This window comes from Artibeus jamaicensis, unplaced genomic scaffold (assembly GCF_021234435.1).
Source record: "Artibeus jamaicensis isolate MK-2021 breed Jamaican fruit bat unplaced genomic scaffold, CSHL_Jam_final contig_3174, whole genome shotgun sequence".
Lineage (NCBI taxonomy): Eukaryota > Metazoa > Chordata > Mammalia > Chiroptera > Phyllostomidae > Artibeus > Artibeus jamaicensis.
Genome location: NW_026521738.1, coordinates 3,493,457 through 3,781,814, shown reverse-complemented (window position 1 = coordinate 3,781,814; position 288,358 = coordinate 3,493,457). Strand labels below are relative to the sequence as shown.

General features: G+C 50.1%; 1 protein-coding gene and 1 long non-coding RNA gene across 22 annotated transcripts; one reads left to right on the top strand and one right to left on the bottom strand.

Moving 5' to 3' along the window:
* Window positions 1-64,413: 64,413 nt before the first annotated feature.
* DYSF (dysferlin) lies at window positions 64,414-267,462 on the bottom strand. 21 transcript variants are annotated; one of them, XM_053663323.1, is made up of 58 exons: window positions 266,934-267,462; window positions 243,998-244,053; window positions 243,008-243,099; window positions 222,905-223,010; window positions 214,197-214,311; window positions 212,840-212,932; window positions 212,274-212,485; window positions 210,550-210,678; window positions 210,075-210,137; window positions 209,402-209,452; window positions 208,455-208,485; window positions 207,736-207,851; window positions 205,091-205,217; window positions 202,329-202,432; window positions 193,921-193,989; window positions 193,747-193,790; window positions 189,992-190,074; window positions 182,733-182,774; window positions 181,035-181,150; window positions 180,436-180,549; window positions 179,125-179,302; window positions 178,473-178,597; window positions 176,580-176,692; window positions 171,422-171,614; window positions 169,156-169,311; window positions 165,810-165,941; window positions 165,557-165,723; window positions 164,625-164,739; window positions 164,228-164,333; window positions 163,815-163,957; window positions 161,791-161,964; window positions 148,731-148,824; window positions 148,167-148,244; window positions 140,261-140,442; window positions 137,536-137,676; window positions 136,709-136,738; window positions 135,251-135,280; window positions 129,335-129,376; window positions 126,531-126,632; window positions 126,253-126,414; window positions 125,000-125,165; window positions 124,399-124,475; window positions 118,158-118,220; window positions 95,367-95,465; window positions 87,491-87,619; window positions 87,011-87,166; window positions 85,386-85,477; window positions 82,645-82,815; window positions 81,817-81,959; window positions 80,456-80,595; window positions 79,236-79,324; window positions 78,894-78,989; window positions 78,337-78,478; window positions 73,875-73,974; window positions 72,397-72,575; window positions 70,330-70,439; window positions 68,822-68,969; window positions 64,414-64,683 (listed from the first exon to the last, which is right to left on the bottom strand). In XM_053663323.1, the coding sequence occupies exons 1-58, from the start codon at window positions 267,019-267,021 to the stop codon at window positions 64,645-64,647; spliced, it is 6,453 nt and encodes a 2,150-aa protein (XP_053519298.1). In that variant the 5' UTR covers window positions 267,022-267,462; the 3' UTR covers window positions 64,414-64,644. The 21 variants fall into 21 exon arrangements, with proteins under 21 accessions (XP_053519298.1, XP_053519297.1, XP_053519305.1 ...); XM_053663322.1 differs by lacking the exon at window positions 266,934-267,462 and adding an exon at window positions 257,893-258,225; XM_053663330.1 differs by lacking the exon at window positions 212,840-212,932.
* On the top strand, window positions 264,987-267,011 carry LOC119035790 (uncharacterized). Its single transcript, XR_008391205.1, has 4 exons — window positions 264,987-265,136; window positions 265,750-265,889; window positions 266,090-266,158; window positions 266,923-267,011. It is a non-coding gene; the product is annotated as an uncharacterized LOC119035790 (long non-coding RNA).
* Window positions 267,463-288,358: the final 20,896 nt, after the last annotated feature.

Below are 288,358 nucleotides of genomic sequence, written 5' to 3'. Positions count from 1 at the left end.
CAGCCAACCCCCTCTGCTGGCCTCACAGCCCCATATCATGGCCCCCATAGAGGAAAGAACCCTCCCAGAAGGGACAGCAGAAGAGTACAGATGAGAGAGGAAACACAGTCCTTGGTCCGAGAAGCTCCAGAATGTACACATGCATAGGCACCTCTGCTCCAGGCCTCTAGGCCACGGTGCGAGGTTATGCACATAAGGGCAGGAGGGACACACAAGGTGCTGAAATCCAGCCCAGCCATTGCTCACTGAGCCTTAGACCCTGGCTCGGGGCTGTGCTCCAGTACCTTTTTCTGATTCACTCAAAGGTGTCCTCACTCACACCTTTGGTGCTGAGTACATACCTGGGTTCCCACTTCCTTCCTAGCCTCACCATTCCTAGTTCACAACACTTGTCCTGCCTCCTCCTAGAACCCCCGTCTCTCCCTGCAGTTTTCCCTACCCCTTGGCCATAGATGGAGGCCCTCCCCTACCTTTTCCAGGTGCTATCTGCCCCACACTCCCCATCTCTATGCTTTAGGAATCAGAAGCCTATAGCTGACACGTGCTCACACTCTGCTGAGGTCTACAGATGAACAGAGCTGTGACGTGACTTTCCCTGAGTCAGGGTCATTCCCAAGTTCCCCAGTGGACAGCTCAGGGCAGCCCCATGCTGTGAGTAACCAGTAGAATAATTGAGTTTCCCCCAGTTTATTTGCATTCCAAACACTGTACATTTCCCAGTAGGATACTCAGGCAAGCCTGAACCATAATCTAGTAGAAAGACCTTCTCAAATTAAGGATGATTCATGAATCTACTAATGATTCTTCTCCACTGGAAAGGAGAATATTGCTCATAATAAAAGGGTATGTTTGGGGAGGGGTATGCACAGGGGAGCAGAGATCTGAAAATAGGGTTAGGAATCTTAGAAATGTATGAAGTCCCTGAACTGTGTCTCCTATCACATGACCTGTTTGGTGTCTCCGGAAATCCCACATGGAAAATTGGACTGAAGCAGGGAGACACAGCTTCCCCAGGGAGGCGGGACGGCTGGAAGTCTGCAAGCCGAACCTCCCTGGGAATGGCGGTGCCCTTGAACTTGCGGTTCAATGAATGAGCCAGGTCGCCTGCTCTGAGAATAGCCCTTGAGGACCTGTAGGTCATAGGAGCTGCCTGCCCTGGCCATAGCAGCCTACTTCCTGCCTCATCCACTCTCCCTCCCCCGGCCACCACTGATTCCAAGCATTACATGACTCAGCACCCAGAGCCACCACCAAGTTCATCAGCACCCCTGCAGAGGCCCAGGCAACCAGAAGTCCCCAAGATCACCAACACCCATAGGTTGTCCTAGTGGAGAGAATGCAGCCCTTTAGAGGGTGCCTGTTCTGTGGTCATGCAGTTGGCCACCACAGCCAAGCACTCAACAGATATTCATCGCATAACCACAGTGGACTAGGACTCGACAGAATAGGCCTATGGTTCTTTCTCTGGCTACGAGTCAAACAGTCGTAGAGTCAGACAGATATTTAACACACACAGCTGGTGCCTACTGTGTCCAGGCACTGGTAGTGTGGGGTACACAAAGACGTATAACAAAGGGTACCACTTGGAGTACAGTGCGGGGTCCCATTCTTCTAAACACTCTGTATGTGTCAGCCCTTTGTAAACCTGACACGAACCTTTCATATGATCTTCATTTTACTGGAAACTGAGTCACAGAGAGGTTAAGTAATTTGTGCAAGACCACACAGCAAAGTGACAGCAGATTTTAAACTCAGACCACCTGGTGCTGAAACTTTAGCTCTGGGTGGCAGCCTACCTTCCACTTTCACTTACAGGTCTGCTCTCTCTAGAGCTCACTGTCTATGAGACGGCCAGGCAAGAAACCAAATAATTTGAGTACTGAGCCCCCTGGGCTCAGAATGCTAACTCTGCAGGTCCCTGGTCCCTGAACTGGTTATTAAAGCAGCAGCCCTTTCCCAAAAAAAGAGCAGTCAATGAAAAATGTCAGAGAAATAAGAGCTTAGCATTTCCGGAAAACAGCACAACATACTCTGTGGCTGAAGTTTATGAACAGGTGAGCATGAGGCTGGAGAGGCGGTCTGAGGCCAGAGTCTGAGGGACCTTCCCTGCCACGCTGGGCATGTGGGTTCTGTTTTGTGGGCAACGGAGAGCCACCTGAAGGTTTCAAGCAGGGTGGTGACATGCCTCTCCATTCAGCCAGAAGGCCTGGCACGAGGGTAGGGAGGCCATTTGTGGCCTGCCTGTGGCTGAGGACCTAGTGGCTGGCTCCCCCAGGGCATGGCCTGGCCTCTGTCTGCCCTGGGCCCAGGGCGGGGCCAGAGGAGCAGGCCGGCTGTCTCCAGATGATTAAGAAGCTGGCAGTAGCTACTTGGTCCAGGGAGGCTCCAGCCAGCAAAGCACAGTCTTCCCTCTTTTCCTTTTGGCACCGGGAAGGCCTATTGATGTTTATCAGCCCGTGTTTATTATTCTTAACGCTGTTCAGGATGTTCCTCCCGGCTGGGGAGGGTGAGGCAAGCCAGCGGGGAGAGCATGGGGCCGGGACCTTGGCCTCGCTGCCACCCAGGGTGTGTGTCAGCTCAGCCAGCTCAGCCTCCTCACTGACAGAAGGAGAAGTTGAGGCCAGAGACGGGGAGAGATTTGCCCAAGATCACAAGCAAATCTGATGAAGAAGGTTTTCTGCAGAACTGAGCATGGATTCAGCTCTCTGAGTCCCTACAGCCCCCAAGATCAGGGCTTAGTGTTTTGTTAAACAAACACTTTCGCGTGCCCTGAATACTGAGTGGGTGTTATCCAGGGGATGAGAGCTGAGATGGAGTTGGGAAATTGGTAGGCAGGGTGCAGTGAGCAGAGAAAACGGCTTGGGCAAGGACCTGGACTATGCAGATAATTCCAGAGCTGGATGTGCCCAGAACACAGTGTAAGGGTGGGCCGAGGCAGAAAATATAGCTGAGGACACAGCAGTGCTGACTTCTCCACAGCCTGAGAGCTCCCCGAGAGGTTCCCTCTGTCCAGGCACTGTAACCACGCTGCCTTCATTCCTCCAAATAACACTGGAGCTCATCCCTGCTGTGTCCAATCCCACCATTAGAATGGCACCTCTCTCAGACTCCCTTTCCCCCATGAATGCAGGTGATCCCAACGGGTAGGGAAGATGGCAATGCAGTTCTGTCTAACCACCGGGAGACTGTGTCTTTCTCCAGAGAATGAGTATGATGGGCAGGAGCAAAGGCTTAGAATGAGAGCTGGCTCTTCAGAGCCACAACTGGAAGACTGCTTGTAGGAAGGTTATGTCTCTCCAGAACGTAGGAAGGTGAGGCTGAGGTCTCCAGCCCAGGGCACCAGCCTGAATGGCCCCTCTAGGCTGACTCTCACTCCACCCCGCATCGGCTTCCCACATTAAGGCTCCAGGAGCAAAGAGCTCAGCCCAGCATTGTGCTGCCCCAGCCCCATGCTAACTGCAGTCCCTGGAGGAGAGGGCATCCTCCAGCCTCTGTCGCTTCTCGCTTCCCAGGCCAGCTCTGCCCTGAAACTTCCCAGAGTTCATCCCCTCCAGAGAGCCCTCCCCAAGTGCTGCCCCAGCCCCAGCTCTGAGGCACATGGTGAGAACTCCATACTGAAGCCCTGGGTTGCCTTGCATGTGACCGCACTTGTTTCTCTTGTTGGTGGCCTATTGCTGGGTATGTGCTGGCTGATCTCTGCTGGCCCTGCTAAAATGGATGGGCCTATAGGGTCTCCACACCAGGTTCTTCTCGGCCCTGTCTGTGCCTACCAGAAATGGGGACAGAAGCAGAGAGGCACTTTGATGGCCTTCTGCCTTGAATCGATCCCAAGAATTCGATTCTAAGTCTGGGGTTCTGGACCCAATTCTCTTGCCCCCACTGCTGAGGTTTTACTGTCCCCTAATATACCCTAAGCACCAGGTGCTTAAAGGGAGGCAGAGGAGAAGCAGGCAGAATGGGAAACTGTGGAAACACCAGTTGTATTAGAGGAAGTTGGACCAACCCAAGGCTCTCTGGATGTGAGGCAGAGGACAACAGCAAGATGTGGCTGCTGAGGCAACTGTCCAGGGCAGAGGGCTCATCAGTGAGCCCTGGGGTTCCAGGGTTGCCTCTCCAATTAACACCGGGGGCTGGGGCCAAGCCCTTGTCTCCCAGGGCCTCATCCATACCATGAAGGCATCGGTTGGTCCAGAAGATTTCTACAAGTTTTCCAAGGTCTGATAGTTTGAACTGTTTTATTACTCATGCTCGGTGATTATAGTGTGCACAGCAATACAACAGGGGAATGCATTTTTAGCTTCAATACCTCAAATCCAGGGCCCTAGAAACCCACACTAATAAATACTCAGGGCCCTTATGAAGCATCTAAAATGTCCAGTGTAGCTCAGGTCAGAAGAGTGAAGTCTCAGACCTAACAGCCAAGGTAGCAAAGGTCAAATAGCCAACCCATGCATGGAGCTTCTGTTAGTCATCTGTGCTCAAGGCCAGTTGCTAGTTCAAGCCATCAGTTTTAGAGGCCAGAAGAAGGCAGGGAAAATAGGGCACAGTTCAGAGTAGGGAAGCAGACTCAGCACGCATTTCTGTGTGTGCCAAGGGCTGTCATAAAGGCAGGATTGATTCATCACTCCATTCATGTCTTCAGCCATTCATCATTCACTCCTGGAGTTCTCTCTGGCTGTGGTTGTATGCCAGGGTCTGTACAGCTAGGGAGGATTAGGTGAGTAAGACAGTCTCCGCCCAGAGTAGTACACAGCCAAGCTGGGATGGGTAGCAGTAGTAAGGGCCATCAGGGCTTCAGGAGGCTTAGGTTGGTGTCTATGTGGGCTGGGGGGCAGGGGACTCTGAGGAAGCAGCGTGTAGAAGCAGAGACCAGTGCTGGGCCTTGCAGAGTGAGCAGGTATCAAGCAAGAGAGAAGGCAGGTAGCCTCAGTGGTGCAGCATCACCAGACCTGCATCCCAGGGGGCCTATAAGCCATGCTGAAAGGAATGGACATTAGCCAATACAACTTACTTATGCCAGTTCTGTCAAGTGAGGGATGGCAGTGGCCTTAGCAAGCATAGTGAGGAGGGAAGAGATGTTAGAGAGGGTATGCACAGGCCTTGGTCACTGGTACAGAAAGGAAGAAAAGTGCATTATCATCCTAGACATCCAGGTTTCTGGTTTAGGCAACTTGGGAGGTAGTGTAAACACACAGGAGTGGGTTTAGGGGAAGATGACAAGTTCAGCTTTCCCTTAACCACACATGGCCGTTTTCTTCAAGCATAAAAGGTTTCATCAACAGTCTGTAATGATTGATTGTTTCTCCCCATGTGCATCTATTACCCTTTGAATTCTTCGTTCCATATACCCAGAGTCAGAGACAGGGGAGAGACCCAGAAAGAGTGCAGGAGAAGCAAATCTGTCATCCTCTTTCCTATTGCCCCTGGACCATGCCTCTCAAGAGCATGAGCCAGCCTGGGTCCTGCACAGCACCTGCATCCACTCTCCCCCCTCATTCTGACAGCAGCCCTGGAAGCTTGTAAAATGGAGGCCCCAGGAGGGGCTGTAACTTGTGAGAGGTCACACTTCCAAGCAGTAAATGTTTCCCGATGCTCACAGCAAGGTGGTCACTGAGACGTGCTGCTCTGCTTTCCCTCTTGGTCGTCAGAAGCATCAGGATGTGGAAGGGGCACCTGGGAGGGCCTGGGACATGGCAAGATCTTGTCTTAGTCCATAGAACTGGGTGGCCAAGAAATGCCTCTAGTGGATGCATCAGGGGTCTCTGCCATAGATGAAAGGTTGAGAATGTGAAAAAAAAAAAAAGTCAGGTCTGTGGAAGTGCCTCCTGACCTTCTCTAACGTGGTATGGTTTGGATTTTCCAGAAATCAAGCCCCCCAACTGATGGTTCCATTCTCTTTTCTACTAAATACGTGGCCCTGGGCCCGGCTCCCTTCTCTGCTTTGTCATGAGGGACCCGTTATTTATGACTCGTGGATGAGTCACAGGCCTTGGCAAGGAGCTCCCAACTCTGGGCCCAGTGTATTTTTCCACTCGGTAGCAAGCGAAGGAGGACGCTTGTAAATTCTCCTGTCGAAACAACTGTGTAGGTATCTTCACAGTGATGTTCCTCCTGGCTTGGCCATAAATCTTCTCCCTATTGCACATTCCTGGTGGTCTTTGGCTGCTTCTGGGGAGAATGGGTGGGGGCTCTTGTGGACCCTGGACTCAACCCCCTCCCCAGCTCCTGGGCTACACAAACAACTACATACCCCTCTAAACTACCACATATCCTACAGAGATTTCTTCAGAGCATCTTGGGGCACAGTGAGTTGAGGGAGATGAAGGGGTCAGAACAGAGAGACCCAGGAAAGATAAGGGTGAAGCATGTAAGAAGTGGGCAACAGGATGTAGTGGCTTTCAGGGTTCCCCAATGACCCCAGAGCCCAGTCTGTGGCCCTCAGCTGGGCACTTCTCTGTGCTGGGGCTGATCCTCACCTATCCCAGGGCTGCTCTGGACACTCTGCATTCATCCCCAGCATCCTTGCTCTCTCCCAGCTCTTCCCCCTCCCTCCAGCACCCCCACTATCACCTTTAGTCTTACCCAAGCAATATGCAGTTAGTGACCAGACCATGTTGTGGATCATTTCTTACTTTCTATTCATTTGTCTTCTTGGTCCAAACAGATTTTGAGCTGCTGAAAAGGAGATCTCGTGTCACTTTTCATCACTTACATGATGATCAGACACTTGATTTGGGGAGCAGGCAGGAGAAGTGGCGAAGACTGTACAAGGGACTGAGATTTTTACCCTGCTTGCAAGTTAGCCAGTTAGCCTGCCACTGTTTCACAGGTACCGACAGAAGGCACAAGACTCCTGAGTCAGAGACAAATGACTGTTTACTACTCACAACAGTAGCAGTGTCCAGCCCATCAGCATTTGCTCCAGTTCCAGGAAGCCTGACTCCTACACAATAAGAAAAGCAAGGCCAGGTGACACCTGCACACACCATTGGTTGCACTGCAGAAGAGGATCAGTGAGTTTAGGGAGCCTGATCTTTTATAACAGGCTGTAAGTATGCCTAAACTTCGACCCTGAGGAAGACATTCTCACTGTGCTAGGTTGTACAAAGCTGACCTCTGCTCCAGATGGAGACACCTTCTCTGATCTCAGACTGTTAATCACACAAACAATCTTGAAGAGGAAGACAGGAACAAAGGCGGCCTGTGTCTGTGCTGGCAAGGGGTGCAGACACAGGGGAGACCCAGGCAGCATTGTGTTCCAGTTGGGAGAACCAATCAACTTTGTTATTCATCTCATAACCACTGTCTCTGGCATCATTCAAAACCCTGTCATAATGTACTAGCCCAGTGATCCCAAACTGAATTGCACGTCAGAGCCTTGGTAAGGTTAAGGGCAAGAGTAGAGGATGTACTGTTACCGAACAAGAGGTCCGAGGGAGGGGCAATACAATATTTGGCCCACCTAGGGATGCCCAAAACTGCTATACAACAGGGGACCCTCCCAAGGACAAAATACTAATATCTACTGGGCTCTTCTGTTCGTCGCCAATTGGAAAGACATCTCTCAATGCCAGAGATTTGTGAAAGGAAACAAAATGTTTATTTAATGCTATTCAGGACTAACGCCACCACTACAATAGCAAAGTCCTTTAGGGTCTACACCTACACCCACACAGCGCTCCCTTCTCCCACTGTCCCAACTCCGGGTACCATAAATCAGGAAAAGAGCACACGTCTGTGTTGCAGGCCGCTGGCACCGTCAGCTGTGTCACTGTGTAGGCAGGATCTCGAGTTAATCCAAAGTACTGTGGTACCCTCTCATGGTCCACTGGCAAGAGTCCTTTGTACCCAGTACCAGTCAAAGTCTCTCCTGCTTTCCAGGCCCTGGGCCAAAGGGGGCACCCCAAAGCCGCGGGGCCTCTTCTACCAAAGCTGCAGGAGTCCACACTCCACCAAAAGCCTGTGGCTTTCTTCTTCACCTGGCTGCAGGGATCTCCATTCTGCCCCAAATGGCGTGGCCCTCTCCTAACCTGGGCAGTTATCCCCTCATGTCCTGGAGCCCATCTTTTCCAAGCTCTCACACAGCCCTTCTCACTCAGGAGCGCAGTGCCTCGTTACTATTCTTAGTCCCAGCCACTCCCTTCTCCCTGGCTCCAACCTTGGCCACAGCTATTTAACATATCTATGAAACCAGTTAAAGGTTATAGATATGTTAAATAACCATTCCAGAGGTTAGCTGCAAAACTGTTGCTATGCAAAACAGTTCTCAATGGCCTGGCTCCATTCCTTTCTTCCCCCTGGGGGGGAGGTGTGAGGACATCTTATATGTCTCTCCAATATTCCTATACACTTTGAATTCTGGACACCATTCCAAATCTTTTTTTTGGGGGGGCCCCCCTGGCTGCACCATGTATCAGTACCTCATTTATAAAAGCATGTTGCAGCAGGCTCTCTTGGTGCCCTGCTGTAGTCCTCAGCAGTCACCTCTGCAGCCTGCAGCATGAAGCCTGACTGCTACGTACACCCTGCCTGTGCACAAGACAGCCCAAAGGTGCTGGAGGCTTAGTGCCCTGGAGGCAGTACTCAACCAGAGGAAGAGGGAAGCTGGTGGGTAGACAGACACCCCAATTTCCTTTTCCTTGTTTGGGACAACTATTCCCAAGTTCCCAGTAAGACTGAGACCCAGTTGCCCACACTGAGAGCTACTCATAGCACTCTCTTTTACTGATTTCTTCCCTCCATTTCTCATGTTATGCCCCCCACAGTAGTTTCTGGGATCACTTCCGTACTTTCACTCAAATTTTTGTCTCAGGACCACTTCTAGGGGATCCTACCCTAAGATACTTAATTAACATCATAATACCCTCTATTTGAAAAATGAAACCTGTATTGTCCTCACAATACAAGGTAAATCTTACCACACTCAGCTTCACTCCTATAGATATGCAGAAGATAGCAATTATTCCGTCCCAGAGAGGGGCAGACTGGAGGGCAGGAAGGGAAAATGTGGGTAGAGAAGCCAAGATACCTTAATCTAGATGCTGTGCTGGCTCCTACAAACACAATAACTAAAACTCTCTCAGCCAGTACAAAAGGGAGACAGGAAAGGACCATTGGCCATGGGGGCATTTGTGTACAATCTTTTCTTCTCAGAGCTTTCTCCTTCAGATCCAGGTCTGCCCCTTCTTAGCCCAGACTCTTCCCTTAAAGGAATTTCAATCATACACAGGCATGAGTATCTGAGAATAGCTGTGAATAGGATCCCTGGGGCACTGACTTACACAAACCTCAAAGCCTTGAGCTAAAGTGAAGAACAATCAAGAAGGGGATGAGAGCAGAGGAGCAGAGAGCATCAAAACTACTTGTGGAACTTGTCAAATGCATGCCTAATGATTGGAGACCTCCCAAGAGTGGGCTGGATGCCTCCAGCTCAGCCATGACCCTGCATGATGTACATGCTGCCCAGGACCACTCTACTAGCCTTCCTCACCAGCACACACACACTCAATGCTCCCCTCCAACCCTTTAATAAGCAGGTGGAAGCAAATTAGGAAACTGATACAGGGTGCAGACAGGGGGCCCCCAAAAAAGATTTGGAATGGTGTCCAGAATTCAAAGTGTATAGGAATATTGGAGAGACATATAAGATGTCCTCACCGCACCCCCTCCCCCGGGGCGGGGGGGGGGAGGAGAAACGAATGGAGCAAGGCCATTGAGAGCTGTTTTGCATAGCAACAGTTTTGGAGCTAACCTCTAGAATGGTTATTTAACATATGTATAACCTTTAACTGGTTTCATAGATATGTTAAATAGCAGTGGCCAAGTTTGGAGCCAAGGAGATGGTAGTAGACGGGGACTCAGGATGGAACTAGTAGGGACTGAGGATGCAACTAGGAGGACTCAAGATGGGAACTAGGGGCTGCTCTCCGGAGTGAGAAAGACTGGGACTCCGGAGGATATAACTAGGGGCTGCGCTCCTGAGTGAGAAGGCCTGTGTGAGAGCTTGGAAAAGACTGGCTCCAGGACATGAAGGGTCCCCGCTTGGCCAGATGAGGGAGAGCCACGCGGTTTCAGCAGAGTGAGGACCCCCTCTTGGTGAGGTGAAAGAGGGAGCCACGTGGTTTTGGCAGGGTGCGGACCCCTTCTTTCCCAGGTGAAAGGGAAAAACCACGCAGCTTTGCCAGAATGGAGATCCCTGCAGCCAGGTGAAGAAGAAAGCCACATGCTTTTAGTGGAGTGCGGACTCCTGCAGCTTTGGTAGAAGAGGCCCCAGCGGCTTTGGGGTGCCCCCTTTGGCCGCGGGGCCTGGAAAGCAGGAGAGACTTTGACTGGAACTGGGTACAAAGGACTCTTGCCAGTGGACCATGAGAGGGTACCACAGTACTTTGGATTAACTCGAGATCCTGTACAGTGATACAGCTGACGGTGCCAGCAGCCTGCAATACAGACGCGTGCTCTTTTCCTGATTTACGGTACCCGGAGTTGGGACAGTGGGAGAAGGGAGCGCTGTGTGGGTGTAGGTGTAGACCCTAAAGGACTTTGATATTTTAGTGGTGGCATTAGGCCTGAATAGCATTAAATAAACATTTTGTTTCCTTTTCACAAATCTCTGGCATTGAGAGATGTCTTTCCAATTGGTGGTGGACAGAAGGGCCCAGTAGATTTTAGTATTTTGTTTCTTGGGAGGGTCCCCTGTTGTATAGCAGTTTTGGGCATCCCTAGGTAGGCCAAATATTGTATTTCCCCTCCCTCGGACCTCCTCTTGTTCGGTAACAAAACTACTATCATTAATTAGCACTTAACATTATTGCTTGTTATCGTTAGCATCCCTTGAATTAGAATGACTCTTTGTGCTTTCCAAGATTTATCATGTTGATCATATGTTATTTAAACCTGTCCTTCTCCTCCATAAAATAACTAAGAAAATAATAGATAATATTATGCTTTTATAGATAATAAAACTTTGACTTAAAAAGGGAACTTAACAGAAATGCTCTCCTTTTACAGATGAAAAACCTGAGGCTCAGAGAAAATGGCTCACCCAAGGTCACATAGCATACTGGTGTCACAGAGAGTAACAAGAGCACCTCGTTAAATAATGCTAGTAGTAGTTACCACTAGTTGGGTTTATAATCTGCCACGTTCTGTACACTGAATACATTCAGCTCACAATCTTTTTCAATTCTTGACAACCCTTCCAGGTGACATTGTTATCCCATTTAACATATGAGGACATCAAGGCTCAGTGGGGTTAATTACGCCCAGGAGGGAGGCAATGTCTGTGAGCAATCTTGGCTGGGTGGGCACGGACATGTGTGTAGTTAGGCTTCCTGGTCTGCCAGCTCCCTCCAAGTATGAGCTCAATCAAACCTGACAGCCAGATGTCTGGGCTGGTGACGTCAGGGCTTAGGGCAAGGGGCTGGGGGGCAGCCAAGCTCTGATTGGTAGCCCCCACTCAGACAGCTCCCCATGTGTCAGGCCACATGGACACCAGAGTGAAAGCTTGTGCCTGTTCCTTCCTGCTGAGGAAACCCAACTGATGGGCCTGGGGCTGGTCTTTGTACAGCAAATACGTCCCAGTATTTATGGGTCCTGGCTGGAGGGGGCCCCTTGGAAAGTGTTGGACTCTATCCCTGTAGTTCCATTCCAGTGCCCACAGCCCCACTAGAAAGGCCCCGGTAACTCCCTTCCCAAGGCCATCCTAAGGCTCCCAGCTGAGCACAGAGCAGTGCTTCCCTCTCCTCAATCAAAGGCCCCTCTGTTCAGCCCCTAGCCCTTTGGCCACCTCCTTCTATAAAACTGCTCAGTGGTTTCCTCCCAAGGAGACGTCTTCCTCCCATCCCAGGCCTGGCCCATGGCTCAGAATGTGCACCCAGTTTGCTGACCTCACCACTTTGCTTCAGGAATGATTAGGTTTGAGGGCCAGGCAGCTTTGGGTCACTGGCAATGAAAGTCTGCTGTGGTGTCCCTTTCCCTAAGTCCTGACACTCACCCTCAGCAGAAGCCCTTGAAGCCACATTGGGATCCAGATGTTTGGTGTCCATCAGCCTGGCTGATGTCCAGGAACACCACGGCGGCATTAATGAGCTGTGTTGACAGAGAGGCTTCTGCTGGGAAAGAGGGAGGTCAGTTTACTTAACTCAATTACTAACAAAAGCAATAATTAGCCTGGGCAAGAAAGGGAAGAGAAAAAGAATGAATCAAGTCCAGGCTGCAGAAACACCTGTGAAAAGGATGCCTCAGCCCAGGGGACAGTGGCTGCAATAAACAAACCACAAGTAACCTTGGCTCACAGACTATTAATTTGCTGATTGTTGATGGGTATAGACAGCCTAAAATGGAAAGAACACCATGGTCAGACAGCAGCTCAGGCGCCGTATGTGGGAGCATTTAGTCACTGAGTTAGCAAAGATGGACCAGCCTGTTCTACAGTTGGGCCTGAGCAGAGACCCTGCTAACAATGGGTTCTGTACTTTCTACAGATGCTGAGACAGGGGGAAGGGGTCAAATTCACACTCAGACAACTACAGTGTTACGCAGAACCAGGTAAGTGTGTGTATTAGTCTGGACTCTTGGTTGCAACTTGAATCACATTAAGAAAAAAGATGGATATTATTCACTCAGAGAATCGAACCAAGTCATGGGAAGAGCGAAGATGCAGCTGGGCTTTGGGAAACCTTCAACCCCATCCAGGTCTCTATCTATCTATCTATCTATCTATCTATCTATCTATCTATCTCTATTTCTAGATATTTCTATCTCTCTTACATCTGTGCTTCTCTGTGTGTTAGCTTCCTTCTCTTACTGAACAGTGACTTCCTTCACACACACAAAAAACATGCCCTCTAACAGCCCTGAAGTTTTACATCATACTACCCTCTACCTCATTTTCTTTCTCAGTTTCTGTTTTGAAAGATATTTCAGGGAATGACTCTGAGTGGCCTTGACTGAATGAAGTAGCTGATCTTGAACCAATGAATTAGAACCAGGGATAAGGAGCTATGATTGACCCAACTTGGGCAAGTCCCTTTACTGTGACCACAAAGACTGGGCTGCCAAAGACCAGGGCAGTTTTGTCTCTTCAGCCATGTGGGTGGCAGGGACAGCAGAGAAGGGTGAAAACTCTGGATAGAAGGGAGGTGCTGGATGTTAACACCACAACTAGACACTGCACTCTTTTCACAGTAACAGTGAAGAGCTATAATGGCAGCATGAGCAGCAGGGGGTGCAGAGCGAAGAATATGTGACTGAGTTGGGCAAATCAATGCAGTTGGAATAAAAATGAGTTTTAGAGAATTAGTAGGTGTTTAACAAGTGAAGAAGAAGAAGGGCGCTCCAAACTGACAGAAGCAAATGACAAAAGATACAGGAGCCCAAAAGTATGTGGGTATGATAAGAAATGTGATTTCTAGTTCTGGAGCATTATCTTGTACACCAAAATGTTACAGGTTCAATCCCCTGTCAGGGAACATACTTAGGTTGTGGGTACAATCCCCAGGTGGGGTGCATATAAGAAGCAATGGATTGTTGCTCCTCTCTCTCTCTCACTTCCCCCCTCTCTGTCTCCCTCCTCTCTCTCTCTAAAATTAATAAACATATTCTTGGGTGAGGAAAAAAGAAAAGAAATGTGATTTCTGGATGGTAGACTGAGAGTTGAGCCTTAAAAACCTGATTGTCCCACCATGAAGAACTTTGAATGTCTTGGAAAAGGGCTTAGACTACATTATACAGTCAATGAGGAGCCACTGAAGTTTTCTGAGTCAGGGTGACATGGTCATTCATTCATTCATTCATTCATTCAACACATACTTCCTGGTTGCTTGTTATTTCCCAGGCCTCGTGCCTGGTGCTGAGGACAGGGAGGAGGAAAGTACATGGTCCTGCCCTCAGAGATCTGGGGCAAGTGCAAGGAGATGCAGAGATGAATTGCTATAGTTTTTGTTCTGGGACAGATGGAGGCTGTGCCACAGAGGCCAGGAGCTGGAGTTACATCTCAGCACCCACAAAGCACATGGCAAAAAGTGAGAAGGAACTTCCCAGAGGGGTAGACACTAAGGCCAAGTCCTGAAGGCTGAGCAGGGGTCTGCCATGAGGTTAGGGAGATGAAGAGAATAGGATGAGTGGGGAACCCAGGCCAAAACAGGCTGTGCAGTTTTCAGAGCTCACGAGGTCATTTGGAATGACACCGTAGGGATGGGAAGAAGGAAGAAGCAGAGAATGGCCAGAAGGAGGAGCTGCAGTTTGCTGGGGTGTGCACTGTGGGCTTGGGAGCCATGGAAGGTGTACAAGCAGAGGATGCACAGTTTAGAAAGAGTTTGGCTGCACTGTAGACCTGGAGAGGCAAGTGGCCACAGGAGGCAAGGGACAGCTAGCAGCAGCTGCAAAGCCAGTAGGGAAGTGAAGAGGCCTGAACTGAGGCAGAGGGATGGAGAGGGAGGGGTGCTTTGAGAGATGAGTACACAGGGACTAGTGAGAAGAGCCTGGGGGAGAAGGGTGGTACCATACACAGGAGCAATGGCCTTGTGAGAAAAAAGAAGTTTGGGAAGAAAATAATGAGTTAGGTTTGGGGGCATATTGATTTTGAGGTGCTAGTAAGACCTCTGAAAGCAATTACCGACTTGTGAGGTGGAAATGTGAGTATCCAATCAGGAGGTACTTCTGCACTAAAGACACAGACTTGGGAGCCCTCACTTTGGGGAAGTAGGATTGGAATCCATGGGTTGCTCCAAGTCCCTGTGGAGAATATGGAGAGAGACAGGTGAGTTGGTCTGAAAAAGGCACACTGCCATTTCAGGGGCAGACATAGGAAAACTGCCCATGAAAAATATGAATGGGACCCATCAGAGACAGTTGTCGCCCAATACCTGTTCTCTCCTCCTCGCATGGCAGTGGAATTTCTGCCTGGCTAGAGGTCACAGTCTCCAGCTACTGTGGCCGTGTGTTAGGTTCTGGCTGGTGGGACATGAGCTGAAGTGATATTGCAGCTTCTGAGTCCTGCCTCTAAAGGACAGCTGCCTGGATTCTGAATCCTCAGCATCCCTCACAACAGGATCTGGAGTGGCACGAAGCAGCAGTAGCACATGGAAGATGGTAGAACAAACAGAAGGAGCTGGGTTCTGACATCCACATCAGCCTTTCCCTTGAGAGATAAATAGGTTTTCATCTTGCATAAGCCACTGTGTTTTTCGGTCATTTGGTAAAGAGGGTAGTGCAGAGGTCAAGAAGGAGGATGATGAATGTAATAGGCTACTGCAAAGGTCAAAGGAGAGAGGTCAGAGAAGAACTTGGCAAAGAGGCCATAGTGACTACACTGAGCACAGACTCAGGGAGTGGAAGGCCTGAGTCTGAGGGGTTGTGGGTCAAGCTGTGAATGGCAAGCTGAGTAGAGAAGCAACTATGGACCACAACCTCCAGAAGATGGGACTGCAGCAGTGTCTAGGCAAGGATGAGAGGCATGCAGTGCTGTAGATGAGGTGCAGTGAGGGACAGGGTATGAGGAAGCCCCATAGCTCTGGGACTGCTCTTGAGAAAAAAATAAGTCAGCAAGAGCATGGTGGCTGTGTTATGCAGGCAGGGATTAGTGTGAGAGGCATTGCCAATAGGTGGGGCCATCCCAGGCCATAGGGCCCACAAAACACCCCCAAATCATGAAAGGAACCAAGAACAAAAAGAATTGCCAAGGTTATGAGGGGTGGCAGAACCAATGGCTGCTTGGGGCTAGATAGGAGGGAGGTGTGGACAAGGGCTTAAGTAGCACGTTTCATGGTGGGTTTGGGAATAACAATGGGAGACAACGTTTCCACAAAGTACTGTCATCAGGATACATGAGCAGATCTGCAGTTAGTCTATAACTGCCTCTTGCAGGTCACAGCTTTCATGAGCCATCTGTGTCCAGTGTCAGGGACACTGGCTATGTCTGAGCTGATGTCTGCTGGACTGCAGGGCCAAGGGCCCAGGGGCAGATCAGGGCTGGATGGACAAGGGAAGAAAGAAGAGGAAGACAGGCCAAGAGGAAAAAGGATAAACCATTTCTTGGTTTTGGGCTTTCCATCTCTGGAGCAGGAAGAGTGGGGACTGGAAAGGTCTGGGTCATGAGGAGGTGCCCAGTAGACACTGGGGACATGCTGGGCCCGAGGCTCCCCTGGAGAGTAGCTGAGAGACAGAGGATCACAGGCTGTAGTTCTCACGTCGCCAGGGCTGAGGGGAGCATGGCTGGAATGCACCACAAGCCAGCATCCATCCCCTGGGGCAGCCAGTGGGGAATCTCCAGCCCTGAAGTCATCGCCACCGGAGGAGCCTGGACCCTGCCATGGAAAAAGGGTCCCGAAGGGGCGCCCGGCGCCGGCCGGCAAAGATGAGCTCATAGCTACTTGCCGCCTCTTCCCCTCTTTTCCAGGCAGCTCAAATTTCTAGATGTCAGGAGCATCTGACAGACAGGAGCAGAGGACAATAGGGGGCTGGGATACAGACCCAAGGTGAAATGTGGAGGGTCAGTGGTATTCCCCTCCACCATACAGACCCAACGCTATGCCTGGAAAACAGCCATCCAGAAGGTTCCCTTCATGGGGAATGGACTACCCTGGTCACCTGACCATTGGGTGGCTTTCTGGGAGGACAAGAACAGATAAGACTGCAGTTAATGAGACTGCCAAAGGGATAGGGACACCCCAGCCAGTTTTCCCTATGGAGACTGAATCATACACCCACCAAAGCACTCTACCCGCACCCCCTGTGAGTTTATCAATTATAAAGACTGGATTTCCTGTCAGCACAGGGAACATCAGCCTGTCGGGGTCATTGCCAACATCAGTCATAGATGTCATAAACCTTGGAGGTTGAACACTCGGTCCTTAATCCTCTCCAGGTCATTGTCTCCACTGTGGGAGCCTGAGGGACAGAGGAATCCTACACTCAGGGGCAGCCAATCCCATAGCTGGACAGCTCTCCTTGGCATCCAGAATTAGAGATTTTGTGGTGGTAAGTGTCGTTTTACCTGCAGGGATCATTTGCCATCTGAAGGAGGGAAGAAAATGAGCTACCAGTTATTGAATCTTTGATCTGTGCAAGGCACTTTATCTGCTATGTACCCAACATACAGTAGACACCCAATAAATAAGGTAATGAATGGATAGATGGATGGATGATAAATAGATGAATATTGGGAGGGGTCAGGGTGTGCAAAATGATCTAACTCCCTGACTAATTGCAGGTCTTCTGCCTCCTAAGGGAGTGACATAATGCCTCTTCTAAGTAAATACCTTAGTGTGAAATAAAGTACCTTGAAGAGCCATGTAGTTTTGCAAAGCAGGTCTCAGGGAAGAGAGATGGGAAGCAAAGAAAAACAATTTGCTCAGCATAGGAAAACAAAAATTTGACAGCTTCAGAAAAGAACTCAGCATGCCTGGGAACTGGAGAAACGACTGGAGCTGGGCAAGTGGTAGCAGGGCCAGGCCTCCAGAGAAACACTGATACAACCAGTGAGAACGAGCAGGTACTGGAGAGACTGTTCAGGACAGTAAGGTGTGGAGATCATGCTTTAAGCTACCACCTAGGTGTCACTTGCAGGGATCCAACCTCTAAAATATCAACCAGAGTAAAAGTTGCCACATATGTGGCCCCAGTACTTAGGGATATGAAGGGATTTGTGGGGGTGAAGTGTCCATTAAACAAAACTAAGGACCAAAATTTTTTTAAGAAAGGGATAGAGGTAGGGATTAACACAAGGGATAAAATATGTATCCTTGCTAAAGCATTTCTATTCACAACTCCACACGAGTTCAGTGGTCAATACTTGTAGCCATCAGAAATCTAGAAACAGAGCAAGCTGTGTCCTCATTGGAGAAAGCTCCATTCGCCCTTAGAGGTTTTGAAACATACTTCTCCCGTGTCCCTCTCCTTGTTTGTTCCCATCCTGTCGACCAGAATGTTAACACCCAGAGTGACTGGAAGCCACGTGTTGAGGGTGGCAGAGTCACCATCAGTGGTTTTCCTGGTGTGAAGAGAGTTGATGTATAAGAAGGGGATGGCATGTAGCATTCCCCCAACTTATTTAGCTACGTAGCATTTTATCTTTGGTTATGTTGCAAAATATCTCAGCATGGCATTCAAAGCCCTCCAGGCTCTGGCTCTAGCCAATCTTTCCATCCTTATCTTCAGCCACTTCTCTTTATGAATCTTGTGCTCCAAATAAACTTTCCTGGGGTCTCTTGGATTTCTGGGAAGCCAGAAATACCAGAGGAACCGAGGAGTAATGCAAGCAGGTTTGTAGACTTTGCCATAATTTGTTCTGCCTCTAGCCCCTGGTGTTTGCTCCCTCTAAAACAAGGGTGTCAAACTCATTTTCACCAGGGGCCACACCAGCCTCACCGTTGCCACATGGTTGCTTTTACCATGTGGCCCCTGGTGAAAATGAGTTTGACACCACTGCTCTAAACTGTATGCCCCTCATCCCTGAGCCCCTCCACATTGACCAAGCCCTTCCTCCACGACCACACCAGCCCTCCATGATGCCTCCACTGCCCTCACTACCTCCAGTACTCTGTGAGCAAACAGTGCCTATCACAGTCATTAAAGAGTTCACAAGTACTCCAGTTCTCTTTCCAGGCACCTGAGAAGACTGCACTTCCCTCTTTCAAAATTAGTCTTGCTTTGACCAATAAAATGTAGGCAGAAACAATACGTGTCATTTCAGAACAGAAGCTTGAAACACAGAATGTGCTTCACCATATTCTCTTTTCCCTCTACCCCAAGAACTGGGAAAGCTACAGATGCTTCCATCAGCCTGGGTCCCACAGTGAAAATGGAGTGGAGCAAAGCCACAGCCGATCTGTGATGTGCACAGAGTGTGAGTGAAAAGTCTGCCGTTGAAAGCCACAGAAATTTTGGAGTTTCTCATTATCACCCCACCGCATAGCCTTAGGTAACCAATACAGAAACAATGCATTCATCATTCTCCTCTCACTGCTGTGGTGATACTAAAAGCACATAGAATTGGATTCTCTATCCACATGGTCCATGGATGACTAGGAGAGCAGAACCAACCATCTTCCAACAAATAGTCTTAGAATTAAACTTGCTATGCAAACTCCCTAAGATGGGAAGGTTGTTTGTTGCTACAGCAGCATAACCCAGTCTATCCAGACTGTTGTCTTTAGATGTCTTTCTTATGTGTCTGTCTTACAATCTTGATTAATATTCTCATATTGATAACATTGTGTCTGTCATTGCTCAATCCAGCCTCACTGTCTCTATTACTAATAGCATATCTTCACCATTATGAAAACTGTCTCCTTGGCCATAATCACTCCAACATCCCCAGATTATAAAATCAACATTCCCACCACTACCGCCTCCGGCATCAGTGCTATAATCACTCCCACCATCTCCACCATTACCACCACCATTATTGCCATAATCATCAATGCCTTCCACCTTACATCACCTCCCTTTGTACCACTCCCATCACTGCCATTATCACTACTATAACCACATTTCCCACCACATCACTATCACCATATGTCATTACTAACATTCCCCCCTAACATTTCCATCTTCACTGCCACCATTATCTCTGTGATCGCTAACACAATCACTTTTATCATCCCACTCTAATTATTTTCACCATTACTTCCTATGTCATTGTCAATATCACTTTCACTATTACTAGCACCTTCACTGCTTCTCTCATTTCTGCCATCACTTTCTCCATCATACTTATTATAAAATTCTCACTGTTATTGCCACATCCTCTATTAGTTTCATCATCACACTATCACCTCCAGCTTTGCTGCCACCACCACTGTTGGACTGTAGGCGTTACTCACCGTACTTGCCTTCCCCATGCTTTACCCTTGAGGAGGAGCATTACCCAGGTCTAAGAATATCTTATGGGCACTGTGCTAGTTATGGAGATAGTGTGCCAGAGTGAATGTCTAGCCCACCTGGGTGCCCACCTAGGAGGCCTGGGGCCTACCCTTCCAGCAAGAAGGCCCAATCTTCTCTCCTTTTTGGTGCTAACCTTTTAGCACCAAACCTCTTGAGTCCTCTCTCTCTCCCCCCATGTGGCAGCCACATGGTCCTGGAAAGGGCCAAGCAATAAAGCAAATGCAAGATGTTTCTGTATTTCTTGAGCTCCCTTTTGTGGCTTTCTGGTGAGTGTGGACACATCCAAGAGTTGGGTTTGGACTTAGAGGCAATAGATAGAGCAGGTCTTTCAGCTGATTTTGGTTCTGAGCCATTTGAATGAACTTATTTGGTCAAGAAGATCTCCACATAACCTAGCATGGCTCACTAGAGTTCTCATTTTTATATTCTATTTAAATCTTTTTTTTATCAAAGTAATACATGTACATATTTTTGGAAGTAAAATGTTCTACAAGGTTTATAATGAAAACCATAAGACTTCTGCTCCCATCCTGCTCACTTCTGAGCCCTCCTTTTCAGAAGCAAGCACTTGGAGTTGTTTTAACTCTTTCTTCTGGTATTTATGTCCATATTCCTAAATGGCATTGTAATGTTGATATTGCCTTCTTGCATTTTTCAGTTTTGGCTTTTATCTATTGACCTTCTACTATAAAAGATGAGGATTCAGCTCTCTTATACCACTATTCACACCCACGCGCACACACACACACACACAGATACTGATATTAATCACAGTTGTGTTGAAGCTTTGCCTCACTATTGCTGTCATTCACAGTTGAGCCACTTTACCTTTCTTATACAGCCTTTTGGTTCTCTTAGAATTAACAATTACCTTGTTTTGCCCTTCGTTTAATTTTCCATATATCATTTACTAATTTATGTCTAACTCTCCAATGGAACAGAATATATCCTTTGAATGTACATTACTGTCAGTTTCATTTTTATCTTGGAGACTTACTTCCTGGAGTCCTCCGTCCTCAAGGCCAATGTGGACTGACTATTCTCTGTATTTCACATGACTGTCATCCTAACACTTTCCTGTACCATCATGCTCAGTCTTCCCATTATCTCTATCCTGATTGCTAGATCCTTTGTCTCTGTTCTTGTCCTTGAATTACTTCCTATTTAAAGTGGATAACAGTCCCCAATATTCTCCTGGAAAAAATAGTGCTTGTTTAGTAATGTTTAAAGATTATTCATGTACAAAATATCTATTTTTATTGTTATACTCAGTTGCTACTTTGGTTGGGTATGGAACTATAGTATGGACATTATTTCCCTCAGAATTTAGAAGCATTGTTTATTTTTTCCACCTTACATGGTAATTGTTGAAGTATTTGATATAATTCAGAGTCCCGATAAATTTATAAATAAACTTTTTCCACATTTTTGAAACTTAAGATTTTAATTCTAGCATTTTGAGATTTTTCTGCAATGTGTCTCAGGGTAAGATGTTTTTCTTTTTCAGTTTGCAATGTACTCATAGAAAAAATTTTTTAATCAGTAAATTTATAGTCTGCAGTTCTAGGAAACTTTCTTAATTGTTTCTTTGGTAATTATATCTTCTTTATTTTATTTCTCTTCAGGGCTTATATTTTTAGATGTCTCATAGACTGATCATCTAACTTCTGTCAAATGCCATTTCTTTTTTTTTTGTTGTTCTTTTTTTTGGGGGGGGGGATTTGTTCTGAATTTATCTTCTAATCCTTCCTTTGATTTTTAATCAAATATTTGTATTTCCAAAAACTTCCTTTTTCTGCTCCTTTAAAAAAAAATCAACTCCAGTTCTTATTTAAAGAGAGGCTTCACCTTTCTTTATCTGAAATGTTCATCATAATTACTTCATTGTTTCCTCTACCTTCCATTTCCTCTTACTTTGTTTTTATCTCTGCCTTTCATGTTGAAGGCCTTCCTGAAATACCAAGTAATTCTTAGCTGTCCATTCATACGGAAGTGTGAGGAACAAAAATTCTGAATGAAAGAGGTGGAAGGAGAAGAAAGTTTTAGATACATAGGCTTCACTGTAGGGTAGTTGAGTGAGACTCACAGTTTTAATGGAAGGCAAAGTATTAAAACTTATAAGTCTTTTCTCTTAAGAAAGTCAGTTTCCCCAAGAAAGTCTACTCCAATATTTTGTCTGTGTAGTATTAACCTGGCTTCCAGTGTCCTGGAGATTGATGAAGAGAGCTGAGAGACAGACTCACCTTTCAGGAAACAAGCTTATCTTTCATCTCTCATTTTCATATTGGTCCCCTACCCCTTCTCTAGTTGTACCTGTTGATTCTATGTTCAGAACTTGTCAGGTTCAATCTCTTAGAGCATAAACTGTATTCTGCCAGCATGGGAGGGGATGATTACCTGGATTCATAAGGTAGAGGAATAAATCTAGGATAGGAAGGATTTTACTGCTTTAAAAATAAGTCTTATAATCAATCCTCCCATTTTTTTTAACCCTCATTCTGAACCCCCGCCTGCAAAACTAACAGTGCCTCCAATTCCCAGGCTTTTCTGCGATTTTGTGGCTAGAAATGTTTTGCTACCTATTGGCTCCTGACTCAACCCACAGCCTTGCAGGTTTGGGTTTCAGTTTTCTGTGGTCCGCTAAGTCAGGTACGACTCATCTATCCACTTTCTATTTTCCAAATTCTTGACTTCTCTTGTCTGCTACTATTTTCTCTTTCATTCTTTTTTTCCTTGTGGGTTTATGCCTTTTTTTAAATTCCATTAATGACATTTTAGTGGGACTTCTGGAGGTAACCAAGATAAACATGTGTGTTTAATCAGCAATGATCAAAATGTCTAAAGTTCTCTACCAAAGTTGGGGACCAAAGTAACAGTAAACCATAAAGCATTTTTCCACCTTGCTTTGCCCAAGTCCTCTGTGCCTTTATCTTCTGAAGTGGATAACTTCAGTTGAAGATAGTCCTGATCACAAATCACCATATCTCACCATGACAGCAAATCAAGTGTAACACAAAAATCTCGAACACCACAAACACTATCACCTCTAACTTAGCCTCTCACACCATCGCTGCTGCTGTTACCTTCATCACCACTACCCTTACATTCACTTCATGGTAGCCTGCATTTCCATCTTCGCCACTGCCTCAACCACCATCTTAAACACCTTCTCCATCATCTGGTCCAAAGTATCTATCACTACCACTTCTGACATCACCACCACTCCCTCCACCATCATCTCATTATTATGAATGCCATCAATGCTATTGCCACCACTTTCATAATTTTCACAAAGACTTCCACCATCTAATCCAGTATCATCTCCAGAAAGTTTTAAAAACTATAAATTGAATATATTCTTCTCTATATGAGTTGCACTAGTGATTTTCAGTAATATAGAGGAGCAATTTCTACCTTTGAACACACAGTATTCTTCTCTTGGGAAAGAGAGGGGTGGGAAAGAACCTACTGGTTTTTCCACCTCAAACCACATACATACACGGGAAGGGGTAAGGAAAGGAAATATTCGTTGAACCCATTCTAGGTAATAGGCATTATACTAGGCACATTAGTTGGAGCATTTTCTCTATTAAGAATCATTGCCTCAGTTTTACAAGGAGGAAACTGAGATTCCCAGATGCTAAATAACATACTCAAGGCCACACAATTAATGAGTAGTGGAGCCAAGATTCCAACCCTGTGTGACTTCAAAGTCCATATTCTTTCCATTACACTATACTGCAAGAAATCTCAGGAGCTCGGTTTAAGCATAATGGGTTATGACTCTGAGCAAAGAAAGCCATAGTCATGGTCCCTGATCCCAGGGAGATCTGATGAGACAGGAAGAAGCCCCTTTCTCAAAAATACTGTTATCTGATGAAGAAGATTGAATCTCAGACTCATACAGCCTATGCTCTGCCTTGAAAGCCTCACTCAAGCAATTCTTCCAAGTGCCCAAGCTCTGCCACCTCTCCCTGACCCTGGTTCCCAGCGGGAGAGGGAGGGAGTATGGACATTCAGTCCTGGGAATGCCTGGGGTTGGGAGAGCTGAGTTATTTTGGGATTGTTTACATTTGGAATCTTCCTGATCTTTGGTCCCAGAAAAACACCCACATGTTGGAAACTCTTCCGAGTTATTCACTGTTGGGGTTTTTCTTCATCTCCTTCAGCTTTTTCTTCTTCTTGGATGGAAAAAAAATCTGCTAGTGATTAGTCACAACCTGTGAGGCTCAGCTTCTGACAGCCCCACTGAGAAGAGAGAGACAAAGAAGCTCAGAGAGGGGCCTATGGGCAGATGTTGCTGGGAAGGAAATGTGGTTCACAGCATTGACCTCCAGGGTGAGGGGTGGTCTATTCACCTTTATCTGCCAAGAGACAATCACTCCCTAGACCAGGCTATTCTATTCCAAGCCCTCATCCTAACTTCACTTGGGAACACAGGACAGAGCATGCATTAGAAGAAGACCTAGGGGGTCAGGACCTGGGCAAGCAGCAAAAACAAAAACAAAAAAGGAGGGGCAGGGAGAGGGGAGCAGGTGCAGAGAGCAAAGGATGCCTACCCTGGAGGGGGGTGCTTTGGACACTGTCTCCACTGCCAATTCAGAGTGCTCCATTTCAGGGAAGAAGTATAAGCTGTGACAATCCCATACCTCCCAGACAGCCATACGATCTCTCACAGGTTTTATTACATCTTTGGGCTCCTATAAATCCAAGGGTGTGAGCCGGCCTCCTGCTTTTTTGTGAGAAGGCCAAGGGTCGGGCGGGGCTGAGCACTGTCCACAGAGGCCAGGACAAAGAGAAATTGTTCAAGCTGAAAAACTAGGGCCTAGAAGAGAGATCTGGAACCAATTTTAAAATCTAAGAATTGTGAAACATGGTGGGGAGGGGGTAATAAAGGGAATTTGGGAAATCTCCCTTGGTGTAGGTCTTTTTAAAGAGGTTTCAAGGCAACAAAGGGAAAATCAATTACTACAACAAGCAACAATATCGCAGAAAGGCTTGACGTCAGGGGAATAGCAGAGCCATCCCTGGGGTGTGCAGGACCCCAGGAAATATTTTTGCCAGGCTCCTGTCTACATAAACAATTTGAGTCATTTAAAATCAGCATGTCGGCAGCATTCTGAAAGCCCAGTTCTCATGTGATCCCACATAAAAACTACTTCACAAGCCAGAGGAGCAATCTGCTCATCAGATTGCCTGCCTGCCTAGAACTGAGTGTGGCTGTAAGACAGGGTGGCTGCATAGGCATGGGTCTCGTCGCTCGCTGGGGAAACTGGTCAACCCCACATGTGGGGTAGAGGGTTAGAGAGTACTTGGAGGGGAAAGAGGGACTGGAGCCCACACACGTACCAGTCCCAACTCAGGGTGACCCACTCAGATGACACTGTTAGCCTTGGTCAGTCCTAGCCACATATGGGGACTTCAAATTTTTTAAGGAAAGCACTCTAAGGCGGGAGCCCTTCCCACCACCCCCCAGGTCTAATGATGGTACTGAGACTAGAGGTGTTACCTCTCAGCAGAACACCTCAAATCTTTACAGTGTGTGGGAGGGTGCTGACGGGAAGGCAGCAAAACTGGGGTTTTAGTCCTGGCTCTGTCTTTCACTGGCTACATGACCTCAGGCTATCCCCTGTTTTTCTCCTGACCTCATGTTTCTCGTCCATAAACCACTGAAAACTGTTGTGAAGAACCATAGCCCAGGGTCCCCATCCTGGTCCCGATTCTGCCTACAACAGGTGGTCTTACCCATAGCCATGTGGTCCAGGTCTACAATCTTGGCTCTGCCTTCCAGAGTCTCCAGGGGTGAGGTTGTGCTGGCTAACACCACTTCTGCTTGCCCCAGTGCCAGCCCTGAGGCCAGAGCCCTGTTTTTCTTGAGAAGAGGAGTCGCCAGGACAGCCCCTGTGGGGGACAGCAGAAGCCTGAGATAAAGGCCTATCATCCAAAACAGCACTTGAAGCCGGCAGGGTTCAAGCTGCAGGACTTACAGGATGGGGGGGGGGGCAGTCTGGGTCACCCAAGTGAGGTTCCTGAGGATGTTGTACTAAAAAAAAACACATCTTGGACTGAAGGGGACAGAAAGAATAAAATAAGAGAAGGCAGTACAATACTGAAAACAAAAATTGGAGCGATGCAGCCACAAGCCAAGGAATGAGAACAGCATCCATCCTGGAAAAGGCAAGGAAATGGGTTCTCCTCTATGGGGCTACCAAGTCAGGGGTGGAAGAAGTCTTTGTGCTAAGGCTTATCTTGGCCTTGTTATAGGAAAAGGAGGTGGCAGCTGAGCCCACAGAGAAAAATATTCAAACTGCCCTGGTTATTCAATCCCATATATGACTGAATCCTGATGGATGCCTAGCACAAGTCCACGTTCTGGTCTCTAAAGCTGCCCCATGAGCCAACTGGGGAGCAGCCAGGGTCTAAGGACCAGGTGGAGTGGGGGTCCAGACTTGAATATTCTAAGCATGGCCTCTCACCTCACTCCCTTTTTCTCTCCTATTATTCAGCTCCAATAGTACACTTAGGGGCCTCTTGGCACCTGCTCTTGCTTGTGGAACTTGATTGAGGTCCCCCATGACTTTCCACATGATTAAACCAAGCTAGAACCTCCAGAGATAAAGGCAAGGAAAGGCCTAGGCAATAGCCCAGCAAGGGCTCCCCAAGAGCCTGTAAAGACACCACATGAGCTTTCCATCCCCAGAACTTTATGCTGCCTGGTAGGTAGCCTGACTATCACCCACTCTCTTCATACTGCAGAGCCCTCTGAATCCTCAGCTTGGAAGACAGTCCCCTGTTTAACCCTCAAACCTTCTCGGGAGGGCTTTACTCTTTCATTTATGGCTATCTGTTTTAAACCAAAATGTAGTCTGCCTAAAAATTTTTTTCTTGCTCGCAAAGTTAAATGAAAAGTCTGACCAATGTATAAAAATTAACTCCATTTCATTACAGTGATCATTTAATACACTAACATTATCCAAAAGAAGAGACTCTGTATGTCAATAACACCAAAGCAAAGAGTGAAGCCACAGGGGCAACATCATACGTGGTGGTGCAGCCCCATCCTGGTGATAGAATGTGAGACAGGTGTTGGCACCACCTGAAGAGGAGAAAGAGCTAACTAAGTGCCCACAGGTCCGGAGATCAGGAAGAGGGGTCTTCATAGTTGTGTCCCAGACATCATCCAGGCCTGAGAATTGTGAAGGTGGGGGGAAGGGTGTCAAAGACCACTAAGAAAGCAGGACAGATAAAAGAGGCCCAAAAAATGAGGATTATGGCCACAGAAACTGGTGGGCATGGGCCTTGGTTGGCACCACTAGGGTCAATCAAGGCTTTTCTGTACAGAATATCATTATCATTTATTATAACAATATCCTTTCCAATCACTCTCAAAACTATTAGCTCCAGAAAAGAAGGCTGTGCATCATTTCTTCCATTTTACAGATAGAAAAGCTGAAGTAGTGACATTTGTGTTCTTTGTCCTTGTTGAGATTCTTCTTCACAGCAGAAACCTTAGGAGGAGCCCAGAGAAGCAGTAGGAAGCCCCCAGGGGCTACTACAAGCCCTGCATTGGTGCAGACCTATCCTTGCCCCTTGGGTGGGATAAAGGGAAGCCAGGGGTGCCTGAGTCAGGTCATAGAAGATGGCTTGCAATGGGACAGGAGGGAGACACTGGTCACCAGGAAGTAGCCCAACCCCGTTGTCCTGGTGTCCTCACCCACAGTCAACAGCCAAACTTCCTAGGCCAGGGTCCTGGCCCAGACCTAATGTCCAGGACGACTGACACCTTGGGAACCAGCCCTCACTCTTTCTGTCAGAGAAAGAGTAGCCTCATCTTGAGTCCCTGTGCCCAAATGTGCCCTCCCTATTCTGCTAAGGCCACTTTGTGTTGGAATCAAACCCTGCCTCCGCCAAGAGACTGGAAGCTCCCTAAAGACAAATTCTGGATCTTTCTTCCCTCCACTTTACATGTTTACTCCCAAGACTGTTTCTTACTTATTCTTTTCTTTTAATACCCTGCCATCTTCCACTACTGTCCCCCCACCAAGAAACCCCTGGCATTCAATAATTACCCTTTCCTTCTCCCAGGTCCCCATCTCTCTCCCTTGGATTTCCTCCATAGACCAACAAAGATCCTCTATATGTTTGCCATTCAATGAATGGGTCTGAGTCCCCCCATTTCCCAGGTACAAAAAGCAAGCCTCAGAAAGGCTGGGCGACTTGCCTGTCAGGGTGGACTCAGTCCTGGACCTCTGGCCTTCCAGCCTGCGGTCTTTATTCCCAGACAACCACGCCATGGCCCCTGGTGTTCCCCCCAAGAAAAACCTCGGAGTGGGGACAGGAACTGGGACAAAGAGGAGGAGGACACTGGGGCCTAGGCCTTGACCCCAAGTTCCTATTTATAATCTTTGTTCCGGAGACGGCCACTTAAACACACATTCCTGATAACTGAATAATCTTTGGCACCAAGCAAAAAATAGCCTGTGGCCCAGACCACAATTGCACAGCTGGAGCAGGGTGAGCAGGGGCAATGCGGGCTCAATGGTGCAGGACGGGCCACTGAGGGGGGAGAGGGGTGACAGGCGGGTCCAGAGCTGGGACAAGTGAGTGGAACTGCAAATATAGCCAGTTAAATATAACTTTGCCAACCTGGACATGGTGCCAGCCTCCTCTGCAAAGAGCTTTCCCCCAGTGGCTTGGATCTCCTTTTCCCAGAGGAAGCGAAAGCCAGAGGCTGAGGAGGGAGGAGCTGAAGGGACCTTGATGGCAATGGAGCCCATGGCTCTGGAGAAGTCTGCAAACAAACTGGGACCGAGAACAGTGGCCCTGCTGGGATCTTCTAGAAGTTGCAGTTTGATGGAGAAGATGTGGCCATGCCTCGAGGAAGATAATAGGACGTCTCATTCCGCAAACCAGCTGGTCAAGGCCCTACACACCTTTCAGTTCCAGGAGGACCGATGCTGAGACCTCTCCTCCAAGGAGGCTCCAGCCAGGGCAGAAATGGAAGAGAGAGACATGGAAAGTTCTGGAGTCCAGAGCCCTGAGTGTTCTCTGAACCAAGTTGGAGGCCTGACCCAGGGGCCTCAGAGGAAGTAGCCATGGCCCCTTCTCCCTCAGGGACCCTCCATAGCAGGATCCTGGGCCAGCAGGCTCCAGGATGATGCCAAGGTAGTACCTGGGTTGACACCCTTGGCAAAGTTTTCTCTGCTCCTAACAATTCGCTCTAAGGACCCTCAGTTGCTCCATTTCGCAGGAACTTGCTTCTGTGCTCTGAGTTTTGGAGACTGAGTGTGCCCCTGCTCAGGAGCTTTTAGACAATAGTAGATAGGGTGGACAACTCCAGGTCTCAGGCCCTCCTGCCCACGTGGAGGCATCTGCGACACCTCCAGAAGGTCCCAAGCAGGGTCCCACTTGTGATTAGGAAAGAGCCTCCTCACCTGTCTGCTCACTGTAAGCTACCTGAAGGAGTTGTGCACACCAAACAGTCAGAAGGAAAGGAGTAGCATACCTTTCCCATTAAGGACACAGCCAGGAAAGACTTATATCACTTCCACTCATACATCATTAGCCAGAACTTAGCTTTAATGGTTGCATCTAACTGTGAGAGAGCCCCTGCTGACACTGACCCCTGAGAACGCCCTCCGTGCCCAGGTGTCCCCATGCTCCCAAGGTTACCAAGCCTGCAGAGTGCTAAACTGGACTGCTTTTTTTCCTGATCTTCCCTGGGATTGAGTCATGTTGGTCCCATGCAGAAATGAAAACATCCCTGTCCCCACTGCTGTGCTGTGGGTCCTGAAGCATCACTGCCTGAACCCCAAATCCCAAAGTCCTGCACTTTCTGTCTATCGAGGGTATGAGCCACACTTAGTACACCGCTTACCCTCCCCTCAACATCCTTCCAATGAAGGGATCCCCCCTGGGTGTGTGATCTGGTGGGAAGATATGTTCACTCCCACTTCAGAAGGTAAGAGTTCCAGATCCTCTCCTCACTGTCTCTGACAGCCAGGGCCAAGTACAGTTCAGCAAGGGACATGCCAAGAGGAACCCTCAGTCCCTGAGGCCATGGCAGTCAGGGGTTCTGCAACATTCTGAGAGAAGGAGCTATGTCATGCAGACATGGGGCAGCCAGCTCTGGGGTCCCAATGTGGGGCCCTGGCCCTTCACTTCGCAAAGATGTTTCAAGAGCCCACCCTCTGCCACTTGGTATGCTAGTTACTGTGGGTACCAGGGGGTGGAGCTACCCCTGCAGCTCCTCCTGAACAGGTGTGCTGAGAGCAGCAATGGAGGCCAGCAGGAAGCCCCAGCAATGGGGAATAGGGCTCAGGAAGGCCCCTGGAGGCCATGGAGGAAGAGGGGTTAGAGATCCCAGGCAAGGACCCTGTGTGCAAAAGGTTCAGAGTGAGAGGAAGAGAGGGAGTCTGTCTGAGGGTGTGAAGGAAAGGTGTGGCTGGCGCTCAGGTTAAGAGGGGAGAGAGGAGAGACCAGAGATCAGGGTGAGGTTAGATGAGTAAGTGAGAGCCAGATCATGCCTAAGGGGACTCCTACTGAGGCAGTAGGAGTCATTGCACAACATTAATCAGGGGCAACCTGATCTGTTTATATGCTAGAAGGGTCCTTCAGCCACAGTATGGAGAGTGGATGAGAGGGTTCCTAGACAGGATGCTGGGAGACCAGTTAGGAGGCACTTGCCAATGTATAGCTGAGCAACAGTGGTAACCTGAACTCTGGCAATGGAAAGAGGATGTAGAGAGAGGTGGGCAGTACTGAGGTATAGTTAGGAAATAGAATCCATAAGACGAGGTGAATACCTGTGTTGGAAGGAGAGACAGAGAAGAGTAAAACATTTGCTCATTCATTCAATGTCAGCTATACAATGAATATCTAACAAACATGAAGTTCTTTGCCCAGCACTTTGCCCAGTACGGTAGTGAGCAAGACAATGAGGTCTCTGCTCCCAGGAGTTTACATTCCAGTAGCACAGTGGAGATGTACAATAAACACAGAAACAAATATAAGATCATTTCCAGTAGTGATAAATGCTGTAATGGTCATAGAACAGGGTAAATAATAAAGAGTAGTTTAGAAAAAGGGCCTGCCTTAGACAGGCTGTTCTTTGAAGGTGTTTCCAGAGGAGAATCAAAATGCAGAAGCTGGTGTGGGGCGGTGCAGGACAGTGCGGGGGGCGGGGAGGCTCGGCTAGGAGCAGTCTCTGAGGAACAAAAGGAAGACCAGCATAAGGAGGATACAGGGAGGGAGAAGAAGCCTGGAGAAAATGAGGTTGGAGGATTAGGTAGCAGACAGATCTGGGGGCCACAGTGAGTCCTTGCAATTTTGTTCTCAATGAAATGGGAGTCACTGGAGGGATCTGAACTGATTTACGCCTTTAAAAAAGATTTTTATCTGCTTTATGAAAAAGGGACCATGGCTATGTTGGTTTGCTAGGGCTGATGTAGCAAAGTACCACAGACTGAGTGGCTTCAACAACAGAAATGTATTGCCTCACGGTTGTGTTGGCTACAAGGCTGAGCTCAAGATGTCAGCAGGGTGGTTCCTTTTGAAGGCTGTGAGGAAAAGTCTGTCCCAGCCTCTCCCCATAATTCCTCAGGTTGCTGAAAATCTCTGTCAGTCCTGGGCTTATAGAAGCATCACCCCAATCCCTGCCTTCATCTTCACATGACATTCCCCCTGAGTTTATGTCTTTGTCCAAATTTCCCCTTTTTATAAGGATACCAGTAGTATTGGATTCATACCCACCCTGGTGACCATCTTAACTTAATTACATCTGCAAAGACCCTGCTTCCAAATAAGGTCACAGAGTCACAGGCTAAGGTACTGAGGTTAGGATTTCAACACATAATGTTGGAAGGAGACACAATCCAACTCGTAACAACTGCATTCACTTTTATGCCTGGTAAGTATAATTTAATACTAGAGGTCTTAGGTAGTTACACTGTCAAGTGCCCAGTGAGGAACTAGTGGGTGGTGATGGTCTTTACTGAGGTGGAAATACTCAGGAGGAGCCAATGTGGAAGGAGATGATGAGTTCAGTTTTGAACATGATGATTTTGAGGTGTCTGCAAAAGATTCAAGAGAAATATCCAGTAGGCAACTGCACATATGTTGTGGACCACAGGAAAGAAGTTAGGACTAAGAATGTTGATTTGGGAGCCAGGACTATCCCAAGCAGCAATTAAAGTCAAGGAAATAGGTGAGGTCATTGGGAAACACAGAGAGAAAAAAATAAAACCAACTCACGGGGCTGGACCCTAAGGAACACTGACATTCAAGGTCTGGGCCAAGGGGACTCCAGAGTAGAGATAGGGGCAGCAGAGATAGGTGGGAAATCGGGAGGGTGATGCCCCTTGAGCCAGGGGAAGGCAGTTTCAAAAAGAAGCAAATTGACTTCTACTTCTGGCACAGATGGGCTAAGTTATTTGGATCGGTTCTTCTAGTAAGAACAACTGAAAGCAATGTGGATTACTTTCAAAAGCGTAATCTTAAGAGCATAGAAGAGTTTACAAGAAAGTGGGAATTACCAGGTCAAATCTAGAAGGACAAAGTTTGGGGAACCCCTCCACTCTGAAGGCACTTGCTGATCTGTAAGAAAAATCTTCAAAGCCAAGCTGTGGTTTTTTAACACCTCGTGATGAGGGGAGAGAGGAGAAAGCTCAGGGCTTTCCCTGTGCAGACCACAGCCACACTAGGCTGGAATTCTGAGAACTTCGCCCTCAGGTCCAGGGTGTACTGAAAGTACAATGACCTCTCAACCTCTCTCCCCCTGCCCTTGTAGGGATGTGCCAATGCATGCATGTGCGTGTATACACACACGGGTCTCACGGTTATGCAGAGAGTTGCCTTGATGTATAGGACAGATCTGGGGAGAAGAAAAAAGAAATGGAGAAGTAAGGGAGGAAAGGAAAAAGGGAGAAGAAAGAGAGAACAAGAAAGCCCATCACTGAGAGTTTATAAAACAGACACGTCTCCATGAGAATCACTGACCAAATTTGTATCACTGGGGTAGCTCAAGGAATCTAAAGTTGTGAAGTCTTATTTAATTGAGATCATGCTTTTAGTCAGTTTCTCACTATTATATAATTAAAAGATAGCATTTTTAATCCTATTAATTATGTTTACATGAGATATCAAAAACCTAAGGATATATGCTATGCATATGCTCAACAAAGAAAAGCTGAAGTAGCTGTGCTAATTTCAGACAAAATGGGCTTTTAGAAAAAGGGAATCCACTCATAATCGTAAAAAATTTAGCTCATCAGAAAAATATACAAATTCAAATGACATGCACCTAATAACTTAGCCTCTCAAGTGTATATGGTAAAAATATCAGAACTTCAGAAAATTGACAAATCTACCATCACAGTGGGAAATTTTAACACAGTCTGTTAATAATTGATAAAACCAAAAATTAGAGAAAAATTAGTAGAGATACAGAAATTCTGAAAAACAGCATTAACAAACTTTACCTAATTTAGAACACAGCACTCAACACCTATGAAAGATGCATGATTTTTCTTTACCACCCTTGGAAGATTCATATAAACTGATCATATGCTGGGTTCCAAAGCAAATCTCAACAAATGTAAAAGAATGAAATCACAAAGAGCATGCTCACTAGTCCCGATGCAATTAAGTGAGAAATTTATTTTTAAAAAAGACAACAGAAAAATTCCCTTATGTTTGGAAATTAAGAAACACATTTATAAATAATCTAAGTGTCAAAGAACAAATCGTATGGAAACTGGAACATACTTTGAACTGTACAATAATGAAAATATTATGTATGAACATTTGTGATGCAACCAAAACAGAAAGAGGAAAATTTACTGCCTTGATATATTAGAGAAGGAAAGAGGCTGAAAAATAATGAGCTAAGCGTCAATTTCAATGAGAAGCACATCAAAACAAACCCAAAAATGGAAAAAAGGAAATACTAAAAATGAGAACATAAAATGATGAAATAGAAAACAAATATGTAATATAGAAGTTCAACAAAGCCAGAAATAGAGTCTCTGAAAGGACTAATAAAATTAACAAACCACTAGTTGGGTCGATCAAGGAAAAAGAGAGAGAGAGAGAGAGGAAGAAGACATGAAAAACCAATAGTAGGATGAGACTGTAGACATGTCTGCAGATTCTGTAAAGATGTAGGAAGATAAAAGAAGGCTACAAAAAAAACTTTATGTGACTTAAGTTGTATGCTACTGAGAGGTCAGGTGAAATGAGAAGTACAATGACCCATGAGGGCACTGACCATGATGCCCGCCATCTAACTGCCCATTTGTCCCCCCGGCCAGGTGTCCTTCCTGCCCTTGGCAAGGCCTTGGGACGTCTACTTTCCAGGTGGGGATGTTTGCCTTTCAAGTGCTACCTCAAGAGCTGAAGGGTCTCAATGTATCTCAGACACTGACTTGCATTCATTCCATTCACAAAAGCCAGAATACCAATCAGATACCAATCTATTCTTCTGTAGCAGGAACTGTCCCTTCTTCAGGCCTGGAATGCACTCTCCACTGCAGGGCACACCTTCTCAGGATGCGGGTGGGGAATGGAATAGCGGAGTGGTTAAGCACCTGGGATAAGAAGCTAAGTGGCCTGGGTTCAAAGCCTGGCCCTACATTTTTAATGTAAGCTCTCTGAATTTCAGTTTCATCATTTACACATCTGAAATAATAACAGATTATTGCAAAGATGTAATAACTTAATAGACATAAAGAGCTTAGAACAGTGCCCGGCACCCACTAAATGTTAATATTAACAACTGCTACTACCTGAGAAGACAATTTCTTGCTCAGATTACTTAATGAATGTGGACCTAGAAAAGAGGTATGGAATGATTTGGAGGGAGGTTTACTTTGCTCTGGGGAAGCCTAATAAAATATCTCAGCTCCACAAGAGAGACCAGACCCCTCCCCCATTTCTGGAACTTCTCTTCCCTGAATGTGGCGAAGAAAGCAACAAAATAGCTCTTGTTTCTCTGATCTTTTTAACTATGTTCTAACCATTCCAACCCATCTGCCCTCTTGTAAGTGAGCTGAGCATCTATGAGCTAAGCCCACAATTTCTATAGCTGTGAACTCGAGGGAGTTTCCTAATGCCCCATGCCTCAGTGTCACATAAATTTCACAAAATCATCTACATGACCAGGTCGTTCCAGGTATCTGTTGCTGCATAACAGACCACCTCAATCCTAATGGCTTCAAACAGAGGTTGGCAAACTATGGCTCACTCTGTGTTCTTGTACAGCCCACAAGCTTAGAATGGTTTCTTATGTTTTTAAAGAGTTGGAAGAATATCAAAAGAAGAGTACTATTTCATGACAGGTGAAAATTATATGAAACTCCCATTCCAGTGCACATAAAGTTTTATTGGAACACAGCCACACCCATTCATTTATGTGTTGCCTGTGGCTGCTTTTGCAGAGCAACAGAGACCAAATGGCCCACAGAGCCTAAAATATTTAATATTGTGTCCTTTACATAGAAATCTGCCAACTCCTGGTTTAAAACATAAAGCGTCATTTATTTTTTTCTCGCAGACCTGCTGTGTGAGCAGTGCTCAGTGGGCACTGGTTATCTCTGCCCCTCCCACTATCACACAGTGCGGCTTGGGGCTGAGAGCGACTCCCCGGCGGGGTAGGAGCCGCTGACGTCCTGCTCACTCACCTGTCTGGCCGTTGGTGGGGGCTGGCCACTGGGGCTTCCGCTGGAACCTTTGGTCGGATCACCTACAAGTGACCTCTGTGTGTGACTGCTTGGCTTCCTCATAGCATGGTGACTGGGTTCCAAAAGTCCATGTTGCAAAAGAAAGGAAGTTGAAGCTTCCAGTTTCTTAAGACCTGGTCCCAGAAAATGGCACTAGGTCACTTTCACCATGTTTTGTTGATCAAGCTGTCACAGATTCCAGATTCAAGGGGAGTATATATAGACCACCACCTCTCTTTCACTGGAAAGGGTGCCAAAGAACTTTGCAGCCATGTTTTAAACCCAGCACAGTTGTTGTGAGATGTGGGGGTACACAGTAAGGACTCCATAAGGAGTAGATGTTATTATTACTATTAATCAACATCAGCATCACCATCACTTCTTATTATGCTTCAATGAAGTCTTTCCTCCCCGGGGCCTAGTAGGCATCCTATCTCCTCCCTAGTTGTTGATTCACTTAGATTCACATTACAACTTAGATTTAGATTACAACTGGTCTGGAGCAGAGGGCAGACCTCCCTATGTTTCAGAATCTCCTCAGGTGATTCTAATGTGCAGCCTGGATAGGACCCCAGAGCACGCAAGCAATCTTAGCAGCTGTTGGCCCACATACAGTAAATGGACCCGTTCCTCCAGCCCTCTAGGTAAAGACTGGAGGATGAGAATCTGGTCCACGTCTAAATTTCCTACAGAGCCCAGGCAAGGGCCTAGAGCAGAGCAGGGCCTCAAGGGATAATAGCAGCGGGGTGACAAGCATCTGAATTCCAGCCCTCCAGTCGGACCACCCCGTTTCCTGCAAACCTGTTCTGACACTGAGCTGACCCAGAGCAGAGGTGCCTGGCCTCTTCCCAGCCTTCCCAGTCTCTTCCTTTCCCTGCTTTTTCTTCTAAAATGGGCAGTTTCTAAGACAACACATTATAAGAAGCACAAGCTCAGAGCAAAGAAACCGTTCAGTCGTCACTTTCCTTGAGCAGAGCTGTAGCGCTGAATGGGTCTGGATGGGATGAGAATTGTCACTGAAACTTGCTGAAGGCCCACACACAGCTTGTGACCAGCCATGCCACATCTGAAGAGCCCTAGCCATGGGCCTCATTCCACGTCAAAGCCTAGCTTTCAGATGCTAAGCTCCAGAGTTAGGGCCACCATCTGCCACAGTCCCCATACGACCGCCATGACTGAAGCCCTGTGCAGGAGGAATCCTGTCGGTGGAGAGCCGGGGCCTTTCACCTGAGGAGCACAGGGCTGGCAGGTCTGCTTCCACCCACTCCAGGCCTCACCACGGACTTTGGAACTCAGAGTTAATAACGTGGAGACATCGCATGTTTCTCCACTGGAAGCGTAGCCAGGCAACCTTCCATCAGCTGGGGCTTTCAGAGGTCACAGTCCTCGCTACAAGCCCCATCCACAGCAGTTACACTGAGGACAAACTGCTACCCAGTCACTCTCAGCCCTAAGTCTGGTCACATCAATGTGACCTCAGACTGACCACAACCATGGCCGTAGACTGACCCTGACACTGACTCAGACTGATTCCAACTCTGGCCAAGACCAACCTCTGACATTGGCCACAAAACTGACCCTGTTCAAAGACTAACCCGGACCCTGGCTGCAAACTGCCCCTGACCCTTACCACAGACTGACCTCCAACCTCTGAATAGGGTTAGTAGAATGTAGCACACCGTAGCACAGCTTCACAGACCCACAGGTACGCCAATCTGGCTACACTTTGAGTGACAGCCATGAGCCAGGAGAAGGAGGGCCTGTCCTGTGCAAACCCAGGGCTGCCTTCAGCAAACAGGTCCTGAGCAACTGCTCCCAAGAAAAACAGCTCAGAAGCATCTTCCTGAACACCTCAAAGAGCCAATTATTTTGCCAAGCACACCAGATTGTGTGACCTCTGAACCTTTGCCCTGGAGCTTTCCACCAGGCAGGTCTTCTCCTTTCTACTTACTCTAAACCTGTCCCATCCTAACTCCCCGAAGAAGCCAGTCTGACTGCTCCACTCGGGATTTAAAGAGCTTTGACCCCCGTGATCCTCCAAGGAAGTGTCCTCTAAAAGGGTCACTAGGGAACTTCTCTCCCTAACCTTCCAAAACAACAGTAGACAAAGGATCTGCCCTTGGTTTCCCCAATAAAATTCAGTGGAGACCAGTCTGGAATTATTTAAATAAAAGTTCTCTGTCTTGTATATACTGTTACTAGGAAGAAGTTTGGGGTCAATCTAATTTTGGTTTCTCTCTGTAGGTAATCTCTTCTTTCCCCATGAATCAGGATGAGAGGGGGTATGAAGGAAAGAGGGCAAGGAGAAGTTCATCCCTTAGGACACTGCATGGGCAGTGGGGTGGGGGCTTGACTGAGGGGGCCATGGCCATGCTCTCTCCCCACCCTGTCTGCTGCACCTGTACTCCAAGCACCAGCACGCTTCCCTCTCCAGTATTCCTGAGCCTCGAGTCCCTGAGAATCAAGATGCTCTCCATACACACAGGCCCTATTCTCAGAAGTCTAAACTTCCCCTCTCTCATGGCAAGGGGCTATTCCTCATTCCTCATGGCATGGCTGGCCAGGACATCTGTGAGTACCTACTATGTGGGGTGCATGCATATGTGTACTCATGCAGGTGGATGTGCCTGCATGTGTGTATAAATGGGTAGTTATGTGTGTGTGCACAGATGTGTACATGTACACGGATACAGTATATGCAAGGTGTCTAAAAATGAGTGTGTGTGTGTTTGGTATCTGTGTGGGTATGCAAGGGTTATGAGAATATTATGAATGTTACATATGGGGTATGTCTACATATGTGCTTTTCTGTGTGTGTATGTTTCTGATAATATGTTGCTCTTCCATCCCTGACCTGTGTACTTTTGGGTCACCCTGCAGTGCCCCCTCACCTGTATTTTCTGCACAGCCCTTGGACTGGATGTGGTCAATTCCCAGCAAAGCTTCAGGGCTTGAGTCCAGTGGGACAATGTCCCAGATCTCCTGAGTCTGTGGCCAGTAGCCTTCACAGAGCCAGAAGCCTGTCAGCAGTTCAGTGCCCATGGGTGGCCTAGAGGAGCAAGGATACCAGGAGCCTTCAGGATGGCCTCTTGCCTCAAAATTATTACCCCGTCACCAAGTCCAAGTTCATAGGGCAGTTATTGCCAGTACACACCACCTGAAACTAATGCCATCCTTCCATTCCAAAATTCTGCCCCATAGGTTCCATGCCCCTCAGCATGCAAGGCACTAACCCCTGCTTCCCCACCCCACTTACCCCAGGTCCATCTTTCCACTCCACTCTCCGCACACACACACCTTTGTGGAAAACAGGAAAAGGGAATCTTTGTGTCTTTCACCCTCAAGAAATTAATGCTTTCCACAGCCAGGATCCTGAGCAAGCCTGAGGGGGAAACTAAAGAACACTCTAAGATTCTGTACCCGTGGATAGTACAATACTTCAACTTTTATCTCAGCCCCACTGACCCATATGAAGTGAAATCTGAGGCTTCAGAACCTCCTCTGGGTTCTGCCACACCCTGTAGCTGGGAGAGACTGTTAGATGGTGAGCTGAGTCCCCCTAACTCAGGGGACCCCAACCCCCAGGCCTCGAACCAGTACCTGTCCCTGGCCTGTTAGGAACTGCACAGCCAGAGGTGAGTGCAGGCGAGGGAGCGAGGGAAGCTTGGCCCATACTGCTGCGGGAAGATTGTCTCTCACGAAACCAGTCTCCGATGCCAGAAATGTTGGGGACCGCTGCTATAACTGCCTTTCAAGGCCTGTATGGAGTCCAGGACCCAGCACACAGGCCCACACGCCAATCCACATTACCCTTCACTACAAGGAGAGGAAGAAGCACAAAGCGAGGCATTCTGGGAGGTGCGTAAGGCATCCTGGGAAGGACCTGAGACATCCTGGGAGGAGCATAAGGTGTTCCGGAATGGCTGAGGCATCCTGGGAGGAGTGTGTGATTTGGGTCAAGTCCCAGCTGAACTGCTTGTTAGCTTTATGACCTTTGGCAAAGTTTTCTTTAGTTTAGGGTTTTTTTTTTTTATATAGGGTGACAAGATCACTTAAAATCCAAATTGAAAAGCTCTTAAGAGTGAAACCAGGCCCTATTAAGAAGTATACCGAGGCAGCAGGTATGAACCCCAATATTCCAGGCAAATGGGGACATATGATCACCCTATGTCATCTACAGTAGTGATGGTGGTGATGATAATGATGATGGACTTACAAAGGGAAGAGCCCCTGGTAGATTTTCAGACATTTCACCTTAGCTTAGAGCCAAGGCCCGAGGGAAAAGGGTGGGAGAAAAAGGTGCAGACAGTCCTTTCGCCACTAAGCTCCTCTGGCCCAGGGCTTCCGGCCCTTTCCCATCCTCCTCACCTCCGAATGCCCCGACACTGACTCTAAGGCAGCTCTGATGCCACTAAGTCACCAGGTTTATCTCCAGAAGAGTGCCAGGTTCAAGGGTCAGATAAAGGGGTCAGATAATTTTCTGACAGACAAGGGGCTGGTGGCCAACTGCCAGAGGTGGAAATGGCCCTGCAGGCTCGGGGTCAGCTGGGTTATTTTAACTCCTCAGCATGGGGTCAGGGGGCTTGGGAAGGAGTAATCTATAGTGTGGAGGGAAAACTTGTCTCTGAGGATCTGCATTTGGCTTTGCCTCCCAGCTGGAACTGGAGAGGGAGAAGGAGGAACCAGAGTGAGGAGCTGTAAAAGGAAGGGGGAGAAGAAGCAGGGGAAAATAAACCTGGAAAAGAACCTACGTTAAAAGTCATTCTTTTCGGTTCCAGCTCTCCCCTACCCAAAACCTAGGCATTGGGCCACAGGGTGTGGTGACAGGTGTGTGTGTGTGGCTGGTGACAGGAAACCCTCAGGTACCCAAAGCAGCTGGGGAGAGGCCAGGTAGGGAGGGAGTAGGCGGGGCCAGACAGAGGTCACCACAACCAGTCCCCTGTCTCACCGAGTGCCATGCCCTTAAACCAGTGTCTTTAAACTCTTTTGGTAGTGACACACGATTTATACCACAACCCAAAACTCACAAAGTTTCCAAAAAAAAAAAACAAACCTTGTCCTTTATTAAGTCAATGCATCCTATATTTTCAATTCTACTCTTATTTTTTCAAATGTTGATTGCAACTCATAGCATTGTTTTATAATGCACTACGGGTCACAACCTGTGGTTTTGAAAAATCACTTCTCCAGACTAGTACTTCCCAAACCTTAATGAATTGCCAACAGATCACCTGGGAGCTTACTAAATGTAGAGTCTGGCTCGATCAGTCTGCAGTATGACATGAGACCCTGCATTTCTAACAAGCTGCCAGGTGCAATGCTGCTGGTCTTCAGATTTTGGAGTAAAGGGTCCCAGACCACAGCTTCCACACAGCACCAATTTCAGCAAAAGGATTTAGGGACCATGCAAGGTGAAGGGGAAGATGACGGGTTATCCCACTGACAGCTGTCCACTACTTAGCCTCCAGGCAAGACTGCAACAGAAATGCAGCAAAGGCATGATGGCATCTGGTGGCAAAGAGCTGCCCTCCAAGGCTATGATCCAGGAGCCAAGCAAGGACACAGCTGCCAGTCAGCATCAGCTAGCCTCACGAAAAAAAGAAAGACAGAGAAAATGAAAGGGAGGCAGGAAGGGAGGGAGAAACGGAGAGAAGAGAGAGGGGAGAGCAGAGGAAAAACTCGTAGGTCTGGGGACCTCACTCAACATTGCAACAGGCAAGGCTGACAGTGTCACAAACTGGATTACTCACTGATGAACTAGCATTAACCAGGAATGGCTGCCTAGTTAGTTATTGTTCCATTCTCTGGGTAGAAGAATGATGCCCAACCTTGTCCTCCAGTTAAAAAAAACTAAGCAGCAATTGATTAGCAAACACCAGAGAATACCAGTTCAGCAAGATCAACCATTCTTAGCTCCTAGAGCTGCACTGAGCATCAAATGGAGAGCGGTAGGGCCTCCTCAGGCTCCCCCACCCCAATTCTGATCCCTGCCTGGCAGGGCAAGACTATCAGCTGCTGCTCAGCACCTCTGCTCCTCAACCCCCACCCAACTCATAGGACGATGGGTTTTAAAGATGTGAATCCCCTTCACTAAATGAATGGCAGGAACTTAAGTACTAGGCTGAACACCTAATATGGACTCAGCTGGGTGGTGGAGAGCCACCGTAGGTTTTTGAGCAGCAGGGCCCTGACACAGTCGGAGTTGGTCTAGGTGTGCTGGGTGGCTGTGGAGGAGCCTGGGTCTGGGAGGCACGGGGGCCAGGCCAGCAGCAGAGCAATTCTCCAGAGGTGGAAACCAGAAGGGGTGAGGTGGGGGACCAACTTCATCATTCTCTGCTCATCCTTGCTGCCTGGGGTGGTACTGTAAGGCCTGGGGGGCTGGGTGGATTTTCCAGGCCTTGATATTTAGAGCTGGCCCTGGCAGCCAACCCCTCTCAGCATCGTGCTGGGGAAACTGACAGTGAGGGGTGGAGGATGGATGGAAAAACTAGTTAAAGTACTAACACACTCACACATACACACACAACTGGGATGGCCTCTGGGCAGGATAGCTCTCTCTGCTTCCCTTCTTTGCTCTCCACACATAAGTGAACCCCAGCTCAATGCTTTTATTTCCATGTGTCCTTCCAGGCCAACTCATTTAGCTCAGAACTGTCATCACATGAGGGGAGAAGGAGAGCCCCAAGTCAGGCTCCAGAGGGACTGGCTGGGTCATCAACCAGGGCACCAGCTGCCCCCCAAAGATGGTCAGCTGGCCCCTTCAGGGTGATGACTCCAAGGTCTGGGGAGTTGTAGGGCTCTTCCTAGGACTCTTCAAGTTGCTTTGGGGGGCTGAGGCGTGCTGGGGGCAGCCAGCACCAGTCTCTTCACCCTCATCCAAACTCGACTTTAACCAGTTCAACTCTGCTTTCACCTGCTTTATAACTTGCTGTCCTCATCCATTCATTTAGTGAAGGGGTTTCACATCCTAAAAACCCATCATCCTATGAGTTGGGTGGGGATTGAGGAGTAGAGGTGCTGAGCAGCAGCTGGTAGTCTTGCCCTGCCAGGCAGGGATCAGAATTGGGGTGGGGGAGCCTGAGGAGGCCCTACCGCTCTCCATTTGATGCTCAGTGCAGCTCTAGGAGCTAAGGATGATTTCCCCATTTTATACTACACAAACCAAGTCAGAAAGACATCATCTAACTTGTCTGTCACTGGGCACACAACAGGAATCTCTCACACCCTGGAGTGGCAGCAATTCTGATACTTACTGATTCCTGGGAGGAGGATGGGGGAGCCTTGATAGGGCCGCCACTGTCCCGCGCCAGGGCACGTGACTCCGGGTGTATTCCAGAGAGGCGTCAAGGCAGGAGGACTAAAGAGCACAGACCACAGGGACCAGAATCCACCAGCCTCTTACAACCCATGTGAACTTGAGCAAGCTGTTAACTGCTCTGTTAAATGGGGAGGAATAATAATAGCTATTTCACAGGATTATTGTGAGATTAAATGAGTTATTATTTGCAAAGCCTTCAAAACAGTACCTGCCTCTTCGTAAGTGTATATATGAGTGAAGGTTAAATAAATTCATTTGATCCCATGTGGCTGGTGCCCCCTGAAGCTGGTGCAAGTCAGAGGGTCAGGAAGGGGGGTTGCTGCAAGGGGCAAATCGGAGTTCAAACCTGGGATATTTTCCATGACCTTCGACGTGACTCTCTTTCTGCCACTCACTGAATGATACCTCGGGTTGGCAAATTCTGCTGGAAAGCCTGCTGAAATCAAAGCCCAGCTTCCGGAAGCTGCCTTTCTGAGTATCTGTCTCCCTCACATACTTTTTTTGGCCACTTCACATGTACAGAAGGCAAATACTCTGAGCCCTGAGCAGTTTGCTCAAAGGGGCTCTGGGGTTAAGACCTCAGCAGGGAGGGGCCAGAAGCAGAGCCGAAATCCCCTGGCCAAGGCAGACAGGAAATGGAACCCTTATCTCCTGGGCTGTCACCAAGACTCACTTCCCAGCCTCCCTGCCGGGCCACCTCCTGTGGCCTCTCACCCTCCCTCTGCTTAGGGGTCTGCTTCTCCTCCCCTGGTCCCAACCCCAATCAAGGCCACAGGGAGGGGCTGGAGTTCTGGGCCCTGACTAGAGGCCTCGATGTCTTCCAGGTGTGGGGGAGGCCCAGCTGGACGGGCAGGTGTGGGGAGGGCCAGAGCAGCTGCAGGGTGTCTGGAAGGCATTTGGGCAGCTAATGAGCTCAGGATCTAATTAAAACATTGGAAGAGGAATCTGGGCCGAAGCCACATGGAGCCGGAAGTGCAGGCTGGGGGCCTGCCTGGGTTAGGAGAGACAAGTGCCTTATGAGCAGGGGCCGGGGGGCACACAACCAGAGCCCTGACCCCACCCTTCCCAGCCCCAAGTCTTGCTCCAGGACCTATAGCACTTGGCTTCTAATGTGGCTAGGAACTTCAACACCATTCTACTGGTCTCTGCAGAGACAATCAGGGAAGGCTGAGCATTGAGCATAGAGTAAGGGAGGAAGACCAGAACCCGGCCCACCTAAGTCCAAGATGTTTTTGAGGCCTGGAGATGAGGGGGCGGAATCCCGCTGAAGAGAAAGGCTCGCCAACCTCATACCTCATAAAACTGGGCATTGGCGTGAAGCCAGCTGAGGACATCAGTCTCCCCACTATTACCCCGTCGCCGCCATCGCACTGTCACTGTCCGCACTGTCAGCATTACCGTCCACCCTCCGGTGCCCTTGAGAACACCCACATTTTTCACTCCCCCCCCAGCCCCTGTGTAGCCTCCCATTTCCAGTCTAGCAGACCTCAGCTTCCTTGTACACAGCCCAATGTTAACATGTGTCCCCAGCCCTTGCCCCACCCCTGCCAGTGGTCAGAGACCCTCAGACCTCAGAGGGGTTCAAGAGAGGGATAGGATGGTGTGGGTCACCAGTGTCCACACACTGGGGCTTCTGTAGGACACGCGCTCTCAGATGGACACGGCTCTTGGCTCTGCCCTTCCCGAAGGCCTCTGTGTTCCCCAAATCTGGATTTCCCTATAGTCTAGACAAAAGGACCGCCTGTGGAGGAGATGTTTGCAGATAATTGGCTCAGGACCCCAGTGGTTTGGGTGAGGGTCTGTTCAGTCCCCTCCTACACATAATCCTACCACCCTCCCACCCCTAGGCTGACCCTCTTCCTCCCCTACATCCCTGCCCCTCCACCATTGCTTCCCATCTGCTCCCAATAATTCCAGCTAACATCTCCCAGCATGCCTTTCACCTGGTCCCTGCGGGAGGACTGAGGAGGCAGGACACCCCCCTGTTCAGCTCCCTGACTCAGGGTGTTAACAAGGAACAGGTTTTCAGCCCAGCTGTGTGCTGGGCCCTGCGACAGGAGTTTCCTCCCTCCTGCCTCCTCCTTTATTCTTCAAATGGCCCAATTTCCCTAACAGATGCTGGGGGCTGAGAAGAGAGAGGCAGGTGGGGAAAGTGAAGGCTCTTTTTGGAGTGAGGTGACAGGGAGTCTAGGAGAAGGTGGGAGCCTGGTGAAGAGAGGGGGACACTTCCTCGGGAGGTGGAAAGGGAAGCAAATGAGGTGGGCGAGAGGGGCCACAGTCCAGAGAGAGTAGGGGAGGTCAAGCAGAGGTCAGGTCCACAGTCCTTGGGGGGCAGTCCTAGGAGATAGCTAGATACTGGGGTCTCTCCCCACTATCCCAAAGCTCCTCTGCCCTCAGTCTCAGTTCCTGCTTCGCCCTATCCTCTCCATCCCACGAGCCCTGGCACAGGGGTTTCTTCCCCAGAAGGATCCAAGGGAGTCTCCACCCTCTAGTAGGCCTGCCCCTCCCACCCCCATCCCCTTGTAAAGAAGCAGGCCTGCAGGGCATAGGCACACTTGCTTGTCCGGTCTACCTGCCTGCTTTCCCAGCGGGAGCCTCAGTCTCACTGGTCTGCCTTCCTTTATCCTGTGGTCAGCACACACTCCATGAATTCTTGTTGACTAAATGATGAAATGAATGAAGCCATGGTTCTCCCACCACCCAGCAGCCTAGGAGACAGAGTGTGGATAGAACCCTATGTTCTGCTCTCCCCAACTTGTCTGTGCTGACTTAGTCAGCTTCCTTGCTGTCTCTGGCCTGAAGGGATGGGACTAAATGTGCTTAGAGTGGGGGTGCTGCTTGCCATCACCCCGACATGGTAGGATCTGAAAGGCTGTGGCAAAAAGGTGCATGCCGGACCTGCTTGGTGAAAAGAAAGCAAACACAGGTATGGGGCGCACATAAGTTGGGGGGCTTCTGAACAGTGGGTTGAGCTGAGCCCTGAAGGTGGCAACCTGGGTGGGAGGAGGAAGGGAAGGGCTACTCCTGCCTCCAGAGATGCTGACACTTGATCAACCCGGCTTCAGGTATGAACCAGAAAGCAAGTCCTTGTCCTGGACTTCCAGGATGGAGAAACTCCAGGTGCCTGGACTACTGGTACAGGATGTATCAGTGCCCCGAACCATCCACAAGTTCCCCTGGACATCTGACCACATCCCCTCCTCCTGCCCGACCTGCCATTCAAAGGCAAAGGTGCAAATTCAAAGGGTCAGACAAGGACAAAGAGTGTGGGAGCATTGCCCTGCTACTCTCCTCTGCTCTCTCCTTGCTCAGAAATGGCCCTTACGTATATCCCACCACGCAGCATTGTGAGCACGTGGGGACTTGTGAGAACAAGGCATCTTGGCTCTCAGTCTGTGTGAGATCGTTGAAAAAGATGTGTCGGTCTCTGCCCCAATTCCTGGCACAGAGCTCCTGAAAGTTTGGCAGAAAGTGACAATTCCCTAAGTGACAAGGCCACCAGGAGCATCTTTTATTCTACTGAGGCAACTCTGGGTAGGCTCCTGGTTGGGAGGGGTCACCAGAAAGACCAATCATGGTGAAAAGCTTGGAATTTTCAGCCCCAAACCCCCTCCTCCAGAGAGAAGAGGAGGCTGGAAATGGAGTTAATAATCAATCACATCTACATGCAGAAGGCTCAATAAAATCACCTGAAGTACAGCTTTCAAAGGGCTTTCAGGTTGGCGAGCATGTTCATGTACCAGGAAGGCAACACACCCCATCTCCACGGGGACTGAAGCTCCTGCACTCAGGACCCTCCCCGTCCTCGCCCCATGTATCTCTTCGCCTGGCTGTTCACCTTTCTCATGTCCTTTAATGAACAGGTAAATGTAGGTAAGTGTTTCCCTGAGTTCTGGGACCCACATGAGCAAATTAACTGACCCTGAGGAAGGGATAGTGGGAACCTCTGATCTGTAGCCAAATTGAACAAAAATTGTGGGTAACCTGGAGACCTACCACTTGGACTGGCATGTGAAGTGGAGTGGGGCCATCTTGAGGGACTGAGCCCTTTAACCTGTGATGCTATCTCTAGGTAGGTAGTGTCAGAATTGAGTTAACTTGTGGGACACCCAGCTTGTCCTGCACAGAGAATTGCTTTGTGTGGAAACACACACACACACACACACACACACACTTGGTGACACACCCAAAGTGTTAGAAGTGAAGAGTCCCATGAGAATAATAAAGGAGACACACAGGTCAAATACACAATAGAGAACTGGTTTCTTCCCTGCCCACGAGGCAGACCAAACTGAGTTTTTCTAACACACTCCAGCATTCATTGCACACGTGTGTGCACATCGCCTAGCATGGCCCAGAAGCCATGCCTGGGGTGCCTGGTTAAGGAGCACTGTCCGCTAAGGAGACCTGGGAGGATCCCACAGACGAGGCCACCCACCGCCTCACTTGGGTGGATACAATCACTTTGCAAAGGTAAAAATGTCTGTTCCCAGCTCTCATCCCGGTCCCCGAAGGCCCTCTCCCCGCCATCTCTGCATCCTCCCATCTCTGCTCCTCCATAGCTCCATCCCTCCTATATTCTCAGTGGATGGACTATACTAGTCACTCCACTTGGAGGCCCTCAAGGATCCCAGGGTCCCCACTGCCTACTCTGAGCCACATGTCCTGGGGTAAACAACCCCTGAGGTCCCCATCAAGCATGAGGTCTCATCCTTCTCCCAGGAATCACTGGAGAGAGACCTTACCAAGGACAGGGCTGGTGGACTGGCTGAGGCCAGCTCAGGAAAGGCAGCCGCCCACAGGCCTGTCCAGGGCGGAACAGCACTGTGGACACAGCCCCTGACAAGAATTAATTTGCTCCTCAGGGGCCCCACAGAGGATGCCCATCATTCTGTGTGGTGGAAACACCATGAGAAGCTCCCCCGAATCCTGCTCATCTCTGGCTCGGGTGCCCTTGCCAGGCCGAAGGCAGATGCCCGAGGCAAGCCAGCAGAGCACGGGGCGGCCTCCAGGGCAGAGCACTCCCCTCACATGGGGACGATAGGCCCCAGGGCTTACCTTCTCTACCCTTTGTCTCTGCCTATGAACATATTAGCTCATCAGAGGGTGAGGGGAGCTCAGTGCAGTCCAGAAAGACCTCTCCTCATCTGGGCTATTCCTGGGGGTCAATTTGAACTAGTCACCATGCAAGGGCAGTGTGCACCCACAAAGAAGCGATGCTCTGGTAGACAGGCAGAGATCTTTCAGAACTCCTGGAAGTCCAACCATTCAGGTGAGTCACCTCCTCCAGGAAGACTGCCCTCATAGGGAATGCCCTCCTGTGTGTTGTGGTCCCTTGTCCCTCCAGCACAAGGGCAAAGCCAGTGCCACCCACCTGCTTCCCCTGGGGCCAGGGAAGCAGATAGTCCCACGTCCAGCCACCAATTAATGTTTCTTTACCACAGGACCCCAGTGAGCACCCCTCACTCCCACCCATCCCCAGAGATTTCAGTGCATTGCAGGGGCTCAAGAAGGGGTTCTGGCCTCTGGGGCTTGACATGCCCCCAGCATGCAGGGCCCTGGGCCAGGAGTGGCTCTGCAGGGAGAACACCAGTGTCCGTGCTGTTCTGGCGCTACCATCCTAAGGAACATTGGAACTCAGCTGTGCTCCTTGCAGTCCTCAGAAGAGCCCTTCCAAGGCCTGCGCACGAACCAGTCTATACCCCCACAGGACCAGAACAACTGTCTTCCTGTCTGTCATTTCCCCTCCTCTCCTGCTGGGGCCCAGCTGGGCCCCAGCTCTTCCCCCTTGGCAGCTCCTGCAGGAATCAGTACCTTTCCAGGGGCCCTGTGTCCTGGTTCTGATTAGACTCCCCCATGGCCACCTGAATGTTCTTGGGTCTCAGCTAGGACCAGCCTTCCTACCTGTGTGTCTCTCTGGTCTTTGGGGTTTGTTCTAAAGGTTCACAAGGGATGGGGTGTGGCTCCATCATTTGACTGCGGGTGTACTAAAGGCAGGCTCTCTGCCTCCCCCTTCCCAATCTTTGCTCAATAAGAGCACTGGCTGAGCCTGCTCCACGAATCCTTGAACCCTGCAAGCTCCAGGGCTGGAGAACAGAGGCTCTCTGGGAACAAGGATTGTGTAGCCCTCATCGGCCAGGGGGCTCACCAAGGGCCAAGAGCATGTCTGCCCCCTGAATAGTTTCTGTTGGAGAAGTTGCCATGCCTCTCTCTCTAATCTGTGGGCTTCCGAAGGGACAGGATGGGCCTCTCCCATCAGACCTGTGTCTCCCCCATCAGACTAGTGACTCCTAATGAGGCAGGCCCAGCTATATAATCCACAAGTCCTGGTACAAATTAAAATAAATGCAGGGCCCCTTGATCAGAAATTATTAAGAATTTTAAGACAGTGACCGCAGAGTGTTGAACCAAGATGGGCTCTTCTCAGCCCAAGGCCCTGTGCACAAGTCACTTGCCCACAAAGCTGGCACTACGGGAGGGATTATGCCTCCTCATCCAACAAGATGGAGGGCAAGGAGCTGAGAGGCCAGATGGGCACACAACCAAAGGGGATGAGAGACCTGGAGACGAGAAGGGCAGCCCCAGGCCTGGGGAAGGGACATACAGGGTCACCTCTTGGAACAATGAGACATTCACTAGCAGACCGCCTCCTCCATGGGCCCCCGACATGAGGCCTAGCCATGCATTCTGTGCTCCACTCACTGACCAAGTACTGGCAGAAGCTCAAGTGGGAGAAAGTTGAGGCTGCGGAGGTGGCCGAGATGGAAACATCTATTTTTACCCTAGCGGGCTGGAGGCAGGTCAGCGGTAGCTTTGAGTGAGTACCAGAGCAGCCACCACAGGGGCCGGTAAGGGCCTGGGCTGGGACAGCCTTGAGGAAGCATGGGGCGGGAGGCAACCCCCCAGGGAAGCAGAGGGCCACCCAGGCAGCCCGCTGAACAGTTCCGGGGCCAAGGAGCAAGAGTGCCTCCCTGCAAGAGGATCAGGAGTACACCATGTCTATCCCCAACTCGGCAGTCAAACACTCACTCTGCTCCCCACTGTTGGATGAGATCAGCCTGGAACGGAGCCTGGTTCCAACCCACCCCGTCCACTCCTAGCTAAGGACCACTACCCTACTCCCCCTCGGTCCCTGAGGATGCTCTGGGCCTTCAAAGTCAGGGAGGGTAGAGAGGGGGAGGGAAATTCTCAGCTAATTTCCCCGGATGAGGAAACCTGCTCAGTACCTTCCTTTGGGGATGGAGGGTGCGCTGGCCTTTAAATGAAGAGCCAGGAGAGATGGTTGCTGAAGTCAGTGAGTGAAGTTGCTGATGGGGGGATATCGGACTTTAATACCAGCCTGGCACTCTGCTTGGGTGGCATCTACCCTGCTCCCGGCTGAGGCCAGCCAGGCCCTCCCTTGCCTCCCCTTGCCTCCCGCAGCCAGCATACGAGGCCCCCACCTGGCCTCCCCACAAGGTGGACGCTGTGTGCTGAGGTGTTTACATTACATAAACTCAACCACGCTCGTCAAGACAATTTGTGGCTCCCCCTGAGTAATGAAAACTCAAACGCCTTCTTACGCAAGGCCAGGCTGGGCTTCCGGCCACAAACCCTGGATCCACTTCTGACTCCTGGATGCCTCTGGACCACTGCCAGCATCAGGGGTGAGGGGGGGCACCCCCTCCTGACTCATTTCTGCCTGCCCTTCTGGACTGCCCTGAGGAGGCTGAACCAGGGGAAGATGTGTGTCCCTTGCTCTGGGCTGACCCTAGTGGGGCCTGGGAGTGCCGTGCATAGCCCCAGGAGTCATGCACTCCCACTCTGGGCTGGCTCCCTCTTCATTTAATGACAGTCCCCTGTCCTCAGGACCGCCAGTGCTACCACCCAAAGGCCAATAGCCCCAAACCTCAACTACACTTTCTGATCCATCACCTCCTTGACATCACAGCAAAAACTTCCATAGAGGTCTAAGCACTTGACACTTATTAACTGGTTTGATCCCAGACCCCATTCCCCCTCCTTCCTCCCTGTCATCCCCGCCAGGTGGGAAGGTTGAGGTCAGAGATCCTTGACGCAGAAGCTCGCCTGGAGGTAGGGCAGGGTGAAGAAGGGCAGAGCGCTGAAGAAGGGTCATACACGGTGCACTGCTAGTGCCCGACTCGGCCCTGGGGAGGGGGGCCGTCTTCATCATCATTCTGAAGGATGGAGCCCTGAGAAGTTCGCAGTGCACAACCTGTATAGTCTTCCTAGGTGGCCCTGCCAGCTTCTTAGGTATGAGGGGCAGATCTGGGCTCCCCCAGGGCATCGCTCGTTCTTTGTAGGTCTTCTGAGCAGCCCTGAGGCCATCCCAACCAAGCCCTGCCTGTTCTGTGGGGCCTTGCAGAGTTGGATCTAGCTCATAAACCACAGCGGTCTGAGCATAGACAGCCGATGGGAGGAAAGAAGGGCCTGGCCCCAGCCTCAAGCTGGGGAAGGAGGGGGGCAAAGGGGCTGTAGACAAATGGGTTTTACACTTTGAGTTAATGAGGGTCAGGCGGGGGCACCCACTGCAGGAGGGGATAAATGAGAGGAAGGGGGTGGGAGGAGGAGAGAGTGTTCTGAACAAGGGAGGTGAGCGGAACAGTTATGCAGTCATAAAAAACCTCTTGCAGACACACACACACACACACACACACACACACACAAAGAGCAGGTCAGCCCCACACCAGCTTCCTGAGCCCCACTGAGTGCCAGACCCGAGGCTGGAGGCTGTGGGGCAGCAGCCTCCAAACCCTGGGAGCAAAACCGCCGTCCGTGGAAAGTCTGAGCATGCACTCCAATACATGTCTACTTATCTCGCCATCAATTACGTCCCTGCTCGATTTCCGTGAGTTATATCTCAGGGCACACTCTATGTTTAGGACAAGGTTCACTGGTGCAGGTAATGGATGTAAGTCCTAATTTCAACTAGTCCTCTCCATATTTCAGTTTGTGTCGCTGACTCCTTGTCAGAGCTGATTAAATCCTTGTTGTTTTACTTCCTAATGCAACTTGTCAGTTGAGCCCTGGCTGGGGCAGCAGATGTGTGTGCCGGTTCTGCCAGGTATTTCTCCTTAGTTGGTCAGCTTCCCTTCAGTCCGCTATTCTCTTCTGTCTGCACCGTGAGCTCCTCTTCCATCAGAGTGTTCATGGCAAAGATCCTGCTAAGCCGTGTGTCCGTTTGGTGGGGGGTACTTGACTGAAGCCCAGATAATGTGATCTGTAATCCCTCTCAGTCAGGCTTATGCCAAAAGCTAATACACCAAAACCCGTAAACAAAGGCGACTCTATGTATTAAAAAAGAGTAAGAGTTTGATCTTCTGTTCGCTTCCCACACCCCAGTGGAGCGTCTCCTGCCTCCTGGGGCATCGGGAGAGCATTGCTAGGGGCAGGGGGCAGGCAGCGCAGGGATAAGGAAGACATTTTACAGCCCTTCAAAGACTTAGCCTAAGGTGGGAGAAAAATGTGAAAGAAATATTTTAAAATTGAGCATCAATCATGTGCCGCATTCCACATTCCTGGCCTCTGGACCTCACGGCAGCTCTCTAAGGAGCATATGGTGACTCCGCATTTGAGGTGGGGAGCAGAGATGCCCCGGGACTCACTGATGTGGGGAGAGAAGCCAGAGAGCTGGGAGTCAAGTTCAGGCTGACCCAAATAACTGCTCTGATGGATAGCAAAGGGCAGTGAGCTCTCTGAGAAAGACAGGAACCATGAAAGCCAGGGCTCAGAGCCTGCCCTGGTGGAGAAATCAGAGGTGGCTTCATGAAGGAGGCAAAGAAGATTTATTTTTACAATCAGTGACAGATAGACTCGCTCGCTCCTGCATACAACACCTACACTCCCCTGGGGGCCCTCCCCTGATGCTTCTCCCATCATCACCACCACCCACGGCCTTCTTGCAACGTCTTCTGGAAAATAGCAGACTCTCAGCACTTTCACCTCAGGGCAGTGACCATGAGCTCCCTGTTCCCGGCCCCTGCTCTGTGCATTCAGTTCCCCTACCACCCACCCTCCCCTCTCCTCCAGGAGCCTGTTGCGGGCAGGCTGGAATCCAGAGTTCTTTCCTCCATAAGCAGCACTGTGTGGATTGCTGTAGAGAAAACAGTTTTGCAGGGACCCACCCTCCCTGTCTAGACCCATCCTGACCTCTGGCATCCCAGGGTATCTTAGCCTAGACACTTCAGAACAGCCTCCCAGAATGGCCAAGGAAAAGCCCTGTGGACAAGATAAGAGAGAGGGACAGAGAGAGAGAGATTACCTAAAAGTGTATCATTCGGGGCTGGCCTAAGTAAACACACCACGGCTTATCCAAATGATAGACTTTATGGAGCCATGAAACCCTCCTTCAGTGCACAGTCCGTGATGTAGATGGATAGTCACAACGTAGTGGCTGCAAACCACTGTGTACAGTGAGACCACAGTCTTTAAAAATACTAACATACATGTCATACTCACATGGAAAATGCTAGAGATACCCAAATGCCAACAGTGGTTCTTTTTGGGTAATGGGATTACTGGCTCTTTTATGCTCTTCCTTTTGTGAGCCATTCTCTCAAATTTCCATAAAGAACATATATTACTTTTGTAAAGACAAAAGCCAATAAAGCTTTTCTAAACGATAAAAGAGTCACACTTGCCAATCTGGGCAAAGAGTGTTGCCTGCGTCCCCAGCGGGGTTAGAGTGGGCAGTGAGGAGTGTGAGCGCTGGAAGCACTTCCCCAGGCGGCTGACCGTGGGAGAGAAGACAGCTGGGGGCTCTGTGTCCTGCCCAGCTAGATGGGCGAGGGTTCCCTACTCAGTCTTGGAAAGGACAATGCAGGGAGCAACTGGAATGAATGGTGACTACACTTGCTGAGATGCCTTCCCTGACTGGAGGTTAAGATGAGCCACATGGGGACAGTGGTCAATTCCCAGGCACCAATGTGACCAGACCAGCAAGCCAAGTTCATTCCTGCTTCAGGGCCTTTGCACCTGCTATGCCCTCTGGCTGGAATGGCCTCCCCCAGGTCTTACATGACTCGCTTGCTCACTTCAGCCGGGTTTGCTCTGATGTCATCATTTTAGTGGGCTTCTCCCCAAACTCTATGGAAAAGTTACTCCCCACCCGTAGTCATTTCTATCTCCCCCCTCGTCCCTTTATTTTTCCTCCTCGAATTTGCTTACTACTTCCTGAATTCGTTTGTCATCTAGCTCTCTGTCTTGGAGCTTTCATGGGGGGGACAATTCGGTGCTTAGAACAGGGCCTGGGCACAAAAGGTACTCAATAAATATGTGTTCAGAGAATGAGCACATTGAGAACTTCACAGTGCAATGCTGCTCCCACACACAGTCGCTCCTTGCCCTGCCTCCTGATTCCCACGCCCAGTAGGTCCAGCCTGGAGGTCACCAGTCGTGAGACTGCCGGTGGGGGCCGGTGGGGCCGGGATGGGGGGGAAGACAGAGGGGGCTGGCTGGGCCTGTGGGTGGGGGAAGGGCGGGAAGCAAACACTGAGTCAACATGGCTGGGGTTTCCCTTTCATTAATTGCTGTGTGGCCTCCCTAAGTCTGTCTTCTTACCTCTAACATGAGGCTCAAAATAGCTACTTCTCACAGCTGAGGACTAAAGGTGACATCGTGCCCAGCACGGGACCTGACCTAGGGCCGACTGATACTCAGTAGCCAGCAGCTCCCTCACTAGCCAGCCTGAAGGCAGTGGGGCCAGCCTCCGACTTGACCCTCACCCCTGAGCCGAGCCAACTCTGGAGGTCGGAGAAGGCCAGGGCGCTGCAGGAGCACCCCGCCCCCCCTGCCCTCCCCGGGATCCCCTTCCTCCCTGGGAACAGGAGAGGAGAGCTTTAGGTGGGGATGGATTTGTCTTGGGTGCCGCCCAACAACCCGGGCTCACAGGGTGGGAGTGCCAGGTCTCTGCGACAGCCCGACTGAGTGCACAGTGGGGCCTCCCCACCCCGAGGCCCTTGGGCAAGGCAGGCACTAGGGCTTCTCCAGGGCTGGCACCGGCTGCCAGGGACCACACAGCCCGCCTACACACATGCACACTCACACACCCCATCCCTCCCTCCCTAGCCTCCTTCCTCCTAGTCTCCATGGTGAAGGTTTCCCTCAGGCCCATTTTTCTCATTCTTCTGGCAGCCTGAGCCTAACTGTGAAAACCCAGCTCTCCGTGGCCAGGCCAGGTTATGTAAGAGGTCCCAGAGGCCCTGGGGGAGGGGCAGGCGGAGCCCCTACCTCCAGCCCGAGGCCGGGCCCTCCAGGCCCACAGGCCTTTTCCTGCGAGGAGCCTCTCAGCTGCCCGCTTCAAGTCGCTCTGTTCCCCATCAGCAAGGCCATTCATTCCTACCTCCTTCCCTCCCGGCCTCAAACTCCCTGCCGCAACTCAAAAATACAGCCTCCACCAATCCATTCATCCTCTTTCAAAACCAGCCTCACCCGACCTTTTCGGAATTCTTACGGAACCAAACGTGCCCAGTTCCCTCCACCCCTGCTGTCCCCTTAAAGTAACCAATCCCCTCCCTGCTGCTTGGGTACAGATGAAGCAGAGGGACAGGCAGCTGTCACCAAAGGCCACACCTGAGTCTAAGTGGGTGCTCTTCAGTCCCAACACCTCCCACAGCCTAAGGGAGGGATGTGACAGGGAGAGGCTGGCCACATGTCCCCCAGGAGGCTTCTCAAGGGACATCTATACTCCCAGGGCTTCCGCCGCTCTAAGCAAACTGGCAGGCAGAGACCCCCAATTGTGTGGGTCTAAGGGAGGTAGGTCCAGGTGCCGGGGGCAAACCCTCCTTAACGGAGCTAAGAGGGTGGCAAGTCAATCAAAATGCCAGCATGTGTCCAGTGGCAAGTCACTTGATGTAAGTCACAGCTTGCACAGCATGACTTACACCCTCACTCCCTGTGAGCAGACCTGTGCCAGAATCAAAACACTAGCAGAAGTCTGCCCATGAATGTGAACAGTGAGGGATAAATTCCATGTTTTATGGATGGCCATAGGCCTTGAGAGCCATGGGGGTTAGAGAGCCTTGCAGAGGGGTCCACTGCCCACGTCTCTCTTCCCTGCTCAGAGCGGAGGTGGGTGTCTGAGACTCCTGCTGCTCTCCATACACGGGCCGACACGTGCGCCATGAAGGCTTGTCAGTCCCTGGGCTCAGTCGCCTCATGCAGAGCCTCTGCCAGCCTGCACGCTGAGGTGCATGTGTCATTTCCTAGTTCAGCCCTCAAGGGCAGCTCTATTCTGCCAGCTCCACGTTCTTGGATGGCACCTCGCTGCTGCCCCAGGGTTCAATGGCTGCGGGGAATCCAAGAATGACAGCAACTCTTTCCTGGACCCCAGACAGCAGGGAAGGAGAATGAGGGTGTGGACCGTGAAGGGTCCCCTGCCCTGCCCCATTTTCCAGGCCCAGCCACGTACTTACTTGTCCCCTCATTTCAGTAGCTGGCAGAGAGTCATAATTGAATTTGCAGCAGGGCTGAGAATGAAAAAAGAAAACCCTTTACGGATCTGGGATTAATTTTCCCTGATGATGGCTGCATTCGCACGCTCCTTTCTGCTTAGGTTTCCAGAGCATATTCTGGCCGACGATGTGAAACACACACACACACACACACACACAGAAAGCATGTGTGCCCTGGGTGCACATTCGGGGTGCGTGTTGCTGGTGCGTGTGCCTATGCTGATGCCTGCATTTGTGACCGTGTCGGACACAGCAGGGGGGATTCCTGGGAGGGTCTGAGCAGGACGGGGTGTGACTTCTACACGAGGGGGTCTACAGGGGTGGGGGTGGGCGTCTCTAGTACACACATCTGCAGGCTACTCTCCCCCAGCACACCTGAAGGTGGCCTGTGGAATGGCTGCAGCCACGCTGCCTGCTTTCCTCAGCAAAGGAAAGCCAGGATATGGTGGCCGAAACACAGGGTGGGCCCCGCCAGGGTGCCCGGCTGCACGGCTTCTCTCACTCCTTCCCACACACTGAGAGCAGCAAGCCCCGTCCTCCCTGGGTGGAGAACGGAGTCGCTGTCACCCCACATTGCAGGAGCCTGCCTGAAGAGGGGCCACCTCCCTCATGCCCCCTGACTTCTCCTTTACCACTCTCCCTCCTCCACACCACCTGGGCCAGCACACAGCTTCTTTTCTTTCTTTCCTTTTTTTACTTCTCACCTGAGAATATTTTTTTTTTATTGATTTGTTCGAGAGAGCAAGAAAGAGAAACATCAATCGCTTGCCTCCCATATGTGCCCTGCTTGGGGATTGAACCTGCAAACTTTTCGTGTGCAGGACAATGCTCCAACCACCTGAGCCACCCGGCCAAGGCCAAACAGCTTCTTTTCAAAGTAAATTGAGCACACATGCTGTGACAGGCACCGCGCATCCCCTCAGGTAGTCCTCACGACACCCTGTGAGGGGAAGACCACCGTCATTCATGGTTCAGGTAAGACAATGGAGGCTAAAAGTACAGTGACTTGCCCACAAGGCCACACGAGGTCACACAGCTAAGGGCGCAGAGGCAGGACTTCGGCCTCTGTGAGCCTGGTTCTAAGAGCTGGACTCTGGTGAAATCTCCCTGTTGACCAAGAACCTGTCAGGCTGGAAACGCTTTCATAGACCGAAGAAGCCTGTGAACCGAAAAGGTGTGTTTCGTGCTATGTCTCCAGGTGGGGTACTCACAGGGCAAGGGGCCTCCCTGCATTTTCATTCCAGGGAGGTCCAAGGGGGATGATTTCCTGGGGGTTCAGGCAGTACGAGCTTCTGCCTTCCTGATCCTGAGGGGTCTTGTGACACCCTCTTCCTTTCCAGGTGGCAAGCCCTGCTAGTAACAGTGCTCCAGGAGAGAGTGGGGAACAGATTACAAAGAGGTACAATGCACTGGCGGGCATTTAAACATCCATGGTGGAGTCGGAAGTAAAGGGAAGTGTCCCATGTAGACCGGACCCAGCAGGGAAAAGAAGTGGGCCCAAAGCGCTGGGGTGGGGTGCACGGGCCCATATGGGTCCCCCGCGTCTGTCAGAGGAAGAAGCTGCCGGACTCCAGCCCTAGACTGACGATAGAAACGTGGAGAACCAGCCGGCTGGCGCAAACACCCAGCCCCTCTGCCCCGGAGTCGAATCAGGTGCTGGCCCCCGACTCCAGTCCACCCCCAATCGCACACAAGCCAGCCCCGCGAGCGAAGATGCATGGAACCTCTGATGAACTACTGAGTTATGAGGAAAATATGACACGAGCCTTCCCAAACTGGATCGGGGGGACACGAGGACACGCACACATATGGTGGTTGTCTCTGTCTCCATCCCGCATTCTGTTTCTAACTGGATAAACCTGGGAGCCGGGAGGCAGGGAGCAGAAGGGAGCCAGCTCTGGAGGGATGATGTGTGAGGCTCCGGTCTCTTTTTTTGTCACTGCTGCATGTTCGTTCTGTTTGTCTGTCTGTCTCCATCCCTCACCATGTGTCTGTTTCTCTCTACATCTGTCTCATCTGCTGTCTCTCTCTCTCCAGGAGAAACGGAGACCAAAACAAAGGCAGAGAAACAGGGTGTGAAATCCACATGGGGCCAGGCCGCGGGAATGGGAGCTGCTCTTGTTGTCCCAGAGAAGAAGCAACAGAAAGGAAAAAGGGGGAGAGGAGGGAGGCAAGTCCCCAGTGTCACAGCAGTATCTCAGCCGCCATTGAAGAACCAGAGTTTGTCACGCTGCCGCTTACCCTGTTCTCTTCTACAAATGGGAAGTGTTTCCTGGGGTGTCCCCATGTCCCAGTCACGGGGCGACCTCCTGGCTCCTCTGGAAATTCCATAACCCTTCATTTATGAAACACGTGGAGAGGGGATTGAGACGAGTTCGTGTTCCCTGGGGGTAGAAGTGAATGAGGAGGGGAGTGCGTGCCCGGGGGCAGCCAGGGCTGTCTGCCCAGCCTCCCTGTCTCTCCATCCTGGGCTGTGCACACAGCCCCAGAAAAGGAACAGCAAAGGCAGCACGTTTGTGCATGCACGCAGAATCCCTCTCCAAAACCCCAGCAGAGAAACTGAAGGCTGGGGCCGGAGTCCTCTGGATATAAAAAGCTTATCAAGTTTTACTGAACCGTTTTTTAACAGATGAGAGTGATTCTCCATGTTGTAGCAAGAATGGGTCTCAAATGGTGAAAACTAACTGAATTTAGGAACATAAAAGTCCTATTTGAAATGGCTCCAAGGGCCTGGATATTTAAAGAGAACTTGCAATGAAACACTTAGTAAAGTCCCTTCAGTGAACAAAGCAGACCTCTCATTAGGACTGAGATGTGATTCTAGCCCAGAGGCCTAGACCGAGGTCAGAGGGGGGGGACAGTCAAGCCCGCTGGGTCTCAGTGGTGGTTGGGCACCAGGGCAGTCAGAGGAAACACCCCAGAGGAAGGAGCCAAGCTGAGACCTGAGCGAAGGGCAAAGGCCAGGCCTGCAAATGGTTCAGCTCAGCAGAGTAGAGGGAATGGCAACAGACGATGCAAGAAAAGCAAGCAAGCGGTGGCCTCCGGAGGAGCCTCGTGCCAGTACAGTCTGCCTCCTGCCCTCTGAGGGCCTGAGGACAATGAATAGAGGATGGCGAAGAAGAAGGCTAAAGGAGTGACGTTTTGTTTTCAATGATGCCTGCCTTCGGGGCCTCATTGGAAGTGGAGGTAGTGGTAACGGAAAGGAGGTAACTTGATCCAGAGAAGATTCAAAAGCCTGAATCCATGAGATTTAGTTCTATGGGGTTAGGAGGAGGTAGGACTCCGAGATGCCTCCCCTGCGCCCAGCTCCAGCGGCTGGGTGTATGGAGGGAACCACAGAGCAGAAAGTGTTTTCACAGGGTGGAGGATGGAGATGTTGGGCAGGAGGTCTTGAGTTTGTGGTGCCCGTGAGTCACCCTGGGGGTATGCTCGCTGGGGAGCAGTGGGGTAACATAGGCGCAGCACACAGCAGACATGGGCCAGTAGGTGCTCTGGGGTCAGCAGCCTCTGGAGAGTAACAGGAGCCATAGGAGTGCCTGAGGCTGCCGAGGAGGTGCGCAGTGTGAGAAGAACACGAAGTGGGGGCAAGAGAGAGAGGAAGAGAACTGGGTGGCTGTTGGATTGTGGGAGCCAACGTGCAGAAAGAAGCAGAGAACATTCAGCACTGCCAGCTGCCATGGAGTGTTGGGGAGGGTGAGCGCCCGTGGATTTAACAACCAGGGCTAGATGGGGCCCCAGCATGAATTAGAAAAAGGTGCTCTTTCCTCAAGGTGGTTTACTTCTATCAGAAAACTACTGTAACACACTGATTTTATTAGAACAAAACGCTTTACTGCCATCTGCGGGAAAATTGTTATAATAAATAATAAATGTATGATGTCTCAGATGTGGTGCCTGTACAGCAGCCCTGGTTATTGGCAACCGCAGTAAAATCAGTCTTGAGGGGAGCAGAATGAAATTTACTGGAAAAGATGCTTGGAGTCGTGGGTAGCACACTATACCCAACCAATGATGGCTTCAACAATAAGGAGTTTATGATTCCACATAACAGGACATCTGGAGGTAGGGCAGCTCCAGAGTTGGTCCTTTCTCAGCAGCTCTCTGGAAAACCAGGTCCCTACCATCTTCTGGGTGTGGCTTTCATCCTAGGGCTTGCCCCTCATCATCACAAGATGGCAACCATGGCTCGTCATTACATTTCTCCACAACAAGGTTAAAAGGCAGAAGATGAAGATGTGTCTCCTTGTGTGTCCTTTGTAATTGATGGTGGGGGGGGACATAAAACTTTCTGAGAAACTTTTACCCTGCCCCAGCCCCATAACTACAACCACCTCTTCCACACTCTCACTGGCCATAAATGAGTCACATGCCTCTTCCTAAACCAATCACTGGCAATGGTACTGGCTACACTGTGATTGGTGGTATCTAAGAAGATACCGCCCCCTAGGGCTGTGGTAGAACTTTTGAAGCACTTGGCCATAGGGGAAGCTGACAGTATCAGGGTTACTTCATCAAAGAGGAAAAGGGAGAGATGGTTGTTGGAGAAGGAAGCATACAAAGTCTGCCACAGGAATACAGTCAAACTTCAGTGGGTGGAGGAATGATTGTGAGGTAAGGAGACGGTTCTTATCCAAACTTGACTTCATGAATGGTACCACCACTCATAAAGCCAGACAGTTGGGAGTCACTCGGAATTTGTCTCTCACCCCACACACCCCTGCCCGCTTCAGCCCTAACTAGTCAACCCAACAGGTCTATCGAGTCTAATTGCTTGGCGTCTCTAGAATCCACTATCTCTGTGCCAGAGTTTTGCAACAGTAGCTCTATCAGTATTTCAAACTGGATAATTCTTTGCGTGTGTGTAGGAACACAGCCCCATGCATTAAAGGATGCTTAGCAGCTCCTGGATGCCAGTAGCGCCCTCACCCTCCACCCTTCAATCATGATGACCAAAAACATCTCTGGGCACTGCCAAACGTGCCCTGGGAGCCCCGGGGTGGGTGTGGGGGATTTGCCCCTGCTGAGTGCCACTACTCTGTGCTCCTGTGGAAATTCTTACAGATCTTTGAACCAGTCTGTGCAGGCTCTGCTTCTCTCGCATCCTTCCCACCCCTTCCCTGATCCTGCAACCCCTGCTCCTTCATCAGTGTATTATAATTGACTATCTATTTGAGTCTCTTTTCTGCTCAGTGGTGAGCTCTAGGAACCAAGTTTATCTTGCTCAGCTTTGTATCTCTAGACCCTAGCATTCTGCCTGGTACACAAATAGCCAAATATATATTTACTTAATGAATGAATAAAAGGAATGAATGAATGAGTGAGTGAGTCACTCCTGCCCTTCCTTTCAGATCTTACAGTTTGTTGCTGGACTAATAATAAGCCAGCCTTTAGAACGGCCCTCAGCAACTGGCCACACAGTGTCTTAAGCAAATGTTCTGGACCACTTGTGATCGCAAAACTTGTTGAGAATCGGAGGAGATCAGCAGACCTTCACCCGCTCAAAGGCCTTAAGACTTATATAACCTGAAGCCCACCCATAGAGGACTCCTATTTCTCCAGATAGAACCTAAGCCAGAATTTTTCCCAGGCCATTGTTCTCTAGAATGAAGTTCTAACTCCAAAACTGCACACACAGTGCCCTTCAACCCCTGCTCTTGCCCTTCTAACCCCCTTTTCTTCTCATCTCTCAGCACACGTCCCTGCAGGCTCCCTTCCCTCGATCATGCCCTGAACTAGCCTGGCTCCTGACACCTCCAGTCATGCCCTCCACCTCTGTGGCTCAGCACCCCTTTCCCCTCTTAGCCACAGGGCACACCCAACACTCCACTCAGGTGATGTCTCTCCTTGAGGGTCTCCTGCTCTCCCTACCCCAGGGCAGTGGATATCCCTTCTCTGCTACTCCCAAAAGAGTACAAAAAAACCATGGTTTTCTAATACACTTTTCAGAAGCCATGGAGGGTCAGGGGTCATATGTAACTCACCACTGCATCTTCAGAACCTGCTTTAGGGCTGCCATGTGGAGTATCACAACAGATGCTTGCTGAATGTGGTATCTCCCCACCACCTACTCTACACTCTCCTTGGTTTTGCTCCATGGCCTTTATATATACCAGGGAGCAGCTTCGACCCCAGCTCTAGGAATAACACCAGTTTTAGGCTGAAGCCCACCCTGATGAGGGCAGAGCAGAGAGAGAATGCAAGTTCTTAGTGACCTAGTTGAGGAGTTAGAGCAGCACTCTCCTGAAGCCAGTCCTGCACATTTTGTTTCCATAAAGCCATTAAATTCCCCTTACTTGTTTGAATAATGTGTTCTATTATCTGCAACTCAGAACAAGAAAAAGCAAATGAATGCATGAAAAAAATTAATGAGTGGGTGCAATCAGCATTCCCCCAAACTCTTTTAACCCAGCTGATAGATGCATGGTGTGCATTTCTTTCTATCTGCCTTCCTGTATTTGGAAGAAAAGAAAACTTTCCTTCTAAGGCCAGCCCCTTTCTCCTCTTCCCCAACAACTGGTTCTATTAATTATTCCACATTCTGGCTTGTGTCTTTGATCTTCCCCTCCCCAGTGGCTTCCTCCTGTGTACCTTCCAATATTCTCAGGTCTCCCCAGCCTCTCAAGCTCTGTCAGCACCTCCTGAGGCCACAGCCCCACTTCCTTCTCCCTCTCACGTTCAGTCTTCTCTGCAGGATGGCTGGCTCTCGGGGCCTTTGCACAGGCACGCACTGCAGGTCCTCGGGGAAAGCTCCCACCAGACTGACCTTCTCAGAAGAGTTTTGGACGCTGGTCCCTGCCCTGGGTTCTATGTGAGATGTGGCCACCTGTCTCCAGAGTTCCGGAGTCAAGGTCTCAGACTAGCCACCCAGGTTCTCAGGGCCCATGGAGAGCTGGTCACAGAAGGCTGCCTCTGACCTGGCCTCCTCTGAAGAGAGCCTCACTCTGCCTCTTCTAGGAGGGCTCAGGTCATCAGCCCTGTGCCAATCACTTCCAGCCCTGCCAATCAGGTGGGGACCTGGCAGAGCCTCTGCCTAGATCTGAGTGCAGTGAAGAGCCAAGGGGTCTGGAAGGATCACTGTGGGGCTTTGGGGCCTGCGCCAGGGGAGCAGGCTCACAGTGGGAAATAGGAGAAGTCCCCCTGGGTAATAAAAGAGAAGGCAGCCAGCTGCGTTCCAGAGTTCCAGCCCCTGGGGGAGGGAGACAGAGGCTCCTGTATTAGAAACATGATGTTTTCATGCACTTTGCTTTTTCTCTAAGTACGTTCTTGCTGCTCCCATAGATTAAGCTTGATTCCTGCAGGAGATGTCAGACCCATGGCAAATGCTTAGCTTCAGACCACAAGAAAAGGTGTGTTTATCAGGCCAGACCTTGAAAGCAGTGTGAGGAAGCAGAGGGTAGGAATTGCAAGAAAGCCCAAGAGTGTGGGGGCCAAGGTCACAGTCAGGGGACCAGAAGCCCTCCCTGTCTGGGGAGTTTCTGGGCCATCCTATTCCTTCAGGCTCCATTGGGATAAAGTGGAACCACTTCCCAGGTGTGGTCAAAGAAACTGGAAAGTACTGGTAACAACCACCTAAGCAAAGACACCTGGAAAAGGAGATGCCTGAGTGAGGAGGGGTGGGGGAGGGAGAAGTCGTGGAGACACAGAACACACTGGGTCTTTTGTTAAAATTGATTTGAGAGAGAGAGAAAGAAAGAGAGAGAGGGTGAGAGAGAGAAAGAGGGAAACATCGGTTTGTTGTTCCACTTACTGATGCATTCATCGGTCGATTCTTATATGTGTTCTGACCAGGGATCAAACCTGCAACCTTGGGGTATCAGGATGACACTCTAACGAACTGAGTTACCCAGCCAGGGCAAGCCAGACACCAAGCCTCAAAGCCCACCCCACCCCCAACCAGTCCTGTCAAAGGATCCACAGTCCCACTCAAAATGCTGACCCAGAATGTCACACACCCCACTCCCACCCCACCAATCCAGATGCACACCCTGCACAATCCCACCCCATTCAGGTACTAAAGAGATACACATACCAACACAGCTTTGTGGTTCCAACAGTTTTATACCGAAATACACATGGGCTGATGCAAAAAGGGCTGGACTGGGGGAAGAAGAAATGATGAAAGCGGTGATCCCAGGGCTTGATGTTACCAACCATCAGAGCATGTGCCAATCCATTTGTCTGTCTGCCCACCCTGGCAGGATGAGCAGGCCTGCAGGTCTGGAGGAGCTCAGCTGAGCTGGGCAGAGGAAACAGCCAGTCCTGGGCCAGAGAGTCCTCAACTGAAGGGTTTCACCAGCTTCATGGCAGCATAGTTCTAGAGGGAGGGAAGAAGCAGGGACATGTGACAGCAGCTGATGGGAGGGACAGAGCTGTGGAAGGAGGCTCACCTACTTAACCACCTGCCTGGACCTGGCCTCACCTCACCTTGCCTCACTCAGCTCAACACTACCCTCCTGGTGCTCTTGCCAATCACACAAGCCCAGACCTTCCTGGAACACCTCTGGAACCTTCCACTGGGGGCCACAGCTCATCAGTCCAGGGCACACTCTCATGTTCTAACCAGCTGCCGAGAGGGTTGACCAGCAGGACCTGCCCTGGCCTCTTTCATCAGGCAGGTGGCCTGAAGGCATGGCCAGGGCTCTCCCCCTCCCACACGGACTCAGGGCTCACTGACCACCATGCTCCTGTCCGGAACGCAGAGAGAGAGAGGGAGAGAGTTGGGGGGCTGGGTGAACGGGATGACCCACAACGCAGGCCAGCACCTGGGATGGGTCACCCCTGATTAGAAGCTGGCTGCTGCAGGATTGAAAGGAATCTCCCATCCCCACTCCTTCCCCCCAAACCATGAAAACACATACAACACAACACAGGGCTCCTAATTGGGACAGTATGTTCCCCAGCGCCAGCCCAGGAAAGCCAACTCTGGAAACAAAGCCTTCCCGCCAGATCGCCTCCTGCCTCCCTACACTGGCCCTGCTCCCGGCTGACTGGCGGGGTGCTGGGAGGAATCAGACAGGCTGCCCTTCTTGTCTCCCTCCCAGGGGAATTTCCAAGAGGGTGGGGGATTAGACCATCTTGAGGGGAGCAGCCCTGGCCTTAGGCTCCTTTCTACCTCACCCTCTGCCCTTCTTTTGGGGCCAAAAAGCCAGGTGAAGGTCTCGGGGCCAACCAGGTGATTGGGTAACTTGGCTGGAGAGAAGCAGGATTTGCCCAAGTCACGGCAACGGCCTGCCGGCAACGGCCTGCCAGCACAACCGTCTGCATCCTCAGGCCCAGGCACCCCTTTGGCCCCAGACCTCTAACCTAGGATCTGCTCCCCATACACCAGCTCTAGGACAGGGAAGGCACAGTTGGTATTGTAAAGATGACAATTCCCAAAAGAACTCAAAGGAGGGTGACAGCCACTGTTGGGCACCTAGGAGACAAGGGAGGACTCTGACCAAGGCTAGTGGTCAAAGGGCTGCTCTGCTCCCACCCACAGGGCCTGGGGCTAAGGCTGCCCCGGGGACAAGGAAGGACCAAGGGCTGGAAGTAACTGGAAATCTTTTCTTTCTCTCACAGCCAGGCAGCAGGGCCTCCTTCCCCAGTCCCTGAAGGCCTGATCTGCTGCCCAGGTGCCTCACAGGGAAGGGACCAACTGGCTGGGGGCAGGAGCTAGGCACAGAAAGGACAGTGACGATGTCACTTTGGTCCTGCCCCTGCACTTCTCTTAGCTCTTCAGGAGGAGGCTGGCTTGGTGTAAAACCCCCCAAGGAAAGTGAAAGAGCTCTCCTAACCACAGTGCTAGTGACCGCAGGTTGAAGCTGACCTAGTCCAGTCCCATCTGTCCTTATGCGAATGGGAGGGCCTTGCCAAGGTCACGCGGGAAGTCACTGGCAGAGGCAGAGTCCAGCCAACATTTCCTGACTCCAAGTACAGAGCTCCATCCTGCATGACAGCAATTCTGAACCCTGAACGTGCCCATAGGGCACGTTCTCCTCAGCAAACTGCAGCTGGCCCAGGACTCTGCATTTCTAACTAGCTCCCTGGGGCTGCTGCCACTGCTGCTCCTCGAGTTGTTAGAAATGCTGTTCAAGATCCTTTCATTATAATGTTGCTGAGATGCCATAGGAACTTACTAAATGGTTCTGTTATATGTCATTTCACTTAAAGTGGCAGAACCTACTAATGATGGCCAATGAACATTTACTGTATCAGGAGAGCGCGCCTCCTATGATGTAGACAGTGAAAACCACAAAGCCATCGCTGTCGGTCCCTAACATGGACTGGAGGACTAGCAGAGGGGACTGTCTGGTCTGGGCCCTGAGTGACAAAGGAGGGTCTAAGGCCAGGATGGCCAGTGCAAGGGTCTGTACCAAGTGTCTTCTGTCTACTAAACTGCCCTGGGCTAAGCCTCACGACGGAGCACTGGATTGCAGCCGTCTGCTCTCCCTCACTGGCTTCGCTGTGTCCCTCCAGGGGACTGAGCTCCTCACTGCACGAGTCCCATCACCTTCTCCTTCATCCCTACAATACCCGCCCACCTCTCAGACACACTGCATAGGCTTAATAAAGTCCTCACCTGAAGGAAATATGGCCAGGTGCACTCACGATGAGAGGAGGTGAGCCTGAGGGATGCTGGGCAGGTGCGCCCTCACCGTCCTGACTTGGCACTCTGAGCCCGCCCCATCCGGGGACACCAGATCCCAGGCCACCCGGGGCAGCTCCCACTCCAGGGCACCAAATTTGTGCATGCCCTTCCATGGCCCATTATCCAACCTTGCATTTCTAATTTCTCCCTCCTTTGCTTCAGAGCACCCTCCAAACTGCACCGGTTTCAGTGCCCCACAGCCTGGGTGCACCCCTGGACCACAGCCATACCTGGCCAATCAACCATGACTCTTCTTGCTGAGCCTCAGAACATGTCAGCAAGGTACTCCAGGCTCCAGCCAGCTCAGAGGGCCTGGCCTGCAGCCAGGCACACCAGCCACCCTGCACCTAGGCCCTCCTTTGTCACTTAGGGGCAAAACAATACCTTCTGCTGTTCCCCACCACCTACGTCGGGGACCGAAGGGGGTGGCGTGGAGCCACAACTTCAGGAGCTGCTCTCTGCTGATACAGTAAGTCCTCACTTAACATTGTCAGTAGGTTCTGTCACTTCAAATGAAATGACACATAACGGCACCAATTTTTACCACAGGCTAATTGATATAAACAAGAGATAAGTTCCTGTAGCATTATCTTGACATTATGATGAACAGCAACCTTGAGTGGCACTTCTAACAAACAGAAAACCTGCTGACACGGGGCTTGCCAATCCCGGGGGAGCGCGCCCTCCACATACCTCCTCCTCCTCCTGGAGGGCTCGCACAGGCACACACCGCCTGGCGCAGGCTGCCTGCTGCGGGTGCACTGCCCTCGGCTGGAGGCCAGCACTGACCCGGACTGGGGTCCGCAGTGCCCAGAGCCCTGGGTTGGGTGCTGTGCACAGGCTGCCCTGCAGCCCTGAGCCAGTCCCTTCCCCTCTCTGGGTGTCTCCTTCTCTGCCATTCCAATCAGTGACATGGAGTTGAATATGGCATTCTCTCCACTTTCATATCAGTTTGCAAATTCCATTTTGATAAGGTTAAAAATTGTAAAGAATATTATAAGTCAGGTATCAGCCCAGTAGCACTGGTCCCTCGAAGGTTTGAAGTCCCAGAGACACTGGGGAGGCAGGGGCGGAGCATCTCCGGGGCTCCCCTGAGGAGCCCAGATAAGAATAGGGCCCCATGTCCCCCTCCCTTGGCAGGGAGATATAGAGCTGGGGAGGAGGGGCAGCAGCTGACCTCTTACCAGGTGAAAGGGGCCTTTCAATGTGCATTGTGCCCCATGAGACTTCTCGGCCACCTCCTGTGCACCTACACCTTCTCCCTTGCCTACTCTGCCACAGAAGGTAGGACACACATGAGACCCTCTCGGGCCCCAGGCCTCCCCTTTTTTTCTGGACCCTGGCAGGTGCCATCCTCACGAACAGAGGGACCTTCTTCTCTGTTCTTCCATCCACACCTTCCCTTCCTGACATGGCCCCACACCGTCCTTCAGGAAGGGTCCCCCACCCACCCCTGCCTGGAGGGGGGGGGGCTCGCCTTCTACCAACCCTTTGATTACATAGTCTGCGGGCTTCCTGAGGACAGCCATGTCTTCCCCATTGAGATCAAGTTCAGTTTCCCCTGTTGGACTCCCCAAGGGCAAGACTTTGTCTCCCTGCCAGACCAGGGACTTCCCAGAGTAGGAGTCCTGTCTCCCTCATCAGACTATGGGCTCTGCAAGGACAGAAGCTACTTCTCTCCATCGGCCTGGGGGTCTCTGAGGACAAGGACAGACTCTCTACCCATGAGACGAGGTGCTGCTGGAGGTCAGAGCTGTACCCCCACATTAGAGCAGGAGCTCCCCCAGGACGGGGCCTGTGCCTCCTGCTCAGGCCTGCTCACCGGGAAGGCATACACGAAGATGCCCAAGAACAGCAGCAGGATGAAGAGAATGAGGAAGAGGATGATGGTGCACCGGAACCGCCGCCACAAGATGAACTTCATAGTCTTGTACGGGGAGGTGAACCAGAGGAAGGAGGTGTCAGGGCGCCTGGAAGTGAGATCGCAGAGGTCAGCAGAGCAGCCCCAGCAGGACTGCTTTCCCCGTGTCCTGCCCCCAAACCGCCCTGGACCTCCACAGTCAGCTCCCAGGACGTGCCCAGCCTCAAGTCCCCCAGTCCCTGCACCAAAACTCAGCCCTTCGAACCTGCATTCCCTTCCGTAAGCCTGTGCGATGGTGTGAGCCCCATCGCTGCTTCCCTCCTCTTCTTGGTTCCAATAAGCCCTACATACTCTCAGAGGCCCAGTTCTCTGCCACCCTGTCCAGGACACCTTCCCTGCTGCCTTCTTTCCTTCCTGATCCAGGACTTAATCACAGACTAGAGATTTAGGAGCTGGGCAGAACCTCAAGGGGCTGTCACATTAAGTGAGCAATGGACTCTGAGCCCCAGAGAAGCCACATCGCCTGCCTAGATGCAAATGGCTGGTCCACGGTCAGGGAAGGATGGCCGCAAGTGAACCCAGACAGCTGAGTTTCTCTCACAACCGAGATCATCAAACTCTTCCCCTAGGTCAGCCTCCTGAGTCAGAGAGCACGCAGAATTTTGTGTCTCAATAATGGCCAGTTTAACTGCATGCTGCTAGGTCTCCTGGGCCTGTCTTGCCTTTCCACCCAGATCCCAGTATTCTTGGGCCAGGATGGCTCTCCCATAGCACTTGCGACAGCACCATGGTAAAGTGGGCTGCCTGTGCTAACTCTGAATCAAGCCACGCATGCCACAGGGAAGCACCCAGCAAATGCAGCCCTGACACACACATATCTCCCTGCCCAACAAAAGTCTCTCACCCCCCAGGAACTGCCTTCAAGGCTTCTATACCCACTTAGGGGCCTATGAGGTAGGGCAGACAGGGACCATTCTCCCCATTCACAGATGGGAAGAGTAAGGCTCAAAGACAGAAGGCCACATTGATATCATAGGAAAGCCACAGAAGGCAGCTTGGTCAAGAGAAAGACCTTGATTGGGCTCCAGAGCCAGTCAGACCTGGTATTCCAGCTGGTATTCCAGCTTCACTACTTTTCTTATTCAGCTTTGCTGAGATTATCTTATCTGCAAAATGGGGATGATAATAACAGCCCAGCGGAGAAGATTCCATAACACAGCTGTACAGGCTATAGGACAGCCTGCTCAGCACACAACCAGCAGCTGCCCAGCGGTGCCTACTTCCAGAACCAGCTGAGCAGCCCAGCATTCCTGGAATGATGTCTGTTGCCTGCCCCCTAATACTGTGTGACCCTATGTGGGCCACATGGGCCTTGTGACTTCTGTGTGACTATGCAACAGATGCCTCCTAGACTGTAGCCACACCTTCCTGCCCCCTTGGGCACCAGGGGTCAGAGGCTAGGCACTGACCTTGGGTCCTCGAGTTTGGGGTTCATGTTGGGCTCATCCCGGCCCTGGCCAGCAGGCCGCTCCTCATGCTCACTCTCCGCTACAATCTCCAAGGTCATCTCCAGCTTGCCCTGTGGGGACAGAGAGAACCTGGTCAGGGACACAAAGGCTCTGCCCAATGGCCTGGGGAGGAGCCAGACCGGGACAATTGTGAGAGCCCCATTATTTAATTTTTTTAATGATGTTGGCTTAATCTGCTCATAAAAGCAGTAACTGCTTCTTGTAGTACATTTATAAACTACAGAAATACACAGGCATACCTTGTTTTATTGTGCTTTGCAGATACTACATTTTAAACAAATTGAAGGTTAGACCATCCACCAGCAAAAAAGATTCTGACTGGCTAAAGACTCAAATGATGGTTAGTATTTTTTAGTAATAAAGTATTTTTAAATTAAGGTGTGTACACTGCTTTTATAGACAATGCTGTTGCACACTTAACAAACTACAGTATAGTGAAAACATAAGTTTTAAATGCACTGGGAAACCAAAACATTCCTGTGACTCATTTTATTGCGGTTGTCTGGAACTGCACCCACAATATGTCCAAGGTCGGCCCGTGTAAAGGAAGGAGGGTGTCGGGCACAGCTCCGCCGTATGGAGCCGAGCACTGTTAACATTCTGATGCATTAGAGCTGTTTGCCCTGCATGTATATGAAACATCACACTGTGTATGTGTAGTTCTATGGCTTGCTCCTTTCACTTAGAAAGATACTCTATGTAATTATATATCCTTTAAATTTTGCTTTGCAACAGCTATAAGACCGTCTACAGGATGGTTGACCATAATTTGTTTCATAAACTACTATTTTGGTTCGTTTAGGTAGTTTCCAACTCTGCAATATTATAAATCATGCTGCAACAAATATCCCAAAATGCAATTTTTAAATTTAGCTGGTTATTTCTTTAGGAGAGACTTTTAGGAGTGGGATGACAGAGGTCAAAGGCCTAAATACTATTAAATCTCTCACTGTCTATTACCAAATTGCTTCACACATGGTCAAACCATTAGCACACCCAGCAGAAGTAAATGAGGAGCCTATCTCTGCATCTTCACCAGCAAGAAGCATTTCTATTTTTGTAATTCTAATTTAATAAACAAAAAGTTTTCACATTAAAAAATATGTCTTTATTTGCCCTGGCTGGTGTGGCTCAGTAGATTGAGCACAGGCCTATGAACCAAAGGGTTGCCAGCTCAATTCCCAGTCAGGGCACATGGCTGGTTTGTGGCCAGGTCCCCAGTATGGGGTGCATGAGAGGCAACCAGACATTGATGTTTCTTTCCCTCTCTTTCTCCCTCCCTTCCCCTCTGTCTAAAAATAAATAAATAAAATATTTTTTCAAATCTTTTAAAAATATGTCTTTATTTAATTTCTAGAGGGACTAAACCTTTTTAAATGTGTGATGTCCAATTTGTACTTCTTTTGTGTATTATTTATGCAGGTCCTTTGCTGATTTCTCTATTAAGATGTTAGTTATTTCTTGTTAATTGTTGTAATTCCTTATACAACAAAGATATCTTATTTTAAGGGCCACTTTAGGGGCTGGCTGACTGCCTGCTATTTTTAAATAAACTGGCAGGGATTCACTTCCTCTGCAGAGAAAGGACAGTTCACAGTCCCCTGTCACACCCCTGAGCAGACTCTGGGCAAGAACAGTAGTGCAAAGACAGTCCCGTGTAGGCTTCTGCTCAAATGACAGAGTCGTGACCACTGTCCTCTGCAGGAGGCCTAGGCCACAGGGGACCCCAGCACACAGATCATGGTGAAGGCCAAAGAGCAAGAGTACAAACAGCATCAGAGGGAGAAAATAGGGTCAGAAGGAGATAAGGCCACTTTAGACTTAAACAGGCTTCCTTGGTCTATGAGCCTCAAGGGAGGAAGGCTGGGAAATGGAAAGGGAAGGGGGCTGGTGCCTTGGTAAACTGAGAGGGTGGGCAAGACGGGGGAGAGGAGCAGAGATGTGCCCAGCTGCCCCCACGGAAGAACGGCCCCGTGCCTCCACTGGGTCGGGGGGAAGCAGACTTACTGCCAGTATCTTCTTCTCACCCTCCTCTGCCACACAGGGCCACCAGCCCTTCACTGTTTTCTGTTCAAAAAGGGACACAAACCACTCCGGGTGGAAAGTGTCATCCAGAAGGTCCAGGGAGCACTTCTCGGCCGTCTTGGCCGGCTTGGGCATGCGGTTGAGATCCAGCTGCAAGGCGCCTGCAGCAGAGAGGGGGGGTTCTCCATCACCGGCCGCAGAGGCCTGCCCGGGGCTGGGCAGGTACCACAGGACCCACTGCCACCTCCTCGGACCCCACCCACAGGCTCAGCCATGGGCCAAAACCCTCAAACAACAGCTCCCCATCTGTGCCCTTATTCCCTCTATACGGCTCCCCACCAATCTGTGGGAAGCCGTATCTATCACTAATCTACCCTTACTGATCCACCTTAAAGAGCTTCCCACTATTCATCCTACTATGTATGAATCCGTTCATTCACCCATTGTCTACATTTTATCATCCATCAATTTTAATTGTTTTTATTGTGGCAAAATCTATATGACATAAAATTTCTAACATTTAATTCAAACTTTATCACCCTTAAAAGAAAGAGCATCCTCATTAGCAGTCATTCCCCATTCCCCCTCCTGCCGACCCAGGCGACCACAAGCTTACTTTCTGTTCATATAGACTTGCCTATTAAGGACATTTTGCATAAATGGAATCATACAGTACGTGTCTATTTGTTGTCTAGCTTCTCCCACTTAGCAGGTTTAAAGGTTCATCCCTATTGTACAGCATGTGTCTGAAGTTCATTTCTTTCTATGGCTGTACACAATCTAGCACAGTATGGACAGACCTCATGTTCCTGACCAATGTTTATAGTTATGATGGGGCCATTACAGTCCAGCCCGCAGGCTCCATACGAAGCTGTCCTCTTCACCCCACCTCTCACCCTTGCAAGAGCACATCCTTCAGCCCAGCGCTCCCTGCTCCCCAGCTCAGGGTTTCGGCACACTGCCGTCCCACTAGAACCCTGCCTAGGGCTTGGGGTTGGAGTTGGGCTCATTTGTTCCGTCATCACTCAGGCACATAGTGAAGAGTGTCTCGAGCCCTTCACTTGCTGGACTCAGTCTGTAACTAGACTGGAGAAGGACAGGGTGGGGAAGTGTGGGAGGCATCCCTACAAACCTGTGGCCAGACGGCCAGCGACGGCCAGCATGGGCTGTGCTGCCTTCGACCTGCCTTTCCCTCTCTTCCTTATCCACCTGAGTCCTCCCGTCCGACATGGCCCAGAGGCCCAGGGTTCAATGCTACCTCTGCCGACAGACCCACCCTGCTGACCACTCTGGCACTACTCTGCGTCACAGACCTCACTCGGCACCCCCATGACTCCAAGCTCTCTGAGGCAGAAAGCAGGATTGCACCTGCTGCCCACCAGCTGAGGGTGGCACACACACAGTGGGGCTCCTGGGGCAGCCCTGATGTGTCTCTGGTGCTGACCAGAGACAGTGCTCACCCAGAAAGTCGTCGAAGGAGAACTTGTCATTGTCCCAGATCTGGAAGATCACCCGTGCTGGGATTTTGCTCTCGGTCTTGTCCAGCCTCCAGAAAGCATCCTGGCCCAGAGAAGGAGCCAGGAAGGAAGCAAAAAAGAGAGATTAGAGAGAGGCAGTGGTCCCTTCCCACCGGGAAGGTTGCCTGGAGGAGGCAGTGGAGTGGGGCATCCCTCAGGGATTTGCCAGAGCTAGGTCCTGGCAGGAAGACTGATAAGATCTCAGAGAGCAGTGTCCAAGGTTCAGGAGTGTACCAATCAGGACCCCTTCGCATACCCTCCCAACTCCTCCTTTAATCCTCCCAACTCCATGGTTCAACACTCTCATTCCCATTTTGCAGATGATGAAACAGAGGCTTGGAGAAGAGTTGGCTCAAGATCTGACAGCTAATAAAAATATTAACATTACACATCTTATGCACTAGCCCTTTACCACTATGAACTCATTTATCCTTCCAACAACCTATAAAGACACTGTCCTTGCAACTGAGGAAACCGGAGCACATGACCTGTGAGTCATACCCCTTGGAAGTGGCAAGGCAGGGTTCACGCCTGGGAAGGCGGAGTTCAGAGTCCCGTTCCCTCCTCTAAATCCTGCTCTGTGCTTGTGATATTGGACACGAGATGGAGTGGCTGGGAAACTGAGGCCTCCCCTTCCCCCACCCTGGCTGTCACCAGAAGGATCCCCTTGACCCACTGCTGTAAGAAGCTGACACTGGGAGGCAGTGACCCCAGCTCCTCCCTCACCACGCCAGCCCACCCACCTTCTCCTCCAAGAGCTTGTCAAAAGCCTCTGGTGCTGGAAAGTTCACCACCCTCCTGCTCTCCCCAACCCACCTCCCTCAGACCAGGTGGCCGGAAACAGTGTCATCTTGGGCCTCTTCCCAGAGGTCACTTGGAGCCACTGCAGGATGGGGACTATACATGCCAAGACCTGGGTTTACCCTGGGTCTGGCCACACTCAACCCAAACGACTGCCCTTGGGGCTTTCCTGCTCATGCCTGTTCTCTGTCCTCTCACTGTAGCTTCACCTGAGAAGGTGGCAAGCACAGGAAACACTCTGCCCAGCCTGAAGACTATGGGGGCAAGGTCCTGAGTTCCAGACCAAAGAAGGGCCTGACCAAGCCTTGGGGGGAAAGACCCCATAGAGTGCTGGGGAGTACAGCCAGCAGTGTGGTCAGCAGTACCTGTGTGTATCTGGCCCTGGGTGCCCTGTACACACAGCCTTGCTACCCAGTCAGGGCCGTGCCTGCTGTGTGGCACCCTGGTCTTGCAGACACACAGTGCTCCTGAACCAAAGACCATGCCTGGTGAGGAATGGCCACCTTGCAAAGCACCAGCCTCGGTCTGGACTGCAGCCGGAGTTGGTGAGGGGGCTCAGGTTCCCAGCTGGGCCTTTGCCCCCTGAGCCCCTGTCTGGTGCCCTCCCCCCTTTACCAGGCCCCAGCCCTCCTGCAGGTGCCTCCATCCTCTGGTGGGGCTTTTATGGCCAGCACCGCAGGCTCGCTTGCACAGGCCGCCAGCAGCCTCCATTCCTCTGGCCGGCCTGGTTTATGGGCTCAGTAATGAGCCAGAGGTTCAAACGGCCCCTGGTGGGAGCAGCTGGGCTGGGGCTCCAGCCTGGGGAATGGCCCCCCAGGTCCCAAGCGCTCATTATGCTCCTGGTCTGGGCCCTTTTACTAGCTGTTTATTTGCAGGGTGGGTGCCTGACGAGCAGGCGGGCCCCGGTGGGTGTGCTGGGCTCCAGGTGGGGAGCCGGCCAGGGCAACCAGCGGTGGTTCAAAGCAGCCAGATGAAAGGAGACCTTGTACTTTACGACAGTCTCGTCTGGTTAATGGGGTCCCTAGAGGGTCTGCCTGCCAGAGGCCCTGAACCCCTTGGCAGAGGGCTGGCTCTGCGGCAGGACCTGGGAGCCCAGAGGGGAAGCAGCAACCCTGCACAAACCCACCCCCAGACTAAGTCTGTTAGCCCAGACCGGCTGGCTGGTACCCCTCTGTGAGCTCCGCCCCACCAGCCTCCCAGGGCCCCTTTGAGACCCACAGAGGGACCACGGGCTCTGCCTGGGCCAAGCCAGGTCCCTCCTCACTCTCCCAGTTGACTTCAGAACCCTGTGGACCCTGTTTCTCAAGCTCGTCTTCGACCTCCTCCACCCCTCCTCCAGCCACCCTCTCTGGGAGGCTGGCACCACACTGAGTTCCGGGTCCCTCGCAGCTCCCCCTCCCCCCCCACTCCTGAGTGCCTCTCCGGGACTCCAACTCCTCTTCCTCCTCTCTACCCTGCAGTCCCCTCATCCTTTCGTGCCTAGCCCAGGCTATGCCCCTGGGGTCAGCCAAACTCTCTCCTTCCATGCTCTGTGCCTGCAATTCAGAGAGGAAACGCCATCATTGCCAGGATGGAACCACCTCCAATTCGTAACCAGCAATGCTAACTGGGCCCTCAGTTAATTCTTCTCTATCCAACAATGACTCTGCTCTGCCCCCTCCCACTTTCTCTCTCCCTCTCACTCCCCTTCTTTCTTTCTCGCGCAGCATAACAGCTACTTCCAGCATTTTTTATTTGTCTCAAATCACCTGCCACAGTGCCAGGAGATCATCTCTCCTCCTAATTTGTAAAAAATACAGAAGCCTCTGCTTGCTGCGACTCCTTGCTGACATCTCCACTTGTCACAATGAAGGGAACTTGTTGTGACGACTGGCCCACCGCTCATCTGAGCAGGCCAATCTGTGCCTCCCGGCCTGTTTCCCATCCACACCCAGCCCCTTTCGGGGCCTGGTGAGCACCAGAATTAGCGTGCAGCATGCCTCAGCCCTCCCTTCCCCACTCCCAGCCCCCATGCCCTCTCTGCCCACAGCAAAGAGACACAGTATGTGTTTGCTTTGTTATGGAAACACTGTGCAATGGACAAGCACACGGAGCAAAGGCAAACAAAGTTCAACCCGCAAATGGGCTGGGGTTTACCTGCCTGCACAGAATGCAGGGCCAAAGCTAAATTCTACTTTCTGGCAGGCACTACACAGCGACCCCTGGGTGAAAGAATTTATTTCACCTTGTTTAACCTATATTTTCTTTGATGGTTTCCGAATGTTCCACAGAACATTCTGGTTTATCTAAAGTGCATATATATGATCCTGTGCGTTGGGTCAGGAGGGGGGTCATGCGGGAGGGATGTAATAAAGAGAGTTAAGAAGACCTAGTGGGTTGAAGTGCATTATATTTTTCCCTTCTTTAAGACACTCAACCAGTCAGGAAAGAAAGAAGAGTCATAGAAATTTCGTGGCTTCAAACCTTGAGCCACCTCAGGAAGGAACTCGGACTGGCAGAACCAAAACACCAGAGAGACATTTACTCTGTTGAGTAGGAGAGAACCTCAGTGCAGAATTGATTCTAGGTGGGGCACTGGCAGCCAGAAGCTGCAACAGAGGCACCCTCCGCCTCCAGGCAGCCTGGCTGTGAGGCCCTCCCCACCCACAGCACTCTCCACTGTGCTCCGCACCTGCTCCCTAAAGGTAGATGTAGAGCCACCAGGGGGAGGCCACCTGCTCTCCTCCTGTCTCAGGGGTGAAGTCCAGAGGTGGCCTACACTAGAAGATGCTGACACAAAGAGCAGAGGTCCCCACATCTACTCCCCCTTCTGGCCCACGCCGACAGCTCTCCCAGGTGCCCTCAGCCTGGGGTGAGAGATGGGAGATGGAGAGTCACTCCCTGGTGACTATTCCACTTGGACAGTAACCACAGGCATCAGACACAGAAATGCGAGAAACTAGGTAGGAGGGATCTAGCTAAGCAGCACCCAATTCCATGGACGAACCAACCCCTGTGGCAGGTAGGCCCCTCGGAAGCTCTAAAGGGTCCGCCCCACTGCCCCATTGATGGCCACACTGTGTTTCCCTATAAATGTTCTTCCCACTCTGACCCCATGAGCCTCCCTCCTGTTTGGTTTGTCTGGGATTTCAAGAAGGGCAGTGGTTTTAGCACTTGGACTCAGCTACATATGGTGGCTGCAGCAATGGTCTGGGGTAGTTGTGGGACAGCAGCAATGCTAGTGATGGCAATAGTGGTGAGGGCAGAGGAGTGGTGGGCATAGTGAAAACATTGGCAATGACTTTGGAGCTAATGGAGCAGTGGTGGAAGCTCTGGCAATGGCATGAGTGATGTGGACAATGGAGGCAGTGATGACATTGGCAGTGAGGGGACAGTGGAGGTGGTGGTGACATTGGCAGTGAGTGATGTGGACAGTGGAGGTGGTGGTGGCACTGGCAGTGAGGGGACCATGGTGATGGTCATTCTGCAGTGACGGTAGTACTTGGTCCATCAGTGATGGGGCAGCAGTGAGGGTATGGCAATGGCAAGCCGGTAACTGTAGTACAATAACACTGACATTAGAAAGGCCCGGAACTAGCACCTTGAGGACGGGAGCAACACTCACCTTCTTGGCAATGAGACAGACTTGCTCAGCTGGCAGGTAGTCGAAGGGGAAAATGAACCTCCAGTTAAAGTTGCCTTCACCTCCCAGGGACCGATAATGCACGTCTGTCTTTTGCTTGTGTTCTTCAAAGCCAACCATCCAACTAGACATACGATTTTTAAAGAACACTTTAAATTAAGGTTTCCACCACAATATGCATCCTCAACTTAAGCAATCAAGGATTTAAGAAAGCAAATGAACTTGATAAGTGATGAAGGAAAAATAATTCCCAAGAAATCATGACATACCAAATGTGCCATAAGCTTTTAAACATTCTAAATTTTATCTTAATGGACATCTTCAGACCTTGTAAGTTCAACCCAAATATGGACGTGGAAGAAGAAACCTAGTTGGGGAACAAGTCCTGAAGGCAGAGACCATGCCCATGAGACCCCCCATCCTTTTTTGTCCTCCCCCACCTTCCTTACACCACAGCCCCCTTCTCAATGGGACACCAGCCCAAAGGGAAAAGAAGTGACTATGGAGCTGACATAGGGGGCAGGAGGATGACTCCCTACCCTTTTACATAAATATCGCTCATCTTTTCCCCTGTGATGCTGAGGTCATCCAGGATCACATCCTTGGTGTTCCAGATAATACAACGCAGGAAAAACCTATGGAAAAGAATTATTCAAATCACATGGATTCCCCACCAACAGGTGGGCAGTCCTTGACTGAGAAGCCAAGGAACCAGCTCACCCTCAGTGCTTTCCTGGCTGGGTACCTGGCCACAAGACTGGTATCTTGTGGCCTGGGTGGTCCAAAGTCTGGCCCAAGAGCAAACTCCTCGTCCCACCCAAGCTGGCAGGGACCATCCCTCCAACCCGCTCAGCTCCAAGCCTATGGCTGGAGTAAGTCACCTTCTGGCTCTCCGTGGGGTGATGTTGAAGGCAGGTCCAGGTTGCCCCAGGGCCTTTGGAAACAGGTCAATCCACATCTGCAGCTTCCCCTGAGGAGACATGACCCTATTCTCTCACCACCTTTTTCATTCAACCACATTCTACTGACCATCTACTCTTGAGGAATGTGACAGAGAAAATCCAGGCCCTGCCATGGAGAGGTCCACCACCCAATAGGGGAGGTGCCCTATATGGGACCACAGGGCCAACTGCAAAGGGGGATCCACTGGCACAGGCCAATGACTTGGGCCTGTGCCTGGCGGGGTGTCAAAGGTGAGGGAAGGCTTTTCAGAGATGACTATTCTGAGCTGAGTCTCAGTGCACCAGGTGATAAAGGGCATTTCAGGCCATAGTAATGGCCTACACAAAGTTCTAGGGGCTGAATGATTTCCGCAACAGGAAACCACTCCACCTGCCATCCGCCAGCTCTCCATCGCTCTGCAGGCCAGGTGTCATTTCTGTCCTCATCTTATTAAAGAAGGAGCAGGAGCTGAAGTAAGTTCTTCAGGGTCCTAGAGCTAGAAGTGCAAGACATTCTGACACCTACAGTGTCCCTCTGGGGAGCTGGTGGCCACCACACCAAGAAGAAAGCTGTTTCAAACAGCAGAGAGGGTGTCCTCTGTGTGTTCTCAAAGGCACCTTCATGGCTGCCTCGCCCCCTGTCCGTCCTTTGCTGGAAACCTTTTCTTTCATACTCAGCTCACCTACCCTGTGCCTGCTGTCCCTCTGCTCACCCTCCCTCCCTGTGGGAGGGCACCCTTATCCCTCCCAATGACTACTCTCTGTGGCTGCTCTGCCATTCTGTCATAGGGTGCTGGTCACCCTGTCTGAACTCCTCACTGTAGCCCAGCACGGGGCCAGCCATCTGAGATGTCACTGACTAATGACAGAGGAGGGCACCCTGAGGCCAGGCTGAAAGAGCAAGTCTTCAGAAAGCCTCATGGGAAGTCAGAGGTCCAGCCTGCACAGGGTTGAAGGAGGCAACTCAGGCTCACTTCCCAGGCCCTGAGGGCTGCAGGTAGCCAGAGAAGCACAGGCACAAGAGGTCCCCAAGAAGGCAAACAGTGATGACCAGTCAGTCGGTGGAGAAACACCCTCAAGGAGGAACCTGCCAAGTCCTGTGATCCCTGCTGGGGTCGCTGCAATGTCCATGCTGTCCTTGGGGTGGGTCAATGGCCTACCTGTTCAATGTCTGGCTGGAGGGGGCTATAGAGAGGCCGAGACTCCACGTGCTCCGGGACCAGGCCCTGCTGCCGGAGGACGTGCAAAGCCAGACGCTCTTCCACTGGACCCAGGTGTGGGTTCGGGACCCTGCCAGCCTCTGTTGCAGAGAGAAGCAAAAAAGTTGTGTGTGCTGAGTGAGCAAGAGATGGTAGGGAGACCTTAATCCCTGCATCCTCCCCCTAGGCCAGATATACTTCTGGGCCTCACATCTTACTCTTTGTAGGGGAAGCCTCACTGTCCATGGGCTCCAGGCTTAAAATCCAGATTCCTTATTGCCATGATTTCTACCAAGCCTCTTCTGTAAGCTCTTCTTCCTCTTTTCCACCAATTCAAATATTGCCTGCCTGCCAGAGCCCACCCCTTCCTGGAAGCCCTCCCTGACTGCTCCTAACTCTGAGCCTCAGCAACCTCTACACCCAGATGGGGCATCTACATGTAGATGCTCACAGACTAGCAGAAGGAAACGAGACCACCCCTAAAACAGATACCCATTCTTCTATACGAAAATGGAATGGGGATAGGGGCAGGAGTTAATGGAGAGGAGTTGGCTCAGCTATGACCTGGGAGTCAGGAAAACAGAAAAAGAAGAAAAGGATTTGGAGTGGAGGAGTCAAAACCATTATTCTCCTTTTATAACCTCAGCACCAGCTCTGGCATCAGACATCTCTGAAACCAGCAGAATGTGTGGGGCCAGCAGGGCCTATGAACACCACGGGGGAGTCTGCTCTGAGTGAGCAATGTGGCCTGGGCACACCTCAGACGTGCAGGGATCATGGAGCAAAATCTTCAACCACGAGCATTAGGCAGCCCCAGGGGCAAGGTGGGGGCTGCAGGGCTTCCTGCCTGCCCTTTGGATGCTTTAGGTGCAAGAGCTGTGCATGGAGGCTCAGAATGCACCATCAAGGACAAGCTGGCAGCCTGGTGCAACTCAAGTAGAAAACTTTTTCAGAGGTGGGCTATACCCCAAACTCTGATCAAAGTCTGATTACCCAAATCCAGAAGCACATGGATTTTAACTATGACCCTGACCATGGCTTCAGACTCACCTCTGAAATTTGCCCTTAGATGGGCCCCAACCTGGCAAGTGGACTGAGTTCTGACCTTGGCTCTACCTTGACCTCTTATTTCTACAGCAGTATCACAGGGAAGTAGTGGCCCCCAAAGTACCAAGCCCATCTGTGCCTCCCTGGAGGATTCCAGAGACACCCTGCTGATGTGGGTTGCATCTAGTCAGCCCCTTTATAACAGGAGAGAGTCAACGAAAGAGAAGAGGAAGATGATGAGTGCACAGTGGTTTTGGAGCCATGTGGCAGCTCACCTATTTCTTCGATGGTGTATTCTTTATCCTGAAACATCACACAGCCCATCTGGTACACAGGGGCTTTGACTCGGTGCTGCTGGCAGAAGAGGTGGAGGAGCTGAGAGGGGCGGAGCTGGTCCCTCCACTGGTTCGGTCCAGAGCTGAGGCCAAAACACAAGACAATGATGAGGTGCTCCAGGACACTGACAAGGGCAGAGGGGCATGCAGTGACCTGTGTACCCACATGTACAGCATCATTCAGCCTTCACCTTTACAGTAGGCACCCCATCTGGTCATTTATTATGACTGGGGATCTCCACTTTAAGAGAGAGGCACTGAGGCCCAGAGATAATAGGACTTGCTTAAATCCATACACACAGAATTGGAATTCAGGTGTTTCCCACTTTCCAGATTTAGAGAATCAGACCCAAATAAGAGCCAAGCTCAATGGTAGGAAGTGGGTGGAAGCTGTCCACACATGACTTCACCTGACATAAACCCCCTCGGGGTCCAGCTGGGGCCCACGTGTCCTACGGTCTGCCTCTTCTCCTAACTCTCCTTTACTCTTTCCCTCTACAGGCCCTCAGTGACACCTGAAGGAGAACTGGGTTATAACATAATGAAAAGCAAGGTTCTTAGACAGACAGGTTCATATCCTAATCCCACCCCTTACAAGCCATATGTCTCTGGGCTGCAGTTTCCTTATCTGTAGAGTAGGGACAAGACCCCACTTGGACTGAGTGAGAGAACGCCTGAGAAGTGCTTAGCCCAGAGCTGGCACAGTGAGTGCTCAGTATTTAGGGAATGGGACTGCTTTCACAGAGGCGGCCTGCCTGGTGCACCTACACACAGTAGGTCTGTGGGAGCCCACAACGAGCTCCAAACTTGGACAGCAGCCTGTTCTCCAGGTCGATGACCGTCTCTCCAATCTTTTCATCCTTGGAGAGGAGGTCATAGTCATAGAGAGTGATCTTCAGGTCCTTCTCCAGAGGTAGAGTGCAGGTCAGCTCGAACATCCTGCAGGGGTGGGGGCAGATGTAAGGGCAATGCCAGCTCCTTGGTGTCACCAGACACAGTGGGAACTCAAGCAAGGCTAGAGGGGGACGTGAAAGCCATGCCTGACCTCCTCCTTTCCTTTCCTCCCAGGAGTGGCCCTGCAGTCCACCGTCCTTGGGTCTCCTGTTGCTCTTAACACACACCTCCCCAGCACTCTGCTGGTACTGGGCTAGTCTGAGTGCGTGAGTGTGAACGTGTGGTTTCCCAAATAACCTGGACTGGGCACGTAGCAGCCATCTGATGGACTGTAGAAGGAATGAGTGAATTGAAACAGAATATTAAAACTGAAGTTTCCACCAGGATACCAGAAGACAAGAAATGTGAAACTCCAGACCAAGGTGTTCTGGAATTCACCAAGGGGTTGGCCTGGGACCCACTTTCAGGACACTTGGGGCTTCACACCTACTTCCAGAGTAGGATAGAGAGAGGGTTTATGAGAAGATTTCTTTGGATAGAGGTCCTGCTATGCTCTGAGACCTCCATGCCCCACAGTGGTCAAATGCGAGGGTGTCGGCCCTTCTGCCCGGTGAGTTCTCTACAGGTGGGAGACACAGCCTGCCACACACCCAGGGAAGTGGAAGAGCTGCAGCAGAGAGGACAGAGCGGCTGCATTGCTTCCCTCTTGAACGGGCCACCACAAGGCCAGACTAGAGCCACTTGGAATTCTACGCCATGGGGCCTGGGGCTCCAACAGTGAGACTGTGGAGAGGCCCATCTGAGAACTGGGGAATAGAGGCCAGCAGTTAAAGGGACACAGTATCTGTCACATCCCAAGAGCTGCAGTGGGAGGACTCACAAGAAAATAAATCGGCTTTAAACACCTGACACCCAGAGGGTGGCAGGATGACAGGGGCAGTGAAATGGGAGAGGGCAGGGGCCCTCTCCTCTAACATGTTACCCTAGTCCAGGCCCTGCATGAGTCAGAAACCTCAGGGGCAGGCCAGAATGGGGAGGGGAGACACTAGACAGAGAGGTGAAGCCTTCCTTCCACACACGCACCCACGTGCTGTACACAGCTCTACCCAAGGTGGACCAGCCGGGAGAGGGGTACGATTAACCCTCAAGCCATGCAGGGTGTTTATAATTACACATGAATGTGCATTCTGGTTACCAACTTGAGACTGCGGGTTTATGACAAAGTGGATTGTCTGAACATGAGCAGAAAGTTTGCCTACCTGCCTGCCACAGTTCCCACCCCAGCATGAGGAAGGTAACCCCCACAGAATAAATGTTTACAGGATGCTGGCAGACAAACACAGAGTTGCGTTTTGATTATATCCCTTGAGTCGTGCTTGTTCGACACATGGGCTGTAGAAAGAAAGAATTTCTGCCGTGACCTGAGGGAGGCGTGAAACCCCAGGCAGACCAGCTTGGTCAACGAAGTGGGAGGGGTGTGTTTCTACGCTCACTCCCCACCTGGCCCTGAGTCCCAACCTCCCCCCTCCATTGTGGAAGAGGCCCAATCTTCTGCCCAGTCTCCAAGGAACCTGTGCCCCACGCCAGGCACTGGAGCTCACCAAATAGAAATCCCATACCCGCTCCCCGCAGCTTCTCTGCAGCCCCCCCATCTTCTCTGTAGTCCTTCCCCCCAATTCCACACTGGTGGCAGTTCATCACAGCCCAAAACTGTTTCACCCACAAAAACAGCACTTCCCCAGGCTAACTGGGTCCTTGCTGCAGGGCTGGGTGACTGCCACCAATGTGATAGATACTGGCTTGTGAATTCAGTGTATTACTTAATATCAGGACACCACATGCCATCTCTTACAACTACTAGAGAAAGAGCTGCCAGTCTTCCTCTGTGATTCTCCTTTCTCCAACCTACATAAGTCTCATCCAAAGAGCAATCAAGTGTGGACGTCTGGGGGCGACTCCCATGCCATGGGCGCTGCTCTTTCCTTTCCTCGTTCTTAGATTCAAGAAGTGTTTTACAAGCTTGAATTCACATCCTTCCTTATCCAGTCACTTTCAGACAAAGGTGCAGCCATAAAAGAGAGTAATTGCTAAATGCAATGTGGCATGCTGGATTAGATCCTGGGACAGTAAAAGGACATTAGTGGGAAACCTGGTAAAAATTTTAATAAAGCCTAGAGTTTAGTAAATAGTAATGCACCAATATCAATTTTTTAGTGTGAACAAACATACACCATGATTTGGTAAGATGTCAACAGTGGGGGAAACTGAGAAGGGTATTACAGAAATTGTACTATCTTTGTAACGTTTTTGTAAATCTAAAATTATTCCGAAGAAAAACTTAATGTAAAAAAAAAAGACTAACTAGCAAATGCATGTTCTGGGCTTCTATTTAGATTTTTGAGGTAATTGTTTATGTGTTTAACTAGGAGTTTCTGGCAGGATTTAAGCCTCAGCACACAATGAAGAACTAGCCGAGGTTACGCCCCTCTACACATGCAACACTCAAGGAACACGGCTTTGCTCCAGGAACCGGGGACTCCCCAAGGGCAGCCACATCTCCCCTACTGGGCTGTGGGTCATCCTCCGCCCCAAGGCCCAGGCTGCCCCCGACCTACTTTCCAAACACAGGCTCCAGAGTGCAGGGGATGTAGTTATCCTGGTCGCTCACCGATTTCTTCCCTATGGAAATCTTGATGTAGGGATCACACTGAAGGGGAGACAGAGAGGTTGTAGCCAAGCCACTTTCCCAGCACATCTTTGAGGCTTCTCCAGTCCTCTGCCCCCAGATGGGACTAGGTGGACAGCCATCAAGGAGCTGCTACCCTGTCATCTTGCCAGGCCAGAGACCCCATCCTGCATGCCATACCACTTGGCCCTGATGTGGCCCTCCAGCCACAGTCCAACAGTGGACATGGGGTACCTCAGTCCTCCATACTCCCAATCCGCTTCCCCACTGGGAGCAGGTGGGTGGGGACAGGCTGATGTCCTCAGAAACATACCATTTTTATGACACATGTGATTGGGTCAAGCTGGGGTCGTCTCTGTGACCTCTGCTTCAGCAGACAGAAAGAGGGAGAAGGGGCCTGACTGTGTCAGCCCAACCCAGCCCTGGCTGGCCTTCCCTGAATTCTCCGGCAAGCAGCAGCACCCTCTCAGCTAGCCTCCGGGAGCAGCTGGGGCAGGAGGGTGCTCAGAGTCAGTCTTGGCACCAAGAAGTCTGGAAGTGCAGGGATTGCTCATTGGCCACAGCCACATCTTGGAGGCACTGGTCTGGGGATGTCTCCATTGTGCTCTGTGACCTCCCAGAAAAGCGGGGGCAGCTATGACTTCTCACCTGGAAAAGCAGGGCTCCAAGTGTAGGACACCAAGCTTTTACCCACAACTTCAGGGATACATGCTAGGCCTGTACCTGTCTAAGGCGACAGGGGAGAACCCCAGCCTCATACCCCTGAACTCCAGTCACCCCCACCCCTGCCCCTTCTCTTCCCTCTTTCTCTCTCTTTCCAACTTTACTCTGCCTCTCCCCCACCACCTCCCTGTAACTCCAGACTCCTGCCCTCCTTCAAGTGCCCATCTCTCAGCCAAGGCCAGGTCTACAGTGAAGCGATGAGGTACTTGCCTCAGGCACAAAATTGAAAGGAGGGCCAAAAACCCCAGTAATCAAGATAAACAACATTTTAATGCAATATTTAAAAAAATTAAAATCATTGCCAACAGTCCACAATCAAGAGTTTAAATATAGACGGGATCAGTATTACTAATTTTTCTTCTTGCCTCGGGCCCCATCCCGTCAGGGCAGGGGTACTGATCCTGTTCCACTGTTCTTTCCCCCACAGATGGCCTACAAAGTCCAGGCCCAGCCTACACCTTCAATGTCGCCTTTCCTTATGCCTGATCCTTGTGCCAAATGCACACTAAGAGGTCTTCTGGCAAACTTTTGCCGAGGTTTTTCATGCCTACTAAAATGTTTTCTTCTCCCTCTCAGCCTATCAAGACCCCATCAATCCTTAAGAATTCTATTCCCTCGGGAAGCCTTCCTCATTATTCCAATGTCTTTACACTGACTTTGGCCTTTTCTGAACTCTTGGACCACTTGGCCCTTTCCCCACGCAGCCACATCTCAGTTTTGTATTTTTGTCTGGTTGCCCTGGACTGCTGTGAATTTCCTGAAGTGGAGTGTGTCCAGATTCTGCAGCCCATCTGTCCCTCTGGGTGAAGGTGAGAACACTAGATATGTTACCTTCCCATTGGGGTCCTTGGGCTGCAGGCCGAATGCTCGGATGATGTAGATGCGGACCAGGCACTCCTGAGGCCCCTGGGCGGCCAGCTGGTGGAACTGGCGTGGGGGCGCAGGGATGGCCGGGTCTTCTGGGAGGGGGTAAATTTTGAAAAGACCCTGAAAAGGAGGAGTCAGCTTTCATTTTACCATCATTGTCACCAACACAATCACCCCTATGACCATTACTTTCATCTTTGCCAGACTCGTCACCACTGAGATCACCAAGCCCAATGCCATCTCATCACCACCATCAGACTGTGCCTCAACAGCATACCATCACTGTCACCCACATGGTCATGGACATCGCGCACATGGGCACCAACATCAGCACTATGGGCATCTTGAATATTCTACAGCACTCCTGCCCTTGCCCCCTTCACTTACTACTACCCCTCCAGGCTTAGGCCTCCCTGGATTAGGAACAGGTCCTCAAGGATTTACCTTAAATTCCCCAATGACAGATGGGTCCTCCATCTCCTCCTGAGTCTTGCCCCGGTAGAGCTTGAAGGTGTTACAAAAGTCAGACAGGCCCTCAAAGGCCTCCACATTCTCCAGTTCTGTGTCATAGACCTGCCATACATAGGGACAAGAGAAAGGGATGGGGAAAGACGGAAAGAAGAGGGATCAAAAGGAAGAAGAAGAAAGGGAGGGAGAGAAGAGACAGAGAAGAAAATGAGGCATAAAGGCCACAAGCAAATTAGAGAATTACAAGTAAAGAGGAGGGCAAGTGGGAGGGGTGGAGATAAAAGAGGGGGTGCAAAAAGAAGAGAGGCAGGAGAGGGAAAGAAGAAGAACAAAGACAAAGATAATCAGGAGATTAAAGAGAGAGAACACAGGTAGAAAAAAACAGGAGAAGGGAGAAAGGGAGAAAGAGAGAAAGACATGTGTTCAGCACCACTAGGGAATACGGTTTTCTGGTTAGTGCAGTATTCCAGGTTATCTGAGAGTCATCACATGCATAGGTGGTGCATTTTTAAGAGAATAAGATCATTGTCAAACAAATACATGAAAAGCTAACTGATGCTTTATTAATATTTGAGGATCAGATCAGAACTCTGGAAAATCAGGGGTCAGCACGTCCAGCCACAGCGCTCACTGTCCAGGAAATCCCAATGGCAATGGTACCGAACGCCAGCCGAGACCACCTTTTGAGCGCAACTTTTAATTGGTGAACTTGATTTATTTATTTCATTCCTCTCAACCAACCAATGGCTTTTATTTGTTAAAGCAGTATTTTGGAATTGCTTAGATCTAAATAAGGCAGTGTTTTGCTATTATAGATGATAATTTATACCTAATAAATAGTGATATTCAATAACTTTGCATACATGCTAAATCGGTTATATTTGAAACTGACACTTCAGGTGAAGTTCTCATATTGCTAGATATTATTTCTCATTTAGGTCTCGTTCAAGTTCTATCTTTTCCAAGAAAGAATTAATTATACAAGACTGTAAGTTCATTATTAAAAATTATAAAATATAAGTAAATATAAAGGAAATATTAGCATTGCTTTATATTATGATTCTCAAAAAATAACAACTTATTTGGTTAATATTTGATATGCAACATTTTGAATTTTTCTTGCTCTTTTTATAGAGTTGATTCATTTCAATCAAAGGACCATTTTTTTCTTTGTCAATTCTACCATTTTTTCTATTCTAGTTCCTTATTTCTAATTTTATTTTTATTATTTTTCTTCTTTCTATTGTTTTAAGTTTTTAATTCTAATTTCTTTAGTTAAAGTTTTATTTGCTCTCTCTATTCCGATAAGAAAAATAGTTATTGCTATGAAATTGCCTCTGCTACCCACTGCGTTGGCACTGTCCCATTGGTTTTTGCTGTATAATGTTTTCATTTTCACTTTTTTGACATTCCATAACCATAATTTTACTTTTATTATTTGACCAACAGCCAGGTGCTTCATTAGTTTTCCTTCTTTCTTTTTAATTAGTGTAAACTTTAAGGCTATGAATGTCTTCTGAACACTGCTTTAGCTATAACCAGTAAATTCTAATATGAAGTATTTTATCATTTCCCAGGTATTTTGCAATTTTGGTTTGTATTTTCTCTTTCACCAAGAATTGCTGAAACAAAACAGGGGAGGGAGGTGGGAAGGGCTGGGGAGGTGGGAAGGGGTAGGGGGGAAAGGCAGAAAACTGTACTTGAACAACAATTAAAAAACATTTTTTAAAAAGAATTGCTGAAACAAAGGGTTTTTTAAAAAATTCTAGATGGAAGAGACTCTTAAGGCTTTAGATCTTGATATTAGGTTCTAATTTTATGGTATTACAATACAAAAACATTGTCAGTGGTATTGCCACTTTTTAAAATTTATCAAGGTTTTCCTCATTGACTGTTACATGGTCAGTGATTGTAACTGTGTAGTCTCTATTTTCAGGCTACAGGGTTTAATCAAGTTAATAAGCATGCTGGTTTTCTATTCCCTCTCACGTATTTGTACCCTTGACTTGACATGAACTAAAAGAAGAGAATTAAATTCTCCCCTAGCTACCAGCATGCTTCCATTTCCCCTCATATCTCCTATAATTTCTGTTATGTAAATACTGATGTTGTATTATTTAGGACATAGTTACTCTCAAAACTGTCATCTTTTGGAATGGCACCATTTAGTATTATCAGGTGCCATTTTTGTCTCACTTACTTTTGGGAACATGAATATAGTTTCATCAAATATGAAGATGAAAGATTGTGTGTTGGGGACCGCTCTGCCTGGTTTCAGGAATTGTAACTACCCCTCCCCCCGTAGCTAAGGATGAGCAAGCAACCTCCAGAATGCAAGCCACAGGAGACAAAGCTTGTCTCTATTAGCAAATGCTCCCTCAGTTTCCTCTCCCTGCCCCTGAACCATGGTTTAGGTTGTTGACAGGTAAGTCTCCTCACAGCAGGGAGCAACCTAAGCCAGACATGATCACGTGGATGCCATCATAGAAGGACTGGGGGTGGGTGCTGCAACAAAGAGCCAGCAATAGACCCGGCCCCCCTCCCACCCCTCCGGCTATGTGACAAGGCTGAGTCCCCATGTCCTCTGGGAGAAGCACTACCTAGCTCTAATCCCCTTAAGCCTGAATACCCGTTGGGGAGGGGTGCAGCTCCTAGCCTTGCCAGAGTGGATCCCAGGGAAAAATCTGGATCACAAAGAAAAACCTGTGAAATCTGCTCTGCTAAGAGTGCTTTCATTCATATGTTAAGAGTCCGAGCAGGAAATCCTAAAGTCTCTGCAAAACTCCCTTCCTGACAAACACTGACTCATAGTAAGCCCTCAGACTTCTTTGAAATGTTACCTACTGTTTGATCCTTGCCACCCTGTACTCCTGTGTATTACAACCCAAAAAAAGCCCCTGGAGGAAGGCGCCCGAGGCCCTTCCCTTTTGAGGGATCGGCCACCTCTCCTCCCCAAGCAGATCAAGTTGTGTTTACTTTCATCCATGGCAGATGGGGGGACTTGTGGGAAAAGTCGCCCCCACAATAGTGACTTCTGCTTTCTTTTTAGCTGCATTTGCCGAGCACAGAGCACACATTTTCCCCATTTTTTATTTTTAGCCTTTATGAATATCTCCATTTTAGAGTTTGATTTTGTTTTCATATCTGATTTAAATTTTGTTATTAATAAGAGCTTGATACAACATACATTGATATAACAGGTTTTTAATCTACTTCTATGCTTATATTTACATAGTTATATATTTATAGTTTTCTAGTTTCACAGATTTCTGTTTAATCTTTGCTTGCATGGTATGTTGTGCGTGTGTGTGTGTGATTCTTCTGACATCTAGGATTACCTGTGTTTATATTCTAATATTATTGTAAATTTATATATATTAAGAATACACTTATTCCTCTACACCTTAGGAACAGTATTTATCAATCCCCTATTATAGCATGACTAATTAATTAAATTTTATCTCCTTCCCTCTCCCTCTCCATCATCCAGTATTAGAGAATATTATCTTCCTTAATATGTACCCCTGGACTCTTTGCTTATAATTTGCTTATACACCTATTATTTGATTGGCTAATTTTAAATAATGTCAACACTATTTGTTCTATAATATGGCAATCAGTGTCTTTACTTTGCATCACATCATCCTTTCTCCTGCATTTAATTTTTGTCAGTTTTATCATTTGTACATTTTCAGTATATATATTTATACTCTGTCCTGTCCCTGTGACCCTTCCATTTACTTTGACTTCAGGTCTAACGTAAAACATGCTCACAACCAGTCCCTTTGCTGTGGTGTTCCCAGGCATCTCCCAGTTGACAAGTGCTTATTCCCTGGGAGTTACTGAAGATGGGCTCATGGGAACCACATCACTTGTTCCCGAACATAGGTGCCTGGGTGTCCATGGCCTCTGTGCCTGAAAGGTGGCTTGGCTGAATATAAATCCTCAGTCACCCTTTCTTTCCTTGATGATCAACAGATGGTGCTTTGTGGTCTTTGGGTGAAAAATTGAAGCCACCTTGACTTTTCCTTATTTTAAATAATGTAATTTTTTTGGAAAAAAAGAGGCACGACTACCCCAAAACATTCTTTATTTTTAAAGCCCAGTAACGTATGCCAGGATATGGCATATGGTCAGTCCTGTCTCAGGATTGACCAATCTGGGTCAATTTGTGTGGACACCAAGTAGACTTTCTAATATGTATATTCAAGTATTCTTCCACTGGAGTCATTTTATTAAACTGCTTATTTCATTGTTTTGGTTGTCTTCCTCAGAAATTCCAATTATGCAAATGTTGGATCTCCTTTCCCTGACTTCGATGTTATTTTCTCTTCATTTTCTTAGAACGCTTTCTTTATTTTCACTTTGCTTTGCTTACTTTTATCAATTCTGTCCTCTACGTGCCTCCCTGTGTTTTCCAGCGTGGCCATTCTGCACTGGGCTCTTTCCAATTTCATGTCTCCTTCTCCTTTCCTGAGTCCTGTCAGCTCATATTTCAACTCTTCCCATCCATGATCATTTGAGTTCTTTCATTTCTGCTTTGCAGGCTGGCTACCCATTTCTAAAAAGTTGATAGTGAAATATTTTATCTTGTCTGCTCCTTGGCAGAATTTTTTGGTGAGTACCTATCTTCTTCTTTAGCTATGATGTATATTTTCTCTTCTTTTTTCATAACATTTTAAAATCAATGCTTTTTTATTATCACTTGTCATTAAATATGTTGGATTTTCCTAGACCGATTACTTCTTTTGTTCCACTGCAGATACAGACAGCTTTCTGCAAACATAGCCCATCTGTGTGATTCTCGTGTAGCTCCACCTTCTCGGCTTCTTGAACCAAAAAGGTTCTCAGAGACTTTTGTCACCAGTGTCAGTCTGTCTTCCAAGTTCCCATATTCATTGTGGTAAGCAAGGAATAGAAGTTTTATATTTTATGGCTAAACCTCAATTTCAGTAACTACATTTTTAACTATTTAATAAAAATTTCAAGCACACGCAATAGTAAAGAGAATAGATATTAAGCCCCCATGTACCTGTAACCTGTCTTAAATAGTTATCAGCATTCTTTTATTAGGAAGCACGGGGGTTTTCTGAGATCTGCTACCACTGTGACCTTTCATCACTTCCGTGCATGTCTCCTAATTCACTGCTGAGTGGCTTCTCCCCAATTCCAGCTGCCTTTGGACAACCCTTACATGTAGTTTGGAGTCTGTGAGGTTTATATGTTTCCAGCTTTTACTGAAAATGGAGTTTGTGGGTTTGAATGATCTCCAGAAGACAAGGGGAAAAATGCTGACGTATGCAGCCATGTTCATGCTGGAAGTCCCAATAAAATACTTTTTAAATGTCTGAGTGGTTGGTCTTTTTGTTTGAATTTTTGTTAGTAATTTCTCATCTCATTACATTTTAATCTGTCCAGTATGATTTTTGCTTTTGGCAACGTATTACTAAACTAACATTTGATCAAATCTTGTGAGTGTTCTCTGAGCATGAGGAAAAAATGTCTTCTCTATTTTCTTTATTACTTTTATTCTCTATTTTAATGCTATTTTCAATATAGTTTAAAAAACATTTACCTTGTTATTTAAATCTTTCATTTCCCTGTTTATTTATTTGCTGCTTCATCTGTCTAGAAGAGAGGCCCATTAAAATCCCCACTTCAACTTTAGTCTCTATCATTCACACTTTCACTCATGTGAAGTGTGAGTTTCTATACTCCTATCATTTTTGCTTTAAGTATTTCTCACTTTTATTGTGCAGACACGTTTTGGAGTTTCTCTCATTAAGATGTACACATTTTATTTATGTAAAATACTCCATTTTGGTTCCTTTGCTTTTAAATTAAATTTCACCTCCCTTTTGTTTGCATTGATTTTATTTTGATTGCTAAAATATTTAATTTCCATGCATTCTAAGCTGTATTGCTTTAGATATGTCTTTGAAAGACAGTAATAAATTTTAACGTTTTATATAATTTGAGTCCTTATCACTGAATAGAGGCATTTAATCTAATTTATTAGGAAAACCAATATATTTCATTCTTTTTCTATCATGTTTTCTATGATTACTGGGGGGGTTATGCCTTTTTACTGTACCTTTTATTTTCTATCTTTTGCAGTTGAAACTAGGAGTTGGTTTGTTTTCCCCTATGCTAATAATTATCAAAATATATTTTTGTGTTTTCACATTGTGTACTCCATTCACTTCATAATGCTACAGGCTGTTTTTCAAAGACTCGTGTTGGTGGTGGTGGTTTTCTATTTATTTATCCTTAAAGGACCAGCATTCTTTCCAGGTCTGGTTTCTCCCCAGTGACAGGTTGCGCTCACTGTTTCAGACAGCCCATCTTCACTTGGGCACCATCAGGGATCTCCTCAGAGAGGTCAGCCTGGAGGGCTGGGCACCAATTCAGTCATTCAACATCCAAAGGAGCAGCAAAGAGCCAGGGTCATGGTCCACCCCAGCAGGAGTTCTCATTCTTCCTTGGTTTTTCTCATGTTTTTGGCAAGGCCACAGTAAAAACATGCCAAACCTAATGTGGCGAACCTTCTTCCTGGTTCATAAATAGCTCTGTCTCTTTGGCCAGCCTCACACACCCAACTACCAAGTCAATGAAGAACTTGCTGCCTAAGGCCTTGTCTCTGTGTGTCCAGGTCTCCAGATACAAGTCACCTGAAGCAACACCTTGTGACATCACCCTCCAGAGTATGCACCAAAGGCTTTTAGCCTGCAGAGTTACCTGAAAGTCCTAGCCACCTACTCCTCCAAGGAGTCCCAGCTCCCATTCATCAAATCCGCTACAGGATGCTCTTTGAGTCTCTCCCACAGTCTGACAACCTTTGCCATCCTTCTCTAAGTAAGGTGACCAGACTCAGCAAGTGAAAATATAGGATAGCTAGTTAAATTTGTATTTCAAATAAATAACTTTATATTTCAAATATTTGAAGCATACTTATATTAAACTATTCATTGCTTATCTGAAATTCAAGTGTAACTCATTATCTTGAGTTTTATCTGGCAACCCTCTCCAGGACACTATGTAACTCCCTTGGGAAGCAATTTTGAGTCACCTCTCGTTATGTTTTTCAAACATAGGCCACTTTTGAAAAGCATAATTGCACTTGTGAAATTTCTTCAAAATAACAGAATTTTTCTGACTCCTCCCTGGTTTTGTCTTTCTGTTCTGTCTGGGGGGCTTCTTTTCTTATTTTCACAGAAAGAAATCTTACATTTTTATATTTACTAGGTAATTTCCATCCCAATTGTAGATGTGGGATAATCAGAGCAACATTCTCAAGGGACTTTCTTCTCTACTCTGATACAAACCTTTATCATAGAAGAGTTCAAGTAACTTCAAAAGACACAGAATAGTATAACAAACCCCCATCTACTCATCTCTAAGTTTTAACAATTTTCAATGTGTTGTGATTTCAATAATTTTTAATATTTTGAAAATCTGTCAGAGGACCACTCATACCATCTATGTTCCCCCTTACTATATTTTTAACATTTTAAAACAAATTCCAGGCATCATTTCACCCATAAATACTTCAGTACTTTCTAGCATTCAGTGCTTTCTCCCACAAATACTTTCTTGGTTATCCCAGCCCACACTGCCTTCTTGCTCTAAATCTGTAGCTAACTTTTCTCACCTCAATTAATTTATTAGGATTCTTCAGTTCAGGCACCAAATGAGGAGACAAACACAAATATGCATATATATAAACATATATACACACACATATATGTGTGTGTACATATACATATATGTATATTCTTTTTCTGTTCTGCCTCCTACTGCCCATCGCATGTGCCCAGGGACTGATAGAAGAGAATACTCGGAGAGGCCTTACCTTTAGAGTGTCAAAGTCCTTCTCCAAGTAGGAGCCACACTTTTCCCTCTCCCCTATCGAGGCAAAAAATTTGCTCCACCAATCAATGAACTCCTCCTCCTGTATGGGGAGAAAGACACCCACCATTTCTGAAACAGAACTTGCCCAGCAACATTCTTCGGGACCAAAAACCTATGAAGGCAAATGGGTTGGTGTGGACTTCAAAGTTCCCCTGTTGGGTCAGTTCAGGGGAGCAGAGAGCTGAAACTTTCCATCCCTCCAGGGGCACAGACCGGAAAAAAGGTTTGAACATTTGCTTGGTATTAAGAGACAGATGCTCTAGCCTGGGCCCTGTCTCCCATTCATTGTGTGATTCTCTTAAGCTTTTGGGTCTCCCTTTTCCTTTCCATGAAATAGGTATAAATCATCATGATAGCTAAGGCTAACCTTTGACAGTACATAGGGTAACTCTTTGGGGAAAATGTCAGTAATGTCATTTTAAAATGTCATTAATGTGCTATTTATAAATAAAATGCAGTAGATCCAGGAAAATTCAGACCCACAATGAGCTATCCTGCCACCTCTCCAACCAGGCAAAAAGAAAAGGAAAAAAGAAAAGACAAGACAAGAAAAGCATCAGAAACAGAACTCAGCCTCCCCCAAGGTCAAATCAAGGTTGAATCCTTGAAAAATCAACAAATACTAAGTCCCCATCATTCAAAAGATACTACATTGTATGGGAGAAATTAGGTGAGGAGAAAGGAAGTCTGTGACAATCCACGCTTTGCCCTGCCCTTCCTCCATTGACTCACATTATAGGAAAAGGTAGACAAGCCTGCGGTGGCACACACACTGGATGGTCTCTCCACCTTTTAATTGCCCCTGCACTTGCGATGTCTACAAGGTCTCATAGCTTTTGTGTCTAGAATGCTCCTCCAGCTGTGTCCTGTCTATGTGTGTGGGGGTTCTGTCACCCAGTGAGCAGCAAACTTCCCATAGGTGGAATGGTCACTCTTCTCGAGGCCTCCACCAAAAGTCATCAGCGGCTGGGCACTCGGTCTGTGCCTGTGAGTACCACTGAAGCTCACCGGTTCAGTGGGAAGGGTCAAGGACAAGGTCTAAGGCTAGACCATCTGGGACTCCTGTACATGAGGGGGTAAGCTAAGAGATCTCCCTGGAGTCTGCTCTGACTCTATAAAATGAGTTGCATGTCTACCATGGAGTTTCTGGAAATGTTGCTGGCTCCCTTTAAAGCAATGCCCAGTCCTTTGAGTTCCAACATAGTAAGGATGAGCACAAACTGGAAAAGGCTGTGGGAACTGGAACAGGCACAATGGGGAAAGGGTGAATGAGGTTCTCAGAGTCTCACCCATCCTGGACCTGTGGCCCTAACAGCCTCTGTGTGGCCATAATGTGGTTCCCAGACACCCGGCACAGAGAGCAGGCGTCAGAGCAAGACTGAGGTTGAAGAGAGTCATTGTCTGAACAACTTACCCGGAGGGTCTTCTGCAGCCAGAAGAGAGGAAAAGAGGTTCAGATGTGTTAAGACATAGGGCAGCAGAGCTTTCTCACTTGTAACCACTCTCAAAAAAGCCAGCATAGGGCAAGACAGACCTTAGCCTGATGTTTTTAATTCAATTGAAAGAAAGAGACACTATGGATCAATAAATGTACACAGATATACATATCAAACTCACACAATCACCAACACATGGAAGACTATACTTACACAGACATGCTAAAATGCACATATACCCCCCAAAATACACACATTAACATGTAGGCAAATATGTACACAGTGGTAGAAATGGTTAGAATGAATTTCGTTGAGCTGTCTGAGCCCTCCTCAGTCTTTATTTTCTCCCCCAGACCAGGTACTTAAAGATCCGAGTTTATGCCTCAGTCTCATAGTCAGGCATAAACAGGCAACAACCAATGTGTTTGGTACAGAGAAATGACAGGAACACAAGAGTTGTAGGGAAGTTATTATACTTCCCTCTGACAAAAAACCAAGTAAAATGTTGAAAAAGAATATGGAGACAGAGAATCGGAATAAAACCAATAACAGTGTTAATTAAACAGACAAGCATGTAATCTAAACACAGAAAATATACCTTCTTGTCCAGCACCATTGGAGCACTTAGAAAAATTAAAAGCCACAAAGCAAATCTCAATAAAGTCCAAAAAATAAACACATTCTCTAAGCAGATACACTAAAACTGAAAAATAACAAGAAATTAAAAAATTAAAAATCCCAAACTTTTAGAAATTTAAAGGTACACTCTTAAAACCCTCCTCAGTTAAAGAGAAAACCAAAACTAAAATCACTGATACTTAAAAAATACCAACAGTGAGAAGCTTTTGTCCCCAAAGCTGTGAGTGGCAGCCAAGTGTGCACTGAGAGGAAAATCAGTGTTAAATGTTTTTGCTTTTATACAAAAGGAATGAAAATAAATTTTCTGATAAGTCAAGAAATTAGAAAAAGAAAAGTAGGAAGACCAAAAACTGAAAATGACAAGAAGAAATTAATATGTTAGAAAGAAAAAGTTACTACAATTCATTAAATCCCATAGCAAACTTTTAAAAGACCAATAAAATAAATACTTATCAAATCTAATGTTAAAAAGTGCATATACCATTAAAAATCAGAAAGATCAAATAAAAAGATATTACAGGGAGAATAAAAACATTAAGTGATTTACAACACCCAAATCAATGACAAAACCTTGGAAAATCTAGAAGTGGGATAATTTTCTAGAAGAAATTTAAGTTGCCAAAATTGATCCAAAAGTAATAGAAAACATGATGGATCAGTAACCCTGAAAATGGAAGAGATCTCAAAGAACTGGTACTTTAAAAAAAAAAGACATCAAACCAACTGAGATGGTTTCTTTGGGGAAAAATCCTATCAGTCTTTCAAAGACTAAATCATCCTTTGTTCCACAGCAGAGAAAAAAGATGAAGTTTCCTTATTCATTCTGTGAAGCTTGACCAAGGTGCGCGCGCGCGCACGCACGCACGCGCACACACACAGATTAATTCCATTCCCAAATAAAGATACGAAGATCCTATACAAAACACTAACAAATAGATGACTGCAGTAGATCTCACGTGGTCAAGCCGAATTATTCCAGAAGGCAGGAGTGGCTCAATACCACTGAGTAAGAAGAGAAAACTCATCTGATCATCTATAACAGAAATTTGGCAACTATGGCCCATTGGCCAGCCACTGGGTTTAATAAGTTAAACATTATCTATGGCTGCTTTTTTCAGCTACAAAGCAGAGCTGAGTAGTTGTGACAAAGACTGTATGTCCCCAAGCTCAAAATATTTACTATCTGGCCATTTAAGAAAAAGTTTGTCAACCTCTGATCCACAACATGCAAAAAAAAAAAAAAAAAAAAAAGCAGAGATGAAAAGGGTGATAAAATGTTTCAGTTATTCCTAAATGAAACACTCAGTGGATTAAGAATAAAAGGAAATTTTCTTAGCAAAAAAGAACATCTTAAAGGAATAATTAGCATTGTGCTTAATAGTACCAGGCATTCTCTCTTCTGGGCTTTTGGACATAAGGCTGCCTCTGCCAATAGTTTTCGCATGATATGGATGGATAGAAAGAAGCAGTAAAATCAGGGCAGTTGGGAGCCCGGACTTGGGAGTCAGATTAGCAGGGTTCAAATCCTGCCACTCCCACCTGTGACCCTAGGCAACTACTTAACTTCCCTGTGCCTCAACAAGCTTATCTGTAAAAAGGAAAAATAATAGCACCAATCTGATAAATGTAGTGTGAGGAATAAAATGAGTCAATATGTATAAATTGCTTATAATAGTGCCCAGTACGTAAGTGTAATGTGTTTACTGCTAATACTGATAATAGTATTGTTCCTTTTGTCTGGACCAGGTTGGCTTCTTGTCCAAGGACCAGGCTAGTCTCTCACAGACTGCTATTGCTAGCAAGAGCATAGCCAGCCAGAGCTTTCCAGAAGGCAACTTGCCGGCATGCTTCCACATCCTTAAAAATGCATCACACTTCGCCCCATCATTCCTGTTCTCAAAGTCTAGCCCAAGGAGGTAATCATAGATGCTTACAAAGAACTGACTTCATTTATAACAGTTAAAAACTGGAAACAATGTAAGCGTTCAACAATAAGGAACTATTTTGGTAAACTGAGCATCCATATGATTAAAAGTTACGCAACATAAAAATGATGCTATAGAAATGTATTTACTGACATGGAAAGTTACTCTCGACTGATAAAATTTACAAATGGTTAAGAAGTGAATAATGTGATTTTATTTTAATAAAAGGACTGAACCCCAAATGTTTACCACAATTACCTCTGAATTATAGGATTGTAAATATTTTGCTTGTTCCTTTTACTTTTGTGTATCACTCATATTTTCTAATTTTTCATTGTGTACAGGTAGTCCTTACCTAATTTTAAAAATTAAAGATTTTTAAAATAAAGAACAATAGCAGGATGCTTCAAAAACACTACTAAGAAAGTAAAAAGATAATTCACAGAATGACAAAATATTGCAAATTATATATCTGATAAAGGATTATAATCAGAATATATAGAGAACTCACATAATTCAATAATAAAAACACAAATAGCCCAATATAAAAATGATCAATGCATTTACATAAACATTCCTCCGAAGAAGATACACATATGGCCAATAAGCATATGAGAAGATAATTAACAACATTAGGTATAAGGAACATGCAAATCAAAACCACAATGAGAACCACCCACTAGGATGGCTATAATAAAAGTCAGAAAACAATAGGTGGTGGTGAAGACCTGGAGACACTGGAACCGTCACACTACTGCTGGGGAATGGAGAGTCGCTTTGAAGAATTGCCTGGCAGTTCCTTAAACAGTTAAACAGAAGTTACCATATGACCCAGCAATTCCACTCCAAGTTATTTACCCAAGAAAAGTGAAAACTTATCCACACAAAAACTTGTACATGACTTTTCGTCATAACAATACTCAAAATTACCAAAAACTAGAAACAATCCAAATGTCCATCAAATAATGAATGGATAAAGAAAATGATATATGCACACAATGGCATATTATTTGATAATAAAATGCAATGAAGAAGTGATGCACACTACAATATAGATGAACCTTGAAAACATTACACTAAACAAAACAAGTTAATCACTAAAGAGCACATATTGTATGATTCCATTTATATGAAATGTCTGGACTAGGCAAAGCTATTAGGAAAAAGTAAATTACTGGACATCCTACCTTTCCTCTCACTACAGTGGAGGCTCTACTTGCACCCCAACCCAAGGCCAACCCTGCACTGGGGTCCGGGGTCAGGTGCCTTTCTGGCCTAGTCAGGAACACTACTCCATGATTCTTCTCACCCTCCTCTGCATCATCGGACTTCCTACCTACTGGATCATCCCCATCAGCATTCGAACATGTGACACTAGTTCCCATCATTTTTTTAAAAAAATCTCTGACTATATACTCTCTTTTGGCTCCCACCTCATTTCTTTCTCACTTTTACAGAAAACCATCTAGAAAGCCTTACTTACATTTGTCTCTAACTATTGATTTTTCCATTCTCTCTGCTCTACCAAAACATGTTTGTCAGGTCACAATGACTCAGGCCTCCATAATCAATCTACTGGCAGTATTTGATACAGTCAGCCACTCCTCTCTCTGAACTACCCATTCCCCAGCGCCCCTTGCCTTGCAGAGCACAGTGATCTCCCCACACCACTGGCCACACCTTCTCAGTCTTTGCTGATCCCTCCTCCTCACTCACCTTTTCTGATCATCTGAGCACCTCAGGGCTCTGTGCTCAGACCTCTAATCCTTCTCATCCACTCTCACTCCCTTGGGGATTCTCCTCAGGTCTTACATCTGAAATAGCCCATACATTGATGACTCTCGCACTGAGCTCTCTTCAGCATGGATGACTCCTCTGAACTCCAGCTGTCAACTTCACATATCCCCCTGGACATCTACTAAGTTTCATAGATTATCCGGTCCAGAATCCAATTTCTGATCACTCCCCACCCACCTGCTCCTTCCAGTCTTCCTTTGGTAAGCAGATGCCAACTCCTTTCTTCTAGATGCTCCAGCCAAAAACAATGCGATCACCTTAGACTCCTTGAATGCTCCACATTCAATCCATCGGCAAATCCTACTGGCACCATCTCCAGTACATAACAGACTCGGACCACTTGTCCCCTGGTTCCTCATCATCTGGATTATTGCACCAGTCTCTAATGGCCTCCCTGCTTTTACCCTAGCTGCCAAATCTGTCTCAACACAATAGCCACACACGTCAGAGCATGTCACCTCTCTGTACAAATTCCTCCAATGATTTGCCAGCTCACTCAGAATAGAGCAAAAAGGCCTTACAACAGCAACAAGCAAAAGTCTCTCATGATGAGGCTTTCACACCTCCCTCATCTCACGCTGGTCCTTGACCATTCCCAGCACCTGGGTGATCTTCCCATGGCAGGAACTCTATTCCCATAATAGATCCGTAACTGACTTCTCCACCTCCTTCAAGTCTTTTCGACTTAACTGTATTCTGTTTTACAATTCTTATTCACCATATTTTAAATTGCAGCTCCCTACCAGTAATTCTTACTCCTCCTTCCTTGCTTTTTCTCCTTACCGACCAACACCATCTGACATAGCATCTACTTTACTCAGGAATTTGTTTATTGTATCTCCTTTCCCATGAGGACAGATATGTTTATCTTCTTTAACACTCTGCCCCCAGTATTAGAGCATTGCCTGGCACATATTTACAGTTCAGTAAATATCGATATGTAATGAATATGAATGACTAAATAGCAGGGGGATAGGTGATCCTTGGCTTCTAAATTTCCAAAAGTAGATGATATGCCATTAAAATAATGGTTTTAAAAGGATGTCTTGTCCAGCCAGTTTTCCTGTCATATATAGATGATATGAAAATATACAGGAGGATAAAACTAAAAAAAGAAAATGTACAGAGAAGAAGCAAGAACTAGAAATTTATGATGGTTTCTGATAAGGCACCCCCACATCCCACTCCCCAGGTTAGCCCCAAAGCTATACGTGGAAGATATCCCCTTCCCTAACTTTGGGGATCTGGTAAATAGCAGCCACTTAGAAGTTGGCAGAGGAATTGGGGCAGGAGGTACTTGGCAGAAGATGGCTGAGGGGTGTTGTGGGAGAGAGAACCTAAGACAGTCTCTGTCATTTCCTGCAAATCCCAGAGTTCACAAAAGAGTTGCCAAATTGTACCATGCTCTCTAGGAGGACTGGGAAGTGTGGCAAGAGGGAGAATGAGCCAGGGAAACCTAAAAAGACCTTATGGCCCATATGACAAGACTGTGTGGTCTATGTCCTCAGAAATCAGTGGACCTACAGATAGATTCAAGGAGGACATGAGCTGGTGACCAGGGGTCCCTCCCTGTGGACATCCTGATATGATGAAAGTCCAATCCAGAATTTAGCTGCCTCCCAGGGGTGAGGACAAATAGGAAAAGCTCCAAAATGACCAAGAATATTAAATCAACACTGTTGAAGATTACCAGGACTTTTTCATCATTAGAAAAAAAAAGTGAGTTCAACAGAGAGATTAAGTTACATAACATAAAAACTACAGGTGTGACTTGAAAATATCATTCCTGCTGTTTCCCTAATCTGACTTCTAATGAAGTATTCTTAAACCCACTTCTACTTTTCCTCAGGAAGTCCAAGAATAAGTTAGCATGCCTATAGCAATGAGCCCCAAAGAAACAGAACAGCCCTTCCGTGTCTTAACCCAGATGTGCCAAAGCCAACCAACCCTCAGATGTTAGTGGAATCCCATAACCCAAAGCTCCAAGAGGGTCAGATGTTCTCTCATTCCAAGTGTGTTCTTGACCTCATTTTGCAATAGCTAGGCATCTAGTCTTGGACCATGGCAAGGAAAAAAAAAAACAAATGCAAAAGGCTCAGTCGTTGAAGTGTCATCTCAGGCTTTGGCAAAAAGTCTAACCATTAAAACTTTATTTTCCCATGTCCAAGGTTCAAGGCCCCTCATCATTCAGCTGGCCAAGCAAAAAAAAGTCCGATCAAGGCATGGACTGGCAGCCTCTCCAATTTCAGCTAAGAGCCAATGTTCAGTTCCTGAGCAACCAGAGCCATGCAACAAAGACATGCTTCTCCAGGCCTGATCCAGGCTAATGGGCACTCTAATCCCTCGGAAGACCCAAATCAGCACAACACATTCTGAACATTTAATCTCCCATTTTCATTCAGTGGGCCTAACACATTTCATAAATATGGGCAGCAGAACTGACAAAATAATCTAAGCCTGCCTTTCTGTGAAGCGAAGAAAGTGAGGGAAAGGGGTCATATCACTAGTGTTCTCTCCTGCATAGTGACCACATGAATCAAAGAGAAAAGTTCCTGGTCAAATGCAGGTATCACCCAAGTTGTAATGTTACACCTTGGGTCACCATATTGACCCACACACCCGCCCCTGAAAAAGAAGTCTATTTTTTTAAATAATTTTCAGCAGGCTTTCATTGCCTATGTCAACCCAGAGGTAGACATGTAAACTGTGTGGAAAGTAATTTCTAACATAGCACAAATCATTATCATGAAGATAGAATGATGTTACAACCCAGCACTGGGGTTATTGTGAGGTCTTGAGTTGATTTCTGTGAAGACATTCTGTGGCCAGTACAGTTCACCATGATAAATGTTCTTGTTGATATTACCAGTGTCATTGGTTTGATCCCTAACACTGCTGCCTCAGTTTGACATGTGCATAACTGTGTGAAAAAACAGTATGATGATTCCTCTAATTCTTTTATAAATGTCCTAAAGCTTAAGAAACAGAGCTTGTTTGCTCATGCACACACTGATACAAACACAGACATAACATACAAGTACTCATCCCTACATGTAGATCATACAAAGCCCCAGATATGCAGGCACCCCAATTTCAAACCTACCCGACGCCATGCATACTCAACCTCTCATGCCCCCCAAACCACAGAAACATATGCCCACAGCCAGCTACCATGTTGATTCAGCAGAACCCTTAACACTCATAACAAAAATCACTTAATTATTTCCACAAGTGGAACACTGGGCTTTCAACCTCTCATTGACACTTTCTGCAGTCCTGCCCCTGTGTCTGTCAAAAGGGGATCATTGCTCTGCTTACTCTCACTTCAAGCTGGACCAACAAAGGTAGGATGGAAGGGAAGACCTTTAACAAAAATGCTGAATTGTTTCCAAAAGGCCCAGGGAATAAATGTGCCTGAAATCTAGCAAAGTCAAGCAGATGGTGAGCAGAGAAGGGCCCATTTGACTATTGGCCTGTTCCAGATGGGGGACTCAAATGGAGTGGGGAAGCCTGTGGGGGGGTCCCAGCTTGCTGGCCCTTTCCCAATTCAAAAGCCTAAGGTAGGTATGTGGATCGATGATTTGGTCCTCAGAAAACAGGATGACCACATGCCCCCCATAGAAAGCCCAGAAAAATGGAATCTATCCAATAGGTTGAGTGAAAGAAGACCCCATCAGAGTCTTCAAACTTAAGAAGAAAGTAATGAGACATCACTAATTCCAAATCTGAGATGATTCCAACAGGGCCCGGGCCAAAGCTTACCTTACCTTCATTCTGCTTGTGTAGACAGTTTTGCTTACCAAAAGTTCCAACAATCTACTTCAGAGAAAAACTATTTTTGAAGGCCTTCCCAGAACTGCAGAAGCATTCATCAAACTATAGACACTAATCTTAGCTATCTCAAATTCAATTTAAAAAGTATTTTGGGGGCGCCTACTATGTGCCAAAGTCAACCGACTTTCTAGTTACTATGTGCATTTCCATACACAAAATCATATTACTTTTGAAATATTTTATGTTTTGAACTTGCTGCTAATTCGGTCTTGTTTCCCCATGTCTCAGTGAATGTAAAAGAGGTAAAGACACTGGGTCAGTTAATAAGCTTCACTGAGCATCCTCAGGGGAACTTGTACTCAGCAGCAAGTCCCAAGCACTGTTTTGACTGAGGCTAGGGGGCAGAAGGGGACAGGGATGGTGACAGGACCAACAGGGGTAAAAAAGGCATTGAATTAGACCTCGGAGAGAACTTCTTATACTGCAGATTTCCAAGGAAAGATGAGAATTTCCCTCAGGGAAGAGAAGAACCTTTTTTCTCTGGGTGGGAAAACAGGTCCCTTGTGGACCAGGGGAAAGACCTCTCAGGAAGAGGGGAGTTCGTTGCAGTGGAGGCGGAAGCAAGGATGGCTGGTGGAAGGGGGATGGGGCCTCCTCCTCCTTGATGAGGCCCTGGAGTTTGCCAGACGAGTTTCACCCTGGGCTGTCCCCCCTGCAGTGTGCATCCAGGGAGGAGGGGTGCACCCCCGAGGAGACCACAGGAATGCCAAGCAGGGGAAAGGCGCCCTGAGCCAAGGGCTCCGGCAACAAGGATCCAATATCGGCGGGTGACTCCAGCCCCCGTAACAGGAGAGACCGTAAAGTATGTGCTCTGCTTCCCAACCAGCAAACACAGCAAATAACCAATTACTCCAAATAGCTAACAGATTTCGGCTCTGATTTCCCTCCCCTTGCCTCCCCTGTGCCTTCACTTGTCATTTGATGGGCGATTTGTATTTGCTCAGAAAATGAGAGAAGGAATGACTCACAAAGGAAGGTCCAGATCACACGCAGTGACAGGCATCAAACCTCCCTAATCAGAACTAATGGGAGTGGGGGGAGGCCAGGCTGCACTGGCAACACATCTGAACGGGCGATATTTTTAAAGAAGTATAGTTTTGTTTGTTTTAAGCACATACAGTAATTCTTGCTAAACCAATATTGCCAAATACATGTCCTTAAGAAACCTATTTTAATGAAGGTAAGTACCTTCCTAATTAAAACAAGGATATATACAAACGTGCAGGTAAAACCACTGGCATTATTAAAGTTAAGACACTCTCTCTCCCTCACACTCTTGAGTTCAGAGGTGCAACCACGAGTTCTGAGACAAACTGCCTTGGATGCCTTCTGGAAATGCTTCCTCACTCAGGAGCCACACCCTGTAATTGATTCCTTCGCTCAGAAAACCTTTGCTTCAAAGTCTTTGGATAAATTGTTGTCAGTACTCATGAGCTGTTCAATGAGGCATTCCCCCCAATTAAGGCAAATGGGTCTGTCCTTAGAGAATTAGACCATGAAATCAATGTGTAGGTTGTTCAAAGCAAAGAGAGGCAAAATCACCTCACTGGAGAAGAGTGGCTCCAACACTAAGCCTTAACCCTAAGCAAGTAGACTGTATTCATAAATCTAAAGAAAGAATATATTTGAGAAAAAAAAGGAATTGTCAGTCCTAGAACTAGTGGAAACTAGGAGTAAGGGTTCACTGTTGACAGTGGTTTACATCAGCACCATCAGGGAAGAAGGGAGACCAGCTTAGGGACAAAAGCCATCCTCACCTTGAAGGCAGATGCATCCGCCCATCCTGGTCAGCTGCCACTAAATCTCTAGTCACAGAATTCTCCTTCCTCATTTGGACTCCTCACTCATTCCCGATCACAGTTTGTCTTCCCGGTTGCTGAGCCTATTGAGGGACCACAACTGGACCACACCCAAAGTCACGTGCCCCTAGGCAGAAGGACCTCTCACTGCAATCTCACAAACTGGCAACCTTGGTCTAGAGACTTGTGAAAGATGTATAACTGACCCATCAGGTGTCTGCACCCACAAGGTTAAGGACACATCCACTCAGGAAAGACTGCAGGAACCTCCCTAAGAGAACACCCCTCCTAGTGGGCCTGTTGGGAAAGAGTTAGGTCTCCTCCACTTAAAAGATTCCTACATAGAAGTCATAGGCAAGAACCATGGCCCTGACCTGGCTAGCTAACACCGGACACCACGGCAAACAGAAAACCAACTGTTTAGCCTAACAGAAAAGACTCTGACCCTGCTTCCCTTCTTCCCTTCTTCCTTCTCCACCCTGCTGAATTCCTAACTGGCCGAGTAAAAATATAGCATCCTTTGACTGTTTCCTTCTTCCTTTTATCTGAGTCTGAGATTAGGAGCCCCTGCACTGACGGACAGAAGCCATCTGAGCTCCCAGTATTTGACAAGCAAGGACTCCCCTCTGTAAGGACAGACAGTAAGAAGAGATTAAAGTTAAAAACAAGGGGAATGGTATGAAGATTAAGACAAGTGGTACGATAAAGAACTGAGTAAAAAATAAAACAAAACAAATGACTAATTTGTGCCCATAGGAGTCTCCAGAGGATACCACAGATAAGAAGACAGACTTTTGGTCCTTAAGGAAATACAACCTGCAGGAAGACAACCATGACTGTCAAACTTAAAACTATATTATTTGCAATACCCAAGTGCTGGAAATAGTGCTAAGTGCCCACCAGTAAATGAGCAGGTCAAAAAATCTCTGGTATACAATGGAATACTAGGCAGAAGAAAGAAAGAAAAGGAAGGAAGGAAGGAAGGAAGGGAGGGAGGGAAGGGCTCCTGCCCTTGTGACAGAATGGCTGGCACTGTAGAGTGTTACACCAAGTGAAATGACCCAGTTGGTTAAAGACAAATACCATATGATCTCACCTATGAGAAGAATCCAATGAACAAAATAGTCTAATGAACAAAATAGAATTAGAGGCTTGGAAACATAGAATAGACTGACAGTGGCCACAGGGGAGGCAGGCAGGGGATAACGGTGGAAGGAAGGGGAAGAGACTAGTCAAAGAATATGTGTGAATGACCCATGGACATGAACAGCGATGTGGGGATTGACTGTGGGAGCAAGGGGTGGGCTGGGCAGAGGTGGGCAAAGGGGGAAGGAATTGGGAAAATTGTAATAGAATAAAAATTTTTAAAAAGATATTGCTTTCCAGCAAAATGACAATCTAGAGGACCAGAGGAACCCTCCAAGTAAAAATACCTAAATTAATAGATGTCTTCAAAATCCTTTTTGAATGAAAGATTCAGCTGATAGGAATGTAAAATAAAAATCTTTGGGACAAATAAGTAAGCAAAAATCCAGAGGAATAAGGAACCAAAATGCAAATTAATTATGGGCCCCAAAAGCCCAAGCTGAACATTTAGTTTTAAGAGAATCTGGGTTTGTAGTATTTCCAGGCATCTGGTAAAAGTACACACATACCCTCTCTGAAAGAATGAGACTTTCATCCAGACCTCAAAGAACTCTCAAAGTTCCAAGGAACATGAGTTCACAATCGAAAATGGTGAAATGCGCAAGGAACAAGGCACCATGAGCAAGAGTCAGCTAAGAACACCAACTGTGGAACAGATCTGCTAGCACAACAGAATTATCAAAATTAGGACTTTAAGGAAAAAAAACTGTTTAAAAAAAAGGCATTAAAGATATGGCAAAGAAACAGGAGACTTTCCAAAATAAATAAGCAGATTTGGGGGGGGGAGAAATTTTAAAGATAAAAAGTATAACATTAAGACTAGAAACTCAATTGATGGGGTTAAATAGCTATTAGAAACAACTAAAGACCATGTGAACTAGGAGATATAGCTTCAGAAATTAACCAGAGTGCAAGACAAAAGGTACAAATAATATGAAAGAAAGTTGAACTGACATGAAAAATAGGGACAATCCAATGTAGATGTAAGCAGAGTTCCAGAAGGAAATGACAGAGAATAGGGACTATGTAATATTGGAAAAGGCAATGATGGAGAACTGTCTAGACCTAATTAAAAGAAAAACAAAAAACAGCCCTCAGCTTTAGGACAAGAGCCCAATGGAAGCCAGAGACAGTGAAGCAAACATTCAAAGTACTGACAGAAAATACATGTCAGTGAAACCAGCGTTTCTGAACTAAGGGTGAAATAAAAATATGAATGGACCCACATTAAAGGAATTCCTATAAGCTTTACCTCCTAAAGAAAAATGACGATGCTAGCCCTGGCAGGGGGCTCAGTTGGTTGGAGCATCATCCTGTACACCAAAAGGTCATGGGGTCAATCCCCTATCAGGGCACATACCTAGGTTTTGGGTTCATTCCCCAGTGGGGGTTCATATGGGAGGCAACTGATCAATGTTTCTTTCTCTCTCCTTTCCTCTCTCTCTACAATCAATAAATGCATCCTCAGGTGTTTGAAAAATAAATAATATGATACTAGGAGGAAGAAGTCTGACATATGAAAAGAAATAGTAACTGGGTTACTTTTTACTAGAAAAATTGATTGCTTAAAAGATAAGGCTTAAAAATGTAGTTTGTAAAAGTAAAACTAAAATATTGAACAAAAATTTATAAATTGGTATGTGATTAGAGTTAAAGCATTCTATATTCCTTGTAATCTTCTGGAGAAGGCTGTAAATATCAATTAGACTTAGAGTTTGCTCAGTTAAATAGGTACATTAAAGTTTATATAATTATCACTGAAGGAACAGAAACAACATATAGTTTAAAAACCTAAAAGAGAAGAAAGAATGAAGGGGGGGGTGAATCTCTCAAGCCAAAAAAAAAAAAAAAGACAAAAAAAGGGGCAGAACTAATAGAGATGTAAAATAAGATAGCAAAAATAAACCCAAATATATAAATAAACACAATTTACTGGACTTTTCAATTCACTAATTAAGAGAACAATATTATCAGAACACATCTTAAAAATCCACCCAATTGCTAGGACTTAATACAGTCACAGAAAAATTGAAAGATAAAAGATAGAAAAGGGTGTACCAGAAAAATACTAAAACAAAGCTGGTGTAGCTATATTAACATGAGACACAACAGACTTGAAGGCAAAGTTCCTTAGCAAAAATTATAAAAGGCAAAGGAGTAGGGATTCACTACATATTGTTAAAAGATTCAATTCTCTAAGAAGATAGAAGTATTAAAAACGTGTTTGTGCTTAATTACATGGCATCAAACACATAAAGAAAAAGTAGTCAGAAACCTAAGCGGAAACCAACAAAAATCACAACAAGGCAGAATATTTTTATATACCTCTTTTGGAAATTAATAAAACACACACACAAAATTCAGAAAATAATAGGTAGGCTAACACAACTAACAAGTCTGATCCGAATGGATATATAATGTATAAAAAACACATTTGGAGAATACACCTTCCTTTCAAGTGCACACAGGACAGTTACAAAAATTGACCTTATGCAAGGCCATAAAGCAAGTGTCAAGAAACATTACACAAACTAAATTCCCTAAACCCTAGTACAGTTGAGCTGGAAGGCAGCAAGAACCAGGAAATTCAGAACTTCTAAAACATACTTTTAAACAATTCAGGCGTCAAAAAGAAATATAACAAAAATCAGAAAATACTCAAACTGGAAAATAATGAAAATACCATTTATCAAAACCTGCCAGAAGCATAAAGCAGTACTTAGAGGGAAGTTTATAGCCTTGAGTTTACATTTTTTTGAAAAAAAAGAATGTTTGAAAATCAATAAACTAGATATAGCAATTAAGATAAAAATATAATAAACCTTTATCTTATAAAATAAGATAAAATATATAAAAGGGATGAGATAATTTTAAAAAGAAATTAATAAACTAGAAAACAAGGACAATAGAAGATGAACAGAGCTAAAACTTGGCTCTCTGAAGAGACAAAAATATCTTCATTTCTGACAAGAACAATAAAATATAACCTTAGGAATGAAAGGAGGCATAACTAGATTGAGAAAAAATTTTTCTGATAAAGTAAGAAAAATGTTATAAAATGCATCAATAATTTTCGAGAAAAAATGGATGAGATCCTATAAAACATAAATCACTAAAAGTGACTCACATAGAAACAGAAAATCTCAAAGATCCTATAAATATTTTTAAAATTTCATCTCCAGTTTAAAATATCCCTAAGAAGAATGCTAAGTCTAAACAGTTTACAAATGAATATACTATTTACGCAAGATATAATGGTAATCTTTTGTTATTCATTCAGAGACTAGAAACAGAGGAAATATACCCTAGGTATTTTTAAGATTAGTATTATTGAAATATCAAAAGCTTAAAAGGACAATGAAATTAAAAAAAAAAAAAAACTTCCGGCCATTATCACTCATAAAAATAGACGCAAAAAAAAAAATTCCTAAGCTGTCTGCAAACTGAATCCAGCAATAAATTTTAAGAGATACTATATCATGACCAGGATACATTGTTTCAGAAGTGAAAAGTTGTTTCAGCATTAAGTATATATATAAATATAAATATAAATATAAATATAAATATAAATATAAATATAAATTAATAAAAATATACAAGTATATATATTAAGGTAATTCACTACATCAACAGATTAAAGAAAATCATATGATCACCTCAACAGGTACAAAAAGAACATTCAATAAAATTTAATATCGTTCTTGATAAAAAAAACCAAAACCTCTTTGCTAACTAGCAATCATTTGGCTGATAAATTTCATACTTGTGAAAAATAAAAATATGCACTTTTAAATTAAGAGCAGATAAAAAACTCTCTATTACCAAGTTACATAGAATATTAAACTGAAGGTCCTAGCCAGTATATTAATACAAGAAAAATAAATAACAAAAAAGAAAAAGAAATTAAAAGTACATAGAAGAATCAAAACTGTGATTAATAACAAATTGTATAATTTACTACACAAATAAAACCCCAGAAAAATCCTCAAATCAGTAGAATTAATAGGCAAGTTCCACAAAGTTTCTGGATATAACACCAGCATTCAAGAATTAATTTCATTTATATATGAGCAAAAAAATTAATAGTTAGAAAATGTACCTTAAAAACCCAAAGTGAAAATAACACTAGAGCATAAACTACCTAGAACTAAATCTAATAAAAGAAGTACCAGACTTTTTGGAGAAAATTATAAAAGTTTATTGAGAGACATTTTTAAAAATCTAAATAAATGTAGAGCTATATTATATTCACAATTAAAAGACAACACTATAAAAATATTGGCTCTCCCAAAACTGATGCAGAAATTCACTGTAACTCAATTACAAATCACAATAGCTTTTCAAAAAACAATTGGCAAGCTGATTCCAAAACTGAGGTGGGAAAGCAAAGGACAAGAATAACAATAACACTCCTGAAAATGAACAAGGTGGACTATTCCCCTTACCAGACATCAAGGCTTATGATCCTGCAATAATCGTATGAATAAGACAGCACAGTATTAGTGCAAGGAAAGACAGAGAGACCAGTGAACAGAATAGAGAGCCCACAAACAGACATGCACTTAAATGGAAACCTGATATGGGGCACGGCCATTCATTTGTGGATCACTGAGAGAGGACGGGTCATTCTATAGTGCAATGATATGAATTCACTGGTTATCTGCCTGAGAAAAAGAAAAATCTGATCTCTACTTCACACTTTACACACACGTGCACATGCATCAGTTCAGAGGGGTTAAGGACTTAAGTGTGAAAAGCAAAACTCTAGAATTTTTAGAAAAAAATATATGCAAATATGTCTTTTCAAAAAAAATGGTTGAAGCAATAGAGAGAGAGAGAGATGAAGTGATAGCCCAAGGTACCCAAAATATACATAATAGGAATTTCACAGGAAGAGATCTTAAAAATACTTGAGCCTAGAAGCTATAGAAATTAACCTAATGGTATTTTCAAATAGCTGGTTCTTTGAATAAAAAACAACTATAAAATAGAAAAAGGGCTATTAAGCTTAATAATAAAGATAAGGGACTTCCAGCCAAGATGGAGGCATAGATGGAAATACTATACCTCCTCACACAACCAAATTTAAGGACAACAAAGATTTAGTAACAATAATGCAACCAAAACAGAAATAAAATTGAACTGTACAACAACAGACCATTCATCCAGACTGGTAAGAGGGGTAGAGCCGGCGGTTGGTGGAGTGGGGTCGAGGCAGGAAAAAGCAGCCAGACCAACCCAAGCACACAGGTGGTGGTTGGCAGATCCCAGGCATGGGGTGGCAACAGGCAGACACAGTGAGGGCACAAGGCGGCTGGCTGACTGCGGTCACACATTCACATGCAGATAAACCAGGCAAAGAAGCAAGCAGTGAGACAGACCGTGCAACCCAGGACCCCAGCGACGGGAATTAAAGCCTAAAAACACCAATTGGAAAAACTTTCAGGGGTCAAGGTGCCAGGAAAGGCTCACTTACAGGAGTTCATTGGAGAGACCCACAGGGTCCTGGAGGGTACACAAGCCAACACACCCAGGAACCAGCACCAGAAAGGGCCCTATTTGCTTGTGGGAAGTGGCAGAGGGGACCAAAATCCAAGAGAGAGCAGAACAAAAGCCATTGCCCCTCTCTGACCACACCCTCACATACAGCATCACAACCCAGTGACTGGCTTGACCTGTCCTGGTGAACACCTAAGGCTCTGCCCCTCATACATAATAGGCACAAACAGACCAAAACATTACGGCTTGAGAAGAACAGCTCAAAGCCCCAGAGGTAATACTTTTAAGTGACCAAGAGATAACCACCCTACTGGGTGCACAGTTCAAAACACCGGTGATCAGCTCACAGAACTGGTTGATTTTAGTCACAAAGTAGAGGAACCTATAAGACTAAACTAACTGAAATGAAGGGAAATACACAGGAAACCAATAGTGATAGAAAGGAAACTGGGACTCAAATCTAGGGAGTGGACCAGAAGGAAGAAAAAAATGACCAAACAGAAAAGGATGAAGAAACAAGAATTCAAAAAAAATGAGGAGAGACTTAGGAACCTCCAGGACATCTTGAAACATTCCAACATCCAAATTATAGGGGTACCAGAAGGGGTAGAAGAACAGCAACAAGTGGAAAACTTATTTGAACAAATAATGAAGGAGAATTTCCCCAATCTGGCAAAGGAAATAGACTTCCAGGAAATCCAGGAAGCTCAGAGAGTCCCAGAGAAGTTGGACCCAAGAAGGAGCACACCAAGGCACATCATAATTACATTACCCAAGATTAAAATTAAGCAGAGAATTCTAGAAGCAGCAAGAGATAAGGGGACAGTCACCTACAAAAGCGTTCCCATCAGACTGTCAGCAGATTTCTCAGAAGAGACCTTACAGGCAAGAAGGGGCTAGAAAGAAGTATTCCCAGTCATGAAATCCAAAGACCTACATCCAAGATTGCTCTATCCAGCAAAGCTTTCATTTAGAATGGAAGGGCAGATAAAGTGCTTCTCAGATAAGATCAAATTCAAGGAGTTCATCATCACCAAGCCCTTATTATATGAAATGTTAAAGGGACTTATTTAAGAAAAAGAAGATAAAAAAGATGAACAGTGAAAGGACAGCAAACTCACAGTTATTAACAACCACACCTAAAACAAAAGCAAACTAAGAGGACACCTAAAACAGGAGCGGAGCCACAGAAATGGAGATCATATGGAGGATTAGCAACAGGAGAGTAGGAGGAGGAGAAGGGGGAAGAAGGTCCAGAAAATAAATAGCATAGACGGTAGGTAGAAAATAGATAGAGGGAGGGCAAGAGTAGTATGGGAAATGTAGAAGCTAAAGAACTCGTGACACATGGACATGAACTAAAGGGGGAAAATATCGGGGGAGAGGGTATGCAGAGTGGAGGGGAATGAAGGAAGGGAAATGAGACCATTGTAATAGCATAATCAATAAAATATATTAAAATAAAATAAAATGGCAACAAATTTAAAAAATAAAAATAAAGATAAGAAACACATATTTACAAAATTAGGAATGAGGGGAAAAAGCAGACCAGATACTGAAGTATTTTTTGTTATTTTAATATGTACTAATAGGCAATATCTGGGAACATCAAACTGACTAAAAAGTGGAAAGTGACCAAGAGTCCCCTTCCAGTGGGTGCTGGGCCCAACTTTACATAGGAATACAGGGTCAAAGCATCGCGTGCAACTACAGAAGATATGCATTCCTGAAAATCTTTTATCATTCAAAACTCATATAATACTGTTTTCCAGGAAAGTTAATGGGTATCCTATTAACCAGCTAAACTGTAAATACAATTCACCTGCCACCACCTTAAATTACATAACTGTTAATAATATAACATTTTAAATCAACTTACATGTTTATGTATTTTGTACATAAGCAACAGTATTAAAATATTTATATCATGTAGTTCCAACTTATGCCATTCAAATTCATAAAAAGTGGCACAAATATATTTAACACGTTAAGAAATAGTAACTCTAATGTCATAGAAAATGTTCAAGAGCAGATAAAATGACAGTATACCACAAAAAAATATTTTATGAAACTATTAAAACCCTGATATCAAGACCTAGAAAGATAACCTAAAAGTAATCTTTATTAATAGAGATGCAAAAATCCTAAATAAGTAATAGCAAAATCTAACTCAATGATATGCTTTAGAAGTTCTAGTCGCCAGCTTCCCCTTAACCAGGATTAACCAGCACTCTCCGCTCTCCTGACTGACAAGCTGCCTTGGCCCAGAGCCAGCGGCAAGCCTGCAGCTGATCTGGAACGTCCACTGCAGCTCACACTGGGTAAACTGTGTGTTGGCCAGAGTCAGCTGTGCTTGTTCCTAAACCCATTTATGCCAGCTGTACTAATAAGGTCATTATTAGATCAATGCAAATATTACAAAAATACATAAAATTTTAATTTAAAAAGAAAGAGCATTTTATCTATGAAAACTAATTTAATGCTGCTGGGTTTGTTGTTTTTTTTTTTAATTATGGAAGTTAAAGATGTGTGAGATAACAAAAAAGGTGGGAGGAGGGGACCTAAAACTTGAAAAGGACTCCACACTAATTTTTGGCAGGTATTCTGAAGATCTCATTAAACTTTAATAGAACTAAAGAAAAAAACATAGGTAATACACTGTGGATGTGGTTTGCACCCAAAGAATGATGGGACACTCAAATGGCAAGTCCAAACTCAAAGATACCTTAGCGCATGTCAAGTGATTGAAAACTGAAGATACATGGATATGGCTAGAAATAAATTATTTATGGTACATAACATATGACGTTTAATGAGTCTGCGTTTAACCAGCTGTTCCCATTGGCCAACCATCTTCCTTCCTTAAGTGACTGAACAAGAGGACTTCAGTTGCGGTGACCCTCCGATCCTGACCAGCAGACCTGTTTGGGTTTACTCCAGGAACACAGGGCAGTTATACATTCTACTAACAGAACCATGGAAAACACAGCCATCGACCTGATGAATGCCAAATACCACTGGATAAAATTTAACTCCCATACCAGCTTTTAAACTACTAATAAACTAATAATAAAGGACACAGCCTTGACAAAATCAAGAATATCTATCAGGAAGTACCAATCGTTACATAATTAATGAAAAACTAATAGAGGCCTTCTCATTAGAATCAGTAACTAAATAAGTTTGCTCACTAGCATCTCAATTGCTTAATGTTATTTTAGAAAAAGGTGTAAGGTATAACTATTAGAAAAAAGTGACATTTATTATTGTTTGAAGAAAACAATCTTATGTAACTGGAAAACCCAACAAAATAAGTTAATAACTCTCAGAACTAATAAAGGAGCTTAATAAAGAGTATGTTTCAAAGTAAATATGTAAAAATATTATTTTCCTATATCCTAGCAATAACCGGTTAGACAAAGTCATAAGAAGAAAAGATATTCTGATTAGACAGCAACAATGGCTGTAAAATACCTATGAATAAACTTAACAAAAAATGGGCCGGACCTATACAAACTAAATTAAAAATCAACCCCCTGAGGTACATAAAATAAGACAATAATAAAAATTAGAAAATTAAGTGTTCAACAATAAGGGCAATAGTTAAAACCTTATTGAGGTCCCTATGATGAAATGATATGCCACCCAATTTTAAAATATATAAAGATATGGAAATACATTCACAATATATTTTAAGTAAAAGAAAATGCAGATTATAAAAAAGTACAAAATGATTCCATTTTGTAAAAAAAAGTACATGTGCATAAACTATCTAAAAATGTGGGCATATCACAATCTTAACAGGCTTATCTCCAACTGGCAGGAATACAACTGTTTTTAACTTTCTGCCTGACACTTTTCTGTGTTTCCTATATTCTCTACAACAGATAAATTAGAAAAAAATCTTAAATATAGATTGTCTTCTCCTAAAAGCCCATAAAACACTGAATACAGCAATGCCTCCCCTTAGCGCCATGAACAGACTTGAGCTTTTGGCCCTTCCTCTCTCTGTGCCTCCCCTACAGGTCAGGGGCTGCTCCCCTCCGCCCTAAGCTTGGGATTTCATGAGTGTGTGTGGAAGGCCACGCACCAAAGTCCTCTTCCTGGAGGGACTCATGACCCATACAGATGACATGTAGGAAATCAGCTCAGGTGGACAGAAGCAGCCCTCCTCGGAACTGAAGGGGCTGACCATGGGCATCGGCACACCTCTCAGAATCTGCTGGGGACCACCAGGGTTTCTCAGTCACGCATGCCCTTCATTCCCCTGGGAAGGGCAGAGCAAGTCAACCTGCCACTGCCCCCAGAGGTTTCTCGTGTCCCACGTCCCAGCAGTCAGAGTCTAATTTAGAGACTTCCCTGTTTCCACTGGCCCATGCAACCCCAACCATCCCCTCCCCGCCCAGTCCTCATGCAAGTAAACAGGATTAAGGAAAATCCCAGCATGCACCAACAGATAACTCAGGGATGTTTCTGTGAATCTGCCTTTAGCTTTTTCCCCACTGGCTTTATCACAGCCCAAGACAAGTAACTATTTTCTGCTGGGACTCAGCAAATAACTTCCTTTCTTTCCCTCCACTTCCCCCTCCTCATCCCTTCCTCATCCCAGCCCCCCCAAGAAAATCAAGGAACCCACAAATAGGTAAACAATACATACATGAGGACTGGATGGAGAAGATGTCATGTTAATGGGGGCCAAACCCGACAGACCATCTGCAAGCTACAAATTAAACACGCTGGTTAGCAACAGGTTTAGAGAAACCACTTCCCGAAAGGCTGGACAGCCCCAAGGAAGTGTTGCTCTCCGACCAGACGCCTTCTGCTCTCCCTCCAGGGAGGCAGTGCAAGTTGTGGGAGGAACGTGTGCTTTGGAGTTGAACAAGACTGGCGCCAAATCCTGGCCCCGTTGCTTTACCAGCTGCATGACCTTGGCCAACCCCCTGACCTCTGAGTCGGCATTCTCATCTGTCGCACCTCACATGGCGATGGCAAGTGAGGACGAGATAAAGACCATGCACACCTAGCACAGGTGAGGTACATGGAAGGGGCACAGCTGGTGCCTGTATCTCGCCTGCTTTCTCACTGCTTGGCACCATTGACCCAGTGCCACTCTCTCATGGCCCCACTCCTTTTAAACTTCCCCATCATCCCTGTGGTTCCTTCTAAGAGCTGAGCTACACCAGCCCCTGCTTGGGCCCTGTTCCTAACCTAGTGCAGGTTTCTGAGTCTTCTTTCCTCAAGGTCAAGAACCAGGGCACCATGTGCCTTTCCCAAAATCCTGTATAAGGTAGATCTAAGAGTTTTATGGTCCAGCATGCCCCCTTATACTACAGAAAGTTTTCTGCCTTCTTTTCTGACATCAGATCCTTGCCTGCCATCTCCTGGGACTGTGAATCAATGTTTCATAGGGTAGGTTTCTAGGCCACAGGGTCCAGAGGGCCTCAGGTGACTTTTTCAGAGGCCATGACCTTAGTCCCAGAGATGGGGCTCTCTGTGGATGGATACTAGTCTAGATGGACAAGACCAAGAGATGCCTTCCAGGTGGGGAGAGACGGGGCTGGCAAGTACAAAGAGATAGAGGGAGAAAGAAGCACAGCACATTGAAGAGAGAGGGAATCATTCAGGGCCCAGCACACAGGACTAGAAAGGTGGGAGACCAGCTGAACCCAGGGCTCCCATGGTTAGACCCTCCCTTCCTTTGAACCTGAGCAGGGACCTCTGGAATGCCCACAGTAGCCCAAGCCCCAAGCCACCCTCCCTTCCTGGGCATCCTGCCCAGGGACACACGCTCACCTGAGGACTGGCAAGGGTTCAGGAATACCCGGATGATGATGCCTCCAAGGACTGGGAACTACAGACCCGCTCCTGCTCTGTGGAGGGGGTCACTGAGGGAACCCTCACCTCCCCAAAACTAGCCCGCAGGACTGGTCAGAGCCAGAGCTGGGCAGGAAGACGGAAAGGCCAGTGGGCACCCAGCCAGGCCGCTGGATGTTGGTGGGTGTGGTGTGACCCCCAGAACAGACCAGATGAACTCCGTGTGAAACCCCCAGCTGCCCAGAGACCGGCTGGGCCAAACAGCAGCTCCACCCCTCCTATTCTCATCCTGAACCTCACAGAAGCCTTTCTGTTATTTTTAATACAGTTCGTTTTTAGAAAGGTGAGAGGGAAACCGGCAGTTCACCCGAGCAAGAGGGAGAAAAAATAAAGCTAAACATAGTGCTCCAAAGATCTGGTCCAGCTTCCGAAATTACACGTTCCCCTTTGGGACTCAGGCATAATTTGCTGCTCCGGTTCTGGGAGCACGTTTCCACCTTCACGGCGTCCCAAAGACTATAACCGGAGCAGCCAGCTCAAAATTAGCCCGAGCTGGGGCGGCAGGGAGCAGCCAGGCCCAGCACCCCGCCCACCGCACCCCACAGCCGTGAGGCACGGGTCTGCGGGCCTTGGGACGCCTCCTCCACATGAGCCTGGGTTTCCTCCATAACCCCGAGCCCACCACACACTCGCGCAGCCCCACTGTGAAACCTCTGCCAGCCACTCTACCCACCCGGAGAGCCTTCCTCTCCCCTCTGCTGTTCCAGCCCCGCCCCCTCAGAGCAGCTTTCCTGATTGCTTTAGCCACAGTGACCTCCAAGGACTAAGAGTCCAAGATCTTGGTGTCCTTACTAATAAAGCACTTCACCACTTTGACGTCACTCTGAGCATCTCATTTTAAATCGGCTACACATCGCTCATCTGTCTCCCCACCAGACTGAAAATGTCCCCAGTGTTCTTCTGCTCTTTACCCCTCCTCAACATACACATAGTCCCCACCCCCCGAAGTTATCCTTCTCTGCAGACTTAAACAAGGAGACCCCATACCCAGGGGAGTCTCTCAGAATGATGGCAAGTGTCACCCTTCACCAGGTGACTCCAGGGGCATCTGAGTGCATAGAAAGGGGGGGTGACAAGCAAGTGGACAGGGGGTGTCACCTCTACTTTGAGCTTCAAGACTCTCTCTCTAAGAAGTGGGGGAGCAGCATTCTGTGTTCCTACACACCGTGGCTCTCCCTTCTTCATAACCAGAACACGGAGAACTAGCTCAATGAAAAAGCAGCTTAGTACACAAAGCCCTCGATTTTGCTTTAAAGACAGAAACAGAGTCCAACTCAGACTCCGAGACAGAATCAGAGACAGAAAGAGAAGCCCAGGGAAAGGCGAGGATAGAGCATGACCTGCCGGCTGCCGTTCATTCAGATCGCGTTCCTGGCTGGAGGCAATGCATGCCTATTTGTTCATTTTTCTATATTCTCCAAATTTTACATAACAAATGTATAGTTATAATCAGAAAAAAATGAATAACATATCCATTTCTAAGGCAGAGCACTAGATACAATGAAAGACCTCCTTGCCCCCTCTCTGAGGATATGCCCAGGCCCACCCTCAAAAAGTGAGAGATCAAGGTCACGATTCCTGCAACACCACCACCTTGGCTAGACACACTCTCTGGAGCTGGCACACACACTGGCTCCCAGCCTCTCCCCACCCCTCACACGCACTCACATGCATGCACCATACGTATACACACAGACAAAGGCCACCAGCAGGCTACAACTCTAAAATCTACACGAAGACAGCCATACAGACAACTAATAAACTGTGGAGTTAACCTGCATGAGTCAGCTCATCCAGCCCTCATTGCCACGGAGAGGAGTCTCCAAGGTCAGGCACCCACCCTGAGGGACTGTCCTCACCCCGAGGCAGGTGCTCATCAAATGAACCCCAGAAGACAGAGTAGAGACATCTGCCTTACACATACATTTGTGGTCTTCTCTAGAACTGGCTGCTCTTGACAGAAACCAAAACATTTCTAGATCCTTGAGAAACATTCAACCATGTCAGTACAATGACCTAAGCATCAGGAAAATCTGAGGTGATATTTTCTAACATGGGGCAGGCTCATCCCAAGAACTGGGTGGATGATGGTGAGAAGGTTCATCAGCAGAGAGGGTGCAACTGAGTAACTAGACTGAAGGAACGAGACAAAAGCCAGGTCTGGTAAAAGCATGTTTGAAGTTGGGAGGGAGCCCTCAGCTTGGGTCCACAGCAGGACCTGGTGAGCAGGGAAGCTGGGGCCACTTCATGGGAAGAATGAAACAGGCTGCCGAGAAACATGGGCTCAACAAACAGGAGCCAGGAGAAATCCAAATCCTTCCAGACTTCTTGTCTCTCCCCTCCCCAGAGGCCAGGGCTACCATTCTATCTGCACTGGAGGAGCAGGGAAGGGACGAGAACACAGCCAGAATTATCAGGCAAAGCATTTGCAAGGGGAACCACTGCCTCCTGGACCAGCCTCAGAATGCCTAGTTCTCCCAAGTGCCAGGGGGTGTGTGGGAAGGTGGAGTAAGTAAAAGATTTCCTGGACCAGCCAAACCTAACCAATGCATCTCAGAGGAAAATACAATACAAAATCAGTTTTCCCCAAATCCTCCAACAGCCCCCATAAGGGCAGGACTTCCTAGACACCAGGACTGGTTTCCATGCTGGCCTCCGGCTCCTTGAGAATAGGGCTCTGTCTCCTCCATCAGACAGGGCGATCAGTGAGGACAGACTCCAAGCCTCCTCCATCAGAGCAGGTTGATCTCACATCCTCCTTCTTCCTGCCCACCTCTGAGACCCTGTGAGCCTGTCCCCATGTGAGCACACATCCAGGAACCTAGATCCCAGCTCCCTAACCTCTGCCTGGCCAGTAGCTCTAGCCAGAGGGGATGTGTGCTCCCACAAAAGAGGATAGACCTGCTCTGGCTCAGACCCCTGCCCCAGTTCACTGATGTCAACATCAGGAGGATGACCAAACTGCACCTCCTCACCGTCTGCCTCTGGCTGTGCTTGTAGCCAGCAGGACCCCAAATAGTCCCTCCCCCTTGGAGTCTGCTTCCCTGCACAGACGCAGACAGCCCACTGAGGGGGTGGAAAGCAGGAGCCAGGATCAGGCAGACCGGGGTTTGGGGCTAATTATCTGCCTAATTCATCTACGAACACCTACCCAGGCCAGAAAGCACTAGCATCCAGTGCTTTGTAGAGACATCCGACATTTCCACTTGGGTTTCCCCATTAAGTGAAGCTCCTTCTTAGACCCCCTACAAAGAGTAGGCAGGTCATCTATGCCTTCATCTGTCCATCCACCCGCACATCCACCAATCCAGGCAGACTTCATTGAACACCTCCTGCTAAGTCAGGCCCTCTGCTGGCCATTTGGGACATAAAGAGGATTGTGCCCCATACTGCCCTGAGCCTACTCTAGGGAAGATGATGCCGATTACAGAGACAAGCGGGACCTAGGGCAAGTGCAATGACTAAGATCAAGACAAGCCTTGCAGGAAAAGCAGGGGAGCCAAGGAAGAATCCTGAAAGGAGGTGACCACAACTAAGTTCAGCCTCAAAGAATGACCAGGAGTTGCCAGAAGTGTCCCCAGCAGAAAGAATGATGGGGCAGAGCCCCGGCACAGACATAGGAGAAATGGAGAGCTTGGGACTTCTGACAGTGAAACCATGCAACCTTTTGTCATCTCTGTGCCACACTGGAAGAGCAGCTGTCTTGGGCCACACATTAAATACACTGTGACATGTAATCACAAAAAAATCTCATAATGTTTTAAGTAAATGTACGATGTTGTGTTGGCCCACATTCACGGCCATCCTGGGTCGCATGCAGCCTGCAGACTGCAGGTTGGACCCCCTGTAGAGCAACACCTCTTGTTTTGGCAGCAGGGAGGCCCAGGGCTGAACATGAGACATTCCCCTGGAAGTGAAATGATGAGCAAATGAGAAAGCAGCAGATATAGCAGTCCTAAATGACAGGGAGAAGCCCCCATAAACACACCTCCAGGGACAGCTTTGAGGATCCTGAGCACCAAATTTGCTCACCTGCTCTCAATACTGTTATTTGATTGGGGTTCTATAGAAAACAAAACCCTCTGAAGTGCTGCACCATCCCTGGGTGAATAAACAGGCTGTGGGCCTGAGGACACAAGTGCCGAAGACTGAGAGGCTCTGCGGAAGGCAGTCCCAGCGCTCTGGGAGCCCCAGATGCCAGGAATGTGAGCAGCACTGTACAAAGCCAAGAGGAAGGTGTCAATGCAGAAAAAATGGCTAGTTTGAGGTCTGTGCTTGCTGTGAGGCCATTCTCCATTTCCCCTGGTTGGTCTCAGGCCTACAGCACCCAGAGTGCTTCCTCCTCAGTAAGAGACACCACGGACCTCCTGCCCTGCGGTTTGCCATAGTGTCTGACTTACCAGTGGGCCCTGTTGCTGAGAGCACAGCGAAGGAATGCCTCTGACCTGTGCAGGGTTGGATACCCTCGGAATAAGGCCCCTCTCCCTTCTTTTTCCTGGAGGTGAAGGGATGGAGGAGGTAGAGAGACTATTGGCTTAGATGCAGACCCCTCCTTTTGAGCTGCCTCCAACTGCCAGCAAGCACAAGTCCAGAGGGTCCTGGCTCAGGTTAGACTCTAGGACTGGAGCACCCAGTAAGTACCCAGTCACTCCCACCCAATCTGCCTTCTGCCTCATTTGTTCCTCCCACCCACCCTGATTTCCTGGACAATCTCCAGGGGAGAACCCTCAACGTGGACCTCAAGGTAGAGGGGCCATTTTTCTCACATGCTTTGGGGGAAATGATCAGGTCTTACCCAGAAAACCACAAACAGCGTCCTCCCAACCCGACTAAAAGCTCCATCTAGGCCCCTCCATCTGTACAGTGTCCAGCCAAGGTACAGAGGGAGATCTCTTGTAGAGGCCACGTGATACGGAAGGGAGAGCAGATGGAGTGGGAGAGACCAGGAAGGGAGTGGGGGAGCGATCAGGGCCAGCGCCTGGCGAGAACCAGTGTCCCTCCCCAGGGACCCAGCACCATCCTACCTGGAGGGGGATGAGGGGCTCCTTGTCATCAATGTCAATGAGCACGTCCTCTCCGGGACTGAGTAAGCTCACATCATCTGTAGGAGAGAGCAGTGTCCTGGCCTGAGAGGGGGCTCCCTCAGGGATCTCACCCCTTCTCAGCCACCAGTCTCGGTCAGGTAACTGAGACAAAACCCGCCAGTCTCTCCACACTTCTCAATCTGTGTCTTTCTCTTCCTCCCACCCAATTCTTTCTTCTCCCATCTCTGCCTCCCCTACGTTCCTTTACATTCCCTGTCCACTCAGTTCTCTCTCTTCCTCTCTTTGCATTTCTCTCCTCCCTCCTCTTGCCATTGAATCCCAGCATCTCTCTTCCTCCCTCAACTTTAACCCTCGCCTCTCAGGCCCCACAGGCACATGCACTGCTACCTGTGTGCTCAGCCCACATCCAAGCTATGCCCCAAGGAAGATGAGGTCCTTACCCTTCTGGTCAGCAGAGCAGAAACCTCCTCTCATCCAGGTCCCAGTAAGGGGATGGCTTCAGACTCATCTCCACGGCAAGTTCCACCTGCCCTGAGCCTCCTCTGCCCCGGCCCTCCCCATCAACAGACACTCTGCCTACCTGGGCCACCCTGTGGGGATGGACTCTCCTCTGAGTAGGGGTCGCACAGGAAGCTCTCCAGGGAGCGGATGGTACACTGGCCCACCACAGGCCTGCGGCCAAACTGGCGGTTATCAATGACCTTGACCACAATGGGGGGACAGTAGAGCTGCTCCCTGGGCAGCATCTGGGAAGAGGAGGAAGGAAGCTCTGAACGGTGGTCTAAACCCATCTCTGGGAGGTCTCAGAGAGAAGAGGGAGGGTCTCTTCTTCACAGAACAAGGCCAAGGAGAGAGAATGACTGCACACCCACAGATAACTTCCAGTGGCCATAACTTTGAAGTGGCGGCTGGCTCAGCCCAAGAGCTGGCCAGGGAAGTAGAAACACACACCTTTTCCTCCTGCCTTTTTGAACACTGTACATGGAGGCTATTGCTTTTCCCCCACAGCTTTACCTTCCAAACACATCAGCTCAGCCCAAAGTGAAAGCAAGTCTCCTTTCCCTGAACCCTCACTGGCTAGGAGGGGAAGAGGGAAGAAGTTGGCCCAGGACTCAACATTTCTTGCAGACAGTCCCCCCCAAGTGGATACTCAAGAGTTGGCTTACAGACCCAGATTCTTCTCCCCACCCCACCTCCCCAGCCCCAAAAGCACTTTGAACATAACTTGAAATAATTTATGTGCTCTCCTTCGGTGGCGGGTTTGGCTCAGCCAAGAGAAGGCTCCTGTTGACAGCCACTGGGCCTGGAATTTCTATAGTGCTTTCATCTTGCAAACCATGTTCCTTTCCTCTGGCTTGCCTTACTCTGGTCACTAGGCCTAGGCAACCTAGGGGGCTGGAGAGGACTGGGGGCCTGAGGACAGTGGGGTGAGCCCACTGGTGGAGGCCCCGGTAGGAAGCCCCGAGTTGGGGAAGGTTTGGAGGAATCACAGAAGACCAGAGCCCCGGTGGCCCTTGAGGGGAGCTTCAGGGAGAGGCCTGCCCTGAAAGGGGAAAGAGCCATCCATGACGGGTCCCTGGGACTCTGCGGACTCAGGATCTGGGCAGGAGGACACAAGCTGGCCCCGTCCATGTGGCTCGCAGGCCTCACCTCTTCCAGTGAGGACAGTGGGAGCATTTCCTCCCCATTTTCACAGACAGTGAGGTGGGAGAGTAGCCATGACCCACACAGGTGCCCACAGGGTGTCTGACAAAACCCCCAGACTACTCGGGGTTTCGAGAAGATTCTAGCTAGCAGGACACTGGGAGGCGAGAGCAGGGGCGTTGGGCTCACCACTTCCATGAACAGGGTGCAGATGTCAAAGTTGGGGTTCTTTCGGAGGTTCTTGATGACACAAGACTGTACCATCTCACCCCCGCACTCCACCACGAGGCTGGGGGAGGAGACACTGGCCAGCTGGTAACTCTTCATGTTCCGCAGGCCCCATGCCAGGATCTGGGGACACAGAGTGCGGGGAGTGGCTGTAAAGACCCCAAGCCCCAGGGAAGGATGGGCAAGGAAGGGGAAGGTCCAGGCTGCCCTCCAACCCCCCACACTGGAGCCAGGCTCACCTCGATGGCAGTGCGCTGGAGAACTGGCTTGATGTTCTGGGGGACCATGTAAATATTGGCTTCCCTCTGGGGTGGCGGGTAGGGCAGGTCTGTGTCGTCCGACTGCAGGGATGTCCGGCAGGGCAGAGACAAAGGTGGGAGCAAGGCCACGGCAGAGAGACGAGGAAGGAGGGCCGATAAGACACGGAGGGCATGCACGAGAGACAGAAGCAGAGAAGCAGGGACATCCAAGTGAGCAAGCAGGCAGGTAGAGACGAGAGAGCCAAGTCAGTGCTTCGGGCACCTTCTCCTCCAGGATCACAATTCAAGCACCAAGACCCAGGGCTCAGATCACTCTGTCTTAAATGAACCCCAGGTCACCCCTCTCCCATTACACAGGCTCTGATGCACCAATGAGCTGCTCAGAGTCACCCCACCCCCTGACACATGCACACACGTGTGCACATATGTGCACTGCTCTCTCCATCCCAGCCCACCCACTCAGACCCTCTCCATCCCACAGAGGACTACGTGCCCCCCACTGGCCTGGTTTTCCAGCCTCCTGGCTCAGACCCTCCCAAATTACCATCCACCCTGGAGTTGCCCCCCTGCACCCCACACTCAGACACCTGTCAGGTCCCGACACCCACCTCTCACACCTGCCTACTGTGAGGACAGGGCACGTGCACTGTGGGCCAAAGAGCACCTAGCAGTATGGAAAGACCTGCGAACACCCGTGCTCTACAGGCACCAAAGGCGCTGCTGGGGAGGCTCCTCCACCACCGCAGATCAGAGCTGAGCACAGCACATGTCAACATTGACCTTCTGAGGGTTTTCCAAAAAGATGTGGGCAAGAATCCCCGAAGGTCATGAAGAATTACATGGGGAAGCAAGCGGGGCAAGGGAGGCAGGTAGTACCATGGGCTGGGCAACTACCACATCCCATGGTGGCTGGAGCACAGGTCTGAGTCCTGGCTCCACCACTTACTGAGCTGGGTAGTTATTTCACATCTCTGTGGCTCATTTTTTATCTGTGAAATTGTTATTAAAAGATACTAACCTCTAAAACTTAGTGTGAGGCTTGAAGAAATTAATACAACATTTCCAATAACGTCTGGTTCATGTAAACTCCCAGTAGTAGGACTAGTAGCCCACGGGGCACCACTGTGACAACTAGAGAGAGGTGTCCCTTTCTTAAAGACCTTTATTTCCACATCAGATCCTCGTAACTTCGCTAGTTTATTAGAACAAGACACTTTACTGCCACCTACTGGAAAAGCATTATAATAAATACAAATACATGACGTCTGCACTGGAAATCACACCCCCTTGGACACTAGGGCAGTGCACAACCCGCACGTCCATACACGGAGTCCCTGGCCCTCAGGATATGCAACTGTAATTAAAAGGGCTCTGCTGGACACTTTACAGAGCTGGCCTCATGTAATCCCACTTAATAAACAATGGAATCATTGGGTTCATTCTCCAAGCGACTTGCCCCGGGTTCTTCTTCAGAGGATCACGTGTCCATCTGCACAGGCTCTGCCCTGGACCGCGGGAGCGGCTGGAGCACAGTGATGATGCCGGCTCCTCGCCTCATCACTTCCCAAACAGCCCCAGCTGTCACTCCTGCCCAGCGACGCACGGAGGGCGCTACGCTTCCCTGACCGGCAACGGGGAGCTCAGCTCTAGAAACAGGCCAGGCCTCGGCTCTGGTCGCTGCCGGGTCACTTGCTGGCCGCTCGGCCTCGGGCACACGACTCGGCCTTTGTGACTCACAGCCTCATGCACAGACCGGGGTTACAATACCCTTCGAAGTCGCTCTGAGAATCCAATGAGAGAACAAATGTGAAGAGTGTCTGGCACATAGGAAGTGCTTAATAAACAGCAGTGACCATCTGATTACTGAATTGCTACTAGTGTCACTTCTTCCCCATTGGCCTTGTTGTTGACCTCCCAGGACGGCTTGAAGAGCGTTGGCCCCCGAGAGCGTCTCTCAGAATGCCGGCCTCGGGACTCCCCCCACCTCGCCAGGGCATGCAGTGCAGAAACTCACCACTTTCCTCCAGACCCACAGTGAAGATGACAGGACATAGGAGGAAGCACCTACATGTTTAGACTGGCTGAGAGGCAGGGCCTTCGGGCGGAGGGAGGGGTGGCTCTCGGGGCTGCCACGAGGCACAACTCTAGGGACTGCTGCACACATCACAGTCCGCTTGAACGGTGCCCCTGGAGGCCAGGGCCAGGGCCTGCACAGCCACCACGAGGGTTGGCTGCTATGCAGACACCTGGCTGAGAGCCCACCCTTGGCACTCCGAGGCCACCAGCTCCCGTGGCTGCACATCAAGCGTTGCCTCTTTAAAGAGTGAGGCCTGAAGGTCGGCTCGTGGCTGTTCACGGCCTGCTCGTGGCTGTTCACGGCCTGCTCAAGGCTAATGCCCAGTCCAACGTGGGCCCAGGGCCAGAAGCACAAGATGCAAAGGGGCAAAAGGAAGGTGTCAGGGAGGGAACCTCGCCCAAGCTCCCCTGGGTGGGGCAACAGAGAGATAAGCCTTTCTCACATGGCTGCAACCTCCCCAAATCACCCAGGAACGATCATTCATATATTTCCTCCCAGGCCCTCCTGCAGGTCCCCCAAACTCTGGGCACAGTCCCTTCGATCCCTTTTAATCCCTCAATTTCCATGTTCCATCTTTCCTGCCAGGCTCTGTTGACCTCCAAGTTGATGACATTTCTCTGTATGCTGAGGACCAGGCTCCCCATTTTCAGGAACCTTTTACAGAGGGGACAGGGAACAAGAACCTGGAAAAGGAGAGCTCCAGTACCGTTTGGAGGAGGCCCTGGAGGAAGAAGGCAGGTGCACACAGCTGGAGAGCGCCGCGCCCAGCACAGGCAGCAGAAAGAGAGGAGCAGAGACAGGGGTTAGAGATGTGTCCATGGAGCAGCTTCCTCCGCATGAGGCCACCATCCTCATCCCAAGACCACCTCCATCCACCTCGCTGTCCCCAGGGGTCCCAGAGCATCCTTGCTCCGTGCCTCTGTTGGCTCCCAGCCCTCCCGCCCCTGGGCCTGCCTCCCTGTCATCAATTGCCACTCCCCAGGACCCCTGTCTCTGCAGGGCCCCCTTCCACCAGGACTACATGCTGCCTCGATGGCCCTTCGTACCCGCTTCCTGCTGTGCAGACCCGTGAAGTTATCACTGCACGTCTGCGCCTAAACACCCTCTGGCCCCATAACACAGTCTCGTCCGGTCCTCCCCAATTTTCCACAACACTGCTGGAGTTTTTCCTTCCCCATTTAAAGATGGTCTCTCAGATCTACCTCTGCTCTGTGTCCTCTCCAGCAGCCTCCCTCCCTCACCTCTCTCCTTCTGAAAAGGGCTGCACCATCCACTGCCTCTCACTGCCATGCAGCCCTCGGCCGGGTGCACTCAGCTCAGCTCCCTGGAAGCTTCTGCCTCCAAAGTTGGCAATGAGCTGCTTGTAACTCAACCCAGAAGCCCCTCACTCACTGGCATTTATCGCTCTCTCTTCCTCAGCAGCATCTGGCCACTGACTCCGATCTCCTTCCTAAAACTGCCTCTCTGATTCCACACTGGCCCTGCCCCCCCCCCCTGCTTACTGAGTCCCTTCCTCTGGCCAGCCCTCTCCTAGGCTTTCTGCTCACAAACATCTCTCCTACACACCACACCCACGGTCCCAACCTCTTACTGCTCAGTCCATCCCTGCGTCCCGCTGGCCTCCCACACTGCACTTGTCCCAGATTGGATTCTCTAACCTCCCCCTCAAAACCTGCTCTTCTCAAGTGTCGTCTCAGAAACCCACACACCTCGACACCCACCTTGACAACCAGGCCAAAGAGCCCCATGCCGTCCTCGGCTCTCCTCCCACCTGTCACCATGTCTGACTGATCGCCCAGCCTTGGCAATTCTGCCTCCTAAATCGCTTGCACATGCACCCACCTGTCTTCTCTCCTCAGCTGGGGCCGCCGCCTGCTCCTGCCTGGGTTCACCAGCATCCCGCTAAGCGTTGTCCCTGTACCCCATTTTCACAGCCATCCCCACAACAAAGGCCTGCTGTGAGCTGCAGCCAAGGAGCACTATACAAGGATGTCAGGCTCCCCACCCACTCAGGGCAGGGAACTGCTTGGCGTGGCCTCCAAGACCCCTCATCTTCTAGTTCTTTCCCACTTCTGTCTCACCTCGCAACAGATAAATTTCCCCTCCAGGACCCCAGAGAATGACAAGCCACCCCCCTGTACATGCTCAAGGCCTGCCCTGGCAGGTCGCAGGAGACACTGCACTATCTTTACTTGAGAGGCTTGAAGCTTGTGGATCCTCTGTCTGGATGCTCCTCTGCCCAATTCATCTGCTACCTCCTGCTCAGCTTCAGGTCTCCATGTAAATCTTCCCTGGGGCCCTGAGCTTAAGTTAAGCATCCCCATATCCCCCAGAGCAACCTGGCCCTCTCCAATTGAAAGACACGCCACCCTGCGCCATCTCCAGGTGTTCATTTGTCTGTGTCTCCCACTAAACCAGCAATTCTGCACGCATGGACCGCAGCCGAATCCCCTGTGCAATAAGTGAAGGGTTGTGAGTGGAGAGTTGCGGGAGGGGCGGAGGGGTAACCGGCTGAGTGGGTGTGTGAATAAAGAGCTGGCTCCAACATATGCTGCCCTCCTTCCCAACACACTCGTCTGCTGCAGCCTGATCCTTAGGTCCTCACCAAGCCCCCCCTCCCCTGGGTCTGCTCACAGCTCCCGCTGTTTGAATAGCCCCCTACCCTCTTCGGGAACCTAACACATCTTTCAGGGACTAGTTTGAGCATTCCATTCTCCAGAAAGTCTCCCCAACCACTCCAGAAAATTCTTATAAGCCTACTCTCTAACTTCTCTGAATTCTGTCGAAGTAACCCTTGCCCGGTGACCCAAGGTGCTAACAGCCCTCTGACATCTCACCTGTGGGTCCTGTGGCCCTGGCCTGACAGTCAGCTCTTGTGCCCAAGCTTCCCAACTTCTTCCTAGTCCAGCAGGCCTGAGGCACCAGGCTTCTCTACAGGGCAGTGGCTGTCGACAGGGGCAGGCTGCAGGGGGCCTGATCGCCACAGGGCAAGCACACTGGCACTGCCAGGCGGGAGTGGATGTAGACTGAAAGTGCCACCAGGGCATCCTGATTCAATGGCCTGTGTGTGACAAGGGACTCTGAGGAACAGAGACTTCAGGGGCACCTTAGAATATTCACCTAATTAGATAAAGCAACATCTGACCAACCCCTTACTTGATCGCTCCAGCCCTGAATGCAGGGCAGACCTGGGGCTGCTCGTCTCGAGGGCTCTACGGGGCATTTACCACGCCGCTCAGACCAAGACAACTAGGACCCAAGGACAACAGAGGCTCTCCCCACACCACAGCAGCATCCACTGTAATGCCCCTCCGCCTATCGATCCTGGGGACAGTGCCGTGCAGGGAGCCGGTGCCCAGGCCACGAGGGAACTTCCTCCCGCAGTCCAGGAGCCGCCACAGCAGGCAGAGACCCATCCCCAGGGCGAGGGATGGGGTGAGTGTTGGCAAGCCCGTGCAGCCACCTAGGCCGGTCCTGACACCGGTAGCCCGCAGACCCCCACCTCACCCAGCAGGGCACAGTCGGGGCACCCTCTGGACACTCAGACCCTCGCTCCTCAGGGAGCTCTAGGCAGGGGCAGCCAGGCGGGCTGGGAGGGCTCCATTGTCTGCCTGCCCCACCCAGCTCGTTAGGAACAACATGTTGCTCTAATTACACTTCGGAGGAAAAACAGTGTTTTAAATTAAGGCCTAGGGGGAGGGATGGGGGATGGGGGACCACTGGGTTTACTTTCCTGATTGCAAAACACCAAAGTTTTCCTTCTAGTGGATTTGGGGGTGCAGGAGAGTGCCTCTTGTATATCTCAGACTAAAAGCCACACTCTGTCACCTGGATTTGAAAAGGTGAAGGAGGACCTGCTGGTTGGCCCCCTGAGCCCCAGTGAAAGCAGACACAGCACGCGGTCCCTTGTGCCAGGTCACGCCCTCCGCAGGGCAGGACTGAGAAGCTGAACCAAGGACACTACTGCAACCACACCCCTTCAGTGGTCAGGACCACGGCCCCTGAGCCTGCCTGAGGCCCCCAGGTGGGTCTTCCTCTGCACGTGCCACATCCTAGGGACCCCCTGGTTTTCAAGGAATGAGCCACCATCCCCTTTCTGCCACGTCTGTGTGCACGTGTGTGTGTTCTTGTGAGTGTACACTCTCGCACACACTCGAGCGTGCATATGCACACTCTCCAGTTCTCAGGAAATCTAAAATTGCAGTTTCTTTGAACTCATTCCCCTTGGCAGCACGGACGGCCTTTGTTCTCCAGACAAAAAGGAAAAGAAACGAGACAGAGGGCTCAGAAGAGGCGGGAGAAGGAGGGAGAGAGGGAGCCAGGGCCAAGGAGCAAACGGAGAAAGAGGGAAACTCAGAGAGAGAGTGGGAAGAGGGGAAGGCAAGCAGGGCTCGGGAGAGGGGGGAGACAGCAGGCAACACAGAAAGGCGGGCTGGGGAGCCAGGAGGGAAGCGCCCCTCCATCCATGCCACCAAAGCCTCAATGACAGGATGCGACAGTTCCCCTTCCCTGCCAAGGCCCCAGGAAAGGGACCCTCCAGACAGGCATAAAGCCTGAGGGAGAGAAAAATCTTACCCAACAAACTTGCCCCAAGTGATGACCTGTCCCCAGCCCAAGGCCCCTGGATCCCTGCCCCCACTCCTCTGCCAATCCTTGCGTCAGAAGCCAGCTCGGCGTTACCTCTTCCAGAAAGCCATCCCCACTGCCCTCCATCAGCCCTGGGAACCCTCGGTGGAAGACAGACAGCACCTCACCTCACCCACAGGCACTTTGCCCCCCCCCACACACCACCTGAGGCTGCACTGGCCCCGAGGCACTCCCCACAGGAGAGAACATTCTTAAACCACCCTTCAGAGTCACCTAAGCGTCCTAGCTAATCTCCTCCTTCCCTTTGCTTCCCAACCTGTACCCTCAAGACACAGCCAGACAACTTCCTAATCACCCATCTGCCCACTCTGTTCCAAGAACCTAAGTTCCTGGCGCAGCTCCTCACGGCCCTCCAGGATGGCCGGAGTGACCCTGTTGGGATCATGCTGGTAGCCTAGACGGGGGCGAAGGGTGCATATAAGGCCAGAGCTTAGCTAATGCAAAGGCAGAAATTCCTACACAGGCATCAAGCTTCCTGCAGGACCAGTGGCAGCAGCAGGACCTCCCTGCCTCCACCCAGGACCAGCAGATTCTGAAAAGCAAATAGGACCCAGGACCTCAGAGTGAGGCTTAGCCTTCAAGTGCAGGAGAAATGGATGAGCTAGGGGCCCCAGAGCTGGGCTCCTGGGAATGAAGGGGTCACAAGGTCATCTTCTGGGGTGGTTCCCTGGACGAGTTATTATTCCTTTTATCGTTGAAAGCCTCAGACCCTCTGACCCTGATGGCTTAGCCCGGCCCGGGGCCCCAGAGCTCCCCAGAACTTTCTCCCGCCTGACCCTGGTGACCCGCGCCCCACCTCAGCCTGTGGCTGGCCCTGCAGTGGGACGCTTGGTCCTCTCTGGAGTCTGGACCAAAAACTATAAATTTGGATTTGCTTCCTGACAAGGAGACCACAGCCAGATCCTTGCTCTCAGAATCTGAGCCTTCACTGTTATATATTACAAATCCAGTTATTAAGGATTTTAACTTTTTTTTTTTAATAACTCATCCTGGGCTGGGTCTTTTTCGGAGCAGGCTGTGGGTTTTGGCCACAGAATGCTCTCAATCGAGAGAGGGCTCCGTGCTGCTTCCCTGGACAGGGCTCTGCTCCTCTTTCCAAATCGGCAGTCTTTCCAGCTGCAGCCAACAGCGGGAGGCTGCCTGTCAGGCGCAATTATGGCCAGCTCGTTTGGCGGACCCCACCTTGGTCTGGGAGCAAGAGGAAGTGAGGTAAGGGGCGCGGGGCTGCAGAGCCCACATCCTGACCCTGCATTTCAAGTCCAAATTGTACTGAAAATGTCAAATGGTGCTCGCTCCCTGCCTGGGGATTCCCTGAAGGCAGGAAGTAGCTGTCCTTTGCCCAGCCCCCCATCTGAGCAGGGCTCTCGGTCCTGTCTCTCCACCCAGGACTCTGCCCTGCTCATTCAGACGGGCCCGCACACAGATGTGCCCCTCACCGGCCATGGCACAGGACGGAATCTTGCTTCATCTGGATACAAACCCCAAACTTCCAGAACCTAGGAATCCCCAGCCCACCCCAGCCCCTAAACCATTCAGGCCCTAACCTGGTGTTTGGCTCCTTGGGCCAAAGGCAAAATTCCTACCTTCTTCCTACAACAATGTCTGGCTCATGCCACCTCCACCAGAAAGGCTTCCTTGGTGATTCTGGCCTCCTGTGAACATTTTCTTCTGGAAAACACTCCACCTGGTCCTCAGCCAGATGAGACTGTATTGCTGTCCATGAGGCCTAGGTGGATCTAGCCTCAAGGAGGGCAGCAAGCCCTTTGTGGCCAGAATCATTCCCAGGACACCCCCAGGCAGCCCTGGACCCACAGAGTGTGGGGAGTGAAACTCAGACAGGTCTCCGTGTGAGAGATGCCCACCGAGGGACCAGGAACCCTGACGTCTCCAAACCAGAGGACGGCCTTCACCTCCCCTCTGTCTCTGCTCCTCACCCACCCCCAACCACGGCCACAGCCGTGAGGGTCCGCCTCACCTCTTCCAGGATCCGTGATGTATCCTGTACCTGGACCACATCATGGGAGGTTCCACAACCAGGAGGTGGTGAAAAGAGGAGAGGAGGAAAAACAAAGGTTCACCATTAGTAACGAGGAAGACTAGGCGGGGCAGAGATCAGCATACAGACATCTAAGAGGGGCCAGCAGAAACCCCTGCCATCTGGACGAGCACCATGTGCTTCTAGCCACGCCCTCCACAGGGTCCCTGAGAAAGAAGGTGCGATGGACATTGATGCAGAGGGACTGGCAGGAGAGAAGGCCAAAACATAAACGGAGAACCCGGGCATCTCTGGAAGCCACAGGAGAAAAGGCAAATGGCAAACAGGGGGTGGGAAGGGTCCAGACCTGGGCTGGGACGCCAAGAGGCAGAAAGGCCTCAGGTCCTGGAGCTGCTGCTCCCATCAGAGCCTGTGAACTTGGGGAGCCAAGAAGAAACAAGCAGATCCCCAGGATCTGGTCGACTGCAATCAGGAGCTTAAACTTGAGCGGGCGGGGAGAAAGACAGGGTTGGGTGGGGGGAGAGACAAAGGGTAGGGTGGGAAGCAGGGGCAAAGGACGGCCTGCATGGGAGGTGAGAGCTGTCTGTACACGGTGTGGGCTGCCTGTGAAGGGAAGGCTCCCAAACACAGCCCGGATGACCAGTTGGAAAACCTGCAGCTGAGTCAGGCCAGGAATAGCATTTCCTGAGGCAAGTTACCCTGGGTACCACAGTGAAGGGTCTGCATTTTCTACTGTGACACCCAGGAGAAGGAAGGCGAGCAGGGACAAGGGACCAAGTCCCCATCACTAGTGGAGGAAAGAAACCCGGTTACAGTAGGAACGGTGAGCTGGGAGCTATGGTCTAAATCAGAGCTTCTGAAACTCAAGTACGCATCCGAATCCTCGGAGGGCTTGTGAACACGCAAGTTACTGTGCTGCTCCTCAGATTCGGCTTCAGCAGTTTGCAGTGGGACCCAAGAAGGATTTCCAGCAACATCCCAGGTGATGCTGCACGGAGAACACTGGCCTAAATGGATGGCCCGTGGCCCTCGCTGCGCATTAAAATCCCCGGTAGCTTTGAAAACTACCAGTGTCTGGGCCACACCCTGAAAGACTGTTTCATTTGGTCTGGGGTGGGGCCTGAGCACTGGGGACTGTCAAAGCTACCCGAGGGTCCTAACACACAACTTGGCTAAGAGCCACGGGGCTGGAAGATCATGAGGACCCTTCAGTCTGGGTGTATGATCTCACTCTCAGGGAAGACAGGCAGAAAAGGCCTGAGCTGGGCCAGGGCCCCAGCCCCTGTCCACACCACCCCAGGGCCCCAGTGAGCCCTCCTCTGCCTGAGGGCAGGAAGGCAGTGGTGGACGCCTGCTGCCCTTTCTAACAGGGAACAGAGCGAAAAATACAGAGGCCAGCAAGTGGTGTGAAGAAGAAAAACTGAGAGCAAGACTTACCTCAAAACCAGGAATATGGTGGATGGCCGGCTAAAGGGAAGGAAAAGAGTTTGCTGAGGTGCTTGTCCTTTGGGGCCCCCCACACCCTCCTTTCTGCCCTGGCCAGGCCAAGGCATCTGCAACCACAAAAGGACACCCAGGGAGCATGTCAGCGATCAGACAGTCCCGTGGTCTGCAGACACTTTTCCTCGGAGACCCAGGGTCCCCTCAGAGCTGCCTGGCAGTTGGTGGGAGGGTGCAAGGAGAAGCCTGGCTGGCCACATGCTGTGTGCCCCTCCAGAACTTCCCCTGGGGCAGCCCCACTCCTATCTGGCTTACGCCGTACTGGGGCTCAATCACAGTAAGAGCAAGATTGATGATATAGTTCTGACCAAACCTGCTATTTTATACCAGGGTCACACAGCTAGGCCGTGGCTCAGCCAACACTGGGGCAGAGGTCCTGCCCTTGCCTGTCCTTGGAGTTCCACACCACACCCCCATCACAATTAAGCCTCTTCTCCCTAACCAAACCCTCCTCCCAGAAACAACTTCAGAATAGGACCTGGAGGAAATGCACCCAAGGGCCAGGGGACCCAGACATTCCAACACAGTCCAGATTCCAGCATTCAACCCCCAAATTAGATCACGGCTGACTCGGGGTTCAGAAAAAATGGCTGAGGCCAATCTCAGCAGGAGGCCTGACTTCATGCAGTGCTGCCCATCGAGTGCAGGCCCCTGGTGGGAGAAGAGAACCTGTGGGCAGCCCCCTGCCCTCTACTGGGCTGTCCCTGCATATTCCCCCTGGTATTACTCCCTGCCTCCTGGATCTGGACATGGCCCAGCCTCACCTTTTCCCTCTGGATGAGCTCAAAAGAGGCCAGCAGCTCGCCCGCCGGTTGGCTTCCCCTGGTCAGGGGGAACCAGGATAGCCGGGGCATCCGGTCCAGGCTCGGCTGACAGATGCAGCGTCCCATAAACTCATCTGCACCCTGGACAGGGAGTGGAGAAAGGAGTTCAGCATCCCCCAGCCCAGCGTTCCAGTGGCCTTGGGGGGGATTGCCAGACTCACACCCAGCCTCCTGAACTCCAAAGGGCAGCCCCTGGTGCTGAATGGCTCACTCCACCCCCATAAAAGGATTTAAGAACAACAGTCGGGGCCCTAGTCACTGCTGCTAGATTTGAACTCCCATCATCTGTCTGTCAAACCAGCATTGGCCTTGTTTTAATATAATCAAGATCTGAGCCCATTAGACACAGCGTGACAGGATCCTAGCATTTCTCTAATGGCCTCACAGAACAGGCATTTGACATTTCCAAGGACTTTTCATCTGTCCATTTCACCTTTAAATTCTACCACCTTCCAAATAAGGCAACTACAATCGCACGATCACACTCATCAAATTATGAGTCTTGCTAAAATGACGTTTTATCTTGTTATTCCCTTGCTTAGGCACCTTCCAAGGCTCCCTACCACCTAGAGGATAGAGTCCTAACTCTTCCCCTGGGATGGAAGGTGCCCTCACCTCTCCTGCCTCGCCTCCTCCCCTCTGCACACATTCTCTGCTCCAGCCTGCTGGTCTTGGTTGGCCTCCCACCCCTGGCCTTTGCATGGGTCCCTTCCAGCCTTACTACCTTCTACTGTTTTTAGCCATAACTCAGAGCCCTGACCAAGATATTCTGTGACCTTGCTGGCCGGTGGGTTCTGGCCTCATGGTTAGCTTTCTCCAGGGCAGGGCCAGAGGACAGAACGTGGGTCTCAGCCAGCTGGTGCTGCAGCCCCCACACTGCCTGGCGATTTGCTCAAGACTCTCGTCTGGAGAAACCCAGAACAGGCCTGGGAGGTATCACCCCTGCTGGGGACATCGCAAAGAGCCATTGTGGAATAGCCATCAGCTACTGCTTAAATGCCCACATCAGCAAGTGACAGTCCAGCACCAACCACTCAGTTCAGACACTGGCCACAGCACTGGGAGGGCTCCTGAGCCCCCTCTGGGCCCGGTGTCTTCCCGTTGGTGGGTCGCAGAGAGGCTGGGGGAAGGGGAGTCCTTGCAGAGCTCGGGCAGCCAGGATAGCAGGAGCTCAGGGCAATGGGTACTTGCCAGCAGCATGGACTTGTTTGGCTGTGTTGAAAATGAGCACAGCCTCTGCTCTCCCCCAGGACCCTGAAGCCCCACCCATCCAGAAGAGGCCATGGCTTACACAGCTCCTTCGGCTTAGTCCCTTGGTCCACACCCTCCTGGTCCTCCTGCCGCCCTCCTCTTCCTGCCACAAAGGCGCCAGACCCTGTGCTCTTCTCCAGACGCTCCCAAGTAGGCGCCAGTTGCTCATTGCCTCCCAGAAAGCCAGCTGCTCCTTCCACAGGGAGAGCTCACAGGTCGGCCTCCCCAGCCCAAGCCTGTATTGCCCACTGCCAGCTGGCCCCCACCACCTGCAGGACAACCTAAACAGCTTCACCTTCCCCAACCCCCTTCCTCACACCTGCCCAGGGCACCTGACATCCAGTCATGACAACTCTTGCTGGAAACATCTTCCAGACTCTGCCTCCACTCCTTTCATCGCAGTGCAACCCCCAACCCAGGAGGTGACCTCTTTGCCACACGCCCCATCAGCTGACCCAGTCTCTCTCTCTTTTCTCTTCTTCTTAAAACATTACTTTGACCTTGTCTCGGCCCTGCTCCCTGGTCTCATTCTCTTTCTCCTCCCTCCCCACCTGCCTTCCTCTGTCTCCTGGTCCCCCACTCGCCCCCAGGCTGTGCTGGAATGCCCTTCTGCCTCCTCCCAGTGCCCGATCCCACATTTCCTCCAGGGTCTACGTCTTCTGCATCTTCTGCACCGTCTTCCGGCACATTCCAGCCCAAGGTGAGCTCCCCCTCCCAGGAACCTTCTAGAGCTGCATCGTCTAATACTACAGCCACTAGCCACCACTGCTTTTAAATTTAAAGCTTAATTAATTATAACTAAATAAAATTTGAAATTCAGTTCCTCACTTGCATTAGCCATATTCCAACTGCTCAAGAGCCACATGTGGCTAGTGGCTCCCACAGCATTTCCATCAGCAGAGGACATTCTGTGGGTCAGCTCTGTTAAAGGGGCTCTGGCTAAAGGGGCCTCAGAGCCAGCGGGCACTCAGAGAGCCACTGTCTCCGCGGAGGATTCTCTGTCTGTGGGTGAGTCTCAGTTCCCATCTACACTGGGAAACTAAAGTGGGGCCACCCAGCCCAGCAGACAAGTGCTTAATAAATGTCAACACAGCTCTCTGATGAGAAGGGACTGGCCTGTGATCATATAAGCAAGTTAGAGGCAGAGAAAACCCAGGCTCTTGACCCACAGCCAACGGCCCATTCCAGATCTGTCCCCTCTCTCTGCCGAGGGTACTGCACATGTGCTAGCAATCCATTTTTAATCACCCTAAAATAGTTTTAACCACTCTGTAGTCTGTGAGTTCAGCCATCAGTCCCAGCCCTAGGGCACACCCATCTGGTTGGGGATCTGTCCCTCACAGCAGCATCTGTCCCTGGGCCCCTGGAGGAAGCGGACAGTGAGGGGACAAAGGAGGAAGGCGGGCAGACTCACGTAGGTGTCATGGTCATAAAGCTCCACCACGATGCTGGGAGGCTGCTCGGCGATGCTGGCCGGCTCGCCGAAGATCTCGATCTCGTAGAAGATGAGCGTCTGGTCCCAGGTGGGGTTCAGGGTGTTCTTCACCACTACTGTCTTCTGGCTCTGGTGCAGGAAGGAGACGATTGCGTAGGGATCTGCGTGGGCCAGGGGCAGGGGAGGGAGACAGGACACAGCACAGACCGTGAGAGTTGCCTGCTCAGGAGTCACTCAGGCCACAGAGCTAGAGCAGAGCTGTGGCTGCCACTCTGGTGCAACAACGTCAGGCAGGAGTCCATCTCCCCGGGCTCTCCCTGCCTTTTCTGAGCGTCAGACTGGCGAGCCACGGCGGGGGAATGGAGCCTGGATCCAGGCAAGGGGACACCGAAATCCAGAGACCTTCCCCTTCTGGGATCTGTTTTGGGCTGGCCTCCAGGGGGTAAGGTGCAAGTAGAAGAAGAAAGTCCTTGGATGGCTCATTCATTGGTTCATTCATTCATCCAACAAGCATTTATTGAGTACCTTCTGCATGCCAGGCTGGGGGCCAAGAATACAATTGGAGCAAAACCATAATCCATGCAAGAAAACATAAAATGACAGTTTTGATCAGTGCTTTAAAGACTAGATCTAAGGTGCAGTACTTGAGGGGAAAACTTCTTTGAGGAAAGGAGAGTAGAACAGAGATGCTGGTGCCATCAGCGTGGTGCACCTAGGACTGAATTTCAGCAAACTCACTCTGGCTGCCACTAGGAGAACGGTCTGGAGGGGACAAAGTGAGTGCAGGGAGATTGAGTATGAGGCTACCAAAGAGCCCCGGTGGTGGTGGCTTAGATAAACAGCATGTGGACCCGAAGGGCTGTTCAGTGGCTGGTGTGAGAGGAACCCTAAGGCCCCTGAGGCTCCTACTGGTCCCAAACTCCTTTCCAGCATGCCAGCCTCAGCCACATTTGTCTAGGTCTGGGTCTAGGTCTAGTACAGCACCTGAGAATTTGCATTTCTAACAAGTTCCCAGGTGGTACCAATCTGCCTTCCAGGGCCATACTTTGGAAACTAATGCAAGAGAAAGACCTACAGGACTGAGTGCCTGTGATTTAGGAAAGGAGCAGAGGGCTTGGAGAAGGGACTCCTCCCACTTCTCCCATTAGGGCGTCAGCCAGAAAGAAGGGTGCAGCTTGCTGCCGTTTTAGAAGCCTCAAAATGCCAAATGCTGAGGGCACGTGACAAGGAAAGCCTAAGGATGCAGGAGGCTGGCAGCCGGCTGCTAGATAGATACCTGGGGGAGCAGAGCCCAAACACTCTGGCACGGGCCCTCACCCTTCGCAGCTGTTTTGTGCTGCAATATCTTGCATTCTCTGAGCCTCACAGTCCAATCCCAGTGCTGTCTCTAACTGCCCACCATGTGGCCTCAAAAGGGTGCTAGGATGTCCAGCTACAATCCTGGGGCTGGCACGGGGAGACAGAATTTCCCCACAGATGGTAGGTGAGTAGGACAAGCTCCTTGGCCTTAAGGAGACCAAGTGGCACAGCACGGTCACTGCAGCAGAGGCAGCAGAGAGCAGCCAGAGGAAAGGTGGGAAGGCTGAGTGGGCAATGGGAGGATTCCCACCACGGGATGGGTGCAGCAGGGTCTAAGATTCTGGCTGTCACCTAAGGGGCCAGTTTTAAGAGAGGAAAGGATCTGAATTAGGAGACAGAAGCTGGGGGCTGAACAACGCTGGGTTCGGCTAACAGCCAGCAGCCACTATCCTGGGCGGGCTTGTTAGCTGCAGGCACAAAAGCACAATGGGGTCAACCCTGGAGGACTTCCTGCAGGAAATTGGTTTGGAACCTGATTATAGGGGTAGAAGAGAGCAGTGGAAGGCTTTTGGCAGCGGAAGAGGCAGGGAAGAAATGCCACCACATCTCACCACCCGACCTGGTAGGAGCCTTCTGGCACGGGGCTCCCCTTCCATGCACCAGCCTGGCAGGGCTGGCCCAAGCCCTTCCCTTCCTGTCCCTGGCAGGGCCCAGCGGCGTCTGTGCATTTAATGAAACCGTCTGGCTGTGATACCATCAGCTCCAAGCTCGGCAGAGAACCTCTCCCTGGTTCCAGTAAAGGAAAGAGGGAGCGTTCCGATAAATAAAACCATATTAGAGAGCCGGCGAAAAAGCCCCTTTTGTTCCCACCCCCTGTGCTTCCCAACGCTTTATTTTTATAAGCGTGCGAGGCCCAGACCGACCGCGTTTACACAAAGATCACAATTGCACATTGTAGCGGCTGCGCACGCTGTATTGGTGTTGGCAGCACCCCCCACGCTGGCCCCTGAGCAGGCCGACTCCTTCCAGCGGCCCCATCAGCGCAGGCAATGAGCTCAGCGCTGGGGGACGGGGAGGGGGTGGCTTTCAAACAAAAATCACCCAGACCCACACACGCACCCCGCCCGCCCATGGGAGGGAAAAACACACAACAAAGGCATTGTAAAGAGCAGGCCTGGAGGCCTGGGGCCTCAGACACTGGGCTACTGTGCGCTGGGGCCCGGCCTCTCCCCCTACAGGGGCAGCCCCTCCAAAAACAAGAAACAAGTGGGGGTGGGTGTTGCTGAAGCAAAGGTGGTCAGATGAAGGAAAGCCAGACAGACACACAGACACATCCCTCTTTTGGAAAGCAAAGATCGGGGAGAAGCAGATCCCAAGGAGAGGTGAAGGGAAGGTGAAGGGCTATCTCCTCCCTGTCCACCACAGCCCAACACTCTCCGCAGGGTCAATACGCCACAGGACAGGGCCGTCCCCGCCAAGCCATAGGGAGCACCACCAGAGTTGAGACAAAATGCCTCCGACTGGAGCCCCCTGAGCTGCCCTGGGAAGCTCCAGCCACAAACGCAGATGGTTTGACCCGACGGCATCCCCACGAGAGGCCTCGGGAGGTGATTCTTTTGCTGGACCTGGAGCCCTGGCGCTCCCGCTCTGCGTCTCAGGCTTCCCCAGGGTCCAGGGAGCAGGCCTCTGCGGCCACCGTCCACTGAGTTTTCACTGTGCACATTGTAGCGGCTGCGCACACTGTATTGGTGTGCGCAGCCAACCAGCCAACCAGCTCAGACCACCGAAACGGGGCCCAGGGCAGGCCGCACCATCCCACTTGTCGGAAGAGGGAGCCGTGCCCTGGGAAGACCAAGTCCGGAGCCCACGCTCATGCTCATGCGTGGCCAGGACTAGCCACTGTGACTCCTAGCCCAGTGCTCCTCTGCCGTGTTCACAGGAAAAGGGTCCCCAGGAGGGAGTGGACTATGTCTGGAGGAAGGCACCACAAATGAAAGTTATAATACAGCACCATCTTTGCTATAAAGCTATGAAAAATTGTTTCGATTTATAAAACCCAGTGTTGGCAAATACTTGATGAACTAGGTACACTCTCCTTCAGTGCTGGACGCAATTCAGCAACTCTTCAGGAAAGCAATTGGGCGCTATGCCCAGGAAAACATTAAACTGTTTATACCCTATTTCCTATATTCCTGGGAATCATCCAAATTAACCAAAAACCTATATGTACAAAGATGTTCACTCCGGCATTAGTTGTCATCCATCATTCATTCGGTACACAATCACTGACTAATGAGCATGTGGTGGGTAAGGCTGGCGCTAGGAAGGAGAGAGGAATGAGTCTCGGTCCGGCCCTTAAGGTCATGCCTACCGATCAGAGTGGTAACTAGGCAACAGTCACAGGCCAAGGTGAGATGCGTCTGAGGAGTGGAGTATATCAGGTGCCAGTGGCAGGGGTGCCCAGTGTAGCCTGGTGGCACCAAGTCGGTCTTCCCAAAGGTGGTCTCCTGCCCTGCATCTCAGGAATGTGGAAGTTACCAAGGCAGACCAGAGGAAAGTGGCTACCTAGGCATCGAGCACAGATGAGCAAAGGCACCAAAGCACATGGACGCTTGGGAGACAGCCAGGCATTAGTGTGGCTGAGGGAGGGAAAGAGCACCAGGGGCAGGGGGACGGAGGAGAGAGGAGGAGTCAGGCAGACCACAGGCGGTCCTGGACTCAGGCTGAGCACCCTGACCCGGATCCTGTGTGGATCAGTGCTTCCCCAAATGTGCTAATGAGTGCTTAAAGCATCCGACAGGCCCGTTTCTGCAGCCAGCTCAGAGCCGCTCCGTGCCGCTGTGTGTTGTAAATCTCTCAGCGGGCAGTGTTTCCCAGTCTCTCTTGCTCAGGAACCCTTTTTAAGTGGAGCATTTCACAAGCCTCCAATGCACTTTGGAAAAGAGCTCCTTAAGCTCAACTAGAAAATCCCCCCATGAGAACCAGCCTTAACAGAAAGCTGTGCTTCCAACAAGGGGTCCCCACCTGGCGTCCAGACACAGGAAGCCCAGAAGCAAGAGCACCCCAGCCCCACCCAGGAGAGAGTGTAGATCCAGGGAACACTGAGGCTCTGGTCCCCAGAGACGTAACCTCAGCTGTGGGCAGCCACGGTTCATCAGCCCTAGCTCCAGACTGGCCCAGCGGCCGCCCCCAGGACCACCCAGCTGGCACAGCTTCAACCTTCCCAGGAACCATGAGGCCAACAAAGAGAGCACAGGACCTTCTGTTCCTTGACAGATACCCCCCCCTTGACAGCTGGTCCACTCACCATCGCTCATTCCCTTGGTTAGCCGGGTCAGCCTCCCGAGCCCAGTGACCTGTGGGACTCTCAGAGACGAGTCTCTGGGTCCCTCACACTAAGGGCCATTCTCTGGAGTATGGTAACTTCAAAACAGAGCTGCCCAAGGGTTGTGAGTCTTGGTAACAGTTCCATAAGCAGAGCTTATGGTTGCTTCAAACCACAGCAATGCTGGTGTCCAGCTGGGGCAGGGGCAAAGCAGACCGCCACCTCCCCAGCCCCCTTTGAGAAATATCAGCCCGTCATGAAGAGCAACTTCAGGGAAGTGACTCCGCCCATGAGGTATGGGGTTGAGGTCATGAGGCCTCTAAGTCCTCTCAAGTCATATCTGTCCCACTCAAAGTAAGTCCAGTGCCTTCTCCAGACACTCACCAAGCAGCGGCAAGCCCAGCCAGTACCGGAGAGAAGTCGTTTGAATTAAATATTATCCTACATTTCTTATGCCTGATCACCATGCAGGCCACACACCCATAACCACATGCCACACGCACCCCTCCAGTGGCCTAGAGACTTGTGCTGCATGCACACTCAAACCCACCCGGGCGACGACCCCGGCAGCCTGAACCACAGTATCTCCACAAGTCTCCCCTTCCCACTGAGTTTAATATTATTCTGCAAATGTTTCTCGGGCAATTCCTGCGTGTTCCCCCAAACCCTGGCCAGGCAGAAGGCAGCAGACACAGCTGGGTCTCCAGGTGGCCCCAAGGCCTACATACAGGGGACGGGCTGGGAGCACAGCTTGGGGCCACAGAAGCCAGCCCCTGTGGGGCCAGGCCCAGACGCCACTGGTCAGGGCCTCCAGAGGAAAGGACTCTGCCCCGGACCCTCAGCAGGCCAGCCGGACCATGCGACGAGCCACAGACTCTGTGCTGGACCCTCCCCTGGCCCCAGACATTCTGGATTCACACACGAGTTTCCTCTGAGAAACGCCAGCCGGCGGCCATACACAGCCTCCGGCCGCCAGCCACCCCAGGGTCAGTTCCAGGGGAGAAATTGCTTTGGTTTAGAGTTTGGGAGTGAAAATAAACACTCTGGGTTTTATAGGTTCACCCGTGTTGGCTGCTGCTTTCCTTGCCAGCAGCTGCTCAATCAGGCCTTTCATTCAGAAGCCAGTGGCCTCTGAGGAAGCCCTGGGCAGTGCCCTCAACGCTCAAGGGATGTTTATTTGGGGGAGGGGGTGGGGCCAGGACGGAAAGTGTGACGTCGCTGCAGGCCAGTGCAGGGCTGACGCAGGCCTGCAGTCACTAGAGGGGCACACTGACGCCTAGCATGGGCTCCTTGGAGGAGTTCCCTCCCTGCAGGGTCGCCCCAGCCCGGGCCACAGAGCACCCGGGCTCCTACCTGAGCCCCACCTCACCACCACCCCACACACACTGGTGGCCTGCACCCCCACCTCTCCTGCCTTCTCCAAATGAAGAAGAAACAAGATTGGGAATTTGTCGACTTCTTTTTTTCTCAGGGCACATTCTAAGCATCAGAAAGCCTCCGGGCAAAGGTTCCCGAGGAATTGCAGCTGCCCGCCCCTGGCCTGCCAACCCTCGCCTGCTGGTTCCGAGTGTGCTTTGCAGAGGGCACTCTCAAGACCCTGGACCCAAAGCATGGAGAAGAGACAGCTCTGTGTACTCACACCTGGCTGCCGGGGTTGGAAAACAGGTCCCCGGGACGGTGGCAGGGTGGGGGGACCGCAGGGAAGCACAGCTGCTGGGAAGGAAGAACCAGAGAAGTCCCCCCACCCCCACAGAGTGGTTAGGGGCTGGCCTGTGGCTATGAGCTGTGGAGCCAATCTGTGAAAAGAAGATCACTCTCAAGCAGAACTCAGTTCTGCTCTGGCATTTGGAGGGTGATATGTCACCTGTCAGATATTTTGACTCAAGCAATTGAATTGAGCTGTCTGTCTCGGCTTCTGTTATCTATGAAACAAGGGTGTTAAATACCTGCTTCACAGGAGACTTATCAGGGTTGCGTGAAATAATGTAACACACAAGGGCTCTCAGTGAGCATTTCAGTGAAGTGTTGGTTCTCAAGACATCGAATGCTGAAGGTTCAAGGGTAAGACAAGGCCCCTTCACGGAGGAGCTCACAGTCACAGAGGGAAGCGCGTGGCAGAGGCAGGTGGCAATCGATGGATGACGTGGGTCAGGGCTCTGAGAGAGGTGCCGGCGAAGTGCTGGCCAAGTGCCGACAGCCAGCTCAGCTCAGGGAAGAGTCAGGGGCATCTGGGCTGGGTCTTGAAGGATGAATAGGAGTTCATGGTGTTAAAAATAGAGAGAGAATGCATTCCAGGCAAAGAGAACACTGAGTACAAAAGCAAAAAATATGATAAATGTAGACAAAAGCAGGTGGGGCCAGAGCTAACGGACAGAGGGCATCAGGACGAACAGAACTGGCAGGGGCACGGAGTCAGAGCATGTGAGCGGCATCTGCCAGGCTGAAGAATCGAGGATTTGCGCGTCAGTATCGACATTTCAAATCGGTGGGTGGCACGACCAGATCTCGGGGACAGAGCAAAGGGAAGCAGGGAGGTCAGGAGATGACCAGAGTGTCCAGATACAAAGGCGCAGGGTCCTTTCTCAGGGACATCAAGAGAGTTTCGGCCAGCATCAACAGGACTGGGTGACTGACTGCCAGTTCCCAGCCTGATGGGTGACAGCATGTGCCAATGAGACACGCCAACCAAGGCAGGAAATGCAGAGAAGGCCCGCACTGGGGTGGGGCGGGCACAGGCCGTCTTAAGAAGTTCGGTTTGGATGGGTGAACTGAGGTGCCTCTGAGGGGTCCAGGGGGACATACCTGAGATGTGGCTGGACAGGACCTAGAAACTTTCCTAACGTGAGTGGTCACTGAAGCCGGGGGAGCAGGGAAAGGGGGCCCCAGCGCCCAGAGGAGAGGAATCAGACCGAATGTCGGGAATATCAGTCTTAGAGGGCGGTGAGCACCCGGGTAGGAGCAGGTAGAGTACTAGGAGGCTGCAAGCGACGCAGGAGAGAGGGTACTCTGGGGCCAAGGCCAGAGGGGCTTCAGGAGGGGATGGTCAGTAAAGCCAAACCCTGCAGGGGGGTCGAGCAAGCTACCTGAGAACTAGGAAGCCATAGCAACCCTGGCAAAAGAGCCATCTCCACAAACCCAGCAAACACAGCCCCCACCTGCAGAAAAAGCCCCAGGTTCTGTTCCCGGGGGTCCGAAGGCCTGAGGGCTCAGTTCCCGGCTTGCAATCCCTGGTGCCTGGCTTTCTTCCCTTCTGCCACTTACCAGAAAAAGAATCCTTGTCCAGCGCAGGCAGGTCCCGGGCCTGGTACACATAGCAGCGTAGATGGTAGCGGTTCCCATCTGCACCGAGGAAGAAACAGAGATGCCGAGTAAGCGGCTAGAGGTGGCTAAGAGCTGTGGCTAGAAGGGTGAAGTCTGTCCCCAGGGAGGGCGGCAGACAGAGGGGCTGAACAACAGAAATGACCCCTTCTGCAGAGTGGGCCACTCAGAGTCAGAACACACTGCATGTCAAAAGTGGACACCTGAGCGATGTGTCCTTGCCCCTTGCAAGAGCCAGGGAGAGGGGACTGATAAAAAGGAGAGTGGGGAGAGGCCGAATGGACGATGGAAGAAGCCGGAATGCACAAGGCCTTGAATGCTCGATTTGAAGCTTAAAGTTGACACACACGCCACACACAGACGGGCATGTGCGTGTGCATGTACATGCGCACACACCGAAAGGCACACAGACCCAGTGCTCCACAGCCCCACATAGACAGCTGAGCACAGACCCACAAGCAGAAGGGTAAGGCCGCACACCCACGTCACCCTTGAAGCATCACTTACAGTCGAAGATGCAGGAAATCGTGGGTCTGTTCACACCAAAGCTCAAGGTGGAGACGGACACGGAATCCTCGCTCTTGTCATCCACCACACCGCCCTGGAGACACAGAGCTGGTCACAACAGAGTCTGACCCCAAGCCTGAAGGTGACAGGGAGACCGACCCGGGGACTCCAGCCCCCGGGTCAGGAGATCCCTGGACAATGCTCCTCGGCTGCAGAGAACTTGGTCGTCAGCCTCTGACTTCGCTCTAGGGTAGCTCATCCTCGCCTACAGTCCACAGACTCCAAAGTCAAGTCCACAGAGAAATTGTTTCCCTCTCTTATGGAGACCAGACAAGCCAGAATGGAGGTTTGAGTTGCTCCAGTCCAAAAGGTTGGAGTTTGATAGGAGGAAGGACTGTGAGAGGACCTGCGGAGAAAGCCCAGTGGTGGCCTGCCCACTGGGGTGAGTTACGAACAGTCGGAGTCTGGAGGGCCCGTCCAGCGTCCCTGTCCACCCCTGTGTGTCTGCAGATAGTGCTGGTGGCAGGGACGCACAGGCAGCGACTGGGTGCCCGGGCTCAGGCTGAGGCCAGGGGCAGGGATGGGAGCAGGAGGCAGTAGGTCTACACTGGGGCTCAGAAACCCGCCTGTGCGTAAAACCACGCCATCACCCCCTCCCCATGTCTGCACTGGCACTGGGCTCCAACCACCGGGCAGTAAAGCAACCCCCGGGCCTGATGCCTACCTCTCTGATGCACTGATCCCCACTGCCACCTCTGCCACCCTGCCACCCCCACTGGGGTCCTGTACAGTTTGGGGAGCTTGGGGACCCAACAGGGACCAATGCCCACACAAGAATAGGAAATGGCCCAGTCACACCCCAGCCCAGCCTCCCAGACTCGGTCTTTGGTGACATCAGGCCCACCAGCCTTCCTTGGCCAGGAGCCCAGCAGAGGGCTGGGCAGAGCCGGGCAGCACTCCCACACTGTCCGCCCCCTCTGCGGCCACTCGCGTTTCTCCAAGTCCCTCTCCCCTCTCCTTCACCTGCTCCGTCCCTTGCCCAGTCCCTATTCCCAACACTCAAGCACACACGCCCTTGAAAGAAAATCCTGGCTGCCCTTGGACAGCCTTTCATCCCTGCCAGGCCCACCCAGCCCCCGGTACCTCTAAATACAAAGAGTACGGCCACCTCTGTGCCCCTCCTCTCCAAACCACGTCCCCTCTCAGGACCTAGCCCCAGACCCCCTGTCCAAGAAGCCTCCCTGGATGCATCTGCCCACACCCAGCACAGAAACAGAGCCATCGCCCAGTCGCCGTTTGGTCCCCAGCCCAAATCTTTCAGTGGTTCTCACTGCCTGACGGCTCCCAGTCAGACCCTCAGCGACCTGCCCCATCCTCCCCATTCACACCAGGACTCACGTCCCTCAACACCGGTCCTCACCTCCACACAGGCACACTCCTCAAAGATGGCCCAGACTCACACCTGCTCCCATCCCAAGCCCATGGCCAGGCCGGAAGTGCCACCGCCATCCCAGTCCTGCCCTGGCCATTCTAGTCAACAAAGAAATGCACCCAAAAGGTAGGCCAGTCTTCCTCTGCTCCATCCCTTAAAGGGGCCCACATTACACACACGCAGGAAGGACTTGTAACTCTGCTTCCCGGGAACTCACGGAGGTTCTAATTCTACTGGGAGGGCTGCAGAGCTCCTGCCACAGGACAGCCCGTCTCTGACAGGGAGAAGCCCTCACCCCCCTTGCTTTGGCCACAGCTTTAACACAAGCTCTGGAACCAGGTTATTTGGGTTCCAATTCTAGGCCTGCCATTTACTAGCTGTGTGACTTTGGGCAAGTTGCTTAACTTCTCTGAACCAGTCTCTCTATAACTTTGGGATAATTCTACAGTATCTGTTTCAGAGAGTTACTGTGGTTATTAAGGAGATAAATTGTGTACCATTTGGCACATAATAAATGCTTAAGAAATGTTTGGTATCAATGATCTGATGAGAGAAATGAGAAACTGGCAGGACAGGGAAGGTAAGTCAAAAACTGTGAAGTTTGCAATTGTGCTCGGGCATGGAATCCACATATTCCATATACATATCCACATATCCCATAAATGTGTTCAAATTTATTCTGGGAGCTGGAAAAGTGGACACGGCCGGAGGCACAAATCAAAATCAAGCAAGCAATCAGTCTCTCAACACACACACACACGCACACGCACACGAACAGGATAAGAGGGAGAGGTATCATCCTACAGACAGGGAAGGCTACTCCAGAAGGACCCAAAGGCCGCTGTACCGGAATCCTCCCTCCCAGGCAGGGGTGGACCCCGAGCGTCCTGAGCTCCCACCAGGAGAGGCGTTCGGCCTGTGACATTCCTCCAGAGCATGCACCGAGTCCAGCCACTAATGGCCCCCAGTTTTAGGGTCTGTGGGGCCAAATGTAGGGCTGGACCTGTGAGGCCCCAGCAGGTCACCCCAGGCGTGAGATGAACACACGCCAAGGAAAGCAGATCAGGATGCAGCAGATGGCTTGGCCAGCCACTGGGTGCAGCAGTGCATAGCACCTGCAGCTCAGTGTGCTTTGGTCCAGGGTGAGGAGGGCTCGGCTTGGGCAGGGTGGAAGGCCCAGGACTCTGTACCTCAGGCTGGCAACACACATGTGTCCCCACAAAGGTAAGTAGCTGCAATAAGAGCAAGAAGCAAGGGCGCCTCTGCCTCCCACAGCCCCCGGGAATTCCTCCTCTCCCTCCAGGTGCCTACGGGGACCGCCTGGCTTGCAGATCACTGCCAGCGCACATCCCCACTCACCTCGCACCTCCCCTAGCTGCCTCCCACCAGCACCACACCCACCAAAGACCTCTGTCTGGGGCTTTGGCAGCACTATCTGGGTCTCTGTCCAAGGGCAGGGCCGCCTGCTGTGATCAGAAAAGGTGACCCCTCTCTGGGATTCCCACCAAGGCTGGGGGCTGGTAACTCAGGCTCACCCCGTGCCTGGCCCACAGCAGGCACTGGCACCGAGAAGGACCACTCTTCAGAGGGAGAAACCAGGGCTTCCTCCAGGAACGCCCCTTAGACTGCCAGGGGTCCTCCCTCTGTCTTATCTCCAGCAGAGGTGCCCACTGCCAACACCCCTGGCCGCCAGCCTGCCCTGCCTTCCACAAGGCCCCCTGCCACCCCCGCTGTAATCTGCCACCCAAGTGTGGACCTGCCTCCCCCTCCCTTGCTCCCCCCAACTGCCATACACAGAGGGGGCTTGTTGGGAAGAAGATGGGAGAACCAGGAAGTGGGCTGAGGGACACCCACTAACCAGGGCCCTGCAGCTGCCCTGGTTCTCGCCCAGGGCAGAAGTCCGCCCTCACAGCTGGCCAACGTCATCACACCCTCCAGCCCTCTCAGAGGGACCTGAGCCCTCCATGCCTCCCCTTCAGATCCTGGGAGTCTCCGGGAGGCAGGAGTTTGCCTGGAACTCACAGCACGGGTCAGGCGAGGGGAGCCGCGGTGGCACAGGGAAGCGCAGTTCCTGACATTCAGGTTCCTCGTTGTAAAGCAGCAACCATCCGGTAACGCCCAATGCACAGGACTATTAAAAACACAGGTACTTTCAACCCTGGCACCATGCATACTTTGGGCCAGATGATTATTTGTTGTCGGGGCTGTCCCGAGCATTGTTGAATGTTTAGCAGCATCTGGGGCCTCTACCTAGCAGATGCTCATAGCATCCCCCCACCCCTTAGTTGCGACCACCAAAACATCAGCAGACATTGTTCAATGTCCCCTGGGGGATGGGATGGAGAATGGAAATTTCCCCCAGTTGAGAACCACCGGTGAAAACTAAATAAAATGCACCCACTGCCCTTGGCAGCTCCCTGGCACCAAGTGAATGGTGCTGACAGTGGCAGTTTAACCTGTTCGTCTCTCCAGCCTCACGTTAAACACCTTCCCTCTTCTGTCTGCCCTTCGGCTTTCTGTAAAACTGGAACCCATCACCTTCCCTCTTCCACGAGACCTTTGCATGGGCTTTTCTCTCCACCTGGAGTGTCCTCCCCAACAAGCTGACTCGAGCTCTTCCTTCAGCTCAGTAATTGGCCTGGACACCTCCTTGACTGCCGAGCCGGCATCAGCATCCCCTACCCACCTGGCCTTGCTTCTCTCCTGAATCTATCTCTCTGCATGTACAGGCGAGACATGCACATTCCTTTCTCCCCTGCACCCAGCCCAACATCCAGCACTCAGTATCCATTGAAGATTTATCACATCAATCACCAGCATTCCCCACCCTAACCAGGAGTGCAGCACCCAGGCCTAAAGTCCCAGGGGAAGGGACAGGAAAGTGTGCACCAGACAGCACCCTCCCACCCTCAGCAGGCTCGGGGTCTAAAACCAGCACAGAAAGGACAAGTGACGCGGACTCGTGGCACCCCAGGGTGGGGCCATCTGTGGGGTGAAAGGGAACAGGGCGGATCCCTCCTCCCCACCCCCCTGGGAGCTTAGGGGAAAGGCCTGGCTGGAAGGGTGGGCCGAGGAGTGGGGAACACAGCCAGGGGAGAGAGGGCTGGCTTCCCTTGGTTCTCACAGGCTTCAGGCACAGCTGATGCTCCGGTTTCCACCCACCCGACCTTCACTCCCAGTCCACACTCTTCCTCAGCCCAGGGCCAGGCCCAGGGCATCGGGTTTCCCACAGTCACATTCCTGCCTCCATAGCTCATGTCAGTGAGACTCCCAGGCGGGGGCTGGCAGCCACGCGGTCTGCGGCCACGCACTCTGTCTTGGGGCTAGCTGCGTCAGGGATCCTGCTGCTCGCCCAGGGCACTGGGTGGCCTCCAGCTGCTGCTACCCGGCTGGCAGCCATGGCTCCCTGGGGGGGCCTGAGCTTGGTTAGAAGGTGAGGGACTCCCTCCCGCTGCCCCCAGGGGTCCCCAGAGCCAGCGGCCAAGCCCACCTTAGTCTGCTGATGGCTCTGCCCCAAGACCTTGTGTGACCACCCCCCGGGGAGGAGGTGGGCAGGTTCTAGGGAAACAAGCAGTCTATGAAGAGGACTCTTGGAGTGGCCTAAACTGGGCCCAAGGCCAGTGCAAGACCACCAGTGCATCTGAGATTCCTTCTGCACCACAGGTTGTCTGCCCCAAGTACACAAGCCTCCTCCCCCTGGTGATGAGGCATTGCCCCATCCAGGGCCCAGAGGTCAGGTTCAGGATCTATAAGGTGGGGGCAGGAGGGGGACAGAGGGGCAAGAGCAGAGGTGAATGCAGCAACAGGACACGGGCTGAGCAGGCAGGGGACAGAGCCACAGCGGCCACACCCAGGGTGGGCAGGAAGGAAGCAACCGAGCCTCAGAGGCATCCTGGGGCCCACCGAGCACTCCCTTCCCCAGCGTGGTCCAGCAGGCGGGTATGGGGGTCAGCTGCCCCCCTTGCTTTACGGGGAGGAGCTCGATTCCGATGCATAGTAGACCCAAAGAACGCAGGTGACAGCTGTTGGGAAGGGATTCGGCCATTTTGCAAGGCAGTTGTTAAACATAGCCGTTTGTAAAAATTAAATTATATAAATCTAAAACTACAGAAGTTAATTCGAAAAACAAAGGTGATAAACGCTCATCACTTCTTAATTATTTTACTCCTTCTTGCTGTCATCCTGCTGCTGAGGTCGTGTCCAGCATATCTGTGGGTGTACAGCCCACCTCTTCCCATCGCCACGCTTGGTGACGTCATGTCGCGGGCATGGAGTGGTCGGGGCAGAGATATTCACACCACAGACATCAGCAAATGCTACAAACTGGGGTGAGTGTGTAGCCTGAATCTTTTTCCGGAGAGTCCGCTGTCAAACACAGACCCGCGCAGCCTGGGGTGTGCGGCCAGGGTCTCCTCCTCACTGCGGTCATTGCTGGGGCCCCTAAACGAGAGGGTGGCTGTGTGAGGCAGCCGGCTACACTGAGCAGCCCATCACTGTCCACACGCTTTTTCACGGTATGTGTGGGAGAAAACACCACGAGAGTAATTATTACTTGTCTTCTCCGTGCCTCAGTTTGCTTAACAGTAAAAGGGGCGTAAGAATAAAACCCGTGTTAGGATTAATGGAAGGAAGCTTAAGGGAGACAATGCAGGCACAGGGAGGAGGGCTATGCTTGGTGCGTAGTGTGCGCCCTAGAAGAGCTGGCCAGCTTGGTCCACGAAGGCCAAAGAGTCAGTGCTTCGGCCTTGGAAGTCCATACGGTCTCCTGTGCAGCCACAGCTGAGCACAGCACACAGGCAAATGAGATGATGCCTGTCTCGGTAAAGCCCTGTTACATGAACAGCCCGGGGCCAGATTCGGTCTCTGGGCCCTGGGGTGCTGACCCCTGCACTAGAAGGGGAGATTATTTTTGTCGTGTTGCTATCACCCCCATTTGATAGGTGAGAAAAGTAGACCCAGAATGTTAAAGCCTTCCCTCAGGTGGTGCAGCAAATTAGCCAGTGGAGCCAGGGGCCTCGGCCCTCCCCTCAGGGCCCTTTCCAGCTCCTGCTTCCCCATGGAATTCAGCACCTGAGCAGGGCTCGGGGCAGGACAGGGCCAAGTGCCACGTCAGGGCCTCAGGGAGCCCAGGGTCCACATCACTGCCCTGGCTGCCCAGGCCTTAGCTTCTAGAGAAACCACAGGCCAGCAGGCCAGGCCAGGAGGAGAACCCTTTACAGAGGGAACTTGGGAACACACAGACCTCCCCTCCTACTTGGGGCTGATTGCAACCTTAAGTGGAATAGCAGCTGAGGGTGCAACCCCATTTAATTTACAGCTGGAGCCAAGGCTTGGAAGCAGCTGCTAAACTCCTTGCAAAACTACCGGCTGGCCCCTGGGGAGCAGGGGTGGAATCAGGAAACCTGGAGAGTCCACGATGCCACGTGTGGGCTGGCGCGAGTGTCTGTGTCCCTCTAGGGTTTCCACGACTTCGCACGTGGAGGTTGCACAGAATGCTCTAGTAGGTTTATCCCATCACAGACTGCCTCAGTAATTAGGATAACTGCATGCCCCAGTTTTCCAGGAACGCCAGCTGCTTTCCAGCCTGGTCACTAATAGCGTCCCAGACCAGCTCATGAATTATAAGATCACCCTGGGAATGGTGGATTCAGACCCTCATTCACGTACGGTGATGTCGGGGCACCCGGCACATCCACTCAGCTATGACACACAGAAGCATTATGTGCTGGCACTTTGTCCCGGCTACACCAACACATAGTTGGTCCCGTCAAAGATCAGTATCCAAACCCTGAGCTGGACTGACCTGGGGTGGGGCACATTTAGAGGAACTACCCAAATGTTTTTTCTGTGTGGGAGAGCAGGAGGGGCAGGGAGGCTCCTGCTTGAGAGGGCAACCAGCCCCGAAGCTGCCCTGCTTGCACAATGCCAAGTACAGAACAGGTGCTCAATTAGCATATTCAAGAAACAGAATCCAGGGACACCACCTCCCAAAGCAGAAGACCCTGCCAGGGGCCTTGGTTACTTAACAGAGCAAACCCCTCTCACCACCCTGGCACTGCCCTTGCTAAAGGTACCACTCTGGGAGCCATACCTAGATGCCCCGCTCACAGCAGGGCTCCATCCTGGTCCGGAGATGGCCCCTTCCCTTCCCACCCACATCTCTCCTTTTCAGCCAGTTCCAGCCTCAAATTACTCCTTTCTGGCACCAGCCTCTCCCTGACCCCCCAAAGAACTCCTGGCTCCCAGCTGCCCTTCCCTGCCCCCTAGCTGGGGCTTGGAATGCTTCTCTCCATAGGTCCTCTCCACTTCAGGTCGGGACTCAGGCCTCTGCCCACCTGACTAGAGGCTTCCTGGGTTTGCCTTGGTTACCAGCTCCCCTCCAGCTGCCTGAACTCTCCAGGGAGGCCAAGCTACCTGGCTACAAGACCGGAGGGTGATGCCGATAGCCAAGGGCTCTAGCCAGCTGCCCGGGGCCCTCCCTAGTACCCCACTCAAGGACATTATGCCCGAGTAAGAATGAGGAGATGCTGGGGAGAGAGGGCAGAGGAGCCACTGTTCTTGGTTCCAGAACTGACTCATGCTGTACCGCTGGGCAAACTGCTTCTCAGGCCTCAGTGTCTCCTGGGGTAACGTTAGGGGCTCAGAGCATTGCTAGAGCAGCACTGCCCAACATACTGTCTGCAATAACGGAACTGCCCTACAGCTGCCCTGTCCAGTGCAGCAGCCAGGTGTGGCTACGAGCACTGGAAATGTAGCTGGTGTGACTGGGGAATGAAATTTTCTTATTTTAATTACTTTCAATGTAAATCTGAATAGCGACAGATGGCTAGAAACTACCCAACTGGACAGTGCCATACTGAACCTCAGTCTCCCCAACAAGATGGGCGGGACAATGGAATCCAGCCTTCCAGGGTCACTGCGAGACTAGACAAGACAACACGTGCAAAGCTCTCAGCCTGGTCTTCGGTACGTGGCAGAGTGGACCTCAGTGTACTTCCTGTCCTCTTCCGGTCCTGGATTCCCTTTAGAATAGAAGAAAGCCGCGGACCTTCCGCCAGCATTTCCCATCACAGACACACACTGCACGAACACGTCACATGTGTACGTGCACCATATGCATGTCATATACCTGCGCATATGTACCAACATATGTGCACATTGCACACATACCATGTGTGTGCACACACATCAGACACACATGCACATACAAATCACACTCACACCCACAACTTTGCACCCAATTTCAAGAGGTTCCGGCAGCTCCAAAGCCAGGTGGAGAGCGCCTTTCAAGCACGAAAGTTTCTTCCTGCTCTAAATGCTCCAAGGCTCAGAGAACGAATTGCCGAGTCTCCATCTCCTTCCCTCCCTGCCTGGGATCAGGCATCTCAGAAAACCCTTCCTGACACTCAGGGCCAAGCTCAGAGACAGGGCTCTGGAAAAATCCTTGTGTGTGGAGGGCAGGCACAGGGCAAGGGCGACAGGACGGATTCTGTGAGCTCATCTCAGCAGCCGTCACCAGAGTTCCCAGAGAGGCCGGTGGCGTCAGGAGGGGGTGACTGGGTGGGAGCCCGCGGTGGCGGCAGCAAGGGGTGTGGGGCAAGGAGAGGGAGGCTGGATGGAACGCGCTATAATAGCAGCTTTGTGCTCCGCTTCCCAGCTCCCTGGGAACGCCAGGGAGATTATGAAACCCGGTGTCTTTGGGAATGCCAGGATATTAGCTGGAAAAAGAATAATACGAAAATAAAATAATGCTCACGATGGAGACAGCAGACGATTAGCAGACGGAGCCAGGGCCTCCTGCTCTGTGGAGGGAGCCAGGCTTGGCCCCGGCAGAAGGTTTCAGGGAAAGGCTGCCGTGCTAATGAGCAGACAGAGCCTGCCTTCCAGCGAGACGTCTTCAGGAGGGGAGCTGGCAAGTGAGGCCCAGCTTGCGGTGAACACGTGGGCCAGGGAAGAGTGGTGGCAGGCGAGGAGGCGCCGCAGGCCTGGTCCTTGGGCCCAGACACCCAGAAATGTCAGATTACCAGGAAGGCCACCTGGCCACCACCTGCAGCCCTTTCCTGGCCTCCTTCAAGCTCTGCCTCCCAATGTCGTCCTCTAAAAAGCCTCCTTTCCTAGACACTGTTACTCTGGAAAGATTCTTATTCTGCATCCCTGCACTTCAAAGAAGCAGATTCTACTGGGTTTATTTACTTTCCCAAATGAATGTCTCCTCTCCTAATCACTAAGGCATTCCCCAGGGCCAGGCCTCCTCTGTGAGATCCAGGGATCGTTAGAAGTAAAGAACCCTTTTCTCCCACCGAGGAGCAGGGAAGACATGTCATCTTTCCCTGTCTCCCTCTCCAGGACCCTGGCCACACACCTTCCACCAAGAATGGACACTCCCTGCCTTTCTCAGAAAGGCATCCGGCTCCTGGGGGTGGGGGGTGCAGGGGAGGGATGATTTGGCCACCTCCCTCATGTTCATGATGCGCTACGCAGTTTATGTCCTCGGTACCCAGAGGCGGCCCTGGGCCCAGCGGCATCGCCTCACCCAGAAGCCTGTGAGCAACGGAGACTCTCAGGCCCCACCCACACACTGAATCAAGAGTGCGCATTTTAACAAGTTCACCAGATGTCTCCTGTGTCCCTTAGGGCAGAAAAGCACTTCTTTACGTGTGTCACGTCCTGAATCCTTACAACACCTACAGGGCACAATGATGTTCATGACGAGGTAACAGTCATCTAACGGATGACGAGAAAGCAGTTAGAATCAACCCTTCGCCACTCAGAAGCCTCAAGGGTCCCATCACACTCCACCAAGTAAATCTGCAGGCACTGGTGGCCAGCGGGCAAGGCCAGCACCCAGGACAGGAGCTGGACCCTGGCACACGGGAAACCCAACCTTCTGCCCACGTGATGCAGAGTGAATTCTGGCCCCGGGCCTCGCTGGGCATTGGTACGTCCCCGGACAAAGAACAGCAGGCTCAGGGACGGGAGCCCAGGCTGGCCTTGGTCCTGGCAAGAAGCATGTAAAGATGACTTTGGAAGGAGGGTACATATGCACATATGCATGTGTGTAAGAGTGTGTACATGTGTGTGCTTTTGTGCGTGTTGGTGCAGGTGGAGGTTCAATTTATCAAGTACAGAGTGGTCAGACAGCTCCTGTCAAATGGGCCCATGGCCCTGTCCAGATGTCAGCCACACCTAAAGTCTATACAAAAGTATAGACTTTACTATACAAAAGTATAGATAGCCCTCCGACTACGGGCTGTGAACACAGTCCCTCTACCCACCATCCGCCCGGTTCTCCAGGTCAGCAAAGCCTCCCAGACCTGGTCGGCTGCACTGTGTTGGTGCTTCCGCATACCGCACAGGCAAGCACACGGGCCTCACAATCCTTCTCGGTACTGCTGACTTGACATCTCCCTCAGAAACACTAAACAAATTGGTTTCTCTGTTCCTAGGAAATGTCCCGCTTCATTCTCCCAGTTACCAAGCTACGAAGGACCCCCAGCCGTGCTCCCCCCAGGTCCTGGCCAGCAGCCCCAGAGCCCTTCCACACTTCCACTGTGTACTGGCCTGTGCACTCTCTGCTCGTGGCACATCACATCACAGCTGATGCAGGCCCCTGTTTCCCCCGACCTGTCTGCCCCCACCACCTGGCTGGCAGCCACCACACCCATCTTTCTCACACCGCGTGTGTCAGACTTGCCAGGGCCAACCGTGACCTCATCACTGCCCTAGGCCACCCCGCCCCGTGGCCTGTCGATGGCAGTCACCCTGTTGTCCACCCAGGGGAGCCTCTGAGGCCCATTCGACCCTTTCCTCTGCAAGCCCTGCCGCTCCACCTCCTCCCATTGTGACCCTGCAGCCCCCGGCCCAGAGGGTCCCCTTGGCCTGGGCCTCCAGTCAAAACTCCGGGTGGTCCCTGGATGGAGGCTCTCCCTCCCAGCCATCCTCCATGGCCACTGGCTCGCGGCAGTAAAGCCCAGCTCTGACCGGACATTCTACTCAATAGCCCGCATTGGCTCCTCACATCTCACCAAGCAGGGTCTGGAGCTATCATCTGTAGCTCTTCACCTAGCACTGTTTGGGCTTCTCCTTCCCTCTCCCCAACCTGGTGGTGCAGCCAGTGGCCTGACCCAGGATAGCCAATCAGAACATTCTGTTCCTCACCCAGGTGCCAGGGGCCTGCTGGCCACACACGAGGCTGTTACTGGTGCTACTGAAAATGCAGTGTTCTCCTCTCCGCACAGTCTCCAGCTGGAAGGCTCAGTGATCTCTTTTATCCAGCCGGGCTTTGCTGGCTGTCACGATGATGTCAGCCTTTGTCACGGGTGCCATCTTGGCTACCACATGGAGGGAGCCAACGTGACAGCGAGACCAGACAGGAGACCAGACAGGAGACCAAGGCAGAAACACGAGGGCCGGGACACTGTGCGAACCCCCTTCCTGCCAAGCCCAGGGCCTCCTCCTTCACCAACCAGGCTCCTCGCAGCTGTCTCAGCCCTGAAACCCCTCTCCCCTCTTTAGGCGCTGAGTGGAGTTTCCACCTGTCAGAAACAAACCCTGCTTCCTTAGGGTGCCTGCCCAGCCCCCTCAGACCCGGCCCTGACCCGTAGGTCTGCCAACCCCTCGGCTGGAGCCACATGACCACTGCCAGGCCCTGGCCTGCGCCTGAGCCAGGCCCTTTCTGGCAAGACAAAGGGAGTCACAGAACACCAGCCTCCCCCTCACAGCCATGCGGCCCCACAGATGGGTTCCCAGCTGTGGTGCAGGGCTAGGACCCACAGCTCCTCACCCCAACCAGATACTCACGTGCACACACACAGTTGTCTGCACTGAACACGCTCACATCCCATCAGCCAGCATAGCTGGTAGGACCTGCTCCCAGGGTCACAACCCAAAGCACCCCCCGGGGGTGGGCAGTTGTAGTTGGATTTCAGAGGGGGGTCTCAACCTGGGCACTTCACTCCACCTCCAGGAAACCCCAGACCAAAAGAGCAGGGAACAGACCATATCCTAGCCCCCACTCAGACTGCCCAGGTAGAATCTGCTCATCTCTTTGGGGGAACACACCACATGGACCCTGGAACACCCTGAGTTCACCCCAGTTCCATTGGCTCCAGGAAGTGCGCACTGGAGCCAGACAGCCGGGTGAGGCTCAGTTTTGGAGGCACATCTCTCCCAAAATTCCTGGGGATGCCCATGCAACAGCCTCTGTCCCAAAAGGACTCAGTCCCACCAAGGACACTCTGGGTCACTAGACCTCTCTGACTAGTGCATGGGGCCAAAGCCTCCCCAGCCCTTCCATGCCAGCCAGCCTCTTCAAGAAGAACTGGGTTCCTTGGCTCCAATCACAAGCCGGCCCATCAGAGGCCTCTCCCCTGCTCCCATCCTGACTGCAAAGAAGCAGCAGGCCTCCTAGAGCTGAAAAGAGGAGCAGTTTTCTTACAGGAGGACCCAGGGCCTGGCATGCCCTTTCTCCACATGCAACTCCAGAGGAACTGAAGCCATAACACCTGGTCATTGTTCCATCCAAGGATCTGTCCTGGGGCCCCTGCCTCCTCTGCATCAGCTCTGAACAGCTCTGGAAACTCAAGCCGCAGCCCACCGGACCCAGGCCCAGTGGGCACAAGGACATACCAGGGCCCCCTCAAGGGCAAACACAGCTGCAGCTCCTGTCTTCTCCAGCGGCTCCATGCGGCGGCGCCAGCGGCGGCGACGAAAGGCATCTGTCTTGCGGTACTCCAGGTGAAACTTCCAGCCAAACAGCGAGGCATACTCCCAGCCCTCACCCTCTGCCTCCGCCTGCCTATGCTGTGAGGGGAGAACAGGGCAGACTCAGAGGCCACTGGCAGGTTTGCAGGGAGTCCTGGGCTCAGCTCCAACTGTGCCCTTCCTGCCCATCACAATTCCCCACCCACCCCACAGCAGCACCCTCCAGAAGGGAAAACCTGGGAGGGCTGCCTGGAAGCGGGGGAGGGGAGTGTGTGCTCTGAGCAGCTTCTGCACTGATGAGAGCTCTGAGTCAGGACATCAGGAGGAAAGATCCTCCCTAGGCTTTGGGGAGAACCGAGGGCCAGAAAGGGAAGGTGGACTGAAGTGGTGATGCCTGAGCTTCAGGTTTGTTTGTTTGTTTGTTTGTTTGTTTGGACTTCAGGTGGATTTCATGAATTCAAGGTTTTCTTGTCATTTCCTTTTTCTTCTTCACACCCCAGCTTATAAAAATGGAAGTGGGTCTGCAATTCAGAGACAAACTGAAGATCTCACTTCCCAGCCCCAGCTTTTTTCCCCTGAGGTGGGGCCTAGGTGAGCCAAGGAGGCACCGCCAGCTCTTCCTCCGAGGGGACCCGTTACCCAGCCCAGAGGGAGCCCTGGAAACCCCCCTTCTCTCTCCAGCTCCCAAGAAAGAGTAACCTGGGACCGTCCTCAGGCACTGCCTCAGGTCTGGGCCACCAGCTCAGTGGCCAGTGCCAGTCCTAGAGGCCAGCTCCATCTGTGTCCAGGAGGGATGCTGGTGGTGAGGGAGGAGCACTGCCTGGCAAGGCTCTGCCTCTGTCCCCTGGGGTCCCCTTCACAGACAGTGAAGTCTGTCTCTTGCATGGCACCAGGAACAACTTGTTGCCCCGGAGCCTTGCCTTTCCCCAGACCCAGCAGCATATATCTCTAGATTCTCTATGCCCAAAGAGAGAGGAAAGGACACAGGTCCTGCCAAAGGCTGCTCCTGAACTGGGGGAGGCCTGGTTCTTGGGCCAAAATTCAATGTGTGCTTGGGAAGGTCACGGCTCTGGAGGGCCCAGGGGTAGGCGGTCTCTGAGGCTGTGCGGTCATGGGCATCTGTGGGACTGTGGGAGCCAGTGCAGCAGTGTGTGTGCTCACACGTGCTCACTCCGTGCCTTCCTGTGTCCCATGGGCACCTGTGCACAGCTGTGGGCGTGTCCGCATGTGCTATGTGTGTGTCCTCTGGGGGATGCCAGTGAACCTGCCCCAGGCCCCTCTGTCAGCCAAAGCACTCGTGAAGTACACCATCCCCGGCTGCCAGTGGTGCCTTTCTCCCAGGAAGTGCCCATGCTGAAGGGGGCAGGCTCCACGGGGTGGATACATGCCCCAGGGTACAAGTCTCAGCCCACCCCAGCAGTCCCCGGCCAGCAACTGATGGCTACAAGGTGTAAACTCCAGCCCCCTTGACTCCATGTGAGACTGACTCCACAGTGCTCCAGGGTGAGCCTTCCCCAAGCCACGGCTCAGGCCGAAGCTGACTTTGCTCGAGACCACATCCTTGCTCCTGGCACTCCTGAGGGCACCACATTGGTAAACCACAGGTAGCAAATAGCCTGTCTCAGACTCAGCCTCTGGGACACCCAGCCATAGACATATTCCAGGTATGTCTTTGCACCTTCCAGGTCTGTGTGTGAACTCCCAGGGCGACCCTCTTGCATAGGTGTGGGCATCTAGAAGTGTTCTGTCTGTGAACATCTGTGTATGTGCTGGGTGTGATCTGTGTGAGTGCTGGGTATAGTCTGTGTGTGCTGGGTGTGAGCTGTGAGCATCTCAAGTGAGCTTGTGTACCTATATATGTTCTGTGTCCACGCACACAGGTATGTACCTGTTCCCAGCTGGCCTTCCCGCACCAGGACCTCACCTCACCCACCACCCACTGGGCTCACCCTTTTCAGCGCCTCCATCTGGCTGAGGTCCCTCCTGCGTAGGCGGACCCAGCGCCGCCGACGATGTGTGTAGTACATCTTCTCAGCTGGGACCCAGTGCCTCGGCTTCCGATCCGGGGGGATGGTGATACTGTACTCCCAGCCTGGGGGAGGGGCACTCATCACTCAGTGCCCAGCCGCTCCCCATCTCTGCAGTGGATATCTCCCCATTTGGGGCATGTACACAGACTCACAAGCAGCCAATGACTGCTAGTTTGTAACTGAAGTGAGGGCTAACCCAGGAAGTCCCCCCGATGAGGCAGCCTGGAGAAGGCCAGTGCCCCAGGCCCAGGGGCCCTGCACTCAGCCGTCCTCACCAGCATACCTTGCGAGCTGACCAGGGTGGGGACAACCAGGCTCCATGTGCCACCCACCTTGCTCGTCCACGGCCCGATTGAGGTCCGTGGACCACTCTTCATCTTCCCACTTCCAGCCCAGTGGGCACTCGATGTCATCCTTGGGAAGCACCTTCTCCCCATTCTGGGCAACACAGGACAGGCAAGCGTGCGAGGGAACACACATGATCAGGGAGGCTGAAAAGATGCAACTTGACAACATATGCTATCGAAGTTTCAGGTGTGACTCAAGATCAATGTCCTACCCGAGCTGGACCTCACACTGTCCCACTGGTAACCAGAGCATAGAGGCTGGTGGACATGGGAGCAAGGGAGAAAATGTCCCACCCTTCTTTGAGTGACAGGTCTCTCCTGGGCCCAAATTTACAGGACTCCAAGAAAGCAGAGCCCACCTGGCACTGGAGCAACTCCTTACCACATCCGTGTAGTTGTCACTCATGTAGATCCACTGGCCCCCCGGCAGCCGGGTCTGATTCTCAAACACCTCCTCCACGAAGCTCAGGTGGCCCGCGTCGGTGTCATGGAGCAGGCTATGGGTGGGGGACAGTCAGCGCCTCTGCTGCTCAGAACCCCCCATCCGGCCAGCCACCCTGCAGCAGCCTCGCCCCAACCCATAGTGAGACAGATGGAGGGGAGAGATGAGGGGTCAGAACCACGGGGAGACAGAGAAACGAGACCGGGGGGGACCTGGAGACACTCGCAGACGGAAGAGTACTTCATCAAAGAGAAAGAAAGAAAAGGGAGACCAGCTGAAGACACCTAAGCCTGGCATAGTTGAAGCTCAACAGATAATGGTAGGAATGGAAAACATTATAATGCTGTCTACTAACATTTGTGTACTTGACTATAACATAAATTATACTGCAATTTTTTAATGTTTTACTTTATTATTTTGTATTTTTTGCTATACTTCAATGTTTTTTAAAGTTTCAAAAACACAATTGTTGAATGTCAACCACGCTGAAAAGGATGGGAGAAAGAGACAGAGATCGGAGAGCTGCAGGATGCTGTCCAGAGAGACGCAGAGAAGGCAAGGCCTCAGGCACGAGGCCTCACGTGGGGAGGAAGCAGTGGGCCTTCAGCGCCATCTCGGAGACGTCTGCACCCAACAGAAGCAACGTCTATTGGAGGCCAACTTTGGTTTCATATTAAAGAACCTTCTGATTGTCATGGCCCTTCCAGAAAGGAATGCTGCCTAGTGAGCCGGGCTCTGGGAGAGCGCAGGTGGGAGTCTCTAAGACGAGGGTGCAGGTGGTAGGAATAGGCAAAGGGATGAATAGGCCTGAGGCCTTTCAGAGAAAGGGCTGGGGCAGAGGGGTCCCTGAGCCCTCCCTGCCCATGACTCACGTCTTCTCTGGACACACGAACCAATCTCCGGCCCAGGCCCAGCCAGCCGAGGGGCGGAAGCTGTCCTTGGGGAGCTTGATCTTGCCCGTGACATCAGAAAACTTGGGGTAGGTAAGTCCCGTTGTGCCCCAGTTCCCAACCAGGGCCAGCTTGGTCTGGTTCTCATACTGGAGAACAAGCAGGAGAAAAGTGAGTGGGGCCCAGAGGCGGCCTGGCAGGTGAGGGAGCACAGGGTGGGTTGGCAGGCACTCACGGTTTCGGCAAAGACGGAGAGCTTGCCCTCGGCAAACTGGTTGAACTCCTTCTCATCCACGGAGAGTCCGAACCAGAGCTTCACGCGGATCTGCACTGGCATCCGGGCTCTGGGCACACTCTCCATTGGATACTAGGTGCCAGAGAAGGACAGAAACCCACAGTCCCCTTCAGCACGTGGGCACACCAGCCTGAAACCCCATCTGGCGTGTGTCCTGTTGAAGGACTCACCAGAATTTCACAGAAGAGGTGTGTGTGATTAAGACACCTTCTTTCTACCTGCCAAGGTCCTTCCCATCAAAGGAGAAGAGTATACATCCCCACCTGCATGCTCTCTGGAGAGGCCAGACCCCCTGTTCTCTCCTCCCACCCCCACACACCTTCGTTTCTGTTCTCTTCCAGAAAGCACTGTCCAGAGGGCCGCTCGGCCGCACTGCTAACGCTTTACATCTACAGGGTCCGCTATGGCAGCCACCAGCCCCATGGAGCAACTGACCACTTACAGTGTAGCTAGTGTGACTGAGGAACTGATTTTTTTGTTTTACTTAATTCTTATTCATTTAAATTTGAATAGACATATGTGGCTACCCTACTGGAAAATGCAGTTCTAGAACATGTCTCTAAAGGAGGTGCGAGGGTCCAGGTCTGGGAGGCGAGGAGGTCAGAGCCTTCCCCTTCGTTTTCAGTGTGTTTGGTTTCTGCTTGGATGTTAGTGTATCATCTGATCCCTGTACCCTTTCCAGTGTTTATCAGCACGTCAACCACTATGCACTGGTCTTCAGATGCTTTCTAGCCTGAAGCTTTCAGAGGCTCTACCAAAAAGGAATAACCACAACAACCCAACGCAGAAAATGTACTCTCCCCAACTACCTCGCCATCGGACCCAATCAAGGCACAGATGTGGCCTAGAGCAGAAGTTCCCCACTCTTTGGAAGAGGACAGTGTCTCTCTTACAGGAAGCAACACATTAAGGACCTAGGCTTCATGTGCGTGTGCTTGGAAGAGCACCGCCTAAGAGACCGGGAGCAGAATGCGGCAAGAAAGTAGCTTCGATGGGTTGAGAAGAGGGAAGAGGGGCCGAGGTACAGGTTTCCACTGCGAGAGGGGGGCCTGGAACCTAAAGACAGAGCCCCGGCCCGGTAAGAGGGTCAGGAAGGGGTGTCGTGCCAAGACAATGACAATTTCTCCCTTTACCCAGCCTCTCTGCTCCTGGTCCATCCTCGGTGAAGCCTGGAGGAGCCCCTGACCCCAAGTGTCACCCCACCCCCGGAAACCTCCCCTTGACTGCTCTCTTCATCCGCCCTCCTCCCTGGGGTGGTGAGCAGCCTTTTCCCCTCCAAACCACCAGCCCCAGGGAGATGGCAGGAATGCCTGTCCCCCCTCCCCCTCTGCCCCCAGTCTCTCCCCTGTCCTCCCCCAGACGGGGCCAGCCTGCCGGACCCAAAATAGCAACAGCAAATAAAGAAATGTCTAGTTTGGGGCTCCTCTCCCTCTCTGCTGGTGCTCATTTTTTCCAACTTTGGTTTAAGTTAAGAAACACCAATGTTTTCTTGGTCTCTGCTTGCTGCCAACATTTTTGTACAGCTTGCTCAGGAGCTACTGGCGGGGCTCATAAACTCAGTGGGGAAGACTTCGAGAAACAATTCTATATCTTTTTTTTTTTTTGCTTGGAATCGGGGAGATTTTTCGGCTTGCATTCCCCCAAAGCTGCAAAGGGCCGAGAGGTCAGAGCCTGAAGCTCATCCCTTCAGAGCACATCCACCCGGCACCCCCCCCCACTGCCCCACCTCCACTCCAGCCAGCAAGCCCTCCCTGGAGAACCCCGGTCAGATGTGGCAGCTCCTTGACTTCCTGCCCCTTCTGTTCTGCCAGGTAAGGAACTGCCTTAGGACAGAGAAAAGCAGGCTGCTGAAGGCCAAGACTGCAAGGGGAGCGTGCCCTCGGTGGCAGGTGAGCACGCAGAAGGGGTGGCCCAACGCATGACACACTCCACCCTCTTTTTACGCAAAACCGGCCTCTGGGCTGCAGTATCAGTGCCCCGCCTGCAGGTGTCTGCTCGTCCCTGCCCTCGGGTCGGCTGCCGGGCATCGTGCTGGTGGAGCTTCCTCTCCCCAGGGAGCAGGGAGAAGGGGAGAAGAGAAACTAACACTCAACGATCACCCAGTACCAACAAGGCCCATCACGTGTGTTACTTAATTCAGTTCTCAAAACCTAAGGAGTAGGCTGCTGACCTTCACTTTACAGGTGACAAGGGAGCCGGCAGTTCAGAGAACTTAGATAATCTGCCTAGGGCCACGCAGGATTCCAGCCAGTCCTGCAACCTGTCCAGTCACACTGTGCCATGACACCTGTCCTGTCTACCCACCCCGGGCAGTGACAAGAATGACCAGCCAATATATGAATGGGGTGACCAACAGCCACTCAGAAGTCTGAGGCTAAGATCAGTCAATAGTGACCTCCTGGAAGAGGCGAGGTGAGAGCTGGTCCTGGTGTAGATGGGAGGGGAGACACTGGGAAGGGAAGGAGACAGCCAGGCAGTCCATCACACCATCCGACCATCTGGAGTCAGCGGTAACTGGTAAGGGCTCAGCCTGCTTCCCTAGGCCCCTCCTTCTCTATCGGGACAGCCTCGATGACAGCTGTCCCAGCAGAGACCCTCCCTTGGTACAGGGAAGCATTTCCCCAAATTGTGTCCTGACCTCCGGGCAACGGTACCCTGACCAAAGTAGCCTCAGCTCTATGTCCGCACATTAACCTAGAGAGAGAACAGAGGATTCATTCCCAGATATCCGCTCACTTCCTTGTCACCCTACCCCAAGGCTACTCAGTCCCCTGAGAGAAGATGGAGCAAGGACAGGCATCAGAGAAGGAGACACAGAAGGACAGGTGGGGGGTGGTGTGAGACTGGGGGACAGGATGCTTGCTCCCAGCTCCCAGACACCAGCCTTCCCATGGGGAGGGGGGGACTTGAACTTGAGTGAGGCTCCAGCTGCAGTGGAAGGCTCTCGGGCAGAGTGTGCTGGCAGGTCTGTGCCAGGGCTCTTAGAGGCTGAGGGTGGTGCTGAGGGCTGAGGACCCCTACCTGGGGTGAGCCTGGGGGTGGCGAGCACAGCCTCAGGGGTCAGCTGCTGCAGCTGCCTCCGCTAACTTTCCAGACCAGGTCTAAGGGTCTAGGGAACTTCATGAGAAAGAGAAGGGAAGTAGTTTTACCTGAAGCCCTCTGCCCTTTCCAAGAGCAGAGTCCAAGGACTCTGAGGCAGACAGAGGACTGGAGGGGCAATGGAAGGGGCAGGGGATAGGCCCTGGGCTAAGAAAATATGATCGTGACTTGAGGAAAAAGAACCCACTTTCAGAAAGATCGTCTGCAGCTTCCCGCAATTCTTGCCACAGTAGCTGGCGCCCCGCCGGGAGAAGAGGACCTCGTGGGCAGGCACCCGCTGGTAGGCTACCCGCTTGTCTCCCTGCAGCATCCAGATCACGATGTCGGGCAGACTGTTCTGTGGCTGGAGAGAAGGTGGCAGTCAGGGCAGGGAAAGTGACATGCCTGGCCCACACCGCACAGCCCACCACAAGCTGACCGCCCTGGCTCGGGGGCCACACGGGCCTTTCCTCCTGGCTTCCATCCCTCAGCTACCCACCCCAGCCACCCCCTTGACCTCCCGGGTTCAGCTGGCCATCTCTTTCTTCGGCAGCCATGAGCTCCTAGGACAGGGCTCGAGGCTGCCCGGGCTCACACGAGGAGGCTGCCAAAAATCACTGAGCTGAGTTCCCATTTTCTGGGAAGAGACACTCCTGCTTGGAGCCCAGGCGAAGTTCTTCGATTCCTCCCCACACCCCACCCCCACAGGCTGGGTACATCGATGCCCCGGGCACAGACATGGGAGGATGTCATGGGACCTGGAAGATGACATCAGACTTAAGATGACCTCCCTGCTCCCTCACCCTGAAGAGCAGCAGCAAATCACAGGAGTGCCCTTCACAGAGGACACTCACTCCTGCTCCCTCTGACAGCAGGGACCCTGAGATCTGACTCTTTCTGGGCCTGGGGACAGAGGGCTCTGAAGATGGTGACTAGCTCAGAACAAAACTGCAAGGCCCCTGAGTCCCTCAGAGCCTCTGGCTGTGCATGAGAACTGCTCCCAGCTCATGCTCGGGGGAGATGACCAGCTGGGCACGGTCCCTCTCCTTCCGAGGCTGGTGAGCAAAGTGCCCCAGGAGGAGCAGGGGCTGGGTCCCTGGCCAGGGCTCAGGCTCCGGCGGCACTTGCTCAGCACTTCACAGGCTTTGCTCCTCAGACTCCCCGCAGCAGCCCAGGGAGTGGAGAAGGGCAGCCCATTTGACAGGTGAAGAAATTCAGGCTCCAGGAGGCGAGGAACTGAGTTTTTCTGACTCCAAATACAGGTTCCTAACCACTACACCAGAGGTTCTCAAAGTATGGTCCCCACAGCATAAATGCAAATTCTCAGGCCCCACCCCAGACAAGCAAGTTGCAGATGGGAGGGGCTGTAACCTGTTTAAGGAGCCCCTCAGGGGATTCTGATGCACACTCGAATCTGAGCAAGACTCTCTTGGGTCCCCAGTCGATAGTGCCTGTTGGCCCGAACCTCTCCAAGCCCTATTGCAGTCTGTGCTGAGAGCTCTGGGGTCCGTCTGGACTATGGTTTCGGGAGGCATGTTTTGACCGTTCCCAGAAGTACTTCATGGCCATTATGAGGGGCTCACCTGTGTGTGTCCCCATGTAGCTGGCCCCATGCCTGACACTCTGCTCAGGAACTGGCTCTCCAGGCCCAATTTTCCAGGCTGCCTTCCCCTCCTGAGCACCCTTCACCTCCTGATCCCCTCTCTCCTCTTCAACAACTCACTCCCCCAGAAGCCCCTTCAGGCTCTGCCCTGCTCTGCACACTCCTTCTAGGGAGATCCTTCCTACCATGTCACCACCCCTACCTCCCCTGGGGTCCCATATGGCTCTGAGCAGCAACTGGTCCACCAGTGACATGTGAGCAGGTCTTTGTCCTCTCTCTGGATGAACCTGTGGCCTGTCTGGTCACCCGAGGAACTGGACGGGTACATCTGACCTGAAGGGGGGCCGTGCAGGTGGAGAAAGGGTGCCCCGAAAGAAAAGCTGGAGCCCCTTCTCTCTGACTAGGTATGAGGATGCCCAGAGTCATGGCAAATGCAGCCTCCTCAGAGGCATCCAAGGAGGGCAGGAAGCACAGGCACCCCCGAGGCAGAGGACAGATGCTGGGTGGCAGGGAGAAGGAGCTGTTCCCGGGACAGCAGGCCCCAGCACTGGACCGAGAGCCAGGGGCCCTGGGTTCTGGTCCCAGCTCTCTCTGACATACTTTGGCAGCATTTCTTATGCACAGTCCGGGACATTTATTGAGCACCTACTAAACACCAGGCCCTGTGCTGAGCCACACAACATCCAGTTTCCCATTGTATCCTGTCTCCTCCTTCTACACATGGGGACAAGGAGGCTCAGAGAGGTTTAGGTGCTGGCCCAAGGTCACCCAGCAATGGAGCCAGGGTTGAACCATGGTCCAGACAATCCCCATGTCCCTCCCCGCTCTGATGTTCCAGGCAGGAAGGAAGGTGCTTCGTAGAGTTAGCTACCTCATCTGCCAGGGCACGCAGACGCAAGAGCCAGTCCTCGGCCTGTTCCAAGGTGGCAGGGAGCTCACAGTGGCCCAGCTTCAGGGCCAAGGCCGCTTCGGTGATCTGACTCAGGTGACGGGTACGCAGCTTGTACAGGTACTGGTCCAGATAGGTGGCAGAGGGCGTCTCCTGGACGTTGCGCAGGGGCTGGCTGTGAGAGACAGGTGGGGTGTGCCTGATGAGCAGGAAGCAGCGCATACCAAGTCCAGGCACACACATGCACACATGGACACGCACCCCCACAACAGGCTTCACGCCCTCCGTCGTGGCCTGCGGGACACTCTGCGTGTCCTGGGCACCTTCTCCAGCCTGACGCACGTGCACCATCATCTGCATGTGACCTGCTCCGTCCTCGCCTCCCCCCGGAGGCCTTCCCCAACCACACTGGCTCACGTGCCCATGCTCTGAAGTCCCCAGCACGTCCTCCCTGCCCCTGCGTCCTCCTAGAGCAGAGTCCCGAGCGTTAAGTTGCCCTTCGCTGAAACGAATCCATTCTGTTGTACGCACACTTTCTTCAAGAAGGAAATTTATGGACCCCTGACAAGCCACTGCAGACGCTGTGGGGAGGCCGGCAGCCAGCAATACAGATGTGTCGACTCGGGGCGGCCCCACAACACCCCTCCCAGAACCCCTGTTTGAGAAGCCTCTAGAGAAGCGGTGTATGGTGGTGGGTGGACATACAGTCTCAGGAACACAGGCCTAGACCTCCAGTCGGGGGCTGGGTTTAAACTCCATCCTGTTCAGAGGCAATGAACTCTGACCCCCACCCCCCCCACAGGGCTCCAGAACAGTCCTTCATATATCTCCTCCTCACCATACCAACCCTCCAAGGTCAGTCAGTACAGGCACAGGGGTCCCGTAGGATGGGGTGGGGTGGGGCTGGCCTGTTCCTCACTTTCAGCAGAACCCCCCTAGGTTATCCCTGCTTAAAGGTATGGGGGGCTGCCCCACCTCCGCTGAGCCTTTGACTCCCAAACAGGACATCAGTCAAACCCGCTCCACCAGTTCTGCTCCCACCACTTGTAGCCCCCCCACCGCACGCTCCCCTCCCTGCAGCGTCTGACTCCGGCTCCCGGCTGATTTATTTTTCTGCCAATTTCCCCGAGCTATGCAGAACCAATTACCGCCGGAGCGCAGCGGCACCGCCGCCGCCAGATACACCACTCTGGCAGGCCCTCGGCGCACTACATTTTTCCTGTTATTTTTTTTAATTGAATTTTTAGGGTGGGGGGAGCAGTACGCAAACTCCATCTCAGGAAACCTAAGCCCCGGGACCTGTCTCAGGTCACGTACTGCACACCCTGTAGTAATATAATATTTACTGCCCCGAGGGTGCCGCGGATGGGGCTGCCCCAGGCCAGGAGAGGGCCGGCCTCCATCCCCGGCCCCCTCGAACGTGGCGGAGGGGCATGCGTGGTGGGTGAAGGGGGGCCTGGGCCAGAGTCCTGGCTGCGGCCTGCCTGGGAAGCGGGCCTGAGTGGGCCTGAGGGTGGGGGCGGGCGGGTCTGGAACGGGAGGTGGAGAGCCGAGCCAACCAGAGTGATTTATGCTCCCAGCCCGGTCGGGGAGGTGGGAGGGACTGCCATACGGGCCACCAAAGGGAGATTTTCATGGAGGCCACCGGCCCAGCCAAGACTCCCCAAGAAATAGCCGGGACGGTGACTGCCACTAAGAAGACATCTCGGACCTTTCCTGCCCCAGAAAAGCCCAGGTCAGGGGGCATGAAAAGAAAGGGAGACCCTGGGGAAGAGACTGGGCGACCCTGTACCCCAAACCCCAACCGGGGCCATTACCCTGTGAACCCCAGTGAAATAGGGGGGCAGGCCCAGTGCACGCTGACCACAGAACTGGGGTGCTCACAAAGTTGCTGCCTGACCCTGCGTGAGTGGGGGCCTTCGTCGGGGACAAGCACCGGGAGGGGAGCAGTGTCCGGCCTGAAAGAGGAACTGGCTGCAGCGCAGGATCATTCACTTCACTCCTCTCAAGCAACAGCCCTGCTGGTCCTGGCAGGGGGCTGAGCCCAGCCCTGCCTTCACGGAGCCGCCACGGAACAGCCTCGGCGTCAGGGCTGCTTCCTGGAGGCAGTGGCCGCCCGCTGCACCTGTCAGGGCCAGCAGGAGCGAGGCAGGCCAGAGCGGGCAGGGTGTTCTAGCGGATGGGGCAGAGTATGCACAGGATGAAACCTCAGGGGCAGGAGGAGACACATGGGGAGTGGCTCTGAAGGGGCTCGGGGTAGGACTGCCAGCATCCGTGGGGCAGGGGGTGAGGCCAGAGGGACAGTCCCCCAGGACCAGAGCTGGGACTTTCCTGACTGGAACACACTGCAGGGCTGAGGTGGAGGTGACACAGGTGACACAGGTTTCAGACCACAGAGAGTGAAATGAACGTGCTGACGGGACGTCCAGGTGTGTGGTGGGCAGTCGGGGCTCGAGACGAGAGAGCCGGGCCAGAAGAACAGAGTGGGCGCCCCTGGCCAGGGGAGAGGGCAGATGAGGCAGGAAAAGGGTCTGATGGGATGAAGGGCACTGACAATGGAGGCGTGGGCAGGGCCGGCTGAGGAAGGGGCCAGCAGCCACTGGGCGGCCCGGGCAAGCTGGCTGGGGAACTCGGCTGGTCAGCTGTGACGAGGCTCGGCGCGGAGCCAGAGGTGGGGGAGGCCCTCTTGCTGCGGCCCCAGGGCTGTTTGGTGGCCTTGGGCGGTGCCTGAGGGAATCGGTCCTGATGACCTTCCCCTAGAGGGTCACTTGTGAGTCCTTAGGGCATGAGAACCTCCTCCAAAGCTCCTGACCTGGGACCAGTGTCCCCCAGGGGCTCCCAGGCCCCTTCCGTCCTGAGGAGAGGGAGTCGAGGGGGCCAAGCTGTAGCAGAAGCAGTTTTAGCCAAATCCTCCGAGGACCCCGAGAGGGCAGTGAGGGCAACCCAGGACTGGGGCCCACTCATCTCAGATGTCCAGGTGCTGCAGACCTGCCAAGGCCTATGCAGCATGCGAACCACACGCAGAGCCCTGGTCCACCCTCCGCACCCCGGCTGTCAGGCCAGGCGAGCAGGGCACAGCAAGTCACTCTGAGGCGCTCCCCAAGGTGAGCGTGTCCCTGTGTGCCCCTCCAGCCTCACTCTGTCCTCTGACCCCCAGACCACAGACAGACACCCCACAGGCACCTCCCACTCCACGTGGCCAGTCCTGGGTGCCTCACCATCCCCCAGAGCTGCCCTTCTCTTGCTGACCTCTGGGAACAGCCCTGCCCTCCACCCGGCTGCCCTGGCCAGCGCCAGGGGATCATTCTGGACCTTCCTTGGGTCCCCACATCCAACCCGCCAACTAGTCCTGAACAGCAGAGAGCAGGACAACACCAGGGGCTCGGCCGCTCACTAACTGTGAATCTAGGGGAGTCAATGAACTTCTTTGAGTCTCAGTTTCCTCCTCTATAAAATATGGATCGCTCTGCTTTCTATCTCATAAGATGTTTATGATTGGTTCATATGTGTAGAATTCTTAGAGCAGCACCTGGCACAGAACATGCTCATTCTGAGGCTGCTGTCATCTTGACGACCCCTAAATAGTCCACGCTACCCCCACCCTCCCAGCGTCCCTCCTTAGCTGATGCCTCGTCCAGCTCCCCGCCACTACCCCCACCAGCCTCTACGCTGAACTGCAGCCAGAGTGAGCATCTGAAGTGCGGTGACCACTGTGCCCACAGACGGTCCCTGGGGTGAGCTCACCTTAGCAGACCCCAGGGCCTGTCCCATCTGGACCTGAGCCTCCCCGGTGACTCCCGCCTCCTGGAGGCAGCAGGCACTTCAGGCTTCTCCGCCTTTGCCTGGGCCGTCCCCTCTCCAAAGGCCGACTCCCAGTCGTCCCACTTTGGAGTTCACACTGGGCATCCTCTCCCCCAGGAAGCACCCGAGCAGGACTGGCTCACGTGCACCCGCTGTGCTCCCACAGTGCACGCCTCCGACTCCCGACACACTGGGCTCCCTTTGCCCACTTTGGCATGAGTCACATGGGGACAGAAGCCACCCCCTCGGCCATCTGTGCTGTGTACCTGCACGGAGCCGGCCAGGCTTCAGGAAGGTTTGGGGACAAACGACCTGCCTGCAGTCCCACCACTGGTTGTGGGAGCAGGGGGTGATTCTTTGGGGAAACATCCGTTCTGGGAAGAGTGTACCTCCCACCTGAGGTACAGGGACTGGGAGGGTGCTGCACCTGGGGGGTGGGGCAGTGGCCCGCGTCTTGGCATGAAGGCACTTCTCACACCTTCAGGAGGGGAGGGTCTAATAGAATTCAGAGGGGGGCATAGGATACATTTGCATATGTTCACACTGAACTCCACAGAAGGTAGAAAGGCAACTTTTTACTGTTGAGTCCATTTAACAGCTGAGAAAACTGAGGTCCAGAGAAGTGAAGCTCCCCAAAGCTGAAGAGCCGGTTAAAGGGGCGGGAATGCAAGTCTCCCGACATTGCTCCTTCCTAATAGCAACCATGGCTGCTGTGTATTGAGCATTTTCTAAGGGCCAGGTGCTACTTTGTTTATACAGTATCACGAATTAGTTATTCTCAGTGTCAGAGTAAAGATGAGGAAACCAAGGTTCAGAGCAGGTGGGTGGTGAGCCCCAAATCACCTGGCCCCAGAGGAGGTGCTGAGAGGCCCCCCTTCAGCCAGGCCTCTGAGCCCCTGCTCCCCGTCCCCCCAAGGCTCCCTCTCCCTGACCAGATCAACCATGTCAATAGAAGGCTAAACAGAAACCACGGTCCTGACTTGGCCTTGGGGGAAGGAGGGATGCGGACTGCCCCCCCACCCCCACAGCCAGCTCCTCCTGCAGATTCCATCAGGGAAATAAGAGGTCGGGGATCAGAGACACAATGCTCCCCATTCAGGTGAGCCAGGCCGCCCAGGGCCCACAGCTGCCGCCGCTGCAGGGAGATTTATGACCTGCTCTAAATGTCACCTTTTCAACTCCCTGTGCTGGCTCCGCCACCTTTGGACTCAGCACGGGCTGGACTGCTGGCCAAGCGTGGCCGGGGCGACGTGCCGCCACTCAGCGCCACACACGAACACTCCCCGGGACAGGGCCTCGCTGAGTCAGGAGGGTGGGCGTGGGTGCCAGGCACCCCTACCTGCAGTCTGCGATGAGCTCATCCATCAGCTGAGTCGCCAGGGCGTCTGCGTCCTCAGCGGCGGCAGAGCCCTGGGCCTTCAGGGCCAGGTGGACTTGCTCCAGGCCGGCTTCCTGGGGAGCAGGCAGGAGTGGAGGCCGTCAGTGCAGGGTGGAGGTGCACCGTGGACCCCAGCCCCGTCCCCACACCCGGTCCCTGAACCACAGAGGAGCACAGTTAGAGCAAAAACAGGCAGAGGGACGCCAGACCCTGCAAATCGGGGTCCGTCCTGGCTCGAGAGCACCCCCCAGGGGCTCCGCACGCCAACCTGATCAAATCCCAAAGCCTGGGCTCCGACTTCGCACGGGGTCACAAGGAGGCCGGGTGCTGACATCCCAAGGACCATATCCCGCTCCTCACAGGCCCCTCAAGCCAGGTCTGCCGTCTCACAGGTAAGTGACTTCTGAGTGCCTCAAGTCCCCTACCTGGAATGCCCTCTCCTTCCCAAATCCCACCACCTAGCCCGGCTCGGGTCACGGCCACCTTCCTTCATGAGCACTCGGGGAACCTCCAGTAACAGAGTCCCCACTTTTACTAACTCCCAGGGCCGGGCCAGGGCCTGATCCGGTCCCCCAGGCAGGACACGTGTCCCACCGTCCAGTGGGCCTCGGCCCCAGCTGGAAGGGGGAGCCTGCTGTCCCTCAGTCCCCCACACCCCTCCCACCCACCAGCTTTTGGGAGCATGCGCTGTGCCTGGGGCCCCAGTGTGGCACAGGCCCTGGGGAGAACACAGCTGCGACCTGCAGGGACTGTCTTCCGAGAGAATGGCTGGTCCAGAGGATGGAGTCTGAGCTTAAAAGGCATCAACTCCAAGTTCTCCTGCACCTCATAGTCCGCCAGTCTCGAGGAAGGCATGGCCACCTCAGCCCCCAAACTGGGCTTGGACCCTCTCCCAGCCACTCCAGGGTCCCGGCCTCCCTCTCTCTCCCTCGTCCACCTCCCCTCCTCGCTCTGCTCACCCAGACATGCCCAAGCTCCCCAAGCCCTTCCTGCCACCCGACGCTCCTCACCTGTCCCAGCAGCGTGGCCACAGCTGCCCCCTTCCATTCCCACAGGCAGCGCACAGACAGAAACGGTCTGTGGCCACCGCCAGGAGCACCAGCCCCCCACCCTCGGCCTCTACGCTTCTCCCCACTCTGATCCTCTCCACTCTCTGGCCACCCCCAGCCTCCACAGGCAACCCCCCATCACACCCCAAACGGGACGCGCCACCTGACCTGTCTCCCAGCTTCCCAGTCCCCAGCCACTCCTCCCCCATGCAACAGACCACCAGGGCCTTCCAGCCCAAGTCCTACAGCTTTCTCCCCAGGTCAGCTCCTTCCCGGTGCTCAGCACGCCCCCCGGCCCACCACAGAGGTATCCTCACCAGGCCCCTGCCTCCTGACCCTGGCAGCTCTGAGAGGCTCCTGAGCCCGCCCCCTCCTCTGAGGTACTCCTGGGGTATCAGCTGAACCTAACTTTAGGACTTCTGTGGGGGCGACCCTGGGCTCTCCTTTACTAAACAGACTCCCTGAGGGCAGGGCAGCTCCCTGTTCCTGTCTAACTCCTCTCTGGAAGTTTCCAGCACGGGTCCTTTCATGTGGTACGGGTCCACGGCACTTCACAGAAGAATGGAGGAGTGGTGCAAGGCTCTGTCCCGCTGCCCCTCGCTCAGCCTCCCCCAGCTCTCGCGCTGCACTGCCTTCTGCACCGGACTAGGGGCTCCCTCTCCTCCCTTCCCAGTGTGCGGGACAGGGCAGACCCAGCACAGTTAGGAAACGAGGACTGCCAAGGCCACAGCCGAATGGTCTGCAGACGCCCACAGCGAGGGGGTGTGGGCACAGGCTGCACAGCCTGGGGGCTGCGTCCACTTACCAGCCGGTCGGCGATCCCCAGCAGCTGGTTCTGAGCCTCGACTCTGTGGCTGATGTCCTCCCAATACGACGACAGCACCACCACAGGCTTCACGTTGCCCCAGGGCAGGTAGTAGTAGTGGCACCCTGGAAGGACGCAAGGGGCCTCGTGCTGACCCCTGGAAGGACGCAAGGGGCCTCGTGCTGACCCGGGGGCGCAGGGGTGGGGGGCGGGGACCGGGGCAGGGCGGGCTCAGGCGCCTGCTTCCCCTTTCCACTAAGAACTCCCTCGGACACACGCGGGTGACCAGTGTCCAGACTAAATGCCCAGAAGCTGCCGCTCTCGTGAGGGCTCCTTAACACACCAAAATGGGGAGGAAAGCAGGGGGAGACGTTAGAAGGAAGCTGAGAAACCTGCATTCTCCAAAATCTCCGCGCCAAGCCCAGCAGCCACGTGTGGTAACCGATCACCACAATCGGTGCTGACCGTGGCCTGGTGTGGGAGGCTGATCTATGGGTCCTGGCAGCAGGGACCCCCTGGGCGGTGAGCAGGTGAGGAGGCACAGGAGGGGCCCCTCCCAGCTGGCTGGCCTGGCAACTTCCAACGGGAGGTAGGACTGGGGGTCCCTCTCCATAGTCGGGGTTCCATCCAGGCCCGTGGCCTCCAGCCTCACCATCAAAGACCGCCCGGCTGTACTGGGTGGTGGAGGCCAGCGGCAGGCAGGTCGTATCGAACTTGTTGCCGTAGTTCCCGATGCTGACCTCGAACTGAATGGCGTCGTCGACATCCTGCAGCATGGAGGCCGAGTAGAAGGCAGCGAAGAGGGAGTACTTGCGCCTCCGGAGGTACTTCTGGAAACAGAGAGGGCGGCCAGAGAGTCACAGGGAGGAGGAAGGGAGACACCGGGGGTGGGGAGGGGTCACATGTCTGGCGGGCTCTGGCTGTGACTGGCGCCCAGTAAATCCTGGCTGGACGGATGGGTGGCAAATGGTCCAGCGAAGCACCAGCGCCCAGATTTGGTTACTAACTGAGCAAACTCGTTCCAGGCCTGTGTGCTTGGCCACGTTCCTCTCGTAAGGTCTGCGCCTCCGAGGCCGTGATGCTCCCTAATCCAAACCAGCAGCCATGGCACCGACACCCCGAGGAGCTCGGTCTTCCCCATCTGCTGCTCGGGAGGGGCCGAAGGCTCTCAACCGCCAGACCCCTGCCTGCCCGGAGCGCCCGCCCCACACCACCAGGGTCTCCCCACGCCAGCTGCCCTGCAGTGTCCACAGGCTGCCATGTGCTTGAGGCGAAGGAATCCCATCACGCCCTCCAAACATCAGATTCAAGGCTAAGGACACGGGAACTGCCCCGTCACAAGAACCAAGGTGACTTCACGATCCCCCACCATCTCAGGAGGCGAGTGTCCCTCTCTCCCCGACCTCAGAGACCGGGGAACCGACACAGCTGGTAGTCGACCCAGCCAGGACCTCAACGAGTGCCTTCTGATGGCACAGCCTGGAAGTTTAAACCACTGCGCGGATTCCGGCTGCTCCTGTGACACAAGGCCCAGCTCTCGACTTGCTGGCCTGATACATTTCAGCCTCAGTTTCCTCACCTGTCAAATGGAGCTACTAATGACTGCCACCTCGTGGGTGCTGGGGACTCACTGACATCGGAACGTCACTGGCACTGTGTCTGATACGTGGTCAGTGCTTAGTAAGGGTTTGTGATTCTTGCATCATTGTTATAAAATAGCTTCTCATTTTGTATTGAGCTCTAGACTTTTAAATTACTTTCATTTACCTTTTTTGAGTCTCTGAACATTCCTCAAGGAGGCAGGGTTGCTATAGGATTACTTCCACTTCCCAGCTGAGGCTTGAGGCCCAGAGAGGTGAAGGCCGATGACTGCGGGTGGCGTTGAGCCTTCCTCCACCATGACACCCCAAAGCCAGCACCGCTGGGACACCACCCTCCCGCCTCAGAGAGCCACACCCCTCACCTCCACCCGGAGAATGTCATCTGCCAGGAGATCCTCCACCTTCTGCTCACTGTGCTCCACCAGCTTGGTCTCCAGGGAGAGCAGAACCCGGCCTCGGTAGGCCACACCTTCTCCCTGGCGGGGGAGGTTGGGTCACTGGGAGCGGGGGGTGGAGAGGAGAAGGGAAGGGGCCTGATCTGGCCCCGAGGCTGCTCATTTCCCAGGGGCTGAAGAGGTCCCTGAGCCACCCCCATTCTTCTGCAAATAAGGAAATGGTGCCCAGACAGTTCTAGTGACAGGCTAAGCCTCCCAAATGGTCACTAGCAGACTCCAATCCAGCCAGAGGAGAGATGAACCCTGAGACAGGTGGGGGATCTGGGCCCCTCAGGGGCCAGGAAAGTGGGGGATCAGGCTGGTCCTGAAGGAGAGGCAAGAAGGAGGGACATGGGAGAGTGGAAGGGGCCAGGGCAGGGCCAGGCAGAAGAAGGACTCTCTGAGGAAGTGGCTCAGGGGGACCCCAGGTACTGCCCAGGCCAGGCAGGAATGTGGGGCCTACAATGATCTGTAGACCTCGGAGAGGCCTGGGGATCTAGGGAATGCGGGCATTCTGGCTGGCTCACCTTGCCCATGTTGAGCTCTGCATAAGGGTCCGGGAAGCCGGTGAACTCCCTGGGACTGCCGTAGAGGTTGACATAGCAGGGCCCAAAGGTGGGCAGGAAGCCCAGATGGTCGTCCACTGGGGGACACAGGCAGGGTCAGAGGGGCCGACCCAGGGGAGCGTTCCAGGGCTCAGCTCGGCCACCTGCAGGCCTGAGCCCTCCCCTGGGCCTCAGTTCTCTGCACATGTGAGGGACACAGCCTCACACATGTATAAAGAGCAGTGACACTCATGGCAGCTCCCACTGTCCTCCATAAGCCCCTCTAAGCCTCACCACAATACTGAGATGTGGAGAATTTTGTTATCTTTATGACCTCATTTTATAGGTTGAGGAAACTGGGGCTCAGAGGTGCAAAGGAACACATGGCTCCAGTGGGCATGACCTAAAATGGACCGACCTGACCTCACAGTCCATGCACAGAGCCAACTCGTAAAATTGGGGCCAGGTCCTCCACTGCCCACCCCCCCCAGCCACACCCCATTCTGAATCCCCTCCCCCAACCCACACATGAGTGAGGGAAGGCACAGGGGAGGCCCCAGAACCTCAGGACTGGACAAGCCATCTCCCGGGGCACCGAGGAGGGGACCCATCTAGATGTCCCCCCACAAGGCAGCCCCTGGGCACATGTCTTCCCACCCCTGCAACGACCACCTAACAGCCTTGACTCGTGCTGGCAAGCCCTCCCCGCCCCCACCACATTGTACAAAGAACAGTCTTTCGGTGGCGCACGTTGGAGGAGAGTTAGAAGAATTACACTTATGATCAGGGACAATCTCTTCACAACATCCTTTTGGGGGCCGACTTTGGTTAATGTCATTGTTTTCCAGCTGACAGCCAAGTTCCCAGGACAGGGTGTCACTGGGGTACTCTGAGAACTGCAGGGCTGGGCTGGGGGACAGACAAGAACCACCTGGGGTGATCCATCCATACAAGCAGGGTAGGGCAAGGCAGGGGTCAAATAAATGTCCATGGCAAGGAAGTGTTTGAATCAGACCTGAAGGTGTCCCCTGTGAACTCTGAGTCCCAGCTAGTGGCGAGACCTTCATGGGGGGACAGGGTAGGGGCAGGGACAGCACTTGAGAAATAAGAGACTCCCGGCCAGAGGCAGGAAGAACATGCCTCTAGCAGAGCCAGGGGCCACCAGGCAGCCATCTGCCCTCCCCGCCTGCGCCCAGCACAGACAGGGCTCCCTGACCCTGGGGACAGAGGTGGGACACCCAGGCTGATGGAGCCTGGTCACTAACGATGATTTGTAACAATCATCTCAGTTATGATTTACTTTGCAAATTTCAACTTCAAGAGTTTTGGGCCCACCCTGTCCTCTTGCTGGTCCCCAAGATGTGCCCTGCCCCAGTCAGTGAGGGCACCCACGCAGATCCTGTCCCCTCCCAGCCTGAGAGAGTGCTCTCATTTGCACATCAGCTGGAGCCTAGAGACTTAGGGAGGGGTTTGGGGAGTGGGAGAGATTTGCTTTTAAAGCATTCTAAGCAATTTACACATTCAACCAAAATTGAGAGGTATAACCAAAGGTAAGCTAGGGGACCGTGGTGGGGAATCTCAGACCCACCTCAAGCAAATCAAAACTCCCCGGCCACTAGTACCCTCTTCCCTCCAGCAGAAACCCCAGGCCCACCCCCTTATAGTCCCCAAAGCACGTACTGTCCGAGGCTGGAGGAAGCTTGGCCACACCTGCAGGCTCCTCTGAAGCGTAAAGAAATGGAAAAGGGGTTAGGGTGGGCATGGCTGGAAGGAGGTCTGGTTACATGAACAGGCCTGTGGAGGGAGAGCTGGCAGACAGACAGATGGAAAGACAGCTCCTGTGTGGGAAACAGATGTGGCCCGAGGCCTACTCCCAGCCCAGCTGTGAATTTATCACCAACTAAGTCATCACCAAGCCCCGACCCCAGCCAAACACAGCCCCCAGGGCCATGGTGAGCCCTCAGGTCCCTCCCCACTGCTGTCTGCCCGCACATCTGTGTTCTGTTTGCCAACTGAAAATTGGACCCAAAACTTGACTGGGTACATTCAAGAAATAACACAGAAAAGAAAATGTGCTTTTTCATAATGTAACCAGAAAAGTGAGGGAAACAAAGTACAGACACAAAGAAAGGGTGGGGGAAGCACGAAAGGGCCAGAGCTGCGCAGGCAGGCACACCCTGCGCTCCACCCGACAAGCAGGTTGAGGCCGGGGACCCAGCTCCAGGAGAGTTGGCATTTCAAGGCAAAACACCTCCATCTAGTGGCCACTTCTAGTATTGCCACCGAGCGCACCGTGTTGTATTTTCACAACAGCAGGCGCTGGAACCTGGCTTCTGGCGCCTGCCTCTTCAAGTAAAACACAGTGACAGACGCTGTCCATTAGCTGAAGGTTCTATACACTGGGCATGTCCCTAAATACTGGTGATGGGTGTCCAGAAATAAGAGAAGCAAGGAAGGAGGCGCTATGGCACACTTCCAGGCTCTCGGACTCCATCCCTCACTTCCGGGAAGTTACGCGTTACCCCCAAAAGAGTAGACACCCACCCCCCAGTCTCCTTCCACAGTCCTCTCTGATTCCTGCCCCTTCACACACTCCGACCTTCCTGTCTCCTCCTCCAGCCGGCTAAGTGTAACTGGGGTCAAGACCAAGTCTGGGGATGTGGTCAGAGAAAATCCCCGATTATTCTCATGGATTGCTTACTGTCACCTATTGGTCTCCTTAAAAAAAGAAAAAAGGAACACCTATGACTATTTTCTCATAGCTCCATGACTGAAGTTAAGAGCCAAGAATTCAGCAAAAGAAGAGTGAGCAGAGACACAGAAGGAGCACGAAGACGAGTGGACGAGGGAATCTGGAAGTCTGAGCGTGCGGGCAGGGCTGACCAACCGGGATGCAGCCTCTCGGCTCTCTGCAGCCGGGGCTCAGTGAGGAACACCCCCTGGCAGAAGCCAGCCGCAGAAACCACAGTTCACGGCCATTTTTACGTCCACGGGCATAGCTTCTCCTCGGTGGGGCAGCCAGGCCTCCGGTTACAGCAGAGCTTTCAGCACCAGTGAGAGGACTGCCATGAACCCAGCTGGAGCCCCATGCAGAACGGCAGCCAGGGTCCGCAGGGAGCAAACAGATTCCGCTTTAAGCTCCTTCCAAATCATTACGAACAGGCCTGGCCAGTTATCTCAGGCTAACGAGGGTCATGGGTCTGACCCCCACGTGCCTGTTGCAGAGGCAACTCACCTTCCCACTACAGACCAAGTCTGAATCCTGGCTGCAGACCTGTGCCCAGTCCACACACAACTGTCCCCTAAACCCACCAGCCATCTGAGCAACACATGTCTCTGGTGCTGGGGGGGGACCAGGAGAACTGCTGCGGAGCAGCCTATTTCCCAACAGTGTTTTTCATTAATTCCCTCATGTATCCTCTTTTTTGTTCAGCAGACCTGACCAGGCACAGTGCTGAGTACCTAGTAAGACACAGCCCTACTGACAAGTTAGAACAATGATTCTTAATTTGAGGGCAGGGTCCGAGGTCTCCAGAGGCTCAGGATCATGCCAGACTCTCTTCCCTGTGTCTGCAGACAGCTCATAAAGTCCAGGGCAGAGTGACCAGTGAAGGCACCCAAGATAAAGCCTCTATTTAGTCCTCATCATCCTTCTGCCAAAACACAAGTGTCCTTGCATGTTTTCCCTGAGCCCGAAGAAGCCCCAGTTTTGTGGACTGAGCAGCCACGCCCAACTCTCTCACCTGGGGGAAGCCCGGGGAGACCAACGGCAGACCCTACCAGTCCAGTGAGGCCCACATCACAGCCCCCAGACAGTCCTCGCGCACCCCTGTCCCCCGGAGAAGCTGAGGCTGTCACCTACAGCCAGCCCTGCCTGCTCCCTCTGCCTCCCCGCACACCTCCCACACCCACAGTTCGGCTGCCTGACACCAGCCCACGCCAGGCAGAAGGAGAAATCGGGAACTGCTGGGAAATCACTATCATCTGTGTCCCAAAGACAAGAAGAAAATACAGGAACTCTGGGTTTCTTCCCTGTGGAAACACAGTAGAATGCGAGTGCTACTCATGCAGCATGCCTTTCATACGTATAAAGTCAGAATAGAATCTACAGGGGTTTCCGGGGTCTCGTGAGCTGCTTACTTTTTGAAAGAACTTCAGCTTCTAAGGAAAGCTCTACTTTTTAGAAAACAAAATCTTTACTAAATTCCTTGGAGCGCAGGGCCCAAGGAACATGTAAGTGTGCCCAGGCAGACTTGCGGGCAGAAGTGCTTCAGAGGCTCGTGTTAGGTCCTGTCCCCACTGGAAATAAACACGAAAACAAAAACTCCTAATAATCTGGTGAACAGTGAGGCAGAGGCATATAAAGAAAGAGCCCAGTTTTACAGTTCGGCTTAGCTTGTTGGGGTTTAAAAGCAATGGCGAAATAAAGTGTGGTGCACTTCTGTCGTGCCAGAACCGCCCCCGCCCCCAATGTGAAGAGAAAATACAAAGAGTGAGCAGAAAGGTGCAGTGACATGTTCTGAGGTGGCCCCAGGACACGTGGGAGAAGGTTGGCAGGCAGCAAGCACTACCCTTCGGGGCCTTGGTAAGGGGCGCGACTGGCGGAAGGGCCAGGGGGGCGATCACGCAGGCAGAATGGCTCCACTTTGGGCAGTGAGTTTAACTCGTTTATTGTTACAGGGATCACATTATTCAACCGCACTTTAAACCTGGTTAGCTGGTTGCAGGGAGAGTCTCATTTAGCTCCAAAACAACCTGTGGGAGACCATGGTCCGCCTTTCAATGCTTCCCTGAACCACACTGGGTTGCCCATGGCCTGAGCACCATCTACCGGCCAAATAAACATCTTTCGCACGTTTTCATTAAAATATTCATAATACCCTGAAAAAAGATCCAGGCCATCATCACCACCAGAAGGAAGACTGATGGAGGAACAGGGATCCAAATTCTCCTTCTCCTTCAGGAGGCTTATGTCAGGCACAGCTGTAGCCTCAGGAAACAGTGACAGGAAACAGAAGGTCACTCTGTGCCTCTACCAGGGTCTGCCCCTGGGTCCAGGGACAGGGACAGCACCAGTCAGAAAACTGGAGAAGAGGTTCTTCCCTAGCAGAACTTCCGGTCTGCAGTGGGGGCCAGGATTTCCCTTCTCACGGCCCACCCTCATGACGCACTCACTGCCCCACCTCAAATCTTTCTACAGTCAAGACGGCCATTCTCAGAAATTATCGGAACAGCGTTAGGGAAGGGCCCCACATCCTGGGGCAGCAGTTCCCACAGTTGGGATGGGCAAGCCCTGCAGGCCATGCCTTTGGAAGGCCGTGTTTGTGTGGTCCACTAATTACAAGCATCACTCATGAGATCAGAATGGCAGCGAGCAGCTAGATGTTCACGCTGAGTGACGACAGCTGGGAATTCACTGTACAATCCTCTACTTTTATGTGCGCTTGAGTTTTCTATAATTAAAAGTTCTTTTTTAATGTTTCAGAGAACCTAGAAGAAGAGATTAATCAACTTCAGGAGTACTAGGTAGGCTTCCAGAAATGGGGCATGTTAACCTGCCCTCCGGGTGAGGGATGGACGGAGACCTGCAGACCCTGTGTGCAGAAAACACCAACACTGAGCAGATCATGCCAGACGGCGAGTGCCCACGGGGGGGGGGGGGGACAGCTTCTGTGAGAACCAGGGCAGCATTCACCTGGAATTCTCAGGAAAATCATCTTGAATTCTTAATAGAATGCACAAAGGCATAGTTTTTGTGGAACAAAGCAAACTTCTGGGAGAGGACAGATAAAGAGGGGAAGGAAACTATTCAAATGAATGGCAGAGGGAAAAGAAGACATGACAAGAAACTAAAAATGCAATAGTCAATTTGTAACTATGGGGGAAGTAGTAAAAAAAAACAGAATTAATACAGGGAAAAATCAGGTGTGCAGAAAGCCAATAATAAGGATACTAAACAGCAAACCTTACTTCAGGGCTCATTGTGTGCCAGACTCTCTAACAACTTTACATTTATAATCTCACTGGATCCTTTTAACAACGAATGAGCCTGAGACCAGCAGGAGGAGACTGGAGCAGCTCCCTCAGCTGCAAAGAAGCAGAACTGGGACCTACGCTGCCTGGTTCCAGAACTCCAGCTCTTACCGCAGCCCGCCCCACCTTTGGCCGCTCAAGTTCTAATGCTAGACTGACAGAAACTACCCCTCCACTCAGATGTAAGAATCCACCATGTCTCAGACAACACTCAGCTAAACAGAGTCCTGCATTGAGCTTGATCAAAGCACTTTTTTTAACTACAATAAAGAAGATACATTTCTACAAGCAGCATCTAGTTAGGAAAAAATAAACTACCTACAAAGGTAGTCTTTTCAAACTGCTGTCTCAAAACCCACCAAAATAAATTCAAAATAGATTAAATATTTAGACATTAAAAAAAAGGAAAAATTAGAGTGAACTGTAAGGGGGGGGGGGTTGCTGAAGACCAGCAGCATGACATCTGGGACAGGAACCACACTTGCGTTATTTCAATATGGAACACTGAAAATAAACATAAGAACTACAGAACTGAAATAGGAAACAACAAAATAAGTATAAAAAGAGTTAAAGAAAAGAGTAAAAAGATGAGAGAATTAAAAATTAGAAAAAAAGGCCCAATCAATGTGGGTCGGCTGGTTGGGTGTCATCCCACAAAGCTCAAGGTCAGGCGGTCAGGACACATGCCTGCATTGCAGGTGCCCCCCAGTCGGGGTGCGAACAAGAGGCAACTGATGGATGTCTCTCTCACGCTGATGTTTCTCTCTCTCTCTATTTCTCCCTCCCTTCCCCCTCTCTAAAAAGAAATAATTTTTTTAAGTTGTACATGTTTTAAAAAGCAGGAAAAATGTTAAAATTGATAAATAAATCCAAATGCTGGTTGTTTGAATGTCCGATAAAGTAGGAGCAAAAAGTCTTCTAACAAGGCAAATCACAAAAGAAAGGAAAAGAAAACTCAAACACATATCATTAGAAATAAGGAGAAAACATTCGCAGACAGAGAATTGCTTAAATTATTGACCTGCACCACAGTATGTAAATAAATTAGAAGACCTGGGTGTAATAAATGCTTTTCTAAGAAAGTGTAAATGATCAAAACCAACTAAACTGACTAGAGTACAATTAACTAAAAACAGCCATGATCACAGGAGAAACCGGATGTTCTCAAAGAACTGGTATCACACACTCGAAAAGGGCACCCAGCCCATACGGTTTGATAGGTGAACAACTTCGAAGCCTCAAATGACTACATTATGATGTTATATAAACTGCTCCAGATGTTAGAAAAGACTTTAAATCTTTCCAATTAATTTTGCAGAGCCCAAACCTAAGAATTAATAAGCACACATATCAATTAAAGATAATAGAAAATCAAGGAACAAGCCCAGAATACATTTGGTAATGTGGTCATTTAGTGAGGGCTAGAGGTGGTATTTCCAAAATAGGGAAAAGACTATTCAGTACACAGTGCTGGTGTTACCAAAGAACAATTCTGAAAAAAGAAATGTTTGACCCTTGCCTTATACACTAAGGAAAAATATTAACAGATTTGGCTACATAAGCATTTTAAATTTCTGTCCATCACTTATCTACATCTTATCTTAAATAGTAAGATAAAACTAACAAAACTTATTCACCACACATATGACAAAGGGAATGTTAGCATCTGTATAGAACTCTCACAAAACAATGAGGAAAAGACAAACACACCGTCAGAAATATGAACAACAACATGAACAGGTAATTTACAGCAACACAGAACATCACAGAATAAAACACATAAGTATATAATTATTAACATTTTCATTGGTCAACTTCATCAGCTATCAGTGAAATGAAAATCAAGGCAACGATGAAATTCACCCATCAAATTAACAAAGTTCTATTTTAGTATCATTATTTTGCTCTGTGCTGGTGAAGGTGCAGCAAAATAAACTTATGTGACTAGAGTGTAAATCAGTCCAGTCTTTTTGAAGAGCAACTTTGATATACACCAAAAGCTTTAATATGTTCAAACCCTTTGACATAGCAATTCCGGTTCTAGGCATTCCTCCAAAAGGAAGTTGTGAATTGAATAGAGTCAGTTACAAAGTACTCAGTATAAAGTCAGTTGTTTACAGCGTGAAAAACACTAGAAAATACCTAAACAATCCAACATTAGCTAGTTCACATGGAGCACAGTACATCCACATGTGGAATATGTGTATTCATTTAGAATTATACTGTAGGAGAATATTTAATAAGATGACTAAACTTTAATAAGATGATCTAATTGCATTGCCAGGGGACAGAAAGTAGTTTTCAAAGCAATTGGAAATTTTTGGAAATGATGTTTATCATACATGAAGGTGCACATGCTTATATGCATGTGCATACATGCATATACATGTGTGTGGGTGCACATGCACAGATAAACACAGAAAGGTCCCAGAGCATCAGGTTAGCTTCTGTCTGGACAGAGGGTAGGCTGATAGAGGGCAAATTTATGGGTAATTTCATGGGTAAATTTTATCATCTTCTTTCAGAATGTTTCTTTAAAATTTTACAAAATGATCTTGGACTACTTTTTAACAGACTGATATGAAAGGCATTTCAAAAAAGACTCTGCTAAAACAGTCGGCCAATGCAGAACGGGATGGCTGGCGTCGCTGCTGCCCCCCATGACCTCTGCAGGAGTAGACCTTCCGTTCCCTTGGGGGTACGTCCCACCCTCCAAGGTATGGAGAATCTTAAGTATCCACGAGCCCATCTCCCATTGGCCAGAGCCCTTCTCCCCAGGAAACGGGCAGCAAAAACCTTACCATCTTCCCTATCCTGCAAACTCCCAAAACCAGAGGTGTAAGACAGGCAGGGGTGCGATGAGGGACAGCATGGGGGGCCAGAGGGCAGAAGAGAGCGGAGCTTACCCTCTATTTCTCCTCCTGGGGCAGAGATTTTCGACATACTCAGGTAGGTGGTGGCCACGATGTCATTGTGGGTAAGGCGGTCCCTGGAATAGGGGACAGAAAACACCTGAACAGGAGGGGGAGTGAAGACTGCAGCCCACCCAGAAGGAAGTGGCCTTGGTCGTACATCATTGAGGTCCCACACTTCCCACTGGGTGTGTTACTGAGGCCTGGTGATCCCAGAGAAGAGGAGACTGGAAATTAAGTGTTCTCAAGCCTCCTTGGTGGAAACCAATCCATCCCAACAACCATCAGCTCCCATCACCCAGCCCACACTGGGCTGCCAGCCTGGATGTCTTTGGGGACATGGCAGGTGGGAGGGAGGAGGTCAGAGGCAGGAGGTGGGAGGCTGCCCAGGGAGCCAGACCCTCAGACCCAGGCACAGCCAGGCTCCAGGAGCTCAAGAAATGTCCAAACCAAGGAGAAAACCAAGTAACCAGGAAGAAACTATCTCCAAGGCCATGATTTCTAACTAGCCAACACTGCCCTGACTAGTGTGGTTTAGTGGATTGAGCGCTGGCCTGTCAACCAAAAATGTCCTGTTCCCAGTTCAATTTCCAGTCAGGGCACACGCCTGGGTGGTGGGCCAGGTCCCCAGCTGAGGCACGCAAGAGGCAACCATTCAATGTATCTCTTGCACATGGATGTATCTCTCCCTGTCTTTCTCCCTCCCTTTCCCTCTCTCTAAAAGTAAATAAATAGAACCTTTAAACAATGAATAAGTACATTAGCCAATACTACTGCACCATTCCCTCCTGTATCTGACTTTTTACATGATGAAACACGGTTAACCTCCCTTATCTTTCAGAACCCTCTCAACAGCCTTAGAACACAGGCACTTTCATCGCCATCTCCGCTGCACACGAGAGGAAACAAGGACTTAGAGCCAGGCTGTCTGGGAGGGAGGGGCAGAGCCACCGCGCACAGCGCTCCGGACATGCTGGGCTTTTCAGGAGCAAGGCTTCGCCCCTCCCAACCCTCACAGGGGGCTGGGTGTGGAGCTCGAGGAGACTTACTGACTGGTGCACCCACCAGCCAACAGTGTCCTGTGCAGGCCCTCACTGGCCCCCTGCGATAGTGACGTATACCACCAGCACGCATTGATCAGCACCCACTGAAAGCCTGGCACTGTGCGAAAACCATCCCATGACCTAGGCCTCGTCCTCATGTCGGTCCTGTGAGGCGGGCACTCCAATTAGCCCCAACTCCAGATGAGACAGCTGAGGTTTACAAGGTTAAATCATTTGCCCAGATGGCAAAGCTGGGACTTGAGCAGCACGTGGCCAACATGGAAACCAGAGCTTTGATTGCAGCGACCTGCTGCTTCCTTGTCAGGCTAGACCGGGGGCTCTCAGTCCACTGACTCTGACCCCCAGGGGACGCTTGGCAATGTCCGGAGACGTTGTTGATACTGGGGGAGGGGTGCAGAAAGAGGCCACGGCTGCTGCTAAACATCCTACAATGTATCATACAGTCTCCCACATAAAAGAATTTTCCGGCCCACACGTCAGCACGCTGAGATTGAGAAACACTGGGCTGAGCAAGACCTATCTTATCTCCTTCAAGAAGTTTCCTGGGTGCATTCTCCCTCTGTTTTGGAGCCTGAAGGCCCTGTCTCCCTGCTTCCTGGTGTTTGGTCATAGTCAGTTCCAGGCAATGAATGCCACACCGAGCCCCACTGTGCAAGACACCTGCGCACGGCGATTTGCATCCTCTTTTAAGTCTCAGCCAGAACTCTGCTACTCCCTTCCTTTCTGTCTGTATTTCCCTGGGAGGTGATTAAGCTTCAGTATTAATTTTTTCCATCAGGGCGGGGGCTACACGGGGAAGATGAATTGTTAGCACAGATCTTTATCGCTTTTCCTGGTGCATGAGTTAGTATGAATTGGAGAGTTATAATTCCCTTAAACAGTTCACAGCGAGGTTATCAACACCCAATAACTGACAGGTGAGGGCACTTTTAAACTGCCTCCCTGACCAACCCTGGAAAAGCCCAGCGCTTGGGGAGGAACAGGTCTCTGGCATCTGGTCTTACCTGAGTCCGCTGAGGAAGGAAAGAGAACGGGAAGAGAGGTCTCATTTTAATAGGGGCAAGAGGAGGGGGGCTTGGGGGGGTTGTTTTTTAATGAAAAAAATGCTTAAAGAATCAAATGGAAGATTAAGTTACAGAGAAAAGGCCATGTGGACTAGATCATATTCCAGGATTCAGGTAATAACACAAGTTTATCTGAGTTTTCTGGGAAGAAAGCACTGTTCTGGGCAGGAACTTGCAGCGGGGGACGCCTCCTGGCCAGCTCTTGGGTTTGGGGGTTTGGGTTGCTTCTGGAAAATACAGCGAGTCCAAAAATAGACTCAGGGTAAAAATGCCACTTCGCCCCAGACCAGAGATGCAGCCGCCAGATTCCGTAATGTGTTTGGATTGCACAGCACTCTGCTGCCTGGGACACCGCTCACGGGGACTCAGGCAAGGCCCGTGCCCCCACACACGGGACAACTGCCCCGTGGGCACACGCACACACATGCATCCACACGCAGACATGCAGGCTCACCCCCCAACCCCCAGTCAACACAACACACACGTGTGCCCACACCCTGCACGCTAAGGTGGAGAGATCATCTGTGAACATAAGGCACATCTCCCCCCAACCCGCGTCCCCACGGAACATGCCGGCGGTCAGAGCCCAAGAGGCCGCTCCCCCCGGGCCCTCCCGGCTGCCCCCTTCCCTCCTCTAATGCTCACAAGCTGTTTCCTTGAGGCCTGGGGAACTGGCGAGCACTTCAACGGCTCTGTGGCCTGGGGGTTTTCCCTGGTCTCTCATTATCCTCCCGCCTGGGGGTGCCCTGGGCCTGGGACCAAAGGACAACACACTGGGAACCACAGAGCCAAGATTTTGGGGGGGCAGAGAAAGGACAACTCTCTCCCTTTGGAAAGCATGGTGTATAGAAGGCCCTAGAGATCAGTGTGTGGACCCCTAAGGGCCCTCTGGTGTGGGAGAGACCCCCTCAACGTAGCAGCAGGCAGTGTGGCCTGTGGTTGAAGTGTGGGCTTTGGGAGCAGTGGGCCTGGCCCCAGCCACTTCCCAGCTGTCACCTGGAGCAGATTACTCAGTCTCTGCCAACCTCCCTCCTCATCTGTGAAGAAGGGGTCAAGCTGAGGCTCAGGGGGGACTGTGCATGTAAAGTGGGCACAGGGCCTGACCCAGGCAGGCTCAGCCAGTGGTAGAGACTGCTCCTTCTCTGAGGGGCGCATGTGGGGGTTACCCTCACCTGCCAAAAGCCCAGCTGGCTGTCCTGCTCAGGCAGCCCTGCCACCTGGAGACCTCACTGCTCCATCCTCCCTACCCAGGGGTGTCACTGCCTGTGTCCACAGGAGCTCTGCTCTTTCCAGCCTCCTTGGCTTTGCTTCCGATACCCTCTTTACTGGAATGCCCTCACCCTGTACTTACAAAAACCCCACCTTCTCCAGGAAGCCCTCCTGGCCTTGGGGATCTCAGGCTCCCAGGGCCCTCCCAGCTCCACCTGGCCGCCCTCCTACCTGCCTCCAAGCAGGGCCGTGAGTAAGCTTCCCAAGAATGGTCCACACCCTCTCCTCTTCTGCCTCCCCCAGAGGAAACTGAGTCACCCAAACACACTAACACTGCATGCAGGCCGAAGGGAATGAAACTGAAAGACCCCCAAGGACAGCCACCTCTAAAGACCCTGAGCCCAGAGCTCACCAGTCCATGACACGAATCCTCATTTTCTCACACATGGAGGGAAACTACAGAGAGAAGAGATACATGTTGGTGTGGAGTCCTTTTGAAGAACCAGAAATCCGGACACAGGCAGGACACTGAGGAGGCCAGGAGCCTCGGACTTTGAGGGCTGGGCCCACCGGGGACGAGGCTCACCATGGCGGGCAGTGTGATGCTTTGGTTCCACTGAGGGTTGGCCGTCTTCTCCAGGATTTTGCTGCAGAGCTGGAAGACACAGAGGTAGTTGGAGCTCCTCAGGGACTCTGAACTCCCTTGGGGACCACCCCAGCTAGTGGCAGTTCTCTGTCCTGCTGGGCAGAAGGCCCTGAGGGCTTTGGGGTCCTGTGTGGTGGCCTAGACACAGGGAATCTTGGCAGAGACAGCTCAATGGTAAGTCAGGCCCAGAGCCAGGGAACAGACTGCCTGAATGCCACAGCCCTCACCCTTATTTTGGGGCTCAAATTCCCCCTTTCCTACCTCCTATTACAGGCAATGACCCTAAATGGGGAGGTTCTGCGTCCAGACTGACTTTCCTAGGGCCCTAGAGCCTGAGGCAATTCCTTTTGCCCACCAGCCCAGATCACCTGCCCCCTTGGAAGACTGTGAGCCCTAGGAGTTTACAGAGGGGGGAGGAGAAGGAGAGATGGGAGTGAAGGGCCAGGCCAGGGCCATGCACCAGCATCCAAGAGTGAGAGGAAAATTAAGTGAATATACAAACCCCGTAAGACACAGTCCGCCTCAGATCAGCCCTGCTCTTAAGACTTGGCTTTCCACAAACAAGAAACCTAGCAGAGGTGGAAATCGGATCCAAACCAGCAGCTCGAGTACTGGGCTCTGCCCTTGGAGTCCCCAGGGCCGCGCCAGGCCCCTTGGCCAGCTCAGGGCATCCTGCACCCACACAGTAAAGGCTCAGTGTCAGACGTATAGGACCCTGGTAGGTTTGCCTGTCCTGCATAGTAAGTGCTTTTGCAGAGCATTGACTATGGGCCCTGCATTGTGTGAAGCATTTTACAGGCATCATCTCACTTAACAAGCTACTGACCCAGGTCAGTGGTTTCAGCCCCTCCGTGAGACAAGACGATGGTGCGGCCAGGACTGCCTCTATCCTTGGTCCACCCGGTGCCAGCCCCAGTCCCCACCCTCTCCTCCCTGTGAGAGGAGCCCAGGCAAAGGCTGGGGCAGGGCCGGGTGCCAGGATGTGGTCCTCGTGTGATCAAAAGGAAAGAAGAGAGCCCGGCGACCCAACGACACGATGGGCGGGGCGGGAAGCAGCGCTCAGAAATGGGCTTACAAGGGGTTGTACTGTGCATAAAAAGATGCTCAACCTCCCTTGTGATAAAAGTAACACAAATAAAACTATTGAAATACCATTTCTCACCCATCAAGTCTGTGAAATTCTCTAAAAGCCAGGCAGCCCTCTGTTGGTAAGGCTTTGGGGAAACTCAACCTCTACAGAGGTCAACTGGCCACTCTCCAAATACCAAATGCACGCCCTGGCTGGTGTAGCTCGGTGCGTTGTGTGCCGGCCTGTGAACCAAAGGATGGCCAGTTCAATTCCCTGTCAGGGCACATGCCTGGGATGCAGGGTACGTGCCTAGGTCCTCGGTAGGGGGCACACAAGAGGCGACCATGCATTGATGTTCTTCTCCCTCTTTTCCTCCCTTTCCCTCTCTCTAAAAACAAGTAAATACAAGATGGGGGCGTAGGCAGAAACATTGTGCCTCCTCGCACAACCAAGTTTAAAGACAACAGTTTTAGTGACAAAAACGCAACCAAAATACAGAAAATTTAACTGTATGGAAGTCTAACAACAAACCATTCACCCAGGCCAGTAAGAGGGGCAGAGTCAGCGGCTGATGGAGCAGGTTGGGCAGGAAAGATCAGGGACCAGCGCAGGAGGAGCGCAGGAGCACAGGTGGCGGTTGGCGAATTCCAGGTGTGGGGTGGCAATGAGCAGACCCAGTGAGGGTGCAAGGTGGCTGGCTGACCACAGTCACATATTAGCGCGCAGATAAACCAGGCAAAGGAGCAAGCAGTGACACAGACAGCGTGAACCAGGGCCCCAGCGCTGGGAATTAAAGCCTAAGAGCACCAATTGAAAAAACTTTCAGTGGTCGAGGTGCCGGGAGAGGCTCCCAGGCTCACAGAGAGTTCATTGGAGAGACCCACAGGGTTCTGGAGGGTGCAAAAGCCCACATACCCAGGAGCCAGCACCAAAAGGGCCCAATTTGCTTGTGGGAAGTGGCAGAGGGGACCAAAATCCAAGAGAGAGGGGAACAAATGCCATTGCCCCTCTCTGACCCTGCCCCCACATACAGTGTCACAACGCAGCAACTGGGTTGACCTGCCCTGTTGAACATATAAGGCTCCGCCCCTCATACAGAACAGGTGTGAACAGACCAAAACATTATGGCTCAAGAAGAACCACTCAAAGCCCCAGAGCCAATACTTCTAAGCAACCAAGAGATAGCCAACCTATCAGATGCACATTTCAAAACACTGGTGATCAGGATGCTCACAGAACTGGCAGATTTTAGTCACAAACTAGAGAAACAAATGAAGGCTAAACTAAGTGAAATGAAGGGAAATGTACAGGAAACCAATAATGATGGAAAGGAAACTGGGACTCAAATCAAGGGAGTGGACCAGAAGGAAGAAAAAAATGAACAAACAAAAGAATGAAGAAACAAGAATTCAAAAAAATGAGGAGAGGTTTAGGAACCTCCAGAACATCTTTAAACATTCCAACATTCGAATTATAGGGGTACCAGAAGGGGTAGAGGAAGAGCAACAAGTGGAAAACTTATTTCAACAAATAATAAAATAGAACTTCCCCAATCTGGCAAAGGAAATAGACCTCCAGGAAATCCAGGAAGCACAGAGAGTCCCAAAGAAGTTGGATCCAAGAAGGAACACACCAAGGCACATCATAATTACATTACCTGAGATTAAAATGAAGGAGAGAATCCTAGAAGCAGCAAGAGATAAGGAGACAGTCACCTACATAGGAGTTCCCATCAGACTGTCAGCTGATTTCTCAAAAGAGACCTTCCAGGGAAGAAGGGGCTGGAAAGAAGTATTCCAAGTCATGAAATCCAAAGACCTACATCCAAGATTGCTCTATCCAGCAAAGCTTTCATTTAGAATGGAAGGGCAGATAAAGTGCTTCTCAGATAAGGTCAAGTTCAAGGAATTCATCATCACCAAGCCCTAATTATATGAAATGTTAAAGGGACTTATCTAAGAAAAAGAAGATAAAAAATATGAACAGTGAAAGGACAGCAAACTCACAGTTATTAACAACCACACCTAAAACCAAAGCAAACTAAGAGGACAGCTAGATCAGGAGCAGAACCATAGAAATTAAGATCTCATGGAGGGTTAGCAACAGGGGAGTGGGAGGAGGAGAAAGGGGGAGAAGGTACAGAAAATAAGTTGCATAGATGGTAGGTAGAAAATAGGGGGGAGGGCAAGAATAGTAGGGTAAATATACAAGCTAAAGAACTTGAGACACATGGTCATAAACTAAAGGGGGGAATGGTGGGGGAGGGGGTGTACAGGGTGGAGGGGAATGAAGGGTGGAATAGGACAAATGTAATAGCATAATCAATAAAATATATTTTTTAAAGTTTTTAAAAAGCAAATAAAATCTTTTTTAAAATACCACATGCAAATACCCTTTGACCTACCAATTCTACTTCTAGACATGTATCCTACAGAAATACCTGCACATGTGCAGAATGGCATATGTATGAGGTTATTCACTGCAGAATGGCTCATACTGGCAAGGATTTGGAATAATTCCTGTGTTTACCGACAAGAGGGCGGATTAAATAAATGTTGGTTTGGCCATACAACCAAGTACCATGTGGCTCTAAAAAGAATGAGTAAGGCTCTGTGATATGAAACAATCTCCAAGTTATCTTGTTAATTGGAAAGCTAAGTAATGAGGAAGGCCTGTACAGCATGTAGAATATAGTTAACACCGGTGTTGGTACATCTTAAAGTTGTTAAGGAGTAGATCCTGAGAGTTCTGATCACAAGGATAAAACCCTTGTGTTCTTTTAGGGGGGGATCTATATGAGAGGATGGATGTTAACTAAACTTACGACAATCAACTTCACAAAATAAGCCATTATGCTGCATGCCTCAAATCTATACAGCTCTATATGTCAATGATATCTCAATAAAGCTGGGGGAAATTAAAAAGCAAGGGGCAGAATAAGTATACTGGGCAAACACTTGTGTTAAAAGGGTAAAATCTAAGAATTTACAGACAGAGTTGCTTGCATATGCACAATGAAACTGGAATGATGCAAAGGAAACTAACTGCACTGGTTTCATTTGCAAGTGAGGACACGAACTGAAAAACTGCTGGATGAGCACAAAGTGAGGGGAGTTTTAATGATGGATGACGGAGGCAGATAGATGAGAGGTGGACACAAGTAGATGGGAGACAGAGACAGACATATGTACAGATATAGACAGATAAAGATAGATGATAGAGATTAGGTAAGCGGATGTGTATACATATGCTCCCCTCGGGGCTTCCCCCGAGAGAGCCACAGGGAGGGGGGTCTGGGAACCTGAAGAGCTGGTCCCATGGCCACAACCAGGCCAGCAGGCCTCTGGCCCAGAAGATCCCAACATCCCTCCCACATCCCGTTCACTGCCGTTCACACGCTCAGCCCAGGCAGCCCAAACTTCTCCTCCTTACCTTCTCTACACCTTTCAAAAACAAACAAACAAAACAACCTCCTTCACTTGCTGATAGAGTAGAATGAGCGCAAACTTTCTGGAGGGGCATTTGGCCACCTTTATCCAATACTTAAAAATAAACATGCCTTCGACCCTGTTCTAAGAACCTCCCCGTGGAAAAGCAGTGTGTGCACAAAGACTCCTGTGCACTGACTTGTCACAACGCTGTTCACAAAAGAGGAAAATTCCAACAAAAAATTATCCAAAAATAGGTTAAATATTATGTTGCATTCACCTAATACGACAGTATGCAGTCATTAAAAAACTGATTTCAAAGGCTGTTTGGTTATGACCTAAGAAAACATTAGAGGATGAAAGCAGTTTACCAAACTGCACAGGCGCAGCTGAGTCTCATTAGGGTGGTGGTTGCACATTCTTCAAACCACCAAGAACCCTGACCAGCAAACACGAACCACTGCTTCCCGGAAATACGGTGTTTGGTTCCTGCCGGCCTCTCTCACAACATTTTCGTCAATTACTCAGTATATAACTTTATGTTATAAGCGTTTCTGTTTAAAGACACCGTATTTAATACATACTGTTGATTCATTAACCTTGAATTCATGGTCTACAGCACCACCTCACTCCTGAATGAAGCTTGTCTAACACAGACTTCCTCCATACGCCTCACTGCCTTCTTGCACTTCCAAACACGGGAAAGCTCCGCAGCACTACACGTAGGGGCTCTTTTAAACAGTGAAATCACCAATAAAATGCAAAAAGAAAAAACAAAAACACATGACACTAAGCAGACCAAGGAAAGGACTGATGTACAAGATGAGAGCAGGAACAAGAAGGCGGAGCGTCACGTCGCACCTGCTCAGCGAGCAACGAGCCAGTGGGACGACTCGGACGTTTTTTACCCCTCTGCACATGCGCACAAGTGATCACGAAAGCGCTGTGAGTGCTGATTTTGGAGTTACAAATACATTTTAGCAAGTAGGCAAATTTGCAAATACAGAATCTGCAAGTAATTAAAACCAACTGAAACCTGAATCTGATCCCCCCCCCCCGCCAGGGATGGGATGGGGGTGAAACCAACGGGGGGGGGAGTGAGAAGTACGGAAAGGAAAACGTAGTAGCAGGGAATAGACACAAATGTCAACAGCGGTTGTCTTTGGAGCAGTGTGGGCTACGGAAATGTGGCTCATTTTCTTTTGTTTTTCTTGGGCTTCTCTGATTATTTTCTTTTTCTTTCTCTTTTTTCTTTCTTTTTTTTTTTCTTTTTTGCAATTAATTGGTTTTATTCTTGTACTCTGGTTTAAAAAAGTTGTTTTAAAGTTTCTCACTTTGTCCTCCAAGTATCTACACACACACACACACACACACACACCTCTGTCTCTGTCTCCCCAACCCTCTCTCCCCACAAGCCCCCATCTCTATCTCTATCTCAATCTCATTTCCCCAGTAGCTCCACCAAATCAGGTATGGTTCACACCTTAGATAATAGTGCCACCAAGTGTCCATAAGAGGAAATACAGAGAATGTCAGTCTGGGGTTGGTGGACACACAGAGGACAAAACCCCAGGGCTCCTCAGATCCAGATGCAATGAGAAAAGCTGACTGAGAGAGAGATGCAGGCAGGAAGGGGCGCAGAGAGAGTGTAGGGGAGGGCATGACAAGGTGACTGGGGTGGGGAGCGGACACCAAGGCCTGGGGACCAGCAGGCTAAATCTTTCAAGACAGGTCTCAGCTCCTGCCTCAGGACAAGCCCCTTCCTTCTAGAGGGAAAATGGAGGGTACAGCTTCTTGCACCAGACCCTGACCCCAAAGCCCAAAGATGCATGGGGGCAAGACCCCCAGCGAACACCTCCACCTCACTGTGAATGAGTTTGCAATCTGAGTCACCTCCCCCGCACACATCTGCTCTGAGACCATGTCAGATGGAGAGGTGGAGGAGCCAGCGTGAAGGGGCCAGCTTCAGGACAGTTCATACATCCCCACAATAATGACTGATTTCAACACAGAGAACTAATAAACATTGAGGTCCCATATTAATACTCGTAAGGACAGAGGAAGAAGAAAACTTCTTTTTACATAAAAAGCGCCAGCTGATAAAGAGAAGGAATGATAATGGGAAAATCACCACTTCACAATCCCAAGTACATGACAGGCTCAGGCAAGGAAGTCAAGGCCGCATAGAGCATTAGGTGAGAGGTGGCAGAACAGGATATCCACACAGCGCCAACGGAGCGCGCAAAGTACAACGGGGAGCATGTGCTTTGGCAAGGGAGAGATCTGGAAACACCACCCTCACCAAGTAATCAATCATCACCGATGATGGGGCCGGCTGACATTACCGCTTCCTGACATGATGCAATATGAGGTATGGAACATCGCCTATGATGCGTTCAGTATTTCATCTGAACCTAATCTGGTCTTGAGACCTAATTCCCAGTTTCCAGGAACTGCACGGGCCAGAGGGACAAGGCAAACAACGCGAGAAGGAGCAGTCAGACAGATTCAGAATGCAGACACACGGCCTGGGCTCTTGAAAGTTTCAGTGTCTCGGGGAGAGAAGAACGGGGCGGGGGCACGTGAAGGGTGCTCATGGAAGAGACAAAGAGGCACAACAACCAAATGCAAAGCACGAATTCCATTTTGGGGAAAATCTGTATGCACCATGTAATGTTAGGAAATAATTGTAAATTTCCTAGGTGTGATAATGTTATTGTGGTTATTAAGAATTCTCTTTTTCTCAGAAGATGCTTGCTGAGGACTTTAGAGGTGACAGCAGCAACTAGGTTTCAAACAATTTAGTGCAGATTGGGAGGGAGTATCTCTTTAGACAGAGAAAGTAAATGCCACAACATGTTAACGATTGTCTAATCGAGGCGGAGCCCATACCAGTGGTTGAATGTTCATTGAACTATTCTTTTAACTATTCTTTATGTTTTAAAACATTAAAGGGTTAGGGAAAAGTCTATTATTTATATGTAAGGAAAAAAACTAGAAAGATATCCACCAAACATGAACTTTGTATGGCGCCTAATGGGTAATTCGATTTACATTCTCCTGTATGTTTCAAAACTCCTTGATAAATATGCACATCAATAATAAAAGCAGGCAGTCTGAACATGAGATAGAAGGCAGAGGGAGTGAGCATAAACAAGGCCTTCTGAAATCAGGCCTGGACCTCAGCCATGAGCACCCCCCCCCCGCCTCCACGGCAGCTCCACCCCCAGACTTCAGGGGTCCCTTTGGTGGTGGGATGAGCAGGAAGACCCTGCTTCTTCCCAAAATGAACCTGAGATGACGTGGAAGGGAAATCTCAAAGCACTGCGAATGGGAACCCACACCACCTCGACCACCACCTCACCTGTTAGTGTCTATCGTTCATGTTTTTAACGCTTTCCGAGTTGTCCTAAACCTCCCAGTTGCCGCTGAAGCAACGGGCGAGGCAGCTGCAGGGCCCCACTCTCTGCCCTCCTCCCACAATTTTTTTAAGTAACCATTATATTTTTATGACATATTTTTAAAGTTTCCCTGACTTTACACCTTCACATCGAGTTCCAATTAAGCAATTGCTTAATTTCCCCCCAAATATTCCTGTCTCCACCCACTGTCCCTCTGCCTTCTCCACGTCCATCCACAAACATGTGACAGCCTCGGACACTCCAAGCAGACCCCATCCGCACGCGTGTGCACTGCAGCCCAGACAGCTAGGCCTGAGCCAGCGTCTCCGCTCCAGCCCCCATCTGTGTGCACACGCCCCCGGTGGGCGGCGCCACGGGCAGCAAGTCTGCACCTCGCCTGGCCTATCCTCTGCCCTTCCCTGAGAACCCTCCTGCGTCCCTGCTCCTTACCATTTTCCCTGCAAAGCTGACCTCCACAAAGGGATCCACCAAGTTCTTCTTGTTACTGTCAAAGCCAAAGAGCTGCTTCACGTTGTCCATCACGGCGTCGTCCACTGGAGAGAAGAACACATTGGTTGCTGTCCCACCTCCAAAACCCTGACTTCCCGCCTCCCGGTCTCCAGGTAGTCTCGGGAAAGAGAGAGAGGCTGTGGCACCTGCTCAGCCCACGGCCTCGCAGGTGGGAGGACCACCTCAGGACAGCAGCTGCTGAAGGCACCGCACCACTTCCTTGCCCAGCCCCCCACAGCTTGTTCACTGTGTCCCTGCTCTCAGTGTCTTTCAGGACAGGTCCACCAATTGATTGATTAGAAATCTACCTCAGCCCTGGCTGGCGTAGCTCAGTGGATTGAGCGCAGACTGCGAACCAAAGGGTCGCCAGTTCCATTACCAGTCAGGGCACATGCCCGGGTTGCAGGCCAGGTCCCCAGTGGGGGCAACGTGAGAGGCAACCACACACTGATGTTGATGTTTCTCTCTCTCTTTCTCCCTCCTTCCCCTCTCTCTAAAAATAAATAAGTAAAATCTCTTAAAAAAAGAAATCCACCTCAATAAAGGCAGTAAAGCCTGGTGTGGCCTGGTTGGTTGGGCATCATCCCACAAACTGAAAGGTCAGCAATCCGATTCCCAGTCAGTGCACACGCCTGGGCTGTGGGCCAGGTCTCCGGTCGAGTGCGTGTGAGAGGCAACCGATCAACCTTCCTCTCTCACGTCGATGTTTCTCTCCCTCTCTTTCTCTTTCCCTTCCCCTCTCTCTAAAAATCAATAAATAAAATCTTTTAAAAAGTAAGGGCAGTAAACATCCAGAAAAGGACTGGAAGTTGTTATAATAATATCCCATTATTGGTATCTGTTTGATATTTTCCTTTATATCTAACCAACAACTCAATTCTGGCTTTTTAATGAATTTTTACTCTATATTGCTCCAAACCAATATTCTGCTAACTTAGCCACAATGATAGGTAGATAGGTAGATGACAGATAGACAAATAGATAGATGATAGATATGTGCGTGTGAATGTACACGTATGGACGTGTTATCTGTAATGTACACACATATATGAATTAGGGAGAGGAAGGGACAGTTAAAGATCATATTCTAGCTAATGTCTATATGACTTCCACAGATGAGAATGACTGACAAATATTTAGGTTCCATTTACCCACCTATTTTGTTTTATTTCTATTTAAACAACATTGCAGAGAATTAAACATAGAATGCCTCCACCTTGAGCAAAGCAAACATTTCTATTTCCCCAGCCCCTTTGGAATCTCACCAGCTTTACTCTGCATAGTTGTAACCAATAAATGCAGAATGTTTTCAGTATGTATTTTAATGCCCACTTAATACCCATTACTTATTTAAAGGCTTTCCCCCATGATTTTGGTTCAAGTAAGCCTGTGCAGAAGGAACCCATTTCACTTATTGATGTCATTAGTCAAAGCAGAAACCCTCAACCAATTAGCTCTACACAAAATGTGTAGACAGGGACCCACGTAGCAAATGTTCTCACTGAGTCCGCTATGAACAGCACCTGGCTTCTGCCACCAGCACAGGCTCCCCAGCGGAAACTCAATGCCCACAGCACAACCGAACCACCCCAGGAGCCTCTGAAGACTGCTGGTGTTAGAGCCCTGCCCCAAAACAGTCCATCCGAGCCCCGGAGGCAGGGCCCAGGCGTCTGCACTTCAAAGCTCCCCGGTGGTGGTAACACACAGCCTGGGTCGATGCCCACAGCTCTAGAATATTAAGTACACAGTAAGCCCTCCCCGAATGTTGTCAATAGGTTCTGTGAATTTAAGCAAACCTACACATAAGGAAACCAATTTTACAATGGACTAATTGATGTAAACCAGAGTTAAGTTTGGGTGGTACCTCACCAATGTTATAACGAAAGCTATGGAACAAAGCAGCGTTATTCGAGGACCTGCTGTAGTCCCCCGGCATTTACCGAGCACGCCGCAGGGCCCCAGTTCAGGGCCGGCCCTGGTGAGAGGCCAGGCAGTGGCCTCACTGGCTACCCAGGAGGACAAGGACAGGGCCACTCTCAAGTGGCCCACTATTCCAGTTTGCTGGAATGCTTCCCCAGGACATACGGCTTTCAGTGCTGAAACCAGGACAGTCCAGGGCAAACTGGACACCCAGCTTTCATCTGTTGGAGGCACTGAGCCCTTCCAACAACTCAGTGACCGCTTCCCCCGCCCGGGGTCTGCCAATGTGCAGGCTGGGTCTCCTCGGGGAGAGAAGAAATCAGCGAGACCCCACCCTGAGCACAGAATAGAGTCCATATGGTGCTAACTCCCCCGTGAGAACCAAGAAAATGGGTCCATGAGGCTGAACAGCCAGAGCAGGCCTGAGGGACGCCAGCATGGAGCCCAGGGGCAGCTACTAGTCTCGAGACTTCCTGCATCTCTGTGAGTCCACCAGCACTGACATTACTTTTCATTAATTCCGACTACTTTTCTGATAAGAACAGTAAAAACCCTTGGGAAACCTAGAGAGAGGCTGAGGTTTCCCCAGAAGACAGAGCGGAGGGAGAGTCGGGCTGGACACTGAGCTGGTACATTCTGGGAGTGAGGACGCCAGGCCAGTGGGAGGCAGTGGGGAGCAGGGGGCAGCCGTTCCATCTGCTGCCCTCCAGCGGACTGATGCGGCCCAGCCCAGGGTCCCCGTCCCGCCCAGGGCTCAGACCCAGGGAAGTCACCAGACTCACTCTGTGGTAAGTCCTCGGCCCGGAAGACTCTCAGGCAGAAGTGTGCCCCCCGGAGAGCCACGCCGATGGGCCGGAGCAGGTTGCTTTCGATGTCCTCCTTGTCTTCAGAGGGGTCCTTTCTCTCGGGCTACAACACAAAACCAGGTGTGACTCCCTAAAGCGCCCCAGTGCCCTGCCCTGAACTGTTTCCCTTCCTCAACCAGCACCACCGAAGTGGCGCACACTGAACAAAGGCCAGTCGCTCCCCGCCACTGACTCGCGTGTAATCCCAGGCAGCTTCCTCACCCCGAGACTCTGTTTCGCCACCTGGGCGGTGGAGACAATTATAACAAGAAGAGAGACTGGGAAGAGAAGGTAGAACAAGAGGGCAGAGGACACGAGCACAGGGCGAAGCAGGTGGGAAGCGTGGGGCCTGGGAGACGAAGGTGGACACAGCAGAGGACGGGAGGGATGCAGGAGCCCCCCGCATTCCCCTCCGTGCAGCTCCAGCTCCCCAAAGGAGGCCGAGGTGGGAGCTCAGGATGGAGAGGGGAGTTTGGAAACAGCCCCTGTGGAGAATGAGATAAGGAATAAACCACACCCCAGCAAAGGAGGACGTTGGCAGCACCCATATTAACCAGCACCTCTGGGTGACTTCTGCCCCCAGAACTGACCAAGGAGTGGAGTAGACAGCGTGTGGTAGGAATAGTGGGGAACTCAAGGTACGCAGGAGACTGAGGGGCTAGTAAGCACATAGTGGGAATTAGGGTCTCAGGGTCCAGGCTGCGGGAGGAAAGAGCGTGGCAGCAGGGAGCCGGTGGGCTGGGAAACAGAGCAGCCACGAGCTGTCCCCTCAGCGAGGATGCACCACCAGTCAGCTGGCCGAGGGAGGGAAAGAGGCAGAAAGAGACTGGTGGGGAGAGAGATTTCCGAGCTCTGGCTCTTAAAAGAAGATCAGATATTGAGGGCTCATCAGGACATGTTACACCTCAAGGCAAAGATGGAGACCTACAAACAAGGACCCTCCTGGGCCAGCTCTGCCAGGTAGGGAAGAGCCTGGAGGACCAACAGAGGGGGAAAGAACCAGTGAAGCGCCTCTGAAGGAGGAGGCAGAGCTGAAGGTGGGAAGGGCAGCTGCAGTGAGAAACCGGAGATGGCAGCCCCTCCCATCCCAGAGGCCCGAGGAGAGTTGGAGCAGAAAATAGGGGCTTCTCCCCTAGCCGGTTTTAAGAGGAGTGGCTTCATGGGGGAACAAGAAGGTTCCAATGAATAGGAAGAAGAGGAGGGATTGTTTTACAAAAGGACAATAGATTCAGAGATGCCTCGTGGAAGAAGTGAGAAGTACAATGGCAGAGAGATGGGATGCAGAGGGTCAGGGCAGGAGTGTGTGGGATGAGAGAGCAGGGACAGGTGCCCTGGGCTGGGGCTTGTGCTCCTGAGCCCCGGGCCCCGCACAGCACCCTGGGTTCTCCCTCCCCCCACCTTTCCACTGGGGATTCTCTGATCAGCCAGCTCCTCGTCCTTGGTAGCCTCATGGGATTTGCCCTCTGCCTTCACAATTACACATGGCTGTCCCTGGGCAACCCCACCTCCCACCACCCTTCCCCTGGAGATCCCTTCCCAGCTCTCCCCTCATCCCGGCCGTCACAGGCTGGAGAGAGAGGGCCAGAGCTGACAGCTGCCCACCGCCACCCCGCCATCTCTCCTTTCTAGAAGCCCCCGCCACCCCCACACACGGCTCTCTCCTCCACTTCTCCCTGCGTCATCGACCAAGCCACGGTCAGGTGCTCACCTTGCCTTGATGACTTCGGTGCCTGCCTCACCCTTTGCCTATCTGATTTCCAATTCTTCCATGAGATAATCAATGTCCAGCCCCAGCCAGGGAGCTCAGTTGGTTAGAGCATCGTCCTGATATGCCAAGGTTGTGGATTCAATCTCCAGTCAGGGCACATACAAGAAGCAACCAATGAATAAGTGGAACAACAAATCAATCTCTCTCTCTCAAATTAATAAGTAAATTTTTTTACAAAGATAATCAACATCCATGGGGACAAGCCATCAGCAGCCCAGTCCCTGTCCTCCACCAACAGCGCCTTAGTCTCCTGTCCCCTGCAGTTGCTGGAGGTGGGGCTGTACCTCCGCTGTTATATGTTAATTAGACCTCGATTAAAAAAGCATTAAGAAAAGAAAAATACACATGTACTTTTGCATATCTTTCTGGGAGGATATGCAAAAATACATTAATAACAGCCCTCTCTGAGTAGTAGAATTATGAGTGATTAATTTTTATTTATACTGTTCCACATATTCTACATTTCTCATAATTACTATGTATTATTTTTTTAAGATTTTATTTATTTATTTTTATTTTAGAGAGAGGGGAAGGGAGGAAGAAAAAGAGGGAGAGAAACATCAATGTGTGGTTGCCTCTCATGTGCCCCACGCTGCGGACCTGGCTGCAACCCAGGCATGTGCCCCAACTGGGAACTGAACTGGGAACCCTTTGGTTCACAGGCCCACGCTCAACCCACTGAGCTACACCAGCCAGGGGGCTTAGTGTATATTCTTTTAAATCAGAAAAACTGAAGTATTTTTGTTTGTTTGTTGTCTGGTCTTCCACTACCAGGGGAAGGTGCTGGGAGGCAGACCCAGGGGCGTGTGCTCACCGGCGCTTCATCTCCAGGCCCCAACACACAGAGGCTTGCTTTCAGGTAGCCCCTGGCGCCAGCAGAGAAATCATCAGGGTCTGAGAGCAGCAGCCACTTCCTGAGATAGGCATGTCCTGAGCGAGACAACATCCATCGGTGACCGCAGAACTGGAAAGACCCGTGTCTGAAACCACATCCGGGAGCCCAGGGCAGACTACGTTTGGCTTGGGTGAAGGACTTGTGTGCGGGACCCAAGTTCTAGAATAAAAGATACTCGGAGAGTGCGAGCAGGTCTGAGTTAGGAAGGTTAACAGAAACCCCTGTAAGAGGCTGCCAAAGCCAGATCCAAGGCCATTTCCCTCTCTCCCTCGGGAAGTGACCAGAGCAGAGCAGAAACCAGGGTACAGAGAAACCCTAGATTTGTCAACCAAATGGCCCGACCCACCCGGTCTGAGGTGACCCAGCCGCCAGCCACGTTTGCTTGGGGCCTTCCAGGTATAGTGTCCCTGTTGAGGCCCGCTGACCCCCTCCGGAGGGTTGGGTCTCCTGCAGACTTGTTCCACCTGGACGGTGAAAGCCTGCCCTCCCCCCTCCTGCAGCTCTCACCTCCAGGCTCAAACCCCGCCTCTACTTCTAAGCCCCCCTGGGGGAACAGCGCATGTCCCTGACGGTTGTCCCCTAGCAGCCTCTGGACCCCACTGCAAGAACCCGGACAAGGTGGGCAGGACGAGACTCACGGGGCTCTCTGTAGACGGTGCCCACATCCATCTGAAATTAAACAGAGGAGGAGACACACTTGAAACTCTGGGCCCTGGAGCGTCACCTGGGTGTGGTGTGTTACATCACCCAATGAACCACAATTGGAAGAACATTTAGAAACATGGGGAGAGTTCCTCATTTGATATTATTCATGAAAAGAAAGTGGAATACATTTTAATTGAAGTTTGGTAAAGTATATCTGTGCATAGAAAAGAAAGAGGAAAGGAAATACAACAAAACTGTAACTGCTCTCTCTGGGTGGTAGATTTGGGTGGTTTTTATTTTATTTTTACTATTTCCTGTATTTTATAATTTTCTTTTTTTTTTAAATCATAGATTAGTGTGACCCACAAGGATCTTTCTCAAGGCTCTCCCTGTCTGTGGGAAGGGAAGGACCCAACTTCAGGGCATGCCTCGCTCCAAGTTGTAAAACTCCCTCCTATCATAAAAATGTGAGCTTTTTTCCTGTTTTTCCCTCTGGATAAAGTCAATTAACTGACCCAGATGGTCATCCCCCGATTACCGGGTCAAGTTAGGACACAGGAGCGAGGGTGCTGTCAAATCTGCCTACTTGGCGACGAGGTACTGTCCACCCTGAGACCACGTACGGAATGGGTCTGTCTGCTGGGCTGCGTAAGATGACTCCTTCACCAGCTCCTAAATCCCTGTGATGCACAGCCTCGGCTGGTGTGGTGGTTATCCAGTAACAAAAGTGTCCCCTTTTCCTACCACCTTTGCGGAGAGGGTCTCCGGGCTGGCAGATTTTGCTTTGTTTTATTTTGATTTGTTTTGTTAGTTATATTTCACCAATACAGACCAAGACAGGCAGAATCTCTGGGGTGCCAACCCTGGCACGTTATCCACAGAGCCCCCACTAACACGGATAAGTGAGAACTGACTGCTTGCAAAGAAAATAAACAATTACCCGGAACTCCCCGATGAGAGCGTCTGTCCTGAGGGAACGGGAGTCTACCACCTAGAGGAAACGATAAATTAAAACTCTCATTTACAAGTACATGTTGGGCCAGTAGCTCTTCCCTCCCTTACTCTATTCCACAGACTGTGCTAAGCCATCTTTAACCCACACAAGGCCACTACGAGTACGTGCCATTACTATCCCCATTTCAGAGATGAACAAACAGAGGCAAAGAGAGATTACAGGACCGGCACAGAATAGTGCAACCCCTAAGTGGCAGAGGCAGGGTGAGAGTCCACTTTGGCTCCAGAGTGCACACTTTTAACCACTAAACTCTCTTGCCTTTTGGAGGAAAGGAGGAAAGAGCCGCTGGGGCCCAGAGAGAAAATCTTGGGGGAAAACAGGCACACAGACAAATAACATACGATGAAAATCAGTGTGCTCAGTGCAGGGACCATTGCAGGACCCTGTCCCCTGACACCTGGGGTGCTGACAGCAGGGTCTCCCCCTCGGCTGCCGCCCCCGTCTCAACTACTAACGGCATCTCTGTGACCGGCAGAGCTTTGGGGTGAGCTGCTCCACGGTGCCCGAGCCCTGGGCCTTCAGGCCTCTCACACACAGGGACAGTGACAGGGATGTGTGTGCACAGCCCTCGGAGAACGCCCTGACCACCCGAACGTACCGTGATAAAGATGGGCTCATCAAACAGCTCCACCGGAGAGTCAAACACGTTGAAGAAGAGAGTCTGTTGGTTCAGGGCAAAGGGAGATGAGTGTGCGCCTGCTGATCCCCAGGCAGGGGTAGGTCAGCCACCGACCACAGCCTTCGGGTCTGGTCCACACCACACAGAAAGTGCGGAGTGAGCTCAGCACAGCACTGAGCTCTGGGGACTTAACGGGTGTTGGGATGTTCCGCCCCTGACCTCACAGAGGTTGTCATCTCAGGGACAGAGGGTGGCTGGCCCTGCAAGATGACAGGGATGTGGCACTGTGGGAACTCGAGGCATTTTCTCATATAGCTTATTCGAGACCTGGCACACCTTTCCACCCAGTGTTAGCGCCATAAGTAAAAACTGAAGGAAGTGCCGGGGGTCTGCTGTGTGCTCCCAATTCAGAGGGCCCACCGAGGTCCTGGCCCTAATACCCCATGCCTCCCACCTCATTGAAGAGTGGGCTGTTTCCCTTGTGGATCCGAGTCCGCTTGGTCTGTCCGGAGGCAGTGACCTTGACCACAGGCTTGATGTTCACCCCTGGCAGCTGGCGCCCCTCAATCACCTGGACCCTGATCTGAAAGCCAGGACAGGGTGTGAGCAGGAGGAAAGCAGAAGTGGTCAGAAACACACACACGGAGACATACACACACACCCATCCCTGCCCCCAAAGAGTCAGAAATCTCAGGGACCATCCTCACTGCTGGCTTCTTGAGAAGGGTATTTAAAAAGAATTAAGAGTCTTGTGCAAAAAAAATCAGACCTTCCCACCAAGGTCCCTTGCACCTATAAATCCCATTGCTCCACATAAGAGTTGCCAGGCTCCCCCAGCATTAAATCCCAGGACGCAGCCCGGGGTGCATTCAGCCATTAGCACCTCGGGCCCTTTGACACTGACGTGTTCACGGGGCAGGAACAGTCTTCATGGGCAATTCCCCCAGAGACTGCGCCCAGGGAGCGGAGCGCCCCCTCTCAGCTCTGTGTAAGGTGCAGGGCCGCCTCCAGACCCAAGGAACCAATTGCGAGTTTTTTCCACTGAACTGTAAGTAAATGAAGGTGTCAAGAATATGTGCTTCCAAATGTAGGCAAAGTGTTTAAAACATGATATTTTAAAATAGTAAAACAATTTTCATGGAAAAATAGTGTGTTTACTGGTTCCAATGTCTAATCAGCAGTTATTTATTTATTGATAGACTTTTAAAAAAATAGCATACTATAAAAGAATATATTATTAAACACAATGGAAAGGTAGATAAGTGGTTTTTATTCTCTTTGTTGTCTTATCCAAATTTTCTACAATAAAAATATTCATTTTCTAAGGTGGAAAAAACCAATAAGAACATGTCTTGGGAATAACAATAAAAATAAGCTAGAATTTTGTCTTTCAGGCAAACGTGGTACTGATAGCAAGCACTTTTGCCTAACTTACTGTGTTTTAGATACAAAATATATTTTTACTATTTTTTGCACTTAATGAAGATTTGTTTCCTATTTTTAACTTTAAAAGGACATAGTTCTAAAGAGTTAAGTACCACTAAATGCAACTATATCAAAATGGAAAATTCTGTAGAAAAGCAAACAAGTAAAGCAACGGACCAAAATTAAAAGGCAAATAAAATGGAATGGATTTTGGATAAAAATGTGTCAAAGGGTTGGTATTAGTTTTATTCTCTGAAGAGCCTGAATGAATTCAAATTTCACAGACTTTCAGAAAAGCCCGCGGCCATAAGGAAGGGCATGATGGTACAGAGAAAAGGAAGCTAGCTACACAGAGCTTCTTAGATTTGGAGGTCTCGTTAAAATGCAAATTCTGGTTCTGCTCGTCTAGGGTTCTGCGTTTCTGCCCAGCACCCACACGGCTGGTGCACAGCTGCTGGTCGAGGACCACACTGAGTAGCAGCAGCTGGCCAGCCAGAAAAACTCTGGATGGGAAACAAGTAACAGGTGCGAGTTAAGCTGAGTCTCTACAGTGCACCACCCCACCTTTTAAAGAGCAAAACCAGGGGCTGAGTACAGGCCTATTCTGAGGCCCCAAGGCCCGGGAACACCAGACTTCCCCCTAGGAGAGCTGCAGGGTCTTCCCTAAGACGGGACAGACAAGCAGGCACCGGTACCAGCAGCTGTTGACCCACTAAAGCGGGGGACTGTGGTCAGGGAGCGTCAGCCCATTACCTGGAAGTCCTGCGGCTTGTCCGACAGCACCTTACTGGGCGTGGGTGTGCTTCTCTTCCTCTTATTCCCAGGGTGGTATGGGGGAGGGTGGGAAGCTGGCTTTTTCGGAGTGGTAGGAGCCCCGGGGCCTGGGACACCACTCGGATCCAGGAACGGCTCTGCCTCGTCTCCCGTGAGTCCCTGGTCCTCGGTGTCCTCCTCTCCTCCTGTGTCTGGGAGGAGAGGGTGCTAATGAGTTCTGGGTCCCTCTGGCCCTGCCCCTGGACCAGCCGAGCTAATGGAGGATCCAAAGGGCCTGGGCATCAATATTGCCCCTCTCCTTCTCCCATCGATGAGCCAGGGTGGATAAGGAAGGAAGAAGAGGAACTTCCAAGAGCTAAAACGTGAGGGCAGTCAGTCCAGTTAGTCAACAGGGAGGAAAGAGAATGGCCCTCGCCCTCCCCACCATGTCCTGCAGGGTGGACCCCTCTGACCGCCTTGTCCCCCTCCTGTGAGCTGACGATGGCAACAAGGAGATGGTTATGGGTAATAGAGCTGGGAGCAGGACAGCCCTGGCTGTGTCTCACCCGTGGGAGCCAGCCACTTCTTTCCAGAGTATCTCGTGTCCACAGTGCTGTCACTGAGCAGGGACCAAGTCTCGGCCTGGCTCTGTCTCCCACCTGGCACGTGGGCAGGGCACAGCCCCAGGAGGGGAGGAGGGAGCTGGGTGAGGGAGGCCAGCCTGGCTCCTCCTCTCCCACCCGACCCTGCTCTTCCTGCCCCGCCCCCCCCCCAGCCTGACACAAGCTCAGGCACAGATGCCTCGTCCGTTGGGGACTGTCCCTCTCACTGCCTTCTAAACAGGACTGGGAGTCGGCCACCCCTAAGAGCCTCCCCTGAGCTGCATGAACCTAGCTCTGTCAGAGCCACATTCAGGGCCCTGGACACTCCCGCCCTCTGTCACCAGAAGCACTCCTTCTGCCCCCTCAGCCCGGACCCCAGTCCAGAGTGAGTGCCATCTCCAAGCTCAGACGGTGCAAGCCTCAACAAGAGGGGCCCTGCTCTGCCCCCTCACCAAGAACCCCACACAGGGCTGGGACCAGGACAGGCTTAGGGCACATGGACGCAGGGCTGCTGGGGTTTAAGGCTGTGTTTGCCTCTAGGTCTCTTCATCATGAGAGAAACTGGAGACTATTTCTGGTGGGCGAATTCTCACCTGGCCTATCGGTGTAGCTTCCTGCCCACCCAGCTGGCCCGCTGGACCACCCTGGCCCCACCACTGCTAAGCCAGCCACCCTGAGCTTGGTCCTCTCTCAACAAGCCCAGCAGGGGCAAATGAAGAGACCTGAAGGCCCCTGGAACTTGGCTAATTGTTGGCTCTTTTCACAAATGATACACTACACACCCGGAGAGGGAGAGTGGCCTGTCCAAAGTCACACAGCTACTTGGTGTCAAAGGCAACACTGGAACTCATGTCTCCTAACTACAACCCAGAGTTCTTTCCATAAAAATCAAGCTCTTCTGTCACATGTCTTCACCAAAGGCCTGCTAAATGCCAGGGCAGGGAGGCACTGGGCTCTGGGGACTGGGAGGGGCCTCAGGTGCCACCTGGTGCAAACCCAGCCCAGCACAGGCATAGCTTCTGGAGCACCCACCCATGCGAAGCTGCACAGTGTAGAGCACCCAGCCCAGGCACAGCTCCCTCCCTGGACAGCTGGGCGAGGTGGGTCCACATACTCATCCTAGGGGAACACACCCGCCCGTCTTTCCTGCACAGCAAGAAGCCACTCTCAGGACTGCCACCCGCCAGTGTCCATTCTTCTCCCCTCACCTGGGGAGGGTGGCACAAGCTGCTGAAGCCTCCCTGTGGCCCCCACCCCTGGGCTTGAGATCCTCGGCCAGGCTTCTCCCCCTGGGCCCTGCCAATGTGAGGGGGCTCCTCACCTGCCATCATATCCTGGTCAGGCAGAGTCGGGGAGGGTTCCAGAGGAGTGGTGGGTAGGAAGAGGGGCACAGCTCCAGGGACTGGCGTGTAGGACACCTGCAGGACCAGCGAGGCCTGGGAGAGATAGGCGAGGGGATGACAGGTTAGGGCATCGGCCCCAGACCACCGTCCTCCACCGTCTTTCCTGTTCCCTTCATCCCTCCACCAAGGAAGGTGGCTCTGACAGGTCAGGTTTGCAGGAGGCTGCAGGAGAGCCTCCCCTAAGGGTCCATCGGCACAGTCCGGAGGTTAAAAGCACAGAATCTGAAGTCAGGGTCCAAACCGGAGGAGCTGTGCAACCTAGGGTAGGATCTGTAACCTCTCTGTGCTTTAATTTCCTCCTCTGTAAGATGAGGGTAGTAATAGCAATAGCGCCTTCCCCGTGGGCCCAATGAGCATTAAATGAGTTGATAGAGCACATGATAAGCTTCTATAAATGACTCAGCGATCCAGTATCTTCTGCAGGACTTTTCCACTCTCAGCCCAGGCCTGTCTTCAGGAAAAAGCCCCCTTGACCGCTCTGCTCAGTCCACGGCCCTCCCCTGTGTCTCCGCAGATAGCTCAGGCTTATTCTGCTCAGCCCCATCCCTGAGACAGGTGTCCTGAACCTCTGCTCTCACAAAAGCGCCTCTGTCCCCACCTCACTGCCAGGGGCTCCAGCTTTGACCAGCCAACAGGAGAGTGACTGGGTGCGTCACTCACATGGACGGAGGAAGGCTGCCTTGTGCCCCCACCCCAGCTGCCTCCACCGTGACCCTTGCACTGTTCCAAGAGGTCCCTGAACCCGAAGGAAAGGGACAGTCGCAGCAGGCTGTCCAGCCTTGTAGCTCCTAGGCCAGTGGGGGCCCGGCAGAGCCTTCCCCAGAACCCCAGATCCAACAGGCCTCCTGGGGTGGCCTCATTTTAATCAATCAAAGTAATAAATCTTCTATTGTTTAAAGTTTGGAAAGTTCAAACCCCTTAAAAAAAGGCAAAAGGAAACAAATTGCTGTAATTCCACCGCTGTTCACACTTCCGTGTTCTCCCCGATTGTTTTGAACAGTGCACAGCTCTGTCACATACAAAATGCTTCTCTTCTACTTAATGTTACACAATAAGCACTCCCCCAGGTTTTGACAAACCCTTATAAACATAATTGTTAATGATGCACAATATCATCTGAGTGGCTCTGGTATAACTCATTAGGCATCTATTTCTACTGAAGAAATTAGGGATGTCCAGAAACTCCTGGAGCAAATTCTGATTCTGAGACGGAAGGCACGCAAGGCCTTGGATGTATATCCAGCTTTGGGGCTTGAACCCTCCAGACTGGGGTCTGAGCAGGGGCAGCCAGGCTAAGTAAAGGCGGGGCTGCTGGGAGGGTGAGGCTCAGAACGCTGAGGAAGGAGGCCCTGGAGAAAGCCCGCGGAAGACAATGAAGCCCTGAGTCCCGGATCCGAGTCATTACCTAAGGGCCGCTGCAGGTTCCCAAACCACCACCTGGTGTCGCCACCCGTGCAGCCAGCGCATGCCTCTCAGGCGCCTCAAGCTTCTGTAACCCAAAGGAGGAAAAAGCACAGCTTCTGGGGCCCCGCCCCAAACATCCAGACCTGCCCATAGCCAGGCCTGAACGCTGGAGACTCCAATTCAGGTCCGCGTGGATCTGAACATCTGCATAGTTCTCCACAGGAGAAATAACTAATTCCACGGTTAGACCAGGATTGGTAGAAGACGACCCTGGGACATTTTTTTATTCCAGAAAGCAAAGAAGTACTCAAAGAATGACAGAAACATATCAAAAGGACATAGAGTCAGTGGCTGTCACTAGCCAGATCTGGGACAATTCAAATAAATAATTTGAAAATAAATGATAGTAACATTAAACCATTGACTAAAAGAGGAATACATGAATTCATATGGAAATAAATAAGTAAATCAGGAAAGAAAATGTTTCCTACAGTGAAATGCCAACTGACTAATGCTGAAAAAAATAACTGACTTAGAATACCACCATTTCATAACTATCACAACAACAATTAACCCAACCAAGAAGCAACAATAGTTGTTAAAACTGGTGGGTCAAAGTTGGGTCAGGCACCAGGTCTTTACGCAAAGTACCTCCCCCTCAAATTCTTACTTACTAGGGGAATGGATTCGGGATGAGTGCAGAAACCCAGCAAATGCTACTTTAACCAAATAAGCAAGCTTAATAACACAGCAACGAACGAATCGAAATCACGTTGCCCGAGGGTCCAGGAAGGGCAGCGCACGGCGTCACTGTGGAGTATTCCTGCCCGAGGTGCACAGCCTGAATCTAATCACCAGGAAACATCAGACAGGCCCAAACTGAGGGACAGCCTCCAGGATAACAAGCCTGTATTTGCAAAAATGCCAAGGTCACCAGGTTACAAACATCAAAGAAAGGTTGAGGAATGTTCCCAGAGAGAAGAACACTGAAGAGACAAAACAATGAACACAACGCGCGACCTTTCCGTGGGTCCCTGTGTTCTAGAGGACACTGCTGGAAACAGTGGTGCAACGTGAATGAGGGACTGGAAGGCAGTGCTGTCTCGACGTTAATTTGATCAGTGAGGAAGGCTGTTCCAGCTCGGTAGGAGAAGGTCCTGAATTAGAGAAAACACACACTAAATTCGGGGAGGTGGGCCAGGAGGTAGGCAACTCAGGCTCAGATGGTTTAAGACAAACTATTCTTTATCCCACTCTTGCAACTTTTCTCTGAATCTTAAATTATTTTAAAATAGAAGGTTAAGAAAACCTGAGGAGTCTGCTTCTGCTCTAACCACAGGCATTTCACTCAGCAGAGATACGAGAGACCCCCACCCACTTGTGCTGGTTCCACTCTCCAGGAATAGTGTAAGGCTGAGACCAGCCATGCAGTTTGCAGGCCTAGGGCAAAATAGAAATGCAGGCTCCTTGTTTAAAATTTACTAAGAATTTCAGTCTGACTGGTGTAGCTCAGTGGATTGAGCACTGGCCTGAAAACGGAAAGGTCACTGTTTCAATTCCCAGTCTGGGCACATGCCTGGCTTGCAGGCCAGGTCCCCAGTGGGGAGTGTGCCAGAGGCAACCGATTAATGTGTCTCTTGCATACTGATGTTTCTCTCCCTCTCCTTCTCCCTCCCTTCCCTTCTCTCTAAAAACAAATACATAAAATCTTTGAAAAAATTTACTAAGAATTTCAGGATGGTGACCACAGAGAATTCAACCACGCACAGGCCCCAAATGCCCAGGGGGCTGCCCTGCATGGAGTGTCTGGTCGGCTCAGCCTGAGCAGGCCCTGCATCTGCAAGACTGGGAGTGGGGCTCCTCCTAAAATAGCCGGCCATTCATTCATTTGCTCATTCATTCCCACCACGAATATGTGCGGAGCACCTGCAAGGAGTCAAGCACCAAGCACAACAGGTTATTACAATACTTCCGTGAGCAAGGCAAAGGCTCCTGCCCTCACAGAGCTGACATCTGCCGGAGGAGACAGACAATAAACACAACAAAAAATAAACAAAATAAATATATAAGTTATACAGCCTGTTAGAAATAAAAGGAAAGGACCCTGACTGGTGTAGCTCAGTGGATTGAGTGCAGGCCTGCACACTAAAGGGTCACTGGTTAAAATCCCAGTCAGAACATATACCTGGGCTGCAGGCAGGGCTGCCCCCCTGTGTGGGGGCAACCACACATCAATGTTTCTCTCCCTCTCTCCTTCCCTTCCCCTCTCTCTAAAACTGAATAAATACAAGAAAAGGTAAACTGGAGCAAGAAGGATCAGGGAGCAGGAAGGAATGCAAGTTGTTTTGTCAAGTCAGTGGTCTGAGTGGACCCCAGCGAGGTGAAGCGAGCTGAGCAAAAACTGAAAGGGGTCACAGCTTGGCTGTCCTTCAGCCCCAGGTTCTTGTTAACTTAGTGACTGAGGTCCCCTGGCCCTGGGCCACATCCCCTTGAAGAACACCCTTTCCTACCAGAGCTCACCCAACCTGCCCCCTCCGCACCCCACGCAGGCCTCTGGCACACCATCTCTGTGTGGAGTTGGAGCTGCAGGAGGGTAACAACGCTGTGCCTGGGCGTCAGCACCTGAGCACGCGGGCTCAGGAGCAGCCATCAGAGCAGCCACCTGGGAGAGGCAAGGGGCTGCACCCTAGAATCCCAAGACCAGCCCGGCAACCCTCCCTGGGGTTCCCTGAACATCCTACTTCGTTCACACCGATACCTCCACACATGTGCTGCTGGCTCCAGGTACTTGAATGAAACTTATAGACCAGACAGACCCAGCGCCAACCAGCTCCATCTTTTAGATGTCCACCAAGAAGCCACAGGAATGCCCCTGGGAGCTTCGCAGGATCTAGAACCCAGGATCTAAAACAGGCCTCCCCACCAGGGGGCAGGCTCCAGGGACCACTGCTTCAAGACCTGGGGTGGTACCTACCAGAGGCCTATAGCTCTGCTGAGAATCTAAAAGAAAGGGGGGCGTGTCTGTGGGACCCACCCCCATCAGGACATCTCACCCTCACCATGACATCAAACTGCATCCTCTGTCCCCACCTCCAGATGCAACCAGAGCTGAGAGTCTCTTCCTGTGGGATGTATGTGAGCTCCGTGCTTTCCCAGACCAGGTGACCTTGGACTGCAGCCCCCAGGAGGACCCTCTTTCAGCGCCCGCACGTGACAGCCCCACCCCGCAGACATCCTACCATCAGCCCTGATCAGTCAGGCACCTGTCCACCAACACACGCTGGCCTGGGGCAGGAACCTCCGCCTCCCGTGTCTGCCACCTTGGGGTCACGGTCAGCAATATCACAGAGCTCTGGAGGGTCCCAAGAAACAAAAGGCAAAGGCGGGGGACAGCTCATCAGGTCCTCCTACGGGTGGTGCAGCCACACACTCCCTGAGGGACAGGAAAGCCCCATGTGCGCCTGGACCTTACTTACCTTTCCCTTAGACAATGTCCAAAAGCTGGCGGAGGATGGGATGTGGCCCTGAGCTGAGGCTGGGGGCGGGGGTGGGCAGGGGTCAACATCTTCAAACTGCCTGGGGGAAACTCAGGGGTCACCAGAACACAGGGGTCCGCCCACCTCAGGCCCCTGCTCCCCACACACAGTCCCCCCTGGCTCTCCAACCACCACACCGCTGGTCTTGTGTGTTCTCGTCACCCAACAGGTTGCCCTTTCTGCTCTAACTCTGGCTGTTAAGGCCAAGGTGATGCCAACAGTGTTTGCGGTGTAGCCACACCCTCATGAGCGAGCTGCTCTCTCTCTAAAGACATTTGAGCATGTTACTTCTCTCCTCCGCTCTCCCAGGGGCTGGAGGCACCGCCCCCCCAGGACGGGGCTAGTGTTCTCTCTTTAGTCTAGAATCTGTCTGAGGGTAGACCTGGCGTCACCTCCTGGCGCGCAGCCCAGCGTGCCACATCTGAAGGGACTTAGGTGAGAACACTGAGCGACAGGCGGTTGGAGTCTATGTCCCGCCTGCAGCAGGCCCCCCTCCTCCTCTCAGCCCTCCCAGGTTTTCTAAGGACCCCGCAGGCGCTATGTTCACCCCATCACTCCATCAGCAGGTTCCTTTGGCCACCTGAGACAGTCTGAGCTGCTACCAACTGGGGATGCCCGGCATGCTCCACCCACTGGGCTCAGAAATTGACTTCGGTAAAGGGCCAGTGAGAATCCACAGCTGCCAGCAGGGCTCTCTGTCATTCCATCATAACCCGGGTTTCCTGCGCCTCCCCCCACAGCGTAGCCAGCCCCAGGGCCGGGGTGGGAAGCCCCAGTCCAGAGGGGACCTGCCTGGGGCTGCACTGTGACTCAGTGCTATCACGGGGACTAGAAGATGGTCCTGGATCCTCTCCACAGGCCAGAGCTGCCTCTTGGGCAACGGGGAGGAAGGCCCTACCCGTCCCAGGCTGTGCTCAGCTCGGGGCCAAACCATGCGGGCCCAGCCCTCCTCTCCCATCCATCATCTTCTGGATCTCACAGCCGCTTCTTGGAGACAAGGTTTATGAAGGACTGACAAGCTCTGCAGACAACCGGGGATCTCAGCCCCAGAAAGAGGCTGCAGGCTCCCAGCTGGTGAGCCGAAGCACAGACAGACCATGGGAACCAAGAGTAAGAGGAGAGGTGAGGCCTCCAGGTATCACCAGCCTGGCTCAGGCCCATACACGGGGCCCAGGTGTGAAAAGCTCTGTCTCGGGGGTGGATGCGTCTTTGAGCTTGGAGGGGAGCAAGTGCAGAACTTGCAGGAGTCACCAGTGTCATGGATGCACAGCAGGCTGGAGTGGGAAAACGTTTGAGCAGCTTAGCCAGGAAGTGAGAAGCCCAGTTGGAGGCACTGGGGGCCAGACACACAGCAAAGTAGGTGCCCCATCCCTGGGATGCGATGGAGAAGCACTGCCCAGATCCCCTGCTGGATGCCTACCATTTCCCCATTAGTCCTCCACACCTTCAGGGTTAACTACAGTCCTTTCCAGGACCCCCCTGAAGGGGAAGCTCCAGGCGTCCCTGGAGTCCTTGACTATAGTGCTGTGACCTGGTGCTTTATAATAAGAAATATATATGTGTGTGTGTGTGTGTGTGTGTGTGTATATGTATGTGTATGTATGTGTGTGTGTGTGTGTGTGTGTGTGTGTGTGTGTGTGTGTGTGTGTGTGTATGGTCTTACAGTCTGTTTCTGGCACAAAGCTCCTGAAACCCTGGGCATTTCCTATGTGACAAATGTGTCTTTGCTGTATCAATGAGGTGACTTTGGGAAATGCTGGGTCGGTTCCCCTGGCAACGATGCCAGGGGAACCAACCACATGACTGGGGGGTTGGAACTTTCAGCCCCACATTCCCTTCACCCTCTCATTCCCCCTACCATACCCCAGGCACCCCAGCCTCCAGAGAGGAAAGAGGGGCTAGAGAACGAGTTTAATCCCCAATGGCCAATGATGTAATCAACCGTGCTGTGTAACAAAGCCTCCGTGAAAACGCAAAAGGACAGAGTGAAGTGCTCTGGCTGCCGTGGAGCACTCGTGGAGATCAGGGGACTGGCGCACCCCGGGCGGGAATGGAAGCTCCTCGCCCTCTCCCACACCCTGCTCCATGTGTCTCTTCCCTCAGCTGTTCCTAAGTTATATTCTTTATAATAAACCAATAATCTAGTGAGTAAAATATTTCTCTGGGTTCTGGGAGCCACTGTCGCAAATCAATTGAACCCAAGGACAGGGTCGCTGAAACTTCCAGTCTACAGCCAGTGGGTCAGAAGCACAGGCGATAACCTGGACTTGTGAGGGGCATCTAGGTGCAGGGGGCGCAGTCTTGTAAGACTGAGCCCTCAACCTTTGGGATCCGAAGCTGTCTCCCTGTAGAGAGGGTCAGAATTGAGTTGAATGTAGGACACCCAGCCAGTGTCAGAGAATTGCTCAGCGGGGTAGCGAGGAGAAATCCACACACCTACCCTGGAAATTGTAACTAAAAAAAATTGGGAGCATTAGGAGATGAAAGAGTTTAAAGAATTCAAGAGGAGATTTAGGAGGTGATGGAGACAGGCCCAGTGGATGCTGCGCTGAACTAGAATATTCTACCAGTGAGCACAGTCTGAGAAAGGAATGGACTCTCCTTAGAAGTGGCATCTCACAGCAAGGAAGGATCCCAGTCTTCACAGCCTGAGACTCCTCAGGAGAAAGTTCCAGCATCAGGAGGGCAGTAAACCAGGTGTCCAAGGCCCTTCCACCCCTGAGAGTTTAAGAGGTGCACCCTCTGACTCACGTCCCCACTCAGATACCCATTCACTGTGGGACTTTGGCCAGTTGCCCTCTTTCTCCAGGTCTCAGGGCCCGGTAGCCATTCCATTCAGAGCTCTGCACGGACTGGCCTCTTCCGACTCGCCAAGCCGGCCAGGGGCCCCGTACTTACTCACACACACTCACACATACACACATACAGCATGGGGCAAGGCAGCCCCACTCTGTCTGAAAGAAGTCAAGCCTGGGATCCTCCTAGGTGCCACCAGGAGGAACTTCTTCCAAACTGATAGTTTCCCCAGTGCATCCTGGGAGGGTGACCCAGAAGGAAGGTCAGGAATTCTACTGACCAGGAAGAAAGAACCCTGCAGAGTATATTTAGCTCACTAAAAATAACAGGAGGCCAGGGATGAGGGCTGGAAATGGTCTGTAAGAACTAGGAGAGGACTGGGAAGGCTGGGGGAGGGCGGGGGGAGGGCGGGGAGGACAAGGGAGGAAAGGAAGGGGGTCTGACAGATCCCAGTGGTGGGGAAGGGGATGTCTGTCTGCCTCCCTTCCCTTTTGGTCTATGACCCAGAGGATTCGGATACTCTGGATCTGGAGAAGGAGGTTGGGTGGTGAGAACAGGCTTCCAGGGAGACTGGGGTGGGAGCATCACCAAGGCTGTGGGAAGCTTGGGGAGACATCCGTCTCTAGTGCAAAACCAACCCCAGGAAGGGACCAAGGAGCAGGCCAGGCTGGTGTGAGAAAACGATGACTTGAGCCCCGCAGGTGGGACCGGCTCCCCCTCGTCACCCTCCTATCTCTTCCACCCAAGGGCCCTTCCCAGGTACCCTGAACTCTGGCCAGGCAGGGCCAGGCCTGGTTGCTGGGGGCTGGAGTACAATACAACTCTGGGGCCAGAGAGGCAAAGCCCCGGCCCAGAAACTGGCCTGATGCAGAGGTTGGATGAGCACTCACCCCTGTAGGCTGCTTCTTGGAGTCCAGCAGGGGCGCATTGAAGCTGGCAGACAGACTGGGAGTGGCAAGGATCTCCCGGAGTGGGATCTTGGCTTCCCCCAGGAACCTGAGAAGCGGGAAAAGTAGAACATAGAAAACTAGCCTCATGTGCCCGGCTCTGCTCCCACCATACTCCTCACCACCCCCACCACTACACAAATGCCACACAGACAAGCTGCTCTGCCTGGAACACCAGCCACTTAGGACGCTTCAAGGCTCCCCCTGACCCAGTCACCCCATGCACCACCCCTGCAAGGGCAGGCCCCTCTCCCTGCATGAGAGGGACAAGGGACACCTTCCCTCACCCCACCGTTAACTTTGAACCCTTTTGGCCCCAGAGGCCCTGCCCCACCACCCTTGTCTGTCTGGGTGCCCCACACAAGGACTGTCTTGGCCATCGGACCTCAGCAGTGTACCAGACGGGCATCTCCTGAAAGCAGGGGCAGATTCTCCACCACCACATCTGCACTGCTCCCACACCTCGGCCGCTCACCTGACCCACGTCTCTGCAGGCTGTCCATACTGCTTTCCTAGAGTTTGACCAGCAGTGATTATACATGAAACACAGACTTTCCTGTCTTCGGGGACAGGGAGATAAGAAAACTGGGAAAGAGACAACACTCTCCACTCCCAAGAGAGACTGGGACTGTCCCACTACACACACCTGAGGCCACATCTCTGACTGCGGGCTGGAGGCTCATACATGGGTGGGCTCTTAGGAGCAAGTAGGTCACTGGGTGAGGGTCCGTGAAGGGGCCCTTCAAAGAGTGCCGAGGGAAGTGAGTGGGTTTCCCAAACTGCACTCCGCAGTGGCACAAGGACATCAGGAGCAGCGAGGGGCCTGTGTCAATCACAGCTGCAGCTGGCGCTTGCCCTGGACTTCTGCACGCCTCCTGCACGCGAGCAGGGATCAGACCTCAGCTGTCCTCTCACCATTTGCTTCTTAATTGTTTTTCCTCACGTTTAACAGCACGCCTGTTATCTGAGTCCTTCCTTCTTCTAGTCTCTGTAACAACTGATTTGAATATGGGTTTTTAGGACCTCATGAAATAAAACTTCAGTCTTGACCTAAATTAGCTTATTTTTTAAACTGGCTACTTACAACGTCACAGCTATTAGGATGGTTACTATTGAAAAAACAAAAACAACAAATTTTGGTGAAGATGTGGAGAAAGTTGCCTGTGCAATTAGTAGGAATGAAAAAAGGCATAGCCGATGTGGAAAACAGTACGGTGTAGGCCCCGGCTGGGTAGCTCAGTTGGTTGGAGCACCATCCAAATACACCAAGGTTGTGGGTTCAATCGCTGGTCAGGGCACATATGAGAATCAACCGATGAATGCAGGAATAAGTAGAACAACAAGTTGATGTTTCTCTCTCTCTCACTCTTTCCCCCTCCCTTCCTCCTTCCCTCCATTTCTCTTTCTCTCTAAAAATCAATAAGGAAGAAAGGAAGGAAAAAGAAGTTTTGTGGCTCCTCAAAACTTCAAAAATAGAACTACAATATGATCGAGCAACTGCACTTCTTAGTATTTCTCCAAAAGAATTAAAAATCAGGGACTTAGATATTTGTACACACACATTCACAGCAGCATTTGTCACCATAGCTAAGAGGTGGAAGCAACCCAGGAGTCCATCAGCAGGTGAATGGAGAACTAAAATGTGGTGAACACACATGGGAATATTATTGAGGCTTAAAGAGGAGAGACATTCTGACACCTATTACAATGTGGGTGTGAACCTTATTTCACATTATGCTAAGTGAAATAAGATATATACAAAAGGGTAAATATTGTACGATCCCACTTAAGAGGTACCTAGAATAGGCAAGTTTATAGAGATAGAAAGTGGAATGGCGGTTATCTGGGGCTGGGGGGAAGGGGAAGTCACTGGGCGAGTGCAGAATTTCAGTTTGGGGTGACAAATGTGCTCTGGAGATGGATGGTGGTGACAGCTGCCCAACCATGCGAATGTACCTAATGCCACTGAGCTGCACACCTAGAATGCTGTGAGCAAAGAGCGGGGGCTGTGTAATAAACCTGGCAAGCTCAGATCACAGTGGGTAGTCACGCATCCCAGGCCTGTGGCTTCCTTAGCAAAAGTCACTCTTCACCTTAATGGACTCCTGTCCGTTGTTCTTATGTTCTAGGGTAACGTATCTTTGAAACATGAGAGTACTTTTCTTTTCCTACCCCTCAAAGACACAAGCAGAGGTACCAGAGCACTAGACCACAGAATACTTCCTTGTTATCTTGTTTCCTGCACAATATCTCTATGTATTGTAAATGTTAGAAGGCAGGATAGTGAGAAACTAGGAAAATTCCTTGGCGAGTAGAATGGGGAAACTGAGACAGGTAACTGAACAAACTGCCTGAGTGATGTATAGTCAGATACAGAAGCTCACCTCCCTTGAGATAATATCCAGGCCTCAGCTCCAGGCCCAGAAAAGCATAAAAACCAGGTGAGAGACACCAGGAGCAGGCACAGTGACCAATGACCCCCTGTTCTGGTGATGACCAATCAGTAAAGACCACAACCCTGAAAAAGCACACTTGGAAAACCGGTGAATATTCTGCTGAAACCCTCCCTTGAGACCTCCTGTGAGATGCCCCCCTGCAAGGGGGAGATAAAAACCCTAAAGATGAAGGACCCTTCTGAGAGGCAACGACAGTGCCTTTCCCTTCCCCCTCTTCTTCCCCACAGGTATGCATCTCCTAGACTCCAAAGGCCGTCATGAGAGACTTACAACCAGGGAGCCAAGGGGTGGCAGCAGCCGTCCCAGGCTAACCCCCTGAACCTGTCTGCAGGGCCCCCTTTTCTCTGACTTCCCAGTGAGCTAAAGCAGCGTTGCCTCGGCTCATTTCTTCCCTGTGACATTTTCGGAGAGCCAAAGCAGCCCAGCCTGGGCTCTCCCATTGCTTCTTCTATGCTAAAGCCCTTCTTTGTCTCACTGTCCACAGCTTTAATGAATGGACTGTCAATCACCCAGACCCGTGCTGCGAAATCTTTCCCGGACGAAGTCAAAACCCACGCACTAAACCCTAGCCCAAGGCAGACCAGCACCAGGCCAGGGCCCTCGTTTGGCAATATTACTGTATTTTGCTGTATATAATGGACACCCACATTTTTGGTCCAAACTTTCAGGAAAAAAATCTTTCATTTTAATTTTTTAATTCAATTTATTTATTTCTTTATATTGAGAAACAAAATTATCATATTCCAGGGTATTATTTTGCATATGGGTATTGTTATTGCTTTCTAGAGTTACACTTAATGCCTAAGCTTAAATAAAGGAATTAAAAACATTTATATAGATATAGAATTAGTACTAACCATACATAATGCACATCTTTATTTTTCCCTCAAAATTTGGGCAAAAAAGTGAGCATTACACACAGCAAAATACTGTAATTATTAACTATCCTGTACTCTGCAATGTAAAGGAAGTATGTGTTTCTCCATTTTGCTTTTTATCCAATCCTAGAGATTTCCCTACTTTGCTTTCTCCTGCCTTCTTAATGTACCACAAATGGACTTCATGTACCTTCCTTATATTTTCTCCTTTTAAAAAATTTTTTTTCAAAGATTTAATTTGTTTACTTTCAGAGAGAAGAAAAGGAAGGAAGGGAGGGAGAGAAACATGGATGGGTTGCCTCTCATGCTCCCCCAGCTGGGGGCTGGGCCCCAAAACCCAGGCGTGTGCCCCGACTGGGAGTCGGTCCACAGGCTGGCACTCAGTCCACTGAGCCACACCGGCCAGGGCTGTCCTTTGACCCTAAGTGCATAAAAGGAACTGCAAAACTGTCGTGCTCAGGAGCCTTTTTATAACCTGTTGAGACTTTGGTTCTGGGCACAAACTCAAAATTTGGTTCAAACAAACTCATAAAACTTTTTTTTTGCTTGACACTAGTTAAAATGTTAGGTTTTGTTATGTATCTTTTGCCATAATAAATAAATAAGCCAGCTGCTTATTTATTCTGGACAATAAAATCCCTCTATTTCCATTCCTCTTGGAACCAGCGGACTATTGGTTGCCTGGCAGGTTTCCTCACTAGCAAGGCAATAAAAGTTTGACCTATGTTCGAGACCAATTTTTCTAACATTTCTTTAAAGAAAGGACTGAAAAGAGACATGTCCCGGGGTTCTAGTAGAGAGTCACAGTCCCTAGAATTCGCACCGGTTTGTGTTACAGTCCTTCACTGTGTGGAGGAAACTCGTACCACAGTTGGCTAAGCTAGGGCTCTGGGGGTGTCTCCATCCCCAGGCCAGTGAGGTGACGCGTCTGTCACCAGTGTGTTGCCTGAAGTGTCCTCGGGACCCAGGCATTACCAAAAAGGCCTGACAGTGGGTAGAGAGGACCCATATATCCATATGACATTGGCAATCAGAGTCACCTCTTGCCCTCCATGGGAAAACCGAGGCGACAGAGAGGAAAGAAGTGCTTCAGCAATCCCTCCCAGGGAGGCTGCCCTGAGGTTCAGATCCTCAAGTTCCCTGAGGAGTCAGCCTGGTCGCAGGGAGGCAGGCCCTGCAGCAGAGTGGAGGGAGCCAGGCCTGGTCATGGGGAGCACAACAGAGCCCCAGGGTGCAGAGCAAAGCTAGGCCTCTGCCTCCCTCTCTGGCACCCAGCCTGCCCAGCACCCCCACCCCCCCTCCCCCAAGAGAATTCCAGGAAGAGGGGTGGCAACAATGGGAGGAAATGCAGGAGGAAGCGCTGGCCCCACCCCTGCCAGCCCAGGCACCTCTGGCCACAAAGGACTGCTTGTTATTTCCTCCCTTAAATGTCTTTCTGGGTCATGAAATCCCCCCACCTGCCACCCTTGCTGGAGACCCTGGGAGTTCCTCGGAGGAGCTGGGAGGCTTCACAAGCCCCCGGGCCCCTAGAAGGAAGGGCTGCAGGCAAGAGGCCTGTCCCAGGGCCTGCGGAGCAGGCTGCCCCCAGTGGGCAGCACAGAATTGCTCTGGGAGGGGGAGGGGAAGGGCTCCCTGGGAGGTCGCAGGGGTCCTGGACATGGGAGAGGAGCTATGGGGTGGCAGCCTCCATTGTTCATTCATTTCACAGAGGATGGAGGAGCCACGGCTTTATTCCAGGGGGCCTCATGCGTGGAAGTACCCAGACCCTTGAGGAGACTCACCCCATCTGGAGATCAAGACTGAGACACAGACCCTAGGGCCCAGAGACCTTCCAAATCAGGGATGCCCTGCTCTGAGCAGGCACCAACCAGTGGCCAAGTGTGGCAGACAGGATTCAGTAGGGGTCCAACAAGGCAAGGAGGGGCCTGGGGGTCCTGCACGGCTGCCTCGTGGCCAGCTCTGGGTGTGTGCAAAGCCTGGCTGGTGGTAAAGAAAACTCCTGTGGGCCTTGACCCCACCCCCTGCAGCCCACTCACAGAAGAATGCCCCTGCTCCCTCAGCCCCTGCATCCGTCCTGGCTGTGCTGTGCTCTGGAGCTCCTGGAATGTGGGGGGGCCAGAGGAGCGTAGGGGCTGAAAGAGCTGCTGCCATCCCAAAGACAGAAAAAACGGAACTGGCATGGGTCGGGAGAAGAGGACGTAAAAGCAGTTTCCATTTCCTCCATGGAAAAAATTAATTCCCTGTTGGAAATGGAAGAGGAGCTGTGGGGTGGCGGCCCCCGAATCTGAGCCTTAAGTGAGAGGGTATGAATTAAGGTTGGCAAATAAGTTTATTTTAATGAAGCACAAAGAAATCTACACAACTGCATTTTAAAACACTGAGTCATTCTACATCATTGTTTGTAAGAAGAACACAGGGCAGACAACCCCAATGTCCAACACGGAAGAGGAGTAAACACCATACAGTACAGTAGTCACACAATGGAAAATGGGAAGTACACCATAGCATTTGATATGGAAAATCCTCAAGATATATTGCTAAGTTTAAAAAAAAAAAAAGTGAAGCCCTGGCTGGTGTGGCTCAGGGGACTGAGCACTGGCCCACGACCCGAAAGTTTCGATTCCCAGTCAGAGCACACACATGCCTGGGCTGTGGGTCAGGCCCCCGTGGGTGGCGCGTGAGAGGCAACCAATCGATGTATCTCTTGAACATCAATACTTCTCTCTGTCTCTCTCCCTTCACCTCTCTCTAAGAATAAATCATTTTTTAAAAGTGAAAAAGACCGTGTATAATATGCTGGCAGTACTTAGAGTTGCGAGAAGCATGGACGGGAAGTCTAACGGTGCTTGTCAGAGGAGGAGGAGGAGGGTGAACTGGGAGTGTCTGTTGAATGGTACAGAGTTTCCGTTTTATGAATGAGTTAAGAAGATGGATAGTGGTGATGGTTGCACAACAATGTGAATGTACTAATACCTTTAAGCTATAAGCTTCAAAATAGGCCCAGGCTGGTGTGGCTTGGTTGGTTGGGCGTTACCCTGCAGACCACAGGGCTCTTGGGTTTAATTCCTAGTCAGGGCACGTGCCTGGGCTGTGGGTTCAGTCCCAGTCAGGGCACGTATGGAAAAAAAAAGTAACCACCTAATGTTTCTCTCTCAGGTCAGTGTTTCTCTCCCTCTCTTTCTCCTTCCCTTCCCCTCTCTCTAAAATCAATAGGCATGTCCTTGGGTAAGGATTAAAAAAAATAGTTAAGATGATCATTGTTATGTGTATTTTACCACAATACAAAAAAAAAAAACCTATTCAGAAAATAAATATGCTACCTATCATATAAAAAGGAGGGGAGCAGAGTCTCTATTGGTGATTAAGCTGTAATATAACAATTCTGGAATGATGGGTAAGAAACTAAGGACAGTGGTACCGATGGGGGAGGGGGGAGAACTGGGCAGTTGGGACACAAGGGTGACAAGGAGAATTTTTGCTGCGCTTTTTTTTAATAGTTTTTGTTTCTGTAACAAAAAAATTAATTTTTACCAACTCAAAAATTAAATTTAAAAACAGAACATAAAACTCTTTTAAAATCTGATGATTTATCCATTCAACAACATTTACTGAGCACACCCGGCAACACACAGTCCTCACCTGGCGGAGCTGCTCCCAGTAGTGACCCCGCCCCCACAGCGCCAAGCACTGTTCTCGCACCGACGACCTAATCCCACACGGGCCGGGCCGTGGGATGGGGGCCGTTACAGGTCAGCCCACCACGCAGAGCAGGAGACTGGGACTCCGAGAGGCGTTTAGCCTGCCCGATCTCACCCACGTAACAGGCAGAGTCTGACTCCAAAGGCTTTGCCGTGTGCCCCCCGCCGGCGCGGCCGGGACCCCTGGGAGCCCCGTGAGCGCCACATGAAACAGAAAGGCGCTCGGTGTGCTTTACCCATGGAAAGGGGACCCAGCCTATAAATTTCATCTGGTTCAACTTGATTAAAAATCAAAATTTTAACTGTATGAATCATGCCGTTTTATTTCTGTACTTTGATGCTCTGATGTCAGGGGCCTGCTGACCCTGAAGGAACTGTCCCTCCCAGGGTGAGCCGGTTTCTAGACACAGTAAAAGACGCACCAGCAAGTGCCACTTTCACCTGCAAACCAGCCAGTCCAGAGCCCACTCCCCACCACTGTGGGCTCTCACACTCCAGGGCACGACTCCCCCGCCCTGGTCACCCAGGGCCAGGTTCCACAGGGCTCCAGCCACAGCTACACCCCAAACTTGCCACAGGTATTCAGCCTGGACCATTCTCAACCTGCTTCCCCTGCCTGGCGTGTTCTTTTCCAAAGAAACCACAGTAAAGGCTCTTGCCCATGCTTTCCCTAACGCCCTCCACCTCCCGACGGATGCTGGTGCCTCCCGAGTGGCCTTGCACGTGGTGTGGCTGGTCCCCTCCTCCTGGGAATTGTGAGTACCCAACCATCCTGTCAAAGGCGATCGTCTCCTAATCTGTTGGCTTCACCAAAGCCAAAAAAATAACAAAACCCACAGTTTAAGTCACTAGCATGCTGATCCTCTGTCGGGGAGATTAGAGCTTAGTGGCCATTGATTAAAGCTCAGCAATCGTCCTCTGTAGATGGGCTAAGCTCTCATATGACAAGGAGGTTGGGAGGTCTAGGCATCTGCACTGTGCACTGGAGTTTTCAGGAGGTGACCTTGAAGGCTGGGCCCTGAGGAGAGGGAGCAGAGGGGGAAGAGAAGGGTCCGCGTCCAGTGTAGACCTGGCGGGATGGCAGCTGGTGGAAGCACCTGGAGAAACCAGCCAGAGAGAAAGGCAAACCTGCCTGAGGGACCCAGAGAGGGCGGCCCTTCCACTGAGAGCGGTGTCCAAGGCAGCAGGGGACCCCAAGGCCTTCGCCTGTGCCATGGTGCTGTGGGCCGGAGCATAAAGGGTGCGGGATCCCAGAGAGGGCAACAGCCCCAGGCTCTGGGGGCTGTGTTGGGGAGACGGAAGGTGAGAGACATGGGTGCAGCTCACACTGACATCCGACGAACAAGTGACTGTAAGACAAACCCCCTCCCCTGGCACCCCAAGGAGGTGACACACAGCTCCTGCTCTATTGGGTTCATGGGACACCCCAGTGGCAGACATGCCACCATTCTCCTCACCCCCAACCTTTGAGGGTGACTGAAAATGTTGGGTTACCCCCAACCTTTCCAAATGGTACCTTTCAAACAAGAGCAACATTTCAGAGCAACATTCTTCCTCCCAAGTATCTTACAAAAATAAATATTCAGCATTGAGAGATGAAGAATTAGAGTTCTCAAGTCATCCTACCTGAGTCAAAAACCCAGCTCTGCCTCTTGACAGCTGTGTGACTGGGCACAAGTTAAATGCCCTCTCTGAGCCCGTTTCCTCGTCTGTAAAAGTCATCTCTTCATTTGGGAAATATGTAGCCAACACCGCCGTGGGCCAGGCACTGTTGCAGTACTGGGGGTACTGGCTGAACAAAACAGACAACCCCCTGCACTGCTGGAGTTTCAGGAGAACAGTGCACACCGCGAGGATTCTCGTAAAGTCGAAGACTTATCTGACGCCCTACGTGTGCCCGGAGCATAGTCGGGGCTGGATCAATGGCGGCTCCCTTCCTCCCAGCCCCACTCCCCGCCTTCCCATCCCTCTCTGCACACGCCTATCCCACCGGTCACTGTGAGAGCCACATTAGATCCTGACTTGAAACGGTGTCATACAGAAGAAGTTAGATTAATTTTTGGTCCTTCCTGCTGGTAGAATAAAAATGAGATCCTCAAAATCTTAGAAAGACTGTGGCTCCACAGAGGGAAGGACTTTCTAGCAGAAGAACCCAGGCCCGAAATGGGATTCTCCATGCCTCCAGCCCTGCCCTCCCAGGAGGGAGGAGTTGAGGCTCCTGGCCTGGTCACCATAGGTCGTCACACCTGCTGAAGGGGGAGGCTCTTAGACTTCAAGGGGCGGGGGAGAGGGACAACAGGAAGTATACGGAGGAAGAATCAGACAACTCCTTAACAGGTGACAGAAATGAAGATCACTAATGAGTGACGTCTCGTGGCCCCAGGTCCTGAGAGGGTCACACACAACACACCTAAGATGTGTTCTGGCTGGGAATTAGTTCTGGCCAAATCATGAAAAAAACATCTGAAAAAAACCACATAAAAGACATTGCAGTTTTTAAAATTGGGGAACTGCATTATTTTAAAATGTGAATTGTCATGATAGACGGAGTCTGCAGAAATATCCAAGATTAAAGGAGGCCACAGCAAAACGATGATGAGATTTAATATGGAGATCTAGACTGGATCCTGTACTGAGGAAGGGGGAGGGGAAATCGCTGAAAGACATTACTTGGTCAATTGATACAAATAACAAATTAGATAGAACTATGGCAACCATGTTAAATGTACTGAAGTTGGTAACTATATTTTAATTATGTGAAATAATATCCTTAGTCTTAGGAAACATACACTGAAATATTTAGGGATAAAGGGCCATGATGAATATAACTTACCTTCAAGTAGGAAAGACAAAAATGTAGGAGGGAGAAGGAAGGAAGGAGTCAGGGGGCTGGAGAGAGAATAGTGTAAAGCAAATGGATAAAATTTTAATAAATGAATCTGTGTGAACAGTGTATGGGTGTTTTTTGTTCTATTTTTATAACTTTTCTATAATTTCAAAATTATTGCCTAAAAGAGCTCCAGAAGGTTTTCCATGTCAGTTTCTCATTCTTTATCTTTTCTGTGGGTGTTTTTAAGTATATTGTATTTATTATGCTATTACAGTTGTCCCATTTTTTTCTCCACTTTATCCCCTCTGCCCTGCATCACCCCTCCCACCAACATTCCCCCACTTAGTTCATGTCCGTGGGTCATACATATAAGTTCTTTGGCTTCTCCATTTTCTATACTGTTTTTAACCTCCCCCTGTCTATTTTGTACCTACCAATTATGCTTCTTATTCCCTGTACCTTTTCCCCCATTTCCCCCCCACCCACCTATAACCCTCCATGTGATCTCTATTTCTGTGATTCTGTTTCTATTCTAGTTGTTTGCTTAGTTTCTTTTTGTTTGTTAAGTTCAGTTGTTGATAGTTGTGAGTTTGTTGTCATTTTACTATTCATAGATTTGATCTTTTTCTTAGATAAGTCTCTTTAACATTTCATATAATAAAGGCTTGGTGATGATGAACTCCTTTAAATTGACCTTATCTGGGAAGCACTTTATCTGTCCTTCCATTCTAAATGAGAGCTTTGCTGGATAGAGCAACCTTGGATGTAGGTCCTTGCCTTTCATGACTTGGAATACTTCTTTCCAGCCCCTTCTTGCCTGTAAGGTCTCTTTTGAGAAATCAGCTGACAGTCTGATGGGAACTACTTTACAGGTAACTCTCCTTTCCTTTAAAGACATACCAACATAAGACATAAAAATACATAGACACACTCATCACTGACTCAGCTGCACCTTCCTCTCGTTAGATTCAACGTGTCAGGTGTGACAGGAAAGTCAGAGAGCCACTGTCCTAGCCAAACACACACACACACACGCATGCACGCACGCACGCACGCACGCATGCACTCAGGGGGTGAGGAGGCGCCCGAGAGCCCCTCAGCCCTCAACCGTGTGCGCCTGGGCACGAGGGGCAGGAAGTGAGGGACAGCCGGACGTTCCCGCCCTGAGCCCTCCTGGCCTCTGGCAGCCTTCCCACCAATATCTGATTTCCTGGGGCTGTCCAAGGGTAACTCTAAATAGTTTTCCACTCCAATCCAGAGAAAGACAAAAAAATACTATTTTGAAAGCCAGGGATACCCTGGATAAGATCCAGGACAAAATATAGTTATAAAAATCCTTGGGAAATGAGAACCAGATCAGCACTTCCACGCAGGTGGAGAACAATGGACAGTGAGCTGTAAATATTCCTCCCCAAAGAGCCTGCCCGGATTCCAGAAAGGGGGGCCGCCAACCCACGCGCCAGGATCCAGGGGCCGTGCTTTGGGCCACTTCCCCCAACTTCTAGCAACACAAACCACCTCTCTGCCTTTTTAATGTCCGAGTGCACACACACACACATCTGAGTGTCCACGCCTGTGTGCAATCACACCGTGACAAGCACCTGGCAGATGACGAGCAGGGCGACAATATCCTCCACACATAAAACAGACTGAGGCCTAAAGATACAAACCACTATGAATTACTACGAAAACGACAAGCAGCTCACAATATGAGGGTAGGTAAGTGGCAGGAGAAGAAATACAAATGGGCAACACACGAAAAGATGCCCCAGTTTACAAGGAGTCAAGGAAACATGAATTATAAGGTAAGCATTTTTCCCCATGGCACTAGCAAAACTAAAAATCGGCAGGCACTTTTTGACTGTGTTGGTAGATACAAATTAAGACAACATTCCGGTAGAATCTATGAGAGTGTTTTGTGCTCCTGCACTTTGACCCAGTTATCCCACTTCTAAGGATCTATCTGAAAGGAAAACTAGTATAAGTACAGAAACTTTTGGATAAAGATGCTCAATAGATAATCATTCAAGAGCAAGAAGTTGGGAAGAAACTAAATAGCAGTCAATGTGGGTGCTACAGGGGGATAGAGTGTGGGCATCCACACCGTGAGATGTGGGACACACCGTGAGGGACAGGACTCACGACGAAGTGACGAAAAGCAAGGTGCAGACCAGCATGCAGAGGCTGAGTACCATTTCTGTGGCAGTGAACGCAACCATGCACATAAACAGATGCTCGCACCTGCCTAGGAAAAGTCGAGGGGGATATGAAGCAAACTGTCAACAACAGACACCACTGGAGGGAAGGGGAAGATGGGGGAGAACTTGTACTTTTTCCTTTACAACTTTTTAAGAATGGAGCTTATTTGTACCTATAAGAATGCATACAATTTTTAACTTTTGTGAGGTTTTTTTAGCTTTTTAAAATAAAAGAATGTGTGTGCATATGTGAATGCAGTATGTTGGCGCACACTCAGGTACAGCTGTGTGCCCACAGGGGCCTGGGCGTCGTGTGATATTCACACACCGCTGTGGTGTGTGTCTGTGCATCTCTGTGGCCCCTGCTACTACCAGCAATTCCCACACTCTGAACACCGTCGGTGCGCCAAGCACCGAGTGGGCACTTGAAATCCGTGCATTATCTCATTTAAACTTTGCAACAGCCTTGCCAGACAGCTGCTGTTATCGCCCTTGTCCTAATGAGACAGCAGAGGTTCAGAGAGGTCTAAGCCACCGACAGTGCCAAGATGAGACTCACTACTGGGAGTGGGGTCCCTGAGAGAAGCCTCCGACCTTTTTCCTCACGTCACCACTCCTGCCCTGCTCAGCTCTGGTGGGCAGCCTGGGGGACTGAGACCAAGTGTCCACTACATCGCACACTCCCAGTGTGGGGGACGGGCGCTGACTGGGCCCCGCCCACCCACCCACAGGTGCCTCCATCACCTCCCAGGCATTCTTGCTTGGGAGCCCTCTTGTTAAAAGGACTACGACTCATTCATATTCAGCTCCTTCCCAGAAAAGCCCACATTCCCCCAATGGATTAAACCCAGGGTCCCAGGAGGCACCAGGACATCCCCACCTTTACCCTTGGGGCACCAAGGCCTACTCTGGACTCAGAGACAGCCCAACAGGAGACAGTCACCTGTGTCAGGAAGACTAACCACTCAAAATATTCTCTAATAACCTGTTGTAGTGCCTGCCATTCACCATTAGCATTCCCTGGTCAGTCTACACAGCCAGGCATGCAAAGCAGCATCTTCTGGGTTCCCAAGAGGAGATTAAGCCATAAGCTGCCACCAACACTTTAGTATGAATTAGTCCTTTTTCAAACCAGAGCTGGAGGAAAGCAGCCTTTGATGGGAAAGTGTTGCATCAGTGGGACTCGAAGCAACTGGGGTGAGCTGGAGGGCAACATGAGAGAGAAGGAAAAGAGAATGTGCCTAAAGGAACCAGTCTATTGAGCAACCCCTTGTGGCTGGTCCCTTGGATGTGCTTTAGCGTTTGGTTCGATACTCCCCACAGAGGAAGAAACAGTGGGCGGTGGGGCTACCTGCTCAAGGCCACACATCTGTTGAGAGCGCACCTTACTTTTGCCGAAGTCCACACTCATTCCCCTGGACCATCTCGTCAAGCCCAGTGTGGGGTGTGAGGCAGAGCAGCTGCAGGAAGAAGGAGAAGGAGGTTCCCAAGCTGCCTGCTGGGCCCCCGGCCAGTCATGAGGGAGGTGAAGCAGGTGAGGAGGCTCTGTGTTAGGCGAGAAACCCCTCCATACCCCTCTCTATGGTGCCACCAGGTCACTAAGAGGCTGAGAGTGGCTCACACTATTCCAAAGAAACACCATTGTGAATGCCCAAAGGAAAGCCTCTTTAAAGGCAGAGAGTGCCTCCTGACTGTTCCTCGGTGTAAACCTGGGTCTCCTCCCACACTTCTTGATTAAAGGGGGCTGGGCACACAGTCCCCCCTGGGGGTTCGCTCCTCAGATCAAATACAGGAGTCCCTGGGAAGTTTACATTCCAGGTAAACAATGAATTATTTCTCGATATAAGCATGTCCTGTGCAATGTGGGGCCATTCAAACTCCACTGGGCATCCTGTATGCTTCTTTGTTGAAGCTGCCCACCCCACCCCGGAGACCTGGGCCAGCGAGTTGCTACAGTCAAGGCGAGCACCGTTTGACCCTGGTGCTTTGGCACATGGGTGTTTTGACCCCATGGAGACTTTTGCTTTCACGTTCACATTTACCAAACATTTAAATCACGGATACACTCACATTAATTAATTTCCACTGGGAATGCATTTTCCAGAACAAATTAATTTGTTGACACATTTTCTAAACAATGCAATTAAATTTTCCTTTTTAAAAAAATCTTCATTTTTACTTTTACCAAAGTTATTCTCATTGATAACTATTGTTTTCTGTTTAAATTTCCCAACAAAAATTTAGCTCAAAGATTTATTTCATTTTTTGGTTCATATCAGGCTTTGCTTTATCAAATATAACTCCCTTTCATTTTGAGGGGGTTTTTTTTGTGGAATTGTTTCTATCAAACCCCATTTTTCCTCTACGGTGGCCAACAAGATTCTTCAGTCAGTTTAACAATTTTACTACGTGCAGTTGCATCCTTGGTTATCGTCTGGAGATCATGTCCACTAATAATTACATACAACTATCACCAGAGTAACACATTAATTATTCCTGAGTTGACCCATGGGAAAACTGAAAGCAATGCCTTGCAGAAGCGCCAGCCTTGCTGTATGTAAGGCAGTGGGTGCTCTCCCCTGGTGCGTGCTGGCTGCCCCTGCGCAGCATCAAGAAGAACCCACGCCTACATCCCTCTCCAGTGCATCCTTTAATCAATTTAGTGCAGAGCTCAGACAGACAATGATCTCTTTCAAAGCTTCCAGGTCATGCCCTGGCCGGGTAGGTCAGTGGGTTACAGCATCATCCTGATACACCAAGGCTGCAGATTTGATCTGTCCAGGCACATACAGCGACCAACCAATGAATGCATAAATAAGTGGATCAAAAAATCAATGTTCCTCTCTCTGCCCTCCCTCCCCTTTCTCTTCCTCTCCAGAATCAGTAAGTGTAAAAAATAATTTTAAAGCTTCCAGGTCATTCTAACCTGCAGCCAGGATTTAGAACACTGTTCCAAAAATCTAGAGTCACACTGTCCAACACAGAGCCACCACACACACTAGCAACTTACATTTAAATTCATTAAAATTAAGTAAAATTTAAGATTCAGTAATGAGGCAGGATAGTAAGAAGCTAGGAAAATTCCCTGGCAAGTAAAATGGGGAAACTGAGACCAAATAATTTGACCAGTTTACAGCCAGCCAGTGAAAACCGCAAGGCCTTACCTCCCTGACCAAGGACACTTGAGAATGAAAGGTTTGTACCACTCCTCCCTGATCAGAGAATAAATAGCTTGAATCACTCTGGTCAGGGAGATAGAACACAGAGACCCGGTTAATGCCATTTGTACCAGCCAAACGCAAGGACGGATGAAGTCAGGGGAACAAATAACAACAACCAGATTAGAGCCAGACAGACCTAAGATAAAAGTAAAATAGTAAAGGGGACCAAAGAATAATCCCAAACTCCCGTATACACTCATTGTGATGCATCAGCATATTAAAAACACTCTGGAAACCTGATGAATATTCTGCTTAAACCCTCCCCTAAGATTCTCGCTGGCAGAAGAGAGATAAAACCCCTCAAGACGAAGACCAGGCACGGCTGTCTCTGCAGCACGCCCATGCCTGTTCTCTCGCACGAACTTTTCACTTTCCTTCTAAACTCGAAGGGGCCGCACAAGACTTGAAAGCAGGGGAGCAGCAGACAGCAGCAGCTCATGCTGGGCTTACTTACTGCCTGAACCTCGCTGCTTTTCTCACACTTCCGAGTCCTCTAACGGCAGCGCTGCCTTGGCTCACTTCTTTCCTATAATGTTTCTAGGGAACCAAAGCAGAGCACCGCCTACTCTCTCCTCTTGCTTCTTCTATCCTGTTCTCCCTTTGTTTCACTCTCCCCAGCCTTAATAAATGTACTCTCAAAATCACCTAGACTCCCGTTGTGAAATCCTTCCTACAAGAAGTCAAGAACCCACATACTACTGGCCGGCCTGAGGCAGACCACTCTGGTCCGCATCTGGTGACCGTTCCCCAGGTACATTAGCCAACACGGAACAGTTCTATCATCTCAGAAAATTCCACTGGGCAGCACTGGTCTGGAGTTGAGGTGAGTGGTCCCACCTCAGGCTGCACAGTAGAAATAGCTGAAGCCTGGGAATGTGTAATGATGCACAAGCCCCACCCCCAGTGAATTAAATCAGACTTCCCAGTGCTCGGAGGTGGGGTGTTGGTGGGGCAGAGAGTGGTATCTGTAAAAGCTGCCAGGGATGCTATGGTGTAGCTGGATTAGGAACCTCTGGGCTGAACATCCCAGGGGTCAAAACAACTGGTCTGCATCAGGGTCACATCCCCTCCAGTGTCTCTCCGAGAAGCCCAGAGTAAACAGGAAGTGAGTTGTTCAGTGAAGCCTGGAACAGGAGTCCAGGACCTCCAGCTGGGTTTGCAATGAGTGTCTCCCTTCCGTAGGGAGTAGAGTTTCCTTTTATGTGCATTGCAAACCAGATTTTATCAACACAAAGTTTATTCACCCCCCTCAGTTGGCTCTGGGGTCCCTCAGGCTGAGGGTAGGTGCAGCCAGGGTAGTTCCCAGCCTGAGATTCCCCTCCTGAGGTTTCCCGAGGTCCCACTCCAGGCCAGCAGACCAATCTGGTACAGTTAGGTCACCCAAAACTGCCATCAGATGTCAGGGGAGACACAGGAGCATCAAATGCCCCCAAAGCCCTGGAGAAAGACAGGAGAGTAGAGGTGGGGAAGACTCGGTGGAGAGAAAGACTAAAAGGAAAGGACAGTGGGGAAGGAAAAGAAGCAAAGTGAGAGACTGAGACTGAAGAATAAGCGGGGCATTAAGGGGAACTCTAGAAACCCACAGAGGCAGAGGAGGGAGGGAGGAAGAGGGAGACAAGGCCAGACAGAGGGACACTGCAGGAGAGAGTGACAGGAGACGGCTGCACGACCCTCCTGCTTGGAAGAAGACCCAGGGAGGACCAGCCACGACCGCACAGGACACACGCCAAAGCTCCCAGCAGTGAAGGGGGCTGCCCCATGATAACCCTGGGGGACCTCGCTGAAACCCTGAGGACAATCAGGTGACAACCATCATAATTACACCTATTATTTCCCTATTTGCTTCCTGACCAATGACAACTGGAGGGTAGTGAGTAGATGTTCTATGTACGATGTTCATTGAACTGAATTCATTGAATGTTTTCCCCTCTTCTCTTTCAAAATGAAAAATGTCTCGGGGTTACTCTCGTTACTTGCTGGTATGTTTCTTACTTTTGTAGCTTCAGGATTTTTAGTCTCATGTTCTTTTCTCACATTTCAGGTGTAAGGGAAAGTACCGTGAGGTCTAACCTCCGAGGCCTTGGAGCCACCTTGCCAGTGAGCAGCCTGCCTCCCAGCCACTGCTCCAGCAGGCCCGACATTCAGGCCAACTGCTGTCGAGGCTGCGTACCCCCGTGGCTCCTACGGTGAAGCCCGAATTCTGTCATTTCCACACATGACAGTGTTGTTTGGGCAACCTCTGAAGTTCTTCACATACTTATGAATGTAAGTTCACATTTAACCTTAGTTTAGTTACTATTTAATTATTAATTGCTAGAAATGCAAAATTGAGATATGGTTGCAAAACTCAAAAATTACATTGGAATGACTATCAGAAAGCAGTTTCTGGTAGACTGGGAACTTATGCGAATTTGCTCTTTTGCAAATTGATGTTTGAGGACCTGATTAAGCACACTGGCCCTGCAGTGAACTAGTCACATATTCGAGTGTTCTAAGAGCTAGCTTCCCTCCAGGAGGACACCCACAGGGGCCAACCAGGGGGCCCCGAGGTGCAGTGCAGCCTGGCCCCTAATGCGACCTCTGACCCACAGAGCCAGGACAGCCCAGGTGTGGCACTGGCCCGGTGTCACCCTGAGGACCACCCTGGCCCTTGAACAATCACATGTATGTTCATGGCTCCTGATCTGATGCTGCCTTCATAGTCTTAGAAATCTCCCCACAGGGTCTGTAAAATGCTGAATCTGATCATGAAAATGAAACGTGTACTTCCTCTGCATGCCCTGCGGTAACCAGAATGCCCTGCCTTTGCCTCGCTGAGCTCTCCCCATCCACGCCAGCATCACCAGGGAACTGAACTCTCTAGGAGGTTCTGCCCCCGACCGGGGCTTCCAGCAGCCTCTGAGAGGTGCAATCATTATGAACCTGCTGCAAATGAGCCCTCTAATCACAGCTATGCTACCACTAGCCTTTCAGAAAATTACTCAGTCTCTCAGGGTCTCAGTTTCCCCACCTGTAATGCTGACAATTATAATATCAATAGTAGTACATAACTGATTTAAAAAGATCTTGTACAGAGAGGCTCAATGTAGGGCCATTAGGCTAGCTCTCAGTAAACGTCAGCTGCTGTGGTTTTGCTAATATTATCCTCAGCCTGGTATTGGACACCCCTATCAATCTGGACCCACTGCTCCCTTCTCACTGGGCTCGCGGGTCGCGTGACCTAGTCCCACCTATAAGGCCTTAGCCTGGCTGCCCTCCCTACCCAGACACTGGAATGCCCTCCCTTCCTCACCACTCTAAAGCCTACCCCAGCCTCTAAGTCAGACTGAGTGGTCTTCCTCCAGGAAGCCTTCCAGGACCACCCAGTGCTCAGCACCACTTCTTTCCTGACTCGCAGATCCATCATTCTTGCCTTTAGGAAGCTGCTATGTTTTCTACAAAATGTTTGCCTGAGTTGGGACAGTTGGTGTGAATTGATGCAAGCTCCTGCCTGCTATGCAGGATGGGGCTGCTCAGGCCCTGCTCAGGCCCCACACCTTGCAGCCCCACCTTTGAAGGGCCCAGTGGAAGTGCCCCCCCCCACACATACCAGTCCCTGTCCCCATGGCCAGCAGACACACAAACAGTGGCAGTCAGGCTTTTCTTCCAAGCTTTATACAATTTCAACTCTTCAGGTGTTTTGCAGCCTGAGACCGCTGTCAGCCTTCCCCATGTCTCTGAACCCTCCCCCTTCCCTCTCTCTGCTCCCCCACCCCAAGGTAACAAACGCAGCCAGGCATCCTGGGACTCAGGCTGAGCTGACCCAGTTCCCAAACAAAGACTCCCTGTGAGCAGGTCACTAAACAGCACGGCCCTCACGACTGATCCTTGTGCCCAGACCTCAGCAAACTGCACCAAGAACAGGAATCCCAGCCTGGCGGCACCTAACACAGCTGCAGCTACACCCCACCACACCCAGCAGGGACTGCTGAACCCCTGACATGCAGGCTGTGCAGCCGTGCAGGCTGCGTCTCCCAGGCCACACTACCCCACAGCCAACCGGGAACAAATAACATCCATCTGCACACTCGGTTGGTCCTGCCCACCCCTGCTCCTACCAGCAGCTCATACAAGGCCCAGGAGTTCAATGACAAGAGAAAGGACCCATAGACAGCCTAGAGAGCCCACTTTTGCCACACCACCCAAACTTTGCCCCTGCTAGTCTGGAAACCCTCCTCACCACTACGTGAAATAACAATAGAAAACATTACCGCAGGGAGGTGTGCAGTCAGTGGAAACCATTATTCCTGTTCCGACTTCCAGACCACAAATCTCCCCTCGAGGCTCACCTCTTCCATGAAGCCTTCCTTGAGAGCTCCCTGCTGGTGGCCTACCCACCTTCTGCAGTGTGCCACTGCCCTCACCAGTCTGGGCAGGGAGAGGAGAAAGGGCCACGCCCAGGCACCGAGGCTGACACAGGACACAGGCGCCTTCTCCTCCCCACTCCCTGAGGCGCAGGCTGTCTGTGCAAACAGGTGCACACCTCGTTCTAGCCCACCTTCCTTCCCTACAGCCTGGGCAGCTCTCAGGTTGACCCATGGCTAGTCTTTTGAGGCTGCAGCCGGGCCACTCCCCAACATCTAGCACTGGGCCGGGCCCAGGGGAAATAGGTGCTCAGTAAATGCTGAGTTGAAACACCAGCTCTCCGGGACCCAGGTTCTAGAATATATGTTCACCGTGACCTTACCTGTCCCTGCAGGCCACAGGGACCCCCTGCCGACCTCACCTGTTCCTCCCCATCGTCTCATGGTCTTTGACCACCACATGAAGCTCAGAGCCCTGGTCCAGGGGGATGCCCTTGAGATCCCACTCAAAGCCCTAAAAGAAAAGGAGAAAGGACATTTAACCTGTGGCCCTCCGGGAGAAGAGACTGTCTGGTTCACCCTGGTCCCCCAAGGGCACTGAGCAGGCATCCATAAATGAGGCTGGTGGGTGGATGGATAAGTGAGTGAATAAGGGAATACATGAATGGCAGGGCTCCAGAGCTTTGGAGCAACAGAGAAGGCTGAAGCAGCAGAATAGAGGAGGCCAGGCTCCCATGACCCCCACCCTGATTCAGTGCCACCAATCACCAGGCCTAGAAGTACAGCTTGGGAAAATGCCCAGTGATCCTACAAGTCCGGAGGGACCAAGATCAAGGTGCTCATCCAGAGCCAGGCACCGCTCTGGTGGGCAGCATGACTGGGGAGGCCCAGCCAGAGGCCCCGGGACCCTCCTCAGAGCCAAGGCTCTACTGTGCATCCCAACCCCATTCACACAAGGCATCCGGGGAGGAACATGCAGGAAGCTGGTTAAGGGCAGGGGGCCAGCAGGAGCCAGAGGAGGTCCTGGTGAATCTGGGAGGGCTATGGGAAAGAGGTGAGCTTTGGGCAGGGAGAATGGCCTGTGCAAGGGAGACAAAGCAGTCAAAAGAACCCCTAAACGCCCTCTACCTGGCTGGCCATGGCTGGAGAAAACAGACATCTTGCTCCTCCCCATGCCACACCCACATCACAGGGGAGACACCTCGGTTGACCTGGTGTGCCAGGCCACCAGCTGTCCTCCCAGATTTCGCATGCCAGGAGGATTTACTTGGCAAACTAGAGCACCAGCCCCTCCCCTTCCTGACAATACCACTGAGAAAGATTCCTTTCTGCATGAGCCCCCTGACTTGGGCCTAACGCGGTAGTGGCAGCAGAAAGAGAGGAAGAGAGGGAGGGTGAGCAAACCCGCATACCTCATTCCACACAGGGTTCACGTTGTTCTTGATGACCTTGGTTCTCTTCTTCACCCCTGTGAGACACACAGAAAGGGGGTGAGACACTAGGCCACCTCTGCACCCCCACCAGGTTAGGGCAGCTCCTCGGACACGCACAGCAGCTCACCCACCAGAGGAAACCTCGCAAAGCCAGCGGCTCCCCTGGGAACCCCACCAGTCTGCGTGAATGCCGGCGCCCATCACACAACATCTCTCTCTCTCTGCTCTGGGACAGAGAAGCAGCAGCCCCATCAGCAGGATGTTTTTAAAGGAAAATACCCAGACTGAATCTTCTTCGTGAGTTTGTTATTGTTATTCCTGACTTTCTAAGTAAATTTTTCTGACTCTAAGAATAAATGATCTTCATAGAAAATATTCCATTTTTCTTTTTGGGGTCATTCACTTGCACATATTATATGATTCCATTTACATGAAGTGTCTATAATAAGCAAATCCACAGATAAATAGTTTGCAGGGGGTGGGGGAAATGGGGTGGGGAGTAAGTACTTAGTGAGGTTTCCCTGGGGGATGATGAAATGTGAGATAGTGATGATGGCTGTACAGCATTGTGAATATAATAAAAACTATTAAATTGTCCACTTTTAAATAGTCAAAATGGTGAATTTTGGAAAATGTGAATTTTATGTCAATTAAAAAAAAACCCAGCTTCCTCTGGCCTTGAAGGGGTCTGTCTGAAGCAGGCTGTTCCAAGGCAATTCCAGCTGTTCATGGAGCTGGGACAAAGCAATGGAGAACACTTGGGGTAGACAACAGGAAGAACTAACACTGTGATGGAGGAGATCAGACCCACAGTGCCCCAGGTGGCAGACAGACAGAGTCTGTTTGAAGCCTTGGACACAAGGCATAGATGAGAGGCACAAAAGAGGCTAAGCATGTCCCAGTCTTCCATTAAGCATCAGAACAAAAATAATTCTGTGTTCAAAAGGATGATTTTAAATGTTCAGCAAGACACAAATTTATATGTGAGTTGGATCTTAAAGATCACACGGTTTGCCCTGGCCAGTGTGGTTCAGATGGTTGGAGTGTTATCCCATAAAGCAAAATGTTGGGGGTCTGATTGCTGGTCAGGACACGTGCCTAGGTTTCAGGTTCAGTCCCCAGTCAGGGCACTTCCTGGTCAGGGCATTTATGAGAGGCCATAGATCGATGTTTCTCACATTAGTGTTTCTCTCTCTCTCCCTCCCTTCCCCTCTCTCTAAAACCAATGAGCATGTCCTCCTTAGGTGAGAAGGAAAGAAGAAAGGGAGGGAGAGAGGGAAGGAAAATTGTGGAGAGAGGGAGGGAAGAAGGGGGGATGAAGAGAGGAAGGAGGGAGGGAGGGAGGGAGGGAGGGAGGGAGGGAGGGAGGGAGGGGGGGGGGAGGGAAGGGGAAAAAATCACACAGTTTCACATGCCCTGTGCAAGGCTCTCCAGTGAGAAGCCTTTGGTCTCCACCTGGCCTGCCCGGCTTTCACTGAGCCTGGACTGTGAAAGCCTCTCAAAACTCCAGAAACATCTCCCAGGACCCCAAGTCCTCCTCTGAAGCTGAGCAATGTCGGCGCACTATAGCTGGTTTCCACGGAGGGCAGCGCCCATCTGAGATGTTTCACAGCATGAGAGAGGAAAGCAGAGAGGTGTCGAAGACACAGGCAAGGTTTGGGGAAGAGTTTGAAGGGAAAAACAGAGGAAGAGAGAACGAAAGAGAAGCAATGGTGAAAGAAGCATCCGAGGAAGAGAGGCAGAGCAGGGCCGGGTAGATTCCAAAACAATTATGTTGAAAATGGTTGCTCGGCCTTGGAAGCTTCTTCAGAGACTGAGAGATTCTGATCAGCCTCCCCCAGTGAGACAGCATGACTCCCAACCCCGCTCACCACCTGTGGCAAATCCGTGACGTGGGAAAAGAACCTGAACTTCGGGATGCCAAAGACCACCACAGAAAACACTTTTTTTTTTTTTTTTTTGGTGAGAGCTTAGGGCAATGATTCTCAAACATGCTAGTCACAGGACATCACCCCTAAAAATTATTGAGGACTCCAAAGAGTTTTTAAGATGGCTTGTATCTATCAACTTTTACCATGTTAGAAATTAAGACTGGAGCATTTAAAAATATTCATTTAGTAATTAATTTTAAATTAAGAATAACAAGCCCAGTACATGTTAATGTAAGTGACATATTTTTATGAAAAATAACTATAACTCTCTAAACAAAGGAAAAAGAAGAGTGACATTGTTTACATTTTGCAATGCCTGGCTGGGTCCTCATATCTAGTTCTGCACTCAACATATTGAGATGTCTTGTTTTGGTTGGTATCTATAAAGAAAATCCAACCCGATACATAGTTGGAAAAAGAGGCAGGTTTGAATAAGTGTTCATATACTCATGAATAGCCTTGGATGTTACACCAAAACTCAACAAGAACAAGTAGTAGTTCTTAAACTTAAAGGTGAGTGGCCACGTAAAATCTGAAAGCAGAATGACGTTTTGTACTCCGTTACATCTGCACCCACTGTTGTGTCTGCAGTTGAATGAATCTCTCACTCGTGTATGTGGTTCTGCATTGGTCATTCAGGAAACTTTCGTTCATTGAGTTATATAAACCTTCCAAATGTTGACACATTCCATTATATAAAACTGAAAAATATCACATTTATTGATATCACCATCAATCTCAACAGCAAAACTATTAAATACTGGGAAGCTGGAAGATACAAGCGTTCTAAAATTTCAATTTTTGTTTAAAAGCTCAAAGTTTATGATTGGCAACATTCAGCTCGAAGTGGCAGGCTCACTCATTCATTTTCAAGAAAATGTCTGCCAAATGCCCTAGTCTAAATAGTTAGTTTCTCGGTCATTGTTTCAACTAAAAACAGTATTTTGTGAAAAAAAAGAATGGCTAGCTTAGCTTGCATGCAAGCACTCACACAAGTGCTTTCCTTACAGCGATCATTCTCCAGGGTGCAGCCAAAGTGCTCCGCCCATGCTGCCCAGGTCAACACTCAAGCTGCTACCAGCCCATGTCCTTGAGGATCGAGATTAGTAGAAGTAAAAACTACTGCTTTATCAAGGGTATTCTTCAGTGAAACTGGCTATTGTTTTAGTTGGAACTACATGAGGGTGAAGAAAAGTACAATTTGGTGCCCAGACTTCGTGAGTGTTAAAGCACCAACTGTGTCCCCTTCCACGGCCATCACTGCAGATGTCAACCCAGTAAAAAGGGCAAATAGTGTCTTAGTCTTATTGTGACAATAGTTCTGACCTCGCTGTCCCTACTCGAAGAGTCTTGGGGATTTCCTGGGGGTCCATGTACAGCATTTGAAAACCTCTCGGGAAATCTATTAAACACTTCAGCCCCTGTTTCTTCATCTGTAAGATCATGACGATGCCTCCCCGTGGGGTTGTTGTGAAAATTAGACAAGACCGGGTGAGTGAGGCGCACACCACGCTCATTAAACGTAAGTCTACTTCCTCTCCCTTCCCTCTGTGCCCCACTTTGACTGAACCACTACTGATTCTTCATTACCCAGCTCATTTTCTCCCCTGAAAAGCCTCTTTTTTTAAAAATTGCAGATATGTATTTATTAAATTGTAGCACATTTTGATATTATTTTTAAATATATTTTATTGATTATGCCATTACAGTTGTTCTATTTCCCCGCTTCATTCCCCTCCACCCTGCACACCCCCTCCCCCACCATTCCCCCCTTTAGTTTATGACCATATGTCTCAAGTTCTTTAGATTCTATATTTCCCATACCAATCTTGCCCCCCTATCTATTTTCTACCTACCGTCTATGCTACTTATTTTCTGTACCTTCTCCCCCCTTCTCCTTCTCCCACTCCCCTGTTGCTAACCCTCCATGTGATCTTCATTTCTATGGTTCTGCTCCTGACCTAGCTGTCCTCTTAGTTTGCTTTTGTTTTAGGTGTTATTCTTAATAACTGTGAGTTTGCTGTCCTTTCACTGTTCCTCCTTCCATTCTAAATGAAAGCTTTGCTGGATAGATCAATCTTGGATGTAGGTCTTTGGATTTCATGACTTGGAATACTTCTTTCCAGCCCCTTCTTGCCTGTAAGGTGTCTTTTGAGAAATCCGCTAACAGTCTGATGGGAACTCCTTTGTAGGTAGGTGACTGTCCCCTTATCTCTTGCTGCTTCTAGAATTCTCTCCTTCATTTTAATCTTCGCTAATGTAATGATAATGTGCCTTGGTATGTTTCTTCTTGGGACCAACTTCTTTGGGACTCTCTGAGCTTCCTGGATTTCCTGGAAGTCTATTCCCTTTGCCAGATTGGGGAAATTCTCCTTTATTATTTGTTCGAATAAGTTTTCCACTTGTGGCTGTTCCTCTTCCCCTATTGGTACCCCTATAATTCGAATGTTGGAACGTTTAAAGATGTCCTGGAGGTTCCTAAGCCTCTCCTCATTTTTTTGAATTCTTGTTTGTTCATCCTTTTCTTTTTGGTCATTTTTTTCCTCTTTCTGGTCCACTCCTTTGATTTGAGTTTCAGTTTCCTTTCCATTACTATTGGTTTCCTGTGCATTTCCCTTCATTTCAATTAGTTTAGCCTTCATATGTTCCTCTAATCTGTGACTAAAATCAACCAGTTCTGTGAGCATCCTGATCACCAGTGTTTTGAACTGTGTGTCTGAAAGTTTGGCTATTTTTTCATCGCTTAGTTTTATTGGCTCTGGGGCTCTGAGTTGTTCTTGAGCCATGTTTTGATCTGTTTATGCCTGTTATGTATGAGGAGCGGAGCCTTAGATGTTCACCAGGGCGGGGCCACCCAGGTTGCTGGTTTGCGATGCTGTATGTGGGGTCGGGGTCAGAGAGGGACAATAGCGGTCCCCTCTGCCGCTTCCCACCACTGGGGCCTGCACAGTCTGTCTCACCACTCACTCCTTCACTGGTTTATCTGTGCACGAATGTGTGACCGTGGTCAGCCCTCAGTGAGTCCACCACCTTACACCCTCAGTGGATCAGCCCGGTATTCCACACCTGGTATCCGCCCATGGCTGCCGGCTAGCCTGGGTTGCATGCCCGGGTCGGTCTGGTGGATCTTTCCTGCCTGACCCCGCTCTGCTGCTGGCTCTGCCCCTCTTACCAGTTTGGCTGAAGGGTTTATTGTTTTCATACTTCCATATAGTTCAATTTTCTGTTGTTTGGCTGCGTTTTTGTTGCTAAAACTTTATTGTTTTTAAACTTGGTTGTGTGAGAAGGTATAGTGCTTCCACCTATGCCTCCATCTTGGCAGAAGTCCTGAAAAGCCTCTCTTGACTTTCTCAGAGATGGTTGTAAGCTGTGACCACATGTACCAGACAGTGGGATAACTGTGTGCTTCTATGTCTGTCTTCCCAACAGGCCTGTGAACTGCAGAAGGCAGACATAATGCCTCACCATGTGAGTTACCATAGTGTATAGCATATAGCCCTGTGCCTGGGCTCTGATGAATGGGTCATATTCTCCCCCAAGTTGGCTACAAAGTTCACTGCCTCGCCAAAGGATGGAATCACTGTTCTCAGAGAAAGCCATCAGACTGCATTCACAGTCTGGCTGTGCCTCAGTGAGCGGAGGGGATGAAAGGAGGCACAGCAGGAGGCATGTTCTGGGAGGGGCACCTGTTCTCCTCTCAAAATTGGCCCCAGTCTTCCCTGGCTGAACCCCTCTAAATCTCTTTGTGGGCTATGTTTGTGCAGCTCCAGCAGGCATTAGACACATGGCTTTGGAGTCATTCAAATAACAGCTGTGACTGCAGGTATGTCAAACTCATTTTCACTGGAGGCCACATCAGCCTCCAAGTTGCCTTCAAAAGGCCAAATGTAACTTTAGGACTGTATAAATGTAACTACTCCTTAACTAGGGGCAAGGAGCTCTACATTCTGCCCTTTGAAGGCAACTGTGAGACTGATCCTGTGCCCCACGAAAATGAGTTTGACACCCCTGCACTGCTGTCTGACCATATATAGGGCTTTTTGCATCTGTAGGCCTTCCTTAATCCTCTCAACGATAAATTAATTATGAGTGCCTACTTTATGGGGTTTCGAAAGGATATATAATGCTATCTAAGCATCTATTTCCCCTCCCCTATCAACTTCCTATGTTCTACATGAGTCACATGGAAAATTCCACCTGCAGCCTCTCTTGAGTGGTCCAGTCGGATGCATTTCCTGGTATTCCTGCCTAGTACTAAATGAACGGTGTCTGTGTGCCAAGCCCTGTGCAAAATATCTTTTAAACATTTTCCATTTCCTGCTGTCCCTGAAGATGACAAGAACAAAGGCCCTCAGTAAGGTTTCACCAAGTCCTGGTTCGAAGAGCCAACCCCGGGACCCTTTGGATGACACTGAGGGGTCACTGATGGGCACTACAGCTCCAAAGAGGAGAAAGGAAGAAACGAAACATTAACTCAGCACAATCACACGATCTACAGATGCCAAGGAAAGGGAAGACCCAGTGCTAATTAGGAAACAGTTAAGAAAATAATTTCTTCCTTCTCATGAATTTAGACCTGTCCTGTCCTTGCTAATTAATTTTGACCATGAGATATGTGGTTTGTGCGTGCAGTTTAACAGACTCAGAGATGCTAGGGTTTAGGGGAGGGGACTATGTCCTCTCCTCAGATTGCTCTGCTGAATTGGGGGCCAGTGGGCGTCTGTGAGGATCATGCCAAAGCCATGGGGGTCTTCCCCCAAACTGAAAGACTCAGTAAAGAAGAAGAAATCTATTTATGTGTCCCCCATGGAAATTCCTCACTTGTTTCCCCAAGCCCACACAACTCCACGCCAGACTCCTTGACCAGAGTCCCCCAATGCTACGTGGTGGTGATTTCCAAACTACTCACTGGGACCCACTACAGGGCCATGACGTCAACTGAGTGAGTTGTCCAATATGTCTTTATAATGACTGAATGGACCAGAGAGGAAAATATCAGTACATCTTTCATCAGAAAAGTACTACTGTTTGAAACTTTTGATTATATATTCACATATGCATTTATATATGTATAATATACCTTAATGCAAAATAAGTCTTATTGTATGTAACAGTCCAAAAAGTTTTAAAATATTGCCTTAAAGGAAACAAATTGTCCAAGGAGAACTGGCAAACAAAGAAATCTCCATCTTGGCCCTTGAGTGCCAAGAGCCAAGGTGGCAGGAATGCTATAGAACACGGTCCTGGTCCCCCACTGAAGCCAGCTCCACTGAAGACTGTGGACTGAGGTGGGGAAAGTGAGAAGGGCCTCAGAGACAGGTAAGGAGCCAAGCCATCCTGCCTCAGCCATGGCTGGGGACTACCTGGCTGAGCAGTCTCCACTGGCAAGAGCCCCACATATATACTGGTACCTAAATGTCACATGTGGCCATGGCTGTGCATGAGGAGCCACACCACTGCCCTTCTGCTCACCACCTAGTAAAGTCTACCTATCAGCAGCTAGAGCTACTGTCACCCCAGTGGCCTGGGCCCCAGGCCCATCTTCTGGGACAGACACCTCTCAATGGCCCAAGATGCTTGTTAGCGTCCCAGGGCCTGGACACACACCAGGGTTACAGTGGAAGGGAGCGCCCGGCCAGCTGAAATCCCCAGTAGCAAAGATAGGACAGAGCCTCTACCCACCAACTCAGGAATAAAGGTCTTGGTACATTTGGGAAGCAGACAGAATGCTTGTTTTTGTAACACTGATGGCAGTGGGGTCTTTGGGGCTGGTGGAGTCAGAGAGAAGACAAACTCTGAAGCAGGGGTATTCACTGAGGGTGCACACCAGTCTATAACATGGGAGCGTCTCATGCCGGTCAAAGGACAGTTTAAAGAAAGGCTGAGAAATACTGGTCCATTTCCCATTGCATCTCTAAGGCACCAAGGTCCAAAGGCCCACTGACAGATAAATGTATAAACAGAATATGGGATAGCCATACAGTGGAATATGATCAAACCTTAAAAAGGAAGGCAAGTCTGACACGAAAGGACAAACATCATTTGATTCAACTTACATGAGGTGCCTAGACAGTCAGATTCGTAGACACAGAAAGTAGAATAGACATTACCAGGGGCTGGGGGAGGAAGAATGGGGAGTTGTCGTTCATTGGGTGTGGAGTTGCTCACATACTTCTTAAGGACTTGCTCTGTACTGAGCACTCTCCGACACTCCATTAGATTACCCATCGGACCAAGAAAGTGATGGAAATTCAGAAAACCAGCAGACTGCCAAAGGCAGAAGCAACGGAAAGGGGGAAAGACAGTCCTGGCTCCTGTTGAAGGAAAGTCTGCTTTACATCTCGGCACAGATTTCCCCCAAGAAAGGGTAGGCTTTTTTAAGCCTGGGCACCCCAAGAACTGGGCAGCTCTCATTTCCCACCCTCCCCAGCAGAAGCCCTGTCCTTTTTCCTGCAAAGACTCCCACCCCTTCTCCATCTTCCTAAATCCTAACGAAAGCCCCCCTTTCCAGGAAACAGGCAGTTGATAGAGCGGCGGTATCGGCACCGGCCAGTCCATGCACTGAGGTGGTGGGAGGCACTCTGACGGGTAATCTTGAAACACGAAAGGCCAGTTAGAGTGGGGGAAGATGCTGGGAACATCTGTGACAAAATTTTAACATTCTTAGTACATAAAGAGCACTTGCAGCTAATTAAGAAACAGACAAACACCCTGGCCCCGTCAACATGGGCAACTTAAAAAGCAATCCAGTAAAAATAATTTCAAATAGGTAATAACTTTGAAACATTACAAATGCTATTTGAGCCTTTGAAGTATTAAAGATCTGTGTGATAATGCGTTGTGTTAGCGGGGTTACAAGTAAACAGGCCCCCACAGTCCACTGATGGGAAGGTACAGTCGGTACAGAGTCTTGGGAGAGCAACTTGGGAAATGCGGCAAAGCCTTAAACACCTAAACTCTGACACAGCAATGCCACTTCTGATATTTACTTCTGATATTCAAAGGAAATAATATGTAGGCAAAGATTTAGACACTGGGATAATTTTCACAGTGGCAGTATAATTTAACCACTGACTATACATATTAAAAGGTTGGTATAATCTGAATATTCAGCAGTGGAAAGTTGAATAACTGAATTATGGTGCATCCATATATTAAAATATTATGCAGACATTTAAAAGGGAGTGGAGAAGAATATTTACCAACATAGAAAAATGCTCCTGGTTTATTGTTGAGAGAAAACGTAAATTGACAAACATTGGAAAAAGATATCAGGAATGAGATTACTCTAGAAAAAAAAAGGCAAGGGTTCTGGGGGCTTCTGGCAGAAGGGTGGAGCCATCAAGGCTCTATTTCTTGACCTGGGTGACATGTATGGGCATTTCCTTCATAATTTGTCCGTTAAAGCAGGGCTTGTCGACTCCAGCACCTCTAACATTTAAGTCTGGACATTTATTGTGGGAGGAGGGGCGTCGCTGTCTAGGGCACGGCAGGGTGTTCTGCAGCCTCCCCCCTCGGTGCTCACAGTGAGCGCAAGTACACACACCCACACACCCAAAGTGTCTCCACACAGTGCCACATGTCCCCTAAGGAAAAAGGTCACCCCCAGTTGAGAATTCCTGCATTAAAGCATACCAGTCTATTTTATGTACTTTATTTGGGTCTTAAATGTCACAACTAAAATTGCCCTTTTTTAAATAAAAAAATAGTCTTCAAGGATATATGTCAAATTATAAGTAAATTAATTCAAAGTGCCAGGATCTGAGGCCACTCATTACTTTTGCCTCATGCCCCCTCTATAATACATCCTTTTATACATTGAGGGCACACTGTGTTCACAAAAATAAATCAGAAGGCTACTTACAAGGTTTTAAAGTCACTGCTAATGTTTAAAAAGCCAGATTCAGAGAATCCAGTGCCCCTCAGCCCACCTTCCCCACACAGGTGAGTCAGGTCTGCCCCTCAGGTGTGTCTTAGGCTGTGAGTAGTTCTACAAGATTCCCCCAGGCTCCTGCCCAAGGTCTAGAGACCACCCAGGAGGCAGAAGGGAGGAAAAAGGAGGTGAGATTAGCTGAAGGGACATGGGGAGGAATGAGGGAGAGAGAAGAGACAGAGAGTTGTGACTCCATTTTCTGGTTAGTGAGCCTGGGGAAGCCAGTAGAACTTCCCCAAGAGAACGGGGATGTGGTTTTGTTCTCAGATGTTTCCCGCGCACCTGGAACAGAACTCAATACACACATGCTCAATGAGCTAAATGCATGAATGGAGGAACATTAATAATCCTATTTCAGGGCAGAAAGTGGGCAGGGCAGAAGAAAGGACAGATCACTAAAAGCTACAGGAAATGAAGCTGCTCATTGACAAAGACAATCAGTCAAAAATATCTACCACGGCCCAGGTACTCATGGCAGTTTTAGTTAACTAATTAATTAAGGCAAGAACAAAGAAATGATGAGAATTCATTAATCATCTCTACCCTAAAGCCCTGAGACAGGGAAACCAAAAAAGTGCCCTCAGTGTCGGGCCTTCCAGAGCTCATAGTCTATTTTGGGAGGCAGGTCTTGAAATTACATCTGAGGCTGGAATGCTGGGGGAACAACTGCGTGGAAAGCGGGGCCAGCCAGGCCCTTGCACTTGAGGCCTTGTGCAGGAGCCAAGTGCACAGTGCAGCCCTCCTTCTCTGCAAGCAGGCCACAGACCCCTCTGTGCCACGAGGGGGCTGGGCTCAGGGGTTCTCCACCCTGACAGCACATCCGCGTATTTGGAGACTGTGTAGAAACACCCATATCTGAACGCCTCCTCCAGAGATTTAGCTTCAAGAGAGGAGGGCACAAGCAGTGGATTTTTTTAAAGACTCTGATGTGCAGCCAGGGTTGGATACCCCAGTCTAGATGATCTGTAAATTCGGGGTCCGATTCCAACAGCCTCCCTCTCTAAGCATCAGCTCAGCTCCCAACTCCAGCATGAATTTCCCCTGGGGAGGAGGGGGGGTGTCATGTTAATTTCACCTTTCAGTACATCTCACATCAATTTCGCCCAAGGTGTGTCTCCAAAAGGAAACTACTTGATGGTAGGTGATCAGTGCTGATTTTCAGGTCTCTTACATCTGCTGCATCAGAACCTCTGTGGATGGGACCCACACCCTCCAGAGGATTCTCAGGCCCAGGAAAGTATGAAGACCACTTCCCCAGACTATGTGATGTCCATAGGCTGGACCAGAAAGGGCACAAACACTACAGAGCACCTACCTTCACCAAGCCCTGGGCATCCTAATGCCCAGTGCTAAGGCAGGCTGCTGCTCTCAAGGAGTCACAGGGTCCTAAGTGCGGAGCTAAGTACTGAGCACAGGCAGACTGGGTGAGTGTGCTAGGTGCATCCAGAGAAGAAAGAGTAATGATAGCCAAGGGAATCCTGGGTGCCTCCCTGGAGAAGGTGGTATTGCAGTGGGGCTTTGAAAGACAAATGCCCTTTGAACAACTGGATATGTTGCATTCTATTATATTTCAGTTTTGTAGGGGGGTTGTCAGTGTCTAAATAGTAAGGCCTCATAAAGGATGGGTGGGGCATGCAGAGATTGGGGGAGGACAGCAGCTACGCACACAGGGTACCTGGCCCGGAGCAACAACCAAGAGGGACCTCAATAGGTTACCTACTGAGTCACCTACCTGACTCAAGGGCATTCCCCACTCTAAGCACTAGTAGTTCCCTGTCACAACCACTGACCTGGACGCATCACTAAATTTCCCCAGGTTTCCATATCCTTATTGGCAGAATGAGATTAGTAGCTACCAGAACACTGTCACAGAACCAGAGAAAGAGAGCTGTGAACAGGCCCGAAAAAGTCCAAAAGCATCTGAGAGAACTAGGCTGATGTGGGTCCCTGGGCTCAGGGTCCTTTGGGAACTTCATTTCCAACCAGTGGTGGCCTCACAATTTTTGTGTAGGAAAGGCTTAGGCAGAGTCTGATGGACAGGAGAGAGCTAGGAACCTTGTCCTAAAGTTGCATTTCATAGTGGGTGTTGGAAACCGTTCTGCCTGGTTTCAGGAATTGTAACCGCCCCCCATGGATAAGGCTGAGTGAGCGACCTCCAGCTGTGAGCCACTAAAGAGACAAAGCTTATCTCTGGCAGCAGCAGCTGCTTCTGCTTCATCCCCTGACCCCAACGCTTGATCCATTAGTCAATGACAGGTAAGACCCCTTAGAGGGGGGGCAACCTAAGCCAGACACGATCACTTGGGAGGCCCTTAAGGAAGGACTCGGGGATGACGGGGGGCCTGCAACAAAGAGGGAGTGATGGACCCTCGCCCCCGGCTATTCTGACATAGCCGGAGTCCCCATTTCCATCTTGGAGAAGTGCTTCCTGTCTCTAATCCACTTAAGCCTAAAAACCTGTGACTGGGAAGGTGGTGCAGCCCTTTGCCAGCTAGAGCGGGTTCCGGGGTGATCGGGCATAAAAAAGAATTCTTAAAGTCCTGTGAAGCCTGCTTTGCTGAGATTGCTTTCATTCATATGATAAGGGTCCAAGCAGGAAATGAGTATGTCTCCCAAAGTTTTTACAGCCCCCTGACCTGACATACACTGACTCAGACTAAGCCCTCAGATTTCTTTGAAATGTTATCTATTGTTTGATCCTTGCTGCCTGACATTGATTGATGAGCTTTACCTGTATTCCTGTGTATTACGAACCTAATAAAAGCTGTTGAGGAAGGGGCTCTTGGTCCTTCTCCGCTAAGAGACTGACCACCTCTCCTCCCCAAGCAGATCATGTCTTAGTAGTTTTATTTTCACCCATGGCAGACGGGGCGGGGGGGGGGGACTTGCAGGCAAAGTTGCCCCCACAAGTGGGCACCCAGGAATGTCACCAATGTATGAAAATAGGAGTTTCCTAAAAACGACTCATACTTCTCAAAAAAGAAATGCAATGTAAATTATCCCATAGCAAAGAGTTAAAGCTGCACAGAGGCCTCACTTTGCCAAACTGTGTCTTTCATCCATGGGTATCAGTACTGAGTGTGTGGGGTTCCTTGGGGAGCAGAGGGAGACCGTGAGTCAGAGCTAAAAGTGCCCCTATTGTTTTCGAGCCTCATAAGAACACCAGCCATTTCTCCCTCCAGATTTCGCCGTGTTTTGTGATACACGTATTATTTTAATTCCACTAAACCACAGGATATGCATCCTGACAAGAGGAAAACTCTCTCTCCTCTCCTTATTTATCTTTCTTTGCAGGACTGGGGTCCTGACTCACAGCCATTGTTCCTTCTCTTAATTTTGACAGATTTTTCCTCTTCCCTTTCCCCTCCTAAGACACCTCGTCCTGTGGGAATGACTGCCTTAAAGGAAGGGGTTACACGTGCCTGGTGGGGGGGGGGGTTGTAAGTCCTTTGTTGCCCCGAAAACGCACAGGGGGAACCTCTCTGGTCTAAGCTGCACATGTAGGCACTTAGGCTCTTTGAATTTTAAAAAACATCCTTGACGCCCCTCAAAATCCTTTGTCAAGCCCATCTCTAACCTATTCTGTTCCTCTTATTCCCATCAGAGACTTGGTGGATTCAATATGGCCAGTGTTCAATAAAGATGGGTGAATGAATGGGTGGATGAATGAAATAAAGGTTTCAAAGCACACCATCTACACACCCAGATTCCCCTCTCTGTTCCACACCCTTATGATTAGTCAAGGCTCGCACTTTATTCCTCCTGGGTATCGGTCTTAGAAAAGTAGCTAACTGTTGACACAATACAGCACATTCACTTTTCCAAAAGTGCTTTGAAATTTTGGCATTTATTGTGTTATTTCATCCTCCTCGCCCCCCTAACAGAAGACTGCTGAGACTCCTGACCCTGACCACAGAGGAAAAAAACTGTGGCTTGGACTAGGGTTAGTGGTAGAACCGCGTCTCAGACCCGCAGGTGTGTGCTGAGTCGGGTGGCCAAGGGGCTCTCACCTCGGAAAGTCAAGCTGGCGACCGGGTCGCTGCGCTGGTCTTTCTTCGCACTAGGGAGGTTGCTGGCCCTCACCAGCAGGCAGCACAGCATGGTTCAGGCAGGCGCCCGGGGGAGCGCAGAGGCGCGCGGGCGGGACGGGAGCGGGAGCTCGGAGCCCAGACACACACCGAGGGGCAGCTGTGATCTCCGCTGCACCTCCTCGGGGAAGTCCGAACGCCTGGGCGAGGCCCCGGGGAGGACACCAGACACTCGCTGGGAGGACCCTCCCCACGCGAGCGGGGCGGGGCGGGGATCAGACGTGCGCCTGTGGGAGCGCTGGTCCTCCCTCCGCGGGTCCCCGCCCGCGACCGGAATGACAGCGCCACTGACGCGGGGAGCACAACTCCGCCGGGCAGCGTGGATACGGCGCACGCTGGCCCTGCTCGCGGGAGCCCCCAGCGTCCAGGGCTCCCCGCCCAGCCGGGACTCCAGGGCCCGGTACTCACTGAGCGACTTCCCAGCTGCCGCACAGAAAGCTGCGCTACCCACCCCCCTGCCCCGCTGCGCGCTGGCCGCCCGCGAACCGACGACTCTTGGGGAATAGTGACTAAGGAGAAATGAGCGAAGGCCGGAGGACGAGGTGGGCCAGCTTCAGGGACAAAAATGTGTCTGTAGGAAACTACAACTTGGTGCGAGCGCTGCAGGACTGCAGGGGAGTGTGCGGAGCGACGGAACGCGCGCTGCGCTGGGAGCCACCAGCCTCGGTGCCGCCCGTCCGACCCCGACAGCCCCATTCCCGCTCTCGGAGCTCAGACAGCGGGTCTGGCTGCTGGGTGCCCCGCGCTCGAGCCCTCGAGAACCCGCCTCCGCACCTTCTTCAGAGCAGTCTGCAGTCGCTCATCTCCAGAGACAGAAGTCTTGTCCAAACTGTATTGCGTCTGCGGAGCACAAGGGTCCATCCGCTGCCCATTTAGTCCCTGGCGTCATCCCCTAGACTCCCTCGCCCCACCGTGGGGGCAAATTGGTTATAGTGCGGCTTTGGGTGGGGACAGCCCTTGACACACTTTCCCGCATTATGTTTGGTTCCTTTCCAGCTGATGAACTTCTTGACCGAAGGGCCTTGGCTTCTCACCTCTATACCCCTACACTCCAGCACCTAGCCCCAGACAGGTCCCCTCCCACCTTCCAAGTCCTCGCTGAGCGGCTTTCTCAGCCTAAATTCAGTGATTAGTTATCACTTTGCTGCAGAAAAACCGTAACTCCCTTTCTTAGCTTGAGGATGCAGCGTTTAGTGTACAGAAACCACAACCCGGTGAAACCACCTCCGCCCAGTTCACGCCTGCACCCTAACCGCTAAAGGAGTCGGAGAGTAACACAGCTAACCTGCCCCCTGTCGCTTGATATTCGTGACCCCTGCCTGACTCAGGTGGACCCTCGCTGCCTGGCAATCACACCATATTTCTAGTCCCTTCAGTCTCCTCTCCTAGACTGCGACTCCACACTTTTCTCTACCCATACCTGCAACACCCCATCACCATCCTCGCTCTGCTTGCTTCCTGTTTACAGTGTAGAGGACTCAGGCCCCCAGCCTCCTGGCCCCCAGGAGCCTCTGTGTCTTGTCATCAGGAATGAATCACCTGCACTCCTACCTGGCACATGGGCACCAGGTCCTGGTCACTCTCACCCACTCAATGGCAAGTCCAAGGCCGTCCTCTCCTCTCCAAAGTTGGTGTCTTCTTCTGACTCAGGCTCTTTCTCCTGCTCTACCACTGACCCTGCCCACCTTCATAATGAGACGGGCGCCATCGGTCCTTTTCCACACTGGAGCCAGGTGATCTTAAAACAAACACGATGAGGTCACTCACTACCCCGCTGAACATCCCTCAGAGCCCCTCATGCTCTGGGGACAAAGTCCAGATATCTTACCTCCACGCAGAGGCACAGGCCATTCAGCCCCCCACTCTGAGTTTCAGCGCCGGTGGCTTCTGTTTCTGGAACATGCTGAGCTCCCTCCCAACTTGAAGCTCTGCTGCCCGCTCTGCCTGCAACTGCCTTCCACCCCCACCCCGCTGCCCTCCAGAACTGTTTCTTAAATACAGTTGTCGTACAATGTTACAGTAGTTTCAGGTGTACCGCAAAGTCACTCAACATCTATATACCTTACCATGTGCTCGCCATGATAAGTCTAGTCGCCATCTGTCACCACGCCCCTCCCCCATGTCCTTACAGGGCCAGCCTCCTTCACCCTCCCCGCCCAGGTTGCTCGGCGGCACTTTTCCCTCTTGGCACCGTCACAATGGTACAAAATAACTTAGCACAATTATTTGTTTGCTGTGTAGTTAGACTGTGGAGTCCGTCAAGGCCGTCTCAGTCAGCCAGGCAATCCGGGGCACGGGAAGGCCCTCTAGAGTTGGTGTCGCGGTCATTGTACTGGGCTTCCTTCCACCCCAGAAGAGACTAAGCCAGTGGTTCTCAAAGAGGATAGTACTGCCCCCTAGGGGGAGTTTCGGGTATGAGGGTTCGGGATGTGCATTTTTACTGTCACGATGATTCCTGGTTTTGCTGCTCTCTCCCACCGGACCACACCCTGCCCCCTATTCCTGCTCTAAGCTGTCAGTCAGCACAGGAAATCTGAGGGAGCATGTTGAACATTTCCAGGGACTCTTCCAAGGGGCTTTGACAAACACCTGGCTTGTGTCCAAGGAACAGAGGCTCCGCATACCTGTTCTGTGAACCAGAAACGCAGCGGCTGCTGTCCTGGTTCCTGGACTCTTCCTGAGGCCTGTCTTCCGTCCCAGCCTCCAGCTTCCTGCCCTGGCTGCTGCTCACCGCCCAGGACTCCTCCCCAGGCAGACCGCTGACTCTTCCCTTGGGGACATCATACTGGGGCCTGGTACTTGAGGGGGCTTCATCCTGGAGGTGCTTGTATCAGGAATGCAGCTTTCATGAAGAGTGTGTGTGAGACCTCCATTTGTCTGCCTCCCGTATGTCCCCGCCTTCTTCCATAGAGGAGTTTTACTATGGCCAACCAAACAGAAAGACTAAATTTCCCAGCCTTTCTCACAGCTAGATGTGACCATGAAAACAAGTGCTGATCAGTGGGATGTGAGCTGAAGGGATGCATGTAACCTCCTGGTTGTGTCCTCACAGGGAAGGAGCACACCTACGATGCCAATTGTGATGGTGAACCACCACCAAACACATTGTCAGCGTGGGGACAGCAGAGCAACAAGACAGAAGGAGCTGAGTTTGCACAGCAAGCCCAGTTTTCACTTAAGATGTCATGTGGACTTCAGTGACATTTCAGAGTCAATAGAAGTAGCGGGGAAGCAACCAAAGCTCTCCTGCAAGGCCCAGTCCCCTCGATGCAGCCGCAGACAGGTGCTGACTGACAACCCCAGGTGGGAGAAGACTGGCTGCCCATTTCCCAGAGAGCCCAGGACCAAGGCCTCCAACATTCAATGAAACACAGAGCTTCGGGTGCTGTCACCGGTGTCCCCCAGGGACACATCCAGTTTATAGACCTGCTGTCTTTGACTAACACAATGTTTTTATAACAATATTGTACCTTGATTAAACATTAGGGGAGTTCCCATACAGATCTTGATTTTAGCTTCTCTTGAAAAATCAGAGAGGCTGGCACATGGGCCCAAATTCTCTGCCTAACACTGATCCCCTGGCACCTGTGGGCGAAGCACACCCCACTGGCTCACCCCACTGGCCACCACGCGCCCATATGCATGTGCTATTCCCTCTGGCCTTATCTTAGCTACGCCACTTTCCAGGCTCTCGGGGCATGTGAGTTTGTGACCCCTATCCCCTTCTGTCATTTACTTGGGGCCCTACCTATCCAGCAGTCAAGGAAGGGCTACTTCTAACAGGGCCCCTTCATGCTGTTGGCGCTGGGCCACCGGACCTGCTCTGGCTCAGGACTCTGTTTTCTTCCCAAGGCCTGACGTTAGTGCCCGAGAAGCAAGCAAACCTCGCCCTCCTGCTCGGTGCATCAACCTTGAGTTGAACACTCCTGCTGTGAGTTTACAGGACTCCTTCAGTGCACATTTGCCAGAGTCCGAAAACTTCTAGGAGTGTGGATGATCCAGTGCAGCTTTCTGCCCTCTGTCCTCACAGTCATCCCAAGTCCACTACTTACCAGTGTATAACCTGACCTCTTTGTGCCTCAGTTTTGTCATCTGTAAATGGGCAGTGATGTTAGTTGCTGCCATACATGGTTGCTAGGAGGATTAAGAATCTACACATAAGTACTTCGTACAAATATAATTGTAACATGGTATAGCTCAGAATAAATAAGTTATATTTAGAACAGCACCTAGCACCTAGTAAGCACAGTATCAGTTAAACATGTCTTTCATACGACTGTCATGGGGGTTAAATAAGCAGTATAGATGGTAGGTAGAAAATAAATAGGGGGAGGGCAAAAATAGTATGGGAAATATAGAATCTAAAGAACTTGAGACACGTGGGCATAAACTAAATGGGGGGAATGGTGGGGGAGGGGTGTGCAGGATGGAGGGGAATGAAAGGGAGAATAGAACAACTGTAATGGCATAATCAATAAAAATACTTTTTTAAAAAAAGAAAAGAAGTTACTATCTACAGGGGAGTTCCCAAAACACTACCAGCTGATTTCTGAAAAGAAACTTTGCAGGCTAGAAGGGATTAGCAAGAAATATTCAAAATCATGAAAAGTGGGGACCTATGCCCAAGACTGCTCTACCCAGCAAAGCTATCATTTAGAAAAAAAGGGAAGCTAAAGTGCTTCCCAGACAAGAAAAAACTGAAGGAGTTCATCATCACCAAATCATTATTATATGAAATGTTAAAGGGACTTATTAAGGAAAAGAAGAAGACTAAAACTATGGACAACAAATGACAATAAACATATCTATCAACAATTGAATCTAAAAGACAAATTAAACAAACAAGAACAGAGATTCATGGATATGGAGAACTTTTAGATGGCTGCCCGATGAGAAAGGGGTTTGGGGAGATGGGTGAAGAGGTGACGTTATTAAGACGTACAAATATGTAGTTACAGAATAGCCATGGGGATGTAAAGTACAATATAGAAACTGGAGCATCCAAAGCACTTACATGCATGACCGATGGACATGAACAAAGGTGTGGGGATTGCCTAAGGGAGTAGGGGTGCTGGGTGAATGGAGGTAAATGGGAAAGTATTGGGAGAACTGTAATAGCATAACTAATAAAACATAATTTTAAAAAAGTAGTAGGGAGAAAGCCCTCTGAAAATGGTACATTGTTTATGCTTAATGAATACCCATTCTCTCTCCTTGAGGATGGATACATTTTCAAAATCAGAATCCTCCATCCTGTGGTCATTCGTTTCACAGTGATGCTCCCTGCAGCCTTGCACGTACCCCACACCGGGCACCCCGAGCGCAGCCCTCTCCTGTGCTGGCTGAGAGTCTGCCCAGGTGTGGGCGTGCTCTCCAAAGCACCGTCTTGTTCCTGAGCCACGGGTGCGATAACAACAAAGGGACTGATAGTGGGGGTGGCATGGGAGGGAGTGGCTTTAGCCACTGTGTGACCCTGGCCAGACCCCTGCACTTCTCTGGGCCTATTTGCTCATCTGTAAAGGAGGATAATATTCCTGTCCTTTGATCTGTCAACAAAGAATGTCCAGCCTTAAGAAAAGTCTTATAAAAGTTTATTTGAACCGAACTGTTAAGAATTTCTGGGAAGCAAAATCTCAAAGGACTGAGCAAATGCTCTAGAGAAAGGCAGTTTTACAGCTATTTTATACGTTAGGATCAAAGGAGTACTAAGGAGGGTCACGTGAAGTTCACCGGTAGTAGATTAGGGAGGCAGAGAAGAAAGCAAAGTGGGGTGCGGGTTCTCTAGGACTGGACAAAGAATAAAATGGAGAGCCCTGGCTGGGTAGCTCAGTCGGTTAGAACATCTTCCTGATACACCAAGGGTGCAGGTTCCATCCCCGGTCAGAGCACATGCGAGAAGCAACCAATGAACACACGGATGGGTGGAACAACAAAATCAATGCTTCTCTCTCTCCCCGCCCCTTGCTTCTCTCTGTCTCTCTCTAAAATCAATAAATAAGTAAATATTTTTAAAGAGCAAAATGAAGAGACACATACTTCTTTTACGTAGGTACACGATACCTAACCTTTGCAGCACACGGAGATGGTATGTGGACAAGATAACAGTGAAGGGTCCTGTGGTCTCTGTGCTTGTGCCCTGAGGGGCAGTGGAAAGACGGCCACTCTGACATTTCAAAGGTATGTCATCTTAGATGCAAAAAGACAGTAAACAGGTTTGCTTAAGGTAGACCAACCTTTGTCAAGGAAGCTACAGGCCTAAGACGGGACTACCTGCCGTGGCTCACTTGGAGTTAGAAATGTTCATATTCAGGCCATTCTATGTGTTTACTTTCTTTTTTGAGGCCACCATGCAGGCCTCCCCCAAGCTTATCAGGTTTAGCATGTGGCCCCTTTTTGGTCCATAAGCCTCTCAAAGCTGCTGTGAGCAGAAAGTAGATTTAGGCATACACAGAGGAGTCAAGGGGTGTCATTGTGGGATATTATGACTGGGTAGCCAAAGGAGGGGCTTGATGGGCCCAGGCCTAAAGGACCTGAGAAGGCCAGATGGGGTCCAGCTAGTGAGGAGGGCTTCCCAGAGGGATATTTTGCTCGAGGCAGTGTGTCCTTAAGACCAGAGCCTTCCCTGTAATCATTCACCAACCTGGCCCTGGCTGGGAGAAGCGGGGTTAGCAGGCCTGAATGCCGCAGGGAGGCCAAATTTGGACATGGGCTAAGAGCTTATCCAGTGCAAGAGGTGGAATGTGGCCAGGGCTGGGTGAGGGAGGGACTGCAGTCCCCAGGACTGCCTAACAGTGACTGTGACTGCTGCTTCGAGTGGGGGTTCCAGCCGGCCCCTTCCCAGGCCGGGGGCACTCACAGCACAAAGAACTTACTTTCTCCCCAGGGAAGGGGGAGCCCACCCCAAGGGGCCAAGCAGCAGGAAAACCGCAGGATCTCAGACTGGCAGATGTGGGGGAGGGACATGTGCAGATGATGGGGGGGGGGGGGGGGGGCTGTTCCAAAGGTGGCCCTGGAGGCCGAACTAATGGCAAAAGAGAAGCCACACCAGCAATACTTCCTGTGAGTGAAGTACTTCTGGGGTTAGAAAGTGCTACCCATTCATTATTCATTCTCTCTCCTGCTAGGTTTCTGAACCTGGACTGGGTAGGGGAACCATAAAGTATAAGGTAGGTATGTGTGTACTAGGAGGTGGGATTGGCAGGTTGGTGGGGTGGAGTGTGATCAGGGAAGGTGAAGAAAAATCTGGGCACCAAAGGAGACCAGTCCCCTAAAAATAGAAGCAGGGGCTCTAACATGGTCCCTCTTAGGGGTCCCTCTCCAGCATTTGTGCACCAGGCTCCAGAGAGTGCTGTTCACAAAGCCTGCTCAGCCCTTGGCCTGGGGGACGGTGATGGGGGAGGGGTGCTGGAGGGACAAGCAGCTGCTTAAGGCACAGCCTGAGAGTATCCTCCCTCCCCTCAGGCACAAGGATATTTTCAGTGTAAACGGTGCACCCTGGAGTTGTACGATGTGGAGCCCAGGGCCTTCGGCCAGGCTGCTAGCTTGGGCCCTGCAGGCGAACCACTAGCCTGGCTTGTCCAGAGCTGAGAAAACACAGGAAGTGTACGCACCCCCCCCCCAACTCATTCTCTCCTCCTTCTCCTGGAAACACCTTGCTAAAGGTTGTTTCCAGAGGCAACTTTGGGAACCTGATGGAGAACAGGTCAAAGCTGAATGTTAGGGAAAAACACAGCTGGAGTGTCACCTCTGGTGCCCTCTCTGTCCCTCCTTTTGGTCTAGGCTGCTTTCCTGGCCACCAGCCCTTTCGGTGACTCCCAAAGAAGCCCCAAATCTGATATCCAGGCGTGTGTGTTGGTGTGAACCTGTTACAACACTACGTGCTTCTGGGAGCATATGCGCACACAGGCCTCTGGGGGCAGGTAGGTCCAACAGTTTATGAAACCGAAAGAGAAGTTCTGCTGGATGACCAGGGACCAGCTGATGCTATGATTTCCAGAGGCCTGGGATGTAACCAGATCTGTAGGGAAAAGGGGAAGGACAGTGACGAAGGCTGGGAGGAATGCACAGGGCGGGTGGAGGCACAACTCCCACACTCTCGCCCCCGGTCCTTCTCTCACAGCATGGCTCCAAACCCAAACACCCCACGCTGTGTAGCCCCAGCTCTGGCTTGGCCCTGAAGAGGTCTAGGGTAAGTAAACAGGGTCCAGCCATCACCTCCTGAAGGGAAAGTCATCATAACCATATGGAGATCATCTCGCGGAAGATCCCAATCTGACAGGGGAGAAGGCTCCTGCTCCAGGAAGCCCCAGTCTGGTGATGGAGATACCACCCCCAAATATCACCCCCTACACACACACACATACACACATGCTCCAGTCTTGGGGTCAGAGGAGAAAGTGCCTAGAGGTTGGTACTAATGACAGCTGTTCCAGCTGCTAGGTTTCCCCCATCCTGTGCCCAAAGCCAGGGCAGGACCCCTGGACTGGTGGGCGGTGCCTCTGCCCTCAGTGGCTCCCTGCCTGCCAGCCTGGCCTGTGACAGAGCGCAAAGGCTGAGCAGAGCCCAGGCCCAGGCCCCGCGAGACCAGAGCTAGGTTATAAATAGGCCTGGGGCCCAGCCTTCCTGGGTGGGTTGGGGAGCCGAACAGTGCTTTGCCGCTGACAACGGGGAAAGACCACTGTTATGAAACCCCCTCTGTGAAGAGAGATGCTGGCCTCGCCTTCCAGGCCCACCTTAGTCCCAACCCGGAGAAGCGCCGCTCAGTCACCTTGCCCTCCTTGCCTCAGTTTTCCTTTGAGTCTGCCCTGCCCGAGGACGTCTGTCTTTGCAACCCTCAAAGTGAGCCCGGCGGGGGCGTTGAGTCTGGTCTCTTGCATCCCGGAGCTCTCCGGAACGGAGAGCCGCGCTATCCCCTAACTGACCCCCACCCTCCCCGCCCGGCCGGGATCGCAGGCCCCTCCTACCTGCAAACACTGCGGAGCAGTAGGCATCGCTGATGTCCGTGTCTGGGGTGTGGACGTTTTCGGCATAGAGGATGAAGACCCTCAGCATGACTGGCGCGAGTCAGGGCCCTGCGCACCCAAGGGCGCGGAGAGGGCTGGGTAAGGTCGCAGCTGGCCGAGTTGCAGCTCTTGGGTCCCCTCACAGGAGAGGGCTGGCAGAGGGAGGCGGGTTCAGATCACTGGCTCCCTTCTCAGATCTGCTATCCTTCGAGAAGAACTGGCCAGCCCTGGGCGGCTCCGGGGGGTTACCTTCGGTCTCCGCCCCGCTGCGCTTTCCAGGCTGGTCAACGCGCCCTCGGAGAACAGGGCTTTCTGCTCATCTTCCACCTTAGCCGCCCTACCAGGCTCGGCTAAGCTGTAATTCAATGCTCGGGCCGCAGACTCTCCCAATGACAAGGCATTTTGCACCTGGCGGAGGAACAGTGAACTGGGCGGCGGCCGTGATGGCCCGGGGCTAGACCAGAGCTCCGGGTGCCCCTCACAGTCCAGATTCCTCTCCAGGACTGGAGTGAAGCTCGGCCCCGCCCCTGACCTTCCACCTCCAGCCTTGAGCGGAGCAGGCTGGTCGCCTCCTCCTGCCGAGGGATTCCAGCACAACCCCGCGGAGCCAGCCGGACCGCCCTGCGGAGGAAGCGACATCCCAGGCTGAGGAGCAGGCGCTCGGCAGGCGCCTTCGCCAAGAGAAGCGCGGCCTGAGGAATTTCATTGACAAGAAGTATCGTCCGCCTTTAAAATTTTGCCCCCTCTTTTATGATTGTAAAAGCAACAGCTGCTACTTTTGAAACAAAAAGCATATAAGAAAGAAATCTCTGAGTCTAGGAACAAATAAAATTTGCATTTGGATATTTATCAAACCAAACTTTTCCCTGCGAGTGTATATATACATGCATGTTAATTACAGTATTTATCATATATCTGAGATCTTGTCATAGGACATGTCATGTACCATTTTTTGCATTGTTAAAAATTCTTCATAAACATTTTTTTCAATAGCTACATAATTTTCCATCATATGAATGTACTAGATTCACGAAGCTTTCTCTGATTGTTACACATTTAGGCTCTTTCCAGTTTCTCGCTATCATGTTAGTGAGAAATAATTTTTTATTTAAAAACTGGAATGGAAACCCATTTCAGTCCCCCTCTGCTAGTTCCTCAGATTGGATTCTGAGCCTTGGAAAAGGGTGTACCTTTTTTTAGGTCCTAGTACCTATTGCTACACCGCTTTCCCAGAGCTGTGTGGATGGGCACTCCCGGCAGCTGGGTGACTCACCTTCTAAAGAGGGCTACATGGGTGGGTTCGCAGCTGTCGGCACAAGCACCCAGGGCAGGAAGGGTCAGCTGCTGGCTGGGGGCTGGTCTGGCCCCACAAGGCAGTACTAAGAGGGAGCAACACTCCCCCAAGGGCCTATCATTTTAAGATCGGGATAGAAAACATTTCCTGTGGCCACTTAAGGTTCTCCTGTTGCAGTTGGTGCCTCCTGTCTCATTTGCCTCTAGCACAATACATAATGAGGAAGGGAGGACGGAAGGGGGTAAATTCAATCATTCCTTTGACAGGTATGTGTCCAGTCCTACAACATGCCCAGCACCAGCCTGGAAAGTGGGAACACAATGGTGGGCACAAGTAACACAGTTCCTGTTATGTATGGGCTGAATTGTGTCCTGCTAAAATCCAGACACTGCAGCCCTGATCCCCAGTTAGGAATGTGACTATATTTAAAGATAGGGCCTTTAGCCCTGGCTGGTGTAGCTCAGTGGGTTGAGCACAGGCCTATGAAGCAAAGGTTTGCTGGTTCAATTCCCAGTCAGGTCACATGCCTGGGTTGCAGGTAAGGTCCCCAGTAGGGGACACAAGAGAGGCGACCACACATTGGTGTTTCTCTACCTCTCTTTCTCCTTCCCTTCCCCTCTCTCTAAAAATAAATAAATAAAATCTAAAAAAAAAATAAAGATAGGGCCTTTAAAGAGTTGATTAAGTTAAAAGACTGTTAGTGGGTTCTTGTGGGGGAAAGTTTGCCCGCTAATCCCCCCTATCTGCCACGGATGAAAATAAAACTACCGAGACATGATCTGCTTGGGGAGGAGAGGTGGCCAGTCTCTCAAAGGAGAAGGACGAAGAACCCCTTCCTCAATGACTTTTATTAGGTTTGTAATACACAGGAATACAGGTAAAGCTCATCAATCAATGTCAGGCAGCAAGGATCAAACAATAAACATTTCAAAGAAATCTGAGGGCTTAGTCTGAGTCAGTGTCAGGTAAGGGGGTTGCAAAAACTTTGGGAGACATACTCATTTCCTGCTTGGACCCTTATCATATGAATGAAAGCAATCTTAGCAAAGCAGGCTTCACAGGACTTTAAGAATTCTTTTTTATGCCCGATCACCCCGGAACCCGCTCTAGCTGGCAAAGGGCTGCACCACCTTCCCAGTCACAGGTTTTTAGGCTTAAGTGGATTAGAGACAGGAAGCGCTTCTCCAAGATGGAAATGGGGACTCAGACTGTGTCAGAACAGCCAGGGGGGTGAGGGTCCATCACTCCCTCTTTGCTGCAGCCCCCCAAGTTCTTCCTTGAGGGCCTCCCAAGTGATTATGTCTGGCTTAGGTTGCCCCTCCTCTGAGGGGTCTTACCCATCACTGACTAACCGGCCAAGAGTTGGGGGCAGAGATGGATGAGGCAGAAGCAGCGCTCCTGCCAGGGAGACAAGCTTTGTCTCCTTAGTGGCTCACAGTCCAAAGATCACTCACTCAGCCTTATCCAAAGGGGGTGGTTACAATTCCTGAAACCAGGCAGAGCAGTTCCAACAGGTTCTAATCTAATCTGATGGGTGTTCTTCTAGGAAAAGGAAATATGGACACACAAAGAGACAGCAGGGATGTATGCACACAGAGGAAAGACCATGTGGGGACACAGTGAGAAGACAGCTGTCTGCAAGCCGAGGAGAGAAGCTTCAGAAGAAACCAAACCTGCCAGCCAACAACTAGATCTTGAATTCCTAGCCTCCAGAACAGTGAGAAAATAAATTTCTATTGTTTTAAGTGGCCCAGTCGGTGGTATTTTGTTATGGCACTTTAAGAACTTTCCAATTCAGTGGAGGAAACTGATACTTATGAAATAATCAAGCCAATCACAGACCATTACAAACCTCTATGTGTAAGAAATGGGTGGGCGCGAGAGCAGATGGCAGGGACCCAGGGCAGTGAGGGCTATTTGAAATGAGATCTGAAGGCCAGTGAGGAGTTCATTGGACAAGACTGAGGTTGGGGCAGAGGACCAGCATGTTCTAGAGAGAAGGAAGAGGGCACTCTGGGTCAAGGCCCTGGGAAGGATGAGAAAAGAGAACATGACTAGAGCACAGATTGTGAGGACGGAGGGCTGGAGGAGGTAAAGCTGTAGAGAACCAGCGGGGCCTCCGGGAAGCCACCTACGGCCTGCCAAGTCCAGGGGAATAACAGGAAGATCTGGTTTACTTTTCAAAAACTCCCTCTGGCTGCTTTTTGTAGAATAAAGTGCAAGGGGCCCCAGTGGAGGTGAAGAGACCAGTTAGAAGTGACAGCAAAGGGTTGTGAGACACAGTGGTGACTTGGCCCACAGTGGTGAGAGTGGAGATGGAGCTAGTGAAGCCAGAGGAAGGAAGAGGAACATTCTGCCACGCAGTTGGAGTAGGTCAAGTATCTTGCTGCTCACTTGACCATTGTGTTGCAGGAGGAAAAAAAAAAACAGCTTGGATTAACTATTGATTCATTCACTCGTTCATTTAAAACCAAGACTTATAGGGTACTTTGTATGTGGCAGGAGTTTGTCAGAGTCGAGTTTTAGAGAAGCATACCAAGTAGGGAGTAAAATTTAATTTCATTGGGAAGGGCAAGGCTTTGATGATCTAGGGAAAGCCCATATTATGGTCTGTTTTCAAAGAAGTACAGTTTGGCTCTATTCGGATGCATAATGTAACACGAGCCTGCTCTACTAAGGCAGGGCTAAAGTTTGATCTAAGAGGCACCTAGCTGCTTGCAAATATGGTGTGACTAAGGTGGTTTGAAAAGAACCAATCTTCTCTATGGGTTAAACATCCCCCTCACCACTTCTCTGCATCACTTATCCACACAGTAGGTTCTCTTCCAACTGTTCATGCACAGAACCCCGTGTACAGAAATGAGCCCTAGTGAGAATGCACCTTGACTATATTCCTCTATATGTAGGAGGTGTTCGGGGTACCTTCTCTATTTCAAAGGACTATGTTCTCTGAGACCAGCCCCCGGCAACAGGAAAAGACATCTGACTCAAGCTGAACCAATCTGATGATCTCTCCCCAGATCCTGGGGGTGAGACTGAGAGGTGCTAGCCCCAGTGTCTGGCTGAGCTGGGATGAATAAAACTGGCAGCTCACGAAGAGCAACGGCCAAGTGGAGAACGTTCTGCAGTCAGAGAAAAAGAGGTCATAAGCAGGAGGTGAGGTGGAAGGAACAGAGAGGGAAAGGTTGTTCTGGGTCCCATTCCTGATGAGTCTCTCTGACCACGGAATCTGAGAAATGGCCCTAGGGGTGGTTGTCATGAGGGGCTCTCAGCTCTCTACCTCTCTTTCATAAAACACCTTCTCCCAAATCCTCATGAGTAGTCTTTGGGAACAGAAGTGACTGCCTCTCTCTCTGGAAACTCCCAGAGCCAGGCCTCCCTCTCCCCATCACTGTGCAGCCTGGCCCAGACCCAGCCAGTCGGTCAGTCTCCCAGGACTTGCAGTAAGAATTTGAGGAGCTTCAGGAAATAAGATGTGGCAGCTGCCGGGACAGCCAGCGTCCCTGCTTATTCCTGCTGTGGGACGCAGAATCGCAGCCGTGGCTCCTGCCGCCCTGGATCCTGTCCATTTCCTCCACAAGGCTGCCAGCTCCCCACACTGTGTGAGCCCCCAAAGCTTTCTTGTAATCCTCTCCTGCCTCCAATGCAAGGCTCGGTTGCTGTTGCTAACAGCCAAGAATCCAGCTGACATACTGTGTCTTTCTAATGAATCCTTCACATTTTGCTTAGGGTAACTTGAAACATAGGCTTGGGGTTTTTTGCTATAAAAGAACCTCGGCCATGACATTCAAGATGCATTAAGCATCCCCAGTGTCTTATATTTCTGCCTACCTTTTCTCTCTCAGAGTTATGGTTGGGATCAGACCAGGAAAGAAGACGAGTAGAGAGTATGAAGAGTTAGAGCTTTGTTGTAACCCAGAAATCTCCTCGGAGGACAAGGTGTGATGTGTGTGTTACTGTGGGGGCAATTTTTATGGACTGGGGCCCACCTTCTACTTGGGGCATCATGAGAGATTAACCAGCGGGGCTGCTATGTACTCGCGTGTATGGCTGCAGAGGTAGGAACTGAGCACTGAGCGATGCCTGCTGGCCCGCCCAGACCAGGGCCACGTCTACGTCAGGCTGTCTAGCTGGAGGCACTGAGCAGACAGTCAGTCAGTCAGTCAGTCAGCTTCTGCTCAGGAAGGCCCTGACGGTGAGTTCTACTCTGTAGGCAGCCCAGCCGGCATGCAGAAGACATTTAGCTTCAGGTAGTTGAATTAGTCTTTCCCCTTATGGCTTCAACCTTTGTTGTCTTGATAAGTGTTCCCTGCCTCATCCTCAGGTTATATAAGGACTTACCTAAATTTATCTAGATTTGCTTAGATTGACCTATATTTACCAGTTGAGTTTGTTCAATTCCTAAAACTCTCTCAAGTTACAGTTTGATTTCTCCCCTGGGGAAGGAAAGAAATAAGTAGAGCACTTTCCAACTTTGGCAATTTACAGAAATGTTATTTGAAATAAGGTCTTCTTGGGACCACATGGCCTGGGTCTGGGCAGAGGAATCGGTGGGTCAGGACGTACGGGGGTAGGAAGTGGAGATGGTAACTCTGTTAAATCCCAGTTACGTGTGGCCACTGGCAGATTTAACATCTCTGAGCCTTGGTTTCCTCATCTGTGAGATGAATATAATCAGTTTGTGGTGAGGATAAACTAAGATACATGCAAAGCACTATTTAAGGGTATTCCAAAATCAAGGGCTGCCTCTCCTCAGGGCTAGATAAGATTTTTGTTTGATCATAGCCAGTAAGAAGTTACAGTACATCAGGATACAGAAGCTGGTGAACATATTTTATTCATCCTTTACATGCTATCAAATGCCAAAATGTCCATTCCTTTTCTGCCCTCCGCTAAAAGTGCGATTCTTTCATTCTCTGGATGGTCCAGGGCCATGGGCGTGGGCTTTTCTGTTTCCAGCTTTGGGGCTGACAGCACAGGGTACCTACTTCCCACAGCCAAGTGTCGTAGTCAGAAAAATCCCTCCAAAAGATACATTCACTTCCTAATCCCCAGAAACCGTGAATATTACTTTAAAAGGCAAAACATGTGATGAAATTAAGAATCTAGAGATGAGGCATTTATCCTGGATTATCCCATTGGGCCCTAAATGCAATCACGTGCCTCTTTGTAAGACAGAGACAGCGGGAAGTTAGGTGGAGGAGGCGGCAAAGCGCAGCTGGAGGCAGAGACTGAAGTGAGGGGATCACAGGGCAAGGTATGCCAGGCCCGCCACCAGAAACTAAAAGAAGGAATGGATTGTCCCACAAAGCCTCTGGTGGAAGCGAGTGTGGCCCTTGACTTTAGACTTGTGGGCTCCAGAGCTGCAAAAGAATAAATACACTTGTTTTAACTGCTACAGTTGTGACCATTGATTAGAGCAGCCATAGGCAGCTAGTATTTCGAGTCTCTGACAGCGGAACCAGATCATTATTGATAAGGGCAGAAAAGGAGGGTCAGCTCTCCCACCTCACTGAGAAGCCAAGCAACAGGTTTTGACATTATTTTCCCAAAGACAATAGAAAGAGAAAAGAAGCAGCACCAGGTGTTTAACAGAAGAGATCATCTGAACGCACGACATGACTCTTCTGTTCTCTGCACACAGATCTCTGTGAAACTGGCTAAGAAAGACCCACAGTCCCTGCTCACACTCTGGGCTTCTCCGCTTCCCCTGGGAAGAGAAGAAAAGTCATGGCAGTTAGTGTCAGAGTTTCCCCTCCCGTGAAGGGCCTTTCCTGAGAACCCACCACAGCAAACACTCGGTAAATGTTCAATAAATAGAAAAGTATTTCTTTTTATCCATTCAGGCCAGGCTGCTGATACAGCAAAAAAGGGTGTGCTCAGAATGGAGAGCTGGCGTTCCTCTGGTCTGCAGTCCCCCTGAAGGCCCTCACCCTGAGCAGGGAGTGGAGAGCAGCCTGTCTGGTGCAATGCACAGGGAGCAGCTGCTCTGGGACTAATGCGGGCAAGTCCTTCTGCTGCACTGTCCTCCTTTTGAATTAATTCCAGAAAGTGTGGAGTCTATGGGCATGGTGACAAAAAGCGAGCGTGCACGAGCACAGCGTGGGAAGAACAGGAGGAAGAGAGAGCTTGCACTTCTGAGGACACGGGAGGATTCAAACTGAGGCAATGGAGCGAAGGGCAGAACAGAAATTAAACTTTTTCTAAAGTGAGATTATCTCGACTTCTGAAAGAGGTCACAACAGCCCAGGATGCTTCAGTCTTAGCAAATGTAAGGAAATCTCTTCCATGCCCCAGCAAGGAAAGAGCTGGGTCCGGGTCCTGGTAGGTGGGTGGGTAATGCAGAATAAGGGCGGAGGCAGAGTTGATGCAGATGATAGGGAGTGAGTCTGAGAGGTCCTCGCGGTGGTGACTCAGGGCAGAGGTGAGCCAGAGTGCTTTCTGAAACTCACCTACTGAAGGACTCCTGTTCCTGTTGAGTCAGGAGGAGCTACCACCAGAAAGGCCTAAGAGAATATTTCCAGGAGTTAATAGGGCAACAAACTGGTGGCATTTCTTGTGTTTCTTCCTTGACTGAGGTCTGACACTTTGGAAATGAAAGGAAATCAAAAGAAGTGAATATTTGACTTAGTTTTTCTTCGAATGTGACCAATCAGGTCTCCTGCATCATAATCTTCCCTTAAAAAATGGAGACACCTACTTTCCCCACGCTCCTGGATCTACTCAGTCAAAATCTCCGCTAATGGCCTAAGAATCTGGCTTTTAAAACTTCCCCAGTTATTCTTATGCAGATCAAAGACCAAGAACCACTGACCTAGGTATTGCCAGAGAACAGTCTTTGGCTCTCTGGATCATAATCTAAAATGCCAGGTGAATGCACCCTTGAATCCAGATGGAGTACATTTCAACAAGGGCTGAGAAGACTGTTTGTCTGGAAATTGGCTTTAAGTGGAAAAAGACCGAGTTGAGAGGAGTGGGAAGAAGGTGAGGGAGATAACTTCAGCTAAAAACTGTAAAACCAGTAGGGCAAGAAAAGAACAATGGCAGCAGTGTAAAAGGATGACTCTGGAGTTGGACAACCTGGGCTCAATCCTTAGTTCTCTTTACCTACTGGTTGTATGGTCTTGGGCAAGTTACCTTACCTTCCTGAGCCTCAGTTTTCTTATCTGTAAAATGGGGACAATAAGAATATCTTCCTCACAGAATAAGTGCTTTTGATGGTTAACTCTATGTTAACTTGACTGAGCTAAGAGGTGCCCAGACAGCTGGTAAAATATTATTTCTGGGTGTGTCTATGAGGGTGTTTCTAAAAGAGATTAGCATTTGAATCAGTAGATTGAATAAAAAAATCACCCTCACCAATGCGGGTAGGCATCATCCAGTCTATCGAGGGCCTGAATAGACTGAGTAGAACAAGGCAGAGGAAAGGTGAATTTGCTTTCTGCTTGAGCTGGGACATCCATCCCTCTTCCCCTGCCCTCAGACACCACTGGTGCTCCCAGTTCTTGGACCTTCAAACTCAGACCAGGACTTACACCATCAGCAACATCTTCCCCAACCACACCCCACCTGCCCTGGTTCTCAGGCCTCTGGGTAGGGACTGGGACTACACCACCAGCTTTTCCTAGTGTCTGGCTTGCACACAGATCATTGGATTTTTCAGCCTCCATAATCACAAGAGCCAATCCCTTGTAATAAACCTATGTATTTATATATATCCTTTTGGTTCTGTTTTGCTGGAGAGATCTCACTAAGAGTGCTTTACATACATTATATTTGCCTGGTACACAGTGAGCATTCAATAAATATTAGATGTTATTTTTAGTATAATATTGGTATTATTGAAATCTGTAAAAAGTAATTCATAAAATTAAAACTTTAGAAATAAAGCTAGAAATATTTATGGTCTCTGCTATCTGTAAAAATGTTGTAACCTTACAATATTCAGGCTGCTAGAACAAAATAATGTAGACTGTGTGGTTTACAAACAACAGAAATTTACTTCTCATGGTTCTGGAGGCTGGAAGTCTGAGATCAGGATGCCGGCATGACTGAGTGAGGTCTCTCTTCCAGGTTGCAGACCTCACCTTGTGTCCTCACAGGATGGAAGGCAGCAGGACTATCTCTGGAGCCTTTTATAAGGAACTAATCCCATTCATGAGGCTTTCAACCTCACGGCTTAAGCACCTCCCACAGGCCCTACCTACTAACAGTATCACCTTTAGGGAATGGGATTTCAACACATGAATTTGAGGGGCCACGAACATTCAGACTATAGCAGCAGCATCTGAGATTTAACAGAAGGGGTATTTATACAAATCCTCCCCCAAATGATGAAAGATACTCCTTGTTCAAAGAAGTATAATGGCCAGAAGGCAGGAGAGAGTCCTGCAGATCAAGAAAATATACCTCTGCCCTGGCTGGTATAGCTCAATGGATTGAGCGCAGGCCTGCAAACCAAAAGGTCACCAGTTTGATTCCCAGTCAGGGCACATGCCTGGGTTGCAGGCCAGTTCCCAGCAGGGGACGCACGGGAGGTAACCATACATTGATATTTCTCTCCCTCTCAGCTTCCCTTCCTCTATAAAGATAAATAAATTTTTTCCAAAAGAAAGAAAATATACCTCTGCATGGAAATCATCATTCGAGGAAGGCTCTAGGCATATTAAAGGATCAGAAAAAATGGAGATGATGATTCTAAAGGCCAGCTGAGGTGGTGGTGAGAGACTTCCACTCTATGGACACTGGGGGAAGTTACACCAGCTGAAAGACAAGCATCTGATAATGTCTTGACTTATCTTAGGAACAATCCCATCTCTCAGAAGTTGAAGTGAGAAAGAAGGGACCTGCTACATGGAACCTAATCCTGACCAACAAGAACTGGTTGGAGAAGCAAGCACAGAAGGGCAGAACCATCTTCAGGATGGATGCTGGCCATGGTGATAACCAGTTTTCAAGATCCAGGCATGACCTGTGATTTCCACAACATGCTCTATTAACCAGGCTCTCCCATGTCCAGGAAACCCACTTAATTCCTTGACCTTGATAAATCCCCACCCTTTCCAAGAACTTTCTACGGAATCAGGTGAAGACGACTTCTTGAGAAAAACAGGACTGAGCCAAAGGTCCTGCCGAGACAACAGGACAAAGCATGCCAGTGCTTTCCTGCCCAGAGTCACAGTACTTCACTACTGCTCTTCTTTCTGCCTAATCAATGCCGATTAGGTGGTCAGGTCCAGAAATCAGATCCTATTGACACCAACATTTAAAAACACCTTCCTCTTCAAGGTGACCCCCTTCAAACCCAGGCTCTGAGGTTAATCTTTATTCATATTTATTCAAGCCCCTTAGTAGTTTTAGAATTGGGTACTTGTCAGAGTATCCTCAGTTTGTTACACTCAGCATGTAAGATAATGGGGGAGGGATTACAAAAGTATACCAAATGACTGCTATAGTCCCAATGTCTGTATCTGGCGACAAAGCTTTTGTTGATGATTATAGTTGAAGTTACCTATTAATCATTCCATCTTCCTCTTTCCCTCTGACAGTACGAAGGTTGGGCGGATCTGAGTTCTTGGTGGTCCTGTCTTTAGCAAATTGGGTCAGTTTTCCATTGACAAGGACTACTTGGCAAAAGTCATAGGGCCACTGCCATGAATCTTCTGGGTTCCAAATATAGTCTTTGTCACCCCCACTGTGTAGCAGCAATTCAAGTTTTCCCCTTAAACAAGACCAATCATCCCTTTGAATACAATTGTCTCCTTCTTTTCCTGTTGGTTCAGTAGCATGAGGAACCCCAAAAGGTAAGGGGGCAGTCTCAGATACTAATTCGTTAGAGTTGTACCCTTATTTCTCTTGAGCAGTTGGACTTCCAAAAAGACTGAGGCCAAGGTCTCAGAGATGAGAAGTAAATTCTTCAGGTGGGTTAGTCGGTGTGATAGTGAGATGAAGCACTCCCACCTCTACTCCTTGGTTCCCAAATCCATGAATTCTGGCTACAGGGGAGATGGTACCACAGATGGCCCTCTAAGGCATATAAAGAAAGATCTGTAGAACAACACGCACACTTCTCAAGATGTCTCCAATTTATGCCATAACTAGTCTTTAGCAGGTCACTCTACCTATCAAGACAGCTGCTTCTGGGTGATGGAACACAATGTATAACTTCTAACTCCTTCGTCAAAGTGATGTTGGGTGCTATCCCATGGTGATGGGTAAGTCCATCCATAACTCCACAAATGGTGGTACTATCAGAAGCCCTGAAATTAGGGAAGGCAAATCCATTGCAGAACATGTACATTTCCCTGACAAGGCCAAAGCACTGTACCCTCCATGTTGGGAGGGGTTAAATACAGTTGACTAGCTACTAAGTGAAATACACATATCCCAGGAGAGTGTGTCAGTCAGGGGCTCCTCACCCTTACCTTGAATTCTTCAAAGCTGCTATAGAAATCTCTGATTCTCTGTGCCTGTATTAGTTGTATACTCAACTTGTATTTTTTTCCGTAAATATGCTTACTGGGACAAAAACTCTTTGTAATCACTATTATTGTCATAGTGACTTAAGTGCCACAAATTCTTTTTTTAATATATTTTATTGATTATGGCATTTCAGTTGTTCCATTTCCCCCTCTTCACTCCCCTCCACCCTGCACAACCCCTCCCGCCCACATGCCTCCCCTTTAGTTCATGTCCGTGGGTCATAAGTTCTTTAGCTTCTACATTTTCCACACAGTCTTGCACTCCCTCTGTCTACTATCTCCCCACCATCAATGCTACTTATTCTCTGTTCCTTCTCCCCCTCTCTCCTCCTTCCACTCCCTTGTTGCTACCCTTCCATGTGGTCTCCATTTCTGTGGCTCCGCTCCTGTTTTAGCTGTCTGCTTAGTTTGCTTTTGTTTTAGGTGTGGTTGTTAATAACTGTGAGTTTGCTGTCCTTTCACTGTTCATATTTTTATCTTCTTTTTCTTAGATAAGTCCCTTTAACATTTCATATAATAATGGTTTGTGATGATGAACTCCTTGAACTTGACCGTATCTGAGAAGCACTTTATCTGCCCTGCCATTCTAAATGAAAGCTTTGCTGGATAGAGAATCTTGGTTGTAGGTCTTTGGTTTTCATGACTTGGAATACTTCTTTCCAGCCCATTCTTGCCTGTAAGGTGTCTTTTGAGAAATCTGACAGTCTGATGGGAATTCCTTTGATGGGGGACAGGTGCCTGTCCCCTTATCTCTTGCTGCTTCTAGAATTCTCTCCTTCATTTTAATCTTGGCTAATGTAATGATGATGTGCCTTGGTGTGTTCCTCTTCGGGTCCAGCTTCTCTGGGACTCTCTGAGCTTCCTGGACTTCCTGGAAGTCTATTTCCTCTGCCAGACTGGGGAAGTTCTCCTTTATTATTTGTTCAAATAAGTTTTCCACTCGTTGCTCTTCCTCTACCCCTTCTGGTACCTCTATTTGAATGTTGGAACATTTAAAGATGTCCTGGAGGTTCCTAAGCCTCTCCTCATTTTTCGAATTCCTGTTTCTTCCTTCTTTTCTGTTCGGTTGTTTCTTTCTTCCTTCTGGTCCACTCTATTGATTTAAGTCCCAGGTTTTTTTTCTATCACTATTGTCTCCTTGTGTATTTTCCTTCATTTCGCTTAGTGTAGCCTTCACTTTTTCATCTAATTTTCGACCAAAATCATCCAGTTCTGTGAGCATTCTGATCACCAGTGTTTTGAACTGTGCATCTGGTAGGTTGGCTATCTCTTGGTTGTTTAAAAGTATTGGCTCTGGGGCTTTGATTTGTTCTTCTGTTTGAGCCATTTTTGGTCCGGTCGTGCCTGTTATGTACTGAAGGGTGGAGCCTTAGGAGTACACCAGGGTGGGGCAACCCAGTTGCTGGGTTGTGAGGCTGTATGTGGGGGTGGGGCCAGAAAGGGAACAATGGTGCTTGTCCCACTGTCTCTCAGATTTCAGTCCCCTCTGCTGCTTCCTACAAGCAAATTGGGCCCTTCTGGTGCTGGTTCCCGGGTGGGTGGGCTTATTTATATTCTAGGACCCTGTGGATCTCTCCAACGAAATCTCCTGTGAGGCTGGGAGTCTCTCCCAGCACCTTGACCCCCACAAATGTTTTCAATAGGTGCTTTTAGGCTTTATTTCCTGTCGCTGGGGCCCTGGGTTCCGTGGTCTGTCTCACTGCCCATTTTTGCCTAGTTTATCTGCATGTGATTGTGTGACCACAGTCAGCCCCATGCTTCCTGCACTCCTGGGTCTGGCAGTCACCACCTTTTCCTGCCACAATCCCTCTCTGCTGGCCACCAGCTCCGCCCTCTTACCAGTCTGGTTAAAAGGTTGTCGGACTTCCATACAGTTCAATTTTCTGTCTGTTCTGGTTGTGTTTTTGTTTCTAAATCTTTGTTGTCCTTAATTTTGGTTGTGTGAGGAGGTACAGTGTTTCCACCTATGCCTCCATCTTGGCCAGAAGTCCCTGTCAAGTGCCACAAATTCTTGATTTTCCAATTCCTGCCTTCTACCTGCATTTCATTTTGTGATGTCACAGGTGATAATTCGAATAATTGTGATAACAGTGCACATCACAAATTGTGTCCTATTCTTCCCTAGCAAAGAGGTTATCCATGTACTCATGGACTATATGACCAACACGACCCCAGAATTCAAATTTTGAAACTTTATTTTGAAATAATCATAGGTCCACAGGAAATTACAAATGTAAAGGAGAGTCCTGTGCACCCTTCCCCCAATGCTAACATTTCAAACAATTATAGAACCATATCAAAATCAACACATGGCATTAGTACAACTTAAAGCTTTTTAAAAAATTAAAAATATATTTTATTGATTGTTATCACGATTGTCCCATTTCCCCCTTCCCTTTTTCCCCAGCACCCTGCACCCCTCTCCCACCCACATTCCCGCTTAGTTCATGTCCATGGGTCATACACATAAGTTCTTTGGCTTCTCCATTTCCTATACTATTCTTAACTTCTCCCTATTTTCTACCTACCATTTATGCTTTTTACTCCCATTCTTCCCCTCCTTGTCCCGCAGATAACCCTCCATGTGATCTTCCTGTCTGTGATTCTGTTCATGTTCTAGTTGTTTACTTAATGTCTTTTTGCTTTTGTTATATTTAGGTTCAATTGTTGAGAGTTGTGAGTTTGTTGTCATTTTACTGTTCATATTTTTTATCTTCTTTTTCTTAGATAAGTCCATTTAACATTTCACACAACAGGACTTGGTGATGATGAACTCCTTTAACTTGACCTTATCTGGGAAGCTCTTTATCTGCCCTTCCATTCCAAATAATAGCTTTGCTAGAGAGAGTAATCTTAGATGTAGGTCCTTGCCTTTCATGACTTTAAATACTTCTTTCCAGTCCCTTCTTGCCTGTAAGGTTTAAGAAATCAGCTGATAGTCTTATGGGAACTCCTTTGTAGGCAACTGTCTCTTTTCCTCTTGCTACTTTTAAGATTTTCTCCTTACCTTTAATATTGGGTAATGTAATTATGATGTGCCTTTCTGTGTGCTTCCGTGGGTCCAACTTCTTTGGGACTCTCTGGCCTTCCTAGAAGTCTATTTACTTTGCCAAATTTGGGAAGTTCTCCTTCATTATATTTTCAAACAAGTTTTCAATTTTTTGCTCTTCCTCTTATCCATCTGGCACCCCGATTCAGATACTGAAACATTTAAAGTTGCCCGGGAGGTTCCTAAGCCTCTCCTCATGTTTTTGGGTTTTGTTTTGTTTTTTTTGAATTTTCATTTCTTCATTCTGGTTCTGTTTTGAATGTTTCTTTCCTTTTGCTCCAAATCATTGAGTCTCATTTTCTTTCCCTTCAGTCTTGGTTCCCTGTACATTTCTCTTCATTTCACTTTTCATAGCCTTCACTTTTTCCTCCATTTTGCAACCATATTTAACCATTTCTGTGAGCATCCCAATTACCAGTGTTTGAACTCTGTATCTGGTAGGTTGGCTATCTCTTTATAGCTTAGTTCTATTTTTGGAGCTTTGATCTGTTCCTTTATATCAAAGGGTCATATTTTTGGTCTCGGTGAAGCTGTTATAAGGGGCAGAGCCTTAGGTGTTTTCCAGGGCAGGCCCAACCCATGTGGCTGCATTTGGTCCTATATGTTGGGGAGGGTCAGAGAGAAGACAATGCTGCTTGCTCAGCTTTCCACAGGCTTTCAGTCACTTTGCCCAGTACCCCCTGGAAAATTGGGGCCTTCTGGTGCTGATTCCCAGGTGGGTGAGCTTGTGTACACCCTGTGGGTCTCTCCAATAAACTCTCTTATGAGGCTGGGAGTTTCTCCCACTGCTGCAACCCCTGCAGATTTTTACTGCCAGAGGTTTTGAGGCTTTATTTCCCTACGCCGAAACCCTGGGTCACACAGTCTCACTCCCCATTGTTCCTCTTGGTTTAGCCACATGCAAATGTGGGACCACCCAGTCTGCCAGCCTCTGTCTTGTCCACTCTAGTCCTCCAACTGCCTTGTCATGCATCCTCTCTGTCCTGGCTGCCTGCCTCCACCCCTCTTACCTGTCTGAATGAATGTTTCTTGTTTAACTCCTTGGTTGTTGGACTTCGAGATAGTTTGATTTTCTGGCAGTTCTGGTTATTTTTTGTTTTTAAATTTGTAGTTGTCCTTTTGGTTGTGCAAGGAGATATCTACCTATGCCTCCATCTTGGCCAGAAGTCCTTATAAAGCTTTTTTTTTTAAATTTCACCAGTTTTATGTGCACTCATTTGTGCCTATATAGCACTTTGCAATTTTATTATCTGTAGCCTTGCATACCCACAACCATGATCAAGATACTCAACTGTACTATCTTGACTTCTCACATTACCCCCTTCACAGCTATGCCCATCCTTTCTCCCATTAATTCCTGTTGATAATTAATTTGTTCTTCATCTTTACTTCATAATCTTGTGGCATATCCTTTTGAGATTGATTTTGCACTCAGCATAATTTTCCTAGGCTCATCCTAGGGAAATAGTGTGTACATCAATAGTTTGGTTCTTCTTGTTGAATAGTATTTCACAGTATGGATGTACCACAGTTTAATCGTTTTACCCACTGAAGACTATTTCAGCAGTTTCCAGTTTAGGACTATTATAAATAAAGCTGTCATGAATATCCATGTATGAGTTCTTGTACAAAAATGTCTTCATTTCTCTGGAATAAATGCCCCAAAGTGAAAGTGCTGGCTCATATGTAAATCTGTTTTTAGTTTTGAAAGGATCTGTCAAACAATTTGTGAGTGGCTGTGCTATTTTACATTCCCACAAGCCATGTAGGAGTAATCATTTATCCACATCCTTGTCAGCATTTAGTATCATCGCTATTTTTCATTTTAGCCATTCCGAAAGTTGTGTAGTGGTACCTGTAATTTTAATTTGCATTTCTCTAATAATTAATGATGTTGAACACCTTTGCATGTGATTGTGACTGATACACCTCTTTGGCGAAATATCATGTCTTTTACTGATTTTCTATTTGGATTAAAAAAACTCATTTTGTTCTTTATATATTTCTTTATATGTTCTAAGCCCTTCGCTATGTGGCTTGTAAATATCTTAAGCTAATTATAATGTCTTTCCATCATTTTAACTAGGTCTTTTGCAAAATAAAAGTTTTCACTTTGATAAAATCCAATTCATCCATTTTTTTCCTTTTGTGACTTTGGTGTGAAGTCTAAGAACTTGCCAAGTCCTAAATCCTGAAGATCTTTCTTTCAGCTCTTTTGTGACAGTTTTAATGTTTTGTATTAAATTCACAATCCATTTTGACTTAAGGTGTGAAAAGTTTAGGTCTAGATTATTTTTTGTTGGTGGATGTCCAATTGTTCCTGTGCCATTTGTTGAAAAGACAATTCCTCTTGCATTGAATTGCCTTTGGTTCTTTGTAAATAATCAACCAGGTAATCTATAAATCTATAAATAATCTATATCCAGGTTTTCTATTCTATTCCATTCATCTAGGTATCTTTCCCTCTGCCAGCACCTATGTAGTAAGCCTTAACGCTGGAAAGTGAGCTCTCTACTTGATTCTTCTTTGTTGATTTGGTTATTTCAGGGCTTTTCTCTTGCCACATAAAACTTTAGAGCAAACTTGGCTTTGTCTACAAAAAACTTCGCTGGGATTTTTGATAGAAATTGCATTAAATCTATAGAACAATTTAGAAGAATATTAACATCTTCGCTGTCAAGCTTTTCAATCCATTAACAAAATAAAATCTCAGGGCTCCCTTAATTTCTTTCGTCAGCATTTAAAAAAATTTTTTTTAGAGAGGGGGGAGGGAGAGAAACATCAATACATCATTGCCTCTCGCACAACCCCCCAGGAACCTGGCCCACAACCCAGGCATGGGCCCTGAGTGGGAATTGAACTGGTGACCCCCTGGTTTGCAGGCTGGCACTCAGTTCACTGAGCCACACCAGCCAGGGCAGCATTTTATAATTTTCACTACACAGATCCTACACCTGTTTTGGTAAACTTATACCAAAGTCATTTTCTTTGGAGCAATTGCAAATGATACTGCATTTTTAAAATTTTTGGTTTCCACTTGTTTGTTGTCACTATATAGAAAACACAATTGACTTTTGTGTTAATCTTGTACCTTACTGAACTCACTTGAATTCTTGGGGTTTTGTTGTAGATTCATTGGAGTTTTCTGCATAGAGTTGTTACCTACCTGCAAATAGTTTCATTTCTTCTTTGCAATGTCTTTCCTTTTTCCTTGTAATGGTTATAACTTACAGTACTATACTGAATTGCAGTGGTAAGAGTGGTCAACCTTACATTGTTCTTGACCTGAGGAAAAACATTCACTGTTTCATTAAATATGATGTCGATTTTTTTTTTGGTGCATCCTCTTTACGAGACTAAGGAAATTCCCCTCTATTTTTAGTGTACTTGACGAGGTTTTGCTTTTTTAATTATGAATAGGTGCTGCATGTTGTTAAAATGCCTTTTTTTCCTGAATCAATTGATATCATATGGTAGATAACACTGAGTTTCCAATACTGAATCATCCTTGCAGATCTGGAATCAATTCCTCATAAAATAAGTTGGAAGTAATCCCTTTCCTATTTCCTGGAAGAGACTGTATAAATTAATGCTTTGAAGATTTGTAAAATTCTCCAGTGAAATTATGTGGGTTTGGAGGTATCTTTTTCCCTGAGTGTTTTATAAATTCAATTTGTAATCATTCAGATTTATTCAGGTTCTGTACTTCAGCTTGGCTTGGTTTGTGATTTTCAAGGAATTTGCCCATTTCTTCCAAATTGTTGATTTTGAGCATAGTTGTTCATATTTAATAGCTGCAGAATGTTGTAATATTTTTTATTCTTGATATTAGTTTGTCTTTTTGTTAACTTTGCTAGAACCTTACCAATTTTATTAATAAATTAGTTTTATATTTCATTTTTTCCAACTCCTTTTCCTTTTCTCAATTTCATTGCTTTATCATTTCTTTCCTTGTTGCTTTGAGTTTACTTCGCTGTTGTCATTTCTTGAGCTATAAATGGACTTTGAGCTATCCTTTTTTAATGGAAGTACTTAGTGCTATAAATTTCCTTCACTTTATTTTAAAACTTCATTTATAATTTCCATGTGCTTGATTTTCCTATTGTCATTCTTCTAACTTGGTTTATGGTCAAAGGACAATATTCCGTATGACTGCAACTCTTTCAATGTATGAACGTTTTATGGCCCAGTTTATGGTCTATGTTGATGCATGTTCCATGGGCACTTGAAAAGAACCTGTATTTTACTGTTGCTGAGTGTTTGGTTAAATCCTATTGATTTGACAAGTGTTCAATCCTTTTATCCTTGCTGCTTTCCTCTATGGCAGCTCTACAAATTGGTGAGTGAGGGGAGTTGAAGTCCTCAACTATATCTGGATGTCTATTTCTCCTTTTAGCTCTATCAATTTTTGTTTATTTTGAAGACTATCTTCTTGCTGGATTGATCCTTTTGTCTTCATGTCATGTCCCTCACTGTCTCTGGTAATACATGTTGCTTTGAAATCTAGTATTAACATAGCCAGTCTTTAAAAAAAAAATTTATTAGCCCTGTTTTGAAGATTGGTTTTCCTAAAACCACCTGCAGCACCAATCATTCTATCAGCCTAAGTTCCAATAAGAAATATTATAGACATCACACTGACATTAGAACTTGAAGGTTTAACAAAAGGACTATTTACAAAGGTATGGAGCTGAACGGGAACCACGAGTAGTTCAGCACCCTAGGGCTTGTAACAAGTTACTAGTTACTGGAACCCAGAAGAGCATCCTATAAAAAACACAACCCTGATGGAAACAGTGATCTTTGGCTGAGAGCAAAGCCAGGAGAAAGACCCTGACTTCACTTTCCAGGTTCAGTCTCCTGCCCAGGCTCATTGTTCAAACCCAGTCACAAAGTAGAATGAAAAATGGAGAACGGTGGGTCTGGTGGGGCAAATAAAACATACCTAACAGTTCCCAATCCAAAGGAACCTGAGCTGATAACTTTTCTTAGATTACCTCTGTGTTTTATAGGACATGAAATCTAGGAGAGGGTTATAACTAAGAACTATCTGAAAGTGAAACTGGCCACAGTGGGAACACCCAGGACCTAGAAATACTACTTCAGTTGACAGCCAGCCAGAACCATGATTCTTTTGCTGAGAAAAATGAAATAAAATGGGCTAGAAAGTATGGAAACTCTAGCAACTGCAGAGGTCCTAACTACTGGCATTAGATACCAGGTACAGTGCAGAAAAGAGTTTGGGGTTATCTGTGGGACATGACAGAGGCATTGTGTATAGATATTTAGGGCATGGTTCGGGAAATGACCAGGGTCAGGAACCTACTGGATGTTAACCACAAATGACCAAGAAAAACAGCAATATCTCACTAGACAAAGGATGAACATTAAACTGTTCTTTTCCATCAGTACCAAAGCAGATGACATATAAATGATAGTGTAAATGTGATTTTCTTAAATATAAAATTTAATCTCAAAAGTCTCTGCAAATTTTCTATTGATGGGATAGATTTCAAATTCCTTAACTCAACATTCAAAGCTATATGTGTTCAAGAGAAACTCTGTCAAACTGATTTAAATATAAGAAAATGTATCAGCTCTCAGAACTGGGTATCTGGTGGTAAGGAGGCTTCTGTATTATTGATCCATCAGCAAAAAGATGTCACCCTGGGCCCAGGTATGTACTGTTTCTGTACTTTACTGGCCACAGAACATTTCTTCCAAAGCCTAGAGAAGCTTGTGGCTGGAGGATGACAGCCAGAAGCACTTCACTGAAGTCATTTATTAGTTCTAGTAGTTTTTCGACAGTGTCTTTACGGTTGTCTATACATATGGTATCACATCATCTGCAAGTACTGAGAGTTTCCTTATTCCTTTTCAACATGGATGCCTTTTTATTTCTTTGTCCTATGTGATTGCTATGGCTAGGATTTCTGATGAAAAAATTTAAACTTTTAATTACACCGTTGTGTGTGGTCTTAGTACTATATTCTAACTGTGATACATACATAATGAGATATAGTTAAACAATTTTTGATAGTTTAATTCTATCATCTTGATGTGCCCGAGAATTAGAATTTTTGATATAGGACCAAGAAAATCTAGATTTAAGATAGAAGAAGTAAATATAAACCTAAGAGTCCTGAATTTGCACCAGAAAAATCAGTATGATCATGATGCAATTAAAAAAAAAAGATTTTATTTATTTATTTTTAGAGAGGGAAGGGGAGGGAGGGAGGGAAAGAAACATCAGTGTGTAGTTACCTCTTGCATGTCCCACATGGGGGACCTGGCCTGCAACCCAGGCATGTGGCCTAGATTGGGAATCGAACCAGCATTCCTTTAGTTCGCAGGCTGGCATCAATCCACTGAGCCATACCAGCCACTGAAAAGCAATAACCACATTGGAAGTAATGAATATCCTAAGTAGTCACTCTTCCTTAAAGCTGACTTCAGGGCTGGGGCACGAAGTGTATTGGGAACCTAAAATATGTTCATATACAGGAAGTAGGAATCTATGAATATTAGTAGTGTCACGTTAAAAGGAACAAGGAATCAAATA

What these genes read in the sequence shown, in the direction of transcription:
- DYSF (XM_053663322.1), bottom strand. Translation starts at nt 257,983, where the DNA reads ATGCTGTGCTGCCTGCTGGTGAGGGCCAGCAACCTCCCTAGTGCGAAG. An exon ending in ACAGCCCACTCTTCAATGAG is followed by an intron (nt 210,138 to 210,549) that starts GTGGGAGGCATG and finishes CTGAACCAACAG; the next exon opens with ACTCTCTTCTTCAACGTGTT. An exon ending in GATTTCCTGCATCTTCGACT is followed by an intron (nt 148,245 to 148,730) that starts GTAAGTGATGCT and finishes TCCTCGGTGCAG; the next exon opens with ATGGGAACCGCTACCATCTA.